The 288,358-nt window shown below is 40.8% G+C and overlaps 1 protein-coding gene across 2 annotated transcripts; it reads right to left on the reverse strand.

The window, feature by feature from the left end:
- Nucleotides 1–35,553: 35,553 nt before the first annotated feature.
- Nucleotides 35,554–181,867, reverse strand: HAPLN1 (hyaluronan and proteoglycan link protein 1). 2 transcript variants are annotated; one of them, XM_089679623.1, is made up of 5 exons: nt 181,581–181,867; nt 86,893–87,019; nt 50,356–50,724; nt 47,296–47,598; nt 35,554–40,419 (listed from the first exon to the last, which is right to left on the reverse strand). In XM_089679623.1, exons 2-5 carry the CDS (start codon nt 86,990–86,992, stop codon nt 40,136–40,138), a joined length of 1,056 nt encoding a protein of 351 aa, XP_089535749.1. In that variant the 5' UTR covers nt 86,993–87,019; nt 181,581–181,867; the 3' UTR covers nt 35,554–40,135. The 2 variants fall into 2 exon arrangements, with proteins under 2 accessions (XP_089535749.1, XP_089535750.1); XM_089679624.1 differs by lacking the exon at nt 181,581–181,867 and adding an exon at nt 87,423–87,502.
- Nucleotides 181,868–288,358: the final 106,491 nt, after the last annotated feature.

The following is a 288,358-nucleotide window of genomic DNA, read 5'->3' on the forward strand; positions in this document are numbered from 1 at the left end:
GATGCCTGCACCCACAGGCCCCGTGTGGGGTCTGTGCGATGCCTGCACCCACAGGCCCCGTGTGGGGTCTGTGCGATGCCTGCACCCACAGGCCCCGTGTGGGGTCTGTGCGATGCCTGCACCCACAGGCCCCGTGTGGGGTCTGTGCGATGCCTGCACCCACAGGCCCCGTGTGGGGTCTGTGCGATGCCTGCACCCACAGGCCCCGTGTGGGGTCTGTGCGATGCCTGCACCCACAGGCCCCGTGTGGGGTCTGTGCGATGCCTGCACCCACAGGCCCCGAGAGGGGTCTGTGCGATGCCTGCACCCACAGGCCCCGTGTGGGGTCTGTGCGATGCCTGCACCCACAGGCCCCGAGAGGGGTCTGTGCGATGCCTGCACCCACAGGCCCCGTGTGGGGTCTGTGCGATGCCTGCACCCACAGGCCCCGTGTGGGGTCTGTGCGATGCCTGCACCCACAGGCCCCGTGTGGGGTCTGTGCGATGCCTGCACCCACAGGCCCCGTGTGGGGTCTGTGCGATGCCTGCACCCACAGGCCCCGTGTGGGGTCTGTGCGATGCCTGCACCCACAGGCCCCGTGTGGGGTCTGTGCGATGCCTGCACCCACAGGCCCCGTGTGGGGTCTGTGCGATGCCTGCACCCACAGGCCCCGTGTGGGGTCTGTGCGATGCCTGCACCCACAGGCCCCGTGTGGGGTCTGTGCGATGCCTGCACCCACAGGCCCCGTGTGGGGTCTGTGCGATGCCTGCACCCACAGGCCCCGAGAGGGGTCTGTGCGATGCCTGCACCCACAGGCCCCGTGTGGGGTCTGTGCGATGCCTGCACCCACAGGCCCCGTGTGGGGTCTGTGCGATGCCTGCACCCACAGGCCCCGTGTGGGGTCTGTGCGATGCCTGCACCCACAGGCCCCGAGAGGGGTCTGTGCGATGCCTGCACCCACAGGCCCCGTGTGGGGTCTGTGCGATGCCTGCACCCACAGGCCCCGTGTGGGGTCTGTGCGATGCCTGCACCCACAGGCCCCGTGTGGGGTCTGTGCGATGCCTGCACCCACAGGCCCCGAGAGGGGTCTGTGCGATGCCTGCACCCACAGGCCCCGAGAGGGGTCTGTGCGATGCCTGCACCCACAGGCCCCGTGTGGGGTCTGTGCGATGCCTGCACCCACAGGCCCCGAGAGGGGTCTGTGCGATGCCTGCACCCACAGGCCCCGTGTGGGGTCTGTGCGATGCCTGCACCCACAGGCCACGAGAGGGGTCTGTGCGATGCCTGCACCCACAGGCCCCGTGTGGGGTCTGTGCGATGCCTGCACCCACAGGCCACGAGAGGGGTCTGTGCGATGCCTGCACCCACAGGCCCCGTGTGGGGTCTGTGCGATGCCTGCACCCACAGGCCACGAGAGGGGTCTGTGCGATGCCTGCACCCACAGGCCCCGTGTGGGGTCTGTGCGATGCCTGCACCCACAGGCCACGAGAGGGGTCTGTGCGATGCCCGCACCCACAGGCCCCGTGTGGGGTCTGTGCGATGCCCGCACCCACAGGCCCCGTGTGGGGTCTGTGCGATGCCCGCACCCACAGGCCCCGTGTGGGGTCTGTGCGATGCCCGCACCCACAGGCCCCGTGTGGGGTCTGTGCGATGCCCGCACCCACAGGCCCCGTGTGGGGTCTGTGCGATGCCCGCACCCACAGGCCCCGTGTGGGGTCTGTGCGATGCCCGCACCCACAGGCCCCGAGAGGGGTCTGTGCGATGCCCGCACCCACAGGCCCCGAGAGGGGTCTGTGCGATGCCCGCACCCACAGGCCCCGAGAGGGTCCTCTGCGATGCCTGCAGCGTTAGAGATCATGTGGGTCTCAATGCCGTTGTAGCGGCAAGATGAGTTCCCCCACGATGAGTGTGTCTCTGATACATCTGCGCATGTCATGGTTTTCGGCAGCAGTAGACGATCGCCGATCACCATCCATAGCACAGAACTGCCACATTTAAGAAATTAATTATTAGACCCCAGTGGTGGAGGTGGGGCTTAGTATTGTGGTAGGTGTGGCAAAGCAGCAAGTTAGAATGAAGTCAAAGCCATATGCCCAGTGTGGTGCTGGGATATCTACTACTGATTACATTGTACTAGGCCCCACAGTCGGCTTGTCTGTGGACATCGGCGATTTGACAGCTTTGGTCAATAGGTGATTTATTAACCAATCACTGCACTATGGCAGATATATTGCTACAGGGCGGCTGCTCTGCGCAAAATCACATGAATATACGCGATTTTGCAGTTCTGGGTACAGAACAGCCCCGTCCGAAGCGCCAGCTCTCATCTTCTGCAGGGAGAACCATACAGGGCGCTCCCAGTAATTCTACTGTCTTGTTCCGCAATCCATTCCCATCCACCCAGAGACCAGATCAACCCCCGCTCATATGTTCGTGGCTCCTCCTACCTGTGCAGGCTTCGTAGTCCATTGGTCTGTCTGTATGACACTCCACTACGCCACATACGTGTTGATCCCAGCAGTGTCAGCACTCCACTGAGCGAAAGCGACGCAGAGCGCTGAAAGACACTGATTGGTTGCTAGATACGTGACGTCATTAGCAACTCATACCACGCCCCTTTCCACATGTAAAGTAACGCCCCTTTCCATACGTCAAGCCACGCCCCTGCCGATTGTATTAGGCCACGCCCCTTACCCTTGCTTGCCCGTTTGTGCTGACTATCTGTAAAATCATTGTAATTGTAGATGATCAGTGTGTCACCAATAGTGCCGCTGATCTGAGTAGGAGGGAGGGACTGCTAATGAGTTGTTCCTCCTCCTTTTCAGTCAGCACAGCACTGTAACCCGCCCCTTTCCCAGCCCGCCATATTTGACTCTAAAGACGCTGGTCTCCAAAGTGTGGCTGGAGGGAGAGTAAACAGGAAGTGCAGGATCCCTAGAAGGAGTAAACGAATCACAGCACTGTACACAAGGAGCTCTGTACAGACAGCTGACAATCATCATCAACACACTGACATGTTACCTGCAGCATCTTCAAGAAGGCCGCTGATCAGTGTGCAGCTCAGGTAATGATCACTGATTAGGGAACATCTCCCCTGGCTCTTGTCCCGCTGGGTTCCTTGTTTCTGTGTGTACTCTAGCACTGCACACCGGAGGGGGACTACCGATCAGGAGACTTGTGGAAGACGCTGCAGCTGGCATTCCATGTGAGGGAATCACACATCTCTACTGATGACTTTCAGCTGTTTATGATCAGAGTCCTGTGTGAGCCCTCCATGATTTATTTCATGCTTTTCTTTATGTTGCTTTTGCACTATTTAGACTGGTCAGGCTGGCAGCTTCACATATGTGTTAACCATTTACTGCCCTCCAAAATGTGCTTGAGCAATTGACCGGAAGATAGAAATTTCAACTGCTACGGATTTCTGCCACTTTCTTATATTTTGTAAAACTGTCCACATATGCGCTGACTGGTGTTTTTCCAACACTGGGAGAACACCGGTCACTGCTAGGACACACTTGCAGCATGCTTGCAGTCTCCCGCGCCGTGTCCGCAGCCCCTGGCGGTCTCCCGCGCCGTGTCCGCAGCCCCTGGCGGTCTCCCGCGCCGTGTCCGCAGCCCCTGGCGGTCTCCCGCGCCGTGTCCGCAGCCCCTGGCGGTCTCCCGCGCCACGTCCGCAGCCCCTGGCGGTCTCCCGCGCCACGTCCGCAGCCCCTGGCGGTCTCCCGCGCCACGTCCGCAGCCCCTGGCGGTCTCCCGCGCCACGTCCGCAGCCCCTGGCGGTCTCCCGCGCCACGTCCGCAGCCCCTGGCGGTCTCCCGCGCCACGTCCGCAGCCCCTGGCGGTCTCCCGCGCCACGTCCGCAGCCCCTGGCGGTCTCCCGCGCCACGTCCGCAGCCCCTGGCGGTCTCCCGCGCCACGTCCGCAGCCTCTGAATGTCTCCTATACTGTAACATGTCCGTAGTCCCTGACCATCTCTTGTACCATGTCCGCAGCCTCTGAATGTCTCCTATATCACTCACAAACACATGCAGGCTCCACCTCCGGAACATCGCCAAGATACGCTCCTTCCTTACCCCAGACACCACTAAACTACTCGTACACTCCCTGATTATCTCACGCCTTGACTACTGCAACTCCCTCCTCACCGGCCTACCCCAGTGCAAACTCTCCCCGCTTCAGGCCATCCTGAACTCAGCTGCCAGACTCATCCACCTCACCAGCCGCTCCACCTCTGCCACCCCCCTCTGCCTCTCCCTCCACTGGCTCCCCATTGCCCAACGCATTAAATTCAAATTGCTCACCCTGACCTATAAGGCCATTCACAAGACTGCCCCTAACTACCTCACCGACCTGATTCCCAGGTACCACCCTACCCGTACCCTTCGCTCTTCACAGGACCTCCTTCTATCTTGCTCCCTGGTCTCCTCCTCCCACGCACGACTGCAAGACTTCTCCAGGTCCTCCCCCATCCTCTGGAACTCACTACCCCAATCCACCAGACTGTCACCTTCCCTCCTCACCTTCAGGCGCTCCCTGAAAACCCACCTCTTCAGGGAAGCCTACCCCACCCTCACCTAACAGCCGCTGCCCTTCCCTCCTCCTACCACTCCATCCCCCACAGCCATTTCCTCCTGTACCACTACCCCCTCCCTCCTAGATTGTAAGCTCGAAAGAGTAGGGCCCTCTTACCCCTCGTGTGCTGTTTGATGTTACTGTACTGTTTCATGTATTGTCCCCCCCTCTATTGTACAGCGCTGAGCAAACCCTGTAGCGCTATATAAACTAGATAAATAAATAATAAATAAATATATCACAGTATGTTGCAGTTCTGACCTGTGAAACTCCTAGGTCGGATCACTAGCGCAGTAGCCAGCTATACACTGTGCAGAAAGTGGCTGTGTAAGGGAATTCAATTTCAGCTATCTGCTTTGTAGGGAGGAGGAGATCTGTTGCATATACTCTGTCTCTGCCCTGTCATCAGTGACCCCTGTTTGCGACTCTGATGAACCCTGTACACTGCTCTTCTGAACACTGTCCTCTGCCCTATGGGCCCCTGTACATTGCCCTACTGATTCCTATACACTCTTCTGCTGACTTTCCATCCTTTTGCCCTTCTGCCCCGTCCTCTGCCCTGCTGACCCCTGTACAGTAACCTGCAAACTGCTGACCCTATCTTCTGCCCTGCTAACATTTTTTACTGCACCCCCACATCAGACCAGCTACATCCGGCCCTGCTGCAGACTGGAGCTCCACTTCACAGGAAACGTGGCTTCTTGTTTTTTACGTTATTTAAAAAATGTTGGAACGGAGGTCATGTTGAGTGGAGCTCCAGTCTGCAGCCATTGGTTGTTTGTTACATTAAAGTTCTTTAAAAAAAAAAAGTGGACTGGAGGTCACGTGTTTCCTGTTGAAAGTGGAGCGCCAGTCTGCAGTCAGACCCTCTTGGGTTAACGAAAACGTACACTAGACGCTACACATGTGTGGGCTTCAGGGACACCACTTCCGGGGTAGCTGTGCTTTTCTGGTTTTGACTTGTGCTGTTAACATGGAGACTTAAAGGATGCTGTACAGGGGCTCAGAGAAGAAGAGCTCAACATCCCATATAGCCAGTCTAGAATACCATTGCAGACATCTGCCTGAGCCTCTCATTCATATTAGGATCCATTCACACTTCATCATGTTAATGACTGCAGGTCTCCGGGTTATGATTCTGAGGCATAGAAATAACCTTGACTTACTGAGGATGCAGTTGCTTTGTTCCTTCGCTGTCATCCAGTTTAACCACTTGCCTGCCGGGCACTTCTGGGTCAATCAAAGGGTTAACTATGTGCTGTTTTACTATGCGTGCTGTGTGTTTTACTAGGGAAGCATGCTGCTTTGTATTGCTCTGCTATGCAGAGCAATAAAAGCAGCATGTTTGTACTGACGGGTGAGACCTGTGTTGTTTACATACAGACCTCTCACCTGTCAGTGTTTCTTGGTGATCGCCAGGTGCTGGTGGGGAATCTCCGTCCAGGACCCGGTGATCGACAATTGTAGCTGCCAATGGCGGCGCAGGTAGGGTGTGGCGCACGTGCATGCCCCCTACCCAGAAATTCAAAATCACGTATATATACGTGATTTTGCGCAGCCCTGCAGCAGTAGTTTTGCTTAAGGGCGGCGGGGAAGCAGTTAACAGACCCTCATCAAATGTATGAGGTTTCTTTTGATATTTCCAATTTAATGAATAGATATGCTCCACTGTAACCATCAAAAACCATTCCTTTGGTAAAGCAAAAGGAGAATGATATTTATGAAGCACCCTAAGACAGATATAAGTATATAGGTTAGGGGTCAATGTAGTAAAATAAAGGTGCTGTGTTGTCCCAAGTGAATGGCAGTAGTGTTTTCAAATTTCCATGTGTGTAACTTGAAATTTATCATCCAGAATGTTTCTGTGGCCAACTGATGTTACAATCATTTCTACAGACTGCATTATACTGAACACGTTTATGGTTTTTAATGTCATGGAAGGACAATCCCACAAGGTTTGAAAAAGAGTGTGAAGAACATCTCAGGTAAGACTTTAAGAATGAAGACAGGTAAGTATGTAGCCTACGTAAGATCACCGAGCCAATAATTATTTGCAGCAGATTGTGGTAAATGTCATCTCCAGCAATTGCCACCCAGAATAGCATTTTAATCTTCCGTTAACATATACCTCTATGATTCTCCACCAACTCTAAACCACCTTGAGGACCAATACCAAAATGTCAGCAGTTTCCATCAGTCACCAGAAAAAATGTCAGTATCCTTAACATCTGCCAGCAGTCAGCAACAACATTTTAGCATCTTTAACATCTTCCAGCAGTCTCCATCAGTCACCAGCAAAATCTCTGCATTGTTAACATCTGCCAGCAGTCTCCAACCATCGCCAGCAAAATTTCAGCATCCTTAACATCTTCCAGCAGTCATCAGTCACCAGCAAAATCTCAGTATCCATAACATCTTCCAGCAGTCATCAGTCACCAGCCAGATCTCAGTATCCATAACATTTTCCAGCAGTCATCAGTCACCAGCAAAACCTCAGTATCCATAACATCTTGGCAACCTCTGGGAACATGCCAGCACCCACAAATCTCTAAGCAACATCTGAATAGTCCCTAAAAATCCTATGTCAACACAGCACTGCTTCTAGGGACAAGCCAGCAACAATTTTATACATGTTAGTGATTACATCAACAATTTACTGGCTGCCTGGCTGTGCAGAGTAATGTAGTATAGTGTAGTGTAGCAATGTGTAGTGTAGAACAGAGCATAGTAGTGAAGCGTAGAGTAGTGTAGTATACTGTAGAGGAGTAGAGTAGTGTGGTACAGTTGTGTAGAGTAGAGAAGTGTGGAATAAAGTAGAGTAGTGTAGAGAAGAGTAGAACAGAATAGAGTATTTGCAGTATAGTGTAGAGTTATATGCAGTAGAGAAGTGTAAAGTAGAGTAGTAAAGAGTAGAGCAGAGTATTGTAGTGTAGAGTAATGTAAAGTAGTGTAGGACCTGGCCAGAAAGGGATTACTTTGACGCAGTAGGCCAGCTTAAATATGTATTGCAATGCATGCAAACTAAAAATCCCCGTTTGTATTCAGAAGTTACTAGAAAGGGCATATATTGGTGTCTATTGTATGGTGCAGCTCTGTGACCAGATCTGAACCTGTAGCTCTCCTACACTATATCCAGTGAAGTACACTATAAGTAAGTATTTTGAATTGTGCAGAACAGATTAAGGACTGGGCAGAAAGGGATTACTGTAATGCATTTGGTCATCTTAAACATGTATGGCAATGTATGTGAACTAAAAATCCCTGTTTTTATGCATAGTTTGATAGGGTGTATAGCAGTGTTCAGAGGGTGCTTTAACAAATGTTAGTGCTAACATGCAGTCGCATCCTTTTATGACTTATTTCTATTGTATGGATTTCCTAGAGGGCAGCACACTTAGTTTGTCTGCATGAGGTACCCCAGTAAACTTCATACTGGACTCAAAGCATCCGGTATGGATTTTGGGTGGACTTTTATGCAAATGCTTTATCATGCTTGCCATAGAACCTGCTACAGCTAAAGTGACATTTACAAGAAAATAAATGGTACAGTTCAAATTGCTGGCATTTTCCTTTTAAAGAAAATAACACAGCACACAAACCACTCCAAAGTTCCCCATAATACTTAACAGACCCTAAAGGGTCTGCTATGTACAGTGAAGGAAATAAGCATTTGATCCCCTGTTGATTTTGAATGTTTGCCCACTCACTAAGAAATGATCAGTTTAAAAATCGAATGGTAGGTGTATTGTAACACTGAGAGACAGAATAGAAACAAAAAAATTCAAAAGAAATGCATGTCTAACAAATGATGCACTGATTTGCATGTTCATGAGGGAAATAAGTATTTGACCCCCTACCATTCAACAGGATTTCTGGCTACCAGGTGTCTTTCATAGAGGTAACAAGCTGAGATTAGAAGCAGTCTCTTAAAAGGAGTTTTGCTAATCTCATTTTGTTGCCTGTATAAAAGACACCTGTCCACAGGAGCAATCAAACAATCAGATTCCAAACTCTCCACCATGGCAAAGACCAAAGAGCTGTCCAAGGATGTCAGGGACAAGATTGTAGACCTATACAAGGCTGGACTGGGCTACCAAATTATCGCCAAGCAGCTTAGTGAGAAGGTGACAACAGTTGGTGCAATCATTCGCAAATGGAAGGAACACAAAACCATTGTCAGTCTCCCTAGGTCTGGTGCACCATACAAGATCTCACCTTGTGGAGTGTCAATGATCATGGGAACAGTGAGGAATCATCCCAGAACTACACGTGATGATCTTGTCAATGATCTCCAGGCAACTGGGACCACAGTCACCAAGAAAACAATTGGTAACACACTACGCCGACAAGGATTGAAATCCTGCAGTGCCCGCAAGGTCCATCTGCTCAAGAAAGCACATGTCCAGGCTCATCTGAAGTTTGCCACTGAACATCTGAATGATGCAGAACAGGACTGGTTGAAAGTGTTGTGGTCAGATGAGACCAAAATCGAGCATCAACTTGACTCGCTGTGTTTGGAGGAGGAGGAGGAATGCTGCCTATGACTCCAAGAAAACCATCCCAACTGTCAAACATGGTGGTAGAAACATTCTGCTTTGGGGGTGTTTTTCTGCTAAGAGGACAGGACAACTATACCACATCAAAGGGACGAGGCAATGTACCATCAAATCTTGGGTGAGAACCTTCTTCCCTCAGCCAGGGCATTGAAAATGGGTCGTGGATGGACCCATTCCAGCATGACAATGACCCAAAACACACGTCCAAGGCAACAAAAGAGTGGCTGAAGAAGAACCACATTTAAGGTCCTGGAGTTGCCTAGCCAGTCTCCAGACCTTAATCTGATTGAAAATCTGTAGAGGGAGCTGAAAGTTTGAGTTGCCAAACATCAGCCACCAAACCTTAAGGACTTGGAGAGGATCTGCCAAGAGGAGTGGGCCAAAATCCTTCCTGAGATGTGTGTAAACCTGGTGGCCAACTCCAGGAAACATTTGACCTCTGTGATTGCCAACAAGGGATTTGCCACCAAGTACGAAGTCATGTTTTGTGAAGGGGATCAAATACTTATTTCCCTCATGAACATGCAAATCCTTGCATCATTTTGTTAGATATGCATTTCTTTTGAATTTTTTGCTTTTCTGTTTCTGTTACAATACACTTCCCATTCGTTTTTAGACTGATCATTTCTTTGTGAGTGGGCAAACTTCAAAATCAGCAGGTCATCCAATACTTATTTCCTTCACTGTAGATCAGGGGATTAGACCTACAGATATCAGTTGTTTGTTTACATGCAGGGCTTTTTTTTCTCAGAATAGGTGCAGGAATTCCCCACCTTTTGAGTCACCCCTTGTCTACACTCCCAAGCACCGTCCCTTGGTTCCACCTCCTACCCACCTCCCAGTACTGCCCCTTTTAGAGAATACAGAACCAAGTATAATTTTTTGGTGCTACGTAATTTGAATGTAATGTGTCAATGATAACATAACAAGAAAAGCAGTAAAATACAGTAGACCCCTTGCAGCCAGCAACAATTAATCCCCCACTCAATAGACCCCCCCCCCCCCAGCAACAATGGACCCCCCACAACAAAATACCACTCCAGTATTTATAGACCCCCAGCAACAACAGATCTCCCAGCAGCTAGAAACAATAGACTCCTCCCTCAACAGGAGATTTCACCCAGCAACAACTGACCCTCCAGCAACCATAGTCCCCAATGCATAAATACATTCCTATCAGTAACAATAGATCCCCCAGCAGCCAACATCAACAGACACTCCAGCATACCTCAGCACTCCTTGCCATTACATACATTCAGTGCTGGAACTGTGTTCCCGCTTAAAAAATCCCTATTTACCTGTTAAGGCCAGTTGTGGCAGAAGTGTGTGACAATACAAGTCCCAGCTGACACTCATGACTTAGATCAGGGGATTAGACCTCCAGGCGTCGGATGTTTGTTTACATGTTTAGGCAAGTTGTGGCTGGAGAGTGTGGGACTACAAGTCCCAGGCCCTACTCAGTATTTTGATCAGGGGATTACACCTACAGGTAGCAGCTGTTTACATATATAGGCCACCTGTGGCTGGAGAGTGTGGGACTACAAGTCCCAGGCCCTACTCAGTACTCTGATCAGGGGATTACACCTACAGGTAGCAGCTGTTTACATATATAGGCCACCTGTGGCTGGAGAGTGTGGGACTACAAGTCCCAGCCAGGACTCACTACTTACTGGCCTCCAGGCTGTGCAGCTCCGGTGTCCCAGCAGTGGTGAGATCTTCGGCTCGTAGATTGACCAAACAGATTTTGGCTGGTAAGTTCATCAGGATCACCCAAGTGCTGTGACGTGTGAGGGGCTGGCTGATTGTGTATAACTCTGATCAGTTATCCAGGTCCTCACTCTGTATGTTGGTACATTTATCAGACAAATACAAATCTGTATTACCAATTTTAAGATCTGTAACACTTTTTCATCAGCTATTACCAGCTTTACATGACAGTTTTTAAAGCCTATTCACAGTAATTTTTTTTAGTTTTGGACATAATAGGGAAAGTTAAAGTGTATCTACTACCAATCTTTATTTTTTCTAGTTGGAATAGAGTGGAGAAGGTTAGATTCCCTGTCAGGTTTTTACTGCTGTCTGGGGCTCTACTAGAGAGATTTCCCTTCACTTCCTGTCCTGGGGACACCTTCTCCTCCTCCTTCTCTCCTTCTCCCCTTCTCCTTCTCCTTTTTTTTTTTTTTTTTTTTTTTACTAGACAGGAAGTGAGGGAAAATCTACAACATGGAAACAGACAGCAATAAAAATCTGACAGGGGTTCTAGCATTCTCCTACGTAATTAAAAAAAAAAAAAAAAAAAAAAAAATCATTTTTGCTACTGTCTATTTGGCTAGCTCTCACTTCCTCACACAGTAAACTGTGTCACCTGAATAGTAGGTGAGGGGAAGTCTCTCTAACAGTGGCCCATATAGCAGTAAGTCATCGGTCATACCGTTGCGATTTGTGTGCAATTTCAGCGCCATTTCTGAAGACTTTATTGCTACTTTTGCAACAATTTCTTGTAATTAGCAGTGCAATTTCCATTATATTCTATGTATGTGAAATCTCAACAAAACTGTAGAAAAAGTAATGCAAGAACTACTTTAGAAATTGCACTGCAGCAAATCGCAAACATGAAGACACTGACATTCTCTAGATGCGATTTCAATTCCCAAATCACACCGGTATATCTGGGCACTAAGGTGAGCGTGCACACCTGATGGTGAAGGAGCACAGTGGTGTAGTATACTGAAGATATATTGAGAAGTGGGATTATCTTATGTACTTGGATCCAACACATAGGAATGGACTCACTGTCTTTGGACTTTTTTATTATTTATTTCAGGTACTTATATAGCGCTGTCAATTTACACAGCACTTTACATATATATTGTACATTCACATCAGTCCCTAACCCTCAAGGGGTGTACAATCTAAGGTCCCTAACTTACATTCATACATATATTAGGGCCAATTTAGATAGGAGCCAAGTAACCTACCAGCATGTTTTGGAGTGTAGGAGGAAACCAGAGTACCCAGAGGAAACCCACAGGGAGAACATGCAAACTGCAGGCAGGTGGTGACGTGGTTGGGATTTGAACCAGCGACCCTAGCACTGCCAGGCAAAAATGCTAACCGTTTAGCCACTGTGTTGCCCCTTTTTAACTATATGTGCTATATACATTTATTTTCTACTTATTCTAGCACACCTTTTGTTTTTATTTGCATGTGTGTTAGTAGGACAGCACGTGTTTATTTATGTGTCTTCGATTTACGTATACATACGTATGCTTTATATAGTAGGGTGGCATTATGTTGATATACATACTTTTGCATAACTGGTATTAGTGATTATATTGTGTCACATTGTTATATTGTGCTAGTAGGGCAGCAAGTTGTTTGTTAGTTTTCAGTGAAACTTCACTCACAGCCACCTGAAATTTTAAGGGACATTTTTAAACTGCGACTGTGCCTTCATTTTTAATATTTCAGAGACATACTATACATCAAAATGTAGGTCTGGTTCTTGTGATTATCACAATATAAAGCTTTTCACTGTAGGATTTATGAACTTTTTTTAAAACTACAACCATTTGAAGATGGCAACCGCCAGTGAAGTTAGCAAGTTGGAGCAGTGTGTTTATAAAAGCTCGTCTCAGCTTGCTCTGACTGACTGAGTTGCCATAGCAACCGAAGGCGAGTCACCAGGCAGCTGAGTCACCAAGGCTGGACTGTGAGCTGCAAAATACAAGTTGAAATGCATTTCTCACTCTATCAGGCTTGCCATGTGCACTGCTTACATTTCATCAATCACTTGGTTAGGGTTGGATGCAAGAACACTTCACATAATTTCCCCAGAAATTGTAGATTTTTCTTATTCCGTTTCTTATTCTTATTATTATAGCCAAATTTGCCACGCTAACTCCTCCCACAGTTTTTACACTACAAAGACAAGTAATATATCAAAACGTGCGGATTGTTCCCGATCGGATTGCTGTTACTTTGTGGAACATTTCGCCAAATGGTTCACGAAATATCGCGGTTTTTGTGGTGAAATTTTCCCATAGGAATGAATGGAGCAACTAGAGTGGCAGCAGAGAAAAGCTACAGTGTGGAAGGAAAAATCAGAACATGATTTCTAAACTGCCATCACTCTGTCATTTTCAAGCCCACCTACACAAATCTTATATCAAAACGTTCAGCTATCCCTGCTGTCACTAAAAATGTTCACGGCTAAGGCTTGCCATGTGCACTGCTTACATTTCATCAATCATTTGGTTAGGGTTGGATGCAAGAACACTTCACACAATTTCCCCAGAAATTGTAGATTTTCTAGTTATTATTTTTTATGATTATTTATTAAATTATTATTTATAATTTCGTGTTTCAAGTTTTACCATACCAGGGATGTTTACTAGACTCTTGTTCGAACAGATTTCAGTGAGTTATTCCTAAAAATTACAGGCCTACAATAAAAAAAATATATTTCCATGCAAAAAAATGTACTGCTTTGAGCACAGAAATATGGACATAATCAGACCGCTAGGGAGGTTAATGTAACCTATAAACTGTACAACTCAGCTGAACAAGACACTGAAATCTTTTAGGTGGAGAGAAGTAAAAATAAAAAAACTAAAATAATATGGTTCATAAGTGTGCACACCCTTAAACTAATACTTTGTTGAAGCACCTTTTGATTTTATTACAGCACTCAGTCTTTTTTGGTATGAGTCTATCACCACGGCACATCTTGACTTGACAATATTTGCCCATTCTTCCTTGCAAAAACACTCCAAATCTGTCAGATTGCAAGGGTATCTCCTGTGCATAGCCCTCTTCAGATCACCCCACAGATTTTCGATCAGATTCAGGCCTGGGCTCTGGCTCGGCCATTCCAATACTTTAATCTTCTTCTGGTGAAGCCATTCCTTTGTGATTTGGATGTATACTTTGGGTCGTTGTCATGCTGAAAGATGAAGTTCTGCTTTCTAGCTGAAGTCTGAAAGTTTTGTGTCAATATTGACTGGTATTTAGAACTGTTCATAATTCCCTCTACCTTGACTAAGGTACCAGTTCCAGCTGAAGAAAAACAGCCCCAAAGCATAATGCTGCAATCATTATGCTTCACTGTAGGTATGGTGTTCTTTTGGTGATGTGCAATGTTGTTTTTGCTCCAAATATATCTTTTGGAATTATGGCCAAAATGTTCAACCTTGGTTTCATCAAACCATAACACATTTTTCTACATGATTTTGGGAAACTTCAGATGTGTTTTTGCAAAATTCAGCCTGGCTTGAATGTTTTTCTTAAGAAAAGGCTTCTGTCTTGCCACTCTACCCCATAGCCCAGGCATATGAGGAATACGGGAGATTGTTGTCACATGTACCACACAGCCAGTACTTGCCAAATATTCCTGTTTCTCCTTTAATGTTGCTGTAATGTTGCTGTAGGCCTCTTGGCAGCCTCCCAGACCAGTTTTCTTATCTTTTCACCAATGTTGGAGGCACATTCAGTTCTTGGTAATGTCACTGTTGCACCATATTTTTTCCACTTGATGATGACTGTCTTCACTGTGTTCCACGGTATATCTAATGCCTTGGAAATTCTTTTGTATCCTTCTCCTGACTGATACCTTTTAACAACGAGATCCCTCTGATGCTTTGGAAGCTCTCTGCGGACCATGGCTTTTGCTGTAGAATGTGACTAAGAAAATGTCAGGAAAGACCTACTAGAACAGCTGAACTTAATTTGGGGTTAATCAGAGGCACTTTAAATGATGGCAGGTGTGTACTGACTCCTATTTAACATGATTTTCAATGTGATTGCTTAATTATGAACACAGCTACATCCCCAGTTATAAGAGGGTGTGCACACCTACGCAACCACATTTTCTGAAATGATTTATCTTTGTCTCATTTTTTTACATTACAGAAACCTGACATTTTAACAGGGCTGTGTAGACTTTTTACAGTGGGGAAAATAATTATTTGATCCCCTGCAGATTTTATAAGTTTGGCCACTTACAAAGAAATGATGGGTCTATAATTTTTATCATAGGTGTATTTTAAATGATAGAGACAGAATATCAACCATAAATCCAGAAAAACACATGATACAAATGGTATAAATTGAATTACAGTTCAGTGAGTAAAATAAGTATTTGATCCCCAAGCAAACATGACTTGGGGAAACCCTTGTTGGAGAGGTAAGATGTTTCTTGTAGTTGATTACCAGGTTTGCACACATCTCAGGAAGGAATTAGGTCCACTCTTCTTTACAGATCTTCTCTAAATTCTGAAGGTTTCTTGGCTGTCATTTGGCAACTCGAAGTTTCAGCTCCCTCCATACATTTTTTATAGGATTAAGGACTGGAGACTGGCTAAGCCACTCCATGACCTTAATGTGCTTCTTCTTGAGGCAATCTTTTGTTGCCCTGACGGTATGTTTTGGGTCATTGTCGTGCTGGAAGACCCATCCATGACCCATTTTCAGTGTTCTGACTGAGGGAAGAAGGTTTTCATCCAGTATTTTACAATACATGGCCCTGTACATTGTCCCCTCAATGCAGCAAAGTCGGCCTGCACCTTTAGCAGAGAAACAGCCCCAAATCATAATGTTTCCACCTCCGTGCTTGACTTTAGGGATAGTGTTCTTAGGGTCATAGTCAGCATTTTTCTCCCTCCAAACACAGCGAGTTGAGTTAATGCCAAACAGCTCAATTTTTATCTCATCTGACCACAACACTTTCTCCCTATCCTTCTCTGAATCATTTAGATGTTCATTGGCAAACTTCATATGGGTCTGTACATGTGCCTTCCTGAGGAGGGGGACCTTGCAGGTGCTGCAGAATTTCAATCCATGGCGGTATCTTGTGTTACCAATGTTTTGTTTTGGTGACTGTGGTCCCAACTGCCTTGAAATCATTCACAAGCTCCTCTTGTGTAGTTCTGTAATGATCCCTCATTTTTCTCATGATCATCCTTAGCCCATGAGGCGAAATCTTGCATGGAACTCCAGACCGAGAGCGATTGATGGTTATTTTGTATTTCTTCAATCTGCGAATAATTAATCGCTCCAACAGTTATCTCTTTTTCATCAAGCTTCTTGCTGATGGTCTTGTAGCCCATTCCAGCCTTGTGCAGGTCTATAATCTTGTCCCTGATATCCTTTGACAGCTCTTTGGTCGTGTCCATGGCAAGGAGAGGTTTGAATGGAAGAAAGAGATTATATGGACAAGTGTCTTTTATACACATAACGAGTTGTCGTTAGGAGCACCTTCTTAAATTGACAGGACTAATCTGTATACCACATGATTACATAGCCAGTCTGTGGGAGCCAGAATTATTGTTGGCTAGTAGGGGATCAAATACGTATTTTACTCACTGATCTGCAACTCAACTTATAACATTTGTATTATGTGTTTTTTCTGTGTTTTTAGTTGATATTCTATCTCTATCATTTAAAATACACCTATGATAAAAATTTATAGACCCTTCATTTATTTGTAAGCAAAATCTGCAGGGGATCAAATAATTATTTTCCCCACTATGTTTTCTCAGTGTAAAAAAAAAAGTTGTGAGGGGCTGGCAATCCTGTCAGGGAGGAGCTAAATGGGAGCTGAACAGCCACACAAGGCAATTTGGGTATTTTATAGCACTATGTAAACCTCAGGTGCTACCTACAGCCCCCAAAAACCACACCCAATTTTTGCTGCAGCACACTGTGCATGCCGCACTTCTTTCTCTGGTATTAAGGCCTAAATTATGATCTTGCACACAGGCCCATTGCTTTCATAAAACGCCCCTGGTTGTGTCTTAAAGATTGCTGCTGCGCTTCAGTCATCTTTAAAACTGGAAATGCCCAGCGGCATCTATGGAAAGAAGCTGGGAACTTCCATGCAGGCTACGCTGTGGTAGATATTTAAATGCATTTTCTTTGCAACTGAGCTGCAATATCTGAATGATCAGGCTCAGATGGCCGCAACCTTTGAACCTGTCAGGTGTTTGATGGCTTCCCAACAATGCCAATGGGAATCTCCATGAGCCTAAGCTGCAGACAAGAATTGGGTATTGACCCGTTCCTGAATGGGAGGGCCCAACATCTTCTGCAATTTGCTAATGAGCCCTTCTGTGCAGTTAAGCTGGAGGATTGATGCCACAAATGCATGTATGTTGAACAGTGCAATTTATTTTTATTTATTTATTTCAGGTACTTATATAGCGCCATCAATTTGCACAGCGCTTTACATATATATTGTACATTCACATCAGTCGCTAACCCTCAAGGGGCGTACAATCTAAGGTCCCTAACTCACATTCATACATACACATACTAGGGCCAATTTAGACCGGATCCAATTCACCTACCATCATGTCTTTGGAGTGTGGGAGGAAACTGGAGTACCCGGAGGAAACCCACGCAAGCACAGGGAGAACATGCAAACTCCAGGCAGGTGGTGCCGTGGCTGGGATTTGAACCAATGACCCTAGTACTGCCAGGCAGAAGTGCTAACCATTTAGCCACTGTGCTGCCCAGTGCAATATGTAGGTGCTTCTTTGTGTGGGTGGGGGCACAGGCGGTCCCATAATCTCCTACTGCCCGGGGGCCCTATGAGTCAGTCCATTCCTGGGTAGAAGTTGGCAACTACAGGTTAGATAGTTTAACTTCTGTTGTTGTCAAATTGATGAAATCACTCTTAAAATGATGAATCAATAATCATTTAAAAAGGAAGATAAAGCTAACCATACATTCCATACCATACATACAAAAGAGAGGAGGTGAGAGAGAGGAGGTGAGAGAGAGGAGGTGAGAGAGAGGAGGTGAGAGAGAGGAGGTGAGAGAGAGGGGGTGAGAGAGAGGGGGGTGAGAGGGCGTGTATGGTTGTGGTTAGTATATTATAACAAAGCACAATGAGCTTTTTAACAATGTGAATTTATAATTGGTTTTCAAATAAAAGTCTTTTAATGCAGTAAGTGCTATGAGCTCCTGCTACTAGAGGTCCAAATTACAAGAGCAAATGTAATTTTGTGTAAGTTAAAAAGTGCTACACTTATTTAATTTAAGTTTATTTTAGTGAGCATAATACGCTATCAGTACAGGCCAGCTTTAGTGGTTCTTTGGCTATTTAGCAGATACAGTGCAGGAAGATATAGATAGAAGCATATGGTGGCCATGGTATGTGAAAGTGTGGAGGGTGTCCTGTCCTTTCTGTTATTTGAGACTACTGGGGGAGGCAGAGACTGGACAGTCCTGCCAGGTAAATGGATCTGCTGTGTAAGAGTGTAAGATCTGTATTTGACAGCTTCCCCCTTTGAGATATACAACAAATAACTGGTAGACTCAAAATAAGATTACTGCAGCAGATCAGGCAGCGATTGCGTTTGGTTTCCAGAGGGTACAGCATATTATTACCCCTCACTGACTGGTTGCTAGATGTTATAGCATACACTAGCGCTCACTAATTAGTTGCTAGAGGTTACAGCACATTATTTCTGCTTGCTGATTTGTGCCTAGAGGTTACTGCACATCATTTACACTCACTGATTGGTTGGTAGAGGTTACTACACATTATAATTTCTCACTAATTGGTTGCTATAGGTTACTGCTTATCATTACTGTTCACTGATTGGTTTCTAGAGGTTGCAACACACCATTACTGATAACTGATTGGTTGCTAGAGATTACTGTACATCATTATTGCTCACTGCTTGGTTGCTAGAGATTGCAGCAGATTACTACTATTCACTGATTGGTTGCTAGAGGTTACTGCACATCCTTACAGCTCATTGAGCAGTGAAGCAATTACAGATAATTGAGCAAGTAAATAATAATAAGTAAAGCGGTACATTAATCAAGCGATTAGTCCACATGTATTGTATATTTTAAGCAGAAAGCAGTTACGCAAAGGAAGAGCAGACATAGTACAGCAAAGTGTAATACAGCTTCGTTTACTACAGTGAAGGAAATAAGTATTTGATCCCCTGCTGATTTTGAATGTTTGCCCACTCACAAAGAAATGATCAGTCTAAAGATCAAATGGTAGGTGTACAGTAACACTGAGACAGAATAGCAACAAAAAATTCAAAATAAATGCATGTCTAACAAATTATGCACTGATTTGCATGTTCATGAGGGAAATAAGTATTTGATCCCCTTCACAATACATGACTTAGTACTTGGTGGCAAACCCTTGTTGGCAATCACAGAGTACAGACGTTTCCTGTAGTTGGCCACCAGGTTTGCACACATCTCAGGGGGATTTTGGCCAACTCCTCTTGGCTGATCCTCTCCAAGTCTTAAAGGTTTTGTGGCTGACATTTGGCAACTCGAACTTTCAGCTCCCTCCACAGATTTTCAATTGGATTAAGGTCTGGAGACTGCTAAGCCACTCCAAGACCTTAATGTGCTTCTTCTTGAGCCACTCCTTTGTTGCATTGGTTGTGTGTTTTGGGTCATTGTCATGCTGGAACACCCATCCACGACCCATTTTCAATGCCCTGGCTGAGGGAAAAAGGTTCTCACCCAAGATTTGATGGTACATTGCCCAGTCCATCATCCCTTTGATGAATTGCAGTTGTCTTGTCCCCTTAGCAGAAAAACACCCCCAAAGCAGAATGTTTCCACCAGCATGTTTGACAGTTGGGATGGTGTTCTTGGGGTTATGGGTAGCATTCCTCCTTCTTCAAACACGGCGAGTTGAGTTGATGCTAAAGAGCTCGATTTTGGTCTCATCTGACAACACTTTCAACCAGTCCTCCTGTGCATCATTCATATGTTCAGTGGCAAACTTCAGATGGGCCTGGACATGTGCTTTCTTGAGCAGAGGGACCTTGCAGGTACTGCAATTTTTCAATCCTGGTCGGCGTAGTGTGTTACCAATTGTTTTCTTGGTAACTGTGGTCCCAGCTGCCTGGAGATCATTGACAAGATCCTCATGTGTAGTTCTGGGATGATTCCTCACTGTTCTCATGATCATTGACACTCCACGAGGTGAGATCTTGCATGGTGCACCAGACCTAGGGAGACTGAAAGTTTTTTTGGGTTTCTTCCATTTGTGAATGATTGCACCAACTGTTGTCACCTTCTCACCAAGCTGCTTGGCGATAGTTTTGTAGCCCAGTCCAGCCTTGTGTAGGTCTACAAATCCTTGGACAGCTCTTTGGTCTTTGCCATGGTGGAGAGTTTGGAATCTGACTGTTTGATTGCTCCTGTGGACAGGTGTATTTTTTAAAGGTAACAAAATGAGATTAGCAGCACTCCCTTTAAGAGACTGCTTCTGATCTCAGCTTGTTACTTATATGAAAGACACCTGGTAGCCCGAAATCCTGCTGAATGATAGGGGATCAAATACTTATTTCCCTCATGAACATGCAAATCGGTGCATAATTTGTTAGACATGCATTTCTTTTGAATTTTTTGTTGCTATTCTGTCTCTCAGTGTTACAATACACCTACCATTCGATTTTTAGACTGATCATTTCTTTGTGAGTGGGCAAACATTCAAAATCAGCAGGGGATCAAATACTTATTTCCTTCACTGTACATGAATGTAGTACTAGAACATACTACATGAGATGATTTGAGACTGCAGATGTACTACAGGAGACAATTAGAGACTGCAGATGTAATGTAGGAGATAATCGGAGACTGTGAACGTAATACAGTAGATGATTTGAGACTCTGGATGTACTACGGGAGATGATCATAAACTGGGGATGTACTACAGGAGATGATCAGATTATTAGAGACTGCAGACCTACTACAGGTGATGGTCAGGGACTGCAGACATGCTACAGGAGATGGTCAGGGACTGCAGACATGCTACAGGAGATGGTCAGGGACTGCAGACATGCTACAGGAGATGGTCAGGGACTGCAGACATGCTACAGGAGATGGTCAGGGACTGCAGACATGCTACAGGAGATGGTCAGGGACTGCAGACATGCTACAGGAGATGGTCAGGGACTGCAGACATGCTACAGGAGATGGTCAGAGACTGCAGACATGCTACAGGAGATGATCAGAGACTGCAGATGTACTAAAGGAGATGATCAGAGACTGTAGACTTAGTACAGGCCATGTGATATCCGGTGTGATTGAGCACCCGTATTATGTGAATGGCTAACTTTTAAATAATTTAATTAAAATAATTTAATTAAAATATTATTAAAAATAAAACACTTTTTTGCCTATATTTTTCTCTGTGTATGCTGAGTGAAGGAGTAAGGAGGAGGAGGATTTGCATGAAGGAGGTGATCTGTTAAAGAAGACTCCAATCCAGGAGACACCGTTCTTAAGTCCACCTTAAGGGACGCAAGCGTTTTTTGACCAAATATTTATGTGAGGTCAAAAGCTCCAGCTGAGGGCATATCTGGTGTGTTTTTGGTGGAGATTCACAGATTATTAACAAGACACTGATTATTATTGGAAAAGAAGTCCATATATGGGGATTTGGATTTGTTCAAAGGAGGACTATACAGAAGCACTCACTGAATATTTGGGACTCATTAATGACTCTATATGAAGGAAACACTTTTAAGTTTATTTATGTTTTTTGAGAATTGAATGCCACATGATCCACGTATAGGTTGAGGAAAGTGTGGCACAAACATTGAGTTATTTTTGAAGGTACTATTTTATTTATTTCAGGTAATTGTATAGCACCATCAATTTATGCAGCACTTCACATGTATATTGTACATTCACATCAGTCCCTAAGCCTCAAGGGGTGTACAATCTAAGGTCCCTAAATGACATACACATATTAGGGCCAATTTAGACCGGATCCAATTATCCTACAAGCATGTCTTTGGAGTGTGGGAGGAAACTGGAGTACCCGGAGGAAACACACACAGGCACAGGGAGAACATGCAAACTCCAGGCAGGTGGTGCTGTGGTTGGGATTTGAACCAACGCCCCTAGCACTGTCAGGTGGAAGTGCTAACCATTTAGCCACTGTGCTGCCCAGGAGACGATTGAATGTATAGTATGTCAGCAATCTGAAGACACCTTCATCCCTATATAGTAAAACTGTCACTTGTATGTAAACCATTCTGGCATATACAACTGACTCTGCAACAACTCCCAGGAGCAACAAAGTAGCCATTTTTAAAATTCGTTCAGCAATGCACAGATTTACAGTTGGTGAACAACAGGTCAGGGTTTTGGTTCAGGATAACAGTCCACAGGCAGTCTATTGGGAGAAAGACCTACCTGGCTAGCTGCGCTTACTACTCACTCTCAGAGGTCTGGGGACGAGGCTCTCAGAGGTCCAGGGGAGGGGCTCTCAGAGGACTGGGGCTCTCAGTGCTCCCACTTCGATCTCAGCTCTGAGCTTACAGGCTGCATGGGGCAGGGTCAGAGCGTCAGTGGGACTCCAGGTACCATCCCTCTCTGATAGCTGGGGAATACAGTGCTGCATCCTATGTACCTGGTGCGCTCTGCATTGTGGTGACATAATGGGACCCCAATCTGAGGGCAGTGCAGGCTCAAGGGGTAGCTGCTTTGGGCCCCACAATAATGACTGGGCCCGGGGCAGCTGCCCCTTTTGTCCCACATTAAAGACAGCCTTGCAGCCCCTATGGTTGACTGACAGCTGTCCAGCACAGCTGAGGTGAGTGGAAAGGGCCCTTATGGCCTACCCAGTGGCTGGCCCCACCCACACGCCTTGGTAGCCAGTTTGAAGGATTAATCTATTCCCTCCTTCCTGGCAACCATAAAACAGTAGTAGACATTGACTGGTAGCACTAAATAAAAATAATGACATGCTGCTATGCTATATTTTACTATTGTATTATCTGACCTATTGGGACTTTGTGCTAACTGATGTGATGCTTTTTGTCTAAGACAGAATCTGCATGATTTTTTTCGCTTTATCATATTAATCTTTTACCATGTTGCCGTTTCAATTTATTGAAGTCCTATGGCTCTCTGTATGAATTTGTTTTGTCATTATTTATATGACTACATATCAATAATTCTCCTTATATTTATATTACTGTATCATGTTGTGTACACACTTGCAGACCTTTCCTAGTTTTTGCAATTTTTTTATGATTGGAAAGTTACTTTTCAGCTTTTTGCTGTGCATTCTGATAATTTTGTATATAATGTAAGCCCATATGCCCTTCAACATTTTGTAGGTGCTAGTGTGGTCTATACCACCGCCCTCCAAAAAATAAAAAGACCCTCTGTCAAAACACCAGCTCATTGCTGTATGTAACTTGGGTAATAGTTTATTCAGTTAAGGGAACAGTGTAGAAAAGATTGTTTCCTTTAAGCAACTCATTCATTTATAAATCTGGGTATGGAAACTGGAGCACAGTAAACTCCCAGAATCCAATGCTACAGTTAGGTCCCTTTAACACAGGCGTTCCGTTTTTTTATCAGTTTAGTCACGTTTTTTCTAAGAAAAAACAGGTTACTTTACATCCATTTTTTCATCTGTTTACATCTGTTTTTCATCAGTTTACATAATTTTTTCTTCTGTTTTTCATCCATTTACAACAGTTTTACATCCGTTTACATCCGTTTTTCATCCATTCACATCCATTTTCATCACTTTACGTCCATTTTTCATCCGTTTACATCCGTTTACATCCGTTTTTTATCCGACCGGGGTTTTTTTACGGAAGAAAAATAGGGTTTTCTTCTGTTCAAAAAAACAGATGTTAATGGATATGAACATTAACGGATGATCATCCGTTTACATCTGCTAGTCCATCGAAATACATGGGTGTCTGTTTTTCATCCATAAACGGACAGATGAACAACAGACATACGGAACGCCCCTGTGAAAGAGGCCTTACTATAAATCTCAATAAATAAATCTCAATGAGAACATATATTCTTTTTTTAGTTTAGAGGTTCCCCTTTTAGGGCTTGTTCGCACCAATCCATGTGCATTTGGCTTCAATAAAGGTGCATATGTTGGTGTGGGCTGTCAAGGATGGTGCAATGCATTGTTCCAACCCATTGCACTGTTTACTTTTTTTAGGCTCCGTGCACAGGAGTCTTGTGCTTTGCCTATAGAAGCAGCTCAATGGTATTTTACAGGTGAAACTCGAAAAATTAGAATATCGTGCAAAAGTTCATTTATTTCAGTAATGCAACTTAAAAGGTGAAACTAATATATGAAATAGACTCATTACATGCAAAGCAAGATAGTTCAAGCCGTGATTTGTCATAATTGTGATGATTATGGCTTACAGCTCATGAAAACCCCAAATCCACAATCTCAGAAAATTAGAATATTGTGAAAAGGTGAAATATTCTAGGCTCAAAGTGTCCCACTTTAATCAGCTAATTAAGCCATAACACCTGCAAAGGGTCCCTGAGCCTTTAAATGGTCTCTCAGTCTGGTTCAGTAGGAATCACAATCATGGGAAAGACTGCTGACCTGACAGTTGTGCAGAAAACCATCATTGACAACCTCCATAAGGAGGGAAAGCCTCAAAAGGTAATTGCAAAAGAAGTTGGATGTTCCCAAAGTGCTGTATCAAAGCACATTAATAGAAAGTTATGTGGAAGGGAAAAGTGTGGAAGAAAAAGGTGCACAAGCAGCAGGGATGACCGCAGCCTGGAGAGGATTGTCAGAAAAAGGCCATTCAAAAGTGTTGGGGACTTTCACAAGGAGTGGTCTGAGGCTGGAATCAGTGCATCAAGAGCCACCACACACGGACGGATCCTGGACATGGGCTTCAAATATCGTATTCCTCTTGTCAAGCTGCTCCTGAACAACAAACAACGTCAGAAGCGTCTTACCTGGGCTAAAGAAAAACAGACCTGGTCTGTTGCTCAGTGGTCCAAAGTCCCCTTTTCTGATGAGAGCAACTTTTGCATCTCATTTGGAAACCAAGGACCCAGAGTATGGAGGAAGAATGGAGAGGCACACACTGCAAGATGCTTGAAGTCCAGTGTGAAGTTTCCACAGTCTGTGTTGATTTGGGGAGCCTTGTCATCTGCTGGTATTGGTCCACTGTGCTTCATTAAGTCCAGGGTCAACGCAGCCATCTACCAGGAGATTTTGGAGCACTTCATGCTTCCTTCCACAGACGAGCTTTATGGGGATGCTGACTTCATTTTCTAGCAGGACTTGGCACCTGCCCACACTGCCAAAAGCACCAACACCTGGTTCAATGACTGTGGGATTACTGTGCTTGATTGGCCAGCAAACTCGCCTGACCTGAATCCCATAGAAAATCTATGGGGCATTGCCAAGAGAAAGATGAAAGACATGAGACTGAACAATGCAGAAGAGCTGAAGGCCGCTATTGAAGCATCCTGGTCTTCCATAACACCTCAGCAGTGCCACAGGCTGATAACTTCCATGCCACGCCGCATTGAGGCAGTAATTGCTGCAAAAGGGGCCCAAACCAAGTACTGAGTACATATACATACTTACAGTGGGGATCGAAAGTTTGGGCACCCCAGCTAAAAAATTGTATTAATGTGCATAAAGAAGCCAAGGAAAGATGGAAAAATCTCCAAAAGGCATCAAATTACAGATTAGACATTCTTATAATATGTCAACAAAAGTTAGATTTTATTTCCATCATTTACACTTTCAAAATAACAGAAAACAAAAAAATGGCGTCTGCAAAAGTTTGGGCACCCTGCAGAGTTAATATCTTGTACTGCCTCCTTTGGCAAGTATCACAGCTTGTAAACGCTTTTTGTAGCCAGCCAAGAGTCTTTCAATTCTTGTTTGAGGTATCTTTGCCCATTCTTCCTTACAAAAGTCTTCCAGTTCTTTGAGATTTCTGGGCTGTCTGTCACGCACTGCTCTTTTAAGGTCTATCCATGGATTTTCAATTATGTTGAGGTCAGGAGATTGTGAAGGCCATGGCAAAACCTTCAGTTTACGCCTCTTGATGTAATCCCCCGAGGATTTCGAGGTGTGTTTAGGATCATTATCCATTTGTAGAAGCCATCCTCTCTTTAACTTCAGCTTTTTCACAGATGGCATCAAGTTACCATCCAAAATTTGCTGAAATTTTATTGAATCCATTTTTCCTTCTACTCGTGAGATGTTCCCTGTGCCACTGGCTGCAACACAACCCCAAAACACGATTGATCCAACCCCATGCTTAACAGTTGGACAGAGGTTCTTTTCATTAAATTCTGTGCCCCTTCTTCTCCAAACGTACCTTTGCTCATTCCGGCCAAAAAGTTCAATTTTAACCTCATCGGTCCACAGAACTTGTTTCCAAAATGCATCAGGCTTGTCTATATGTTCATTTCCAAAGTTCAAACGATGATTTTTGTGGTGAGGACGTAGAAGAGGTTTTCTTCTGGTGACTCTTCCATGAAGACCATATTTGTACAAGTATCTCTTTATAGTGGAATAGTGTACCACAACTCCAGTGTCTGCCAGATCTTTCTGGAGGGATCGTGCAGTCAAACCTGGGTTTTGAATTGTTTTTCTCACAATCCTGCGAGCTGTTCTGTCTGATATTTTTCTTGGTCTTCCAGATCTTGCTTTAACTTCCACTGTTCCTGATGACTGCCATTTCTTAATTACATTCCGAACAGAGGATATTGACATCTGAAAACGCTTTGCTATCTTCTTACAGCCTTCTCCAGCTTTGTGAGCGTCAACTATTTTCAGTTTCAGTTTTCTAGACAACTGCTTAGAAGAACCCATGGTGCTGATTGTTGGGGCAAGGTCAGATGAGTCTGGGCATTTAAAACCTTTGAGATTGACATCACCTGGTCTTCCCAGACGATGATTGAGAACAATCCATGACACTGGCAGGTCTTAGCTTTGCAAAGGGGGCAGTGCATGCTATAAATTCTGCAGGGTGCCCAAACTTTTACAGACGCCATTTTTTTGTTTTCTGTTATTTTGAAAGTGTAAATGATGGAAATAAAATCTAACTTTTGTTGACATATTATAAGAATGTCTAATCTGTAATTTGATGCCTTTTGGAGATTTTTCCATCTTTCATTGGCTTCTTTATGCACATTAATACAAATTTTTAGCTGGGGTGCCCAAACTTTCGATCCCCACTGTATACTTTTCAGAGGTTCGATATTGTTCTATGTACAATCCTTGTTACAATCCTTGTTTTATTGATTGCATGTAATATTCTAATTTTCTGAGATTGTGAATTTGAGGTTTTCATGAGCTGTAAGCCATAATCGTCACAATTATGACAAATCACAGCTTGAACTATCTTGCTTTGCATATAATGAGTCTATCTCATATATTAGTTTAACTTTTTAAGTTGCATTACTGAAATAAATGAACTTTTGCACGATATTCTAATTTTTGGAGTTTCACCTGTATATGTCCATGCACATCAGGACGTTTAGAGGTATATTATAAGCTCAGCATTTAGAAGCAGAAAAAACCCTTAGGGTTTGCTTTTTTAGGGATGTTTTCTGGCAGAAAAAACACCAAATGCTAATATACACTCCTAAATGCCTGTGCAAAAAGCTCTATATGAGCTTTTTTTTTGTCTGGTGTTTTCTTAATTGCATTTTGAATGGACCCTTAGCCTGGGTTCGCACTGATGTGGTCCGGAATTCACAGCTTTTTCTGTGCGAATTTCGCATTGCATCAGAATCGCACCCCGTTCATGCGAACCGCTGCAGGTGTGTATATTACGTTAACAACACCCTGAAATCGGTCCGCAAAACGCGGTGCGATGTACAGAATCGGATCGCATAGATGTGAATACCCATGCAATCCGATTCTAGTGTGGACCAAAAAAAGGGTCCTGCACCTTGTTGATGCGGGTGCTGTGTGATTAGAGCCATACATAATGTATGGCTCCAATCGCACCGCACACAAATCGCATGTGATTTGCACAGGAATGCAGTGCGGTTCCTGTGCGAAGCACATGCGATGTACCGCACTGCATATATGTGAACCCAGGCTCAAAGTGCCAAAAAGATTCATTCCACTTTAGGCATTGTAGTGGGTTGCAATGCACTACAATGAAATGATATGTGGTAATGTGCATTGTACTGTGTAAAAATCAGACACGCTGCATTTTTGTGCAGCACCCAACACTGCACATGTATAATGTGAACAGGATAAATAGAGAACAATTGTCCTCTATCCACCCTACGTTGGGCCTGTATTGAACAAAGTTGATCAATGCAGCACAATTCACCTGAAATGAAAAAGCCCTGAAGCTGAACAGCACATAGGTGGGTATTAACATTGCTGAAAGCCTGAATGCTGAAGGTTCTCTAGGTATATGGATACCAGCCTATATATGTGTCAAACCAGACTGAAATAAGTCAGGTGAAGGAAGAAAACACATTATTTTTAAACACTCAAACTAAGCAGACCATTTTTCTCATCTGTTGGTACTGCATAGAACAATATGTATCTCATAAAATCATTCAATAAACATCAAAACATTCAAAATCAATATGGCATTTTCTATTTTATCATGGCAGCTGTTTACATATTTTTTACTACTGTTATATAGGATAATTTCCCCAGTTTTACAAAATGCAGATTTTTTTTTATAATGAAAAATCCATAAGCATACAAAAGATTATTAAATGCAAAGAAAGAACTCTAAAGGACAGTTTTTTTCTGCTGATCTTGCTGTATTTTCAGAGAACTTTTCCATTTTTATTTTTCTGGTTGTGCAGGTTTTTGGAATACTATCCATTGTTAACTTTTAGCTGTATCAGTAAACCATGCAGATGATGCATGTAATATCTCCTGAAACAAGTGCTTCTGCAGCACAATCATTAATTGCTTTAGTGACATTTATTCAAAAGGAGCATGTAACAGCTTCAGACATTAAAGTGTGCCGAATGAACATTTTCAAATATTCAGCACAAATGTTTCTTCAGACTGCACCTATTATTTCAGTTCTCCCAGTTCCTCTCGGTACTCTAAGATCCTTGCACAGTAAACTCCTAATGTTTTTTCACATATTTTGTCAATGGTAAAAGAAAGAAAAGTAACCCTTTCTTATTTGTGGGATGAATTTATATCTCCAAATTTAAATTACTCTTTTACATAAATTAGCTTGTATTTTGTATTTACTGGTCCCTTTTTGCATTTTATTTCATAATTACAGTATGTATATGAGTGGTATTTATGCTTGAAGAATTAAAAAAACATACTTCCCGTAGATAAAGTTAAAATGAAAATTCAGGGAACATCTAAAATATGCTGTCAAAATATACATTCCCTAGGATTCATAAAGTGTGTTGTAGACACTCATTAGAAATCTGTCTCCTATTTATGGAACAAATGGCAGCTTGTGACAGATTCGTGTAACTGCCGGTAAGGTGTATATGAATCTGTTACAGAATTTTGTCTCAGACAGACTTACAGATGAGACACAATTTAATCCAACATGGAAGAGGTCTTACTTACATTCACTTTTCTCATCACCGACATGGCAATAGTTTGCTAATCAATTTGTTGCAGTCATAGCAACAGAATTTAACACTGTCACACATACCATCTACCTGAAATATTCACACGCGTTCAGAATAGCAAGGATGATTTTCCATAGTTTCCATAATTTTGGCACAGAATGCCAGAACAGTGTGACAAATACTTTGTTGAATTGCCACCATAAAGTTTACTGGTTTACTTAACCTCCCTAGTGGTCTGATTATGTCCATATTTCTGTGCTCAAAGCGGTATGTTTTTTTGCATGGAAATATGTATTTTTTTTATTGTAGTCCTGTAGTTTTTAGGAATAATTTACTGAAATCTGTCCGAACAAGAGTCTATTAAACATCCCGGGTATGATAAAATTTGAAACACAAAATCATAAATTATAATTTAATAAATAATCATAAAAAATAATAATATAATAAATTTAATTCAATAATATAATCAAACCAAAAACACTGAAATTTGAAATATAGCGCCAAGTTCGCACATCACTGAGCTAAGTCGCAAAATCGTTTTCAGTGTCTGATGACGAATTTCCCCACGAATCATCACTCAATTCTGCCAGTAGTTCTAATTTACTATCGCTGTTCTCTAGCTGGTCTAAAACCGATTTTGACCTAAAGGGACACTTTTTGGACGCCATGGACATTTCTCAGTTTCCAGGCAGAAAGAACAGTAAAAATGCAGGCAGGGCACAGGACAAAGCACTAGGGACAAAATGTATGTGAAATGGTTTGATACAGTAATGTTTTACTATGTGATTTTAGTGTATTTAGTGAATGTCACTTTTTGTCATTTTCAAATTTCCTGCCATTCCGTCCCCCGTTCGTCCCGACGTCGCAGGGAACGTAACAGATGACAGATGCCAGCATCCGCCGGAGGACATTACAGGGGACACTGCAGGAGGGACATTGCGGAAGCGCAGGACAAGATAAGTGAAGAACAGATGCCGGAGCAGCGCCGCATGGTAAGCCAGTGTAGCTCGGGGTTACCGCTTTTGGTACTGAAATTTTACCCCGAGCTACACTCAGGAATACCATCAGGGAGGTTAACAAGGGTTAGTAGTTTTGTATTCAGAAACAATTGAGTACTGACGTGATACTTTTTTTATTTGCACTAACAAATAATTTAGAGGGGTATGTCCCCTTCTTCAAGGTCCAGGCAGTACTACTACACAAAGTTTTAGCAGAATGCTAGAAGAGATGTTGAAAGGGGGAGGGAAAAAAAACCAGAAAGAAACACACACAAACAAATGCACACAGTAATGGTTATAAGACTAGGATGAGACTAGAGATAAGACTGGGGGGGGGGGGGGGGGCTCACAGAGGGTGTCGTAAAACTGTCGGATAATGAGTGAGGAATCCCATGTCCAAATTAAAGCGGTTATCTCTTGTATCAAATAGAATTATCATTCTTAGTTCAAATGTTTTCCTTTCTTGTATAGTTTTAAAATTTCCTTTAAGAACTAAGATATTGAGGTCTTCTATAGTGCGGTCTGGTTGTGCGAAATGGTGTCCCACAGGTCTTTATGTTCCTTGATGGTATGTCTGTGCAAATTCATCCTTGTTTGCAACTTCTGTCCTGCTTCGCCAACATAAGATCCTTTGCTACATTCTCTGCACTGGATAAGGTACACAATATTACTGGAGGTGCAGCTGTATGATCCGGAGATATTGAAGATCCCTTTTGAGTGTCTGACACTTTTTGATGGATTGATTTGGTTGCACAGTTTGCAGCGTTTTTTATTGCAGGGTTTGCTTCCATTATTTGTGACATCATAATCAGAAGGAAGTTTCCTACTGATTAGTTTATTTCTGAGGTTGGGGGGTTGTCTGAAAGCCAGTATTGGTGGTTGCTGGAATATTTCTTTCAGAGTTCCATCCTCTGTTATGATGGGTTGTAAATCTTTGATTATTTTTCTTATTCCTTCTAGTGCTGGGTTTACTAGAGGTACACGGTTGTTAGTTTATTTCTCTTTGTACTGAAGTACATTTTCTCTTCGGGTTCTTAAGGCTGTGTTTATGCTGGTGTTGACAGTTTTGTCCTTGAAACCTTTTGAATTACAATACAAAACCTAGTTTTGTATTGTAATTCAGCTACCTATGTATTTTCTCTGCCTCTAGCTTCTGATGAATCTCCGTCATTGCCTCTGTTCACTAAGTATGGGCTGACCCAGAAAGCAGTTTGAAGACCCATGAAACAGTCATGGCAAAACAGGAATAAACAGACTAATCTCACTGCTTAGTAAAGATGTGTGTATCACAAGACTGTATGTACCTCTGCCCTTCCCTTTACACCCCATCCCCCTTAAATCCAGCATTATTGAGGCTAGTTCCTTCTTGCTGTCCAGTGGTGATGGGCAATCCTAACTGCTGTACTGTTTGGTGTAGCAGTACTTTGAGGCCAGGCCAGCATGATGATGCAAGCCCCACTAGATGAGCATGGGTGTTTCAGTAAATAAAAATAAATCTGTTCTATTGGGTATGAGAATGATTACGGTAGATATAAGATATTGCAAACACAGCATTTTTCACATTTAATGAATGTTGCTTTTTGAGTCCTTAGACCATTAAACACTAAGGACACCGCTGACATCACTGGGAATCATTGGCTATGTAACCAAATGAGTGACATCACTACCCAAATATGGCCACTGACCACGTTTAGGAAGAGACAGTGACCAAATATGACTATGGCCATATTTGGTCATTTATGTCACCACTATCCCCATTCCTTTTCTTGTATACGGTAGCTGATGACAGCTCATGGAACTCTCATTTGGTTATGAGTACCATTGGAGATGGTCTTGTGTGCTGAGTTATCTGGTTTCTTTTTTTGTGTGAGTTGGCGGGCAACGTGATTGAGGATGGATTTACAATGAAGAACATTTTTTGGGGATTTTAATTTTTTTAGTAAAGGACTTGTCAAATGTTTGTGTGTCTTTATTTTTAGGTGGCTTTTTTTTTCTTTTTTTAGGGGAGCCTCTTATTAATAAGGGGAGTTTACAGATTCTGATAAGCCCGCTGCCTGCAGACCTGTGCAATCACTGGCCAGGGTTGTGGGTAAGAGGCCTTTGTCTTCATCTACATGTCACCCCTCAGCTGAGGGCATATGGCCTAGTATGGCTCGGGGAAGGAGCCTTGCCCCCTAGTTAGGCCGCATGCTCGGATTAAGGGACTGACACATGTCAGTGCTTTAAAAAAATCATTGCTTTCAACCACATGGAATTTGTTTATATTTTTTCCCATTAGTATATGTTCCCCAGCACAGTGCCCATCTCCATGCCATTTTTTGACACCCCCTTACCTATTAACCCAGAATATTTTAATTTGAAAGATTTGGCTCTTGTTTTCAGTGGGGTTTGGGTTCAGCATCTGAACTTTCAGCTTATCACTAGTCAATATATGCCAACCAATAAGATTACAATACATCAAACTGCTTTTAGATGGCCTCCTGTTTATATTTACACATTTACATGTAAATGTGTGTGCATGCTAAGCCAATGGTAATGCACACATGTGGGTGTAAATGTACCCTGGGACTTTGCCTTTCACACTAAACTGCAGCACATAGTTGTGAACTAGCCACATAGGAATAATTGTTAGACGTGCATTTTCATGCAGCAAGATGCAAGAGTTTTGCTGCTTTAAATAAATGAGTGTAAATAGGCCTTGAAAACTTGTATTGTTTTGCTGAAAAGTTAACTCCATATGTTATACCTTTAATATTGCACAGCAGGGCTGCAGAGCAATAACATTTGCAAATAGTAATCATTGCATTTTCTATACCATACACACCACTAATGATGCTCACCCAGTTAGAAATATTTGAGTTTTGCACTGAGTCTATACGACAGAATTATATGGCTTTTTGTTTTTATTTTAACCACTAGCCCTCCAGAGGATTTACCCTCCCCCCTTCCTGAGCAGGCCATTTTTTGTGATACGGCACTGCATTACTTTAACTGACAATTGCATGGTCATGCAACGCTGTACATAAATGAAACCTATGTAATTTTTCCCCCACAACTAGAGCTTTCTTTTGGTGGTATTTGATCACCTCTGCATTTTATTTTTGCGCTATAAAGGAAAAAATGCCGACAATTTTGAAAAAAATAAAAACAATATTTATGACTTTTTGTTATAAAATATATCCAATAAAAAAATTTTAAAAATTAAATGTCTTCATAAATTTAGGCCAAAATGTATGTCATTGCTAAAAAAATCTCAAGTGTATTTTAATCGGTTTACGCGAAAGTTACAGCATCTACAAATGGCGGTATATATATTAGAATTTTTATGTCTATTTTTTTTTATACTAGTAATGGTGGTGATCAGTAACATATAGTGGGACTGCGTTGGGCATTCTGACACTGGGTGGAAACTGACTAACTGCCTCTGACATCCTCAATGACACTAATATGGTGATCAGTGCTTAAAAAAAAGCACTGACACTGTACTAATGACACTAAGTAGGGAAGGGTTAACATCAGGAGCTATCAAAGGGTTAAGAATGTGCTGTATTTGTTTTACATTGTGTGCTGTGTGCTGCTTTACTTGGGAGACATGCTGTGCAGAGAGATACAAAGCAGCATGTCCTTGCTGACAGGAGAGAGACCTGTGTTGTTTACACACAGGTCTCTCCCCTGTCAACTTTGCCGACGATCACCGGGACCCAGTGATTGACATACCCAGCAGCCAATAGTGTGCCCACTACCCGTACAATTCAAATCATGTGTATATATACGTGATTTTATGCAGCCGTGCCGCCCTGTACATCTGCTATAGGGTGGCGGGCAAGCAGTTAAAGATTGCACACAATCTATAGATACTATTCTTTTCAGTTACAGCTGACAAGGGAAAAGTTTTTTATTTCCCAGCATTGACATATTATACAGGGATTTAGCAAGTACATAGAGCCACTCATAAGCCATCAGTCCTTGTACCTCACAAGGGCTCACAATATAATACCTAGCAATATATTTTTCTAGAGATTTGAGGGAAATAGGGGAACCTAGAGGAAGCCTATACTAACCCAGTGAGGAAATATAAACACTACGAAGACAGTGCCTTTAATTAAGGATGAGGTTTAGGTTTGCCGCTAACAAGGGCTCATGGCAAATCCCCGTGAATTGCACATTTTTGGACAATAACTTGCAGTTTGTTTTGCAGATATAGGACAAAACGTATAATGCAGTGCATAGCCTTTTGCATAGCTCACTCAGAAGAGCCAATAGTTTGAAGGAATGAATAATCCAACAGCCACATTGTCAGTGTGCGCTGGAGCTGGTAAAGAAAACTACCAGTGTAGGGAAAAATACTGATTTTATTGCATTTTTAATTTATACTATTTATATACATCGTCATAGCAGTGTCTTGATTCCCATGTTTTTTTCTTGACAACAGCTTGCTTATTAGCCCTGCAAGCGGCTATCATTGAATAATACAATTAACTGCCTCATAGACTTCAATAGATTTCCCTGCAAAGTTTGTGATTCAGAAAACTGTTCTCAAACCCAAACAGAATTGCCCAACCCTAATTTTAAATTATGACCCCAGAGCTGCAAGACCTGAGAGTGTTCACTCATCTACTTTTGCCCAAAAGTTACTCTGCCATTTAGCAGGAATCATAAAGCTGATATAGAGCCAATGCCTTTGGCTCTTCTGTTGATAAAGGTTTTATTTTTGTTTGGAAGTGTCATGCTTTTGTTCTGTGTACCTTCATTTTGCTGATACATAACCATGACAGTTCTGGCTGTAAAAGAGTTTGGTGCAACACCAACCTTCTCAGAATACACCCAAATGTGGCACCTAACTCTTCTACAAAAAAACCTTTATATGGAGAACTTGAGAGTTTGAGTTTAAATGCTATAGGAGGTGGCATTGTTATTGGCAACTGTATAATCTGCTTTACATGAAATGTGAGATGATAAAGTTGGAGTTATACTTAGGATAAAAACAATTACAGTTATGTAGCTTAACATATAAATTTATAGAGCACACTAAAAACTAGCTCTAGTGGTACCTAGATCATAATAAGTGTAATAACGTACAACTTAAGAAAAGAAAACATAGCCCAAAATATAAAATAGTTGTAATTTATTGTCACATTTTTCTTCAGTACAATTCATTTTTACCCTGCAGCACCACGGTCTTCTCAATTGTAGAGCAAGTCCATTTCTCATTTTTGCATTTATTAAGAATTATTCCATTATCCTGAAACATCCAGCTTCATGGCCCTTAATATATCTAAAGTCCATATTTTCAGTTTAAATTGGTTAGTTTTGCTTATTTTTTTTTTTGGTTTCATATAATGAAAATACAGCACCCAAAATCCTTTTTGCATGATACAAGCAAATTTGCCTTGCAGTGGGCCCCTATGTCAATGATCCTTCTCTATCTTTCATACTAGCAGGTTTTTCCTTATTTGTTTAAGCTCTAGTTGTGATTTATCATGTGCCCTAGATTATGTCACAAAGAAATTCTTTGGAAGGGGAATTGTACTGAAACAGTATAGTTGCTAGGCAGTCAGACCTTAGTATTACTTGCTGTCCATATAAGGACATAAATATAGATTATGGCAGTAAAGTAAGGGCATCTCACCCATCAGTAGAGCTTAATAAATACTAAGATTTCAAATAATTAGCACCCCAGACTTCAGCCTGTTGTAATGTAGTTAAACTTTTGAAAAGTATATATAGCAGATGAGTTACTCAAGTGTGTGCTGTAGTGTTGTACTCCAGTTCAGTGAATATATATATATATATATATATATATATATATATATATATATATATATATATATATATATATAAATAATATATATTGTTGGTGGTGTGCATTTAGTAGGTATTTCTTTTATGTTATTGCTATTGGCAGTCATAAATCCCAATATACTCACGAAGTGGGCCAAGTTCACTTTCAAAGTGAATTTTCCATTTTGCAGAGTGAAATTTCACTTATCCCAGGTGGAAGAAATGAAAATTCACTATGTGAAGAATATGTGCAAGTAAGAAAAAAAAAAGAAAATATTTTCGTTCACCACTGATTGGACAATTACAGTCAGCACAACTTTACCTCATTCAAAAAGCTAATGGAACATTAATTTTGCAAAGGGTATGCCCTTATCCTGGTGATTAAAGTAAAGCTGTGCTGTACTGTCTTCAATCATCCAATCATGTGCAAGCAAAAATCCTGTTTTATAATCCTCTTTGCACATAATTTTACTTTTTGTAACATCATTGCCAAACACACGTGAAAATTCATTTTAAAAGAGAACATGCACTACTTCTCAATAGTTCTGATCAAATTCAGTTCTCTGTGTTCCTCCAAGCTAGTGAGTATCCTGGTAGTAGGTGGCACAATATACATCTTTAAGTGCTTGACTAACATAGCAATGGAGGTAAAGCCAGATGCTCAAATCTGGTATTTACTGCAGACAACCTCTAAAAAATATTTTCATATTTTTAAATAGTTAGATATGTCTATTTTGTTCCTATCCTGATTGAGTCTTTGAACCCAACGCTGGTTCTCTGAGCTGAAGTACAACTTACAATATTAACATAGGTCAGTGATGCTGATAAAGCAGCTAATCCAACATAACAAAATGCTGCAAATACAATTTTGCTTAAGTGTCACCAACTTGAGATTCTCAATCCTGTTGTGCTTACTATGCCAACTGCAATGTTCAGCCTCAGATTCACAGGTCTATGCAATGTAAGAGCCTCACTATAAGTCAATCATGTATACACAATGAGGTTGATTTACTAAAACAGGAAACAGGAGTGCAAAAATCTGGCACATGGAAGCACAACTCCGCTTGTTCAATCAAGCTTTGCCAAAAAAACTGGAAGCTGATTGGTTTCTATGCAGACCTGCACCAGATTTTACACTCGACAGGTTTAGTAAATCAACCCCATTGCACTGAGGGATCCTGGGAGCATGCAGGAGCTCTGACTTTGAAGTTGAAAAACACAATTGGTATATTTAAAAATAATTCCTTGGGAATCTAGGAGGACATTTTGACATGTAAGGTGGCTCTGTTGGCTTGACTGCTTTATCACCATGACAAGATTCAGTTAAGTAAATCTTCTCTTAAAGCTATACCAAAATTGTGTAACTCCAGCAACACTGCCTAAAAAGCATATTGCTACTAAAATAGTTTATTTTGATTTTTTTAACAGATGTAAACAATAGCAGTGTGATTAAATCTATTATGCTGGAACTATTAGCAATACATCTTATGTTATTTTTAATACATATTTATAGATTAAATATTAATTTGTGCTTTACATAGCTGCAGGAGAAATTATTCTCTGTAGTTTGAATATTTAGTTCTAAATTTTACCAATTTTATAAACACTATCCAACTTCAGAAATCCTTAATATATGCCTTTGCATGTGTTTATAATGTTTAAACTTCAGTAAAGCTGGCTTTTTAAATATGAACCACTATGGTGTATGATTTTTTTCTTTAAGATAGCAAGTTTATATTCTGCATGCTTACAGTATGTTGGATATTTGTTATTTGCATTATACATACATTCAGTAAACTTACAGTTTCCATCAAATGCATTTAAAATGACTCACAAAGAAACACAAGCTGCATTTTAGGGGAATAGTATAACTAAGGGTATTTTTGCAATACTTTTAAGAGCTGGAAGAAAGTGGAGCAGTTATGAATTCTTACCTAATTATTTGCTGAAATTGTAGGAATACATTTATAAATAAAATTAAATCAAAATGGAAAGTGTGCTTCTAGGAAGACATTTCAATGACAAAACTACTGAAAAAAATGGCATACTCTCCTGTTCATTGCATGCTCAACAAAATATGACATCGTGGGGGATTTACTAAAATTGGTGCACTCAGAATCTGGTGCAGCTGTGCATGATAGCCAATCAGCTTCTAACTTCAGGTTGTTCAATTAAAGTCATTGTAAACTATCACCTTGTAAAACATCTCATTCAGTTTAAATAGAAAGGAAAGGCAAAACATTTGCGTATAGTTATAAAAAGGGAGGAAACAAGTATTTAGAATTTTTTTTATAAGTGATCACATACCCTCTGTTCTCTGCTGTATAAGAGCTAGTAGAGGAGACACAGTAGGACACTGATCTTCCCCGCGAAAGGCTGACCAAGGGTAGGTATGTCAGGACAAGTCTGATCATTGGAGAAGAGCAGGCTGAGTTCCCAGCACAGCTAGAGAACTGACCACGCTGTGTTCTCCTGCCTAGTGTAGTCAGTTTTTGATAGGACAGCAGAGGACTGGCAGGAACACCAGGAATTTCACACAAAGGAAACAATACAAAGAGAACATGATACTTTTTCATACAAGTATATGGTACAGCAGGCACATATCAGGAATAGGAAATGCTAGGTTTACATATTCTTTAAGTTTTGGCAATAAAACCTGGAAGCTAGTTTCTATGCAGAACTGCACTATCCAGTTTTAGTAAATAACCCCCATTATGACAATATTCTAAAACAATACACCACTGGCATTGGGGAGGATCAAGTGAAGGCTGTATTTGTGCCCTGCATATATTTTTCATTCTAATTCTATTTTTATAGGTTTTTGAATGTACAGTATACATATAAAGTATATATCTGTTATATATACATATAATGTATGTTTCTTGTTGACCTACTGTGTAGTTAGACCTGTGCTGTTAGAGTTGAGGAAAAACATGTCATTGTATATTTGGGGTTAACTGAAAGCTGCACTATTTTTCAATAATTTCTCATGAATTCTAAATACGAAAAATATTAAATATATATTAATAAAGACAATAATAATTAAAGACTAACATATAATAAACTTTGCTATATCATTTTGAGTATGTGTTTGTTCTGTCCAGCAGTTCACATGGAATAACTGCCCTGAGTTAATGCTGTATATCTTTTAACAAACAGCCACTGCTGTTTAACTAACTCATGAAAGTTTGCCAACTGTACCTGTAACTCAACACTTTTTAGGCGTCATTGAACTGAATTAAAAACAAAATAGGGTTCATTCATTAATTATGCAAACATTCATCAATGTTTCATACACAATATAAAATACAGTTTAACTGCGAGTATTTTTGCTGTGCTTCTAATGACATCACTGTTTTTTTTTTCTTTTTTTTCCATTGCTTTATAATAGTAAATCAAACCATGTTCAAAGCAAATACAGTTTATATACTAATGCTTTATATTAGCTGTCCTATTATGCATAAGCAGATACTGGCAGCACCTAAATTGAACCCGAGGATCTACTTTCTGTAGTGCATTTTGAAATATCATTGTATAAACTATTTTAAATTTTTTTTATACACTTCTATTTGGAGTTATCTTACATTCCTCAGTAAAGATGAAGCAATCATCAAGCTATGGCATGCCCCATTCATTAAACTACTAGATATAGTTTGGTGTGACTGAGTAACCATTATGCTTTAATTTAAAATAAGATTTTTTTTTTAAATTATAACTTGAAGAAGAGTTATAAAAAAATAAAAACAAAAGACAGCCAATGACATAAATGTATGACAATGTTTTTACAGTAAGTAAAAAGGTTTATCACAGTTTTTTTATAGCTTGCATGAGTTCACTTTCAAAATAAAATTTTCACTTTTTTTCAATAATTTTGTTAATACTGGTGTGTGTTCTTGGGTTGCTCTAGTTCTATGCTTTATAACAATAAACACCATATAACTTGTGCTTTTTATCTGGGAAACCAACAAAGCGCACAGCTGCTTCGTTGGGACTACAGCGCCGTCTTGGTTTTGAGATTGGGTAACGAACACTACCATCAGCCAACCATCCTCCATCGCACCGATCGTAACCAAGTAGCTTCCATGCTGCATACATCTGGCCTACTTTAGCAATCTGAGCACCATCATTGATACAGGCTTGTACAGCTTCATCATAAGTCAGCTTCACTGGGTGTATTAGGTAATAGAAACGACCTAAGAATAAAAATAAAGTCATATAATTGTTCATTAAAAAAAACACATTTCAGAAAAATGCTCCTTAGCAATTACAATTTATTTTAAAATGTTTAAAGGGCTCTGTTACAGTAAAATGCACAAATTCAGCAAAATGCTCATTATTTACTACACTTCATTTTACAGTATTTAAAGGTCTCTGTTTAAAAAGCAGGATTGACTTCCACACTGAAGTTGACATTTTTACAATGGGAGCAGCTAATATACAGATCTATATAGATTAACAGATTTTAATCTGCTATTCACCAGCAAAAAATAAAATAAAGACCAATCTATAATACAGTAAATAGCCTTTGCCACTGGTAAACTTAGTCCCAAGACCCAATAATTTGAAGGAATGGATAAAGGATGAGTGAAATGAGCAAAGCTTGGCTCGCTATATGCTCATCAAACCCAGCAGGAAATCCGCAAACCCCAAACATAACATCCAAACTGCATTGAAGTATATGAGAACAGAATTTTGGAATTTTGTTCAGACCTTTTGCAAGGTCAGTTTGTGAGCTTTTGGTAAAAAAAGGAATTAGTAGCTGGGCACTGCCATGGGGGACATGTACCAATGCAAAAAATATTTTAAAAAATACCATTCAATGAGGACCAGGTCTTTAAAGGCAACATACGTATTTCCTTAAATAACATGTATGGGAGGTGAAATTCCAGCTTAACTCTAACTACTGGTAAACTCTTAAAACTCTCCTTTACCCCAGCTAACACCTATGCTTACTAACCAGTTTAACCTCCTCACAGCGGCCGCACACAAATGTGCGGCCTCCCAGCGTCTGGGCCTAGACACCGAGAGGCCGCACATTTGTGTGCAATTAAGAAAAACATATGTACTGAGAGCGCGTGCCCTGTGCGCTCCCAGCACACATGTCCGGTACTCACGGAAAGGTCCCAATCTCCTCTTTCGATTGGGACCTTTCCCGATCATGTGACCGCCATGACGGCGAATCACGGTGGTCACATGTCTCTGAAACCCTTAAAGGGTCAGCAGGCGCCAGCGCCAGGGGGTTAAGAAAGATGTATATATTTACCTATTTCTAGGCCTCTCTGGTGACATTATCCCACTGCACTGTCAGCCAACATGTTTCGCTACCAATCAGCATCTTCAGGGGTATAGAGCAACATGGAGTCACATGCATGCAACATGCTCCATACCCCTAAAGATGCAAAACATTTTGGGAGGGGCTTTGCCGGTGACATCACATACATGCAGACATTCGTACCCTTGTATGTGATTCATATGCACTCTGAATTTCTCTTTATTTAAGCATATATCCAAATTTTTAATAAACATTTTTTTACGGTATAACACTACTGCAGCTCATCTATAATCATTTTTTGGAGGGATGCTGTACCTGCTTTGATGGAAGTCTTTAGCCACCTGTGAGCATTCGTTGATAACAAGAGAATATCTGGCTGAAAGCATAGTCAGTGCTGACCTAAGGGCACACAGGCATTATTTGATCTCGGGCTAATGAGATCAATGCTCTTGGTAAGAGGGTAAATATTTGTCTGGTGGTGGAAGCACAATAATTCACTTCTAAATGTGGTTTTATGATCACCATTGGATGATATGTGGATTGAGCACGTTTCTTATTGTACTGCACTAATTATCTTTGGATTTTGGGACACATACACCTATATTTTAATTGATTTGTTGTTGCTGCATATATGTGCTAAAAGAGTAGCGCACCAGGTGGATAGTATGTTTATTAGTTTGGTATTCCAACTCTTTTTTTGGTTGCTGCACTCAACTATTTATTTATTTATTTTGAATATATTTATTTATATATTTCAAGGCAACCTTAGATTGTATGCCCCTTGAGGGTTAGGGACTGATGTGAATGTACAATATATATGTAAAGCGCTGCGTAAATTGACAGAGCTATATAAGTACCTGAAATATATAAATAAACCCACACAAATGCCTAGGGTCTGATGGATGTCTAGGGGGACCAGCTATATCGTTCATACTTCTCAAGTAAACTTGGGAGGTTAGTCAATTAGGCAAAGCTGTACACCTGTTTATCACTTCATAAGGGAGGATGCACATATAAGAATTTGGTGTCTGACTGCGGGGGCCAGTACAGACAACATAAAAGGGATGGGGGAAGTTGTTACCTTGCCTAGGGTCCCATTCTGCCTTCATATGTCTCTGTATAACAGTGTATAGCATTAGTTTCCATCAAGGACACAGTTACTAGTAGAAGTCAGTATTGGAATAACATCACTGTTGCTAAAGACAAAACTAGAGTTTTTCATTTTGTAACGGGGATGTTATTCCAATACTGATTAGCTTGTGAGATATATTATTCCAATACTGAACAGCTTGTGCGAATCCAACATTTTGACCTTAGAAAAGTTACTGTATCTTCTACTGCCTTGGCACTGACATGATAACACACTTTATTGTGCGCAGCCCCACTGTGTCTGTAAGCTCTCCTTGTAATTCATTGTACACACTGCAAGAGCTGGTCCAAAATACAGATATATTATCTTCGATAGTTTTTTTCAACTCTTTTCTTAATCTCCGTGAACATAAGCCCTGGAATGAAAGTCTGACGAGGATTGAAAAGAAAATAGCCGCCATGGAAACCAACATTTAAATTCCCATTAGCATCTTCTGGTGCCAGAAATCTGTGTTCTGTCAAATGCTCTTAGAAATAACATCATCTTATCAATTAATTACAGTATCGCATATTTTGTGATAAGCTATCTGCTATTTAATGAAATGCATTGTAATAAATAATTTCATGATAGAAATGCAGAATGAAAAAAAGAAGTAGGCAGTAGGTAATATTGATGTTTAATGTTAGGAATATGGCGGTCTTTTGGTATAGTTTAGACAAGACATGTTACTTTGACCTGGTATGTATAATTGTTTAATTACAAGAAAGTGAGTTAAAGTGTTACTAAACCCAGGACCCTGCATTCACTATATCTGGTCTCCCACAGTACACACTACATGGAAATGCAATTATTTTAGTAAATATAAACTGCTAAATACCTTTTCTCATCAGTAGTATAGAGCAGTCTTGTGATTTCTATCAGTGTCCAGCTGAGCACTGGTTAATCTTGTAGGAGGAGTTTTCATTCTCATTCTGGCCTTCTGCTGATCACATGCACCCTCCCAAAGAAAAAAAACTCTCTAGCCATACACACTAAACTGAGCATATACAGAGCAACTCCTAGAGCTTTGTACTATCAGCAGATGGATTAGAGACAGTAGAAGAAGGGGAGGATGAGAGAAGACAGCATCACACAGCCTTTGTACACAATGTGGAGGATTACCCCTTAGGTTCCACAGCGAGTATAACTGTGATAATTGTGCGCACAGATATGGACAATGACAACCATAATTTGGATCATACCCTGCAAATGTCATTCTCACTCCAAATCAGTCCCCCCTCCCTTTTTTTTGAATGGCATGTGGTTTGTGTGTATGCTGGGGTCACAAGGGCATCGGGCACAGCTTGATACACTTCATGGTTGTAAACCCAATTAGCTGGTTCCATGATGTCTGTCAGACCCTTGCCTTGGCGTGATCGTAAAGCTATAAACCAGTCAGTCACTGGACATGAAAGCATTCCAGAGTGGCAGTAAAACAGACATCCCACTTGAAACCACTTTTCATACAATTTCATAAATCCTGGCAGGAACAAGGTACAATAAAACAAAGCATATATTCAGATAGGTCGTTTTAATACAAGTCGCCTGATACCTTACACCCCTAGATAATGTCTACCAGAGAGCAGAAAGCGATATGTCTTTACCCGTCACAGCCAGATATGTCATATTTGATGTCTGGACGTTCAGAATATGGTTCTGCATATTAACCTGCCAGTGGCTAGGCTGCTGCATGCAGCTATGGAAGGTTATTGACCATGGTATAAACTGGTGAGGGATTTGGGTCACAGCCTGGGTCTCCGCCTAAACCCCCTCTCCAAATGAGGCGATTGGCCCTTGGCTTCAGTAGACACACCCTGCTGGGACACTAGAAAACAGGTTGTCATGCCTGGAGAGGAAGATGAAGAGATTCTCCCTTTTAACATCAGGAACCAACTTTGAGAGAAAAGGTACCCTTTTGTTCAGGACACTTGAACTCTGCAAAACCAGGACTTCTGCAAGTATTCTACCTTCTTAAACTTCTTTCTTTTATCTCTCTGTTGTGTTATTGCTCTCTCTATTTATATATATATTGGTTACATATTTTCTGTAAATATTTTTATTGCACCATTTTGACCTTTTTAGTAATAAATCCTATTTTCTGAAAGGTGTTGAACTGTTTCTACAGCTCTTTAACGCAAACTAAGAATCCCTGTCTCTGGAGCGTGCTACTGTGTGTTTTAAAACCTCTGGATTCATCTGTCTGTGGTGACAGTGTGTATACAGATGCTTATTCAAACATCATAGTGTTACCGCTAAGATTTGTGAGTTTCCTCCTTCTCTGTAAAAAGGTGGTGGTGGCAGTGTGAAGGGTTAACTGTGTAAATAACCTGACCCAGTAACAATCACACTCAGGCTGTTGGCACCTAGATTGGGGGTCCAGTGAGCTGGAAAATCTTTGTGCAGGGTACATCTGAGAGTGGCATTGTTACGCAAGTGACAGCGCGGTTTTAGATTGGCTATTCCTTCGGTCACAAGTTGGTGAGAAGGACTGGGGTCTGCCGCCGCACCCGTCACAATAACAAGCATGCTTTACTGCATAAACAGACTGATTTTACTGTTGTGGGTTTAGTAATACTCTAACTTGTATATTTTTCAGAAGTCTCCCTTTTTTTTTTTGCTGTTTTGTGATTTACTAGTTGATAGGTTTGATAGGAATGTTTCTATTAACTGACTGGCTTGTCCAGTGCTCACTTCTATTGCCATCTTCATCATCCCATGCTAAGGTCCCTGCTTCTTAGATGAGAGCTATATCAGTTTTTAACAGGTGAATATACAGTGGGGCAAAAAAGTATTTAGTCAGCCACCAATTGTGCAAGTTCTCCCACTTAAAAAGATGAGAGAGGCCTGTAATTGGCATCATAGGTAGACCTCAACTATGAGAGACAAAATGAGAAAAAAAATCCAGACAATCACATTGGCTGATTTGGAAATAATTTATTTGCAAAATTATGGTGGAAAATAAGTATTTGGTCAATATCAAAAGTTCATCTCAATACTTTGTTATATATCCTTTTTTGGCAATGACAGAGGTCAAACGTTTCCTGTACGTCTTCACAAGGTTGGCACACACTGTTGCTGGTATGTTGGCCCATTCCTCCATGCAGATCTCCTCTAGAGCAGTGATGTTTTGGGGCTGTTGCTGGGCAACACGGACTTTCAACTCCCTCCAAAGGTTTTCTATGGGGTTGAGATCTGGAGACTGGCTAGGCCACTCCAGGACCTTGAAATGCTTCTTACGAAGCCACTCCTTCGTTGCCGTGCAATATGTTTGGGATCATTGTCATGTTGGAAGACCCAGCCACGTTTCATCTTCAATGCCCTTGCTGATGGAAGGAAGTTTGCACTCAAAATCTCATGATACATGGCCCCATTCATTCTGTCCTGTACATGGATCAGTTGTCCTGGTCCCTTTGTGGAGAAACAGCCCCAAAGCATGATGTTGCCACCCCCATGCTTCACAGTAGGTATGGTGTTCTTTGGATGCAACTCGGCATTCTCTCTCCTCCAAACACGACGAGTTGTGTTTCTACCAAACAGTTCTATTTTGGTTTCATCTGACCATATGACATTCTCCCAATCCTCTTCTGGATCATCCAAATGCTCTCTAGCAAACTTCAGATGGGCCCGGACATGTACTGGCTTAAGCAGGGGGACACGTCTGGCACTGCAGGATCTGAGTCCCTGGCGGCGTAGTGTGTTACTGATGGTAGCCTTTGTTACGTTGGTCCCAGCTCTCTGCAGGTCATTCACTAGGTCCCCCCGTGTGGTCCTGGGATTTTTGCTCACCGTTCTTGTGATCATTTTGACCCCACAGGGTGAGATCTTGCGTGGAGCCCCAGATCGAGGGAGATTATCAGTGGTCTTGTATGTCTTCCATTTTCTAATTATTGCTCTCACAGTTGATTTGTTCACACCAAGCTGCTTGCCTATTGCAGATTCAGTCTTCCCAGCCTGGTGCAGGTCTACAATTTTGTTTCTGGTGTCCTTCGACAGCTCTTTGGTCTTCCCCATAGTGGAGTTTGGAGTGTGACTGTTTGAGGTTGTGGACAGGTGTCTTTTTATACTGATAACAAGTTCAAACAGGTGCCATTGATACAGGTAATGAGTGCAGGACAGAGGAGCCGCTTAAAGAAGAAGGTACAGGTCTGTGAGAGCCAGAAATCATGCTTGTTTGTAAGTGACCAAATACTTATTTTCCACCATAATTTGCAAATAAATTCTTTCCAAATCAGCCAATGTGATTGTCTGGATTTGTTTTCTCATTTTGTCTCTCGTAGTTGAGGTCTACCTATGATGCCAATTACAGGCCTCTCTCATCTTTTTAACTGGGAGAACTTGCACAATTGGTGGCTGACTAAATACTTTTTTGCCCCACTGTAGAAGAAGAGAAAATAAAATTCTATTTTCAACATTTCCCCATGCTGTTCTGAAGCAAGTATATTTCATATATCAAATAGTGCGGTCACAATCTTGCATTTAAGAACACAATAGACAAAAAAACAGAAAGGAGGTTCACTAAATCACTAAGCTGTGATGTCCAAATTAACCTGGCATCCAATCCTTTGTTAGCTGCAGGGAGCCTCTCATATAACTACCTAGGAAAACAGCAATCATACAAATGACCTTCTGAGAAACATTTACTTAACAAGTAAGTTTAAAAAAAGTTACCTTTAAAATTTGATGTGAAACAGAAGACGTCATATCTGCCTTTGTCTTTGTCTCTATAGCCATAGTTTCGAACTCCAGGGACAGTGTTTTTACCACCACATGGTTCTCTAGGGTTTGTGATTGGGTATTGTACTGATCCATCACTTAGCCAACCTGCATTACACCAATCAAGTCCAGACCTCCATGCATCATACAACTGATCAAAGGAGGCAATTATAGAATCCTGATCCTGACAGGCTTGTTGGGCCTCGTGAAAGTTTAGATTATACCGGCCAAGCCGGAGGAAAAATGGAAAAACAATACCTGAAAAGTAAATATATAAAGAAGTAGATTAGAAACCTCATAAATTAGAAAATAACAAGTTGCCATTAAAGTGGAATGTTATGTAAATTATAAAAATGGGCAAACAGGCAGTGTTTTTAATACAGAAGAGACATGATTTATCTCTTCTGCATTAAACCTACCTGCCTGTCCACTCCTGTACAGTGAGCTGCACAAAAAGACACAAATAGCAATAAAAGTCTTATAGTTTTATATAGAGGTTGGGATAATTTGCACATGCTGTTTTTCTCAAATACTTCAAACAGGAAAAATACTGTATTATTGCTGATAGATGACACTGATACTCCTTGGAAATAAATGTACTGATTGACACACATTCACAGTGAACTTTCTGTATGTAGACCCTAAAAAGCCTTTTTTTCATTAGCAAATCACATATTTGCCTTAAGACTAAACTTATCGGCATTTCCTAGAGCTCAGAACTCAAAAGCAATAGCAATAGCAGGACCCTTGATAATTTGGCATCTAAAACCTAGGCATGCTTATACAAACAGAGCAAGTGTTAAATCCATGGTGGGTATAAAGTGTGCATTTCATGCTAACCTTAGGGTCGGTTCACATTATGCCCTGATATGAATAGCACAGGAACACGCTGTGCATTCCTGTGCGATTCATATGCAGGTCTATGCAGCATGATTTTATGCCCATTAATTTGAATGGGATGAAATAGCACCACACCACATGGTTTGGTGTGGGCAAACGCAATGCATTTACGACCTGCATTTGGTGTGTCTTTAACTTTAACTGACCCCCACAGCAGATCACAAATGCGGTGCGGGAAGCTACATACATATGTTAAATCTGACATTATCTGCTTCATAAAACATATAAGAGTACAACAAAACATATCAAAGAGGTATAATTAAGGATAATTAAGGTTTTGGATAGATCAGGGAATAGTTGAAACCTCTTTTCTTTTTTTGCTGTCTGTGGCTGTCTGTTACCCATTGGGGATACTTCTATTAATTTCCTGTTGTGTCTCAGGAAAATTTTTCATAGTGAGAGAAAAACTCCTCTGACTCAATTGTCACCAAAACAGTTTCCCCAACTTCCTGTTCTGTGATATGTTAAAATGTTTAGTCCAGGGGCGGACTGACCATTTGGAAACTGGGGCACTGCCTGAGGGCCCGGGGTCAGTAGGGGGCCCCATGAGATGCCCCTGGTACCTTTTTCATAGGCTTTTTAAAGTTTGGGCAAGGACACAAGGACCCCACGATCCCCTATTGCACGGGGGCCCCATGAGTTGTCAGTCTGCCCCTGGTTTAGACTTTCCTTCATTGTCTGTATTAGAGACAGTGGTCACTAGGACAAAGAAAGGGTAAATCTCTCCACCAGGGACACAGACAGCATTATTAACCTAAATATAATCAAATGAGAGTTCCAGACAAGATCCACTGTATTTTAATGATAAAATTGACTCCTAGCAGAATAAAGCCAATGCATTTCAGGACCTAAACACATTTACCCCATCAGGGATTAAAAGTTGTGCTTAAATGGATTGTAAGCTCGAAAGAGCAGGGCCCTCGAACCCCTCGTGTAGTGTATTGTTACTGTCTTGTCTCATGTTCTGTCCCCCTTGCTACTGTACAGCGCTGAGCATACCCTTTGGCGCTATATAAATACTGTATAATAATAATAATAATACCACTGTGATTTACTGCTTGGAACAGTTTCAGAAGGACATTAAATTACCTTCAACTCTTGGATGTTTGCTATGTACAGTATATGGAGTCTCTGGGTCCTTACCCTGTTCCTGAGTGTGGCCCCTGAGCATGTGTACCCAGTAACAATTTCAGTGACCCTCAGAAAATATCAATTTAGTGCTCCATTTGTTCTTGTGACTAAATGCAGAAAAAAATCTAAGCATCCAAAGATGCCTCAGTTGTCACGTGCCTACTTTTTTGGCCCTTAAGGGGATATTTCAGTGTTACAAGCTTGATTGCTTGATTTTCAGTTTTATTAAGTATGGCCAGCAAACTATTAAGGATCATCCAGCTCATATTTATACTATAATTTAATTTTTGACATGTTCCTCAATCCACATAGTCTATTGAGAACAAAGTACGCCTGATCAGCTGCACTCCAAACAATACACTTTATTGAACCAAGGTAAAACCAATACAGACAGTGGAAATACAGTAGGGGACTGGCAGGTAAATGTGTGTCACGCTAAAGAGAGTGCCGATTCATTACCCCAACATTAACCCACATAGTCTATTGCATTTGTTGTCCTTGCGGCCTACAATACATGGGTAGAACAATCAGAACTCTTAGAGCCTGTTTTGGGAAACACAGGACAAAGTACTATACTAGTAATATAGTGTTTCTCTGCGTTTTGCCTGCCACCACGATAATAACACGAGGTTTGGCTTCCAGGAAACTGCTTGCCCAACTTACATCCATGCCCCTGGCCAGGGCTTGTGGATGGTGTACGGTCTCTTTATCTTCTGCTTGGCAATCCCCCCCCATGGGTACCATGTCACATACTCTGTGAGTAGGAATTTGTCTTTTAATAAAGCACTTTTATTGGTGATACTACACTATGGTGGTTTGTGCTGTTTTTCCCTTCCTTTATTGTTCCAAATCTTCTGTACTCTGTACAACATTTAAAAGAGATAGTTTTGAGATACACTTTTATTATACGACAAATTCAAAGAAATAATATTTTGTTTAAATATGTATATTTTATATAATGATAAGCCAATGATTTGAGATTACCTTGTAAATCCAATGATACAACAGCAGTATCATCCTCCAGTCCTTCAATAACTTCACATTTGTATCTACCATAGTCTTCCAGTGTAATGTCGGTGATAATTAGTGAAGCATCATTTGCACTTGGTCCTTGCAGGTAAACCCTGCCCTGGTAGCTGCCAAAGCTCTTCTTGTGGTGCCCCATTGAAACAAAGACATCCACTTCCTTGAGGTAATCTGAAGTCAGTTTGGTCCACTTGATTCGAATTTTGTGTGAAAGTACTCCTGCTGACACTGATTCATGATGAAATTTGCATGGCAGTGTGGCATTTCCACCTCGATGAGAGATGACTTTAGTTTGATCTACCTCCACCACAAGACGAGGCCCATTCTCTGCAAAGAACATAATAGCAGTCAAAAATGAGTCTCTTATACTGCCTATAATTCAGTAGTAGCATACAGAGGAGTAGAATAACCTGATGATTGAGAATATTTCTAAATTTTTTTACAGTATCTGATGCTATTCCTTATTTCTCATAGAGTATATACAAGCCATTTTAACTGTCATTTTTCATTCCGTATGCATTTTTTCAGAACAGGGTTCTAAGACTCATTTGAAATGGTTTTTACTTTTTTGTATCATTTGGATCATTTCCGTCTGGAGTCTTGTACATTACTGGTTGTTGACAGCCTCTACTATGGTTATCTATCTGGTATCATTTTACCATATATAGCAACTATTATTGTGTATTATCCACTGTATTTTGGTATATTAAGAAATTCATTATTTTCTTATGTTGTTTTTTGTTTCAATATGTTTTAAATAAACAGATCATAGAAACACAGTTACAATGGTTTCACATCCTTTTCACATTATTTCAAGTACCATATCAAAATATATATGTGTACAACAACAGTATGTTTAGAGAATGACAAGTCTTATAATAACAGAAGAATTGCCCACAACTTCCAATCACATGATATCCTAGTCAGATACACTGAAAAGTATACCACCCCAATGAGTAAAGAAAAACATTTTATGCATGCCCAGATAATATTTATATGTTCATAGGGCATACTATTCCAAAAACTTGGGTAACACATTAACAGATGGTTTACCAAGTGGGAACCCCTCTGGGGCTAGGACATAGGACCAAAGCACCTACCAAGCTGAGGTATCCCTTGCAGAAACCAATCCCATTAGAAAAATGGTTTAAACTAAGAAAAGAACTAAAACAAAAAAGGCTGAGAGATTAGATATATGAACGAAGGGAAAAATTGTGTCTGGGCCAAGTTGGATCCCCAAGCATGCATAGTTAGATTACAGTGTTCGTGTTGAATCCCTAGAATTCCCCCTAAGATTGATGGAAATCCATAGACCCCACACATTTTTAATTTGTATACCTTATCTTGTAGAATGGTGGCCAGTTTCTCATTAAATAAGTACCAGAACATTGTTTGCTTAACCTGAGCAGTTGTAGGAGTACTGAATTTCCACACTCTCATCAGAGTTTGTCTGCCACCAGTAAAAATGAAGGATACGAATTTGAATTGATTGTAAGTACAAGCAGAAGAGAGAGCTCTTTCCCAAGACTGTGTAGATCAGTGGATAGACTCTTGTCCAGAATCTTTTTATTTGCACACATTTCCACCATATATAAATTAAAGTGCCTGCTGAGCCATAACCCCTAAAACAATGGTTTGAAGCTCCATGCACAAATTTAGCTATTTAGAGGGTACAATGTACTACCATAAAAAAGTTTATTCAATAAAAAGAAGTATTCAATGATGCATGTGCGATATTTTTCTAAATGTGTGACCAGTGTTGTAATTACAAAGGAGAATCTTATATTGTTTTTACATTTTTTGGTGGCAGTAAATTCCTCCTCTGCTATATTCCCATTGTTTGTTAAGTGATATGTATTTGTTAGAATTATGTGCTATGCTCTGGCCACACAACATTAGTAATCCACTAACACAAAGACAGGCTTGGGAAATAGTGTAGTGAAGATAGGAAACAGACAGAGTAATTTAATATTGGCAGAGTTTCACAGCAGGGTTCCATAGACAGGTAAAAACTTCACTTGTCAAGTGCCATTATCACTATAAATACAAAAACAAATTAATATTTTGATTGGAAATCTCAACACAAACTACTGTGATCGAAAATAAAAACAAAACTGCAAAAAAGAGCTATTCAATCTTACATGCTGCACTGTTAGTGATATTAAGAAAATAAAGAAGCTCATTTTTTGTTTGGGCTAAGTACAAACATTTTTAGACAGATAGATAGATAGATAAATAGATAGATAAATAGATAGATACAGTTGCAAGAAAAAGTATGTGAACCCCTTGGGATTACGTGGAGTTTTGCATGAATTGGGCATAAAATGTGCTCTGAACGTCATCTAAGTCACAACAATAGAAGAACACAGTCTGCTGAACATTATACTACACAACATTAGATGTTGCCATGGTTTAATTGCACATAACATGTAAACATTCACAGTGCAGGGAGGAAAAAGTATGTGAGGCCCTAGCTTAATGACTTCTCCCAGAGCTAATTGGAGCCAGGAGTGAGCCAACCTTCACTCCAATCAGTGTGATGATATTGGTTGTGTTGCTGACAGCTGTCCTGCCCTTAAAAAACACACACCTGTTTTGGGTTTACTGGTTTCAAGAAGCACTGTCTGATGTGAACCATGCCTCGCAGAAAAGAGCTCTCAGAAGACCTACGATCAAGAATTGTTGACTTGCATGAAGCTGGAAAGGGTTACAAAAGTATTTCCAAAAGCCTTGATGTTCATGTGTCCACAGTAAGACAGACTGTCTACAAATGGAGAAAGTTTAGCACTGTTGCTACTCTCCCTAGGTGTGGTCGTCCTGTAAAAATGACTGCAAGAGCACAGCGCAGAATGCTGCATGAGGTAAAGAAGAATCCCAGAGTGTCAGCTAAAGACCTACAGAAATCTCTGGCACATGCTAACATTTTTGTTGACACATCTACAAGAAGGAAAACATTAAACAAGAATGGAGTACATGGGAGGACACCACGGAGGAAGCCATTGCTGTCCAAAAAGAATATTGCAGCACGTTTGAAGTTTGTAAAAGAGCACCTGGATGTTCCACAGCACTACTGGCAAAATATACTGTGGACAGATGAAACCAAGATTGAGTTGTTTGGGAAGAACACACAACACTATGTGTGGAGAAAAAAAGGCACAGCACACCAACATCAAAACCTCATCCCCACCGTAAAACATGGCGGAGGGAGCATCATGGTTTGGGGCTGCTTTGCTGCCTCAGGACCTGGACAGATTGTTGTCATTGATGGGAAAATGAATTCCAGAGATTATCAAGACATTTTGCAGGAAAACGTACGGCCATCTGTCCGCCAACTGAAGCTCCGCAGAGGATGGGTGATGCAATAGGACAATGACCAAAAGCATACAAGTAATTCAACAAAACAATGGCTGCAAAAGCACAGAATACGCCTTCTGGAGTGGCCCAGTCAGAGTCCTGACCTCAACACAATTGAAATGTTGTGGCATGACCTTAAGAGAGCAATTCACACCAGACATCCCAAGAATATTGCTACACTGAAACAGTTTTGTGAAGAGGAGTGGTCCAAAATTACTCCAGATCGTTGTGCAGGTCTGATCTGCAACTACAGGAAACGTTTGGTTGAGGTTATTGCTGCCAAAGGAGGGTCAACCAGTTATTAAGTCCAAAGGTTCACATACTTTTTCCTCCTTGCACTGTGAATGTTTACATGTTATGTGCAATTATACCATGACAACATCTAATGTTTGTGTAGTATTATGTTTAGCAGACTGTGTTCTTCTATTGTTGTGACTTAGATGACGTTCAGAGCACATTTTATGCCCAATTCATGCAAAACTCCACGTAATTCCAAGGGGTTCACATACTTTTTCTTGCAACTGTAGATAGATAGATAGATTAGATATTGCAGTATTCTAACATCTCTCCTGAATCAGAATGTACAACTGAGGTGAGACCACCAATACCACTTAACTATTAGAATATTACCAGGAGAATGGATAGTGCATCATGTATAATGTCTTCCCCTTCCCCACTACCTTGGAAGTAAACACTGCCCAGGTCTAAATGACAGTGAGGGGGGTCCCAGCACACACATGACCCACATTTCAATTAATAGGCCCCTAAGTGCCAGGGGGCCCTTGAGCATCTGCACAGTGTTCACAAATGATCTGCCCATCCATGCTATCAGATACTAAAATACATGAAGCCAAAGCTTTTTTTTTAAATATAACAGAACACATAATGCATTTTTGCCAATTAAAGGAGAAGTGCAGCCAAAACTCATTTGTCTGTACTTCTCCTGTGGATTATAGGAATGCAGGATGAACAAAAGCCCGCTGTTGGTTGACATCACAGAGCCAGCCCAGGCTCTGAAGCATTGAGACCATATGGTCAGGATCCACCCACAAACCTAGACCGGCAGCTGGCTCAGCCTCTCAGGAAGCTGCTGAGAGCCTGAGCCAGCTGCTCCCACCCCCTTCAGAGCCCAGTGCTCCAGTGAGAAATAGGGAGGGGGGGATTAGAGCAGACAGCTGTGATTGACAGTCAGAATGGTGTGGAGAACTGAATTCTAGGTAACTATGTTTTTTTTTTAAAATCCATACTTCTCTTTTAGGAGCTAGTTCATACTATTGCCTTGCATTATTTCACATGTTAACATATGTTGCATTATGGCAGTTCTTCATTTGAATGAGCTTCCTAACTCCCCAAAAAATGTTTATGTACTATATTCTGTAATGCAGCATGCTTAAAAGTACCGTAGTGCATTGCCATGAGTTGGGGTGCACTGCAAAGCATATCCATTGGCAAGGTGCATTAGAGTACCTGTAACATGTCGCATATATTACAATATGTTACATTAACACACGTTTTACCAAAGTGTGATAGTGTGAATAGGGCCTAGAAGTACACTGTGATCAAAGTAAACTTTGAGTTGCACAGGGGGAGCACAGTCTGCTTACTCAGTACTTGAACATTTCCTGGAATTGCTATACTATATTGTTCTCTTCATATGTTTTATATTGCTCATGAAGGACCATTTTTGCATAATTTTCCCCGGCCACTATTATGGTTTGAATGATTTGTACACATAAGACTTCCTAAATTGTAATTTCCTACAACATTAACTATGAATGTTTTTCTTTGTATAGTTATAATGTTGTTATTGTGTAACGTGATGACTGCAAGGACCAAAGCAGTGACCTCAATCATGGATGAACATTCACAGGGAACATAAAACTCATTTAAAAAGTCAGGCATGTTGGTGGCAATGATTAATGCCTTATGTGCTTCTTTGAGTTTCTGTGATTCTGGCCTACGTACCAGTTTGCAAATGTAGATTTTTTTTCTTTCTGCATTTTCTACATAACTAACTAATTCAAAGCATCCTAATGAAAGTAGAGAAAAACAAAAGACCATTATCTAATTAATGTAATTTCCCTTAGCACAACATCACCAAAGTGGAGATATAAATAAAGGGCTCGGCTATTAGCAAAATCTTGCAGATGTATTTCTTTACGGTTTTGTACATCATTCTTCTTTAGAGGAGCATTATATAGTCTTTAAATTCTGGAAAACCTATTATGCAGCCATTTAATTTTATTTTGTGCTAATCATTTCAATCATGCAATAAATGTTATTCTACTATGATTCAGAAGTCATTTGAAAGCTTCAAGAGAGTGTTGGGAATGACTTTGTTGTAAACTTTTTGTAGTTTTTAACATTGTAGATGGTTAACTCTCCATATACAACTCATTAAAGGGGATCTTAGAGCAAATGGTGGACTCTGGTGGCTGTGCTACTTAGATGCTATGAGATATTCTTGTAATAGTTCCTTACTATCCTCATCCACATTTGCGTTTTGAGCCTCTAAAAACCATGCAACATTTCTGAGGGAAACATGGAGACTACTATTGCTGAATTACAATTGTGCAATTGCTAGAATTCTTATTAATACATTTTGCACTACTTCACATGAAGTCTGTCATGCTGACCTTTTCACTTTTATACTTTGAGTTGCTAACCTATAGATACTAGGCAGAACTTATGACTTCCCTCTGAACTTCCTGATCTGCATGCTTGCTCGGAGCCAACTATTGAAGCCAGAGCCATAACAGCCAAGCTCATAGGGTTATCAAAATTGCATGCAAGCAGGGGTCACGCTCTTGCTCCTTTAAAATAAATGCTTTTTTTAAAATCCAAGAAGCAGAGTGATTTCATTTCCTCCTGACAGGATCATATAAATACTTGGGGTACTGATTAGCTTGGGCACATAAGCTGGTTGATGAAAAATGCAGTGCCAGGCTGTAAAGCCACAACCTAGGTTAGAAAACCTCTATTCTTCACTACCCCAGTGATGGCTACCCCTACTATTGGGCACATAATGGTATACCACCATCTAAAACAGAACTATTAAAGGACTCATTGAGAAGATGTTATTTAATGGACTTAACCTATGAAGATAACTGTTTCAATATAATTAAATTTGGACTGCGCCTATGGCTGATTCATGTATCTGATCCTTAATATCCTTGCTGCTGTGAAGTGAGATAATACCCTGTTAAGCTACTAGATTGTACATCTCATGAGGTACCCACATGGAGAAATAGGATCCCGTTATAACCAATCACATGCTAACCTGGTCACGCTAGGAGATAATGGCAGGGGCCTATTCTGGAACCACGTACAAGTCATCAAGCCTAATGAAATGACCACGAGTATGGTGAGCACATCATGTTTGTGCAAGAGTGGAAGAGGAATAGAGTATTTGTGCAAGAGTGGAAGAGGAATAGGGTATTAGAAGGATGTGGATTGAGAATGGGGCCATTGCTAGGCCTGAGCCAGCCCTGACATAGTCGGTTCCTGGAGGACTACATGTGGGTGATTCAGTCACATTCTGGGAACCTGTCCATAACTAGGCCCCATATTTCCCTTAGTAAAGGCATTCAAGAGGTGCTGAGCCATTGATGTAAGTTCATACAAATTAGTGAAAGGACAAAAATATGTCGAATTTACTGACTCAGGTTAGACTGCACACAACAGACCAGGCTACCCTCCAGTGAGTACCCCAGTAGGTTACCAAGAAAAAAACATGCATTAATGAAAGGAGCACCAGAACACAGAATAAAATAGTCCAAAATAATTTGTTAGATTATACTAAAAAACTCCCCCCTTATCAGGGCTACACCAACAAACAATACAATGTTAATGTGACTGATATAATCATAAATCTAACAATCAATTATTCTAGTATTTTATATGATTGTTAGAATTGTGATTATATCAGTCACATTTATATTTTCTTTATATTGCATTATTATATTGTATTTTGTTTCATCCCTGATGAAAGGGAAGTTGTTTTCTGACCCCTGTAACATGTTGGTTGTTTTTTTAGTATAAATTAATAAATACATTTGGACTCTTACCCTTCAATTTGGTGCTTATTCCATTAGTGAATGTTTTTTATGCATTGTGTTAAAGCACATTTAGTTAAGTCAGCTTCTCCATCCTTTTTTTTTTATGTAGGGCACAAAACACACTGCACATGTGTTGCAGTGTGATGCGCTATAGATACATTGCCTGCTGCTGAAACATCGTTTTGGAATGGCAAGACATTACTGCAAAGAAAAGATGTGACTGAACATTTAAAATTGTCCAACATATTTGAAAAATCTGTGAAGTTGCTCAGCAATCATGCACCCATCAGCACAACATTTGTATGTAGCTCTAGACAGGAAATACAATTGTGATAAGTTGTGTTGCCAGATTTTTTTTAGTGAGGATGAACAGTTCTCTCAAAGACCTTTGTATATAATACACCACACATAAAGTTCCCTTTTTAAAAGTAGGAGATTTGATCCCCCAAAAAATGCCTGATCATTGGTCTGGCATAAAAACCAACAGAAACCAGTCACTGTTGATCTTTTATGGATTAGACTGATTAGTAAATTTAAATGTGATGTGTTGCTATGGGTCGCCAGTGCTTTTTTTGAAGCATAGGTACACTTTGGTGCACTTGCATTATTTTCTCCCCTTCTCTCCCTCAGCATGATATGCACAGATCATACTTACCTACAACCCAGCTCCTACTAATATATTCTTTTTAGAGCCAACCTGACAACACACACACTCTCCGCCTAATATCTCCTGAATTCCTCATACAGTACCTACACATGTGTCCCCGTCACCAGTATTGCCTGCAGGACCCTCCAGCTGCTTTTTCCGCATTACTATGCCTTGTTCTGAGTCATGTCTCTGTGTACAGGCATCCATCTTGGTAGATGAGTAGGACTTTGCTTCCTGGTTTAAGAGCTTCCACCTCACTGACTATTGGGGGAATAATCAAGAAGCAGCAGGGGAGGTATAGCACAGATCTACACAATGGCTGATGATGAGGCAGGGAGACGCATGCAGTGCAGGTTCCTCATTAGCAAAGAGCACAATAGTGACATCATCAAATCTAACTTCAAATCTAGTAAGACTAGTAGTCAGAGGCACAGTGCTTCTCACACAGTGGTTATGCAGTTAAAAGGTTGCAGGCAAAGAGAGTCTAATCCAGGGCTGTCCAACCTTTTGATTTTCCTGGGCCACATTAGAAGAAGAAAAATTGTCTTGGGCCACACAAAAAATTTACACTAACAATAAGGATAGCTGATGAGCATAAAAAGTCTGGGTGATCACAAGTTAACAATCACTGATATAGGTAATGTACCTATGTGAGTAATAAAACTTATTTTGTAATATTTTCTATTATAAAAGCAAAAGAGGGCAACATAAAACTAGTGCGATATTTGACACTGTTTTTAATAAACGAACACATCAGTATCTGGTTCGGTGGATGTAGTTGCAATTCTCAATTAATTCTTAAGGTGCTCATCAGATATTTGTGTTCTAATTTTCCTCCTCTTGTGCTTCATTCTTGCTCACAAATATAGGTGCTGCTGAAAACTGAAGACATGAATAAGCAGTGATTGTGAAGAGTGGGATATATTTCTTTGAGAAGATAAAACTTATAACATTCCAGTAAAGCGGCAATGTCAATTTTGTTTTCAGCCGCACGTGTTCGCTAAGTGTAAATGCATTTTTACGAAAAATTTCCCCTCAAAAATCAACATTTTTAACCACTTGCCGCCCTGCCACTGTAGAAATACGGCGGCAGGGCAGCACGGGCAGGCAAAACCACATTTTAAAACGTGTGTTTTGTAAACAGGTAGGGGGCGCACACGAGGCGCGCCGCCGCCCTACCTGTCCTGCCGATCACAGCCGCGGATGACAGTCGCCGGGTCACAGCCGGTCCTTACCGTCTATCTCCCGGCGATCGGCAGCAATCAGTGACAGAGAGCACACCTGCCGTAGCTGTGCTTTCTGTCATTTCCCTGACAGCTCGAGGACAAGCTGATCGGGACAGAAGAGTTTCACTCTCCTGATCAGCCATGTCCCCTGCAGTACACACCCCCGCCCCCTAGCAAAACACTCCCCCTCACACAGATAACCCTTCCCTGCAAAATAAACTTAACCCCTTCCTCCCCAGTGCCATTAGTACAGTGTCAGTGTTTTTTTTTTTTGCACTGATCACTGTATTGGTGTCACTGGGGATGTCAGTGACCCCAAGTCAATACCCCCCCAGTGTCAGAATGTCCGCCGCAGTCCCGCCATAAGTCGCTGATCGCCGCCATAAGTCCCTGATCGCCGCCATTATTAGTATAAAAAAAACCTAAAAATCCCAGTATCTTTCCCGCCATTTGTAAATGCTATAACTTTCACGTAAACCAATTCATTTACACGTATTGGGGTTTTTCTTTTAGCAAAGGCATGTCGCAGAATGCATTTTGGCAGAAATTTATGACTAAATTTGATTTTTACATTTTTTTTTTTACTGGACATGTTTTATAGCAAAAAGTCCAAAATATTGTTTTTTTTCCTCAAAATTGTCAGCCTTTTTTTTTATAGCGCAAAAAATAAAAACCGCACAGGCGATCAAATACCACCGAAAGAAAGCTCAATTTGTGGGAAAAAAGTATGTAAATTTCATTTATGTACCGTATTGCTTTACCGCGCAATTGTCCATTAAACTCGCGCAGCGCTGTATAGCAAAAAAATGGCGTAAATTGCAGTATCTATACCATAGTTTGTAGACGCTATAACTTTCACACAAAGCAATCAATATACACTTATTGGGATTTATTTTACCAAAAACATGTAGCAGAATACATTTTGGCCTAAATTTATAAACAACTTTGAATTTACTATATATTTTTTATAGCTGAAAGTAAAAAATATTGTTTTTCTTCAAAATTTTTGGCCTTTTTTTGTTTATAGCGTGAAAAATAAAAAGCGCACAGATGATCAAATACCACTGAAAGAAAGCTCTATTTGTGTGAAAAAAAGAACGTAAATTTCGTTTGGGTGCAGCATTGCATGACCATGCAATTATCAGTTGAATTAGTGCAGCGCCGAGTAGCAAAAAGAGGCCTGGTCATTAAGGGGGGTAAATCCTCTGGAGGTCAAGTGGTTAAGTAAGTTGATGATTTTGTGTTGGGCGGCATTCATAACAGTCTTGGGCCACAGGTTGGACACCCTTGGTCTAGACAGACACAACCACATATAAGGAAGTTATATTTTTCAGTAGGAATTCATGACAAGGTAGATTTTCAGGGTACTACTTAGGTATAGTTAACATCTCTAGATGTTACTTATAAAATCTTCTCCTTTTGATTTCAGGTCCATTTTAAAATGTCTATAGACATTCATTGTTGGCAGATGTAATATAATGCTTTTACTGCTGAAAGACGTATCCCCCCCCATCCCTGCATTATTTGGAGGAGAATGTGTTTACTATTTAAAAAATTTCAGGCAAATAAATTTTTCCTTCCTGCAAAAGTAATTTGTAGCAGTACGGTTATCTGTAGCACTATTAAGGGCCCGGTAGGTGTCAGGTGTAAACTAAGCCTTAAGGTATCAGTAAGTACACTGGCTGTACAGTGCATGGACTTTTTAACCTGAACTTTAACCCAATTCACACAAGGCATCAACTCGCACATGTTAAATCACTGTCCTAACTCCTAGGAGCTAGGACACTTTGTGGGCTGGCTGCCTGCAACCGATGTCATCACCGATGATCCTCTGGCCAGTTTATTGTTGACATATTTTTTATTTTAATTAATTTTTGACCCTGACACATTCACCCCTGACAAACCCAGCTGGCACCCCAGTTTAGGAAGGTAGATCTAACTTTTTTGTATGAATGCTAATTAATGGTAACTGTTAACACAAAAATCTGATATTCATGTTTGTGTGCATATATTTTTTTGTATCCAAGTTTAACAAACTTTATTTTTTTAAAATTACTCCCTTCCCATCATTTTTATAACACTGTACCAAATATCATTTTATTTTACTTACTCTATAAACTCACTGAGACTTGTTTATGAAGCAAGCAAAATGAAAAGGCAAAGCACATTTTTTTTATGTGCTAATGCATCCTCTTATCCAGCAGGCACAAACATACATCAGTGTACCTTTTAGAAAGCTTTTTATTTTCTTCTATACAAACACCAGAAGAAACACATTGTGCTTCCTTTTTATTTGTGGTATCACTGCCTTAAAGAGCACCTGTACTGTGGTATATGGTAGTAATAAGCATAAGGCCATGAAGGATGATGTAGCAGGCTTTGGCAGTGATGAAGGTATTGTGTATTTTAGAAATATCTTATACGCTGAGCATCCCCAGGCTACCTGCGTATTTCCAGCACAGTAACAAGCAGGTACCTGTAAGCTCCCAATGCATATTTGCGATTGAGAGCAATTCCGATTATGTGACTGCCAATCAAAACGTTCACATGATCGAAATCCTGCCTCCACCGCTTGGTATTTAGATCCTGTTAAAGGGCCAGGAGGCGACGGCAGCAGGAGATTAAAGCAAACCTAGGTTGTGCCAATGCAAACAGAAGATTTGCTTTAAAAGAGAAGTATGGCCAATGATTCTCTTGTGGGTCACAGGAGGGTACTTATTTTTGCTTTACTGCCTGCTGTCAGCTGATGTAGCAGAGCTGCTCCAAGATCTGGAAGGATCCTGACAACACTGTAGGGAACAGACAGATACCTGATTGACAGCTGGTTCTGCCTCTTAGCATACGGCTCTATTACCTGGCACTACAGTGAACTCTGGAGGAACAGAGCAGAGAGCAGTGGCTGACAGTCCTTGCTCTCCATTCTGATCACATCAAGAACTGAGTGATCAGCAGTCATGTGATCACTCAATTTTCAATCTTCAAGCCAACGTGGGAAATTTGCAGCATCACCTCAATGCTGCAGCATAGAACGTAGTATGAATGTGTATTTTTTTTTCTTTTGCGCAAACATCTCCTTTAATATTCCCCACTCTAGCAGTACATACTCACTTTTTTTGTTCTCCCTTCCCTCTGTTCACTTGCTGATTACAGTAAAAATACCACTGCCAGGTATGGAGGGACATATGACTCGCTACTCTTTGAGGGCCTTTGTAAGCTTTGGCTAGAGTGACTTACATAAATCGTCCTCACTCTAACTAGAACAGGGGTGTCCAACTTTCCTGGGCCACATTGGAATAATAGGAATTGTTTTGGACCACACATAAAATATACTAACAATAAGGATAGCTGATGAGCATAAAAAGTCTGGCAGATCCCAAGTTAACGATCATTGATATAGATAATGTACCTATCTGTGCAATAAAACTTCATTTTTCGGTAATATTTTGTATTATAAAAGTAAAAAATGGCAAAATAAAACTTGTGTGATATTTGACACAGTTTTTGATAAACGAACCCATCCATATCTGGTTTGATGGATGTAGTAGCAATGCTCAATGAATTCTCAATGTGCTCATTAAATATTTTGGTCTATTTTTGCCCTTAGTGTTCTTCATCCTTGAAAATAGTTACTCTCAAATATAGGTGCTGCCAAAAACTGATGACATGAAAAAGGCATGATTTTGAAGAGTGGAATATATTTCATTGGGAAGATAGAACTTGTCCAGTCCATTAAGTTCATTAAAGAGACACTGTCAAATCTTTCTTTGGCCTCACATGTTCGCTAAGTGTAAATACATTTTTATAAATAATTCCCCATCAAAAATCAACATTTTTAAGTAAGTTCATGGTTTTGTGTTGGGCTGTATTCATGGCCATCTCAGGCCACATGTGGCCTGTGGGCCACAGGTTAAACATCCCTGAATCAGACAAATGGAGCAACAAAGAAGTAAAGGAAAGTTGAGTATGTACTGATAGGGAGAGGCTATAATGTGAACCTGTTACTTTATCCTGCATAAGCAAAAAACAAATCTACTCCAAAGTATATTTATGAGCTACTCAAGACTTGTCTGCTTACTTGTCATTATGACTACATTAAAAGAATGGGCTATAAGAACATGCTTAATAGTTATCCAATATCATAGAGTCAGTGTCAAACCTAACCCTTTGAAGCAACTATGGACAAAAATGAGCAGAGACTAAAATAAACAAGTACAGAATACACACTATATCAACTAACAGTATTTCAGTAGCACCTTAATCGTACTAGTTATTTTTTGGTAATTTCACGCCAAGGAAACCATAGTTTTGTAGATGGAAGCTCGAAAGCCCTAGTTTTACAGCAATTTGTAGGTCAGATGCTCATCAGCTGAGTTTGTGCAGTGTTTCATGTTAGTGACAAGATTGCCAATGACAATCTCTCTGCATTCACGTCTATGATTTAGCTAAAAATCGCTAAAGGAGATCAGTTTATAGCAGTGAACACTAATGTAGTGATGTAGCACAAGTTTGACCTACAGTTAGTGATTACGTTGCTAACTACAAATCACAGTTAATCTTTGCAATTATCAATTTGCTGCAGTTATTAATCACTGCTACAAAATGACTGTTGTGACATGGCCCATTAGGTGCAAGAGTGTACCCTCATCTTTACTACAATAGTCTTCAAAGTGGGCTGGGATCCATGGAAAATCTTAAATACACATGTTAGGTGTAATTCCAGATTTATCATTTTTCCTTCTATGACGCTAATGTGTGAGTGTAACCCAATGCATCTAGTTTTCATGAAGAAATATGGTCAAGAGATTTTTTTGTCCTTCATGTCATCTCTTACTGATACTGTATATTGTGACATGTTGGCTTACAAAGATACCGAAAGTTCCACTTTAAAGGCTAAGTTCACCTTTTATTAAAAAAATAATAAATGCACATACTTTTGCTGGCAAAATATTTTAATTTATTATTCAGCTGCTGACCCACCACTGTACTGCGGTGGAGTAGCATGTGCAGGCCTGCTCAGGCTAAGGGGGTGCGCAGCATGCTTCCTGAGTGCTATGTCCACTGGACACAGCGGATAGTAGCTTGGGGATCAGTCATCGGGTGACCCCGCTCCTTTGTTTATTTACTGCCAGTGGGAACTGGAGCTCTCAGTTGCAGGGAGGCCACCTCTCTATTTTTTTTTTTCAGGTCGGCAGCCAGTGCTCATCATGACTGATGCTGTATTTACTTCAGAGGACATTTTTTTTTATAGGACATTTTTTTTATAAAGTAAGTGAAACAAAACACATTTTTTTTGTTCTGCACATCAGCTCATAAGCACCCTTGTAGTTCATTGAAAACTATAAGTGATGGTACTTGTTCATTCATTCCCAGAACTCTTTAAATGAATGATGTGTTAGCAGAGCTTTTTTTTCATTCTGACGGCGGTGCAGGAAGAGGGTCTCTTGTTCACTGTCACTGGCGGGTGGGGAGGGGGGTTTCAGGTGTAGAGGAGGCAGGCCCTAAATACGGGTGGAACATGTAACATGTTCCAAAAGTGAACTTATTCTTTAAATATATACAATATTTATACTCCAGATCTATTTAGGACATATAGCTTTATCTATGTCTTTATTCTTTTCATAATGTACGCACATTTTTTTGCTATTTCTTTTTTTTATTTGGATTTATTTGTCTTTTTTTCTATCTAAAACTAATATTTGTGTTTTTGGCAGATGCTGTTGGGTTGATGGTCCCAATAGCTTCTAATGCTCAGGATCTCTGAAAAGGTTATTTTGTTTTAGGAGTCTCAGACAAATAATATACACAAGTGGGTGATAAAGACCACCACACACAGGTGAACATCAGTTTTGATGGGCTGACATATAGCAAGTTGACAAGTATAGCAATAAAGCCAAGTTGGGGCTGCACTGTCCCATAAGCTTCACATACCTGAAATCACCAGAAGGATTATCTTACTATGAGAGTCTCAAAGAAATATTAACTGCTTCCCATCCACCCTATAGCAGAAATACTGCTACAGGGCAGCATGAGTGCACAAAATCATGTATATATGTGATTTTGCATTTTTGGGTATGGGGCGTACGTGAGCCACATGCGCACCCTACTCACACCACCAATCGTGGCTGTCAATCACCGGGTCCTGGCCTGTGATTACTCGCTGGTACATGGTGATTTCCGATGATCTCTGACAAGGAGGAGAACTGTTTTGTTTACTAACAGTTCTCCTCCCTGTCAGCTCGGGCACACTGACATGGCCCCCTATGTAAAACACTCCCAGCACACAGTTAACCCTTTGATCGCCTGTCATGTTAACCCCTTCCTGCCCAGTGTCATTAGTACAGTGTCAGTGCTTTTGTTTAGTACTGATCACTGTATTGGTGTTACTGGGGATGTCATTAACACCAAGTCAGTTCCCCCAGTGTCAGAATGTCTGCTGCAGTCCCGCAGTCCCGCTATAATTCACTGATTGCGCCATTAATAGTAAATATTTTTTAAAAATTCAAAAATTCCAGTATCTATACCTCCATTTGTAAACGCTATAATTTTCACGTAAACCATTTCATTTACATGTATTGGGAATTTTTTTAGCAAAGACATCTAGCAGAATACATTTTGGCCTAAATTTATGATGAAATTTGATTTTTTACATTTTTTACTGGATATGTTTAATAGCAAAAAGTCAAAAATGTTTTTCTCAAAATTAGCACAAAAAATAAAAAATGCACAGGCAATCAAATACCACCTAAATAAAGCTCAATTTGTGGAGAAAAAAAGGACGTAAATGTCATTTGGGCGCAGTGTTGCACGACCGCACAATTGCCAGTTGAAGAAACGCAGAGCCGTAACACAAAAAATGGTCTGGTCAGGAAGGGGGGTAAGTCCTCAGGAGGGCAAGTGGTTAAACAATAGTAAGAAATTAAGCCTAACCCACACATAAAAAAATGGCAGTTTTGGTGGCCTGACACATGGCAAGCCTTTCCAAGCTGGGTCTGCACTGCCATGGCTCCTCTGTCCGATTGGCTTTGACTGAGTATAAAGGCTACTGGTTAGGAATCAAACAATCCCAACTACTTCCTTCTGTACATTGTAGATTTATCCATTTGTCCCCATTTGACTCATGTGTTAAGCAGATGCAGGAACAACTCTGAATTCTCCAGAGTTTACAAAATGATTAGACAACCTTGAGGTTACATTGAACAAATGCTGCACTCACAATGAAAGGTTTTACTAGGGACATTGAGGACAAATGTGAAGAAAACACAGACAGTGATAAGAATGTAAGACTGAACATAAAATGGTGGAGCAGTACACATAATTTCCTCTGGCTTAATTCCGAATAAAATCAATACATATACTGTCACCCCCATTCTAATGCTATAATAACTGCTTGTACTCTTTTATATTCATAAACTTTTATTTTCTATGTTCTTTTTACATATAGTTATATTAAGATATGAGATTTGTAACAAGATGTTATTAGCACTGATATAATAAAAGTTACTTGTCTCCTTCAGCATGCTAACAAGTATTTCTCCTTAATAAAAGCTGCTTAGCTCACATTTATATTTGAAGGTTATAAATACTATACAAATCAATTGCAACATTGTTTTCCACCGAAAGGAATAAAATAAACAATTTGTTCAGAAAGGGCTAGGCAGATATACAGGCTCATTAGAGTGTTTCAGTGACCTTTCAGAACCCTTGCAAATTGGATTAATAGACAGCTATAACTTTTCATAATGCCACTATATTAACTAAATGTGGTAACGTTGTGTTTCCAACATGTTTACTGTATAACAGCCTAATGAAGACAACTTCAGATTTTCCAGGGCTACTGTGCTTCCTCTGCTTATTTGACTTTTGGCAATGCATGTTGAAAACATATAGAAGATAAAGATAGCTAATTAGAGGAGCGAAAATCAGGAAAAGTGTTGCACATCGTGTCATTAAAACTTTTTACAGCTACAGTATTATCACAGCTATCTCACATGCATACAAGTGTAGAAAAATGAAGGCAGATTCAAACAGGCATATAAACCTAAGCACAATCTGTCCAAACACCTAAATACCTATTTTGAGAAGTAGATAAAATTGCCCAGTGAGATTTTGAAGATCCTTTAAAGCTTTTATGTTTAGTAAAAAAAATGTACAAAAATCACCAGCAAAGTAACAGTAAAATAAAGAAAAGTGACTTTTGTTTCACGTTTACTACCTCTCTGATGTCTCCAACAGAATTTCTGCGATCCAATGCTTTTTTCTTCTGGGTTAAATGACCTTTATTGTCACCCAACCCACTTCTTGTTAGTTCCTATGAATACATGATAATGCCAGTTTGGGCTCCTGTATTATTACGTGAGCCATGTGCTGCATCATGTGATCGGCCTTAACAATGCAGAGTTAAAGCTGAACTCTGGGATAAGCAAATATTGTCTAAATAAAAGAGGAAACTGCATTTTTTCAAGAATCTTGATGTGCTTTGTGTATTTTTTCCTGATTGGTACAATTATCAAGTGTGAAACTTTACATTTGTGCAGGAGCTTCCTGCATTAACCACTTCCCGACCAGCCATTGTATATAAACAGTCGGACGGTGGCACTGCAGGGTCGGGTGGCCGTTTATAAACCCTGCTTGTGCGTGCTCCCCGGGAGCACGCAGCACCGCGATCCAGTGCCCGCTGTGTCCTCCGGACATTCACATCATTGGACGGGACCTCTGTACGAGGTCCCGATCATGTCCCGATCATGTGATCACTGATTTGCCAATCAGTGATCACATGCAAAGTAGTAAGCAAGATGTCACTTCTGACATCATTGCTTACTACGTGTAAAATCTGTGAATGATCATAGAGGTCACATGGCACAAGGCTATTCACAACAGCCATGTACCATGTGACAAGCTGTGACCAACCACAGCTCATTCAGTAGTTCTCAATGGCTGCAAGAATGCAGACAGAGAGAAAGAGAATGATTGCTTTTACATCCTATATGGGTGTAAAAGCAATCAGTGTAAAAAAAAAAAAATCTTCATCACTTCCCAAAAGTAGTAGTGTCACCATGGTGACACTGTATTGCTAGGGTGACAGTATGTATAAAAAAAAAAAATAATAATAAATAATAATATAAAAAAGAAAAAAAATGTTAAAAAAAATGTTTAAAAAGTATAATTTTAGGTTATAAACTAATTTGGCTTTTTTTTTTTTTTTTTACTAAAAAGATAACGGAATCAATTTTGGCCAAGATTTATGATGAAAGATTATTATTTGCAAAATTTTATAAGAAAAACACTTTTTTTCAAAATTTTTGGACATTTTCATTAAAAATCCCAGCGGTGAATAAATACCACCAAAATAAAGTTTTATCTGTCTCAAAAAAATGGTAAAAAATTCATATGGGTACAGTGTTGCATGACCACGCAATTGTCATTCAAAGTGTGATAGCGCTGAAAGCTGAAAATTGCCCTGGTCAGGAAGGGGGTAAAAGTGTCCGGACTGGAAGTGATTAAAAAGCTGTCACTGTTGCTCTCTCTCCTTGTGCAAAACAACTGGTCTTGTCTTTGCCCCCATTTTAGTTTTCTGCAGGCTACCCTTTAAAATTTTCATTAAATCCTGGCATCCCTTTAGATTTGCCTGTCCTCCCTGCTGGCACCTGGGTATTGCAGACATTAGCAGTGCAATCTGTTCCACAAGCAACAAAATGTAAACAAGTAACTGATCAGCTGATTGCATAGCTTAAAGTCTGCACACCCTGGAGCCAGAAGGGAGAAGTATGCACACCTAAATGGATAATGAGTATGTGTTCTTTATATAAACTGAACTTCATCACATGCTGAAACTAATCTTCATCCCACTGTCAGACAGTGGGGTGAGGAGATATATGGGCTACGTCACATGACCGCAAGAGGCAAAAGAAGGTATTTGAATTCAGTGAAATTAAGAGATTTGTTTGGTCAGTTATTATGATGTTATGTAATGCTAATGATAAGTAAATCAAATGGGTTTACATACACCATCTTTAAATACATTTGCAGATGCTCATTGACTACTGTATATTTGAATAGGTTCATATAAAAGTTCCTGTCTGTTGACAAAAGTAGTACTGAGATAAGATCCTAATAGTCATCAGAGATCACTTACTGCAAGGATGAAACAGCTATCTTATTTTTTCTCTGTCTATTGTGAATGTTTAGAATAGATACACTCACCTGAGTTGGATACTTTATGGCTGGTAGCCACTTGTTCCATTGTATCAAAAATACAGTAAGCAACTGTCTGCAGCTAAATTAAGATTGGGTAAGTATTTATTTATGGCTACTCTTAGAAAGGTATATATACACTATATACAGGTATACAGCTTCAAAAATAACTGGCCAGCATGATCATATTGTTATAATTTTGATTTTAACTTCATATAAAATTGTTTGCGTATGTTAATATAGTCCCTTCTCAAAAGTCATCCAGTTACACTAGGCACCCTGGATGGTACTCCACAAGTGTGTGGACCCACCATTTAATTTATACTGGGCAACTTCCACTTGATAACCAGATGGACATTTCAGCAAAAATGTACATCCTCAAAGTACCAGGAAGGTGTCAGTGGGCAGCTAGTGCTCCAAGAGTGGGAATTTTTCTGCTGGATTATGCTGACTTTTCCTATGGCAGAAACACAGAAAAAAACAATTATACCATGAAAGAAAACACTTGGTAAAGTTTCAGGGAATGTATATTTTAAGCTATCATTGCAGTGTGGACCTTGAAGTCATTTTTTATATGACTGCCTGAACTGCTTTGCTTCTCTACATTTTGTGATTTTATAACATAGAAGGAATTTTGGATTAGTTATTAGTGGGAGCTCTCAGTCTCCCAGAGAAATTTCTATCTCTTAGCAGCTGCTGACTAGTGATCAGCCGAACTGCCCTGGGGTTCACTTTGTGCAGGGTTTGGTGAACCTCAGAGAAACCAATGGGAACCGACTCAAATCACAAATACCCATTTTCTAGGCTAGTAGGCAACGGGGTGTCCAAAAAATAATATAGAGGGTGGGCATTGCTCCAGGGAACATACAAATGAAAAACAAAAATTCCATTCAACTAGGAGCAGTGATTTTTTTTTAATTCGTAAGGTGAAAAATTAAAAATGCAAATTACTTTAAAGTGGAAATTTAGTTGAAAAAATGCAAACAGGCAGAATTACTTATGCAGAAGCAAGTGCACCTCAAGCTGTAAGAATTTCAGCAATGCCAAAATGAGTGAACTCCTTCATAATGCGGTACGAAAAGGAAGGGGAAGGGGGGGGTCATAACTTGTGTGTGTGGGAGGGGGGGTGTTGTTACGCTATCCCTGATCCTTTGTTTGCAAGGCTGGAGTTTCCTAGCCATGTCATCGATTGGGGTCAGTGATGTCAATGGTTGTTACAACTGGGCAGTGCATGTCCTGTGGTAATAGTAGAAGTAATACTGGTATTTTACAAGATATTCAGCTGCAGCCAAATGGGCATTGGTCTGAACGCCAAAACAGCCAAAGTTTGGTCCGAACTTCAGCTCGAACCTTGAGATCATCCTTACTGCTGACCTAAGATACGTTAGCCATATTGCCTTGTTTTAACCGAGTTGGCTACTGTGTAGCAATGTAAAGCAGGAAGCAGAAATGGTATATGTAACCAACAAATATGACTGTTCTCATGTACAAATATAATTACTAAATATTACAAATGAATCACTAATACACGGCAACATGGTTTGTTAAACACATACAGTACTTATATAATTATTTATATCAAGCCAAGGTGCTTTACAGGTTTATCTGAAGAAAAAAAAATACTATACATTCATTTGAATACATAAACTCATGATCCCAATCTTAAAGACTAGAAAAACATACTTTTTCCAAAAACAGCTGAAAAAAAATCTGATTAAAATTAGAAAAGCATTAAAGACCAAACTCGAAAACCTTGAATATTGTTCAAAGTGAACAACTAGAAAATTGTTCAAAGTGAAATAATAATATGTGAGCATAATAATATATAAGCAATCCTAGAATGGTTTTCACCAAATATCTGCTTCTCAACAGTTGAGACAATCTGCAAATGTATTTTAGCACAAGTCACCGCTATAAAAATACAGACATAGTTGTCAGAATTCTAAACCAAGAATAATGTGGAAAAACAAAATAGATTGGATGAAAAGAAAAGCAAGTGGAATTACAGTTGTGGCCAAAATTATTCAACCCCCAATGCTGTAAAGGGGTTTAGGGACTATAGTGTACATTTGGAATTGTATTCAGAATCAAATCCTACAAGGACGTTGTAACTACCCAAATGCAACTAAAATGACATCAATTGTTTATGTAATACAGTAGTAAATGGTTCTTATGTGGTTTCTTCATTGCCACAATTATTCAACCCCTTAAAGACTACCACTCTGAAGAACAGAGGTTCATACAGGTGCTTTCCATCAGGTATTGAAAACACCTGTGGATGTCACCGAGCAGCAATCAAGCATAATAAGCACCAATTAGGCAGCTTTAAAATGACTGTGATACTCAGCTCCTTCTAGACATTTACTGGTGTGGTTACAAACATGGTGAAGGCAAGAGAATGGTCCAGGAAGACAAGAGAAGAGGTGATTTCTCTTCACAGGAAGGGCAATGGCTATAAGAAGATTGCAAAGATGTTAAACATACCAAGAGACACCTTAGGAAGCATCATTCGCAAATTCAAGGCAAAGGGCACTGTTGAAACGCTACCTGGTCGTGGCAGAAAGAAGATGCTGACTTCGACTGCTGTGCGCTACCTGAAGCGTAGAGTGGAGAGAAGTCCCCGTGTGACTGCTGAGGAACTGAGAAAAGATTTGTCAGATGTGGGTACAGAAGTTTCAGCCCAGACAATAAGACGCACACTGCGTAATGAAGGCCTCCGTGCCAGAACTCCCAGGCGTACCCCCTTGCTGTCTCCAAAGAATAAGAAGAGTCGACTGCAGTATGCCAAAAGCCATGTGGACAAACCACAAAAGTTGTGGGATAGTGTTCTGTGGACTGATGAAACAAAATTAGAACTGTTTGGGCCCATGGATCAACGCTATGTTTGGAGGAGGAAGAACAAGGCCTATGATGAAAAGAACACCTTGCCTACTGTGAAGCATGGTGGAGGGTCAATCATGCTTTGGGGCTGTTTTGCTTCTGCAGGTACAGGGAAGCTTCAGCGTGTGCAAGGTACCATGAATTCTCTTCAGTACCAGGAGATATTGGATGGAAACGTGATGCAGTCCGTCACACACCTGAGGCTTGGGAGACGTTGGACCTTTCAACAGGACAATGATCCCAAGCATACCTCCAAGTCCACTAGAGCATGGTTGCAGAGGAAAGGCTGGAACATTTTGGAGTGGCCATCGCAGTCACCAGACTTAAATCCGATTGAGAACCTCTGGTGGGACTTAAAGAAAGCAGTTGCAGTGCGCAAGCCTAAGAATGTGACTGAACTGGAGGCCTTTGCCCATGAAGAATGGGCGAAGATACCCGTAGATCGCTGCAAGACACTTGTGTCAAGCTATGCTTCACGTTTAAAAGCTGTTATAACTGTAAAAGGATGCTGTACTAAGTACTAAGATTGAATGTCACTTGGGGGTTGAATAAAACTGATAATGCTGTGAGCACAGAAAAGACATTTGTGGTTATTTCATTATAACTGTTATGTTATATTTGTCTGACCTACAAGTGCCTCTTTAATGTAAATGTAAGCAAGATGACTGAATGATCAAAAGCAATGTCAAACTGGCCAAAACACTCAATTTCAGTGGGGGTTGAATAATTTTGGCCACAACTGTACTTTTGTGATCTGTACTTGTTTTCATTTGCAGCTGAAGATATTTTTAGAAATGAACAATCTGGGATCTTATTTGTGAAAGAAAAACTCTATAAAGCAGGGTATGTCATTAGCAAATATTCAGCACCAAATAAAAAAATACAAAAGGCAATACGATTGTATTATTTAAACTTTAATAAATGTATGAGGTTATGTGATTTGCTCTTTCTTGGCTGGATTCATATACTACTGTATTTTCCAGTTCACCACTGTGAACTACAAAACACCCCCTCATGTTATGAAGATGGGGAGAGGGGAGCATGTCTGCATTCCTAAATGCCCTGCTGTAACAACATTGTTCCTCTATAGACACAGTACAGTAGGTTACCATTGTTGCCCTAGGACCCTAGCACCCTAGGAAATATGTTGCTGGCTAGATCACCAAGTGAAATAAAGAAAGAGGTGAGTGGATCATCCTGGATTTAGGGCTGTTACGTCCCTATATTATACCCAAACAAAAGATTGGCTCCCGTGGAACGTTAATTCAGCCATGACACCATAAATACATAAAATATATGTTTTTTTGTATACAAAATTGCTTATAAAAAACAAAAAAACCAATTGATGTATCTTTGGCATAAATATTTACAGCCTGTACCTTTAGGCAATATTAAATAACAGATAACAGATGGGCCACAAGGCCCTATTCTACAATAAATTATTGTGATTATTTTATCCCCAAAAGTGAAATAAAGGGAATAAGAAGCCTGAAAAAGAAAACTAATGCAACCACCACATCTAAGGACTGGTAAGTGTCAATATATTATATTTGTTTGTTTTTTGGTTTAGAAATGGTTTGAACACAGACTTTGAGCATTCCATTTTAATGATGTCTATGAATTTATCCCTCAGGGTTATGAATACCTTGGTTTGGTTTAAGGCACGTTGGGAGAACGTTATTGAAATTTGCATGTCGCATGTGAATCCCATGTTCAAACGGCAGCCGTATGTTATAAAGCAGCAATTGTCATTTTCTAGGCCAATAGGCAAGGGTTTGTCAAATAAAAGACATGGGGGAGCTGGGCACTGCCCAGGGGTACATATATAAAAGCAAACATTTAAAAAAATGTCTGGAGGGGGCAGAGAAGTGGTGCATCTGTATGGTTTATACAACTTACAGCAGCAAAATTGACATTTGCAAAGACAATGTTGGCCACTTTGTTCTGTTTGTAAACAAAGGGGCTGGGGATTCCATTCATTTATACCAGACCCTTATCCTAGATGGGGGTCTGATAAAGATGTGAATGGGTGACTCAAAAAAAAATATTATTGGGTTCCCCCTAAAATACACACCAGATCCCTATCCTTGATGAAGGTATAGTATGGATGTCAAGAGGTCCCCTAAGAAAAAGATAACAAAAATACATAAATAAGTAATATGGGAAAAAACAGACCCTTTGGGGTTGATTTATTAAAACTGTAGAGTTCAAAATATTTGTGCAATTGTGTATGGTAGCCAATCAACCTCTAACTTCAGCTTGTTCAATTAAGCTTTGACAAAAAAAACAAACTGAAAACTAATTGGTTTCTATGCATCTGCCTGTCCATAGGGTTGCATGAAGCTTCCGATCAGGTCTCCCTAAAACACTAATAGGCGGACCTGATTGGAATGCACATGGCAAAGGGCCCTAAGTGTGATTTCAGGCAGCAGATTGTAGGCATGAGGTAGGGAGTGTTCCTTTATGAGTTATAGAATATGTTTTCCATGGGAAAGTGAAAAGTGTGTGCTATTGGGATGTAACATGCATGATGTCCAAACACAGTACATTTATAAGATATATATCTTTGAAATTAGTATAAGAAATCATGTACAGTTTAATATACAGGAGAAAACTACATTAACCTCCTCGGCGGTATGATTCTTTCCGATTTTTTGTGCTGAAAGCGGTACCATTTTTTTGCATGGAAATATGTAGATTTTATTGTAGGCTGTAATTTTTAGGAATAACTCACTGAAATCTGTACTAACAAGAGTCTAGTAAACATTCCGGATATGATAAAACTTGAAACACGAAATCATAAATTATAATTTAATAAATAATCATAAAAAATAATAATATAATAATAATAAATTTAATTAAATAATATAATCAAACCAAAAACACTGAAATTTGAAATACAGAGGCAAATTCGCACATCGCTGAGCAAAGTCGCAAAATCGTTTTCAGTGTCTAATGACGAATTTCCCCACGAATCATTATCACTAAATTCTGCAAGTGGTTCTGATTTACTATCGCTGTTCTCTAGCTGGTCTAAAACCGCTTTTGACGTAAAGGGACGCTTTTTGGAAGCCATGGACTTTTTTTTCCAGGCAGAAAGAACAGACAAAATGCAGGCAGGGCACAGGACAAAGCAGTAGGGACAAAATATATGTGAAATGCATTGAAACAGCAATGACAGCAAAAATGACATTTTTAAAAAATTTCAAATTTCCCACCGGTTCCGGCGCCCGTACGTCCCGACGTCACAGGGACCAGAACACGAAAGCCGGATGCTGGCATCGGCCGGAGGAGATGGCTGGGGACGCTGCAGGGGACACATCGCGGGAGCGAAGGACAAGGTAAGCGCTGCAGGGACCCCCTGAGCAACGCCACATGGTAAGCCCGAGTGTAGCTCGGGGTTACTGCTCTTGGTACTCAAATTTTACTCGGGAAAACCGCTAAGGAGGTTAAAGTGGTTCTAAAGATGAACAATTTTTTTTAACAATGCCTTTTCTGCATTATAGCAGAACTTTTTTTTTCATTTTGAATTGAGTAAAGGAGGGTTATAACCCCATGTAAGGTTTATTTTTGCCCTGTTTGTCCCATTGAAGAGACTTCACTTCCTGTCCCATATCCACAACAGGAATTGAGAGGGAATCCCTGCAGATTAAGGTAAACTCTTGGGAACCCCCAGGTCACCAGAGCTAGCTGTCCCCATTGGAAGATTTACCGTCTATTACTTTTCAGGGCACAACACAAAATGTGATATTTTCTTTCACTTTCAATGATAATGGTAAACAGGACAAATAAGGAGGGTGAATCTCCCTAATGGGGGCACAGACAGTAATAAAAACCTACAGTACAGGTGTTCTAATCCCTCTCCACTCCATCCAACATCCAACATCAAAAATTTTCTACCACCTTCTGTATACCCACCCTGCCCCAAGTACTTACCTGAGTTCTGTTTCGATCCAGCGCTGTGCCGAGCTGCATCTGTACTCTCCCTTCTCCCAGCTCTTACAAGCTTGGTTGAAAGCAGCTGGAGCTATCAGCTCCTGCTGCTGTAAGTCTATTCCTGAGAGGAGAGAGTGGAGCTAACACACACAGTGTGTATCCTAAGACGTACACAGCCCGGCTGGGGAGTGGGCCGAGACATGCACCACCATGGGAAGCAGCTTCCTATGGTGGTGCACTGATAAGAGGATGAGCCTAGACTGCCAACAGGGAGCCCCAGAAGAGGAGCCTCAAGACCCCTCTCTGCAATACCATTGCACACAGCAGGTACAGAGGTTAGATTACAAAAAATGGAAACGCTACATGATACAGGTGTGAAAGTGACAGCATGTTTTGTGTTGAAAGCGGAAGTGATGTAAGCGGCCACCAACAATGTTCCCTCTTTGAAGTTCAGTAAGTTCAGTAAGCTCTGACATGACTTCATATTACTAGAAGCTTATGCAGTGAATGACAAAAGTGAGGCTTCCAACCTGTTAGCTAGGTGTCTCATCACACAGCAAAGCAAAAGAGTGTTACATTACTTTTGCTTTCAACATGAAACATGTTGTCACTTTCACACCTGCAAATCATGTAGTGCTTCCATTGTTTTTCTCTATCCCCTGCAAGTATATCATGTTTGTTATTTAAAAAAAAAAAAAGTTTTACAACCCCTATAAAGAGGAAAACTGGCTTTTACAAGGGTTTATAATCATGTCCTGGGAGGAAGCATGCTGTGTTTATTTTATCCATCAACTACACATTAGATATGAATGAATTGTTAGCAATAAATATAAAAACTATACTTTTTTGGCCTCAGAGACTCCGCTCTCTCCTGGCTCTCTTCCTATCTATCACAACGCTCCTTCAGCGTCACCTATAATGCCGCCACTTCCCCCTCACTCCCCCTCTCTGTTGGGGTCCCCCAAGGTTCTGTCCTCGAGCCCCTTCTTTTCTCCATCTACACCTCCTCCCTTGGCCAACTCATACACTCTCACGGCTTCAACTACCACCTCTATGCCGATGACACTCAAATCTATCTCTCTACCCCTCACCTCACCCCTTCAGTCTCCGCCCGAATCACTAGCCTTCTGAACGACATATCAGACTGGATGTCACTCCACTTCCTCAAACTAAACCTTGCTAAAACTAAGCTCCTAGTCTTCCCCCCAGCCCGTGCCCCCCCCCTGACCTCTCCATCATGACCAACAATGCCACCATCTGCCCCACCCCGCAAGCCAAAGTACTAGGTGTCATTCTAGACTCCAATCTGTCATTCCGGCCCCAGATCCAATCGTTGACAAATTCATGCAGACTCCACCTCTGCAACATCTCCAAAATACGCACGTTCCTAACTCCTGAAACCACAAAGCAACTCATTAACTACCTTATCATATCACGACATGACTACTGCAACTCCCTCCTCGCCGGCCTACCCCAACACAGGCTATCCTCGCTTCAGTCTATCCTGAATTCTGCAGCCAGACTCATCCACCTCACCAACCGCTCCGTATCTGCCTCCCCCCTCTGCCAATCCCTCCACTGGTTTCCGATTGCCCAACGCATAAAATTCTAAATATTAACATTGACGTACAAAGCTATCCATAACACTGCCCCAAACTACATCACCGACTTGATATCCATCTACCACCCAAAACGCACTCTCTGCTCCCCACAAGACCTCCTGCTCTCCAGTTCCCTGATCTCCCCCTCCCATGCACGTCTCCAGGACTTCTCCAGGGCTTCCCCCATCCTCTGGAACTCACTACACCAATCCGTCAGACTGTCACCTTCCCTCCTCACCTTTAGGCGCACCCTGAAAACCCATCTCTTCAGAGAAGCCTACCCAGCCCTCACCTAATTGCTGATCTCCTCCGCTCTTCCCACCACTCCATCCCTCACAGCTATTTCCTCCTCTACCACTCTCTCCTCCCTCCTAGATTGTAAGCTCCAAGGAGCAGGGCCCTCGAACCCCTCGTGTATCGCATTGTATTGTTACTGTACTGTCTCGTGTACTGTCTCCCGTTATAATGTACAGCGCTGAGCAAACGTTTGGTGTTATATAAATACTGTATAATAATAATAATAAATATATATTTTGTAAATAATTTCTTTGCTGCAAAACCTATCTTGGTAACGAGCAATGAAAATATTCCATTTGGCTGTATCTGTATTGGGCCTGGAGATATGAAACCACTGGAATCACTGTTAACCATACTTAAATCATCTAAAGAGTTAAACTTTCTGTGTAGATTGTAAGTATACATAGCTTCTCTGGAGAGGAGTGGTAGACATACTGAACGAGTTTGTTTGGACAGGTTGTTATAGGTAAATTAGACATCCTCCCACCAGGAAGGGCTAATTACGGTTGTGGCTCATTTATCTGGTACACTTGTTATATCAGAGATATGTTAATAAACAAGAGACAGCCCTGCAATGAACAGCAAAGTGTAGTCATGAGTATTCAGATCAGCGATAAGGGTATTCTCCATAGTAAAGCAGAGATACTGGACCTTCAACTAACCAAATGAATTTGTAACGAATAAAAAATAAACAACGTCAATTCAACAGAGTCAACATTGTGTTAGTTCTTGAGCTGTAGAAACTCACCTAAATTTCTTAGGGGTCACCTGATCCCCCATTCCCTTACTATCCTGGCAGCATACAGCAATTTTAAATTGCCCCTAAACTGTGATTTAAAAAAAATTAAATCTATTCAAGTATGCATTCTTAACCCCAAAAAGTACCTTATATTACTCTCCTTTATACCTCTTTCAAATCTCCAAATTCCTTTTTTTTTGCTGCAGTTATCCGACTTTCTGTTAGAGGATGGTTAAATTTCTTCTCCATGGTTCCACTGTATGTAGGAATGTAGCCACCCTCTGTTGCTCGCTCCTAAAACAGATTAAGGACTATGTATAGGGACACAAGACTGCAACTAACATGCACAGCTCATTCCAAACAAATGGAAGTGAGGAAAAAAGAGAGGTACAGAAATCCGTTGCATGGCCATTAAGTGGTGGCTGTAAATGTATTATTTTTGGAGAATAAGGATATTGTTTAGTGTCTCTTTAATAACTTGCCATGCACTTGGCCTATGTGTGGTGTGCCACTGACCCATTCTCAACCTGGGTGTTTTCTAATGGTTGAGACACATAGCTGCTGTCAGAACCAGAAGCATTGCATAATATTTTCAGATTGGTTTATATCAGGTCATTTCCTTACCTTCCAGGTCCCACTAGCTACATTTACCATGCTAGCATAGAATATGTATGAGTATGTGTTTTCCATGTTGGTTTCCGCTATGAACATTTGTTATTAAGTTTGATATTTCTGATTGGGGTATTATAACATTATAGGCAACTTCAAATAATGATGGGAATCCACTTGTGGGACTTTGCTATTATATGCACTATGTGCATTTCCATTGTTTGCAGTCATTGTTATTATGTCTTATATTCATGATTGACAGCTATGTATGTGGATGAAATTAAACAGTACTACATACCTTGGTGTCCTGACCTGGTGAATCCCCTGTGCTCTGACCTGATGACCCCCCTGTGCCCTGATTGGGCGACTCTCTTGTATCCTAACCTGGTGACCCCCTTGTGCTGCGCCCTGCTGACCCACTGTGCTCTGACCCCCTAACTCCCCTATGCTCTGCCCTGGTGACCCCTTGTGCCTTAAAATGGTTACTCCCCTGTGCCCTTACTTGGTGACCCACCTGTACCCTGACCTGGTAATTCCCCTGTACTCTGACCTGGCGATTCCCCTGTGCCCTGACCTGGTGATACTCCTGTGCTGTAACCTGGTGATTCCCACTGTGCTCTGCCCTGGTGAATCCACTATGCTCTGCTCTGGTAACCACTTGTGCCCTGATCTGGAGAATCCTGTGCTCTGCCCTGGTGACAACCCTGTACTCTGACCTGGTGACCCCCTGTTTAATTTCAGTTGAAGATAAAATTTGTGTGTCCATAACCCAAGTTTGACCCAGAATTGAGCATCTGTGTAGAACAAAGCCAGCCCAAGTTTTACATTGAGGAAGTAAGTTTTAATATTTATTCTTTTTTTAATTGCTATTTCAAAAAATTATTATTGCTATATCAACAGCTCGCCGATCACACTGACATTTTGTGAGCTGTAAATCTGAAAATTATTTTATGGGTTCCTCAGAGATCTCAGAGTTTTTGTCAAGGGTTCCTTGAAGGCAGCAGGTTGAGAAACACTGTGTTAGGGCAGCTAGATTTTTTCATTAGTTATTTGATTGGTTCTTAATACTTGGATCATAATATATGTATACACTATATTGCCATAAGTATTGGGACAACCCTCAAAATCATTGGATTCAGGTGTTCCAATCACCTCCATGGCCACAGGTGTAGAAAATCAAGCACCTAGGCATGCAGACTGCTTCTATAAACATTTGTGAAAGAATGGGTCACTCTCAGGAGCTCAGTGAATTCAAGCATGGTTGCCCCTTGTGCAATAAGTCCATATGTGGAATTTCCTTGCTATTAAATATTCCACGGTCAACTGTTAGTGGCATTATAATATAACCCATTGAAATGTGATTACATGCAATACATTAAGATGGACATTAGATGGCGGTGGCCTGCCATTCCGGGTCACTCACATGGCCAGAACAGCCCTCTGGAACTTGTATGCTGAACAGAAGGACTCAGCTTGTGAGCAGGGCAGTCAGGGATTTATATTTATTGTCATTTACACTTGTGACATATTCATTGTATTTGTTTTATGCGCTGCACTTTTTGTATATATTAGAAAAAAACCTGTTAGAGTCTGCAAAAGACTTGAGAGTGGGGTGGAGGTTCACCTTCCAGAAGGACAACGACCCTAAACATACAGCCAGAGCTACAATGGAATGGTTTAGATCAAAGCATATTCATGTGTTAGAATGGCCCAGTCAAGGTCCGGACCTAAATTCAATTGAGAATCTGTAGCAAAACTTGAAAATCGCTGTTTACACATGCTCTCTATTCAATCTGACAGAGTTTGAGCTATTCTGCAAAGAAGAATGGACAAAAATGTCCCTCTCTAGATGTGCAAACTAGTAGAGACATCCCCAAAAAGACTTGCAGCTGTAATTGCAGCGGAAGGTGGTTCTACAAAGTATTGACTCAGGGGGGCTGAATACTCTGGTCACAAGAGCACGGTGGTGTCAGCAGAGGTTGGGCTTTCAACAAGAGGTTCAAATTGACAGGAAACCCAAAAATTACTAAGCAACCCTTAAGGGAGTAGTGCTACAATAGCAAAGTGGAAGCAACTGGGAACAACAGCAACTAAGCCACGAAGTGGTAGGCCATGTAAAATGACAGAACGGGTCAGTGCATGCTGAAGCGCATACTGCATAGAAGTCGCCAATTGTATGCAGAGTCAATAGTTAAAGACCTCCAACTTCTTGTGGCCATCAAATTAGCAAAACAGTGCATAGAGAGGAATGGGTTCATGGAATGGGTTTCCATGGCCAAGCAGCTGCATCCAAGCCTTACATCACCAAGTGCAATGCAAAGCGTTGGATGCAGTGGTGTAAAGCACACCACCACTGGACTCTAGGACAGTGCAGATGTGTTCTCTGGAGTGACTAATCACACTTCTCTCTTTGACAATCCGATGGACATATTTGGGTTTGGCGGTTGCCAGGAGAATGATACTTGTGCCAAGTGTAAAGTTTGTGCCAAGTGTAAAGTTTGGTGGAGGGGGGATTATAGGGTTGGAGGAACTTGACTGGCCTGCACAGAGTCCTGACCTCAACCCAACAGAACACCGTTGGGATGATATAGAGTGGAGACTGTGAGCTAGGCCTTCTTGCCTAACATCAGTGCTTGACCTCACAATTGCGCTTCTGGAAGAATGGTCAAACATTTCCATAGACACACTCCTAAACCTTGTGAACAGCCTTCCAAGAAGAGTTGAAGCTGTCATAGCTGCAAAGAATGGGCCAACTCAATATCGAACCGTACAGACTAAGAGTGGAATGCTTATAAAGTTCATGTGCGTGTAAAGGCAGGCGTCCCAAAACGTTTGGCAATATAGTGTATATACAGTGTGTGTACATAGATACTTTACTTTCTATCATAATCTTTTATATTATGCACCATTTCAGACTCAGATATAGAGCTATTGACCAGAAATTCCAGACAATGAGGAAAACCAGTGAGGTAGTAATGTTATCTAGTCAACACTGCAACTGTGTTAACATTCAATATAGCTTAATAAGAGTAGTCTGCATTTTACTGCAGCTTGATTTATTAGAGTCACTGGTGTTGTACTTCTCTTTGTAACTTCTCTCTCTTTGTTCCTTTCCTGACCAGTGTATGTATAATGTATATACACTGCTCCAAAAAAATTAAAGGAACACTTAGAAAACACATCAGATCTCATTGGGGAAAAATATCATGCTGGATATCTATACTGATATGGACTGGGTAATGTGTTAGGAATGTAAGGATGCCCCATTGTTTGATGGAAATGAAAATTATCAACCTACAGAGGACTGAATTCAAAGACACCGTGAAAATCAAAGTTAAAAAAATTATGCAGCAGGCTACTCAAAATGGTACTCAGTAGTTTATATGGTCCCCACGTGCTTGTATGTATGCCTGACAACGTCAGGGCATGCTCCTAATGAGATGCAGGATGTGGTCCTGCGGTATTTCCTCTCAGATATAGACCAGGACATTACTGAGCTCCTGGACAGTCTGAGGTGCAACCTGGCATTGTCGGATGGACAATTAGATTTAGGTCAGGCAAGCATGGGGGCTGTTCTGTGGTATCAATTCCTTCATCCTCCAGGAACTGCCTTCATACTCTCGCCACATGAGGCTGGGCATTGTCGTGCACCAGAAGGAACCCAGGACCCATTACACCAGCGTAGGGTCTAACAGTGGGTCCAATAATTTTATCCCGAAACCTAATAGCAGTCAGGGTATCTAGCCTGTAGAGGTCTATGCATCCCTCCATGGATATTTCTCCCCAAACCATCACTGACCCACCACCAAAATGGTCATATTGAACAATGTTACAGGCAGCATAACATACTCCACAGCTTCTGCAGACCCTTTCACGTCTGTCACGTGCTCAGGGTGAACCTGCTCTCATCTGTGAAAAGCACAGGGTCCCAGTGGTGGACCTGCCAATTCTAGTGTTCAATGGCAAATGCCAATCGAGCTCTATGGTGCTGGGCAGTGAGCACAGGGCCCACTAGAGGACCTCAGGTCCTCAGGCCACCCTCATGAAGTCTGCTTCTGATTGTTTGGTCAGAGACATTTACACCAGTGGCCTGCTGGAGGTCATTTTGTAGGGCTCTGGCAGTGCTCATCCTGTTCCTCCTTGCACAAAGGAGCAGATACCAGTCCTGCTGATGGGTTAAGGACCTTCTACGGCCCTGTCCAGCTCTCCTAGAGTAACTGCCTGTCTCCTGGAATCTCCTCAATGCTCTTGAGACTGTGCTGGGAGACACAGCAAATCTGGCAATGGCATGTATTGATGTGACATCCTGGAGGAGTTGGACTGAATGTGAAACCTCTGTAGGGTCCAGGTGTCGCCTTATGCTATCATTAGTGACACTGACCCTAGTCAAATGCAAAACTAGTGAAAAACAGAAAAGATGAGTAGGGAAAAAAATGTCAGTGGCCTCCACCTGTAAAACCATTCCTGTTTTGGTGGTTGGCTCATTGTTGCTCATCTAGTGCACGTGTTGTGCATTTCATTAATACCAAAGCAGCTGAAACTGATTAACACTCTGCTACTTAAGTGGCCAGATCAATATCCCAGGAGTTTAACTGACTTCATGCTATACTCTGATTAAAAAGTGTTCCTTTAATTTTTGAGCAGTGTACATCCTTGTAGGAAAGTGGTTATACTAAGACCATGGCGGCAGCTGTAGCCATGATCCTGGTGTAATATTTTTTAAGTGCCGGCAATGCTCTTTTATGTAAAAGTGATCTGTGCAACTATATAATCACTTTTACAGAGATTGGAATGGCCCCCACCACCACCTGCTACCTTTCCTGGGCTCTCCAGTTCCACCCATCGCATCAGAAGGACGATGAACATTGTGAAGAACTTTCTTCAGGGATGTAAGAAACCAGAAGTGATGAGGATTTTATCACCTCCAGCTTCAGTTTTTTTTACTGGCTATTACCAGCTAGTGAAAAGACCAATCATGCTGATCTCGGTTTGTTTGGTTGTTTTGGCAGGCAGAGGAGGGATTAGGGTCTAATAGGCCCCAGATCTTTCAACAAAGTGGATCCGCCACTGTCCAGCTATGTTATAGCAATAATACACCATAGTTTTCACCATTCCATGGGCATGCGCAATTTTAAAGCATGTCATGTTTGGTATCTATTTATTCTGCGTAACATCATCTTTTGTACTTTACCAAAGTTTGAGTATTAATTTGTGTTTATGTGCACTAAAAGTCATTAAAGTGTATTTTTTCCTGAAGATGTACACTTGCTTTCAGATAACATATAATGTTTGAGGGCTCTAAGTCATTTTCTAGTAAAAAAGTGCTGATTTTCAATTGTATGAGAAATGTCAGAATTGGCTGACTGGGCAAATGGTTAATAATATTTAAATTTGAACTCCAGCCAAAAATAATTTTTGGAAACTGTAAAAATAAATTACCACCAATGAAGTGTGGTACATGTGGCTGCTGCTGTGTTAGGGAAAACTTTTATTTTCAATGAGCCCGTACAGTACAGTAAACCTCGAACTTCCAACACTGAAATTTACAGATCTCTCTGTAGTGCACAGATCATAGTGGGTCATTCACTAGTCACCTGTTCCATTCAGAAAAACTCCTGCACTTTTATCACAGAATACAAGGCATTCTGTGAATGGATGAGGTGTGGACCTTATCTTATTGCTTATCCTAAAGTCCCACATTGGTCCTTCTAAGCCTGCTGCCCATAGTTTAAAGGCCTTGCAGTGCAATTATGTCTAAAAAACTTTTCTCAGCTGATTCTTCACAAGAAATCACCAGGACCACAAATCCCAACCTGGAGAATTCACATTGAATCCATGGCATAAGTGAATCCAAACCTCATACCTCATATTTAATCTATGCACAAAAAAAAAAGACTGCTAATATATTCATATTTCGCTATGCTAATAATTACACAGCCTCTCCAATGGCAAAATGCCAGATTTGCTTTTTAATAAGGAATCTGCAATGAGCTAATTAGTGATGCTCTGCATGGATCTCACTATAAAACAAATTCACATATTGGGATGCACTGCAGTCAAAGCTTGCCAGTGGGTGTTACTTTCTTAAATTGGAAAATGTTGTCATGAGTATTTATGTAAGAGGGGCCTGTATGGCAATGAGACAGAATCATAGCATCCCGGCCTATCTGGCAGCAGTGAACATGTGAATCCATTTTATATGATACATTAATGAGACCCACACATCACATTTCAAGACTTACAGCTGTCATTAAAATATGTTACAGTCTTTATATGGCCCTGGTGTCATTTGTGGAGTAACCCTTTACAGCTAAAGAACAATAAAGGCCTCCTGTCCACATTCAGTAATTGTATTTTTATCAAATAAATATATGTAAACTACATTTCCATGCAATAAAATAACAATGTGCAAGCCCTGTATTTTTCCTGGCATTGTGACTTTTCAACTACGGATGCCAACACTGAAAAGCTGACATGCACTGCAGAATTAGATCCTGCTGCAGATGCATGCTGTAAAGGAAAAAGCAAAAATGCTCATACCAAATTGCTATGGATTTTAGAATACAGCCTCCGGCTAAGGTAAGCACATCACTTTTGTCATCCGAAAATAAAGCAGTCATTTTTAAATACCAGGGTATTAATATTCCCCCCTATCTTTAGCATGAAGGACACTGCAGTGGTACTAAATTGCTCTTTTTCTTAATCAGGAATAAAAGCAACATCACAGATACTGATGGAAATAAATGTTAAACCTAAGCTGCCCTTGTGCCATATGCAGCTAACACTGCTGACAGTGTATACTAAAGCAAACTTAGCAAAAGTAAAGAGAGGTTAAAGGGGGGTAGGGTCAATGCAGCATAATATGATACAGAGAAGGATGCAAACAGCAACATATTGCATATCACATAAACGCCTACAAACAAACTGACGTGCCTTACTTTGGCCGTAGTCTTACCATGGACGTGAATGATCCTGTCGTGGTACACCGGGGAGTTACTGCCATGATGATCAGCCCAACAGAAAGAGATTAGCACCAGGAAAAGTACCCTCTTCATCTTCGGATACCGAATGGATTTTCTTCACTGAAAAAAATCATAAGATAGAAAAAAGAGGCTTGTGAAAAGTAGAAAAGCTTCAACGTCTGTGCTGCTTCTGCTGCTTAACTTGTTCCAGCATTCCCATCAGTGGGGAAATCCTTGACAACATTGCTTGTCCTGTTCTGCATTAGAGAAGTTACTGCAACTGATACATGACGAGGTAAACCATCAATTAGCTATAGTAAAGTGACACATAATAATATACATAGTGCATACAAGTCTTCTTTTGCTCATCATGAATGTTTTAATGAAGTAGTTAACAATCAAATCCTGCTTAATTACACATACCATAGCAGCAATATTGATTGCATCTATTAAATTAAACATCTTTCGGCCGAGCAAAGGTCAATACTATTTAAAATAGCTGTTTAACCGCAGTGGCACTTACCATTTTAACCTGACATATATTACGGCGTATAAAACCATGTGTTTATACAGCATAATAGTACTAGCACTGCAGCTGTACAGATTGATTCTCAATTCACTTCTACCTAGAATGCTGACACGCTTATTTAAGGTGCACAGCCAGACTCTGCAAGCAGCTGAGATGCTCAGTAGACTGCAGAGGGATCTGGAGCCACTGGGTATTAATTGGGCAAATGAGAATAAAATGGAATAATAATGTGTTTTTAAAACATATACAATTTACAAGGTAGCTTACAGAGACTGCAGCCTATGCTAAGAGTATAATAAATATGAGCTAATATTTCAAAAATAACTGGAAACGTTTTTAGTGCTAAGCTGATCAAGTTTGTGTCTAATTTATTTTTTATATTCCCAACTGCTTAAAAAAATAATGAACTAATAAATGGCTTTGGCCAGCCTGCATTTAAATAATTTAATTTTTTCTCCATTGTTTCTTGGCAAAGAAAGATGAGTTCGAGAACGCAATTAATCTAATGACAACTTATCAGGACACTGAATATAATGAATCTAATTTACTCCCACGTGGTACTTAAAGGTTATTTTTTTATGTATTCACCCCTTCCAACTATGGCCCACTAATACTTATGAAACAAAGCTGACATGAAAGAAAATTTGATTAAGCCCTTAGGTGATATGGCATGTACTGCCAACGTGATTAAATGATGCCCGATAGGCATTGTAAAAATAATTATTTTGTACAATGTTTTTACCAAAGAGTTGCTGTCTGACTGTTGTTTTTTTTATACTTAGTGGACTTAAAGAGGAACTGAACTAGAAAACAAAAGTGCCTTAAAATGCAGAAAGAGGACAAAGGGTTAATCACCAGTATTGCATGTGGTCCCCATGCTGCTGACCTTTCCCTATTACTGACTTGCCATGTCTTGTTTTACACTGGGTGGGGATGCCACCTTGGACTTTGACTCCTCTTGTCAGAGCCTCCAGCAAGGTGAACAGTGAGCCAAACATTAACCAAGTCTAACTTCAGATCTGGTGGGACTAGTTTCACAGGTCTCAGTGCCATAGATCTCACACTGCAGATATACGTTGATAAGGATGTGGGCATACAGTGCCTAGAGTGCCTAGGCCAGGGTTTTTCAACCAGGCTCCAATGGAACCCTAGGGTTCCTCCAGAGGTTGCTAGGGGTTCCTTAAGCAATGAGCAATTTCTGCATCTCCGATAAGTTTCCAGTGACGCCCTTGATCTTTTAATCAATCCATATGAAATTACTAATTCACATTATCAGTTACCATTTGTTAAGTGCTGTTAAAATTACTGTCAGAGCTATATACCAATGTGTTGTGGAGTGATATTTGATCCTTTTCTATTGGTTGCACATATCAATAACAATATAAATGAGTAATAACAATATAAATGAATAAGCTCATTGGCAGTACACATCTATATACACTGTTATAATGTGAATACAAATAGAAATCTTCAACTACTCTAGTTGAACACAAATCAGATAATGGACTCACAGCTGCGGCATGGCCCCAATGACCCGAGTGTGTGAGCTTGGAAGGTGGGTTTGACAGTCTGTCAACTCAACAAGTTTTGTTGAGTTTGCTGTGACTGCAGCATGTGTATAGCTCCCTCTGGCTATATGTGGCAGTAAAACTACAGCTCAGCAAGCCTGTTTTTACAACCCCTAAGATGCCTAATTTTCATGTTTGTGTACTGCTACAATAAAACACTGGACACATTGATGAAACTGCATAGAGGTCATAGAGGAAGCATACCTAAATGTAAAATCCAGCCAAAACCAACAAACAACTTCAGAAACTACTGCTGGAGTGATTTTGTAGTCATTTTGTGGGGTTTTACACTGTCTTGGTGCTCCAGGGCCTCTAAAAATGTGATGGGCAGTCAAGAAATTATCTACAAAGTTTATGCTCCTAGAAGGCATGAATGTGTTCTTTGGAATTCGGGTCTCTCTAAGTGGTTAGTCTTTGAAAAAGATTAATCTTCATACTAAAGGAGAGTAGCAGAATGCTTTTTGTGGTGTAATTGTAAGTATGCCTAGGTTAAATTGTGAGAAACAACTTCTTAAAAATCATAACTTTATGAAAACATATAGTTAATTTTTTAATTTTCCAAAAAATTGTGACAAAAAATTACAACTTAAAAAAACTCACCATGCATTTCACTAAATACCTTGGTCTGTCTACTTTTCAAATAAGGAATAATTTGGGGGATATTTGTATTGTCCTGGCATTTTCAGTACATCAGGATTAATCAATGTTCAGATATTTGTACCACAGTTTGTAGACTTTATAATATTCACACAGACTAAATAATGTTGCGCCCTCTAGTTTAGGTAGGGTTTTTGTGTGATAGTCGGAGGCTTGTTGGAAGCCTGGGATGAGTCATGCAGGGAGTGAGGCAGTGAGGTTACTTCAGGTCAGGTTGGGAGGCTGTACAGGTCAGGGCTTTTGGAGCCCTCCCACCCTTCTAGAAACTGGATAAACTAGAAGAAAGCCGGAGGAGGGGAGGAGGCCTAGACTTGCATGTTTAAGGGAACTTGGCCAATCCTTAGGCAGGAGGCAGGGTATGGTGGTTAAGAGCAACCCTTAAATGTGAGAGAGCCTGTGCAGCAAGGGTAGTGCTGGTGTTAAGGTGGAAGATGAATGAAGGAAGGTACGCCAGCCAATCCCTGGAGAAAAGTGTCCAGATGGAGCTCAAATGGATATAAATAGGCTGAAGCACTAGATAATTGGGTTCCTTTATCCCAGGAGGGTTCCTGAGCCAGAGGAACTGTTGCCCTCAGGCAGCCCACAGACTGTAGAGCTGCTCTAGAGGCCTTAGCAGTGTCAGGGCTGAGGGCCTGAATGGATCTGCTTAGAAGCTGGTTGCAGAACCTCACCACAGGGGATCTGGTCTGGAGAGATGCCGTCTTACTTATTGGACCATGTCCAGAGGAAGCTGGCAGCTGTTCTGGGGACTTGTGAGTAAAGACCCTACACTGATCCCTGTGACTGTGTAGTGTTCAGGAGACTGCACTGGGTACCAGCAGTTGTGCAGAAGTGCAAGGTAACCAGGTATCAGAGGTTTGCCACTGCAGCTCTAAGGCCTTAGACTGCCAATAAACTTGCCGCATGGTCTCCAGCTGTGAGGTCTTAGCCTGTTCAGAAAGTTACCTCATGGTCTTCAGCTGTGGAGGTTTAGAGTGTCCAACATTCATGTCTACTGAAGGAGTAGATTTTCCTCTCATTGATGAATATTAATCACTTTGGAGTATCCCTAGCTACTCACCAGTTAGGTTACTTCAAGCAATAAATAAACAAAAAGATAACCCCTAAATTGTTTATTGGATCCAGAAAAATTGGACTGGTGCTTGGGTGGACAGACAGCTTCTGCACCTTTATTGAGAGAACCAGCTAGTACCACTACTGGGGTAGCGTTACATTTGCAACATTTTATAACAGAAACTAAGAAAAATGTTTTCTCTTTTCAACATTTTTGGTATTTTTTCCTTTATATAGCGGGGAAAAAAACACACTGGTGATTAAAGTGGCTGTAAAGGTTGAATGGTTTTTACCTTAATTCATTCTGTTAATGCAATTTTTAATCTTAGGATAGTGTCTCTAGTGTCCTTATCACAATGGTAACTTGACCCATACTTCATCCATATTGAGCACACTGCAAGAACATGTAAATCAATGCACCTTTAAAAACAGGTAATTAAAACATTTGTTACTTGTTGGGTGCCCCAGTGACCCTTACCTTAATGAGCTACATTAAATATAAATGAAGAACAAATAGGCTATGTTATTTGGAAAATTATAAGTAAATTACTAAAGGGATTTCACTAGAGCAATTAAGCACAAATGTGAACACTTTCAAGAAGTGGTTCTTGGGAAAACATGGAAATAAATATGATGAGAAAAGCAACTGATCTGCAAATTATGTTATTCTTTTGAAATACATGCATGCAGTAGAAAATTATATATTCCATGAGAATATGTTGCACTAAGATAGTAGATAGGCAAGGTGCAATACCAACACAATTCCATTTTACAAGCCCCAGTATACTGGCACTATGACATACAGTATAGTTCATAAATTATGATTGCCTAGTAGAGATGAGCATAGCAGTTTTGGTAGAACTGACCGCAAATATGCAAATTCCACTATTGACCAACTCCCAATTCGCTGTTGGTAAAATTTGGCCAATTTCCAATTTGGTCATTGAATTTAGTTCATAGAGCTTAATTTTAAAAAAATGCTACATATTTTGAGTGATGATCTAGATCAGGGGTTAAAATTTTGAGTCCAGACCTACTAGCCGGTCACAAAACTTACTCGCAAGTAAAAAGAAATGAAGGGGGTGTAATCAGCGCAAGCACTGCTAGAAGTCCTGGGTGATCCTGGTATGGGGTAATGGTGGTAGCTATGGCTGTATAAGGAAGATGAGTGTGGGGGTCCGTGTAGCACTGAGGGCAAGGCTTCCAAATAGACTGTAGCAGACTCTGTAGGTGAGAGAAGGAGAGAAGCAGCTGCTTGAAAAAGGAGCGCACTTCCGCCTTTCATGGCCAGCACATGCTCCGAAACGCGTCGCAGTGCACCTTGGGTATCTGACGTCATCACGGCCAGGCCGCCGCTGCTGCGTTCCAGCGTGCATTCCACCCAGCTCTGAGGGAGGACGTGCACGCTGGCCGGCCTCACAGCTGTTCCCCTCCAGCCACCACGCTGCTCCAGCGGCACGCTGACCTCTACACACCCCACACAGATGACAGCTCTTCAACATGGATACCCACCTTACTGTTGGTCACCAATAAACCACTATTTTTTGATGCTTCTAATTATCCTATCTATGTGAGTGTTCCTACCTATATTCCTAAATAAAGAGTCATATTGCACTTAGAGGCGCTTCTCTCCTTCTCTCACAAAACTTACTCGCCTCCAGTTGCCCCACCCAACCTTGCCCAGGTCCGCCCCCAACCCCACCCCCGGCCTGGCCCCAACCGCACCCCCTTAAAGCTTATGAAATTCCATTTTTCTTTAGAATAAATAGTCCGAAATATAAAACTGTACACAGTAATGTATATCCCAGCTCCCCTGTACTCCATTATAGTGATATGACATGTATACAGTAATCATAGTAATGTATATCCCAGCTCCCCTGTACACCATTATAGTGATATGACATGTATACAGTAATGTATATCCCAGCTCCCCTGTACTCCATTATAGTGATATGACATGTATACAGTAATGTATATCCCAGCTCCCCTGCACTCCATTATACTGACATGACATGTATACAGTAATGTATATCCCAGCTCCCCTGCACTCCATTATAGTGATATGACATGTAGACAGTAATGTATATTCCAGCTCCCCTGTACACCATTATAGTGATATGACATGTATACAGTATGTATATCCCAGCTCCCCTGTACTCCATTATAGTGATATGACATGTATACAGTAATCATAGTAATGTATATCCCAGCTCCCCTGTACTCCATTATAGTGATATGACATGTATACAGTAATGTATATCCCAGCTCCCCTGTACTCCATTATAGTGATATGACATGTATACAGTATGTATATCCCAGCTCCCCTGTACTCCATTATAGTGATATGACATGTGCACAGTAATGTATATCCCAGCTCCCCTGTACTCCATTATAGTGATATGACATGTATACAGTAATGTATATCCCAGCTCCCCTGCACTCCATTATAGTGATATGACATGTATACAGTAATGTATATCCCAGCTCCCCTGCACTCCATTATAGTGATGACTTGTATACAGTAATGTATATCCCAGCTCCCCTGTACTCCATTATAGTTATATGACATGTATACAGTAATGTATATCCCAGCTCCCCTGCACTCCATTATAGTGATATGACATGTATACAGTAATCATAGTAATGTATATCCCAGCTCCCCTGCACTCCATTATAGTGATGACATGTATACAGTAATGTATATCCCAGCTCCCCTGTACTCCATTATAGTGATATGACATGTATACAGTATGTATATTCCAGCTCCCCTGCACTCCATTATAGTGATGACATGTATACAGTAATGTATATCCCAGCTCCCCTGTACTCCATTATAGTGATATGACATGAATTCAGTAATCATAGTAATGTATATCTCAGCTCCCCTGTACTTCATTATAGTGATATGACATGTATACAGTAATGTATATCCCAGCTCCCCTGTACTCCATTATAGTGACATGACATGTATACAGTAATGTATATCCCAGCTCCCCTGTACTCCATTATAGTGATATGACATGTATACAGTATGTATATCCCAGCTCCCCTGTACTCCATTATAGTGATATGACCTGTATACAGTATGTATATCCCAGCTCCCTTGTACTCCATTATAGTGATATGACATGTATACAGTAATGTATATCCCAGCTCCCTTGTACTCCATTATAGTGATGACATGTATACAGTAATGATTACTGTATACATGTCATATCACTATAATGGAGTACAGGGGAGCTGGGATACTGAGTAATGTATATCCCAGCTCCCCTGTACTCCATTATAGTGATAGGACATGTTGTATACAGTAATTACTGTCCCCCCGAGTCTCCTGCGGCGGTGGAGAGGGTGTCTCCTCTCAGCGGAGGAGAGTGGACCTCTCCTGTACTTGTCCCCTCGGCGGCTGTGCCGCAGAAGCCGGAAACTGGAAGTTGTAAACCGGAACTCGGCTTCACAATGAGGCTTGGAGCGCAAGTGCAGTCGCTCCAAGCTTCATCTGTGCTCACCGCTCGCCACAGAGGACTTTCTCCTCACATTTGGCGAGCGGGCGAGCGGCTTTTTCAAGCCCTGGTCTAGATGTTCAAGTTGAACGTAAGTTCAACTCGAACATTGGCCGTTTGTGTGCTCGGCGAACACAAGAACGACAATGGCGTTCAGCGAGCTGTCCACCATGCGCTGCGCTTTCATAGTGCATTGCGATTGGCCAAAGCAACGTGGTCAGGTGCAATGCTTTGGCCAATCACAACACAATTGGACATCACCGCTAGTTCCACCCAATTGTTTACATCTGACCGGCAAATGCTCAGCAGGTGTGGATGGGTTGATGGGCATCAGGTTTTTTTTTTTTTAATTTCAGTGAGTCAGAGTCATGTTGACGCTGGATGCTGTGATTGACAATGGATAACTACTATAGAAACATTTTTTTTTGCTTTTTGTTTTAAATAAAGGACTTGTCAAAAACGTTTGTTTTGGTTTTTGTTCAGTAAAGGATTTTTTCAAAAGACTGGTCTCTTGTTTTTACTAAATTTAACCCTTTAGTGAATGGGTAGGGATACAAGGGGGATAGCATTAGGGTGCCACTTATTTAAAGGGGTACCCTGATGGTAACGAGCTCCCCTGCTCACAGACCCCCACAACCACCAGGCCTATCGGCATGGGGACACCGTTATGATGCCAAGGGCACGTGGCCTGGTAAACTGCAAGGGGGGGGGGGCTGCTCGTTCACCTCCCCCCCCCTTTCCTGGCTTGCCAGGCTTGTGCTTGGATCAAGAGTCTGGTAGGAGTAGGGGGGACCCCATGCTTTTTGTCATAAATTTCTTGGGGGTGGGGTTCCCGTTAAAAGTCCTGTTCGGCCTAAAGGGCCTGGTAGGGCTTTTAGGGGGAACCCCACTTACTTTCCCCCCATTTTTGGTAGGTGGGGTTCCCCTTAAAAGTCCTACCAGGCCTAAAGGGCCTGGTACGGCTTTTAGGGGGAACCCCACACACTTTTTAAAAACATTTTTTACTGTGGGGTCCTAGTTTTCCTACCAGATCTAAAAGGCCTGGTATGGATTAGGGGGGGAAACACGCTGTTTTTTTTGTTTTTTTTAAAATAAAAATGTAATTAAAAAAAAAAATGTCAGTCCTGCTGCAGCACGTTCTATACATTGTAGAGATGTGTAACTTTGCAGGTAGTTTAAGGGGACCACACAGGAATGATATTTAAAGGGATTTTTTTTGGTACTTTAAGCAATGAAAAATGACTGCCCCTTTAAAAACAGTACTTTTTGTAAATTTTTTTTTTCACTGATTCATGTCCCTCAGGGCAGTACCCGAGTCCTCATACCCCTTTTATGGCCAATAACTTGTATATAAGGCTTCAAAATGCACTTTTGAATTTACATGTTTGAGTCCCATAAACTTGTATTGAGTTCAAAGTTTGTGATCGAACATTCATTAGGTTCGAATGTTCGACCACAAACTGAACATGGGGGTGTTCAGCCCATCACTACATATTTTTTGATGTTTAAAGGCTTTTTTTGTATTTAAAAAAAAAATGTTGTCACTTGTGATCTTCACTGGAGGCAGTAGGAAAGCAAAATGAAAGTGCACGTGTCTAAAACTATTGACATTAAACTATTTACATATTCTTAATAAAGAGAGCTTTAAAACAAGACAACCCTGACCTCTCTAGCTGCGTTTTGTGGTTCTAAAGCCTCAAGGTTTTTTACCTTAATGCATTCAATGGAGGTAAAAACTCTTCTGTGCCGCATACTCCCTCTTACTCTACCCTTACACTTACCTGAGTCCCATTACAACCAAGCCTTGGTCACAAGAGCTGCTCTTCTAATTTCAGCCCTCCTCCTTGGGCAGATTGATAGCAGTGGGAGCCATTGGCTCCCACTTCTGTCAATCAACTCCAGTGATGAGAGATCGAGGAATGGGGCAGAGTCCTGCTGTCTGTGTCAATGGGCGCAGCAGCAGGACTCAGGAGTGAGCCCACACGAGTGCACCCATGGGAATCAGCTTCCTATTGGGGGTACTGAATAGAGAGGAGGAGCCAGGAGTGCCAGCAGGGGACCCAAGAAGAGAAGGATCAGGGCCGCTCTGTGCAATTCTATTGCACAGAGCAAGTAAGTATAACATATTTGTTATTTTTCTTTTTAATTTCTTTTACAAATATTTTAATGTGAAATAATTCTTAAAGATCCCCTAATATCACAACAAAGATTATACAGTTTCTAACAGCTTAGAAACACCTGTAATCTGTTTCCATTAGAGGGCTAGCAGGCTGCCAAAAGTTGCTCTCTGAGAAAGAGATTTAAATGACTGCATTATGAAGGTTGAAAATAATTTTTTCCACAATGCTTATAGATTCAGAGATGAATGAAGTTGTGTTTTAAAGTGCTTGTACTGTTCAGAATATGTGAATACTTCAGTGTGCATGACCTGGACAGTTCCACTTTAAATGTCAGTTTGATAGTTTTTTTTGGAGACCAATGGACTTTAAAGTGACCTTATCACTACAGGGTCACGTTTACCCAATTGGTCACCTGTAAAAGATGCTTACATACATACTTACATCTTTCTGGTGACCCATGTATTGAAAATTAAAGAAGAAAAAAATAGCAGCTCACTGAGAAAAAATTAGAAGTATACTTTCAGAGAAACTTAGAAATTGGTAATTTCATGGCATAATGATTTTCGCTGAAATCACTGACTCATCCCTACCAGTCACTTTGCATGTTTGCTTATCCCTGAGTGTGTTAGGAAATGATAAAGCTCTGTGGGTTCTTATGGCAATAACCCATTTTGTCCTTTTTTGCAGTTTAAGTGTCAAGGTGTTCAATGCAAAATAATCTAAAAAAGTGATTTTATAGTTGAATGTTCTTTGTTAACAAAGATGTGTCAACAACCAATATGAGGGAATGGCTTGTGCATTCCTTTTTCATAGCGCTTCCGTTTATTTTTTATTACCTTATTTGCATTTTTAGGAAGTGTGGTACTTGGTTTGTTTTGAATGCTTTATTTAATTACAATATGAGATTAGACATAATGATATAATGATATGTGAAATTATATATATATATATATATATATATATGTATATATATATGGGAAATTGTGGTTGGATTGGAATTTACTGTATGACAGTGAATTATACTTGCCGAATGTACAGAGGAAAAAACATAATTAAAGATAATCTGTCAGAACAGCTGTGGTCTGCCAAGGGCCCCATCCAGAGGTGGATACTGCCCAAGATACAATGCCAATTCTGGGGTGGAAAAGTAACCATGCATGATATGTCAGAGGTCTGTTCAGCCCAGAACCATTCTCGAAAATGGGCAATGGCAGCTTCCAGCATTGGACTGTAACTGATGTCAGCCATCTGGAGTGTAAGGCTAAGCAAACAGCTAAATACACAGATGAAATATGTATTTGTGAACCAATTTACCTGACAAAAATATATAACTCTACCCAGCCAGTTATCTACTCCAGATGCCCCTGCCTGACAACATAGTCAGCTCCTTACCTATCGCTTTTCTCACTAAAAGCAGTATAACTTGGTTAAGAGACTGTGGTAGTGAAGGCGCAGCAGTTCACTGATCTCTGTTTGATTTTATCTCTAATCAGCAAGCTCCATTTGTTTTGTGAAAAACTTTCAGTATGCAGCTTCCCCTGAGCCCCTAAACCTGAGCCCAACCTCAATCCAGCGATGTGCACAAAAGCTGTTGCTATACTGGCTCTCTGCCTCCTCATTGGTTGAGACACAGGAGCAGAAGAGACTGGTGGTCAGGGCTGAGCTCCATTCTGTGTGTAATGACACACTGGGCTCAGGAGCGAGCATATACTAGTGCTCCCATAATAAGCAACTTGCTATGGGGGTACTCGGCAAGGGAGAGGAGCCAGGAGCAGAGGAGAAGAGGAGGATCGGGGTTGCTTTGTGCCAAACTGTTGCACAGAGCAGGTAAGTATAACATGTTTGTTATTTAAACAAATTGGAACCTTTAGTACCACTTTAATAATATTGGACAATGCATTGAAGTCTGATAGGCTTGAGCTGGCCATACAATCTGATTGTAGAATCTCTTTTACCCAAACTATGTAATATGAGGACAAATCTAAACAATATATTCAAATAGTATCAAATCAGGCAGATCCTTACACTACATAGTTGATGGTAGATCTAAAGAAGATTGTATAGTGTATGGTCAGTCTTACAGTGCTGCCCTTTCCTGTCCAAGCGTTGATGTGCAGGGTGGTGCAGAAAGCTTGTGTACGAATGCATCGAGAAACTGTTTGCAAATACATTTAAGTATTTCTTCAATATGGATTAAATGGGAATCTTTCATACGTTGCATATGGTTATACTTTAATAAGGTCATGGCACAACTAGTACCTCTGATTAACAGCACTAACTGCGAACATATCCAAGTTATTAGTTCAGTCTGTGGGAGTCAAAACATCCAGAGCACAATTATTATGCATATTTGATGTACAAATATAATGTGAATATAGGTGCACTCCTATTAAATTGCAAGATGTTAATAAGAATGTCCAACATTTCACAACCAGTTTACTGTGATACCCAGCTTAAATCTATCTTTACAATAGAGAAAAAGCAACCTGCACTTACTAAATAAATTGTAATACTAACATGTATATATGCAAATATTTAGGTGTGTACCAGGGGCGGACTGATAACTCATGGGGCCCCCGGGCAACAGGGGATCATGGGGCCCCTGTGTCCTCACCCACACTCAAACCACACCTAAAAAAGCCTATGAAAGGTACTAGGGGCATCTCATGGGGCCCCTGCTGACCCCGGGCCCTCGGGCAGTGCCCGAGTACCCATATGGGCAGTCCGCCCCTGGTGTGTACGTAATATAGCTAATGACTGTAAAGTCAGTGGCATTTACTGAGCAGATTTTAATCATACCCTTAGCATGTGTTCTTAAAGTAGCACTGTGGGACTCAGATAAGTGTGACATAAATCCAGTTAAAGGGTCAGTCTACCTAAAAGAGACATATTAGTTATAGGTAAAGCCCAATGGGATCATTCAGCTCTGGACTTCCTATACATTTTAGTGTACCAACCTGGGATCTCCACCTGGCAGTTTTGTTTTAACATCTATTTTGCATGTTGCATAGAAATAGAGAAGTAGTCTCTCTCATAATGTCCACATTAAGTATGAAGACCCAGGAACTCAAGCACGAGTGTCCTACATATGAAGTTCACAAGAGCTTAAAGAAACTGTTAGTTGGTTTAAACCTCAGGTATCTACCAAGAACTGAAATATTACATTTTGGTGATTTGACCCTTAAACATGCACTTTAAGCAAACTTCCTCAAACTTTGTCCAGCCAGCTTCTACAATAAAATAAAAATTGCATACAGAATAAGGACTGTTCCCATCTATACCTCCACAAATGCTAAAGAATTGGCAACATTTTCTGCGGCAGTCCATGTTTCCATCCTGGTGCATAGCCTGGGCTGTAAGATATGGGTTTAGGTGGGATTGAGGTTACCACCTTTTCTAGAAAATACCAGCCATGGATGTAGGTTATATCTGAATGCATGGATGCTCTTGTCACTCCTTATGTTTAATTTAACATGTTTTTCCTCCTTTAAACCTCATAATCGGTTAACAGAATGATGCGTAAGGTTATTTTAAAGGAAAACTTTACTGAGAGGAACGCAAAGACGTTCTTATTGCCTTCTGGAAAATATATTATTGTGTATGTGTATTGTGTACGCACTTTTTTTGTTACTTTATCACTTTTTTTCATGATTAACATATAGTTACATAGTTAGTCTGGCTGAAAAAAGACAAAAGTCCATCCAGTTCAACCATAGAAAAAAATAAAGTTATAATCCTATACCCACAGTTGATCCAGAGGAAGGCAAACCCCCCCCCCAGCAAAGCACGATCCAATTTGCTCCTGCTGGTAAAAAAATTCCTTCCTGATACCCCAAGAGGCAATCAGATATTCCCTGGATCAACTTTACCTATAAATGTTAGTATCCAGTTAAATTCTGTGTATCTAAGAAACAATCCAGGCCTTTTTTGAAGCAATCCACTGAGCTGGCCAGAACCAACTCTTGAGGGAGTCTATTCCACATTTTCACAGCTCTCACTGTGATGAAACCTTTCTGTGTTTGGAGATTAAATTTATTTTCCTCCAGATGTAAAGAGTGCCCCCTTGTCCTCTGTGATGACCTCAGGGTGAACAGCTCTACACCGAGTTCACTATATGAACCACTGATGTATTTATACATGTTGATCATATCCCCCCTTAATCTCCTCTTCTCAAGAGAGAATAAATTCAGTCCCTTTAATCTTTCCTCATAGCTGAGCTCCTCCATGCCTCTTATCAGTTTAGTTGCCCTTTTCTGTACTTTCTTAAGTTCTCCAATGTTCTTTTTGTGAATTGGTGCCCAAAACTGAACTGCATATTCCAGATGAGGTCTTACTAATGATTTGTACAGGGGTAATATGATATCTCTCTCTCTGGAGTCTATACCTCTTTTAAAACAAGAGAGGATTTTGCACGCTTTAGAAACTGCAGCTTGGCATTGCATGTCATTATTAAACTTGTGATCTACCAGAACTCCCAGATCCTTCTCCACCATTGATTTCTCTAGTTGTACTCCCCCTAGTATGTATGATGCCTGCATATTCTTAACCCCCAAGTGCATAACCTTACATTTATCAACATTAAACCTCATTTACCACATAGTTGCCCAATTAAACAGTGCATTGAGGTCGGCTTGTAAGTTGAAGACATCCTGTAAGGACGTTATTCCACTGCACAGCTTGGTGTCATCTGCAAAGACTGAAATGGGATTTTTAATCTCAGACCCTATATCGTTTATAAATATATTAAAAAGTAAGGGTCCCAACACTGAACCTTGGGGTACACCACTGATGACCCTAGACCATGCAGAGTATGAATCATTAACCACTACTCTTTGAATACGATCTTTTAGCCAATTTTCTATCCATTTACCTACAGATTTTTCCAAGCCCGTAGACTTTACCTTACACATTTGCCGTGTGTGGAGAACTGTGTCAAACGCTTTTGCAAAATCCAAGTATACCACATCCACCGCCACCCCTCTGTCCAAGGTTTTGCTCACCCCCTCACAAAAAGAAATCAGATTTGTTTGACAACTTCTGTCTCTCATGAATCCATGCTATCTGTTGCTTAGAATATTTTTTTCCAGCAATAACTCATCTATGTGGTCTTTTATTAAACTCTCCAGTATCTTTCCAACTATAGAAGTTAAACTAACAGGTCTATAATTACTTGGTAAAGATTTTGACCCCTTTTTAAATATTGGCAAAACATTGGCCTTATGCCAATCCAGTGGTACTATGCCAGTCATTGAAGAGTCCCTGAAAATTAGAAACAATGGCTTTGAAATGACAGAGCTCAATTTTTTAAGGACCCGTGGGTGTATGCCATCCGGTCCAGGTGCTTTATTCACCTGTCTAAATATTTTTGGATCATGTCAATTGTAAGCCAATGTGGATCATCTGGAGCTGTGTCAATACCATGCCCATTATGGACAAGAGCTCCCCCATGTTCCTTTGTATACACAGAGCTGAAGAAGGTATTTAATAAATTTGCCATCTCTTTGTCTCCAGTCACCCACTCTAGATTATTTTGTAAAGGGCCTACATGCTCGGACCGAACCTTTTTACTATTAATATATTTGAAGAATTTTTGGGGATTGGTCCTGCTATCTTTTGCAATCTGTCGTTCATTTTCAATTTTTGCAGCCTTATTTCCTTTTTGCATGTTCTGTTATATTCTTTGTAATGTTTAAACGATGATAGTTTTCCTTCATTTTTATATTGAATAAAAGCTCTTTTCTTATTATCTTTGGCCTTTTTAACTTTGGCCGTAAGCCACATAGGTTTGATTTTTTAGCCTTTTAAACTTGATGCCCATGGGAATATATTTGCAGTGTGTTCACATACAGTCTTTTTGAAGAACTCCCATTTCTGTGTTGGGTGTGTTCACATGGTGGTTTAATTCATTTGGTATATACTGTAGATTTCTTTGTTGTGGTTTTTCTTATAAACTGTCTTTTCTTATAAACTGACACTGCTAAGCAGGCACTGCTGGGCTTTCCTTTAAGAAAAACTACTAAGCTTTCAAGTTAAATGCAACAGAAGCAAACTGTATTAAATGTTTATTTTGAAAATATTCTGTGAATGTTTTAAAACATTACATAAAGATACGTTTATAAACTTTTCAGAATAATAAAAAAAAAACCTGAATTAAAACTTTAACAATTTCCTTAAGTAGTAATGTAAGATAACGGCAGTTTGTTGCTTGACAAATGCTTCTATTACCTCCATTTAAGTGGTCTCTTAAGATAGCTGCAGCTTGTTTCTGGACAGGGATCGTCCTTATGGAGCATTTTCACAGCTCCATTCTTTAAGGCCAGAGTTACATGGGCAAATTCTAACTAGACACTTTTCTTAATAGCAAATCACTCTTTGAAGACAGCAATGAAGATACAATGTGCACTTGTTTTAGCAGACAATTTCGAGTAACGAAAATGTAGCTGGTTAGATGTGTCCATTAAATGGCCAGACATGCTTCAAACCCCTAGGTGTACAATGTGCACAATTACATTAAAATAGGATGAATAATAAATGTTGTGTAGCTATGAGCCATGTTGATTGGTAGGACAATGGATTGGTGCCAAGAGAAAATATGAACTTAACCAACATTGTACTGTAATGATAAGCTAAGCAGGCTGAAAATCACAAGAGGGAGTAGAAGCAAAATAAAGGTCAGTGTTATTATTAATAAATCTCAGCCACAAATGTCAAAATGTTTCACCCACCCTCCCTACTTAAAAGGAACAAGTCAAGAATCTGAATATTTCATCATAAATTGTAATGATTGCAGCTTTAGGGCGTCAATGCAAAGCCGCAGGTCCGAAAGCCTGCGATAACACTGTCCTACATGGAAAAGAAAAAAAACCCCAGATATTTTTGTGCAACCAGAAAGATGTACCGTAAATATATGCATATATATTTATAACAGTTTACAACCAACCAAGCTAATCTGTCTCATGGCACCGTATTTGGAAATCTTTGATATCTTTGAAAATTTAAACCCAATCACTAAAATCCCATATAAATGCTAAAATTCCATATATGCTTTAACATTCTAATACAATTTCAAAAGTTGACTTCAATCTTTTAAAATCTGCAGAACATCATTCAATTATTCAATTATTTAGGGTACACCATGCTTGAGTAAAAAATATACCATTCAGTTAGGGTCTGAATACTGTAGATATACATAGATAAATGTAGATAACTTAAAGTTGACCTAAACGCAATAATTAAAATCTCCCCAGAAAAATGTGATGTAGCCATCTCTGGAACAAATACATTCACACAGGAAGAGGATGCAAAAAAAAGCTGCAGAAAAAAAGAATTTCTTTTAAAATGATGACAGTTGTATATGGTATGTGGTACTTTATTAACCTCTTCACGACGAATATATGTGGCTGCTCGGCGGGTGAGCCTTAACGCTGAGCGACAGCATATACGTGGCCCTATGTAAACAACTTACTGTGTTGAGAATGCACTCCCTGCACGCTCCCAGCATGGTAACTGGTGGGGATCAGTAAGTTCCCGATGCATACTTGCGATCAGGAGTTTTTGGATCAGTGACAGCCAATCTCATGACCCGAATGCTCGTCTCCGCCTCCCGGCTTTTAGAACCTTTAAAGGGCTGGGAGGCGGTTAGGGCGAAGGGGTTAAACTTAATGTCATTCTGCATTTATGTCTACTTTATCGTGCATCACCATCTTGGTTTTGATCAACCTACAATGAATGTACAGGTATACCTAAAGCATATATTTATTTATACATTTAGAAACACGGGCTTATTTAAGACAAATGGCATTGCTTTAGCAACTACAGCAGCCAAATAGAATTTTATATGTTGCTTTGCCTAGTCTGACCTCAATAAACTATGGGGAAATGTTCTGGGGAAGTTGAGGGTAACCATCAGAAACAGAGCCAAATTGTATATTAATTTACTAAGCAAGCATGAATTGGCAAGCATCTACTGTATTTATCATTTGCTCACCACCAAATACAGCTGTTAGCCCATAATAACAGATTGGCACACACAATCAAACATAAAATAGTAATACTACTAATAAAACATAATTGACCACAGCATAACACACCAAAGAACAGGCTAAATAATACCACAGTCTAGCCAATATGCTTACAAGATCACTTGGCTTTGTTTAACAACATGTCACGTTTTCAAGATTTCCTTCACCTTAAGGATGTGCTTTCAATCAATGTAAATATTTCATATTTATATTGTAAAGCACTGAGCAAACTGTTGGTGCTATATCAATCCTGTATAATAATAATGTAAATGGATTGGTATTTATGACAGCTATTTTTTTCTAAGGAAAATTGCCATTATATGACCTATTGGGTGTACTTATGCCTGGTTCACATCTATGCAGGTGGTTGTGGGAATTGCAGCGATTCCCACACCCACAACTACTCACAGTCAAAATGTTCTGCTGTTTGAAAATCCGCAGTGCTGCCATTCATTCTAGATGGCACCATCATGCATGTAAAAACACAGCACATTTGTGGGTGCAGGAACCGTGCAGCACTATGTGATTTTCTGTCCACTGCATCTTTAGAATAGTGCAGGAACCTTTTACCTACGGGAAATACAGGCATGGCAGCCCATTCAAATTAATAGACTGCCTTGCCCGGGCAGACGAGGGCCACAAACCTGCATAGATGTGGACCAGGCCTCAAGGATTGAGGCTGGTTACCACTGGTCGAAAAGGCCCACAAATGTGTTCATATTTGCAAAATAGAGTGGCTCAGTGGTTGTTCAAAAAATATTGCAGCAAACTATATGAAAAAGCTGTAAATTGAAACTGCTCCAAAGGTGTAGAATAGCAGACAAGTACAACCACACACTGTATTCAGTTCCAGGTAAACACATACCCATAAGCATATATATGTGATAGAACTACAGCTAAGGATTTAGTTGATTGTCACGCACACTCTGGAAAACACATTGCAGTGGCTCACATACACCGGTGCTCTCAATCCTATGTTGATGCAATAGTAACATGGTAAAACAGAAGGCCTGCTGGATCCTCTTATTTATCAGTTTAGAGATTGTAACAAGTAGAATGTCTCACAGTCTAAATGCAATCTATATGCAGGGAAGTCCATGGATATAGCTTACTTTTTTCTGTAGTAAAAGCAGATCACTATTTGGAACACAGCTGAGTCTATGGTGTGTCTGGCTCAGCTTTTTTGCATTTATCCAGCCAAACTTTCAAGGTGGATGGGGAAATGCTCCCCGCTGTGTCTTTGTATTCTGCTACTGGGAATCCCCCGCTGGCAGAATACATTGATCAGCAGCTGATTGGCTGCATGTGCTTATCAAATGCTGGTTTTCCAGCAGGACTATCTGAAAAAAGCCAGTCTAAAGACGGCCTTCAGTTGAGTAGAGAGGGCTAAACATGGATCGAAGTTTGCCCAGTTCTTGCAGAATTTGATCCATGTATGGCTAGATTTACTGAGTAGTGTAGCCTCACTCTCACCTGCTTCTTTCCCAGATAATGGACTAATAACAACGATTGAATGGATTGCAGCGCAAACTGGGAGAAATTCCATACACCAGTCCTCTCAATCTTTTGCTTTAACAACAGGGAAGAATGGGGGTGCTTTACTAAGACTAGTGCGAACAGGATCTGGTACAGCTGTGAATAGTAACCAATCACCTTCTAACATCAGCTTGTTCAATTAAAGTGGAACTAAACCCTCCTATCGTCTTTAGCCAAGGAAGCTGTCATCTTAGCTTCTGTTTGATCGGCAACTACCAGGATGCTGCACATGTGATCAGTTATGACACCAGCCATTTGATGATTTGACAGTCTGGTTGACAGCACAAGTAAATGGGATAGTTAGCATTCCCAGCATGCTGGGAATGTAGCTATTTTTTTAAACTGTTAAAATGATGGCTTTAGTTTTGACAATAAAACCTGGAAGATGATTGGTTACTATGCACAGATTCTGCATGCTCCAGTTTTAGTAAATGCCCCCCCCCCCCCATGTCTCACAGTCTAGATTCAGGAAATCCCAAGAATGTAACTCCTCTATCTCAATAGTAGGAACAGAGAAATCCTTGGGATGCGTCAAATAGTGGCTAAACACATTGAAGAATATTATGTTACAAAAGACAAAAAACCCACAGTGTTCAATCATAAGATACAAACCTTCTATGATTGTGGGGGTCCCAATGGATTACACTAAACACATATTTATATTAATACATTTTAAAAATAGGATATTCATAAATCTATAAATAAAAATGATATCCACAATAGACTGAAGCAGAACTTATAAAAAGCATTAATTCTGCAGTTACCATTTATGTGTCACTTCGTAATTATGACTGTGTGGAGGTCTCAACTTCCCACTGCTTTTGTTCCTCATTGATAAAACTTAAGTCAGAGATGAATGAATCTCATTTTACACTAGCTAGAATCAATGAATGGATTTGTTGACAAAACAAAATCATTCAGTTTGTTAGAGAATGTAATTAAAGTACAAATACATTACTTTATACCATTTTCCCTTGCTCTGTGCTTTGTGGTGTATTTTTTTGTTTTTTTGCTATTTGAGGTTTTTGAACAAAACACAAAAAATAGGTCCAAAGGGCAACAGAGACAGTAGCACATGCTTGCCCTAGATGTCAAAGTGGTATTAAACCTAAAACTAAAAGTGTAGTATATTTCAGTTTACCCGTTCTTAGATGTGATGGCTGCATTAGGTTTCTTTTTAAGGCCTTTTCCCTCTGTTTTCACCTGATGATCTGGCCAGTAACACACTTCCTGTATTAGAGTGCCTCCTCTCTGGATGATGGAGCACAGGGGGCACAGTAGACATCAGCATTGACAATCTAGGGAGAGGGGAGTGTTAGATGTACTACCAGTTTTATATACACTAACAAACAGAAACCAAAACCCAGCTCACACTGCAGTTACACAAGCAGTTACAGCAACCATTTTTTTCTTTTGGGATAAAGTTTTACATGAATAAATAAAAGTTGACCATTGAATGCACCCCTCTCAGTGGTTAATGGTTTGTCTCAACAATCTACCTGCTAAATTTTTACTAGAGAGTCTGTTCTGTTGAAAAATAGACTTACTGACCAGATCACCAGATGAAAATAAAGGAAAGAAAGCCTAACAAGAAACCTAATGCAGTCACTACATCTAGGGATTGGTAAGCTGCAAAATATTAAAGGTTTGCTCTTGGGTTTAATACAACATTAAAATTGTGAAAGTTGTTTTTTGGTCCTGAATTTTGTTGTCAAAAAAAAAAAAAAACACAGCTTTGACAAAATATACCAAAAACAGCAAAACATTTTCTTTTTGGGCATTTAGTTTTATGTTATATTTAAAATCATATATATGTTATGCTGTGATGAATAAAATACAAAAAAAACATAAAAACTACAAACACAGGTTCCCCCCCCAAAAAAAAAATACCTCCCCCAGTTTTCTTAAACAGTGAATATCAGCAATATTTACTAAAATGTCACTAAAATGTAGGCAAAGCTTGGTCCTCAGTGCTCCCATAACACTGGTGCTCATTGGTTCCATAACATTGACGCTCAGTGCCCCTGAATCATTGGTGCTCAGTGAGGAGAGCGCCCCCTTACATTGGTGCTCAGCAGTGAGTGACCCCAATATATTGGTGCCCAGCTGTGAATGACCACATACATCACTGGTCAGGGCCCCTACAACATTGGTCCTCAGTGGGAGCTTCAATGGTTACTTAGCTGCCCCCTAGGTCTCTGCAGAGTGACATTGTACTGGGACTATGCAGGCATCATCAGGCAGAATATAATTTTTCTTTATGCAGATAACTGAAATTATGACTTTCCCAAAAAAAAATGTAGCATCCAATTCAGTCACTTGGTTAGTAAGATTAACTGAAATAATTTAAATTTATGCAATTTATTATTACTATTATTATCAATATTATTACTACTACTACTATTGTTGTAGTTGGTAGAAATAATAATAATCATTTATGTCAATCTTGTCATGCTAATGGCAGAACATTCTAAGCAGAAGAATGGAAATTAAATGTTGCCAAATAAAATTCATTTCTTGATGGGACTTCTTTCTTTTTTCTTAATCTAATCCTTTGAAAGCTTAGCATTTTAGACCAATTCTATATCAGAGGTGCAATCGTTCTGTCAACATTACATTATAATTACAGCTTCAGCTCCTCTAACATTAAGCAAATTAGTGCCTACACACCTCTTACTGGTAACCCTGCATGTCAGCACATTAATTCTTGGAGTTAGGCTTTCTGAATTGTTTTAAAATTACAGCAGTCAAATGAAGAGGCTGCCATGCACAATCTGTGACCTCTATATTTAGTGATTGGAATGTAAATCCAGAGAGAATATTTTATACAATGGCAATTTGAAAATAATAGATAGTAGAAAGGTTTACTGTCACTATTAGAGATGTTTTGAGATGCTTAGAGGTTAAGTGCACTTTCATATAAATGTGGGCATAAATGGACAGTACTCACCAGAGATGTATTCTTATCTGCATCACACAGCTATGGCATGCGGAAATCTTTATATTCCACTGCAAAATCTGCTTTCTGTAGTCAGTCTCTATAGATTTTATGTTTCTGTCTGCTAGCTTGTGAAAAGGGCACTATCCTTTAAATGGAACTCCAGCCAAAAAAAAAGAGAAAAAATGCATAATCCACTAACCTCCTGCCACCCACACATCACACATGTGCATCCATGGAAGAAAAATGGTTCTGTGCAGAGAGCGCACCCACTGCACGCTACCAGCACACTGATCAAGTTGTCAGACATAGCTCTTGGTTTCTTGTACTTATCAAGAGTCAGCCGGATGAGCTTCTTATCATGTGACCATTGCCATTGCCAAACCCAGTGGTTACAGATCAAGAAGTCAAACCAACCCCCCCAGGTGTAAAGACCCACCTAAAGAACACCAGTACTAGGGAAGGAAGGGGTTAAAATGTAAAATAACAAAATGGGGAAAGAACAAAGAGAGGGCGCACAGGCCTAGTGCATTACCATAAAAAATGTTTAATAAAAAATAAAGTAGGTGTTGTACTCACAAACGACAATACAGTCAAGGCACATCATAAAAGAACAGCTGGGTCAACACCGCGCTGAGTAACAGTCCGCAATAGGGGGTGTAGACATCCAATAGGCTGACGCGTTTCGAGGACTTGCCTCTTCCTCAGAGCCAACTGACCAAATGTCTGCTCCCTCTTTTATATGCTCACTACTAGTTAGACCAAAGGTCACATGGGCCATCCTGGACACTCCCCTGTGCAGGTGGAGGAGTCACAGGGGCAATCGACCTAGTGTAAGTAAACACGAAAGGTCTATAAAAATATACACACACATATATATATACATACACATATATATATACATATATATATATATGCGCACAGATAAAACCATTGAGCTCACTGGACAACATGCGTGCGCACATGTGTGTGTAACACGTCCACATGAGCAACTGCTTTTTAGTAAAAAACATGTCTATACATACACACATAAAACCACACACATATGAAAACTGAATAAAAAAAATGGGTGACCAATGAATGACCCATAGACAAAAGCGCATGGGAATGCGGTCATACGCAAGCGCCTAAGGGTGACACAATAAATATGAAGTGAGCAACCTAATGTGTAAGGATGCAGGGTAATGGTAGCTATACTGATGATATTATAGTAATCATAGCTGATGAAAATGAACATATCTAAAGCATACATCTGTAGTGGATGGTGTACCCACTATAGGTCACAAGGGAAATGATGAAACTAGCACTAAAGAGGGGGGGGGGGAGAGAGAAAAAAAAAAGGGGAGGGGAGGGGGTTTGGGAGAGAGACAAAAAGGATGAGAGTAGGACTCTAGGGAACATGTGCAGCTCAGCAGAAGGTACCTATGCATAACAGGGAGTCAGTGGATGACCCCATGTATCTCAAGATCTTCATTAAGCCCAGTGGGTGAGAGGGAACCCAGAGTGAAGATCCAATAGGTCTCCCTCTTACATAGTCTTTGGAATTTTCTTCCACCATCTGAATCTCCTGTGATGGATTCAATCCCAAATACTTTCATGCCTGATGGATCACCACTGTGTGCCTCCTGAAAATGCAGTGGTACGGAATATTTGTTTTTGCCTTTATTGCTCTCCTTGTAATTAATGATGTTACATTTGTGTTCGCCAAACCTGACCCTCAAGGGGCGCATGGTTCGGCCAACATATAGGAGGCCACAGGGACAGATGAGCCCATAGATCACAAAAGAAGTACCACAGTTGATGAACTGCTTAATCTTATATGTACGGCCATTGGTGGCAGCCACCTCTTTCTTTCTGTGGCACATGTATTTGCAGGTTCCACAATTGCTCCCACCACATTTGAAACTGCCCCTTTGATCAAACAGGGCAAACCAAGGATTGACCGTATTACTGGCACCAGCAAGAGGCTTCTTGATTCTACTGGGTGCTATGTGACTCCTGAGATCCCTAGGTTTCCTGAACACAATTTCGGGTCTGGGGGCAAGGCTCTGACCAAGAACTGGGTCCTGCTTAAGAATTTTCCAATGCTTTTGGATGCTTCGCTGTATGTCGAAGGATTTAGTATTGAACCTGGTGCAAAACCTGACCTGGTTATTAAATCTATTGTTGGGGTCTTTAGTGGCTTTTTTGGCAGCTGTGTGTGGTATATGCAGTGGACTCTCTTCATATTGGGACATTACGTATCCTTTTGGTCAGTACTGCAGGTTAAGGAGAACATGCACCACCAGAGGTGATTATGAGGAACAGAGCGCCATCTTGAGGACCAAGTTCCTTGAAAAAGGCTACAGTGAGGTCCACATCGAGGAAGCATACCAGAAGTATTGGGGCCAATATGAAGAGAGTCCATTGCATATACCACACACAGCTGCCAAAAAAGCCACTAAAGACCCCAACAATAGATTTAATAACCAGGTCAGGTTTTGCACCAGGTTCAATACTAAATCCTTCGACATACAGCGAAGCATCCAAAAGCATTGGAAAATTCTTAAGCAGGACCCAGTTCTTGGTCAGAGCCTTGCCCCCAGACCCGAAATTGTGTTCAGGAAACCTAGGGATCTCAGGAGTCACATAGCACCCAGTAGAATCAAGAAGCCTCTTGCTGGTGCCAGTAATACGGTCAATCCTTGGTTTGCCCTGTTTGATCAAAGGGGCAGTTTCAAATGTGGTGGGAGCAATTGTGGAACCTGCAAATACATGTGCCACAGAAAGAAAGAGGTGGCTGCCACCAATGGCCGTACATATAAGATTAAGCAGTTCATCAACTGTGGTACTTCTTTTGTGATCTATGGGCTCATCTGTCCCTGTGGCCTCCTATATGTTGGCCGAACCATGCGCCCCTTGAGGGTCAGGTTTGGCGAACACAAATGTAACATCATTAATTACAAGGAGAGCAATAAAGGCAAAAACAAATATTCCGTACCACGGCACTTTCAGGAGGCACACAGTGGTGATCCATCAGGCATGAAAGTATTTGGGATTGAATCCATCACAGGAGATTCAGATGGTGGAAGAAAATTCCAAAGACTATGTAAGAGGGAGACCTATTGGATCTTCACTCTGGGTTCCCCCTCACCCACTGGGCTTAATGAAGATCTTGAGATACATGGGGTCATCCACTGACTCCCTGTTATGCATAGGTACCTTCTGCTGAGCTGCACATGTTCCCTAGAGTCCTACTCTCATCCTTTTTGTCTCTCTCCCAAACCCCCTCCCCTCCCCTTTTTTTCCTTTTTTTTTTTTTCTCTCCCCCCCCCCTTCTTTAGTGCTAGTTTCATCATTTCCCTTGTGACCTATAGTGGGTACACCATCCACTACAGATGTATGCTTTAGATATGTTCATTTTCATCAGCTATGATTACTATAATATCATCAGTATAGCTACCATTACCCTGCATCCTTACACATTAGGTTGCTCACTTCACATTTATTGTGTCACCCTTAGGCGCTTGCGTATGACCGCATTCCCATGCGCTTGTGTCTATGGGTCATTCATTGGTCACCCATTTTTTTTATTCAGTTTTCATATGTGTGTGGTTTTATGTGTGTATGTATAGACATGTTTTTTACTAAAAAGCAGTTGCTCATGTGGACGTGTTACACACACATGTGCGCACGCATGTTGTCCAGTGAGCTCTCTTCGAGCACTGCTTTCTCATCCTGCAAGTGCTTGTTCCATAACGCCTTTGACATTTTTATATAATTCCTATATATAACACACATATACATCTTTTATACATTTTTTATATAATTATTAATTTTTATAATTTATTTATTTTTTTTATTTATTTTTTTTCCTTTAATTTCCTATATATTTATATTTCTTATGCTTCCATGTCTGTGCATGCACACATGTACCATACACTATACCAATTTTACCAGATATTATTCTATATTGTAACAATACTTATTTAATTTTATTTTATTTAAACTTTGTGAACCATATTAAGAAGTTTTTTGTAACGTTTTATATCAACATTTATGTTTTACTAGTGATTTATCTCCTTTGTTCTTGTATATAGTATCGCATATGCATATCCATCCATGGTGCACTACATTGCCACACATGCCTATGTTTCATCATATTATTTTTCACTATGCACACTTCTTATGGTTCATATGATTTTATGATTGTCACTAGTTTCAATGGTTTTATCTGTGCGCATATATATATATATATGTATATATATGTATATATATATGTGTGTGTATATTTTTATAGACCTTTCGTGTTTACTTACACTAGGTCGATTGCCCCTGTGACTCCTCCACCTGCACAGGGGAGTGTCCAGGATGGCCCATGTGACCTTTGGTCTAACTAGTAGTGAGCATATAAAAGAGGGAGCAGACATTTGGTCAGTTGGCTCTGAGGAAGAGGCAAGTCCTCGAAACGCGTCAGCCTATTGGATGTCTACACCCCCTATTGCGGACTGTTACTCAGCGCGGTGTTGACCCAGCTGTTCTTTTATGATGTGCCTTGACTGTATTGTCGTTTGTGAGTACAACACCTACTTTATTTTTTATTAAACATTTTTTATGGTAATGCACTAGGCCTGTGCGCCCTCTCCTTGTTCTTTCCCCATTCAGTATATTTGGATTCCTCCGGTCCATTTGAGGGCAGCAAGGTGTGCATGTTCCAGGACATTCTTAATGTGGTTGTAGCCTGCATCGAGTCCATCCCCAAGCGCAGGAGCATTTGTGTCTGCTGGTTCTTTGTAAAATAACAAAACCCTCTTTTGCTTTAACCACCTCAATACTGGGCATTTTTACCTCTTTTCTGCCCAGGCCAATTTTCAGGTTTCAGAGCTTTCACACTTTAAATGACAATTGCACGATCATGCAACACTGTACCCAAACTAAAATTTTATCATTTTGTTCACACAACTAGAGCTGGTGGTATTTAATCACCACTGGGGTTTTAATTTTTTGCTAAATTAACAAAAAAAGACTGAAAATTTTGAAAAAAAAACACCTGTCTTTGTTTATGTTATAAAAGTTTGCAAATAAATAATTATTCTTCATAAATTTAGGCCAAGATGTATTCTGCTACATTTCTTTGGTGAAAATAACCCAAATCAGTATTTACTATTTAGTTTGTAGGAAAGTTATAGAGTTCACAAACTATGGTATATATCTGAAAATTGATCAATCCTGAAGTACTGACAGCCAATGTAATTTCTTGAGGCCCAAAAATGTCAAAACAGTACAGATATCCCCCAAATGAGCCCTTTTTTTCAAAGTAGACAGTCCGACTTATTTCATAAGAGGAATGGTGAGTTTTTTGAAGTTGTAATTTTTTTTGTCATAATTTTTCAGAAAATGAAGAAATTAAAAAAATTATTTTCACAATTTTGTGTTTACATACTGTCACCAGTGCAGTACAGCGTCATCATATAACTGGTGTGGTGGTGATCAGGGACACTGACAGGTGACAGTGCAAAAAGAAAAAAACACACAATTTGCCTGCTATTTCTTTGCTATAAGCAAACATTTAACTGAATGAAATAGAATCATTCAGCTTTTTTTGTTGTGATTAGCTGCGATTGGCCACGGCTAATCACAAAACACAGATTGACTGTGACTGGCCCAGCCTGCGCGTGTGATCACTGTGATCATTCACAGATAGACACATTTGTATACAATAGATGGCATGAAAGGAAACCATCCATTGTATAGAACTGTCATGTAACCTGCTGTGATTGGTCACATCAGGTCACATGGTACTGGCAAGGGGGCCGGTACACGGATCTATCATCGGCTGTGTCCAAGGTATACAGCCAGTGACAGATCTCGCCACAGCGCGGCCCTGAGGGCACATGCAAAGCGCGATATGGGAAGGACGTCACATAGGCAGGGCGGGAAGTAGTTAATATTGAAAGGGTAACTCCACTTTCATGGGAAAAAAATAACAAGTCATATTGTAATTGAATGTTAAAAATGACCGTTCCTTTTCAATCAGCAGTGCAGTAATTTTCTGTAAAATGCAACAGAATATGGCAAAACAAGTTTGTGCTTCTTTTGCAGATATTTCCTTTCACTTTCTGCTACACACACACACTTTTAGAAGAGGAGAAAAGGAGTTAGAAATTTGACAAAGCTTTTACCTTTCTGTCTCGTTGCTGTCTCGTTAGTCTGTGGAGTCACAGACAGAAATAAAGTAAGGTTTAAAGCATGGTACTAAACATACACTTCAACCTTCAATAATGGCAGAACTAAATCTAATTCCACAATCACATTTACTACTAACACATAGGACTACGTTACAAATGAAAAGGTCAGCAAAAGGATCTGACCAGCCTTTTCAGCTAAGTGAGGCTATGGCCCTGAATTATCAAACTGCAATAGCACTTATAGGGGGAGATTTACTAAAACTGCAGCACTCAGAATCTGATGCAGCTGTGCATGGTAACCAATCAGCTTCTAACTTCAGCTTGTTCAGTTAAGATTTGACAATAAAAACTGGAAGCTGATCCGTTTCTATGCAGAGCTGCACCATGTTTTACACTCTCCAGTTTTAGTAAATACAACCCATAGGGGTTGATTTAGTACACCTGGAGAGTGCAAAGTCTGGTGCAGCTCTGTATAGAAACAAATCAGCTTCCAGTTTTTTTTGTCAAAGCTTAAAATGATTTTAAAGGTTCATTATTTTTTTTTTGTAAAATAAACATGTCTATACTTACCTACTGTGTGCAGTGGTTTTGCACAGAACAGCCTGGATCTTCTTCTCAGGTTCCCCGCAGGCTCTCCTCGCTTATCCCTCCTGTTGGGTGCCCCCACAGCAAGCAGCTTGCTAGGGGGGCACCCACTGCTCCCTGTGTTAATTCACACACGGAGCCATGGTTTGGCCCTGCCCCTCTCTCTCCTTATTGGCTGAATGGCTGTGATTGACAGCAGCAGGAACCAATGGCTCCCGCTTGCTGTCTTAGCCAATGAGGAGGCACAGACCCATCACGGCCGAAGATGTCGTTCACATCACTAGATCGCGATGAGGCTCAGGTAAGTATTGAGAGGGCTGGGGGCACTGCTGCACACAAAAGGTTTTTTATCTTTGTGCATAGTGCTGAAATGTATTGTAATTGTACTGTCCCCCTTTATATTGTAAAGCGCTGCACAAACTGTTGGCACTATATAGAGCCTGTATAATAATAAATATTATTACTATTAAAAATCACTTTTCCATTTTAATATGTTGTAATTTTCCACCTGGATGAGTTCTGTACGCTGTTGGCTCATTGATACTCTCAGACGTCTTCCATAAGGTATAAGTAAAATGTAATGCATGCCCTGCAATAGTCTTCTCATTTTTGGTGAAATACTCTATAATGTTGTCTAAAAAAGGCACTAAAGTGCTCCAGGTAATTATATTGAGTGCAAAACTTCCCACACCGGAATCAGCCTGGAAAGTGCATGGTAAAGCAAACAGCAACATCAGAAAAGAAAAGGATAGGCATCTGCAACAAATTTTGTTATAATTCTTGCAATGTTCTTTGATCAGATTTTTGTCAATAAAAATTGAATTACAGTCTAAGCATCTCAGAACATCATTAATTGCAATATCCTTTTGTTGCCATAGTAGCTTAATACATACAAAGTATACAAGAGATGTTACAGTACGTGATAGGTAATGATTGATCGGTAGGAAATATAGTACAGTAAATCCTTCATTCTTTCCCTCACTAGAAATAAAAGGTCAGTGTCAGGATTTTCTATTTCTTTGCAAAATACTGTTTTTTTCTTGGAAGCTAGGATAATTCAAGTGAGCTGAGGAAACTGATAACCTTGATCAGTCTGAAACTGAGAAAGAGTTGGTAGCTCTTTTTAAGGAGATCTTGACGCCCTTGACAGTCAAATGGTGCGCTCACAAAACTAAAAAGATAGGTTTCAGTGGACATATTCTTTAAATAACAATTTATCTTGCTATTTTTGCAGACTAGATTGTTATACGGTTTACTTCATATGTACTTCGTTGTTCTTTTCATTTTTACATTTTCTATTACTAAAAGAATATATTTTAATAAAATGAGCCTTTGAAATGTTTCCATCACATAATGAAAAATAGACAGAAAAATAACGTTCCCCTACATGAGAAAAGACTAGTGAAATAGCTGGTTACGAGAGGGCATGTTAAAATTCTAGAACTGTTTGTTCCATCAAAATTTGAGTCACCTTTGCACTCATATGTCACAAAGGAGAAATGTTCAACAGAACTGAAAGTCTCTCTGGAAAAGCGTTGCGTACTATAAAAATGAAATGTTCGCAGACTGGAGCATTACATGTGTCATTCAGAAAACAAATGAAAATTGAAAACTAGTTCAGTCTTACAATGCTAGAATACTATTGTCAGACAAGAAGGCATTTATCCTAAAGGATAATTCGAATGTAATCAAAGTCTGGCCAGCTTTACACAAAGGGTCAAGTTAATAATGTCTTTCAGATTCAAATGAGAGAAAAAGTAATAGAAAATAGACATTCTAATTCTAAAACATATTTTATGGATAGCAAAGCTGTTAATGTATATTAAATAACTTTCCATATACATGAGTTTTATAACAAAACAGATTGTATTCAGGAAGTTGTGGATCAAAATGTAACTGAAAATGCACACAGAAACTTCAGAGCTTAATAGGGAACTGGGGTAACAAATTTGTGAAATGTTTGCTTAGACTTCATTCTGTCTTTTAGACCTATGAACATAGAGTTTGTTAACAGGATACTTATTTGGCACCACAAAAAGCTTACTCTGATTATGGGCCACTCCACAGCTCAGAGGACCTTCTTCAGCAAAGTTCCCTGCAATATGCTGCTGGCTGAAGTCACATCCATAACACTTGTTTCGCTAAGCTTTGTTTAATTCTCTTGTTGCAATCAATATGTTTTAATGAGACTATCTACTAATTTTTGCATGAATCTTCTGTTGGATCTTGACCTAAGGTCCCTCACACTAAAAACATGAAAATGTAAGTCCAGATAGGACATTCTCAGGTACATTAAATTTAACAACAAAGTAAAGTGCAGTAAGCACCTTAAATTTCATCATTTTATTTACAACATATAAACCAATTATACATGTTAAAACCACAAATCTTTGCTGGTAGTTCCATTCATATTTGGTCACAATAATTTAAACTACATGACCACTCTTCAGTTTTCCAGGTCTAGCTTGATATCACATATAATCTATTCCTCACGTACTAATATTTTACAATGATTCAAATGTTCCATGGACCCAGATTTTTTTTCCCACAATGTGTTTCATGAGCAACGTTCACTTCTACAGAATATTAAGAGTGGATGTAGATCTAGGATTGTATCCAGCCACTATAAGATAAAAGTGAGACACTATAATGCAGAAAATCTGACCAGCTTCAGCAGATGAAGAGAAGGAGAAGGAAGAGAAATCACAGGGTTTTCCATCAAGGGTGGACTTATACCCAACACTCAGAGGGAGATCACGACTACAGACCAGAGATTGCCCATTATGGACATGTCAGGGTCTTCAGGACCCACCTAGCTACCGTCTTGGCAAGATTAACCAATTCAATACCGGGCAATTTTACACCTTCCTGCACAGGCCAGTTTTCAGGTTTCAGCGCTCTCACACTTTGAATGACAATTGCGCGGTCATACAACACTGTACCCAAACTAAAATTTTATCATTTTCTTCACACAACTAGAGATTTCTTTTGGTGGTATTTAATCACCACTGGGATTTTTATTTTTTGCTAAATTAACAAAAAAAGACCAAAAATTTTGAAAAAAAACAAATTTTTCTTTGTTTCTGTTATAAAAGTTTGCAAATAAATAATTGTTCTTCATAAATTTAGGCCGAGATGTATTCTGCTACATGTCTTTGGTGAAAATGACCCAAATTAGGATGTATTTTTTAGTTTGTAGGAAAGTTATAGAGTTTACAAACTATGGGATAGATCTGAATATTGATCAATCCTGAAGTACTGACAGCCAATCTAATTCCTTGAGGTCCAAGAATGATGTCAGAACAGTACAGATATCCCCCAAATGACCCCTTTTTGCAAAGTAGACAGTCCGACGTACTTCATAAGAGGCATGGCGAGTTTTTTGAAGTTGTATTTTGTTTGTCATAATTTTTCGGAAAATGAAAAAATGTAAAAAATTAGTTTCACAATTTTTTTTTTACATATTGTCACCAGTGTGGTACAGCGTCATCATATAACTGGCATGGCAGTGATCAGGGACACTGACTGGTGACAGTATGAAAAAAAAAATATATATATATATTTTTTAGTTTTTTTTATTATTTTTTATAAAAAAAAAATCTTTTTTTTAAGTTTTTTTTCATATTTCACTCTGACCAAAGTAGTACAATGTTACCATAGTAACATTGTACTACTTTGGGGAAGTGATCAGTATTTTTTTTTTTACACAATTTGCTTATAGCAAAGACTTACTTTGCTATAAGCAAGCATTTACCTGAATGACATCGATTCATTCAGGGTTTTTTTTTTTTTCTCTTTTATGTGCTTAGCTGTGATTTGGCCACAGCTAATCACATGACATGTACATGTGATTAGCTGTGACCATTCACAGCTAGACACTAGTATACAATGGATGGCATGAATGAAGCCATCCATTGTATACAACTGTCATGTGACCTGCTGTGATTGGTCACAGCAGGTCACATGGTACCGGCAACGGGGGCCAATACTCAGATCTGTCATCGGCCGTGTCCGAGGTACACGGCCGGTGACAGATCACGCCGCTGCGCGGTTCTGCAGGGGCGTAATCTGCGCATGTGCGGGAGGATGCCATATGGCGTCCACCCGGAACGCTGATGACATTTGCCGGCCGCCATTCGGCCATAGGGCGGGCGGCAAATGGTTAAAACAGACAAGACTTCCCAGGTTATGATATTATGATATTGAATGAGCCCACTGTCCAGTTGTCATAAAAAAAAGGGGAAATCAAAGAGGGCCCCAATATGCATTCAGTGCTTGCCTCTTCAAATATATGTTCACCACTAATGTCCTCTATTTACGATCCATATCACTGTTAATGCCAATTCATAATAATAATTGTTTCAAGCATTACAACAACACACTTTGAAGCTCAGATGTATGTGTGCTAATAAAGAATATGTTACCACAACATTTTCTATTCCTGATACAGTATGTGTCTATTGTAGCATGTCCTGGTGTTAAAAAAGTACCCTTTTCTTTTTGGCATTGCTTCCTTTGTGTGAAATACCTGGTGATCCTGCCAGTCGCCCTGCTTTACTATTTCAAACTGACCACACCAAGCAGGAGAACACACTGTTGTCAGTTTTCTGGCTGTGCTCGGAGAACAGCCTGCCTTTCCTCCAATGGTCAGATTTGTGCTAACATGCCACCCCCCCAAACCAGCTATTTACTGAGATCAGTGTACTGCTGTTTCCCCATCTCTACCTCTCTAAGCCTCTTACGCTTATAAAAAAAGAAAAAAAAGATATTTAGATTATATATGTACTGTATATACTATATATATATATATATATATATATATATATATATAAAAGTTTTATTTTCATTTCTATTTTAAGCTGAATGGGTTGTTTTACAAGAAAGGGTTTACACATACTTTAATATGACAACCAGTGTGGAGCAGGTTGGGCTGCGATTTCAATTAAATTATCTATTCATTCTGAATGGCACTCCAATATACTGTATATATTATAATGAATTTGTTTTATAGCATGCCACATTACCAAAGATGTGAATACTCTTTGCATTGTGGTGCACTCTGTTGCCAGGTACCTTCATTGGTGTGCTGAGGCACATTAATAGCCAGTTCATTCCGAAAGCTTTTAGTAATTTCCCTTTGGGATTAAAAAAGTAATCTGAATCTGAATTCTGAACCTGAATCTGAATTACTGTCAAATTGTATTTACTGCCTGTGTCTCTGCTAGGGAGGACTTCCCATGCTTCCAGCCTCTGTGAAGACAGGAAATCTCAATAAAAGAGACACATGCAAAAATAAAAATGCTTTTCATAGTAGAGTGAAGAAAGGTTAGAATTTTGATTAGAATGCACATATTTCGTACTTTCGCTCCCATTGTGGATATAATGACTGAAAATCTCCTGTATTACTGTACACTTTAGTAATAAGATCTAGGTTCACCTGAATTCCTTTTCGGTAATGTCACTTCACTTCACATTTTATGTCAAGCCCTTTGTGTAAAGCAGATCAGATTATCTTTACATGTAAATTATCAAATTATTTTTATTAATTAACTATTATTAATTCATCAAGTAAATTAAAATGAATTTTAATTAATCTTTAATTTATGTACACAAATTTTTTGGGAGACTGACATGTATGTGTTAATGGAAAATGTTTGATTAGATCTGATAATAATAATTTAAAATGCAATTTCATTAAAAAAATTATGTTTCATGTTTTGAAACATTTTTATGTTTTATATTTTCTACAGTAGGTATTATTGCTCTTTTACAGTTATGGCTTTAGGTGCTGCCCACAAAGATTACGGTATCTGTAAATAAGGTTATTGTAATAGAAGGCTATCATGAAAGAAATATGGGGAATTCGGGAAGTTGCCATTACTGATCTCCCTGTCTTTAGGGAATTTTAGCTTAGTTATTTTTTTTCTTGAGTTAACAAAGGCATATGGTAAGCAAGGGGAGGCGAGTTATTCCCAAAGTCCAATTCTAATTTAATATAGAGTCAGAACTCCTGATGTGCATACAATCTGCATACATGTTCAGCAAGCCCTGAAACCAAAGTGGCAACATGAAAACCAGCCAAACATTTTTCTAGAAAACTCAGCAAAAACAGCCCTATATTTCTCTATGGCAAGTTTCATTTAGAGAGAATGTATTATTATTTAGAATATGTCTTATTTGTTTATTATGACAATAATTACTAAATACATGTATACAAAATATGAAATATTGCATACTAATAATTTCTATTCTCCTTTTCAGCCAGAAGTTGGATCATTCTGGGAATTTTTTGTCTCTTGCCCTCCAGAGGATTTACTACCCTTCCTGACCAGGCCATTTTTTGCAATACAGCACTGCATTATTTTAACTGACAATTGCGTGGACATGCAACGCTGCACCCAAATGAAATTTACGTCCTTTTTTCCCACAAATAGAGCTTTCTTTTGGTGGTATTTGATTGCCTGTGCGTTTTTAATTTTTTGCGCTATAAACAAAAAAAGACTGAAATTTTGAGAAAAAAAACAATATTTTTGACTTTTTGCTATTAAACATATCCAGTAAAAAAATTTAGCAAATTAAATTTCATCATACATTTAGGCTAAAATGTATTCTGATACATGCCTTCTGCTAAAAAAAAATCCCAATACATGTAATTTAATTGGTTTATGTGAACTTTATAGCGTTTACAAATATCGGTATATATACTGGAATTTTTTTTGTAGTAGTAACGGCGTTGATCAGTGACTTATAGTGAGACTGCGGTGGGCATTCTGACACTGGGGGGAGCTGACTTGGTATCATTGACATCCCCAGTGACACCAATACAATGATCAGTGCTAATAAAAAGCACTGACAGGAAGAGGTTTGCATGTGGGGCAATCAAAGGGTTAACTGTGTGCTGTTTTACTATGAGGCTGTGTGCTGTGTTTCACTCTAAGCACACTGCTTTGTATGGCTCTGCTATGCAGAGCCATACAAAACAGTGTGCAGGAGGTGACGGGGGGAGAGATCTGTGTTGTTTATACACAGGTCTCTTCCCCGTTGGAGATACTCAGTGATCACCGGGTCCCGGCTGGTGATTTCTTGTTGGCACCCAGTGATTGCTGAGTATGTCCGACGGGGGGACAGCCAAGGCCATGAATGAGGCACCCATGCTGCCCTGTATCAGTATTTCTGCAATATAGTGGCACGGAAGTGGTTAAAGTGGTTCTAAAGGCAAAAGATTTTTTTATCTTATTGCATTTTGTGCATTAAGGCACAAAACTTTTTACATGCAGCTCTCCCCCAGGCCCCCTCTTATACTAAACCGAACCTGATCTCTATCCAGTGGTGTGCATGAGAGCAGTGTCTCTCTTAGCTCACTCCCTCCTAATTGGCTCAGAGACAGCAGCGGGAGTCATTGGCTCCTGCTACTGTCAAGCACAAGGAGGATGTGTGTATTGTAAACTCAGAGTGGGGCTTGGGAGCGAGCATGCACAAGTACTCCCATAGCAAGCAGATTGCTGGGGGGGGGGGTGCACATGGCAGGGGAGTGGGGAGGAGCCAGGAGCACCGGAATGGAACCTGAGAAGAGGAGGATCCTCTTTGTACAAAACCACTGCACAGAGCTGGTAAGTATACCATGTTTGTCATTTTATTTTAAAAAAATTACCATTTACAGTCAATTTAAATATTTTACATATAAGAAAATAAAAAATGCCCCCCTTTCCCTTATACAATTAAGCCATTAAAGTCTCACGGTCTACATAAGCAAATTGATTGATGTTAAAAGGTGGAAAATAACAATAATATAGCATATACAATTGCTACACAAGCCATATTGTAATTCATTTTTACTAACAATCTTCTGTAAACATCTTCTGTAAAATTCAAAGCAGTATGGTAACCTGGAGGTCTTTTGTACACAGTTGGTGTACAGAACTTCCCCAGAAATATCATCAACTGCTTGTGTGATTGGCTCAATGATTTTCGCAGAAGTCTTCACTAAGTTATAACTCAGATTTTGGACATCCACTGCAAAAGGGATTAAGATTGTGGTGAGATACTCCATATGGGTTAATTACTTCTAAAGGGATGCAGACACTGCAACTTTTCTCATTAGAACACAACTGATTATATTGAGCACAAACACTACTATTCAGGAATCAGACTTCCAAAGGCATATTAGAACACACAGCTTTTTCTTATGAACAGAAATAGGTAGGGTAAATTTTGTTAAAATCCTTGCAAAGTACATTGATCACTCATAGGGGAATGTTATGGTTTTTTTCTTAGAAAAATGGAGTTACTCTTTAAAGTTTACACCATATAAATTGATAAGCACTAAGATATACAGTTTGCAAACAATCTCCATTTTTCTGGCCTTATCTTCACCTTCCTGTCACAGCAAATGTGCAGGGTGTCTAAATATGACTGTAAAGTATAAAAGACACCATATTTAAACCTAGTAATATAACAAACCTGGCATGCCCCCTCCACTTCTCTTCAATGAAATTATATGTGGGAAAACATTCACTGAGGGTTGTGGCTGTTACTCGTTACAGTACAGAGCACTGCAGTGTGAGAAAAAATATATATATTGAAGCATTTCCTAGCAACAATCAATCACAAATAATAACATACAGGGGTATGGGACTATAACGAGATTAAAAAGTCATTAAATTTCGACGCAAGAAAACAGCTACAAACTGGCATCCAGATGGTACCGAACTCCTTCAAGAATTCATCGCTACAACACTTCCTTGCTCAACAGCTGTTGGAGATGCGGGACATCAGATGGGTCATTTCTCCACATCTGGTAGTCTTACCCGGTCATTCAACCATTCTGGCAAGAGGTCCATCGGATTGTGGTGTCCATAACTACCTTACCATTGATTCTCTCTCTGGCTCAGTTCCTCCTCCACAATTCCTCCCTTCCGCGGGGACAGCATTTTAAATCCTTAGCTGTGCATATGGTCAACGCAGCCAGACTCTGCTTACCTGTATTATGGGGCTCCACTTGCCCTCCCTCTATACGAGATTGGCTTATCCGCTTGGGCAAAGTGGCAGAGATGGAAGAACTGATTGCGACTGCACTTGATACCCCAACCAAATTTTCCCACACTTGGGCCTGTTGGACTCACTTGCAGACCACCCCTGCATATCGGTCCCTCATGGACCAATCTACCTGATATAATTCAGCTCACCCTCCTACGACACCCCTTTATCTTTTTTCGAATGGCTGGCAATGTGTTTTCCTTAAGTGTATTTGCCACCATTTGCATGTCCCCTGTGCCGGTTCAGGTTCTGTCTACTTCTGTTTACATCCTAATGTATAGACGATGATGCTTAATTTGCACGTTACTCCTCCCCTTATTCCACCCTCTCCCTTTGTCCTTCCTCCCCCTTTCCTTTACCCCCCCCCCCTTTTTTTTTCTTTCTCTCCTCTTTCATCTCTCCCATCTCCCACACTCTTTTCCTTTTCTTCTCACACATTCTTCTGTACTTTATGTAGTCTTCAAGAGATCATTGGGCATAACTACATCAATAATATCTTATACTTATTAGAGTCTCTACGACAGCTTTCATTTGTATTCAGATACCTTTGCCACATAACGACTGTCACAACATTTTTTGTATGTGCACTACATTTGCCCCCCCCGTTGCGGGCCTATGCCTTGAGGTATATCTACATGAGGTTCACTGTTATTAGCCTCTATTATGCCTTTTCATGCTGCCTGAGTATTACATGCATAACCCGGTTGTGGCCTAGTTATTTGTCGCTGTCTATGTTCTTGCATATGATCTCTGTTTTCTCATGTTGTACCTATTGATAACTGCCTTATCCTCTTGTATTTTACAAGTTCCTTTGTAATTCTGTAATTCACCAATAAACTTTTATGGAATAAAAAGTCGTTAAAGTGTTACTAAACCCAGGACCCTGCATTCACTATATCTGGTCTCCCACAGTACACAGAACTTGGGAATGCAATTATTTTAGTAAATATAAAATGCTAAATACCTTTTCTCATCAGCAGTTAGAGCAGTCTTGTGACTTCTATCAGTGTCCAGCAGAGCACTGGTTACAGTTTGTTGAAGGAGTTTTCATTCTCTCTTGATTGTTCTATGAGGCTGCAGGACCCCTTACCCTCTGTCTGGACATTGCTGATTTACCATGTGCTGATCACATGCACTCTCCCAAACAAAAAAAAAAAAAACCTCTCTAGAAATACACATCAAACTGAGCATGTGCAGTATGTCTTCTAGGGCTCTGTATTATCAGCAGATGGATTGGGGACTGTGGAAGAAGGGGAGGATCAAAGAAGAAAGAATCAAACATAATTTTTCCACAAGAGAATTAACCCCTTAGATTCCACAGTGAGTATAACGAGCATGCTTTACTGCATATACAGACTGATTTTACTGTTGTGGGTTTAGTAACACTTTAAACTTCAAATTGGCTTTAAATAAAAGTTTTAAATACATTGGGGTTGATTTATTAAACCTGGACAGTGAAAAATCTGGTGTAGCTCTGTATGGTAGCCAATCAGCTTCTAACTTCAGCTTGTTCAATTTAGCTTTGACAAAAAAAAAATTGGATGCTGGTTGGTTACTATTCAGAGCTGCACCAGATTTTGCACTCTCCAGTTTTAATAAATCAACCCATTGCATGCAGTGTCATTTATCATTTTAGTTTTAAGCAAAAGAGCAAGACATTCAGATTTATTTACACAACTTGGTGAAACTTTGGCTAATATGTCTTTACAATCAGGAACTGATTAACCTTTTTTCTTTATAGCAATTCATTTCCTTATGGATGTCATGCTCTTCGTATGCTAACTGGTTTCTCTCTGCTCTCTGTTTTATCTTCCCATATATTTTCTGAACATTTCTGTTAGAATTTTATTATCACTTAGGGCAAACTCTGGCAATTTCATATTTTTACGTTTTTAAATGATCTTTACCTGCTCACTTATTTTTCTTAAATTGCTTTTAACTTTTTTTTTTATCCATTTTCATTTGTGATATAACCATTTCGCCCAAGGAAGATTTTTTTATTGCAGGATTTGTGCCCCTTGCAAACATAAAATTATTATTCTTGGAGTGGATACACTTAGACAGTCAAAATCAATAAATTCTAGCAAACCCAAACTTACAGACTGGGGTTTGCGAGGATTGGGACCTGTCATTACCTTTTGTCAGTATTTACCATCTGTCAGTAAATATTATTCCAAGCTCTTGCATGTTTATACTAATTGCTTTTAGTAATGCTGTTGATCCACCTTAGTCTTTGTTGCACCTTCTCCTTTCATGTCACTCAGTTTCAGGATATTCTTTGGTATGTGGTCAGAAAAATATTTTACTTTAGTATCAGTGTCAAGTATTCTACGGAGCATCCTTGTGTTATTTTATTGAACGTTGAGTGATTTGTATCCCTTTACTACTAGGAACTTGCAGCAATTTTGTAAAACACAGCAATTTAAAAATACTGATTTTCCAGCATCCAGGGCAAGAATGGTTGCTAAAAAACGATGATGATTACAGTCATCTGGTTTTGTAGTCAAAAAATGTTAAAGCGCTGCTGTCCATAGCATACTCGTATAACATTTTTTTCCCATACTATTTTTTTACAGTTCAGATCTCTCTTATCTACATGCTCTAGTGTTGGCTGCACATCATTTTTCTAGACCTGCCTAATCATAGCATTAATGGTTGAACTGTGCAATGTATCCAAACTGCCATTACATTTTTACACTGTGCTGTGACTGTGCCTTTTAAATGGCACAGCAGAAGAAGAGAGTGGAAGCACAAAACTCGAGCTGTCTTCTGTTATACATACTGTTCCAATGTGGCTCAGAGCCAGAAATGCAGCTCTCGATGATAGTAATGTAAAAAAATGTTTCCAGGTGTTGGGATTAAAGTTTATGAGATTTTAGTGCTGGGTTTAGATTCATTGTACTTTAATTTAAGATCAATTACTTATTTACCTATAAACTTTTCAGCTCATGCTTATAAATGTTTTGCAGATGTGAACTATTTTACACATTTTTAATTGCTAAATGCATTTATTTGTTATAAATCTATTAATTGCTATTGTAGTTTTTTTCACCCTTGGTGATTCAAGTTACTGCTCCCCTCTACGGACACTTCATATGAAAACCAGAGGTATTTAACGAGCAAATACCAGAGAGAAATCTTGACCTCACAACTGGGTTCTAGACTATCTATCAGAAGCTAAAGGATGTCCAGGGTAGTATTAGCACAGGGAAATGTCTTTGCACTTGGTCTTCCAACCATCAAGGTAACAGTGTGTGCGCAGAGATGGAGTTGCATTCAGATTGTTACACCCTCCGGTAAAAAAGGAAAATGGCGGTGCTAAAGTCAACCTTGCAGTAAAATGCAAGTCCTACTTATTACATTCAGGCCTACATACCATGTATAAAAGCCACATGACAGTTGGTGAAAAAAATGGAAAATATATTTATATTCTACCTGGCATCCCATATCTGAAGAAAAGATGCTCCTTCTCTGTTTTAGAGCAATTTCTTAAGAGATTTAAGATGCTCAGCATTTCCAGGATCTTGCTGGAAGAATTGTGGTGTCTCCTTTTCCTAGGAAATGCCTAGGAACGTCAAAAAGTAAGTATATGTTCTAACTTTTTTCACAGGTGCTTTTTTTTTTTAAAGCTATTATGTATCATTTTGACTTGGGGAAGGAGGAGCCTGGGTGCATTAACAGACCTAGCATTTTACTTATCACTAATAATAAGAAAAATAAACTATATATATAAGGATAGAAAAAATTATCTCAGAGTTCCATAAGACACAAATAAGACCATTCTACCTGTAGCCTTGTTCTTTGTTCTTTAATTGGTCACACAACTCCATATATTTCCCAGTGGAAGGTGAAATTATATGTGTTATTTATGCACTATATAAGAATTTGCTGTTATGGATTTTGCATGTTTATCTGCAGCTATGAAAACCAAAAACATATTCTGAATCAAGATCGTAAAGTTTATATTTGCAGAAATGTTATCTGACATTGCACGTATTTTGGATCAGTCATCTACTTAGTTTATTTTGTTGTTTACATTGGTAGAGGAAAATGTGCACTTTGATATTTCTCCATAAACTACTACTATTTACTTGGTGTTGCTCATCCAAGATGAATATGTTTATAGGCATATGCATGGATTTACATTCCTTCACACAAGGTATGTTTTTGTTTACATCCCAAGCGTTCAAAAGTAAAACTTTAAAAATAGTGACACTATTAAATATTCATTAAATATGGTGTATCTCTTTGAGATCAGTGTCTGCCTTTCAAATGAAGAGTAAAAGTATGTTTACATTAAATGTTTTATCTATGACTTTTCACAGGCAAACTGTTTTTATGGCTACAAGGAATTGTTTAGCTATCAAACCAACTTATTTTTTAAGCACAGGTAATAGCCTTGAAAATATTTCACTTAAAGTGAAGCTCCAGTGAAAATCTAAAAAACTAAAAGTCAGCAGCTACAAAAACTGTAGCTGCTGACCTTAAAAAACAGCCACTGACCTGTCCCATGATCCAGCATTGTCCTCAACGCAGCCAGTTTCACCAGCTGTCCTCTCTCGCCGGTGCTGACATCTTACATGTGGGCACCCAGCTATGACAACTTGTGGCTTCACAACTGGGTGTCCACTGTGCATGAGCAAGCAGCGCTGTACCTTGTGAATGTTCCTGTAGTCTTCTGAGACCTGTCACGTGCCCCAGAAGACTACGGGGAGGGAGGACAACGTCCGCTTCCGATCGCCTAGGCAATCGCAGCTGAAGTGAGAGTGGGTACCTGTCAAAATTGGGTACCTATTCCCCAAAGATGCCAATCCTAAATTTGGAGCGGGGGATGAGGCCTTACAATGGAACTTCCTCTTTTAGGGTGGAGCTCTGCTCCAACTGTTTATAATGGACCTTCCATGAAAATGGAGAGTGCATTCTATTGAAAACCCGTGACTTTTACATGTGGGAGACTTTCAGTAGAATGGCCCTTAAGACATCTGAACAACTGGGTAAACTATGTTTCTTTCTTCTAAATGAATGATATGTCTGAACCGCTAAAGGTATGGCTTTGTTAAAATGTGGTTGTTGTCAGGCTCAATCACATGCTGTCTATTATTATTTTAATGAAAATGCAGGTGCAAGATAACTTCACTGAAATTTCCAGCTCTCTACAAGTTCCAGTCAATGTAAAATAACTGGGCCATGTTCACACCAGATACATTTTGCATAGTATAGAACAAACAAATAATTGGGGAGCTCACATGTGAGAGGGTGATGCCTTTGGTATAGTACTGTGATAACAGTCTAGCAGGTAACTCTTTATTTGGCTCATAAACATCAGCCAAAAAAGATATCAGATCTGAGAGGTGTCATGTCTATGGCCAAAGATGTGTGTGTGTTTCACTAACTAGTGCCCATTTTTTCAATGCTTATACAACTATCAATTACTGGACTCAAGCTATTTTAGCCTTGCCACAGGCAGTGACACTTTTCAAGCAAGCACTGTAGACACTACTGTCTATGGTCAAATACAAATGAATATGTAAGGTAAACTGGATTCTCAGGGAACCAGTGCAAACTTATGGTCATGCTCAGGCTCATTGTACTGCTGCTCATGCATGCACGCATTGCATTGCTATTCATACTGCTGGATGAAAGTGCAACACCAGACGTGCTGTGATGACCCAGTGCACACACATGCGCTTCTGCAAGTAGCATTCACACTTGGAGCCCAGGAGCCTTTCTAAATGGGTGTGTCACTGGGAGAAGTTGCTTAATAGACTTCAGCTTGCTCCGTATGTCCTGAGACCTTATCCGTTGTATGTGCCTACCTATCTTTGACCCGGATTTTCCCTATACTTTACCTCTGCTCTTTGCCTCAGCCTTTTTCATCTGGTTACTCTGACCTCAGACCTGTTTACTGGACTTGCTCTGCCTGCTGATTTGGTCCTTCTTGCCTGGCTGTCGCTGACTGCCACCTGATTCCCGGCCCTGCTCTCATCTGCTCTGGTGCCAAGCTGCTTCAGCATCCTAGTCTGAGGACTACGACTTCCAGCTCTACCCACCTAAGGAGTAGACATGACTATCCATCTACTCCGGCACTCATGTCACTCTTTGCCCTCATACTGTCTGTCTCCACCTTCAGGAGTGTTGGGCAGGCAATGCAAGGCCTCCACAACGTTCGAGTCTTCGCAAGTTACTGTACGTGATACAATATTTTGAATTATTTATTTACTTCAGTGCACTTCAGCAAAACACCTTATAATGCCAACCAGTTTGCTCCCTGTTTATTCCTGCTATTATTATGGACCATGTATAAACACTCACTGTTGAAATTATGTATTAAAACTTGCACAACCTAAGATTTCTTCAGACAGAAATTGTGCAATACCAGGTATCCTAAAATCTTTATACTGAATGGACAGCGTTAGGGGTATAAATAATCACAGTATCTACCATCAGAGAAAGAGCTTTAGAAAAAAGATTGACTGGTCTTTTTTCTTCATTTTATGTTTAGAGATAGCCCCTATGTACTGGTAATGATCTATTTCTAGACTATTTCTAGACTGAACAGTAGAGGGAGAAGCTTAAATGCATGTATTTAGCTTACAAGGTATCTTTTAAGGGTCCTTTCTCATGGAGCTACTCCATTCTATTCAGCAGGGGATCTGTGAGCAGTGCAATGCAATGTATAGATTGCATGTGATGGATTTTTGTCTTTTTTCAATCTTATTGTGTTACTCTAACTAGGCATACCAATTTACTTTTTAATTTAGTTAGGAAGACTTTCTTTCTTAAATTCTTGATGATACTTAAGATGCTTACATAAGCCCAAAGGTATGCTGAGAGGCCTTTTCATTTGCAAGCAATCAGAACTTTTAGTAATCCCATTTTCAGCATCCACTGTGGAAATACATTTTGGAATGACAATAGCCTGAGACTTGCAAACTGTTTATTTCTTAATTGTCAAGGAAACTATGATAGAACAAAAAAAGTTCTGTCTTTTTTAAAAAATTTTCACCCAGTGCATACAAGAGGTCTAATATGTGGGTGCCACATGCTATGGCTCAAACTGGACTCTGGAGCTCTGGAGCTTTAATGTCTACTTGGCAATGTCATGCCTGCCCTTTAGCACTGAGAGTCTCACCCACATCATTTGGTAGTGTGCAGTCTGCATAGTGCACAGCAACTTCAGCAACTCTTACATGTACCTAAATTGATGGCTGCCATCTGGTTGTGACCCACCGTTCTTCTTCTGTTGCCTTTGCATTGCTTGGCAGCAACATAACTGCCTTTGGACAAATGTCCTAACCACTAGCAGACCGCTCCATGTAGATATACTGTGGCGGGGTAACCGCTCTGTGCTGGATCTTGTATACAGTATATACACGATCCAGCATTTCCAGGTAGGGGGCATACACATGCATGGCCTCATCTGTGCCATTATTCAGTACAGCACATCAGCCAGCAGGTCCCGGCCAATGATTTATGGTTGGGACCTGCTGATCAGCTTAGAGAATGACAGTATGGATCCCTGTGTTTACTAACAACATATGGCTCTGTACACTGAGCAGTGATGTGGCTGTTTTTTTCTCCCAGCAAAGCAGGGAGAAAAAACAGTCACATCTCTTAGTATAAGCAGCACACATAACACACATTACACTTGTTAGGTACACAGTTAACCCTTTGGTTTCCCCTAGAAATTAACCCCTTCCCAGCCAGTGCCATTAGTACAGTGAAAGTGTATAGAATAGAAAGAAAACAAACAGAGGGCGCACCAGCCTAGTGCATTACCTTAAAAAACATTTATTAATGAGATAAAAGTAGGTATTGTACTCACGAACGGCAATAATGTCAAAGGCACATCATGAAAGTCCAATCCGTACTACGTGTCTAACTGCAATGGGAACCCTAAACTTCCAACATGCTAACGCATTTCGAGGACTTGCCTCTTCCTCAGAGCCAACAAACTAAATGTCTGTACCCTCTCCTATATGCTCACTAATGGCTTATCCAAAGGTTACATGTGGGCCATCATACACACGCCCGAAGGGGGAGAGAATGTACTGAATGTATTCAGTACATTTGTACTTCCCAGGTCCTCAGAGGGCAGCAAGAAGTGCACATTCCAGGACATCCGCGATGTGGTCATAACCTTTATTGAGTCCATCCCCAAGCGCAGGAGTATTTGGGTCTGCTAATTTTAGTGACAGTGTATAGTATTATCACTGATCACTGTATTAGTGTCATTGGAGATGTCAGTGTCAGTTAGTGAATTCCCGCCCAGTGTCAGTTAGTGTCAGATTTCCTATCACAGACTATCACAGTCCCATTATAAGTCACTGATCACCGTCAGTACTAGTATAAAAAAATAAATATTAAGACCCCCCCCCCCCATCCAAGCATGGGAAGCTGATCTACACGCATCATATACTGTATCCCAGTGGATTGCAGCACTTCGCTATTCATATGCCATATCCCACTGTACTAATCATTGGGAACTCACACAAAAAATTACTACCCGATGGTACATTGCACCATATCGCATAGCACAATTTTCCTTTGGCGGTTCCCCCTCATGCTGGCGAGGTCGTGATCAGGTTGGTAATCTCTTCAATATTTTCTGGTCATGCATAAACCTCCATAGCTACTAGAGAAGTTTGTTCCAGTTCCTCTCCAGTGTCCCTGAAATTCTTACTACTCTAGATCCAGCCTTGGCAATCCTAAATCTAGGCACTGGTAATTTCCTGCCAGATTATCATAAAATAGTATTTAGCATCCTACTGGTGGACAAACTCACCATCACGAGGTGCTAGAGAGAAGAGCTGGCTCCTAATCTGTCCAAGGTCATAGCCACTACCCAGTCTCATCACTCCATTGAAAGACTAAAAGCTATCAGAATGGGCTCACTGAGGTCCTTTCAAAAAGCTTGGCAACCATGGTTAGCTTGGTATCTAAAATAGTCTTTTGATATCCCTATTACTTTTAGCGCTCTGTACTGTAATGTGATGTATGTGGATACCTTCCCTGCGAGGCAACCGTTCATATCCTTATCCTTATCCATATTCCCTGCACTTGCAAGTACCTGTACTCCTTAGCCCTCATGCACACTTGACCTTTTGATAACGCTGGTAATGTTAGCTGTGTAAAGTCATGTTAAAAACGTGAGTTTTTCAGCTTTTTTTAGCATTTTCGCATTAACGTTTAGCTGCGTTTTGCCGTCATTAGTAGTGTTTTCCCGCATTTTTCCATGTTTGCTTTTTTTTGCGTTTTTTTTACCAAAAAAATATTTTTGGGGTCAAAAAAAGGTCCAAAAATACTAGCTTGCAGTGCTTTACTTCGTTTTGCTGCATTTTTCAGAATTAGAGCATTTTACAGCTAAAAAACTCCTCTTGAAATCCACTAGTTTTGGCATTTTTTTCCTGCCAAAATATGTCCCAGCCAAAAAATGTTGATTACAGCCTATGTGTGCATGAACACATAGGATAACATGCTGGGGAATTTACTGACTGTAGAAAAAATCCGTCAAACGCCAAAAACAGCAGCTGTAAAAACGGCAAGTGTGCATGAGGGCTTAAAATCTCAATAAAAACCTTTTGAAAAAAAATTCCAGCATATATGCCATCGTTTGTAGACGCTATAACTTTAACACAAACCAGTCAATATACACTTATTGGGATTTTGTTTTCTTACCTAAGACATGTAGCAGAATACATTTTAGCCTAAATTTATGAAGAATTTTTATTTTGGATATGTTTTATAGCAGAAAGTAATAAAAATGTTTTATCATTTATATAATAAAAATTAAAAACCCAGTAGTGATCAAATACCACCAAAAGAAAGATCTATTTGTATGAAAAAAAGTGATATAAATTTAATTTGGGTACAGTGTTGCATGACTGAACAATTGCCAGTTATATTAGTGCAGTACCGAATAGTAAAAAATTACCTGGTCATGAAGGGGGTAAAACCTTCTGGAGTTTAAGTAGCTAATATTGCACCACCTGACCTCTTCCTTCCATGAGCATCCTTCACAATCCGAACAAAAAGCAGCCCACATAGGGATTCCTTTGCAACTACAGAAGAGTGCACTGCCAAGCTGGGTGTTTGGGCAAGGCATCCAGGAAGGAAGAGACACATTGTGTGCCTGCAAGCGAATATCTTCCAGTAAGTAAACCGGAAAAGCCTCATATAATATTAAATATTTTATTTTGGGGTCACTCAATCCTGGCATGTGGATTTGTGGGAAGAGTGGGATTGGGGTGAACAGGAGTTGTAATTTATAGTCATAGGCACAAAGTGAATCCTGTACAGCATGTGACAAATAGTCTAGAGGTCTCACTGCTAGACAACAGTAAACTATCTTCTGTAATGTTGCAAGTTCACATGAAAAATTCAACTGAGGCCAAGTATAAACATTATATACTATGCAAAATGTACCAGTATTATATGCTATACTATGCAAGATGTACCAACAACAGTGCACCATTCCTGATGACTTCCCCTGGTCAACATTCACCAAGGAAGATGTAACAAGGATGACCTCCAGAAGTTGACAGTGTCTTTGTTTGAGGAGTGCATACCAAATTTTCCTCCTAAATTGAGCCCTAAAACCTAGTGATGTTAAAGGGTATCTCCACCCTTCACACCTAAAAAAAAAAAAAAAATTCTTCCTAAAATCCTTTTTTTGCTGCTGCTCCCATATACTTATCTGTCTTTGAGTTTCATCATCTGCCACCCATGGTTGCTGGTGTGCATCTCTGTACACTTGAAACATTCATGGACAGCCCTGGTTAGCATGGCCATGTGACAGTGCTTACCAGGGAGAGTCTCTTTTTTTCTCTCAGTAGTAAGAAGATAATCTCATTGGTCAGCGCTGTCACATGACCATGCTAACCAATGGTTAGGAGTCATTGCAAAGATTACGCTTCTACACAGCTTTCAGAGTTGTATATGGATATTTCATTTGTACAGAGACGACTTTCTTTTTCTGAAGAAACAAAAGAACTGTTTTGCTCATTATGCATGGCTTTCAGTACTAACAGATATACTGTAGTTCATTCTTTACTTGTTGGAAAGTTGAGAAGGTACATGTCAGGGAAAAAGGGGGAGGTGCATAACATTAGGAAGGGGCACATGCTTATCTGTTTGTATAAAACAGCTTAGACATTGAAAATCAATTAATGGTAACCTGTGAAATAGGCATATGAAGATAGTGATAAGAGACTAAATTATACAATTCCATATATTGACATACTAGGATTTGCCTACAGAGGGAAGGATGAAGCTGCTCATACATTAAGTAACCCTGATGTAATTCATGGTAATTTCCCTGAGCTTTTTTTCCTTCTAAACAAATATAACATTGATTTCCACAAGTATATAGAAGATGTTGTGGTCCTGAATAATAAATTAAAGGCTCATCACCCTGATAGTAGAGGTTGCCTGGTAAAAATGTTAAGCAAAACATTAGTAATTCGCTTATTCTCCATGATGGGCAACATGGTGAAGCAATAAATATGCCTGGATGTTAGAGAAGCTGTTACTTTTAGTGTGGAAATAGACAGTGCACAGAATATTGCAGTGAAAGTACAATGAAGCAAAATTCTGCAATATGTAAAAGAGTAAACTGTGCATTTCTCTGTCTTCAGTGTTAGTAGCACAATTGGAAAAAACCTGTTTGGCACTCTGAATAGTTGCCCACAGGGGCGGACTGACCATTTGGAAGCTCGGGCACTGCCCGAGGGCCCGGGGTCAGTAGGGGGCGCCATGAGATGCCCCTGGTACCTTTTTCATAGGCTTTTTTGAGTTTGGGCAAGGACACAGGGGCCCCATGATCCCCTATTGCCCGGGGGCCCCATGAGTTGTCAATCCATCCCTGGTTGCCCATGATCATCATTGGCTGCTGATTTGAGGGTGCTGCAAATCTAAGTAACAGCTAAAATGGAGTACAGGCCCACATTAAAATGTCATATGGTTCTCTATACATGTGTTGCTAAGCTCACTTTCCTAATTTGGTGATTACTGATATTACACAGTGTGCCACTCCTATTACATCATTCTTTGTGATCTAACAAAAACAGCTATCTTTTTCTGAGTTGTAAAAAAGCTGTTCTGTATGCACTGAATGGGTCAGCTTTCAGGGTCAAAGAAAGCTCTATAGACTTAAGCAGTCCATACATGAATCAGTTTATTTCATTTAGCCAGCGGGTTGAATGAAAAAAACTGACTCGATTCTCCCATCCATACATGAGGTGGATTGGGGAATCCTCCCCACAAGGGTATTCTGGAGATTTCCCCGCCGTCAGAATACACTGATCACTGCTTCCAGCTATAGCTGGCAGTGCTGATGGAGCAGCAAACATCTAAAATGGCAGTGGTACAGAAGTTGATTGTTATATCAACTTCTGTACAACCACCTTGGCCATACATAGATCTGAATTCTGCCAGTCCCTGCTGCAATGGCTGAATTTTGATCCATGTATGGATGACTTTAGAAAAAGTGGAGACACTAGATGATGGAGCAAGCCAAGTGTACCATCTTTAGTTCTACTGTAGACCAGTTCAAATGAATCGCTATTCTGCTGTGCCCTTTGGAACATATTGCTGAATCCCCTAGATATGAAAATAGAGATTAGTAGTTATTGAAGAAAGATTCTCAAAAACTGAAACTTTGCTCCAAGATACAGTATGTCCTTATTTAGACCCCACATGGTTTAGTCAGCTCAAACAAGGTGACATTCCAACAGACCAACAGGCACTTTGCAAGCTGTAACACAGTTGGCTGAAGTTGATTTTGTCCAACTTAAAGTATAGCTAAAGGCAAAACTTTTTTTCAGTTTTGGACAGAGTGGAGAGGATGTAGAACCCATGACAGTTTTTATTGCTGTCTGTGTCCCCGTTAGGAAGATTCACTCTCTATTTGTCTTGTTTATCATTGAAAGTGGAAGTCAGAGAAAATACTAAATTTAGAGTGGAAATCTTCCAATGGAGATGCTAGTTTTGGTGAACCTGGTCCCCAAGAAATTCCCTTAATTTTCAGGTGTTTCCTCTCACTTGCTGTTTGGCTATGGGACAGGACGTGAAGGGAAATCTCCGGAATGAAACACAGATGGTGAAAAAAAAACCTGACCGGGGTTATAACCCTCCTTTTGTTCTATCCAAAAGGAAAAAAAAGGTTTTGCCTATAATTCTACTTTGAGGTTGAACTTCTTAGTTTCAATGAAAGTTATCTATTTCTTAGGAAACCTCCAAATTGCAATGATAATTCATTTGAGAATGAGGACCTCCCTGGTGTAAAATGCATAGCATGGGAAAACTATCCTACTTGATGCTAAAGGATTTTGTATAAAAATAACTTGCAGTCTCCTGCATATACAAATCTTTTTGTAGTATATATTATATGTCTTACCCTTGCATGAACTCAAATATCTTATGAAAGAGATTTGTTAAAGTTAAATATACTAAAAGGGAGGTTAAAGGATCTACTGGAAACCCTTATTTTACAGAATACAGTAAGGAATATTAGCAAAAGCTTAGTTTCTGATGGCATCCCTTATAAATCTACTCATACTTCTTTTGTTCTACAAATTGTTTTTTTCTCTAAAGCTGAATACATAAATCAGACAATCATCCCAATCCTACCGCCAGTTTAGAAGCATAGTGTAGTCCTGTAAAATATTGTCAATCTGTAAATTAAAGAGTAACAAAGCCAGTAATAACTACATACAGAGGTCGCTGTGTGTGAAAATCCCAGTAGATCAGAAGTTTTTGAAATACTCAGACCAGCCCGTTTGGCACCAACAACCATTCAGGCTCCATGCACACTGGGCATTTTAATAACATTAAAACCGTGAGTTCTTCAGCATTTTTGTATTAGCGTTTAGGGGCGTTTTGCCGCTTTTTCTGCGTTTGCGGTGTTAGCATTTTTTGCTCAGAAAAAGCCCTAAAATGCCATTTTGCCACGTTTTACCACATTTTGGTGCATTTTTCAGCATCAGAGCGTTTTTATAGCTAAAAAACTCCTCTAGAAACCCACTAATTCTAGTTTTTTTCCAGCCAAAAAATACCCTTGCCAAAAAATGCTGATTACAGTCTATGTATGCATGGACACATAGGATAACATGCTGGGGAGTTTATTGGCTGTAGAAAAAAATGCCAAAAGCCAAAAACAGCAGCTGTAAAAACTTCCAGTGTGCATGAGGACTCAAAGTCATTTAAATCCCCTTTATTCCCCTTTCTGATACTCGGTTTAATCTTCAGAAAGTCATCTTCACCACGTCTAGATGCCTACATGCATTGAGTTGCTGCTATGTGAATGGCTGATTAGCAATTTGTGCTACCAAGCACTGAACATATGTACCTAATAAAGTGACCGGTGAATGTTTGTCACTGTTCACTAGGTACAATAATAGAAATCAGATGGAATTATTTGTCTGGATATATTTGCACGACGTGTTTTAAATACAACAAAAGTACAATTCTTTTGTGTTAAGTCGTGACACCAGAAATAAAGGCAGTGTTGTTGGACTGTATTTGTGTATGCTGGAAAAACTAAGATATTGGCCAAGTGGACCTCAGATCTAATTTTTGTTTGGTGGGCCCCAGAGTCCCAGTCCATTCCTGCATATGCTGTCACATTGGCATATATAGCTGCCAAAACTGCATTGTGTGACACTCTCTAACTATTTCCAGCCTTTTCTTTTGATTGTTACTTACATGTAATGACTGTGTGGTTTTCATTATGTTTACAATGCTGCATAAAATGTTGATGTTGTGTCTTGCAAAATTATAGCTAATCATACCTTTCTGCATTATTTACTAGATATGACTAGAGCAAAACAGCTGGATTGAATCTGAAATAATTTCAGTTACTGTAGATGGCAAAGTTTATAAAAAGTTAAATGACATCATTTTTTCCTCTATGGCACTTTGTGATTTGAAAGATTGCTATTTTGAGTGTAAGACGAAGGAAGAATGGGCATTGTGTGTGCTTTTTAATGTCTGAGACCATGGAGAAAAGGAACAATTACCAAGCAATCACAGACGTATTTGCAATGGACTGGAAACTCTGCGACTATAGTAGTAAGTACTTGTAGTACTCTGAAGCATTTGTTATCCCTCAGTAGTTAACCCTTACATGGTCCAAATGTCAGAAGAAAAGCTTAAAGTGACACTAAAGGTAAACCTTTTTTTTAAAAATACTTATCTACACTGTGTAATGGTTTTGCACAAAGCAGCCTCAAACCTCCTTTTCTAGGGTCCCCCGTCTGCGCTTCTGGCTCCTCCCCCCGACGAGTGCTCCCATAGCAAGCTGCTTATTATTGGGGCACTCATGCATGCTTGCTGCCAAACCCCAATCTGTGTGTCAGCCCCACCCTGCGACCTCTCCTCACTGGCTGTGATTGACAGCAGTAGGCTCCCATTGCTATGTCACAGCCAATGAGAAGGGAGAGAGCAGAGAGAGCCTCTACTCTGGTGCATATCCCTTGATCGTGATTGGCTGCAGGCAAGTATAAAGGGGGACTGGCAGTGGGCACACAAAGAAGGTTTTTTACTTTCATGGGTAGAATGTACCTGCAAAATCATGTGCATTATTATTTCTTCAAAAAGTGAACTTAGCCTTTAAACCTCATGAATCTCGGGCTGTTATTAACTACAAAAGAAGTCATGCACAAAAGTGACCAATCTTTTCAAGTGTTGGTCCTATAACACATCAAAGTCTGCTATATACATTCCTTAAATTTTACTTTTTCTTCTTTTAAATTTTCAGCACTAAAGTAGGCAGGGACACAACACTTTTCAAATCATAAAGGCCTACATTCCTGCATCAATCAAATACTAAAATATTGGCTAAAGGTCCTGGAAAGTCAGCTCATACAGATGATTATATAAATGATAGATCTGAACCATTTGGTTTGTATCCCTGGTAAAGAAATTAGTATAAATATTCACTACTATCCTTCATACAGCAGAGCTCAGAGTGGAAGAGGGAGAAGCAGCACAAGTAGCCCATTGTACTGCAGTGCTCCTGTAGTTGCAAAGAGCATTTTAGTAGCAGCAGACAGTAGAGTGACAAAGAGGTGAGCTCATAAGTCTGTTGCTTCTTCAACCACTGTCCAGTCACAGGCTGGGAGAGGATCAAGACCTGTAAGTATAATTTAACTGCAACAGAGAAAAGTCAGGTCTCCTGCCCTGCTAGACAGGGCTGTACTGTGTAATAGATCTGTGTAAATTTTGGAACTGGATGGAGAAAATGACAAAATCTTTAGTAGGTAATCAGCACCTATGTATGTCATATATAGTATGTATTAGCTTTTCAACCTTAGTCAAGCTAGAAATACATCAAAACTAGTGATGGGCCAATCAATTGGGGTTAAAATTGCCAAGGGTATGGCTTATCTTATTAAAAAATTGTCAGACCCTAACTTAGAGGTTAAAAGAAACAAGCTACTTGAAACAATAACAAGCCACCCAGTTCAGCACTCATGGACTACAATGGAAACAGAAGTGAAAATAAAAATAAAAACAGTGTAAAATACATTTTAGTCCATAGTGAGATCCACATCAAAGAGTGGGGCAACTGGATCACAACGGAGTGGAACACAAGCAATTCCGGCAGCACCTCAACAAGGATGTGAGGAATTCATCATGGACATGCAAGAGAACAGAGCAGGGCACCAGGTGAATGTGTGATACAAACAGCAATACTTTAATGTAAAAGAAAAAAATCCTCCTACGCTGCCAGGTCTCTCCTCAACTGCCCTGCTCCTTCCCAGTCTCTTCCTTTTAAATTGTCTCTTCCCCTGAGTCTTTTGGGTAGAGTTGAGACTTCAGCTTCACAGCATAGAAAGTCCTTCTTCCAGACTACATCTCCCTGAATGAGTGTTGTGTTCAGCTTCGGAGAGGCAAAATACTGATTGCTGCTATCTTATGGGCAAATAAAGTTTTGTGTCCTCATTAAAGCGGAGCTCCAGTCCCCATAACAAATTTTTTTAAAAGCTGACACAGTATTGTTTAACCTTTAACATTAATAAATGAATAAAGTTATATGTAAAATCCTTATTAGTTGCAAATAAGTAATAATTTACCTTGATCTCAGAAGCAGGCAGGCGCCATGATGGATGTGGGCATCTGAAGCCCGCAGGTCTATATTTCCAGCAGTAGGTGCTGCTGGCTATCCCAGCATGCACCTCTCAATCTCGTGCCTGCACAGTAATGACACTGCTCGGCGCAATTTGTATACAACAGGTTGCCATAAGTTCCCGCCCTGTTATGGCAACCTGTTCATCAAAACAAACCATGGGGAAGGCAAGTGTGGTCTGCCAAAGGAGCAAGCCCCGCAACACTAATTTTACATTTTTATTTTATGAAAATATTTATTTAGCATAGCCCATATTTACATAGCCCAGCAAAGTCTGCAGCACAGCTGTTACACTTCCTCCCCACAGATAGGACTCCGGTAAAATGGTGCCAAACTCCTCCCATTCGTGCCATTCCAGTTTTGAGTTAACACGATAGTCAGCAACTGGGAACCAAAGGACTCCTGGGATACAGGACTCGACATCCCAGGAGACACTAAATCGCCGAAATACGTCATCGCCTAGGCAGCCGGGACCAGCGGTGCCGTCTTTGCACATTATTTACAGATATTTAGAACATTAAAAACAATATATGATTATCCTAATTGTGCTGGACACCACAGGAACAGTATTAACAGAGGGAAATTAAAAAAAGGGTTTAACTCCACTTTAGCCACTTCCCGCCCGGCTTATGGCCGAATGGCGACCGCAAAAACCCTCACCTTTCTGGGTGGATGCCATATGGCGTCTTTTCGGGCCTGCAGAGCCGTGCAGCGGCATGAACTGTAACCGGCCGTGTACCTCAGACATGGCCAATGACAGATCTGAGTACCGGCCCCGTTGCTGAAAGTAATTCTTTGCTACAAGCAAATTGTGTAAAAAAAAATAAAAATACTGATCACTTCCCCAAAGTAGTACAATGTTACTATGGTAACATTGTACTACTTTGGTCATAGTGAAATATGAAAAAAAAATCTTAAAAAAAATAAAAAAAAGTAATAAAAAATTAAAAATAATAAAACATTTTTAAAAAAATTATATATTTTTTTTTTTCATACTGTCACCAGTCAGTGTCCCTGATCACCACCATGCCAGTTATATGATGACGCTGCACTGCACTGGTGACAGTATGTAAAAAAAAAATAGTGCAAATAATTATTTAAATTTTTTTCATTTTCCGAAAAAAAATACTACTTCAAAAAACTCGCCATGCCTCTTATGAAGTACGTCGGACTGTCTACTTTGCAAAAAGGGGTCATTTGGGGGATATCTGTACTGTTTTGACATTCTTGGACTTCAAGAAATTAGATTGGCTGTCAGTACTTCAGGATTGATCAATATTCAGATATATCTCTATAAATTTCCTAAAATACCCCTTAAAATAATAAATAATCAATAATAAAATATACAATATATAAGGCCAAACAAATATTGTGAAAAAAGCAATATTCAAAGTGACTAAGTGCTCATATATAATGACCAAAATAAATGAAATATCATAAATGTGGTATGATATTTCATTTATTTTGGTCATTATATATGAGCACTTAGTCACTTTGAATATTGCTTTTTTCACAATATTTGTTTGGCCTTATATATTGTATATTTTATTATTGATTATTTATTATTTTAAGGGGTATTTTAGTGTAGATTTATTTTCATGCTGAGCGCTTCATCCAATTTTGTTATATATTTCATTGTCCTGTGGTATAGGGAATAGGTGTTAGCAGCTGGCATTAGCATTAGGTACTCTGTGGAGCGCAGGAGGACATCCTTTTATACTCCTATAACTTTCCTACAAACTAAAAAATACATCTTAATTTGGGTTATTTTCATGAAAGACATGTAGCAGAATACATCTTGGCCTAAATTTATGAAGATCAATTATTTATTTGCAAACTTTTATAACAGAAACAAAGAAAAACATGTTTTTTTTCAAAATTTTCAGTCTTTTTTTGTTAATTTAGCAAAAATTAAAAACCCCAGTAGTGATTAAATACCACCAAAAGAAAGCTCTAGTTGTGTGAAGAAAATGATAAAATTTTAGTTTGGGTACAATGTTGTATGACCGCGCAATTGTCATTCAAACTGTGAGAGCGCTGAAACCTGAAAACTGGCCTGGGCAGGAAGGGGGTAAAAGTACCCGGTATTGAAGTGGTTAACACACTTGCACACTACTTACTTCCATCTTTTAAAAAGGAACGCAGTATTTGTAATGTACATGAAATATGGTATTATATGCATAGCTGTAAATCTGTAGGTGACATGCAGGTATTATCATATCAAGCTTTGACTTTTGTCCTTTTTCATTAGGGTAATACAACGAGCAATGGGGGTGTGCAAATGGCAGAAGCACATTACAAACAATGGCATTTCTACAGCATTGAAAATGATATGCTCCAAATGGATATCATGGTTTACTGCACTGATACACTGGACAACCCATATCAGCTTCAGAATGACTCTACATGTTTTGTTTGGTCAGATCTCTCTGGGGTTTATTTACTAAAGCTGGTTCACTCAGAATCTGGTGCAGCTGTGCATGGTAGCCAATCAGATTTTAACCTCAGCTTGTTCAACTAAGATTTGGCAATAAAATTTGGAAACTGATTGGTTTCTATGCATAAATGAGCCTGATTTTGCAATCTCCAGCTTTCATAAATAAACCCTATAGTGTCTCATATGTTGATTTGGAGGCAGAGGAGTCACCCTTTCACATTAGCTTCTGATGGTTACTGCAAGTGGTTATTTCAATACATACCAAGTGTGTGGTCCCATGTTGTCACCATAGGGAAACTTTCTCTGAAAAAAATGCCATGCAGTCATTGCACTCAAGTGCACTCACATAGACAGAAAATGGATCCAAAGAAACTGCAGAAGATTAGCAGCATTGAGATGCAGGAAAGGATAGAAATAGAATAGAATGTCAATCCAATTTTTGTCATTTAACAAGTGGCATATGTTTATGACACAGAAACTAAATTTTATTCTTTTAGGGTATACATCTACTTTATCTACACTAGTGGTGGGCGAATTTCATTGGGTTTATTTTGGAGGCGTTTTTGGTGAATGTGTCCAAACATCTGCAAATTACAAACTTTAATGCAAACCCCAGGAAAGTCAAAAGAAGGCAAATGCTGAAAATCAAATTAATCTACTTTGGACTAATTTAGGACTAGTAGGCAAGGGGTTGTCAAACAATTGACTTGGGGAGCTGTGCATTGTCAGCGGGGACGTGTACTAATGCAAAAAAATAAAAAAAGGCCTAAAGTGAAACATTAAAGATACTTAAATCCTTTTACATAACATGCATGGAAGTTGCCCCGAATCTGCATGTAAAGTGGTGCAGCTGTAGGATGTATGACAGCAAAAGTGATAGAAAGAACACAAATATTTGCTGCTGTATGACATTGTATTTGCTTGCTTGATCTAAAAAATACCAAATTTCTATAAAGCCCAAATCCAGGTAAATAAAAAAACCGATCCCTTACAGTGGGGCTGTGCCCACACTACAAGGCGTAATTGCTTGTTTTGATCTAGGGGAACAGTACAAGGAACTATACTTACCTGATCCACCCAGCAACAAGACCGGCCCTGCAGTTACTGCACCCCTATGCTCTAGTAGTTTGTAGTCCTGACATTTTCAAGACAAGAGTAGGGTCTATAGGAGGATCAGTTAAGTAAAACTGTTTTACCTCTCCCCTGGACAAAGCAAGCTATCAACTCTTGCAGTGCAGGCACAGCACTAGTGTAAGGGATAATTTTTTTCTGCCCAGAGTTGGGCTTTAAATAACATGCTTGAAGGATGTCCTAAACCTGCATGTAAATTGGCATATTTGTAGGATTTACTGTACAAAAAGTTACATTTTGAAAAGAAAAAAACATTTGCCACTAAATGACATTATCATGTTTGCTTCCTTAAAAAAGGCACAGGACTCTCCAAATTGCATAGCAAAACCCCATGCACACCCCCAAAGAAAAACAAACAGAAAAACAGACCCTTATCTGAGCATGCAGCCTGGTAGGCCAGAAAGGGGGAGGTGGACGAACAGTGAGCAAGGTTCAAATGGTAACTGTTTCCTGGTTGGAGGGATAGACGATTGAGCACAGTAAGGGAGTGAAAAGGGGAGTTGGAGAGGTTACAAGGAGTGTAGAGGTGAGAGAATGCAAGGTCAAGGGTATTACCATCAGAGTGAGTCGGTGTCCATGTATTAGATCAAAGATGAGATGAGGTTACACAAGTCACATTCTAAAGCAAGAGATGAAAAGGACAAAAATATATGTGCAGTAGATGGCCTAAAAGCCCAAATCATCTGAAGAGCACTACGCATAAAATACAACAGTATTAGGTCATGCTTGCACTAATCCCAAATGGGTATAAAGTAATACTAGCTTAATAAAGCACTCAATAAGTGGTTAAAAGTATTGGGAACATAACCCACATGTAACACCTGTGCCACTCCATGCTACGCCTTGTGGTCCCACAGTATCCACGTTGTATGTACAGCAACTATTGCTTGCAGGGCGCTGTGTGAGGTGAAGGCATATTCTCATTGGGCACCCACACTCTTCTGCACACAGAAGGCTGCTTTTGGAGGAAGTTGGAAGTAGAATCCGCTCTCCAGCAGCTAACAAGGGGTCTGCTCCTTCTGACAGTAGTGATACCGCAGTCACTCCTGTCAGTGAGGTGCAGGAAAAAGGCACAGCCAAAGCTTGTTCCCGGAGCACATGCCTCTCCTGCCCACCTCTTGTGCTGACCCTGGTCACAGGCACAGGATGTAAAAGAAATCTTTCCAATGGCATCACAGACACAAACAAAAACCTGACAGAAATTTTAACTTTTGTTCACTCTATCCAAAACAAACAAAAAATTGCTGCTGTAGTCCTGTTCTGCAATGCTGACAGAGAGAAGAGGCCACAGTTTCATTGTGTCTGTTTCTGCCCTTGGTTAGGTCTCTGTTGCTTCTGTTAGAGGATTTTCTGTCTGATCAGCAACAGAAACTATTCACAGGCACAGTTGTATGAAGTGACTGCTATTATAGAACTGTTTACAGCCAGTGTTAAGCCCACCCTCTACCCAATAGGAATACAAAGGAAAAAGTGTGGACCTCTAGGAACTCTGGGAGGAAAGGAAGATTGTTGGGGTGTACTTTTTACAGGATAGAATGGTAGACTACAGATCCCGTATTAATTTGAATTTTGAGCAGAGGAATAAGAAGAGTGTTGTTGTTTCTGGGCTGAGGAGAAGGAGAGTGTGAAGGCTGCCAGCAGACCATTCACCACTATACCTGAGAAGAGAGCACCACGGTTGCTGATGAAGCCCACTGCTTGATCAAGGGGAAGGACTCTACAGAGTCTGACCAGTTGTGGGACACCACCTGCTACCAAAGAGGTTGGTGAGAGGCTGCTGACCAGACCCCACTACACTTTGAAAAAAAAGGAACAGTGTTGACTGCAGGTATCATAGGGCTGGTGCCTTTATCAGTGCCTAAAGCAGTGTTTCTCAACTCCAGTCCTCATGGACCCCCAACAGGTCATGTTTTCAGGATTTCCCTCAGATGAAACAGCTGTGGTAATTACTAAGGCAGTGAAACTGATCAAATCACCTGTGCAAAATAATGGAAATCCTGAAAACATGACCTGTTGGGGGTCCATGAGGACTGGAGTTGAGAAACACTGGCCTAAAGGAACATTATCCTGAGTGCTCCGGCATATGAGTTGAGCCACAATGAGCTGACCAGCACAAGAGAGAGGATATAGTACAGACTGCTGAACTATTATGGTGGAGTAACTGACCTTAGTTAGAATTGCCCCAGCATAGGGTTCAGGACAGTTGCTCTCTATAGTAATTTTTTGTTTTCACAATATACTTCTTGCTACCGTTTCCACTTGCAGTATATTTCTTGCTATTGTTTAACTGTTTGCTGGGCCATTACTGTTGTTCATATCTCTTTTCCTATCGGGGTACTGCATATACAGTACATCTTTAATAAATATTCCCCACCCAGCCAGGTGTGTCAGAATGTATGGTGCTATTTGCAGAGTCTTGAGCACAGGAACAGGGGACTCAAGAAACAGCAGCTCCTTTGGGGATAAGAGCTACACTGGAATAAAGCTTTAAATATTTGCTCATAATCTCCAATATAAAGGTTAGATATAGATGGTTCTGTTGATTCAGGATCCAATCAGGATTTTAAAAATGCAGTTTGATTTGTTATAATATATTTTAACATAGCATGATAGAATATATATATATACATATATATATATATATATATGTATATATATACAGTCACAGGCCACTTTATTAGGTACACCTTGCTAGTGCCAAGCAAATATCCCCCCACACCATTACACCACAACAACCACCCTGAACCGTTGATACAGGGCAGGCTGGATCCATGCTTTCATGTTGTTTATGCCAAATTCTGACCCTACCATCTGCATGTTGCAGCAACCAGTCTGCCCATTCTCCTCTGACCCCTGACATCAACAAGGCATTTTTGTCTATACAACTGCTGCTCACTGGATATTTTCTCTTTTTTGGACCATTCTCTGTAAACCCTGGTGAGAGTTGTGCATGCAAATCCCAGTAGATCAGCAGTTATTGAAATACTCAGCCTGTCTGGCACCAACAACTATGCCATGTTATAAGTCACTTAAATCCCCTTTCTTCCCAATTCTGATGCTTGATTTGAACTTCAGCAAGTTGTCTACACCACATCTAGATGCCTAAATGCATTAAGTTGCTTCCATGTGATTGGCTGATTAGCAATTTGTGTTACCAAGCAATTGAACATGTGTACCTAATAAAGTGGCCAGTCAGCGCCCCTCTAGATAGCCAGGGGAAGCTAGTTATTTTTTTTTTACAGAGAAAGACTGAATAGAAGCCTGGGCATGAGTCAACCCGGCTGTAAGTCAGCCAGGTCAATTTAAGTCAAGGCTGAGGGCTCTGCAGATCAGTTCCCTGATACCTCCCTCTGCTTTAGAGACTTGAGAAGGAAAGTCCCCAGGCAGAAGGCTTGGCACGGGGTGAGGGCAGCCCTAAAGTATGACTGAGCCTGCTCAGCCACAGAAGAGTTCGGGTGGAAGATGGAGTGAGAGGCTGGGATGCATGAGCTTGGGAGGGGGCCCACTGGGAAGAGGCTTACCTCCAGGATGGATCTGAAAGGAGGATCTCTCAACCTCAGTAGTCACCTGAGAGAGGACCACCTGTGCAGCAGGGAAGGAGCCAGCCCAGCTGAAGGCCTGACTGCAGCCACCAACCCAACAAACTTGCAGGAGAGGAAGAGTGAGTAGACCTACACCCCCTGGGCTGGATAAGGGGAAAGGGCATTTGGGTGGGAAACCTGACTAGCCCCCACCTGGGACTGTTTGATTTAAAGTAGGGGTCTCCAAACTATAACCCTCCAGCTGTTGAAGTACTACAAGTCTCATCATGCCTCTGCCACTGGGAGTCTTGCCTGTGGCTGTCAGAGTCTTGCAAGGTCTCATGGGACTTGCAATTCCTCAACACATGGAGGGCCATAGTTTGGAGACCCCTGATTTAAAGGAATATATTCTGGGTCCCCTTTGCCCAGGGTTTCCCTTAGGCAGCTGGGTGAGAAGAGAATTCATCTAGGGTCTGGGGTGGTACACAAGGAGAGGTTGGAGAGCTGTTCAAGAAGAAATCTTTGTTGTATAGAGACTTGCACATAGTTGCTAAGAAGTTGCTCTCAGTTTCAGTTTCCTTCATTTCCATACATTCCTTGACCCCATCTAAGTTCAAAACCCCTAATAAAACTTAAAAAAGCAAGCTCAAGGCTGTTTACTGACTCCAAAATGCAAGTCTGAAAAAAATGCATGTTGCCTGGCTGTGCAGGACTATAGGGGGAACCAACAACTCAGTGATTCCTGGGGAGTAGTGCTATATATATATATATATATACAGTATATATTAATTGTATTCTATCTCTTATTGCATTGTTCATTTAGTACTGTGTGTAATAAAAAATAAAGTTGTATTCACCATAATAAGCTCTAACAATAAAACAAATATACTGTACAAATATACTTTTGGATTGGCCAAATATGAGTCTTGATTTTCTTGGCTTCGTTTGAGTCCTATCAAAGTCTAGCAATTGGCTGGTTAGTGACCTTGCCATACTTTGCTCTGTGAATAATTTACAGTCTTGTACATATTCATCAGGTTGAGAAGTAGAGAATGAGAAAAAATGAAGTGTGAAATATTGAACAAAAAATCCATAAAACTGACATAAAAACTGCAATGTGAAGCAAAATCATAATTCATTATGAGGCCTGCAGAGTTTCCAAGTGACAATCTGACAGGACAGCACCGTGCAGCACAGCCTTACTAGAATGGGTTTTCTTGCTCTGCTGTCATTTTTATTTTTATCTGTCAGAACTTTTAGCCAGTTTTTCTCACCATCCTCTACTTCCTACATGTTTGTCAGAACACATGATGTTAGTGTGAAGGACACAATGTCACCATACTGAGGCCTGTGCCCTGTACACCAGCCTAATACAGCAAGTCAAAATCTGTCACTTTTCACCCACAAAGTTTCATTGATAATTAATGTTTGGTATTTTTAATATATTAAATAGTAGAGATAGATCAAATGTCTTCCATCCACTTCATTTGTCTGGATGTAGTAGACAGAGCAATCTGTTTTTTTTCTTGTTCAGCCCTCTGGCTAGGTGAATAAAAGCTAATTGCCTATGGCACTCTCTCGTTTGCATACACAATTCCGGGACTTTACAACCCCTTCCCTCTGCAGGTGTGGGAATGAAGAAGATCTGGGCCTTTGTGCAGTACATAGTGAGTTAAAGAATAATTCAGGGTATCAGCATATTAAACTTAGTTGCATTGTTCAGGCTTAAACTAGTGTAACTACAGTATGTGTATGCCATACCTGGATGTTGTCGCTGGAAGCTAGTAAACCAATGAAGTAGACACAGCTACTCCAGAGATCTCCACTGGCTTGCAGGTCCTATGCTGAGCAGCTGGGAAAATAGGAGGTCAGGGGCTCTACATGAGCACCATTCAGAGGAGGCTTTGCATTTGCTAAATTAATGCAACGTGTTCTCTGATTGGGTAAGGTGGAGAGTGTGACATCATTGCCCCACCTTGTCTAATCAGAGAACTCTTTCCATTCATTCATAAAATGCAAAGCATTCTCTGAATGGAGAATGTGCCCAGTGGCTGATCTTCTGTATGCACAATGTAGGAAAACAACCATTTGGCACCTGGAATCAAATAAAGTTCACAGGAGTAGTGGTGTTTACTTCATTGATTTCCAGCATCCATCAGCATCAGCCAGGTATGGTATATTCATAGTTACATAGGTCCAAGCCAGGGGTAGACTGGCCATTTAGGCACTGCCTGAGGGCTCGTGGCCAGTAAAGGGTCCGCCCCGTGACTATGTTGCCGACCATCCGTAGCAGACACATGGCTTGAGAGCTCTTCTGCCTCTCAGAATATACTGGCCCAATCTGCAGGTTTCCTGGACAGCTCCACACCACTGACTCTACTCTCTCTCCTGCACTCCTCTGGAAATAAAAACAGGTAGAAGAGCCAAGAGTCCACCCAGCTCTCACAGCGATCCAGCCTGCCACTGTCTGTTCTATCCCTGCAGCTGCAGCACTTTATCCTTCCAGTGGTCTCCATTCTCCTCCCCCTGTGTTTGGTGATGGAGGTGAAGTAAGTTCCAGCCAGCTACTGTTTCTGCTTGTCTTCCAGCCACAGCAGGATGCCTCTCTGATACTTCCCGTGCTCCCCCCCCTCCTCTGCTCGGACTTGATAATGGAGGTTAACCACCATCACTGTACCCATTCCTTTGCGGAATTCCAGCCAGCATACCTCCCGTTCCTGCAACCTGTGCATGCCTGGTGCTGTGAATTTTCCTGGGCTTCCACAAACACCACAATAGAAGAGGGGACACATTAAGAGCACCTGTCTTGGTCAGCAGTAGCCTGGCCTGTCATCACAATTTCTGGCCTTCTACCTGTACTATGCTGAACCTGTGATTTCTCAGCTTTTCAGGGCAAGAGGGAAAATGAGTGGTGAGTACATCTGGCTCCCTTGGAAAAAGCCTCCTTGTTACTTCCTGGCCTGGCCACCCATGACTCATGAGCAGCGTGGAATGTGGCTTAAATTCACACAACCCACCAAAGTGCTTAACCACCAGCTGCTCATGAGTTGTTGCCAGGCCAGAAGGTATTTAAAATGGGGCACCTTAAAGGAGCAGGACATAAGGGAGCATTAAGGGGTGCTCTAGAGGAAGATGTAAGGGGACACTCTGGAGATACACTAACTTAATACCTCCAGAGTGCCCCGTTAGAGCTTCTAGAATGCCTCTCTAAATCCTCCAGAGTACCCCCTTAGTACAGTATTAGTAAGGGGACACTCTGGATGATGTAAGTGGGCACTCTGGAGGATGTAAGTGGACACTCTGGAGGAGGATGTAAGGGGGCATTCTGGAGGTAATAACTTAGTACCTCCAAAGTTACCCTCCTTTCCTCTCCCTCCAGCAGCAGCTGCAGGCAAATCTGTATTTAGTATCCTTCAGTTTATGAATGAGCAGGAGCCTCTGTCTTCTGTTTATTTATCTGCAGTGCAGCTGAGGCTACAGAGAAAGAAACTGGGCATGTGTCCTCAGTCCCTTTCTCTGTCTCAAAAATGAGACTTCAAGGGTCTATTTAGACCCCTGATATTTCAGCAACGCCCCTCCCCAACAGTGTTGTAAAAAAGTATTACATTAAAATACCTGTCAATATGAAATTAAAAAAACAAAACTGTCAAAAAAACAAAACACAAAAATGTTAAAAATCAGACAAAAACTTCTAAGCAGATTAAAAAGCCACACCCATAATTTAGCCACACCTTCTGTGTGCCACAGCATGCCATGCTCACCACAGGTCACCATCTCCCTGGTAGGGGCCCCAGTGCATTACTTTCCCAAGGGGCCCATGATGCTGTTAAAGTGTTACTAAACCCAGGACCCTGCATTCACTATATCTGGTCTCCCACAGTACACAGAACATGGAAATTAAATTATTTTAGTAAATATAAATTGCTAAATAAATTTTCACATCAGCAGTTAGAGCAGTCTTGTGACTTCTATCAGTGTCCAGCCAAGCACTGGTTAAAGTTTGTAGGATGAGTTTTCATTCTCCTCTCACTGTCGTATGAGACTACAGGACTCCTGACCCTCTGCCTTGAGAGTGCTGATTGGCCCTGTGCTGATCACATGCACTCTTCCAGCTGAAAAAAAAAACCTCTCTAGCAATACACACCAAACTGAGCATGTGCAGCTTGCCCCCAAGGTTCTGTTCTATCAGGAGATTAGTAGGGGACAGTGGAAGAAGGGGAGGATCAGAGATCAGATAAAACAGGAATAAATAGCCTTTTCACACAATGTGGAAGATTAACCCCTAAGTTCCTCAGTGAGTATAACAAGCATGCGTTACTGCATATACAGACTGATTATTAGGTTTAATAATACTTTAAGGCGGCACTACTCATGAGAGGCTTCTGGTACTTTTATTGGGTTGTGAGCTTCCAGTCTCCTGCCATTTTGCATGTCGCTGAGTTTGGTGCCCCTCCACATGGGCCTGCGGCATTAATGTTGCATCATAGAGATGGCTGCCGCATGGCGGCTGTCTTTGAACCTGGGGCATCATGATCTCCTATTGCCCATGATTTGTCAGCCCGCCCCTGGTCCAAGTTCAACCAATGTAACTATGTATAACTTGCTGATTCCTGGAGTTCTTTAACGGCTTGCCCACCGCCCTATAGTATAAATACTGCTACAGGGCGGCAGGGCTGTGCACAATCATGTATATATACGTGATTTTGCATTTCCGGGTAGGGGGCCCTACCTGTTATAGAGTTATTATGCAAATACTGTGACCCCACTTGCATATGGTAATATTGCATTGCCTTATACTTCCTGTTTCCTGTTCTATGCTGACCTGGATGCAGTTCTGTTGTACAACATGAGTCCTCACACCAGCATCTTGTGTTGTCTTCATTTCTGTACATGAAACATGGTGTCAGAAGTGACTTGAATCAGGACTGAGCCTCTTGTTTGGAGCACAGCAGCTTTAGGAAACACAGGTTTGTGAACTACAGCCTGAGACTGAGGATTTTCTGATATTTGATAGCTCAGAGGCTTACTGACAATATGGCTGCCATGAATTGCATACCTCCCCCAGAGGGGATGACAATGAGTGGGGATTGGAGCAGCAATTGGGAATGTTTCAGAGCTGAATTTGAAGATTATTCTCTGGCTACAGGTTTGAATGAGAAATGTGCAGTAGTGCAGGCAGCAACCCTGAGAAGAGTCATGGGCAGTGAATGCAGACATGTGTATAAACACAATCTGACCCTCACAGCGGATCAGCAAGACAATGTTACAGCCACTTTAAATGCACTGGAAGCTTATTTCAAACCTGCTACAAATGTCATTTATGAAAGGTATGTGTTTGGATGCTGCAAACAAGAAGAGGGAGAATCTTTTGATAACTTTGTTACACGCTTGAGAGAAAAGGCAGCAACTTGTGAATATGGCACACTCAGAGACAAATTGATCAGGGACAAAATTGTTCTTGGTATGGCTAGCGAGAGCACACGCAGGCGCCTCCTAAGAGAACATGAGTTCACTCTACACACAGCCATTGAGACGTGCCGTGCAGCAGAGCTCACTGACAGACGTCTGAAAGTTATGGAACAGGACAGACAGCAGACCAACAGCATAAACATTGCAATGCAGCATCGCAACATAAACAAACTGCAGCAACGCCGCCTGATGAGCACAAATACTGCCAACCCTACAGCTTGCAAATACTGTGGGACTGTGCATCAAAGAATTAAAGAGCAGTGTCCAGCTTATGGGAAGTCTTGTAAGTCTTGTGGAAGAACAAACCATTTTGCTAACGTTTGTTTGTCAAGTAAACGACGGCCATCAATAGGCAAATTACACAACGTGGAGAACACATCCGCATATGAGGAAGAGACACACACCACTGAAGTTATATACAGCAGTGAATTGATCGGCACTGTGCAATCCAGAGGAAAGAAATGGTTTGTCACTTTACATTTAAATAATAAGCCCCAATCCTGTCAGCTCGATTCAGGAGCAACATGTGATGTAATGTGCTTAAGAGACAAAATGGTGTTAGCACCAGAAGCACGTCTACTGCCAAGTGACACCAGATTAAAGTTATACTCAGGTGTGATTCTGAAATCTCTAGGGCTCTTCAAGACAGAATGTGCCATACGTGGACTAATACACAAGCTGGATTTTGAAATCGTGGAAGCCTGCCAAAAGCCACTGTTGTCTGTCTCAACCTGTGAGCGTCTAGGGCTGATACGTTTCTCCATCCCTGCAGAGCTTAATGTGATGGACAATGTATCCAAGGGGCCCTTGGCAAAACAACTGCTGTTAAAGGAATTTAGTTATGTGTTTACTGGGCCAGTTGAATCTGTACCAGGGGAAGTCCATTTCGACCTTGATGTGAGTGTCCCTCCAGTCCAATGTGCACTACGCAATGTGCCAGTGGCATTAAAACAGGCAGTTAAGGCACAGCTTGACCAGTATGAGGCCAATGGACACTTGGCACCAGTGACTGACCCAACTGACTGGATAAGTAACATGGTAATTGTAAGGAAGCCAAATAAGCTATGAATATGCATAGATCCCAAATTCTTAAGTATGGCACTGAGATGATCTCACTACATCATACCAACTCTCAAGGATGTTTTGTGCAAGCTGCCTAAGGCACATCTGTTCACACTTGTTGATGCCCGGGATGCATTTTTACAGTGTAAGTTGGATGATGCAAGTAGTTACATGACAACCTTCTGGACTCCATGGGGCAGAAAAAGATGGCTCAAACTGCCTTTTGGACTATCAGTTGCACCAGACGTGTATCAACGTAAACAACATGAACTATTGGCTGGACTCAGTGGTATTGAACCAATAGCTGATGACATCCTTGTGGTTGGCTGTGGGGACACAGATGAGGAAGCAGAGCAAGATCATGATGTCAAACTGCTGGAACTGATGAATCATTTTAGGCAGGTAAAATTGAGACTTGGCATGAAAAAGCTGCAATTCAAGGTCAAAGAGGTCCGTTTTCATGGACACATTCTAACCTGGAGGGATTTGAAAGCTCACCCAGAAAAAATCAGAGCCATACTGGATATGCCGCAGCCAGCAAATGTGATTTGAGCATGTTACCTCATCCCCGAGGCACCCGCAAGCCAATGGCAAAGCAGAATTGGCTGTCCAGGTAGTGAAGAATCTTTGTAAGAAGGCCAAGTTTGACGGTACTGATCTGTGGAAGGCCATTCTACATTGGAGGAACACCCCATCTGAAGGCGCTTGATGTCTAGGAGAGTGAAGACTTCATTGCCTGTGGCCAACAAATTACTTGATCCTTGTGTGGTTACAGGTGTCCCAAGGAAACAGATTGCCAAACCGTCATACGATGTGTCTGCTAAAGACTTACCTGAACTAAGCATTAGAGAGCCAATCCGTATGAAGCTGCTTCCAGGTGACAGGACCGGTCACTGGAGACTGGGTTCCTGTGTTCAGAGGGTTGCTCCTCGATCATATCTTGTGGATGTAGAAGGCATTCTTTAACGCCGCAATTGAGTGGACCTGCGAAGGGCAGAAAGATTCACCGCACAAGCCTATGAGCATCCTGCACGTGATCCTCCTGAGGTGCTCAATGCCCCGAGTCCTACTGGACCATATACTCAAAGCAGAGAGAACTCTGCTGTCATATCGGGATACAATGAGGATGACATAATGCAGCCACATATCCCGTCAAGTTCTTCTCTGCCAAACACACCAGCCAGGAAAGAGGGTAGCTCCTTATCAACACCTTCTGGGGCTGAACAGATTTCCCCAGGCAAAATCCCTGTGGCCTTGCGTAGTGGTCGAGTTTCAAGACCACCAGATAGACTCAATCTGTAGTGTATCTACCCAGGGGTGGACTGACCATTTCGAAACTTGGGCACCGCCCGAGGGCCCGGGTCAGAAGGGGGGCCCATGAGATGCCCCTGGTACCTTTTTCATAGGCTTTTTTGAGTTTGGGCAAGGACACAGGGGCCCCATGATCCCCTATTGCCCGGGGGCCCCATGAGTTGTCAGTCCACCCCTGTATCTACCAGTACCACAGTATGCCATGTTCAAGACTGTTCAGGATCTGTTTTAGTTTAATTGTTTACAAGGTTTGAATTGAATGTAAAAAAGGGAGATGTTATAGAGTTATTATGCAAATACTGTGACCCTACTTGCATATGGTAATATTGCATTGCCTTATACTTCCTGTTTCCTGTTCTATGCCTGACCTGGATGCAGTTCCGTTGTTCAACATGATTCCTCACACCAGCAGCTTGTGTTGTCTTCATTCCTGTACATGAAACACTACCCGCATAGCCATTGGTGGCTTTAGCTGTTGATCACCGGGTCCTGGCTAGTGAATCCAAGCAATCTCTGAGTATCACTGATGGGGGAGAGGTCTGTATGTAAACAATACAAATCTCTCCCTTGTCAGCTCCTGCACACTGGAGAGCAGAGCAATACAAAGCAATGTGCTGACACTGCAAAACACATAAACAGCACACAGTTAACCCTTTGATCACCCCAGATGTTAACCCCTTCCTGCCCAGTGTCATTAGTACAGTGTCAGTGCTTTTTATTAGCACTGGTCACTGTATTAGTGTCACTGGGGATGTCAGTGACAGTTACTCAGTTTCCCCTCAGTGTCAGAATGCCCGCCGCAGCCCCGCCTTAAGTCACTGCTTGCCACCATTACTAGTATAAAAAAAAACAAATTCCAGTATATATACCACCATTTGTAGATGCTATAACTTTCATGTAGAACAATTAATTTACTCGTATTGGGATTTTTTTTAGCAAAGACGTAGCAGAATACATTTTGACTTAATTTATGACGAAATTTGATTTTTTAATTTTTTTTACTGGATATATTTAATAGCAAAAAGTCAAATACTTTGTTTTTTTCTCAGAATTGTTAGTCTTTTTTTTGTTTATAGCATAAAAAATAAAAAAAAACGCAGAGGCAATCAAATACCACCGAAAGAAAGCTCCATTTGTGGGAAAAAAGAACTTAAATTTAATTTGTCAGTTAAAGTAACACAGCGCCGTATCGCAAAACAAAGGGCCTTATCAGGAAGGGGGGTAAATCCTCTGGAGGGCAAGTGTTTAAAGAGGAGCTTAATCAGATTAAAAAAAAAATTACTGTAGCTGCTGGCTTTTAACAAAAAGGCACTTACCAGCTCTGGGATCCAGCTCTGTCTTCATCCAGGCCAGTTCTTTGTCGGTCTTTGGGTCCCCGACACCACCATATTGACTGTGGGAATCCTGCTGTAACTTCCTGCGGCTTCACAGCAAGCTTCCCACTCTGCATGCACAAGCCACACGTAACGGGTCCCAGGAGGTTTTGGGTAGGGAGGGGGAACACCGAACTTCTGTTCAGATTGCCTAGGCATTCTGAGTGGAAGTGGGAGCAGGTACCTGTCCAAACTAGGTACCTGCTCCCCCCCCCTCCCAAAAAAATGTTTACAACAAGGAGGGTGTAAAGGTAGGTGAAGTTCCGCTTTAAGTACTTTGTACTCTATAGTTTAGTGAAAACCTGTCTACTTTTAACCAAATTTTGGAGCGGTGCCATCATTTTTCTCATCTATAAAAAACATTTCATTACTGCAGTGAAATAGCATATGCAGATTATGACTGAAGTACACAGTTTGCTAAAAAAAAAATTAAGCAAAGCAATAAATATCAGATTCCTTCTAGGTCACCTGACCTTCTCTTCTTAACATCTGATGCATTTTCAGTAATTAATGAAAAGTTTTCTTGTGCATTGAGCTAAAAGCCAATTAGAGCTATGTTGTAACTCTCCAGAGAAAATATCTTAACATAACTAAGGCTGTCGTCAGAAGAAATGATGTTCTCTTACAATCCAATTATTCCTTTGAAATGATTTTTCAATGTAATTGATTATGCTCAAAATTTCGCATTGCATTGCAGTAATTAAATGTAATTCAGAGAACAGAAATGATACAAGTGAAATGCTGTGGGGACAGAAGATGAGTTTACTACAAAGAATTGTGTGTGTTACAAGGAATTGAATTCATTTTTGTGGCAATGTCGAATAAGTTAATTTGTATTTCTGGCTCTTTTTCAAAAGAACCTACGTTAAAGTAATTGACTTTAGGGGGCCTGTTTACACTTAAATGTTCCATTGTGGCTTTGTTAACCTGGGTTATGACATGTGTTAATGTGTGTTGCATTAAGGCAGCCCATTGCTGCCAACACAAAAACAATGTGCATGACCCTTTTAGAACATTATAGCACATCACAATGCACAGTATATGTTATGGGTTGTATATGGGTTGTACAGTGCATTGGAGTACCATTCACAATAAATGTTACCCCAACGCACAGAGCCAGTGCATTGCAATGCATTGTGGCAATATGTGTTAACACTGTCATTTTAGCTTGCTTTGCCAGACTGCAAAAGTGTAAATGAGCCTTCTGTGTTATTATAAATGGTATGAAATTAACTTCTTCCTGTCATCGCCTCCGGGCCCTTTTACGAGGTTATAAATGCTGGGAGGTGGAGGTGGGCATTCTCATCAGGTGGCCGCTGTTAATAGCAGTCACAGCTGTCACATGATCGGAAAGCCCCTGGTTTTAAGTATGCACTGGAAGCTTTTCACTGTCAACTGTGCTGGGAGCGAGCAGGGTGCATGCTCTCAGCACAGAAAGATGTCTACATTGGGTCGCATGTATGCGGGCTCTCTGGGCTAAAGCCCACCTGCCGAGAGGCTGCATATATGCATATGGCCAGCGGCAAGAGGTTAAAGTATTATTAATACTAAAGACTATATATTTTATAAATAAAAAAAGTGGGATTACTCACTTGCTCTTTGCAACAATATTACACAGAAAGGTCACTAAGCACCTCTTCTGACGGTCCCCGCCAATGCTGTCAGCATATTTCTCCTTCCGGTGCCTACTGTAGCAAGCCAAGTGCAAAGGAGGCACCAGTGTGTGTATGCTCCCAAGCTAGGCTGTGTGTGCCTACAGACATTTATTTATTTATTCATGTGTTTATTGACTTTCAGATCAGTTTACATGATATTTACTGTGTGCTTCTTATTTCTGTGGTAAATACCACAATTTCATGCAATGCATGGATCAAATGTGTTACATGATCCAAATATCACATGCAATATTGCTTAGTGAAATGAGACTACAACCTCATCTACTTTTACTTTTTACATTTTTATTTTTTAAATATAAGCAGTTTAAGTACCATGATTTGGTTTGGTATTTGCATATTGGAATTCCCAGTATAGCAGAGCTCAGACTGGTAGAGGGAGAAGCAGCACAAGGAGCCAGTTAATTGTGTTTTAATGATTATTTGCTAACCAAGGACATACTGGGGTTGATTTACTAAAATGGAAACACAAAATCTGATGCAACCAATCACCTTTCAACTCCAGCTTGTTCAATTAGGCATTGATAACAAAATCTAGAAGCTTATTGATTTTATGCACATCTGCACCAGATACTGTGTGCACCAGTTTTAGTAAATCCCTCCACTGTTGGGATGAGAGAGTGCACAGTGACAGAGAGATAAACTCTTCAATCTGCTGCTTTTCCATTCACTAGCCTGGGGGAGGAACAAAACCTGTGAATTATAATTACCTGCAGCAGAGAAAAGCACATGTCCTACCAGACAGGGCGCTGCAGCTGGGCAGAGCTGTGTAAATTTCAGAAATGGATGGGCATCAATACAAATGCTTTGTCAAACAAAACTGCTCATATACAGTAAAGGAAATAAGTATTTGATCCCCTGCTGATTTTGTGTTTGCCAACTCACAAAGAAATGATCAGTGTAAAAATCGAATGGTATTGTAACACTGAGAGACAGAATAGCAACACAAAATTCAAAAGAAATGCATGTCTAACAAATTATGCACTGATTTGCATGTTCATGAGGGAAATATGTATTTGATCCCCTTCAGAAAACATGACTTAGTACTTTGTGGCAAATCCCTTTTTGGCAATCACAGAGGGCAGACATTTCCTGTAGTTGGCCACCAGGTTTGCACACATCTCAGGAGGGATTTTGGCCCACTCCTCTTGGCAGATCCTCTCCAAGTCATTAAGGTTTGGTGGCTGACGTTTGGCAACTCAAACTTTCAGCTCCCTCCACAGATTTTCAAGGCCACTCCAGGCTAGGCCACTCCAGGACCTTAATGTGATTCTTCTTGAGCCACTCCTTTGTTGCCTTGGCCATGTCTTTTGGGTCATTGTCATGCTGGAACACCCATCCACAACCCATTTTCAATGCCCTGGCTGAGGGAAGAAGGTTCTCACCCAAGATTTGATGGTACATTGCCCTGTCCATCGTCCCTTTAATGCGGTGCAGTTGTCCTGTCCCCTTAGCAGAAAAACACCCCCAAAGCAGAATGTTTCAACCACCATGTTTGACAGTTGGGATGGTGTTCTTGGGGTCATAGGCAGCATTCCTCCTCCTCCAAACACCCCTCTGTTCAAGAAAGCACTGAGCAGGGGGCAGCCGCCGCAGAAGCTGGAGGAGGTGGGTGGAGCTGAGCACTAGGCAGAAGAGAAAGTTACATCTTTCTCTACTCTGAATGCTGGGGCCTCCCTCTGTATTAGTGCCATCACTGGTTTTTAGATGCCAGGCGGTTCTATCAACCAGAAAGTAGGCAGTGACGGCCAGCGGCGGAACCTGGACAGTGGAAGTGGGACACAGACACTAGTACTGTGAGTGAAGCAGTGGCTTTATTTGGGGGGCATCTGAGTGGGACTAGTATTGTGAGTGAAGCTGTGGCCTTTTTTGGGGGCATCAGTGTGGCCCGGGATGGTGCAGGACTACTTTCTGCTCCCCTCTAAATATTGCACCCAGGGCAACCACATTGCCTGGGTAACCACATTGGCTGCCCCCCCCCCCCCCCATGCTACGCCACTGCCATGAGCCTCCAGGCCAGATCCTCAGTCGCCTGCCCTTGAATTTATTCCAGCTGCTTTTGCTGTGCTGGGACCTCAATTAACTTCTTTTAGTCTTCAGCTAAGCAGCCTGGGAGGGCAGCCCCTCTCCTAGTCAGACTATTTATGCACATCTCTATGCCTCCCTGCTGGTCACCCTCTTGACCAGGGAATGGCTGAGGCTGCATGAATATTCAGCCCATGGTACGCCTCTCCCAACGCACTATATTCTAGAACCTACTAAAAATGAAGGGGGGAGGGGGTGCAGTGGAGCTTGCCACAAGCAGGACCCAGAACAGCCAAAAACAATAAAATCCTGCTCTGGTTATAGAGCAGCCAAACAAAACTTACAATTACCTAGTCCTATTAGTAGGGGCATATTTATCATGAGGCAAACAAAGCGTTTGCCTTGCGCAGCATTCTTCAGGGCGGTAACTCCGACCCACCTGTGAAGTAGGGTCACATGTGGCAGGTGATAGAGAATGGGGACCAGGTGAGGCACTGCCTGAGCTTTGCCATGGGATCCAAGACAGGAGTGTAGGTAGAGGCCGACTCTCATTCCCAAGCAAGGATGACCTTGGGCTTCCCTGACCATGTCTCCGGGGATGGCTGGGTGCCTTCATTCCAAAGGTGAGTGCTGGAGGAAAGTTTCTCTCTTCTCTCTCTCTCTCTCTCCTTTTTTAGTGTGTGTGTGTGGGGGGCGCCCGATTTTAGCACAAAAACAAAATACACCACTGCCTATTAGCAACCTAACTAAGAGGGTGCTACATGAGGCAAACATGCTATTCCCATAACACCAGCTTTATGATGTCCTATTCAACTTTAGTATATGAACCCCAATGTGTTCTGGTAAAGCAATCACTATTCGAACATATGGGGCAAACAGAGAATTTTCACTTCGCTTAGTGAACGAGATGAAGCTCTGCTGACTTCCATCATCCAATCATGGGCAAACAAAAAATAAATTTTCTTGCATATAACTGGGTATTCTTTGCAAAATGATTTTTCAACACATTCACTAAGCTAAGAGAAAATACTTCCAAAGCCTATTTGCCTTTACTAAATCAACCCTATAAAATGTATTAGCATAAAACTAATATATGAATGTAAATAAAACATTAAACTGATTTTCATACACTATAATGTTCCCTTACTGTTTTGCTGCAAGCAGTTCAACTTCTATAAAAACAGACCTTAAGAACAAAGTGGTCACAGCCCCAGGCAGTGAAAGGGTTTTCCAAGTATGACTTGCCCCTTATCAGTTATGCTTTCATATTATTAGATAAGCTTGCTCCATTTGCAAGTTTAGGCTTAAATGCTAAAATGAAAAACATATTATAGTCTATTCCATTGCATACAACAACCAGCGGCTTTGTCATAGCCAAATCTGCTTTTCATACTTATTGTGGCCAGATTGCAGAAGTGAACCAGAGAAAATATAAGCAAGTCTTATAGCAATTACGCTCTTTTTTTCTTTTTCCTAATCCTATGTCTGGGAAATTTCAAACACTTCTGCACCATCTATGACACTGTGTGATTCTTGGACAATAGTTTGTAGCCCTTGGCATCTCTATTTGTTGCCAGTGAAAATGTTTTGTGATTGTCATGATCCAGATGGTACCATGTGATAATCATATAGAATGGCTGTCTTACCAACAAAGTGTTATATATGGGTACCTTATCTGTAGAGTGGCTTTGAAAGCCTGATAAATAACAGAACATTCCATACACATACAAGAGCCAGGCATGAAGTACTCCTACAGAATTACCAGATCATGAAGGGACTATGATCTAAATAAAATAAAAATATACTTAAAGTGATTGTAAAAGTTCTTTTTCATTTAATTTTTTTTATAGCAAACAAGTCAAACTTACCTGCCATGCTCAATGGTTTTGCACAGAGCAGCCCTGATCTTTTGGGATCCCCAGAAGATCCCAGGCTCTCCTGGCTCCTCCTGCCTTCTGAGTACCCCTACACACTCTAATCAGCTAATTAACTCAAAATACCTGTAAAGGTTTCCTGAGCCTTTAAATGGTATCTCAGTATGCTTCAATAGGTTACACAATCATGGGGAAGACTGCTCACTTGACAGTTGTCCAGAAGATAGTCATTGACACCCTCCACAAGGAGGGTAAGTCACAAAAGGTCATTGCTAAAGAAGCTGGTTGTTCACAGAGTGCTGTATCCAAGCATATTAATGGAAAGTTGAGTGGAAGGAAAAAGTGTGGTAGAAATAGGTGCACAAGCAACAGGGATAACTGCAGCCTTGAGAGGATTGTGAAGCAAAGGCCATTCAAGAATTTGGGGGAGATTCACAAGGAGTGGACTACGGCTGGAGTCAATGCTTCAAGAGCCACCACACACAGATGTATCCAGGACATGGGCTACAACTGTCACATTCCTTGTATCAAGTCACTCCTGAACCAGAGACAACGTCAGGAGCGTCTTACCTGGGCTAAAGAGAAAAGGGACGACTGCTGCTCTGTTGTCCAAAGTAAATTTTGCATTTAATTTGGGAATCAAGGTCCCAGAGTCTGGAAGAAGAGTGGAGAGTCACAGAATCCAAGTTGCATGAGGTCCAGTGTGACGTTTCCACAGTCAGTGATGATTTGGGGAGCCATGTCATCTTCTGGTGTTGGTCCACTGTGCCTCATCAAGTCCAAAGTCAGCACAGCCCTCTACTAGGAAATTCTACAGCACTTCATGCTTCCCTTTGCTGACCAGCTTTATGGAGATGCTGATTTAATTTTCCAGCAGAACTTGGCACCTGCCCACACTGCCAAAAGTACCAATACCTGGTTTAATGATCATGGTATCACAATGCTTGATTGGCCAGCAAATTTGCCTGACCTAAACCCCATAGAGAATCTGTGGGGTATTGTGAAGAGGAAGATACAAGACACTAGACCCAACAATGCAGATAAGCTGAAGACCATTATCAAAGCAACCTGGGCTTTCACAACATCTCAGCAGTGCCACATGCTGATTGCCTCCATGCAACGCCAGATTGGTGTAGTAATTCATGCAAAAGGAGCCCTGACCCAGTATTGAGTGCCTACTATACTTTTCAATAAGCAAACATTTCTGTATTTAAAATCCTTTTTTTTATTGGTCTTATATAATATTCTAATTTTCTGAGATAGTGAATTTTGGCTTTTCACTAGCTGCAAGCCAAAATCATCGAAATTAAAAGAAAAAAATGCTTGAATTATATCACTCTGTGTGTAATGAATCTATATAATATATGAGTTTCACTTTTTGAATTGAATTGCTGAAATAAATTAATTATTGGTGATATTCTAAGTTATTGAGATGCACCTATATATGGGTTAGCTGGTATTATACTGTTTGGTCATCCTTGAATGGCCATTTTTTCTTTTTTGCATTGAGAATATTATTTCTATACATTAATTCTGAATAACTGATACCAGTCTCCTGTAACTTGAGTTGGGGGAATTTATTCTACTTCTAGAGTCCATACTGTCATACTTCATTACTGAAAGTATCATGGGAGATATAGCCAGTAGTAGTCACATTCAGCTGCACTTGTCCTCTAATACTGAAGACCTTTTGTAGCTTAACCAAGCTATTTTTCAGTGGCTAACGATAAACTGTGAAATGTCCTCAGCATTACAGAATAAGTCCTGTTGAATGTGACTAACTACTACCACCACTACTACTATAAGATATACCATGACCTGAATAAATGGGTTGTGTACACCGCGCAGACATGAGTTATAGTTCTGTGGAACTTGTCTGCTGAAATTTTTTCTACTAACAAATTTAAAGAATTAAACAACCTGTTCTTTTTATCTAAACACACTTTTCTGCCCGAATTACAACCAAGGTTAAAAAAGTTCTGTTTATTCAACCTTTTAGCAACAATTCCGTTTGTTATAAACCATGGATATTTTCGTCTATGTGACTCATGTAAGTCATGCTTCATAGAAATGAGTAAAGCTTTAGGAATGTTACCGTTGGTATTTCTGAGTTTTACACTTTTTTTTTTGCATGTACCAGCCCTTTCTTTAAACATTACCTTATAAAAAATGGCTTGTTCATACTAAAATAGGATGGAGTTCACTTAAATCCATCACAGATGTGGTTTGTTTGAAGGCCAAGTTAATAGTTTCGTGGCAGTAACCACTAGGTGGCACACAGTACCCATATTTATCCCGGCTTCCCCTTACAGACCTACCATTCATATAGTAAATAAAGAGCTGTATTATTAATTTATGCCATTGCATCCACTCTACACCTAATATTTGTTTAGCCAGCTGTTTCCTCCAATCCTCCTTTAGCGCCACTGATTGAAGCCTTAAGTACATTTAGACTTTTTTTTTCATCCCAAAGAACATTTTGTTGCCTACAAATTACAAGCTACCTTTTCAAATGAGGCAGTATGTTACAGTAACGAACTGTGGAGTCAGAATGTCTAAATCCAGAGGAATAACAGTAGTTCACAGTATACATATACATCTATACATACTATTTTCTGCTAAATACAATATCTGTGTTCTTAACACTACCTAGTTCCAAAGAGGACATATTTTCAAGCACATTGAAATGCGTAATGTGTGTAGCAGGACTATTAGGAACAATCAGGGTCTGTTAATTGGGTGGTGCCTTTTGCCTACAGTGTGGTGTATGTTGTAAGTTCACCACTGTCACAACCATGACCAAAGGAAAAAGACAGTGTGTGTTTTATCACCAATTCCAATTAAGGTTGGAAAATGGGTTGGTAGGTTATAGGAAATCCAAAACCAAGAGTAAAAATGTAATATATTGTAGATTACATTCATTATATGTGGTGGCTAATGTGTGGGGTTTTATTACTTTTCACTTAATTACTTTTCATCTTTAGGGTACCAACATTTTCAGAAAATACCTGTTGATCCTGCTAGAACTGCATTGTCCTTTTAACTTCCCGTGAGCTGAACTGAAATCTCAAACAATGGTATCTTCCTCCTGTAACTGAATAATTCCCCCATGTAATGGAGAAGAAGAGAGGAAAACATGCTTTAAGTTCAGTTGGGGGACAACCATCGCTCCCCCATAACTACAGCAGAGTTAGTAAATGTTTCCACTCTAGTACATGATGTGTTTTATTGGCAGGATTAACAGGTGACAATAAAAGAAAAAAAGCCTTAAAAAAAAGAAAAGGAGTGGCGGCCACCTCATCTAAGGACTGATTTTACTGAAATATATTACTTTTTGGTGGGTTTAGCTATGCTTTAATGGCCCAGCTAGCAGATAAATGGAGTTCATATTTATATTAAGGGCTCATGTACACTGCAGCTGATAAACTGACATTCAGGAGCTTTTCTGTGTTTTTTTCAGCAGCCCCTGAACGCTCCCTAATATGTTCCTATGTGTCCGTGTACATTATGCTGTTTGCAGTCGTTTACAAGCAGTTGAGTTCACAGTCGTTTTTTGGAACACACCGAACTTGCATTCAGGAGTAGATTTTATCAGCGTTTCAAATGCCAAATGCTTGTAAATGTGTGTAAACGGGGCCAACCGCGTTTATAAGCGATTGCGTTTAGAAGTGTTTTTGAACTGTTCCATATCCAGATGCTCTCCAGAACCTTTTTTCATCATTAGAAATGCATGCAAAGCGTTTTCCATATATTCAAATGGACCTAGGACACCATGCAGTCAGTTCCAGGTTTTGCGTGAAGGAAGAAATGGTAGAACATGCTGCAGTATGCTCATGATGGGATCCATAGTGAATACAACCAGAAAAGATAGGTAATCTCAACTCATACTGCTCTCTCTGCTTCTGATCTCTCTATTTCTCTCAAAATGTCTGAAACAGTAATTTTGTTTACTATTTTTCAGTGCATTCTGGGCATTTTGGAAGGTCTCCTGATGTTATCTTTAAAAAACGCTTCTAAACGCAAACATGCATAAACGTGGTATGCAAACGCAGCTAAACAGATGTTTTTTAACCTACATTTTCCAGCAGTCAGTTTCCTTAGTTCAGAAGTATTTTCCAAACATCCCGTGTACATGAGCCCTAATAATAGAAAAAACATTAGAGACATTTGAAGGGTTTCCATTCCATTCCTTTTCTGAAAAAGATCTGGAAACCAGGCCAGACCATTGGCCTGACATAAAGGTCAAACTAGTCACGATTCCTATGCTGGACTTAGGCCTGGTTCACACCTAAGAGATTTTTGGTGCATTTTACAGAAACTCATTACAGTCCATGTAACATGCTTTCCTATGGGACACATTCACATCTATGAGTTTTTAGCTGCTGCATTTTTAGAAACGGTCAGAGAATTTTTTCTCTCAGCAGATTGCAACACGCATAGGTGTAAACCCTTAAAGTGTTACTAAACCAAGGACCCAACATTCACTCTATCTGGTCTCCCAAAGTACACACAACATGGAAATGAAATAATTTTAGTAACTATAAACTGCTAAATACCTTTTTTATCAGCAGTTAAAGCAGTCTTGTGACTTCTATTGGTGTCCAGCAGAGTACATGTTAAAGCTTGTAGGAGAAGCAATACACACTAAACTGAGCATGTGCAGAGTGTCTGCACACGATATGTCTTTCTCAGGAAATAAGACAGATACATTGGGAGAAGGGGAGGTTCAGAGACGTCAGGATCAAACAGAATTTTTAAACAATGCAGAGGATTAACCCCTTAGGTTCCACAGTGAGTATAACAAGCATGCTTTACTGCATATACAGACTGATTTTACTGTTGTGAGTTTAGTAACACTTTAAAATGGAATTTCAGCCAATTTATTTAGATATGAGGGAAACGTTTTGGCTCTCAATTTTAACTGCTGTCTGTGTCCCCTTTGCTGAGATTTTCCCCTCTTAGATCTTCTATTGAGACACCTGCCAGTATTTAGATTTCTACTCACTTTTTGTCCTGGTGACAACTGTCGTTGGGAAGAAAGTGAGAGTGAATCCCCATGATGGGACAGAGGTAGCATTAGAGACCTTGCATATACAGTATATCAAAAATTTTCTGAAAATAAAAAATGGGGTATTATTAAGACCATGTGCATGTTACATGTTTTTAGATTATCATGAATTTTGCTAGAGTACTAATAGGAACCTGACTGAGACGAGATAATAGAATTGACTAACAGACACTTGGTCAGATGTCACATTTACAGTATAGGATTGACTTTAGTTTCCTTAAGTTGTTACTAAACCCAAAAAAGTAAAATCAGTCTGTATATGCAGTAAAGTATGCTTGTTATACTCAGTGTGGAGCACAAGGGGTTAATCCTCTACATTGTGTAAAAAGGCTGTTTGCTCCTGTTTTCTCTGATGCTCCCCTTCTTCTACTGTTCCCAATCAATTTGCTTATAGAACAGAGCCTTAGGGGCAAAGTGCACATGCTCAGTTTGGTGTGTATTGCTAGAGAGTTTTTTTCTTGGGAGAGTGTATGTGATCAGCACAGGGCCAATCAGTGCTGTCCAGACAGAGGGTCAGAGGTTATGCAGCCTCATAGGACAATCGGGGAGAATGAAAACTCCTCCTACAAGTTTTAACCAGTGCTGGAGACTGATAGAAGTCACAAGAATGCTCTAACTGCCGATGAGAAAAGGTATTTTTCAGTTTATATTTACTAAAATAATTGTATTTCCGTGTTCTGTGTACTGTGGGAGACCAGATATAGTGAATGCAGGGTCCTGGGTTTAGTAACTTAGTTCCAGGAGATCAAACTAGTGCCCTAGTGGAACAGTCATCTGCAGCAACCAGTCAAGTTTTATCTTTAACTATTTGATAAGGAATAAGAAAAACCCTATTAGCAACAAAGATCCATCATTCTGATCATGTAAACTAAAACAAAACAAGTATAGCATTGTCTAAAAGTTCCAGTAGCCATGCTTTATTATTCCAACTTAGTATAGTACTGAGTGCAGCAACTTAGTTTTTGTGAACTAGCCCTGGACACTTTAATAAAAGGTGTATTCCTATAGTGAAAGTTTCCATCAGAAGAAGTTTATTCCGCTTCTTTAATGTCAGTGTATATGCTACAGTGAATTTGGAATAATATTTGGGACTCGGTATGGTTCTGTTGCTAAGTTTTTAATAGGAGACACTGTTTGGATACTATTTGGGATTAGTTTTGGTTCTCTTCCTAGACCATGCATGCATTTTCAAAACTATTAAAGTAAAAATAAAATGTTGCTAAAAGACATAGCTACATATGTGCATGGCTAATGACCAGGTATACATGGTCTCCTTCTATTGTTGCTCCAAAACTACTCAATTTTATTACCCCCTTTCTGTTAGTCCTTTCTGTGCCCCCATCCTTTATTGCCTAGAAAAATATTTAAAAGTAGTGAAGAGCAAGCTGTGTGAAGAGGGGCTGTTCAACCATACTTAGGGCAGTGTAGACTGTGAAGGTTGGCCCAATGGCACCACTTCAGTTGCCATTTTCTGTTCTAACTGCAAGTGTCCTTGTAAGGCGGAGATGCTGAGGCTAGTAACTGACTTAGGCTGGCTATGTGCTAGTATATTTCCAAACAAAATTTTGTACAAAAATTTATACTAAAATTCACACTACATTCAATGGCTTGACAAATCTTGTTTGAAAGTAGTTTAAAATTCTGTTTGATTTTACAATTTGATTTTGGAATGAATGGACTTTAGCAATCCTTAGCACCAAAGGTTTCCAGTATACAGTTACTTTACATGCCTTGCATAAGTAATGTCACCAATGTATTAAATATCATGGCATGAACTATCATCCCCTGTTGTATGTGACAACAGAGCTAACCATAAGCTTGTGCTGCTTGCTGGCAAATGTGAAACACAGTGAATTAAAGCATGTTCTGTGCCAATAAATAAGCTCTCATGAATACTAATGAATGCTAATAAATAATATTTGTGGGGAGATGGTTTATTCAGATTCATTCAGATGCATAGAATGTACGTAAAAAGAGAACAATAAAACCATAACACAGTTCATGGAACCTTACGAGCATGCTATGTCTAATAAAGCATCTGAGATGATGTACTAAAGAAGTCATTTTTGGGATTATCCAGGAAATATTTTTTTTGTGCCTATGTGATAGGTAACCTTCAGCATGATGGGTGAAACACCGTTGGCCTACAATGAAAAGCTTTTAAAAATATAATAGAAATGATTTAATAAACAATGTGATATTTAATATTGAATTGTGTGAGCTTTTGCTGGCTCCAGCTTTCTCAGCTCTGACATACTGAAAAGGGAAAACAGATAAACTAAACACACAGCAACCACACAAAACTTCAAACATGGTTCCTTACAAAGGCATTAGTCAAGATTTTGTTTGCTGGACAGATATCAGCACCGTGTCTTTTCATAAGTAGGATCAGCAGGCAACCTTGGCAATCCTGCTGTTGGGGAACTATAAGTCCCATGAGGCATTCAAGACTCTGTCTGCCACAGATATGATTCCCAGAGGCAAAGGCATGATGGGATTTGTAGTTTTACCACAGCTTGAGTTCCAAGGTTGTCTAACCCTGATATAGATGATTAATAAGAGAATCAATTGGACACCTTAATAACTCACTCTTGAAGTCAATGCTCTTGGAGGCACAGAAAGTGCCTCCAAGGAGAGGGAGAGGGGCTTTTCAGGCAGATTAAGGATGACATTGAAGAAAACAAATCTTTTAAATACTATGCATAGGAAGTTACAGAACAGTACAAAGTAGTCCTTTAAAAGCTATATTTAAAAGAACCATGGGGAAAATGGTGTTGGGTTCCACTTAAAACGTCATATAGACCATTATCCAGTCATGCAGCCTATATCATTATGAAAGGGATGGTAGTGAGAATGTGCCCCACCCCTTTCCTAAACTATACTAAACCACAAACCTTTCAACCTTGCAGGGGTACCTTGCAAGGTGGGCAGCCAGGCCTGCCCCCCTTCCACAGGTTGCCTGCCCCTGATATACAGTAAAAGATAATAATAATAGAGCCAACTGAACCCCTTACTAGTTCATTTTTGAAGCCTATGATCTTGGATGGTCTGTGGGTACACAGGAGAGGATATTTTCATGTGGAGTAAAGGGAAATATTTTAAAATACATAATTCCTTTAAATACTATGCTTGGGATGCATAAAAGCTGTAGACAAAACTACAGCACAGTATGATAAAAATTGGAAAAAACGGGAATGCAGCTTGGGTGGGCATGAAAGAGAGAGCAGGGAACATGCATCCCCCTCCAACCAGGCCATGTGCCTTCAATACTGGGGGGGGCTACCCATCTTCTACAGCACCTTGCCCCAATCTTGGGGGCAACAGCATCTTTCCCACATCCAGATGTGAGGGTTTGTGAGGGGGAACTTTTTAGAATCTGGAAGCCCCCTTAAGAAGGTCCTCAGATATTCCTGACCCCAGAGGAATGAGTACACTCTACATTAACACCCCTTAACACTCATTCCCCCCAAATATTCAAAAACAAATAAAGATACCCATGGTAAATTTCTTTATTGCCATTCTTTATTTGTTTTTACCTGCTGCCCCAAAGACCCACCATTCTCCAATTATTCTACTAGAACAACCTGAGGACCAACAATCTTGGCCCGATGTACTATCGCTACAAAATAACAGATCCCTGGCTGTCTTCTGTTTGCAAACAAACCAACCGGTGGGTGCTGGGTGACATCATTGACCAAATATAGTCATGTCCATATTGGGCTAATGTTGTCACCCTAGATCCTTGGCTGGTTTCTGTACAAACAGGAAGCTGGCTGGGGATGTGTTGTTTAGTGATGGCAGTGCTACAACACTAAATGTCAAAATCCTGGCCAGTTTGGTTACAATTTACCTGAAACAGTAGCTAATGTTTTGTGCATTCCAACTGGCCAAATATGGCCAGTTTGCTTGACAGTGATTAGGCTAGTTTCAGGTCAAACTTATGTTTGATTCTGACTCAAAGCTCTTCTTCAAGTGCATACTGTGAGAAGCTCACAGTGTGTAGTCAAATCACAATAAGAATTTTCTCTACCTCCTTTACCTCTAGATGAAAAATCCCCATCACAGTAAAGCACCTCTGTCCCTTTTTTAGATATGGTTGTGTGTAAAGTCATGATGGATATCAAAACCTACTTTCTCAATTTCTGGCTTCTTTAGTGCTCAAGCCACAATGAAAATTGACACAGGGAACTTTTTTTGAATGGGTTTTCTTGTTTTCCAACAAATTACAATACATAATTAACAGTGTATGAAACAATTATTCATTTAAAATAGGAGTTATGAAACAAGGCCCCCTGTGCCAATCCTCACTGCATCTAAGCACTAGTACCCTGAGATGACCAAACATGGTTTAAAATGCAGCACTGTGCATTATTAGAGAGTTATTATTATTATACAGGATTTATATAGCGCCGACAGTTTGCTCAGCGCTTCACATTATGGTGAGATTCAGTACAGTCACAATACAATTCAATACAAGAGGGATTCTAGGGCCCTGCTCCTTGGAGCTTACAATCTAGGAGGGAAGAGATAGTGGTACAGAAGGTAATAACTGTGGGGGATGGAGTGGTTGGAAGAGTAGAGGATTCCAGTAGTAGCTGAGGGTGGGGTAGGCTTCCCTGAAGAGATAGGTTTTCAGAGTGCGCCTGAAAGTGAGCAGAGTAGGCGATAGTCTGATAGATTGGGGTATGGAGTTCCAGTGGATGGGGGAAGCCCTGGAGAAGTCCTGGAGATGGGCATGGGAGGAGGAGACAATGGAGCTAGAGAGTAGGAGGTCTTGTGAGGAGCGGAGAGTACGGTTTGGGTGATATTTGGAGATAAGATCGGTGATGTAATTTGGGGCAGTGTTATGAATGACTTTATACGTCAGTGTTAGTGTTTTGAATTTTATCCGTTGGGCAATTGGAAGCCAGTGGAGGGATTGGCAGAGAGGGGTGGCAGATACAGAATGGTTAGTAAGGTGAATGAGTCTGGCAGCAGCATTCATGATAGACTGAAGTGGGGATAGCCTGCGATGAGGTAGGCCAATGAGGAGGGAGTTACAGTGGGGACAGAGTTGTGAGATCACCCCATACATTCATCTATTCAAGCTATGCATAATACTGCTAAACAATTCTAAAGATTAGTCACCCAAAAAAGGAGAAGAACTGTTACTATGGAACACCATTTGTTATCAAGAACTGGAACAGTGCAGCAGAAGCATGATCAGTTCCACTATCCTAGAAGTAAATCTGAACAGGAAAAGGATGACCTCAAGGCTTTTCACCAAGTAGTGAAGTTCTTGATGACCAGCCTAACTATTCACAACCACATGGGAAAGAATGGGCAGAGCACTTCCCTAGCACTGAGACAAGGATGCTCTATTATTGGCAGGCAACTTAGATGAAAAAGGTTTGATTCTCTTTTTTAGTAAAGTAGGGAATGTTTAGGATTTATGGCAATGTTTTTATTGCTATCTGTGCCAGTAATAACCAGTCCTGTCTCTTTTTTTAATTTGTGTCACGGGGACAGGAAGTGAGGGAACATCTCCCCAGTGGAGTCACAGACAGTTTTTGCTTATATCCTCCCTACTCTAGCTATCCAAACCTTACAAATGTCTAGAGTTAAGCTGGTGGACAGGTGTCCTTCTTTCAAAATAATTATATAGTATAACAAAGTAAGATGACATAACACTCATATCATTTGTTCACATCAGGAGTTCATATTAGTATAGGTAGGACTGTATTTAGACATATCACACACTTGATTGATAACCTCCCTGCCCCTTGTGTAGTGATTAAGTATGCAGCTTTACAGTATATGCAGGACTACTTTTCAACATTACACACCACCAAAAAAAACAGAGGAGAAATTGGGTCAAATTTCCAGAATTCTTGCTGAATTAGGGCAAAGAATTTCCAGAGGTGGACAGAAAACAGACACCAAATAATATATTTTTGAGGTTTGGTGCTGCCCCCTTTAACTGCCTTCGCAGCTGGCCACAAGGGTATGGTAAATAATGTGACATACTGCAAATTGGCTTTTTTTAACCCCTCTTAAAGCAGACCTTCAGTAACGAGTACCACTTATTCCCTTCTGCCTCCACCCCCCCCCCCCCTTACACAACTGGAGTTAAAAAAAAATAAAAATATATATATACATATACACTTTCTGAATAGATATAAGAGTCCCACGGTGTGTCTGCACATGTCAGCAATATTAGAATGAAATACTGCCTCCTTGGATGTGTAGATGTTCACCAGCTGCTGAACATGCCTATGCCAAACTTTACTAATACATGCACATATTTTGAGATTACTAATTGCTGCCTGAGGTCTTACATCCTGACCCCACATCTTTATAAGCCCCAATGAAGGGAAAGATTTCTGACCCCTGAAACACGTTGGCTTTTTTGTGTTTGGAATAATACATTCTCATACATTTTTGTGTGGTGCTTTATTTTCTAGAGTTAAATATAAATATCCCAGGAGGCAGCGTGTGGCTGGAACACACTACTCTCACCTAGGCAAAGACTCAGGAAGTGAACCAATACAAAATTAAAAAAAAGTATTTAATGTGAAAAAAAAAAGATGCATTATGAATCAGCGATGACAACATGTTGCAAATAATTAAATGTACATTATATTTTTTTCCAGTAATCAGTCAATGACCAAATGGATCTTCTTACTGACATCTCACCTACAATATGATACAGATGGTTATGAATGAACGCATCAGACAAACTCACTGAGAAGAACTAAATTCAATAGGTTGTTTGAAACTGTTACATTCTTGATAATAAAGAAGTCCATGTGTTTTTCTATGCACCATTTGCTACATCGTAAAATGTGCATTACAAGTGTATTGTTTTACAATGTGCTTTATCCTCTAGATTAAGTGCACCATGGTTTGAATTATCTGTAAATTTTGTTTCACTAGGAAAATAAATAATGTCGTTTTATGTCACGTTGGATCAATATTCTCCAACACTCTCAAAATGGAATATTGCATTCTTTTTTCAAAGTCTCAGTTTCCTGTGCCAGGAATACACTCAAAGGTCTGTTTGAGTATATGACATCATATTGGAACGTGTACAGACACTTTCCACACTGAAAATTCCCATATGGATTGGCCCCTCTGTGTATTATTTTAATGACGGTAATGCACATTTGCACAATCAAGAGCAAATCTGAGACGTATCACATTTACAAAACTTATTGTATCAGGTCCAACCACAGCAAACAGTTATATGAGAAATTACATGTTAAATATCCCAAAGAAATAAAATATCCAGGGTTGTAAAATGCTTTACATGAATTAATTACATTTATATACTCTTTTTTTAAAGTGATTTACTGATATTTACATGGATATTTACTAAAGAAAACAAATTTTGCTCGATTTAGTAAACCCTTGTTTACTTAAAAGACCCAATCAGGGTCAGGAAAATCTATGCTTGGGGAAGTGCCCAGGCTGCTGCTGCTAACCTCTACTTCTCTCAATGCTACTTGCCTGGCTGCCATGCTTATTTAATGGCCTTAAAGATTTCTGACCCAGTACTGAAACAAATATTCATATCGGGCATTATATCTTCTTATATGCTGTATTTACAAGTGGCTCCAGACGTGCTTCTTTTTATTCTATATCAGATCATAAGTGGAAGGGTCCTTTACTTCCTTTATGAAACTGTGAAACCCTTGAATGTTCTCTTAACAATTTTGATATTGTGTTCTAGTCTAGACCAGGGGTTTCCAAACTTTCAAACAAAGGGCCTGTTTACTGTGTTTTGGACTTTTTGGGGCTGGATTGTGGCCAGTGGGGTTACAAATTGTCCTGGGCCCAGCATTAGTGAAAATATACATGACCTCAGGGTTGGTGGCCCCTAAGGGAAGGAATAGTACCCCATCATTGGCATCAGCTAAAGGAATAGTACTTCATTGATATTAGTGGAAGGAATACAGCCTCATCATTGATATTACTGGGAGGAATAGTGTATCATCATTAGTGTCAGTGGAAGGAATCATGTCCGACTGTTGGTGTCAGTGGGAGAAATAGTGCCTCATATCATTGGGTTGAATAGTGCCCCAAGGGCCAGATAAAGGCTATCAAAGGGCTACATCTGGCTGTCAAGCTGCAGTTTGGAGATTACTGTTCTAGACTATTAGTTACATTCCACTTGAGCAAGGTAGTGCTCATATTTTTTAAATGACAAAGCCCACATTGCAAATCATCCATTACATACACCATAAACGAAATATAGTAAAAACCAAATGGAATTATAACACTGTTTCTATGATTTTTAACATTACAGTGTACTCAAAGTAGAAGTAAATGTAAAAGTTTAGTAAAGTAGGTATGTCAAAGTAGATTTTAATAAGTAAAAAAGGACTAAATTGTGTACACAAAAACCTTGGGAATAATCTGCTCAGGTTATTTTGAAGCTTTTCCATTTGGTTTCTTCCCTGTTTATCATTGCTGCGGTTCCCTGCTGCATCCACTGGGTGTCACTGACATTCAGGTCAATTTTTATGGGGATGGTGACATTGACCTTTAAAGCTGCAGTAAACTGTGACCTTTTAATAAAAAAAAAAAAAACCCTGCAAGACAATGGCATAATGTGCTAGTATGAATCGCATACTGTGCAATGCATACTAGTACATTATGTGAAACTTACCTTAAAATGAAGCCCTCCAGTGGCATGCTGTCACTGCAGACAGGGTTTCCAACTTCACCCGGTCCTTCTTCCAGGCTTGCAGGCTACAGGCGGCTTGATGATGTCATTCCAGCGCATGTGCACAAGAGTCACCTTTTACGGCATGCAGCTCTGAAGGAACAGCATGGGCATGCCATTCCTTCAGAATGCATTTACAAGTAAATATCTCATAAACAGTGCATGTTTAGGAGATATTTACAGAACCTACAGGTAAGCCTTATTACAAGTGAAAAAACAACTTTACTTCCACTTTAGGTCCTCTCTGATTACCACTAGGAGGTTCATGCCAGTAGTGCATGCTTGGGGAGGATATAAAGGCTTAAGGAGTGGCCTTGTGAGCTCTTTCTTCCCCAGTCTGTGGCCTGGGTAAATGTGTACAAGTATTTGTGTTTTGTGGGCCTGGGATCTGTTTGGGGTCTAACTCGGAATTCCTCAAGCTGCCCTGCCTGGTCGATGAAGGTACAGTTTACAATATGGTAAAGCCCAATGGACATCATCCTGGGATCAGTGTCCGCACTTAGAGGATTATGAGCAGGCACAATATTTTGTGAAACACATCAACATTTACCATGTATTCTTTAATCTGGTGTGCTGTCCTGTTTTGATACTTGATGGGATAAATTGTTTAATTGTTCTGCAATGGTGTGCAGCCATTCCTCTAATTTGCTTCACCCTTAGAAGATTCTGGCACTCCCTTGGATAGAGGACAAATGTCTGAAAGGGTATGGAACCCTGTTGCTAAAGGAAACCTCTACCCTAACCCTCTCACCCTGTGAACAGGAGCAATACAAATCTGGAAAAGGACTAAAATGATTGGCACCCCTTTTTGTTGTGTCATTCTTCACTGTGGCCATGGATCCATCCTTGTATAATACTAGGCTTCTCCCTGCATTGAAGATAAGCTCACCATCTCTACCATCCATACAGGAGGGATGCTACTATATTTTAGTGTTTGTTAAAGAGGGAGTAAATTCCCTGTCACATTCTGGTTGTTGTGTGGGTCCTGGTTGCGGAGATTCACCCCTCTGTTTGTCCTGGGGAGCATTATAACCAAAATGAGGGAAATTGAGGGAAAGTCCAAAATTTGACATTTTCACTAGAACATGAACAGATGGGGACATTTTCCAGCAGGCACACTTGTTCCGTTGACATCTGCCTAACAGGGAATTCCCCTTATAATCAAGAGATTTCTTCCTGTGCTTCCCGTTGTGTCTACAGTACAGGAAGTAAAGGGGTATCTCCGCAAACAAAGATGGCAACAAAAAGGGAGAGGTTTTTAACAATTTCCTACTCTGTCCAAGATGAGAACTTTAAAATGAAAGTATTTAAATATTAAAAAGGCACATATACTAAAATCTCATTTGCTTTATGTAACTGTAATTTAAAATTACATTTTAAAATTAACTTTGAAATTTTTTAAGTGAATAGGGGTGTTGGTTGTGATGCTTTATGCATGGGTGTGCCGTGCTGGTTGTGACCATTATACATGGACAACCTTCAGGGAACCTTACTGCTTTCTAAAGGACTCAGTGAGTTATCAAATGACTGTATGGTTGATTACTCAATTAGGGATCTACACAAACTTCTGATCCCTTCTGTTGCCAGGACACAGACCATAAACCCGAACGTTCACTTTTAATTCACCATAGAGGTCACAGAATAGTCATCATTGTTCTGTCTGCTGTAACCATAATTACTCTACCATGCTTAGTTGCAAACTTTCACAGTTTGCATAATTACATTTTTATCGCCATGACAGTGAAAAGGTCAAAAGTGTTTTCAAGTTTAATTAAAAAGTCGACTCCTTCTTTATCTACAACCTCCTTCATAAATAAGACCAGTATTCCCGCATGAATGCTCAATAGCCTCTGTCCATTCAAACACCCCAGTGCTCATAAAGTGCCATTATATTTGAGCTGTAGTACCAGTTTTCACCTGTAGGGGTTGGAGGTCACATACATTTCTATGTCCTTGCTAAAAGTTTCACTGCTGGTGGAGAACCTTTGAATGACTCATGGGGGGTTCTCAGCCGGGGGGTCACTTTTATATTACACTGGAAAATTCCTGTAACAAGGCTGGGTGTTCTGAGTGAATACACCTCCTCTGACCCCACAGAAATCCAATATATTTAGCAAGCAGCAGGCTTAAAACGAAATATAACAGACCTTAAATATATAATTTATGCATCTTTCAGCATTTTAAAACAACAGCAAGTCTAATGTTATAAGCTGAAGTCCATCTATAAGTATGTGGAAGACTACATATAAAAAATGTTACATTAAAGGAACATTTACTAAAGAAACAGAGGCCGTTCACTTAGCAAAGTGAGTGTTAGTAAATAAGGTGATGCTGTGTTCACTGTGATTACCCAATGATGTGTGAAAGAATTAAAAATACAAAAATAAGTAAATAATAATGGGGGAAATTTACTAAAACTGGGGAGTGCAAAAGTTTCATTTTTTTTTATTTATTTCAGGTACTTATTACTGTCAATTTATGCAGCGCTTTACATATATATTGTACATTCACATCAGTCCCTAACCCTCAAGGAGTGTACAACCTAACTCACATTCATACGTACACATACTAGGGCCAATTTTAGACAGGATTAACCTATCAGCACGTTTTTGGAGCGTGGGAGGAAACCGGAGTACCCAGAGGAAACCCACACAGGCACATGGAGAACATGCAAATTCCAGGCAGGTGGTGCCGTGGTTGGGATTTTAACCAATGACCCTAGTACTGCCAGGTGGAAGTGCTAACCATTTAGCCACTGTGCTGCCCAAACTCTGGTGCAGCTATGCATGGTAGCCAATCAGCTTTCAGGTTTTATTGTTAAAGCTGAACTGAACAAGCTGAAGTTACAAGCTGACTGGCTACCATGCACAGCTACACCAGATTCTGTGAGCCCAAGTTTTATTAAAAAGTGTTGGTGCTATATAAATCCTGTATGATAATAATAATATTAATAATAATAGTAAATCCCCCCCAATAATAGCTGATTAAAGTCAACACAGCTTCATCGCATTTACTAAGCACAGTGACAATTGCAAAGTGAACAGTCTCTATTCCTTTAATGAATCAAGCCCAGTATTTATTAGTATTTTATTTAGACTATGACTTCATTCACATGATTATATACATGTTTTCTGCATGGCTCTTGCAGGCAGAGCTAGTGGAAAATTCTGGGTAGAATACGTACCAAAACAACTTGTGCCAAAAAAACTCTATGTTTAGATGCGTTTAGATATGTACATCATTAAGACCTGTACAATAATTCTACTGATATATGTGTATGAATTTACACAAGTTTATGCAGGTTCACCCAAGAAGTCTGTGGATTTGTGCAGCCTTTCCTTTAAATAAAAGCAGTGTCATTTTTGTTTGTAGATGTAGCTGTGTGTAATGCCTCACTGATTACTATAGTGGTGTATTTAGATTCATAAAAAGCTGTATGCTGTACGCATCCAAACATGACATTTTAGACGCTTGTGTGAATGAGCCCCAATAGACATTTTCACGCATAATGCAATACATTTTAGGAAGACCTGTATATGTCTGTCTAGGGACACTTGTACACACACAGGTACACATAACTTTATATGTAATATAATCTCCTAATTTAGGTAAAAAAATATTTAAATAAAATAAATTTAAAGAAAGACTACAGCTTCCATATGGCAAGGTTTTCACAATACTGCCTAAATGATTCCTGTACAGGTGAAGCATTCAATCAGCTCTCAAGTTTACCACGGAATAGTAAAAACTGTTTAAAATACATTAAAAAATCATCAGACGTGACCCTCTGCCCACGTCATATAGTCAACATTATGCAGAATTGAAAAGCAGAATACATTTGTCTTTACATATTCAACAGGTACACAGAACACTGCTGTGACCCTGCTAAGGAGTATTAATAGCCTGTATCCATGACCATAGACATCCAATACTGTGCAAAGTGTCCAACACAGCAGCAGGTACAGGATAACCATCCAGCACCTTTAACTCTGGAAAAGTTACTTTACCTGTACAGGTGAGAATATAAGCATCAGTCTGTTCAAATACCAAGTACTATAAATACATGTAAATTGAGAAATGTGTAGAAAAGACACCAGTAAAACTTCCTAAAAGTTTTTTTCTGTGACTCTGATATTAGCTGCTGCTGACTATAAGTATAAAATAATTGGAAACATTGCAAAAGTCTTACCTTGTAAACTTGGTTTTGTGTCCTGACAGTGCGTTTGTGGCTCTCTGGATGGCAGAGGTCCTGATCCTGGGCAGGCGAAGCTACCTTCTCATCGAGCAGAAAGGGAAAGTAACACGTCATAAGCAAGTACGCCTTCAAGATGTGAGCCCAGCATTCAGCCAGTCCAGCTCCTCTGACTCTTCAGTGCTGAGGACAGCAGCAACACGGTGGAGTCTGTGTGTTCCCTGTGTGTGTAACACACCCACTGACTCCGCCACCTTCAACACAGACTGCTACAGAAGGCTCCTTTATGCACCTTTGTACTGCCACCAAGTGATCCCACTAGACCTGATTACTTCACAGCAGACCAGTCAACCATCCTGTAACTTCACTTTACCCATGAAAACCACAAAGCTCAAGCAGGCTGCTCTCTGTCACTGTGACTGTCAAGGCAGCAAGCGTTTAACCCTTTCGTAACCAGCGTTCATGACCAAATTTACAACAACATCAATATTCGTCAATTAACTTGACTATAACTCTAAGACTACAAGTCCATTAATGTGACTAGAACTCTATGAATACAAGTCCATTAACTTGACTATAACTCTATAAATACAAGTCCATTAACGTGACTATAATTCTATGAATACAAGTCTATTAACGTGACTATAACTCTATGAATACAAGTCCATTAACGTGACTATAACTCTGACTATGAGTCAGTTAACGTGACTATAACTCTATGACTATGCATCTATTAACTTGATTAGAACTCTATGACTACAGGTCTGTTGACATGACTATAACTCTGACTATGAGGACTTAAACTTGACTATAATTCTATGACTATGCCTTTGTTAACGTGACTATTTTTCTATGGCTATGCGTTCAGTAACTTGACTGTAACTCTATGACTTCACGTCTGTTGATATGACTATAATTCTGGCCATGAGGATGTTAACTTGACTATAATTCTATGACCATGCCTTTGTTAACTTGACTATTTTTCTATGACTATGCATTCAGTAGCTTGACTTTATCTCTATGACTATGCATATAGTAACTTGACTATTATTCTGTGACTATGCCTTTGTTAACTTTACTATTTTTCTATAGCTATGCATTCGGTAACTTGACTGTAACTCTATGACTTCAAGTCTGTTGATATGACTATAACTCTGGCCATGAGAACGTTAACTTGATTATAATTCTATGACCAAGCCTTTGTTAACTTGACTATTTCTCTATGACTTTGCATTCAGTAGCTTGACTTTATCTCTATGACTATGCATATAGTAACTTGACTATAATTCTGTGACTATGCCTTTGTTAATTTGACTATTTTTCTATAGCTATGCATTCGGTAACTTGACTGTAACTCTATGACTACAAGTCTGTTGATATGACTATAACTCTGGCCATGAGAATGTTAACTTGACTATAATTCTATGACCATGCCTTTGTTAACTTGACTATTTTTCTATGACTGTAACTTGACTGTAACTCTATGACTATGCATCTGGTAACTTGACTATAAATTTATGATTATGCCTTTGTTAACTTGACTAGAACTCTATGACTGTGCATGCTGTAACTTGGCTATAACTTTATGACTATGCCTTTGTTTACTTGACTATAGCTCTATGGCTATGCCTTTCTTAACCTGACTTCAGCTCTATGACTATGCCTTTCTTAACCTGACTTCAGCTCTATGGCTATGCATCCGTTGACTTGACTGTAACCTTATGACTATAAGTCTGCTAACATGACTATAACTCCATAACTATGCATCCATTAACTTAACTCTAATTGCATCCATCGTCCATCTTGACAATAACTCTATGACAATGCATCCGTCAACTTGACTAATTTGTCAGTTGGATGGTGGGGTCTCAGAATTACCAGTTTGTGCTGCTGGTTGCACTTGCATCAGTGCATCCCAAGTTCTCTGATGCCACGGTAATTAACCAACATGGTGCCCACGATCCTAAAGAGATGAATTGCAGTCACAAAGTGGTTAACTATTCAGAGTAGGCTGTTTCACGGGATTGTATAGCCTTCACATACAGTATATATAGTGTGAGTAGGGCTTGGGAGAAGTGTTAGTGGGTGGGGTTGGGGATTCATATACACCGTGGGCCAAAATTAGAAGCAGATGGGAAGAGGACGGGGGCAGAGAAGCACGGGGAAGGAGAGAAGATGGCAGACTTAGCCATGGACGAGGACAAGCAGTCACCAACCAAAGCTCAGAACAAGTCAGCATTATACAGCCAGGGAGCATATTGGGACCATTGATGCTTGCTGCTGGTCTCAGGAAAACGGTTTTCTTGGATAGGAAATAGCTTCATATTTCAATAACAGAGCGACTTTTGATGAAGGGGAGTCTGTGCACCTCAGCCAGTTTAAGAAAAGAAGGAGGTGGAAAGTGAGGAGACCTGGCAACAAGTGGGCACATTTTATAGAAGAAAATAGAAAAAGGCGGGCAGTGGCTGCGAAAATATGCTGCGTACACTGGGCTAGTGTGAAGAATGAGGAAAAAGGATTTATACACTGTTATTTTTATTATCACAGGATTATTTCATTGCTGAGGCTGCAGATTCATGTGTGGATACTGCTTGGGGATGTATATATATATATATATATATATATATATACTGTAATTCTACCTGTGTGTGTGTGTAACTTTAAGCTTTAATGATATGTAGCTGCCATTGTTACCAACATTTCAATATTTTAAAATTGTCCATACATGTTGCAATCTCATTGTCCAATCTCATTTATATTTAGCAAAACTGTGTTATATTTTGGTCTAGCTAAGAAACCGGATTGTAACATATATGAGCAGATTATAGTTGAACTCCAGACAGAAAAACTTTCATTTAAAGTGTGAAGACACCTTTACAGAAAAAATGTAAAGGTGAACTAACACAGTACATCCTACTCCCCCCAGCTCCACCACCACCCCCACCACCACAGTACTTACCTCCGTGGGTGATGAGTTGTCAGTGCCAATGCAGCAGGTACAGTGGCCTGGGGATTTTAAATACTTTCCCTCCTCTTTCTGCAGCACTTTCAGGGCAGATCAAAGTGATTTTGATTGGTCAGAACCTGCAAAGAGCATCGCTCTGATCTGTCCTGGAAGTGCTGCAGAAACACAGGAGATTGGGGATTTCAGTTCCCTGGACCGCTACATTTGCTGTGTGGGAACTGACAGCTCATCACCCATGAAGGCAAGCAAAATGGCGTTCGGGTGGGAGGAGGAGGGTGTATGGTGTTAGTTCACATTTTAATTTTTAAATATACTGCTCAGCATTCAATGGTGTCCACTAAATGCAAACCCAGATATTACCTTGTAAAAGTAGCATTGACAGTATCACAGCCGCAGAGCTGTGGGAGGGTCCCAGCAATTCCACCCACTGCAAGAGGGGGGAAGAGACAAGACCAATCACCCTTCTCAAGTGCAGAGAGAAACAGTGACCAGTCTTCATTGTAGAAAACTCCTGCACAGAGGTAAAGTTTCACACTGGATTACTGCACAGATCTGGAAGAAATACACAAACACACCAAGATTAAATAAAAAATGACACATGCCTCTTGTATTTAGAAAATATTTGCTTATCCCGGAGCTCAGCTCATACAATCTATCGACAATCAACTTTTAGTTTACCCAATAAAGTCCTACCCAGGGGCGGACTGACCATTTGGAAACTCGGGCACTGCCCGAGGGCCCGGGGTCAGTAGGGGGCCCCATGAGATGCCCCTGGTACCTTTTTCATAGACTTTTTTGAGTTTGGGCAAGGACACAGGGGCCCCATGATCCCCTATTGCCCGGGGGCCCCATGAGTTGTCAGTCCGCCCCTGGTCCTACCTAATCTATCCAATCAATCTGCATGCAATCAAACAGGCACTTGCACAACATAGTTGTTGGTAAATCTAAAGGAGCTTGTACAATCAGATTGTAACATGTATGGTCAGTTTACGGGACACTTTGCTGTGGCAGTATATTTAGAGCAGAAGCATGATACATCAGGGATGTCAACACACAAAAACACAGCTTGCACTACACGTTACATATCACTGCACACACGGGACCCAGAGCAATAATTTTATGGCCAATATTCATTGTTATTTCTAAACTGATAACCTGTAGAGGTTTTTAAAGTGTTGCCTGTGGAAATAATGGGGTTCCAAAGTCATCATTTTACGGGTGCACACAATTTTAAAACTTGATATGGTAGATATCTATTTACTTGACACAACTTTATCTTTTATATTTTGCCAAAAAAGTGGGTCAAATATTACTCTTTTTTGCCCTAAAATGAGCTTTAGTGTAATTCTACTGAAAATTTGCACTTGATAAACCATTGTACAAATATCATGTGACCCAAAATAATTGGAACTACTACCATTTTATTCTCCAGGGTCTCTGTTTTCAGAAAATATATAGTGTTTGGGGGTTTTAACTAATCTTCAGGCCTAAAATGATTTTTTAAACATGTGTGTAAAAATGGCGAAGGCATCGAAAGGGTTAACTCTGCTTAAACTATTGGTAGCATAACTACCTGAAATCTGTTCCTTTATTTTCCCTTAATCATCCCAGCAGCGGAAAATGATGCTTTATTGCTGCAAATCTAACATGTTTCAGGCCCTGAGAGCTACAGAGTGAGTTGTCTAGGTAACATACCAAAGAAGGAGAGTCGAGGAATGCCCTTAGCAGTGTGATGATGCCCTTTCCTGGTGCAGGTGACCCAGGAAACTGTAGAATGAAAATATTGAATCGTGGTGTGACCCTTTGCTCATGCAGATGAATTGCACCACACAGTTAAAAACAAAAAAGCAGCTTCCACTACAATACTCACCACTAGAGGGCGCCCCCTTTCCAGGCTGAATAATGGCCAGTGCCATTCAACCCACTTCTTGTGAGCCCAGGCTGTAATGGACATACTGTGGTATGAAACACGACTACAACACCCACTGGGTTTCAGTCATCATGCCAGCCTGGGCTCACAGTACTGGACAGGGCACTGGACTGAACTCACATGCCATTAATAAGCACTAAGGCTGCCTAGAAAGGAAGGACCTGTGATGTCATTGGACTGGTCAAAAGACTGTAGTGCACATAAAGGGTTAAAGGGTGTGGGGGACTTCTTTGCAAGCTTGGCTCCATGTATGCAGGGCAGTGGATAAGGGGGTACCACCGGTCCTCCTGTACAGGGCCCAGGCCAACAAGGTGGCCCAGGCAGCAGGGTGACAGGGAGGGTGATCGGCAGCTGAAAGCTGGCTTCTTCTCCTCTCCCTCCTGCCGGCTTTCAGCTGCTGCAGAGCCATACAGGGGATCGATTCTAGGAAATGCCCCCCCGCCTCACTAATAACCCTCACTTTGCACCATACATTTCCCCCTGTGTGCCCTACACCCACAGTGCTGCCAGATTCCCTCCTCTCCTTCCTGCTGGCAGCTGCAAGCACACAATAGGATCCTTCAAGATGGACAGTGGGGGGAGAGTCTGGTAAATATGTCATTTATGCCAGCTCCCCTCTTTCCTGAATGAACACAATGAGTGATCAGTACTGATCACTCACTGTGTACATTCAAAACTAAAGCATAGTAAATTGTGTTTATTTCGGGAGGGGGGGGGGCTGTCAGGTTGTCTGTATGGGGCCCTATGATTTCTAACAGCAGCCCTGCAATTATGTATTTATATCTGATTTCTGGAGGACCTCTGGAGATGAAAAAAATCACTCTAGCAGTCTGCACTTCATATATTGATAGCAGTAATCTTCCAGATGCTGCTCCAGTCACTTTCCTTCTGCACACTGGGCACTGGGAGTCATTTACTTGGCACCAGCGCCATTTAGAGAATGCCTTGTTTTTTATTTCAGAGAATGCGGAGCATTCTCTGATTAGATGAGGTGGAGATTATGACATCACCGTCCCCTCTCCACCTTGTCCATTCAGAGAATGCCTTGTATTCTTTTAAAAAAAAAATGTAATTCTCTGAATGGTGGCAGTGCTGAGCAGGCAATTCCCCATGTTTAATGTGCAGAGGGGGAATTGCTGCAGCAGCACCCAGATTACTGCTGCCACTATATGTAGCATAGAGTACTCCAATGATTTTCAGCATCCCCAGAGGCCCTTTGGGTATCAGATATAGTGCCAAGCTGAACAAATATAGGTTTGGAAAAAAGATCATTCCAGGAATTCTGCTTTAATTGCCTGTCCACTCACAGCATCCTCATTGCCCCAAACTTGGATATAGAAATACTGACTTTCTGAGTATTTGCTTAATGTGATTCTAAAGGATAATTTTAAAAAATAACAAGCATGTTATACTTACCTGCTCTGTGCAAACGTTTTGCACAGAGCAGCCCTGATCACCCTTTTTTGGGGTCCTTCACCAGTGCTCCTGTCTTCTCCCCCCTTCCAACTGCCCTCATAGTAAGCCGCTTGCTGTGAAAGGCAATCATGTTGGATCAGTCCCAAGCCACGCTCTGTCTGTGTGCTCTGCTTGGCCCCACCCTTCATTCCCTCCTTACTGGCTGTGATTGACAGCACCAGGAGCCAATGGCTCCTGCTGCTGCATCTCTGACTAGTGAGGAGAGAGAGAGAGCTGAAATAGCTGCTGTTCTCATGCACAGTGCTGTATCGAAGTCGGGTTCAGGAAAGCATAAAAGGGGGCTGGGGGCAGCACACAGAAGGTTTTTTACCTTAATGCATTTAGTTAGGAAACCTTCTGCCTTTAGAACCAGTTTAAAGTGGAACTATATTCATCTTCTATCCAGCAATGCGGTCTCCTGGACTTCCCTGCTGGCTGCTGTCATGTTCCACTGGATTGCCTCCCGGGTACGGATCTTCAGCCATTTTCATTTTCTCATCCGAGAGGATGATGCTCCCGCACATGCGTGGGAGTTCATGTACCTTGGCATTTCCAAAATTTGTGCATACAGTGTACGGGGCATACAAGCAGGTAACGGAACTTTAATTCAGGAGAGGCATAGTATTTTCCAAAGGTTTTTTTCCTTACTTAACGTTCCATTATAAGTGAAAGCTCACTCCCCACATAATAGTGCTCAGGTCTGCCAATAGTTTGCTTAGGCGTAGAGCATTCCACCTGTGTAATGTGTGGAGGAGGTATACCTATCTCACTGCAAATTAAGATCTAGGGGCTGCTTAGGTGCTCTGAATAGATGAGTGGCACTATATTTTGATCTCCATGTATCATTTCAGTTTGTTTCCAGCCACAAGTTTGCTTTAAGCTTGTCACTCACATTAATGTGAACCAGCAAACAGATGGATACATCCGGTCAAATGCACTTTTAACTGCAAAGAAAAAAACTTCTGATGAGCGTCTGCCAACAAAAACATGATGAAAAATTGGCAGAAAAAAAATGAAATATTTAAATATGGCCCCTTATGCCAACTTGAAAATAAAAATCAGTTTAATGCATGCATACGCTGGACAGTAAAGGTTTTATATTAACTACTCAAAAGTTTAGATATGGCACTTTTTAAATGTATTTGCCATTCCATAGGATCCCTGTGATGGCCAAAAATGACTGTATTAGGCTAGGTACAAACATTCTTTCTTTTTGTCGTTCAAACTGACAGGCTGAACAAAAAAAAACAAACCTGACAGATTGCCATGCTAACACAAAGTGATCTCCCCCACTGTGCTAATGTGTTCTGACAGGGGGACTGCCCCCAACTACCAGAACAGCCATTGGCTGCCAGTGCCAATCTGATGCCATTCGGATGCTGTTTTCCAGCATGCCCATTCCCGGGGGCGGACTGACAACTCATGGGGCCCCCGGGCAATAGGGGATCATGGGGCTCCTGTGTCCAAAGGTACCAGGGGCATCTCCTGGGGCCCCCTACTGACCCTGGGCCCTCAGGCAGTGCCCAAGTTTCCAAATGGTCAGTCCGCCCCTGCCCATTCCACAGAAGTTGGATGGACAGAGAGCTGTACACACAGGGTGAAAGCTGGCAACCAACCATTTTTGGCTGATTTTCAGCCCATATTTGCCCAGCCTTAGACCCCAACACTACAGTGAACTCCACTAGCTTCCAGATCCTGGGCCAAGTGGCTACCCTGCTGCATGGTGAACACAGGAGATCGCATGCTCAGCAAGGGATTCACTCAAGTAACATGGTGATGGCATGGTCTCCACCTCATCCAATCAGAGAACATGTTGCATTCATTAAAATGCAAAGTGTTCTCTAAATGGTACTTGTGCTGAGCAAGCGACCTCCTGTGGTCTGTTCAGTAAGAAGCAGGATAGCCACTCAGCATGAGACTTGGAAGCCAGTAGAGATCACTGTAGTAGTGCCCAATTCAGTCATTTCCAGCTTCCAGGGGGACCCAACATGTATGAAGCATACATTCTTACAATGGTCCAAGCTAAAAATTGCCATATCTAAACTTCAGCTTTTAGACTCCGTTCACACCTATGCAGTTTGCTTTTTGTCCATTTTGCAATTCATTTTGCGTTTTTCTAAATGCGTTTTTGATGCATTTTTACCACGTTTTGCATTTTGTTCAGCTCTTTCTTTTTTTTTTAAAGTGGAATTTTTTTTTTTGCTGGGCAGAATAAAAATGCAAAATGCGGCAAAAACACTGCAAAAACATGGCAAAAACACGCTACCATACATTTCAATAAATTCTCCATTGAACCCTATGGTAGCAAAAATGCTGCTTTTTCCTTTTAAAAAAGTCCCTGACCCTTTCCAAAAACGCAGCAGCTCAAAAAAGCATAGATGAGAACATGTTCCATAGGAAACCATGTTAAATGGACTGTAGTGCGTTTCTGCAAAAAGCACTAAAAAACGCATTGGTGTGAACAGAGCCTAAGGGCTTGTTCACGCCAGGTATGGAGCAGGAGCGCGTGCAAAATCATGCATTTTCCCACACCATACATAGACACACTGCCTTTTGCCAACGCACATGTGTGCCATTAATTCTTAATGGCCCACCCATGAATCTAGCAAATGCATACAAAAACACATGGTACTACAGTGCTGGCACCTTTTTTGTGCATTTCACATGCCTAGGGCAGCCCATTGAAATTAACTGGCTGCCCTAAAATGCAACATAAAGAATGTGCTAAAAAGCCCATGCACCTGTGAATGAGCCCTAAATAAGACAAGCAGTACACACTTGGGACAGTTCTATATCCAGCTCATAACATATCATTTAGATTTAGAGGGATTGAAATTGCACTTGACCTTCTTTTTGTACACATTTTTTGCTACTCAGAAAGAAATGCAGACCAGGTTGAAAGTACAGTATATGCATTAGTCTTTCTCTGCCTTTTTACCCTGGAGGAACCATATGAACTACTCCGTTTTCAAACAACCCCTTATAAAAATTACATCTACAGTTCATGGTACATTATTGCAATCAGTAAGTTGTAGAACTAGGTATAAATATATAAAAAAAAACTATTTATATTTATATTACCTGCTTTATGTAACAAAATAATCAGCAATAATAATCATGAATTGAAACAATATTAATGGCCAGACTGTGCAAAGTACTATACTCACTATGTATTCTGTTTCCCTCTAGAAGAGTATTACTAGCTGCACTTTAGTTTTTTTTTCTTAACTCCAAAACTTTTTTCACCTTATTGGAAAAAAAAACACCCTGCGACTCTCTGCTAGACTTCCCTGAATTCCTGGCTAGGGAGCTAGCACCCTGCTCATCACATACTGTCATTCTAAGAGCTAGTGGGAGGAGCAGTGCTGTGGTTTGCAGAGAACGCTGTCAATCTAACAGCTGATGGGAGGAGCAGTGCTGTGATTTGCAGAGGAGGGTGTCAATCTAAGAACAGGTGGGTGGAGCAGCAATTTGGTTTGCAGAGGAGGGTGTCAATCTGGGAGCTGGTGGGAGGAGCAATACAGTGGTTTACAGAGTAGGCTGTCAATTTGACAGCTGGTGGGAGGAGCAATATTGTGGTTTAGAGAGTAGGCTGTTGATTTGACAGCTGGTGGGAGGAGCAAAATTGTGGTTTACAGAGGAGGCTGTCAATTGGACAGCTGGTGGGAGGAGCAATACAGTGGTTTACAGAGAAGGCTGCCAATCTGACACCTAGTGGGAGCAGCAGCACTGTAGTTTACAGAAGAGAGTGTCAAACTGAGAGCTGGTTGGTGGTGCTGTGCTGTGGTTTGTAGAAGAGGCTGTAAATCTAAGAGCTGATGGAAGGAGCAGCGACATGATTTGCAGAGAAGGTTGTCAATCTGAGAGCTGATGGGTGGAGCAATGATGTGGTTTGAGGAGGCAGTCAATCTGAAAGCTGGTGAACAGAGCAGCGGTGCAGTTTGCAGAGGAGGCAGTTGTGTGTCATCTTTATTGAACTTCTGTAGTCCCAACTTAAATTAGTTGTATGGTCTTTTGTTTTTTTTTTATCAAAATAATAAATAGATTAAGGCTAGGTTCACACCTATGCAGTTTGCATTTGATCGATTTCTGCAGTGCTCTTTGCGGTGCGTTTTGCATTTTTGCACATGCATTTTTGATGGATTTTGCGTTTTTTTTCAACTTGTTGCAAGGCAGAATAAAACGCATCATCAACACATCAAAGCGCATCAAGAACGCGCCACATGCTTTTCTGCAGTGTCTCCATTGAAGTCTATAGAACCAAAAACGCAACGTTTTGCACTTAAAAAAGTCCCTGACCCCTTCCAAAAAAAACACATTTGGTGAAAACGCGGAGATGTGAAGCTGTCCCTTAGGAAATCAAGTTAAATTGACTGCTGTGCATCTCTGCAAAATGGAAAACGCAATAGCTGTTAACCTAGACTTCTACTTTCCTGGTCTGAGCCCCTCCTCTTCTGTTTCTACCCCCATAGCAAGATGCTTGCTATGAGGGAAGACATGTGGGCTTATTCCCATGCCGGGCTGTGTGTGTCCATAGATGCACAAAATGCATATCGGCCCAGCCCCCGGCTCTCTGTTCACTGGATTTGACTGATAGCAGCAGGAGCCAATGGCTCCCATTGTTCTCAGCGAAGCATGTAAGACCAGGAAGAGAGGGAGAAAAGACCTGTCGTCGAGTACAGCGCTGAATTGATACAGAATGTGGATGTCAGGGTGGGGGGAACACACAGTGCAAGGTTTTTTACCTTAATGCAGAAAATGCATTAAGGTAAAAAAAAAAACTTTAGCTATTTTAAGGGTGGCTCCAGGAAGACATTGAAAGGTAATGGAGCCACCCTACTTGCACAACTGTGGTTAATAGAGTCTTCTAGTATTTTTATTTTCCTTAAATATGAACAATGATTCTAAATCTGTGAACATCAATTGATCAGGTATGTGCTTCTTCATTTTATTGAATAGTACGAGGGTTTAATAACTCTTGAAGGTCAATCCAGCACTATTCAAGGAACCGCTAGCAACCTGTAGAGGAGCCTTTCCATTGAACCCTGTCTGAGATAGACTGATAAAAATATTATATAAGTTTGAAATCCTTAACTTATTTCAAATGTAATTTTCCATATTTTTAAATCTGTATCTGATACCTAGTGATCTTGCCAGGAAGGTCCTCATTCAGGAACTTCCTGTTATAGTGTGACAACTCTTTGCCCCTGGCTTCCAATTGCACTGTGGTGTTGTCCCCCTGTCATGAGGGCTATATGTGAACATTTTATAACACACTCCTCTGTTTCACCATCAGAAAACACTCTCTGACAAATGCCATACAGTCTCTACTGGAGTACATTCAAGTAGACAAGAAGTGGCTGCAAAGAGGCTACAGGAGATCAGCAGCACAAGAAAAAATGCAAAACGTTTGAAAAAAAGTGTTTATTTATGATACACAGTGCTTTAGCAAGCTAAATATCATTTAGTTGGGATTTTCATCTTCTTTAGGCAGTGCCACGAGCATGATGGTACACAAAGTGCTTTTCATTTACCATAATAATTTTTTTTTTGCTGTAAATCACAAGAGCAATTCAAACATTTGATTGACTGCTTTGTATAGCACCTTTGTTTTTCTTTTTTTCTAAAATAAGCGCACTGGTGGTGATTCATGGAAGGAAGCTAATTTTATAATGTTAAAAATAAACGACTTCTCTGAGTTGTCATTTTCTGTTTTTTCCCCTACCTGTTTATTATGATTATTTTTTTATGACAGCTGGCATATTCTACAAATAATGTTTACAGCTGGTACTATATGCACACAATACTGCACCAAGCAAACGATGCTACTAATTCAACAAGCCAGAGGTGATGAACTGAGCTACAAAGGACACTACTGTAGATGGCGCTATTGTTCTAGATAAATGGTCACTTCTTTCCAACAAGTCCCGCCACAAAGCAAATAACTATCTCAGCAGTTCGCTGTGCCCCTTCCTTCCCTAGGCACATGGAATTACGTGACTTCATTTCCTAACAAAGGGGGGTTCTGATGAATATAGTTCTCTTTCCCTGAACTGAACCTTTTCAGTTGGTGGTGACTCAGGTTCAGGAACAATATTTTCACTGAAAGAAATGTGACTTAAAGGATGTGGAAAATGGGCCCAGTTTGTACGTACTAAAAATAAAAGGGCAATGCAGAAAAAGTGCTTTATGGGAAAAATTACAATGCTTGCTTTCACTATGAACACATTTTTTTAACTAAACATCTGACTTGTTCAGCTCAGTATTTGTGTTTCTGCCTGATTCATAAGAAATAAAGTTGTTTTTTTATAAAAACTTATTTTTCAATCTAAAATCAAGGAATTACAGTGTCTCGCTGCATACCATAGTAAGCCAAGGTTCTGGTGTAGGTGTTGGGCTTGCTGTCTGCAGTACACAGCTTCTCCTACTATTGCTAGTGCTAACCTATACTCTAGATCAGTGTTTCTCAACCTTTTTTCAGTCAAGGCACCCTTTAAAGTTATGGACAGTCCTGAGGCACCTTTTAAAATTATGGACAGTCTTGAGGCACTCCATTCTAAAATGGGGTGCCTCAAGACTGTCCATACTTTTAAAAGGGCAGTCCATTCTACAATGTGAAAAACTGTTCTAATATCTTTATATAACACAGCAACATCCACACATGTAGGACACCCAACATTAGAGGTGGTTTATTCTTCCAAAGCAAATGCACTTTTGCACACTGGTACTGACTAGTATTCCAATGTTTCTCTTCTCCCTCAGTTTTTCAACATCGCTGAGCTAATGTGACCCCAGCACTGATGGAGAGGGACAGGGGAGAGTCAAACTATGATGCTCTGCAGGCAGCTGACATCCTCCTTATCAACTGATGATGTCATTGGTTTTCAGGATGCCGGTGGCTAGAAGGTTATAATGGTGCACAATGAAAACCTGTGGCTTTGTGTAACTAACAGGCAGACTTGTTCCACCCACTGGCTTGTATACAACTTTTGGGAAATTTTGTAGACATTTTGCCAAGGCATCCCTGAAGAAACCTCAAGGCACCCTGGTTGAGAAAGGCTGCTTTAGAGCAGTGATTCTCAACCACCAACCGTGGCATCTCTCCTGCTGAGTCTCAAGCCAGCTGAAGATCCCCTAACCTGCTACAGTCCCTCCCAGTTCTCCCTCCTTTAGTGGACTGCAGTGCCCCCTTAACTTGCCATGTTGTTCCTATGCACCCTGAGAACCTTAACCCCCATAGTAATGCTCAATCTTCCAGAGTGCTTTACAGCCACCTGCAGCGCACTCAGCTTTGCTGCAGATCCTCCAGCCCCCATAGTGCCCCCAACCTCCAACAGTCTTCCACAGTGCACCAGCCCCCTCCAGAGATATACTTCCAACAGTGGCCCCCTGCTCCCACCAGAAACCTTATCCCATACAAGGCCACAAAGTCTGCTGTAAAGTCCCCTAAACCCCTCCACAACCCTCATCACCCCGGTGACACCCAGTCCTATCCAGAGCCTTGCAGAATTTCAATATACTGTATATTTTGTATTCCCATACTTGTATTATATGAGTATAAACTTTTCTATTACTGTTGGGGCATGAATGGTTTTGGAGGAATTTACCAGGCACTAGTCTCAATAAGCTTGATAGCCACTGTGGTAAAGCAAAATTGCTGAGATAAAAGTAAGAGTACATGCACATGGCTGTTTAGGAATCTGAATGCAGGTGTAATATTTTTAAGAACATGCACACGTGCAGAAACATGTTCAACATTCAGATATATAACAAAAAATAAAAAAAACTGCCTCTGAGGACATGTGTACGTGTGTAACTATAGGCATACGTATACATAGATGCCTAGAGTGGATTCTGAGGTTAACCACTTGAGCTCCAGAGGATTTACCCCCCTTAATGACCAGGCCTTTTTTTGCTGTTTGGCGCTGCACTAATTCAAATGATAATTGCGCGGTCATGCAATGCTGTACCCAAACGAAATTTACGTCCTTTTTTCACACAAATAGAGCTTTGTTTTGGTGGTATTTGATCACCTGTGCACTTTTTATTTTTGGCGCTATAAACAAAAAAAACATGAAAATCTTGAAAAAAAACCAACATTTTCTCCTTTCAGCTATAAAAAATATATCGTAAACTCAAAGTTGGTCATAAATTTAAGCCAAAATGTAAGCGTGTTCCTGGCAATCAAGGGGTCAAATGTGATTATTTGTGTACTAGCGGGCAAACTGGCGCTATCTGGGAGGGGCGCTAAAACTATCGGAAGTCACCAGTGACACTAATACAGTGATCAGTAAAAATCTGTTCACTGTAATCAATGACACTGGTGACAGGGCAGTGAAGGGGTTAACTGAGGGGGGGGTGGGGGGGCGATCAAGGGGTTAAATGGGATTACTGATGTACTGGCGGGCAAACTGGCACTATCTGGGAGGGGCGCTAACACTATTGGAAGTCGCCAGCGACACTGATACAGTGATCAGTAAAAATTGGTTCACTGATCAGTGACACTGGTGACAGGGCAGTGAAGGGGTCAACTCAGGGGGGGGGGCAATCAAGGGGTTAGACGGGGTTACTGGTGTATTAGCGGGCAATCTGGCGCTATCTGGGAGGGGCGCTAACACTAACGGAAGTCGCCAGCGACACTGATACAGTGTTCAGTAAAAATCGGTTCACTGATCAGTGACACTGGTGACAGGGCAGAGAAGGGGTCAACTCGGGGGGGGGGCGATCAAGGGGTTAAACGGCTTTATTGGTGTACTGGTGGGCAAACTGGCGCTATCTGGGAGGGGCGCTAGCACTATTGGAAGTCGCCAGCGACACTGATACAGTGATCAGTAAAAATCGCTTCACTGATCAGTGACACTGGTGACAGGGCAGTGAAGGGGTTAACCGGGGGGGGGGGGGGGGGGCGATCAGGGGGTTAAATGTGACCTAGGTGTGTTCTAACTGTCAGTGTAGTGCTTGTGTACTCACTTTTACTGTGTCTTCTTCTCTGTCTGGAACGGAATGTGTCCAGGCAGAGAAGAATTACATCATATCCTGCCCTGTTTAAATGTCAACACAGGACAGGATAGGACAGGGACCGATCATCTGATTTCAGCCAGAACTCACTGGCTGAAATCTAATGATTGATCCCTCCTGGATCGAATCGTGCCACCCTCGGGTCGGCGGGAGCATGTGCGCGCCCCCTACCCGCGAGAGTGTCGGGAGCGCGGAGCCCGTTTTAAAATGTGCTTTTGCGCTCCACTGTCGCCCTGCACACGTATATATACAGTGGCAGGGCGGCAAGCGGTTAATAACAGTGCAGGAGGATTATTAACTAGAATTGTATGCATGTAAATGCATACTTGTCTTTACACATTTAAATGCATCTAAAATGTAAGCATTTCACAGATTATTTACACAGGGACTTTTTGGCAGAAAAGCCATGCCTATATGATCGGTACATTTCTTACAGTCATGTGCATGTATCCTTAGAACCAAGAACTAAAGGGTAAATACTTACCTATCCAATGACCTGTCACCGGCACCGGTATCTTCTACCGAGTGCCAGTCTTCTGGCCTCTTCATAGGCCGACGGGGATGATGTAACTTCTGCTCATGTGCAGGAGCTAATCACCCCAGCACTTGGACACCGGCCGGGCACTGCAAGCTGAGCTGTGCATGTAGGCAGGTGTAGTTTATCTTCACCTCTGTAGGTAGTGCTGTTTGGCTGACCACTGTATAGAGGGAATTGATATAGTGTACTAAATAAATCAATAGAAAAAGCGCCACACTGTATAACAATAATAAACTGTGTGTTAGCAGCAAAACCCAATCAAACAAAATTTTAAAAATATAAGAAATTAATTTGGCAAAGTGAACAATATCTAATAAGGGCATGCGCTAAATAAAAATATATATCACCATATAATTAAGTGTCCATAATAAATCTGTGCAAGTCCAAAACAAACTGAAAATATCCTCTGTGAATTCATAACACTATGAATAATCCACCACCAAATGAATTAGATGGACTCACCAGAGCTAAATGCTGATCAAATTATAGACCAGCAATAGCGCTTGTGCTCTGGGAGCGATGGGTAAACGATATCCAGGTATTAGATGTAGTAATTTTCAATAATAATCACGTCCAGGTGATTAATAATGATAATCGACATAAAGGACAGCATATCACTACCAGAAGCAATGCTCTGCAGCCAAAGATCTCATGATGAATCTCTCCATTAACTCCGTATCTCCATATATGCATGAGTCACACTCAGGGACAAAGGAAAAGACATAATGGTGCAGTATGTTTAAAACACATATATATTTATTAAAATACCAAACAACTGACAAAAGAGGTGTCCAGACAGACACCAGCTTAACCAGCAATGCACAGCACTGAAGTAGTGGATGGTCCCCGCTCACCACTGATCACCTCCGAAGCCTTCGTAGGTGTCATCAAGGGAGCAGCTGTCCGATTAGACACTGCAACACTAGTTCACCTCTGCGGCCATCTTAAGTGAGGGCAATGCTAATAAACAGCACTGTATCACTGCAGTGAATACGGTGAGAGAGGATTCATGCTGGTTAGGGACAGTGCATTTAGTGCTAGGGAGAGGATCCTGGCAAGGAGGGACAAAGAAGAGTTACCACTGCTGGCACTGATATCTGGGGACTTTAGACAGCTGGAAATATGATTGTTCTATCAGTCTACTAAGTGTGCCTTCACCATTGCATGGCCTATCAGTCACTCCCTTCATTTACAGTGGGGATCGAAAGTTTGGGCACCCCAGCTAAAAATTTGTATTAATGTGCATAAAGAAGCCAAGGAAAGATGGAAAAATCTCCAAAAGGCATCAAATTACAGATTAGACATTATTATAATATGTCAACAAAAGTTAGATTTTATTTCCATCATTTACACTTTCAAAATAACAGAAAACAAAAAAATGGCGTCTGCAAAAGTTTGGGCACCCTGCAGAATTTATAGCATGCACTGCCCCCTTTGCCAAGCTGAGACCTGCCAGTGTCATGGATTGTTCTCAATCATCCTCTGGGAAGACCAGGTGATGTCAGTCTCAAAGGTTTTAAATGCCCAGACTCATCTGACCTTGCCCCAACAATCAGCACCATGGGTTCTTCTAATCAGTTGTCTAGAAAACTGAAACTGAAAATAGTTGACGCTCACAAAGCTGGAGAAGGCTATAAGAAGATAGCAAAGCGTTTTCAGATGTCAATATCCTCTGTTCGGAATGTAATTAAGAAATGGCAGTCATCAGGAATAGTGGAAGTTAAAGCAACATCTGGAAGACCAAGAAAAATATCAGACAGAACAGCTCGCAGGATTGTGAGAAAAACAATTCAAAACCCACGTTTGACTGCACGATCCCTCCAGAAAGATCTGGAAGACACTGGAGTTGTGGTACACTATTCCACTATAAAGAGATACTTGCACAAATATGGTCTTCATGGAAGAGTCATCAGAAGAAAACCTCTTCTACATCCTCACTACAAAAATTATCGTTTGAACTTTGCAAATGAACATATAGACAAGCCTGATGCATTTTGGAAAAAAGTTCTGTGGACCGATGAGGTTAAAATTGAACTTTTTGGCCGGAATGAGCAAAGGTACGTTTGGAGAAGAAGGGGTACAGAATTTAATGAAAATAACCTCTGTCCAACTGTTAAGCATGGGGTTGGATCAATCATGCTTTGGGGTTGTGTTGCAGCCAGTGGCACAGGGAATATCTCACGAGTAGAAGGAAAAATGGATTCAATAAAATTTCAGCAAATTTTGGATGGTAACTTGATGCCATCTATGAAAAAGCTGAAGTTAAAGAGAGGATGGCTTCTACAAATGGATAATGATCCTAAACACACCTCGAAATCCATGGGGGATTACATCAAGAGGCGTAAACTGAAGGTTTTGCCATGGCCTTCACAATCTCCTGACCTCAACATAATTGAAAATCTATGGATAGACCTTAAAAGAGCAGTGCGTGACAGACAGCCCAGAAATCTCAAAGAACTGGAAGACTTTTGTAAGGAAGAATGGGCAAAGATACCTCAAACAAGAATTGAAAGACTCTTGGCTGGCTACAAAAAGCATTTAGAAGCTGTGATACTTGCCAAAGGGGGCAGTACAAGATATTAACTCTGCAGGGTGCCCAAACTTTTGCAGACGCCATTTTTTTGTTTTCTGTTATTTTGAAAGTGTAAATGATGGAAATAAAATATAACTTTTGTTGACATATTATAAGAATGTCCAATCTGTTATTTGATGCCTTTTTGGAGATTTTTCCATCTTTCCTTGGCTTCTTTATGCACATTAATATAAAATATAACATTTTTAGCTGGGGTGCCCAAACTTTCAATCCCCACTGTAGATGCAGTTCCAGTAAAGCAAGCATTATTAAGATAACATCTCAAGTGCTGGGACTTGAAATGTACCGCTAACATTGCTGGCAACTGTTACAACCGAATTGCCTGTGGTATAATGACTCCTATGCCATATTAGTTGGGACTGCTAAGTAAGCACCTTTCCTCTGTCCTCCATGTGTTATTTGTTATATCTAACCCAATAATGACAGGGCCATTTTCCTTGGTCTCTGTGTGCCTCACTCCATCTTGGGTACCAATCAACTGCTCCCCACTCACATGCATGCGCAGCTCAGTTTACAGCCCCTGAGAAGACAACAAGCAGACAAGTAGGGGCATTTTATCAGAGAAGAGACAGTGCATGTCTCTTCTGCAAAAAAGCTTGCATACTCGCTCTTTCAGTTTCGCTTTAAGCTGGTCATACACCAGTAGAACATTTTTTTTTTAACATAAAGTTTTTTGGATGGCAAGAACATTACAGCCAAAGCAAGTAGGCAGAAAGAGAACAAAAATAAATGGTATACAGGTATACAATATCAAAATAGAACAGGTACGGATGGTAAATGGACAGATCAGTACAAATGTACACCACTGTTGCAGCGTTGGTAGAGTGTCCAACTTCCATTTAAGAAGAATAGATTTCCTAGCATAAAACAGTGCATATAACAGTGCATATAACAAAAAAAACTATTGTTTATAATGGGTCGTATTAAATTAATCACAGAAGACTAGGAGGAGAATTAACGGATCCAAATGTACCACCAATGCACTGAAAGCACTCAGGTCAGATACCACCTCCTTCCAAAATGCTTGTATAGTAGGGCAAGACCAGACACCAGTAGAACATTTTAACGAAAAATCATTTGCGAGAGTGTACAATAATAGTATTATCAACAAATTTCATATAAAAGCCTTAAAAATGTTGGTTTGTTTGCCATGTTAATTGCTGGAATTTATTGTGTTCAGTTCTAGGATGCATATACGCATTATAATAAGTACGATTTTTCCTGAACGAATACCACAATCACAGTTAGAAGTTTGTTCAATAAAGTTTGCCATCATTCTCCTTCCATTTATCTTGACACTGAGGTTGAAAATGATCTTCATTTTGAACCCATTACCTATTAGAAAATCTGAGAAAATTTTACTGGTATATGGCCAGACTTAAGGCTAGGTTCACATATGTGCGGGTGGTGCGGCTGCGAAAAATACGTGCAGCCGCACCACCCACACAGAGGAATGCGGACCCGCGAGCGGGTGCCATTAGTTCTAATGGCATGCCGCCCGCACTGGAAAATGCAACCATACTGGGAACCGAGGTTCCGTTGTGGGCTGCGTTTTAAGAAGAAGTATAGGGACCTCTTCCCTGCGTGTCACGGGGCATGGGAGTCCATTCAAATGAATGGGCTCTCGTGCCCACCCAAATGCGGCCCACACGGCCGCATATATGTGAATCAGGGGTAACAGCTCAGAGCACAAGGACAAGGAGAGAGGGACACCTATTTCCAAAAGGTATGTAGACAAGGAACACACTCCTGCCAAGCCCGCTGTTATACAGAACACCTAGATAATACACAAATGATTGTATGTTCACACAATCCACATTTACCTTTTCACCATTTCTTTGTTCTTTACATTGGTTTTCCAATTTAATAAATGCAATAATATAGAGATCGGATAATACAATTAGTGCGGTATGATACTTTTGTTCATTTTGTATACAGACTACAAAGTTACAAAAAGATACAAGTGAGGAGAAAGAGGGACAAATAAGAATTATGCACTCTCCCATGTGTTACCTACTTTTGATGTTAAAGAGTAACTTCACTTTTGTTGAGAAAAGTGAAGTCACTCTTCTCTGGGTGATCTATGTATATTGCAAGGATTTTACCACACTTTGTTGCAGATTCCTATCTTTTGTTATTCTGAAGAAACAGCCCTTTGTTTGTCTGTGTCCATGTGCAGAGTGAATCTGTATGGGAGTGGCTTTCTAATTATCAGTCAGCTGCTGCAGGGTTCTAATGAGGTAAGTGGCAGGGTCTGCATCCCTTTAGACGCGATTTCCCTTTGGAAGTATCTCACCAAAAATAAAATTTTTGTTGCAGGTGATGCCCACAATCTGACTTGTATCTTAGTGCAGACTTCTGGGAAAATCAGTGAGCCAATCACACAAGCAGGAAATTACATTTTCAGGGGGGCGTACTGAGTTTGTACAGAACACATCCAGGTAGCCATATTGCACTGCATTTAAAGAAAATTAAAGCACTGCAGATTGAAAAGAAAAGGTAATTTTTCATAACATTCAATTACAATTTTACTTGAGTCTCAGTTATATACACTATATTGTTTTTTTTTATTTGCTTTATTTTTTTTCCACGAAAGTGGAGTTACCTTTTAATGACAACTTGGGGGCAGGGGTGAGACTAATCCAACAAGTTTGAGATTTGCAGTCTGAGCACATTTTTCTGCAGAGAACTTTTAAACCATAACACATTGTTGCACCTTTGAACTATGACCTGCATGCTTAGAAGAGCCAAAAAGGGGGCTTTTGACCAAGTCAGTCCCCTCACTAACAAAGAGGGGTCTCAGCACAGCCAGAGTGTCAGTGTATTGAGAGCTGTTGTAGGGAAAGTATAGGGAAAGCTGACAAAATGCATAGGGAGAGATTAGGCTTAGTCAGGATTCTGTACTTTATTTCTGATTCTTAACTCTTTGGGTAATCATCCTCTCTTTTGTTTTCTATTTGTTCTTTTTATTGGGGTTTTTTTGGCTTTCATTCATTTTGTGATTAATTTGAGGTCAATGCTTTTAGCGTCTTTTTTTTTTATTTACACAGAGCTTTCACAGGATGGGCTTTAATCTATATTTTATGTCAATTGCGCTTTTGATTTAGGTTACACTACATTTTTTTTGTGCACCTGTCAGGCATCCACACAATGCCTGTAATCACTCTGTCATTAGATTGCACAGATTACAGGCAACATGCTGTGTGCCTTGTGATCACTGTGATGGTGTGTTTACATTTGAAAGTGATCCCGTTCCCTTCACTATGTTGTATGTCTGGTAGTCCTGACTGCGGCACCTTATATCAAACTTTGTGCAATATACAATCCTTACCACTGCACTCTGTATGCCATGTTGCACATTACATTGTCCTGATCGTGCACTCAATATACAAAGTTGTACTGTATGTTACATAGTCCTGACTGCTATACTGTACACATCGGGGTAGGCAACCTTAAAGAAATGGAGATCTACCTGAACAACATGGGAGAAATCACAAATCACCAGGCACAGTATCACCTCCACACACCTGATTTAAACCTCCACTTGCCACACTACTGTGTCACAATTGCGTGCATTGCATGGCAATCATGGGTTTAAATCAGGTGGTGAGGAGGCAATATATCACATAACACACTCAGATCGCTTTTCAGAGGAGTAGCAGTGCCCGCTGCACTTATGAATGACCCCTTAGTTGCACTGGGCAGTTGCATTCTTAGGGCTGGTTTACATGTACAGTTGGGGGGTGGTAAAACCCTTTGGCTGAGACACGGTTTTACCACCTTCAATCCCGATACCCCTTAGCTGCTGAAGCAGCAGTCAAAGGTGTACAGGGAATACACACAATGCTTCCTGCTTTAACTACGTTTAACTTAGTTTTTGCTGTACTGCACAAGGTTGCATGTCAGTTGAATGGGTCATGCTCGGCAGGTGCTACAGCCACCAACCATGACAGGGCATATATCTCCTGCTGTGGTTGTGACGGGTACAATCCTGGCCACTACACCTATTGGGGGTGCAGTTGGGGAGGGGATGGTAAAGACATTATTATTATTATACAGTATTTATAAAGCTCCAACAGTTCGCTCAGCGCTGTACATTACAATGGGAGACAATACATGAGACAGTACAATAACAATACAATGCGATACACGAGGGGTTCGAGGGCCCTGCTCCTTGGAGCTTACATTCCAGGACATGTCTTAACTATGGGGTTATAGCACCCCCCAAAATGCAAATGTAAATGAACCCTTACTGTTCTGAGCCCCCTATAAGGCTGCTTTCACACTGATGTGCTGCGGTTTACCTGCACCGCGGTCATGCAACTTTTTTGGGTTAGCTGCGCTTTGACATAGACTTCTATTATATCCTGCAGGTATGGAACACTTTCTGAAAGTGCACCAAACCCACAGGATGTAAAAGAAGTCTATGGCTAAGTGCAAACATGCAGGAAAGCTGCAGGTACTCTGCACTGGTGTGCCCGTGGTGTGGGTAAACCGCAGCACATCAGTGTGAAAGCAGCCCTATAGTATTATGACCAGTGTATTGCTTCACATTGACCTGAAGATCTCTTCTTTAGTGCTGCTGGCACCTCTCTGGAGACTGCCCGAGGGCCCGGGGTCAGTAGGGGGCCCCATGAGATGCCCCTGGTACCTTCTTCATAGGCTTTTTTTAGTTTGGGCAAGGACACAGGGGCCCCATGATCCCCTATTGCCCGGGGGCCCCATGAGTTGTCAGTCCACCCCTGGTGCAGCCTCATCAATGCACATTAGTGAAGGAGAAAAATTACATGTTTGCTAAATTTTAATAGAAACAAAGAAAACCTTTTTTTTTTTTTGCTCTTTTTTTGTTTATAGTGCAAAAAATAAAAAACCCAGTGGTGAATATATACCACCAAAAGAAAGCTCTATTTGTGTGAAAAAAAATGATAAAAATTTCATATGGGTAAAATGTTGCATGACCGCGCAATTGTCATTCAAAGTGCAACAGCACTGAAAGCTGAAAATGAGCCTGGGCAGGAAAAAGGTGAAAGTGCCCAGTAGGAAAGTGAATAACATGTTGAAGCTTACATGACTTTTCAGTGTTTGGATTAACATATATGTTAAACTCATCAATGGAAGTTTTAATTGAAATCACATAAAATGTAGCTTGTTCCAGACCTTTATGTGACAATTAGCATCCATATACAGACAGGTCCATAAATATTGGGACATCAACACAATTCTAACATTTTTGGCTCTATACAACACCACAATGGATTTGAAATGAAACAAACAAGATGTGCTTTAACTGCAGACTCTCAGCTTTAATTTGAGGGTATTTACATCCAAATCAGGTGAACGGTGTAGGAATTACAACAGTTTGCATATGTGCCTCCCACTTATTAAGGGGCCAAAAGTAATGGGACAATTGGCTTCTCAGCTCTTCCATGGCCAAGTGTGTGTTATTCCCTCATTATCCCAATTACAATGAGCAGATAAAAGGTCCAGAGTTCATTTCAAGTGTGCTATTTGCATTTGGAATCTGTTGCTGTCAACTCTGAAGATGAGATCCAAAGAGCTGTCACTATCAGTGAAGCAAGCCATCATTAGGCTGAAAAAACAAAACAAACCCATCAGAGAGATAGCAAAAACATTAGGCATGGCCAAAACAACTGTTTGGAACATTCTTAAAAAGAAGGACGCACGGGTGAGCTCAGCAACACCAAAAGACCCGGAAGACCACGGAAAACAACTGTGGTGGATGACCGAAGAATTCTTTCCCTGGTGAAGAAAATACCCTTCACAACAGTTGGCCAGATCAAGAACACTCTCCAGGAGGTAGGTGTATGTGTGTCAAAGTCAACAATCAAGAGAAGACTTCACCAGAGTGAATACAGAGGGTTCACCACAAGATGGAAACCATTGGTGAGCCTCAAAAACAGGAAGGCCAGATTAGAGTTTGCCAAACGACATCTAAAAAAGCCTTCACAGTTCTGGAACAACATCCTATGGACAGATGAGACCAAGATCAACTTGTACCAGAGTGATGGGAAGAGAAGAGTATGGAGAAGGAAAGGAACTGCTCATGATCCTAAGCATACCACCTCATCAGTGAAGCATGGTGGTGGTAGTGTCATGGCGTGGGCATGTATGGCTGCCAATGGAACTGGTTCTCTTGTATTTATTGATGATGTGACTGCTGACAAAAGCAGCAGGATGAATTCTGAAGCGTTTCGGGCAATATTATCTGCTCATATTCAGCCAAATGCTTCACAACTCATTGGACGCCGCTTCACAGTGCAGATGGACAATGACCCAAAGCATACTGCAAAAGCAACCAAAGAGTTTTTTAAGGGAAAGAAGTGGAATGTTATGCAATGGCCAAGTCAATCACCTGACCTGAATCCGATTGAGCATGCATTTCACTTGCTGAAGACAAAACTGAAGGGAAAATGCCCCAAGAACTGAAGACAGTTGCAGTAGAGGCCTGGCAGAGCATCACCAGGGATGAAACCCAGCGTCTGGTGATGTCTATGCGTTCCAGACTTCAGGCTGTAATTGACTGCAAAGGATTTGCAACCAAGTATTAAAAAGTGAAAGTTTGATTTATGATTATTATTCTGTCCCATTACTTTTGGTTCCTTAACAAGTGGGAGGCACATATGCAAACTGTTGTAATTCCTACACCGTTCACCTGATTTGGATGTAAATACCCTCAAATTAAAGCTGACAGTCTGCAGTTAAAGCACATCTTGTTTGTTTCATTTCAAATCCATTGTGGTGTTGTATAGAGCCAAAAATGTTAGAATTGTGTAGATGTCCCAATATTTATGGACCTGACTGTATATACTGTTTTGTTGAAAAAAATGAGAGCAGGGTGAACAGTAGAACAAGAGAACATATAGAGAGAACATATAGGACTCATGTTTTCAGGAACATATTGGTGCATACACGCAACCATAAAATAGCAGGATGCTGCTCTCCATTAAAAAAGCAACAGTTCCTTTTCTTTGCATTCATTATCCCTAAAAAGCAGGAATTTTCCTTGACCTTCCACGAACCCTTTTACATGTTTTCATTATTCCTTTATCCTGTTATTTACAGTACAGGTGTCAAGGATGGTGAGACATCATTTTCTAACATCGCGGATGGAGAGAAGGAAGGACGGTAGGAAGAAATTTCCTCAATGGAAAATTAGAGGGTATTTCTAGGAGTATGCTTACTGCATCAATACATGGATAAAAGAAGTGAAAATCCAGCTGAGAGTGTTAACAGCAGGCTGACTTGTGCTCTTCTCAAAGTGTAGACTAGCAGAGACTAACACGTGTATACAGACATCAGAAAAATGTAATGAAAAACTGCTGAATTATGACATTTCATACAGATCTGTAAGTCTGTGGGGGCGACTCACTAAAAATAGAGAAAAAACACTTATGGAGTTGTCCATAGCAACCAGAATCAAAATTCTTGTTTGTTTTGTTTTTTTCCATAATGCTTTTATTGAGAATGGAAAAGTAGTATAACAGAATCAACTAGAAAAGCTACAATTTCTGGGGAAATTGTGTGAAGTGTTCTTGCCTCCACCAGTAGTCTAGGGTTTGAAAATGAGGGAGTGATGACAGTTTAGAAATCATGTCCTGATTTTTCAGCTCACACTCTAGCTTTTGTCACTCTGCTGCCTGCTCACACACCTGGGTTCCTATGGCAACTCACTCTACAGCAAGGGCAGAGAAGAGCGGTTAAAAACAAACTGCTCCAACTTGCTCACTTCACTGGTGGTTGCCATCTTCAAACGGTTGTAGTTTAAAAATTATAAATCCTACACGAAGAGCTTTATATTGTGAGAATCACAATACCCAGACCTGCATTTTGATGCATAGTATGTCTCTGAAATATTAAAAATGGAGGCACAGTTGCAGTTTAGAAATTGCCCTTTAATTTTGAGGTGGCTAGAGTGGAGTTTCAATGAATGTCAATGGGTGGCGTGAGTTGCAAACAAATGGTCATATTGTGAAAACTATCAGGACTATGGCTTAGCCGTGGACATTTTTAGTGGCAGCAGGGATAGCTGAACGTTTTGATATGGGATTTGTGTAGGTGGGCTTAAAAATGAGGGAGTGATGGCAGTTTAGAAATCATGTCCTGATTTTTCAGCTCTCACTCTAGCTTTTGTCAGCTCCCACTCTAGTTTTGAACATTCCGCCATTCATTCCTATGGGACCAATTTCACCACAAAAACGCCAATATTTTGTGAGCCTTTCGGCGAAACGTTCCACAAAGTAATAGCACACCAATCGGGAACAATCCGCACGTTTCAGTATATTACTGTCTATGTAGTGTAAAAACTGTGGGAGGAGTTAGGGTGGTAAATTTGGCTATAATAATAAGAATATATATGTGAGATAACAGTAAGTGGTCTTGCCATGCAAGAACACTTAATAATACAAAGCCAAAGCCAAATACCATGAATATATATAAGGCGTAGTATTGAGAACAAAGGTTACATGTTGGCCAGTAGAGGATAGTACAAACAAAAGAACAAATCAGCATATGCGCTCTGAACTCTGAAAGTCTTCGCTAATCATCATCTCGAAATCAAATGACTTCTCTCCAAAAAGCAGATATGTTGTGCTAGCAGTAGGTCGTTTATAAAGTAACAGAAAGTGTGTGTTAAGGAGGTCCAATACCAAACGGGGTCAGCCAGCAGGGGTAAGAGGAGTGTGTGATGAAAAAGGGGACAAGCAGGAGGTATTGTATGTCAGTTGAGAGTCAGAGACAAGAAGTAAGGTTAAGTATATGGGGAATGTATAGAGAGGGGGGGAAATATGCGAACATAGGAGGGGTGAAAGGTGGGAGGGGGGTGTAGGGGATATAAGGGTAAAGGAGGGATGAAATTAAGAAAACAAAAAGGGGGGGGGAGGGGGTCTGGAGGGAAGAGGGGGTGGAGGGGTATGTGTAGGAAGGGCAAGGGGAATAATGTGTAATGTTGATGTTCTGGGTTCCAAAGAGTATATGAGCTTTTATTATGAAAGATCTGAACAGGATCAATACCAAACAAGTCTTAACGTAGCACAACGCCTATAGCGGTGCGTAAGACATGTTGAATCACAAAGGGGGGGAGACACAGAGTTGGTTGGCGGTTGCATCCATCTAACGTTCAACTTGGGAGCGCTTGTGGGGTACCCATAAGGCTTTGGTATTCTGAAGTAGTTCAGAAGTGGGTCCAACAGGACCAGACGTGGGAGAATTTTAAGGGGGCATCTTGAGCTGTCGGTATTAGTTCTTCCATATCCATGATTCTTCCGATGCGGGTAAGCCAGTCCAGTGCCGAAGGGACTTTCTTGTTTGTTTTAAAGTGGTTAGGAGTTCATAATGTACAAAATATTTGGTGAAGGGGGCAGCAGTATGTAATGTACAGCAGTGCTTACAGAGTGCAAGCGTCAGAAGCTTCATACATATAATGTAATATATAGAGTGTAGAGTTCAGGAGTATCTAACATACGCCACATAATATAGAGTGCAGAGGTATGTAAAGAACAGCACAGGGCACAGAGCGAAGCAGTCAGAATATGAAACATAGTGCCCTTTACATTGCTGATAAATGCATGTTGATTACTTGCTCTTGGCAGAAATTTTTGTGCTCATTGTCTTTTTCTCCATTTGGAATGGGTAGTGTTTTTTCTTTTCAACATTTGCTATCTGTGAGCACAATAAAATGTCATTAACATTAGCATTACTCAGTTTCATATACTTGCTTATGTATTTAGTTCTAACATTTAGCATACCTATACTGGTCCATGCAGGCAACACAGCTCAAATGACATTTAGCCTGGTTTCACATACAGTTGCAAGAAAAAGTATGTGAACCCCTTGGGATTACATGGAGTTTTGCATGAATTGGGCATAAAATGTGCTCCGAACGTCATCTAAGTCACAACAATAGAAGAACACAGTCTGCTGAACATAATACTACACAAACATTAGATGTTGCCATGGTTTAATTGCACATAACATGTAAACATTCACAGTGCAGGGAGGAAAAAGTATGTGAGGCCCTAGCTTAATGACTTCTTTCAGAGCTAATTGGAGCCAGGAGTGAGCAAACCTTGACTCCAATCAGTGTGATGATATTGGATGTGTTGCTGACAGCTGTCCTGCCCTTAAAAAACACATACCTGTTTTGGGTTTACTGGTTTCAAGAAGCACTGTCTGATGTGAACCATGCCTCGCAGAAAAGAGCTCTCAGAAGACCTACGATCAAGAATTGTTGACTTGCATGAAGCTGGAAAGGGTTACAAAAGTATCTCCAAAAGCCTTGATGTTCATGTGTCCACGGTAAGACAGACTGTCTACAAATGGAGAAAGTTTAGCACTGTTGCTACTCTCCCTAGGTGTGGTCGTCCTGTAAAAATGACTGCAAGAGCACAGCACAGAATGCTGCATGAGGTAAAGAAGAATCCCAGAGTGTCAGCTAAAGACCTACAGAAATCTCTGGCACATGCTAACATTTTTGTTGACATATCTACAATAAGGAAAACATTAAACAAGAATGGAGTACATGGGAGGACACCACGGAGGAAGCCATTGCTGTCCAAAAAGAATATTGCAGCACGTTTGAAGTTTGTAAAAGAGCACCTGGATGTTCCACAGCACTACTGGCAAAATATACTGTGGACAGATGAAACCAAGATTGAGTTGTTTGGGAAGAACACACAACACTATGTGTGGAGAAAAAAAGGCACAGCACACCAACATCAAAACCTCATCCCCACTGTAAAACATGGCGGAGGGAGCATCATGGTTTTGGGCTGCTTTGCTGCCTCAAGGCCTGGACGGATTGTTGTCATTGATGGGAAAATGAATTCCAGAGTTTATCAAGACATTTTGCAGGAAAACGTACGACCATCTGTCCGCCAATTGAAGCTCCGCAGAGGATGGGTGATGCAACAGGACAATGACCCAAAGCATACAAGGAATTCAACAAAACAATGGCTGCAACAGCACAGAATACGCCTTCTGGAGTGGCCCAGTCAGAGTCCTGACCTCAACCCGATTGAAATGCTGTGGCATGACCTTAAGAGAGCGATTCATACCAGACATCCCAAGAATATTGCTGAAACAGTTTTGTGAAGAGGAGTGGTCCAAAATTACTCCAGATCGTTGTGCAGGTCTGATCTGCAACTACAGGAAACGTTTGGTTGAGGTTATTGCTGCCAAAGGAAGGTCAACCAGTTATTAAGTCCAAAGGTTCACATACTTTTTCCTCCCTGCACTGTGAATGTTTACATGTTATGTGCAATTAAACCATGGCAACATCTAATGTTTGTGTAGTATTATGTTCAGCAGACTGTGTTCTTCTATTGTTGTGACTTAGATGACGTTCGGAGCACATTTTATGCCCAATTCATGCAAAACTCCACGTAATCCCAAGGGGTTCACATACTTTTTCTTGCAACTGTATGTGCATGTGGTATATTGCATGTGATTCGCACAGGAACCGTCCCACATTCCTGCGATTTGTGTGCGGTTTGATTGGAGCCCTACATTTTGTATGGCTCTATTCGCACTGCACCCGCACCAAAAACATGTAGGACCCTTTTTTGTTCCTCACTAGAATTGGATCGCATAGGTATTCACACCTATGGGATCCAATTCTACACATTGCACTGTGTTCTGCGGACCGCTTTCGGGGTGTTGTTAACTTAACATACACACCCTCAGCGGTTCACATGAATTTGGTGCGATTCTGATGCGGTGCAGAATTCGCACTGAAAAGGCTGCAAATTCCGCATCACATCAGTGTGAACCAGGGCTTCTAGAGATTATATTATAGAGATTACATTGTTACAAAAACCCTTATGACAGAGAAAATATTTTGTTATGATATTCACTTATTGGAGATATGACCACCTTCATAAAAGACTTCCATGTTAGAGAGACTGACAACTTATCACAAAGACTGCCATATTACAGAAACTGCCTAATTAAGGAGACCGCACTGTTATTTCACAAATTGTAAAATGATTCTTTATTACATAATATTAATATAAAATTTGACTGTATTATCATATAGACCTCCGAGTTAAATAGACTTGCCATACGAGAGAGGCTGACATGGTAGAGACAATGCCATGTTGGAGAGACTGCTAAATTAGCGAGATTGCTTTCTGAAAGACATAGTTCTCTTTTTGTGTCTGAGCTCATTTACACTGAAGAATGATCTGTGGTGGCATTTGATAGGCGGTGAGAAAGCATGATGTCACTTCCTTACAGCCTGTTTTAACCCTTAATTAAAAGGGGATGGGGTCAGTAAAAACACATCCCCAACCTCAAGTGTAAATGTGGCCTAAAAAACACTGCCATGACTGTAGGCACTGCCATTTCAGAGCCATATGAGAATTTTTATAATGGTTAGTGAATTATATTCAGTGGTGTATTTAGGTTTTGTGCTGCCCTAGGCAACACAAAGATCGTCTGCTCCCACGGACACGAACCAACACCACCCCCTTTCCCACTCCTGTGGAGAGAGCCTGATATTAAACAAGAACACCCCTGCCCCCACCTGGGAGAGCCTTCCACTAACCCCCCCCTGCGCGATAGAGAGAAAGACACTCATCTTCACAGCTCCGGACATCCCTGGGAACGAGAGTCAGACTCTATATACACCATCAAGCAGCCCACAGCTTCTCTCGAATCCCACCTGGTTCCCATGGCACAATTGTCCCTTCTCCCATCCCTTCTTTTGTGGGGAGGTGCTGCCCCCCTGAAAAATGCCACCCTAGGCAAGTGCCTTGTTTGCCTTGTGGTAAATACACCCCTGATTATATTGCTGCTAACCAAGAACAGTTTCTCTCTGATCCAGTGTTAGACAAGCCATAGGTGATGCGATTTTCTTTCCTGCAACCACGGGTTGCAGAAAAGAAAATCTCTTGATTCCCCCATCAACACAGTCAGTGTTGCTGGGTGAATGACTCCCGTGGAGCTATTGTGTTCTCCTGGTGGGGGAGAACAGGAGGTGCAGGGAGCTGTTCCTGCTGGGAGAACACATGCTGGTTGTACACAAGTTGATTAATGGATCGACTTTGGTACAATCAGCCTTCCCATAGATGGTTTGAATCTCAGCCAGTCCCTGCTGAACTGGCCGAGATTCCAACTATCTTTGGCTAGTTTTACTAACCTCTGGCTGTGCTGTGGAAGTCAAAACTGAAAGGGAACATAGTGTCCATGCTTGGGACAATCATAGATCTATACTCACATAGAATAGTTGAAAAATCAAATAAAAAAAAAAAACAGTCAAAAAAGGGACCGATTCTAAGGACCACTTAGTATTTTTCTGGCTTCACTCCATGTCTCTGTCTGATATTTCCTGGCTCTAACAATTAGAAAGAAAAAACAGAAAGGTTTACGTGAAGTTTACTTTTACAAATCTATTACAAAGAAATTGACCAGCAATAGACAATAAACAAAAAAAAAGTAGTGTCATCTACAGGAAAACTGGGCTAATTAAAATGTAGGGTATAGAATTCGAACCAGAGGAAAACACTTCAGAAGAATTTCGTTGTGCAGAGTTGTAATTATGTTCACTTTTGCTTTTCACTATTTATATTGATATTGAAAGCTGAGTGATGGTTCAGTGATGGTTCAATTAAGTGAACTGAAGCCTTGCTAGTATTGTATTTATTACCAAACCACCACGATTGATGATTCCCTAGCCCAGAGCTTGAACAACATATCCATTGACTTGGCCTGCCATGTCTGATGTACAACATGCATAAAGTGGCTTCCCTAGGGGAAGGAATCTGCAGTACGACACAAGATTATAGACTAAGAGGACACGCTGGGAATTTTAGTTCCTACCTATGTGGAGAAGTCTGTAGCTTGCCTCTACTTGAAAACTGAACAATATGTGCATAGCAATGCACAATACATACATTTTTAATCTGCTGTAAAACCAAGCTATAATAACTCAGTAATTGGTATTGATTTTTTCTCTCCTAGATTTGTTTTTATGCTGTTTACATTTGGGTTTTCCGAGCATGTTTGGAATAATCAATATATGAGCTTACTTTTCATTTATTGAAAGCAAATAAGTGCTGATAAATGGAAGTTAATGTATTGCTCCTTGATTAGATGTACAGTACATTATAAAGCTCAGTAGACATTTTTGGCAAACTCCTAATGCCACACTGTGCCTGTAGTACTAATAACAATAACACACGTAAATCACCTGAGGTAGTTCAAATAATAACAACAGTAATTATTCTTCACCTCACGCATGCAACCTTGAATCCCTCACTCTCTGCAGTGGAGCATGTATTTATGTAGAGGTTCCTGGGAGAAATCAGCTTGGAACCAAGAAGGAATTTTCTGTTTTTATTTTGACGAATTTGCTGGGGCCCCCAGGACATGTGCCTTTTTTCTACCTTACAGGCAAATCGCTAAAAAACAAAACATTTTAAAAACAAAGCTGTGGTGAGTTCTAATTAAAAAAATGTTACCAGTAATTTTATCTGAAATACTGATGTTGGTCTATTTTTACGAGATACAAATGTATGATTGGGTAGAAAGAAAAGGTTATTTATGTTTTTACTCTATTCTATATATACTGTTTTGTGTTGATATGCATTTACCCTAGGTTCACGCTTATATGGATTTCAGTATGTTTTTGCAGTTTGCAGAAATGCACTAAAGCCCATTTAACATGGTCTCCTATAGATCTAGTTCACATCTGGGTGTTTTGAGCCAGTGCATTTCTTTGGAAAGGGTTAGAGACTTTTTTCCTGCAACAGTTTACTTTTTTCGTGTAAAATATTTCAATGGACCAGCACCAAAAACACAAGTGATGCGTTTTGTGTTTTGCATTTTTTTGTTCTGTTCATGTAGTGCAATTTTGATGTGACTTTGATGCAACCTTACACTCTCTGGCACTCAAGTAGCATCAAAGTCACATCTACGTTGTGCAGGAACCTTTATGTGTCCAAAGTCGCATGTTAGAGTTTTAAGGGCTAGGGTTATGGTTAAATGTTAGTGTTAAGGTTAAATGTTAGGGTTAGGATTAAGGGATAGGGTTAGAGTTAAAGTGGTAGTAAATTCATATTTTTTTAACTTTTACCTACAGGCAAGCTTATAATAAAGCTTACCTGTAGGTAAAATGAATATTTCCTAAATGTGCACCGTGTAGGAGATATTAGCTCTTTTTTAAAGCCGGCGGATGCGCTCTGAAGGAACGGCATACCCGTGCTGTTCCTTCAGAGTACTGTGCAATGGCCTGGGACTCCCACATGCATGAGTAACGTTATCGCGGCCTGGCCTGTCAGACGGAAGGAAGACCAGGTGAAGATGGAAGCCTCTGCATCAGTGACAGCGCACCGCTGGAAGGCTTTGTTTTATGGTAAGTTTTACACAATGTGCTAGTATGCGATGTATACTAGCACATTATAACAATTTTTTCCCCTGCCGTTTACTACCGCTTTAAATGTTAGGGTTAGGGTTAAAGGCTAGGGATAGGGTTAAATGTTAGGGTTAGGGGCTAGGGTTAGGGTTAAGGGATAGTTTTTGGGTTAAATGTTAGGACTAGGGTTAAGGGCTAGGGTTAGGGTTTTGGCTAGGGTCAGGATTAAATGTTAGGGCTAGGGTTAAATGTTAGGGTTAGGGTTAAGGAATAGTTTTTGGGTTAAATGTTAGGACTAGGGTTAAGGGCTAGGGTTAGGGTTAAATGTTAGGGCTAGGGTTAAATGTTAGGGTTAGGGGCTAGGGCTAGGGTTAAGGAATAGTTTTTGGGTTAAATGTTAGGACTAGGGTTAAGGGCTAGGGTTAGGGTTAAATGTTAGGGTTAAATGTTAGGGTTGAGAGCTAGGGTTAGGGTTACATCTTAGGTTTAGGGTTAAGGGCTACCCTTATTCCTCACCCTAACATTTAAACCTAACCCTAGCCCTTAACTCTAACCCTAGCCCCTAAGGTAAACCCTAAGACTTAAACCTAACCCAAGCCCCTAATCCTAACATGCGACTTTGGACACATAAAGGTTCCTGCAGTACTTTGATGAGACTTTGATGCTACTTCACTACCAGAGAGTGTAGAGTCACATCAAAGTCACACTACATGAACAGAACTGTCCTAGCCAAAAACTCCTGCAAAATGCATTAAAAACGTGCTAAAAATGCTCAAAAACACAAAGCAATACGTGCTGGAAAAATGCATTGACTGCAACCTGCATAGATGTGAACCTAGTCTAAGAAGTGAAACTCTAGGCGACTTGCTGAATACTTTATTATTATTTCTAATAGGCCCCATTCACACTTGCATATGGGACAGTTAGCAATTACATGTTGAGACTTAGCAGGAGACTGTCTGTTTTTCAAGGTGCTGCTTTATCCTTAAATTATAACTAAACCAAAATATGACATGATAAACATAAACACACATATCTACGGTATGTGCACACCAATACCAGTGCAAAATAAAAACAAATATCTGTTGAAAAACACAAAAGTGCAGATAATAAAGTGTCCAATCAATAAGACAGAAAGGCCCTGATTCACTATTGGGCGTGGGCGCATATTTATGGGCTTAAGCCCAATTTTCATGGGCGTCCGTCCATTTTTGACCCTGCAACCTAATTCACTATTGAGCAGAGCCCATAAGCAGACGCCCAATCTAATTCACAAAAAGACACACGCCCGGAATCAGACTCACAAAAGCAGACTTGCTAAGAAGCACGTCTAACACCATGAAAAATCACTGTAGAGACATGTTCACTTAGAAATTTGCTTTGCCAAATATCAGGACTTCACTTTAAACAATATCTGCTATTTCCAAAAAAATTAAGAATGTGTTAAAAAACGTTTTTCTCAAGGAAATCGACACAGTAAAAATCTAGATGCCCGTGCAGTGTCTTTGGCAGATAGAACTGAGCATGTGCAGAACACATTTTAGTCCTCTGCCATGGGCGTTTGCTTTTTAGCCACTGACTAATAGTGAATCTGATTGTGGATTCCTCTGACAGCCGGCACTCGGTCGCGACTATTGTGTTTAATAAACAGCATTAAGCATATCTTCATGTAATCTAATTAGATTTCCTTCGTTTTAGTGATTATATTTTTGTTTCTTATCCTTTATAATTATTTCTGTTATGATTTTACTTATTTTGAAGGTCTAGATAAAATTTATTTTGAAAGCTGAATGTAAAAATAAAGGTCCGCAATAAAAAAAAATAAAATAAAAATAACAGCGTGGGTCCCCCCTCTCATCCATACCAAGCCCTTCAGGTCTGGTATGGATATCAAGGGGGAACTCCATGCTGAAATTTAAAAAAAAAACAGCGTGGGTCCCCCTCAATATCCATACCAGACCTTTATCCGAGCATGCAGCCCGGCAGGTCAGGAAAGGGGGGGGGGGGGGACGAGCGAGCGCCCCCCCCCCTCCTGAACCATACCAGGCCACATGCCCTCAACATGGGGGGGTGCTTTGGGGCAGGGGGGCTCCCCCCCCCAAAGCACCTTGTCCCCATGTTGATGAGGACAAGGGGCTCTTCCCCACAACCCTGGCCGGTGGTTGTGGGGGTCTGCGGGCGGAGGGCTTATCAGAATCTGGAAGCCCCCTTTAACAAGGGGGCCCCCAAATCCCGCCCCCCCCCCCCCACGTGAATGATTCTGCGGTACACGGTCCGCAGACTCATTCACAAAAAAACTAAGTGTGGTGTAAAAAAAACACAGTACAGGGTCTTTGACAAGTCCTTTATTAAAACAATGTCCCCCGAAGTAGATCCAACGTCAATCACGGCGGCGGCGGCAGGGACCCGAAAAAAGAAAAAAAAAAAAAGGTTCCGCTCCAGTCCGAGGCTTCCAGCCTAGTGAAGAAGAGGCTAGCTGACAGTTCTTATATAGGTATGGGGCGGGGCCAGCCGGGCACATCATCCCCGCCCCTTACCTATTCGAGAAATGTCACCCTGTCTCTCCACTGAGGCTAACTAGCTGAATGCAGGAGACAGTCTGACATTTCTTATATAGGTATGGGGCGGGGCCAGCCGGGAACAGCAAGCATGTGACATGGGGCGGGTCACTCAGATGATGTCCCCGGCTGGCCCCGCCCCATACCTATATAAGAACTGTCAGCTAGCCTCTTCTTCACTAGGCTGGAAGCCTCCGACGGGAGTGGAACTTTTATTTTTTTTTTCGGGTCCCTGCCGCCGCCGCGATTGACGTTGGATCTACTTCGGGGGACATTGTTTTAATAAAGGACTTGTCAAAGACCCTGTACTGTGTTTTTTTTACACCACACTTAGTTTTTTTGTGAATGAGTCTGCGGACCGTGTACCGCAGAATCATTCACGTAGGGGGGGGGGGGGGGCGGGATCTGGGGGCCCCCTTGTTAAAGGGGGCTTCCAGATTCTGATAAGCCCCCCGCCCGCAGACCCCCACAACCACCGGCCAGGGTTGTGGGGAAGAGGCCCTTGTCCTCATCAACATGGGGACAAGGTGCTTTGGGGGGGGAGCCCCCCCTGCCCCAAAGCACCCCCCCCATGTTGAGGGCATGTGGCCTGGTATGGTTCAGGAGGGGGGGTGCTCGCTCGTCCCCCCCCCCTTCCCTGACCTGCCGGGCTGCATGCTTGGATAAGGGTCTGGTATGGATATTGAGGGGACCCACGCTGTTTTTTTTTTTACATTTCGACGTGGAGTTCCCCCTTAATATCCATACTAGATCCGAAGGGCTTGGTACAGATGGGAGGGGGGACCCACGCTTTTTTTCTATTATTTATGCAATAAAGGGAATTATTTTACATTCAGCTGTCAGTGGGGAACCCCGCTGACAGATGAAACATTAACTCATGGCTGTCGCTCCTACAATCCCGCATGAGTTATGTTATCAACTCATGCGGCGTTTTAGTAGTGAAAACCAATGCAGCGCTCATGTTTCAGCTGTCGGCGGATTTCCCCACTGACAGTTGAATGTCAAAGTATTGCAGGGATTTAGAAACAGTTCTTTAAATAACTGGCGTGGGGTCCCCCCTCCCATCCATACTAAGCCCTTCGGGTCTCGTATGGATGTTAAGGGGTAACTCCACGCTGAAATTAAATAAAAAACAGCATGGGGTACCCCCCAAAATCCATAACACATACTTATCCGAGCATGCAGCCCGGCAGGTCAGGAAAGGGGGGGGGGACGAGCGAGCGCCTCCCCCCCTCCTGAACCATACCAGGCCACATGCCCATACCAAATTATTCAAACATTTGTAAACAGACCAATTAACTGAAATGGTTTGGCATTTGTACCCCAAATATGACGTTCCCTGAGGCGTTGGTAAACCGAGGTACGCCTGTATTAGTATTGCAATCCTTTGTATTGGGATACATAGAACCATCATACATGTGAATTGGCAACATAGCACAACATTTGTGTCACATTGGAGATATCTGGCTAGTTATACTGACCATGCCCAGGGACCTAGGATTGATTCACAGCACAGAAATACAGGCTGGGTTAGCAATGTAGCTCCGTGGGTTAGTGGTTAGCACTGCTGCCTCATAACTCTAGGGTTGTCGGTTCGAATCCCAACCCCGGCGAGGTAGTAGCATGATCTCCGTGTGTGGCTGTCTTCACATACATGTTCTGGCAACATCTTTGCATTCTGTCTAAATGATCCCTAAAATGTGAATTAGAATGAGGCCTTGTCTGTTGAAACACCTTCAAAGCTGCACCTTATGTGAATGTCATACAATGGTATAAGATAAGGGCCTGAATCACTAATAGATTTGATAATGATGGTTTACACTCCACCCACTTTTGTGAAGGATTTGGCAAGCAAAGAGCTGACAGAGAGAGAGAAGAGTGAGACGAAGAAGAGTGAGCAAGAGATACATATGAAGAGTGATAAAGAGAGACATTCAGAAGAGTGAGCGAGAGAGAAGAGCGAGCCAGTGAGACGAAGAAGAGTGAGTGAGCGAGAGAGAAGAGCGAGCCAGTGAGACGAAGAAGAGTGAGCGAGAGATACATACTGAGGAGTGATAAAGAGAGACATTCAGAAGAGTGAGCGAGAGAGAAAAGACTCGGTTGGTGAATCCACACATCAAACTTGTCACAAATCCTGGCGTGCATTTTTCCCCCAAATGCATAGCAGACCCTTATCCCAGCAGGCAGGTACCGCACGCCTTCAAAGATTTATTTCCTTTGTTGATTTTCCTGCTTCGCTCACACTATATGCAATTGAAAATTACTCTTTAAGTTGCCAATCTTACTGTGTTTTCTAGAGAATTACTAACTAGTTGTGTTTTCAATTGTGTGTAGCATTGCGATTTCTATTTGAGTCTAGATGTTAAATTGCTAATAAATGGCCACAATTCTCAAATACCTTTGAACTCTCGCTGCAACAAATGGTGTATGTTAATACACTCACATTCACATTCATTATATCCAATATCAGGTACGATGTCAATGCACAAATCGCACCTGAAATTGCACACCCTGGATGTGACTTGTCATGTGATTGGCATGGCCAGCAGCTTGCTCTTTGCATGGCAAATTGCACCCAATGTTACTGGGGGCCAACACCACTGTCACATCTAATCCGATGCGGCAATTGTCCAACTTACAGTGAAGTTGCACGAGTTCACAATCCAATTGGATGTGAACAGAGCCTACAGTGGCCAATAGGGTGCGACTTGGTCTACAATTTGCAAGTCGCCTGTCATGCCAATTGCATGGCAATCGCAAACAATGTTACTGGGGGCTACCCGGTCACATTAAAGCAGATTTCTAAGTGGTGTTATTGACACCACAGTCACATCATGTGACTTGCATAGAAGTTGCATGATTTCAAAGTCGGGGTACATGGTGATTTCAAGTGCAATTTGCAAGACATTCGACATCGATCTCTCAGCAAATTGCATGAAAAGTAGTGTGTTCATTACTCTATTATTACTTGCGGCTCCTACCAAGTTTGAACCACAACAATATGAACGCTCCAATAGCGTGCTCATTGAGTGGGACTTGGCATGTGATTTGCACAACATGCAAGTTGTAAATCGTCTGCAAAGTCGCACCCTATTGTCTGCTATTAGAGTGACCACATGGGTGCGTTTCAAACACTGATTTCTATAGTAGTACATGTACTACTTTAGTGGCAATTTGCATAGAGATCTGTGTCAGATGTCTTGAAAATTGCATTGAAATGGTCAACTTTACTGTAAGTTGCATGATTTGTAAATCAGCTTTGCCCAGAGTGTAATGTTTGGTGATGTTTGATTTCTGGAGTGTTTTACCAATTGATGGGAAATTCACCATACTAGTCAAATCGATTTGTCATTTTCAGTATTGCATACAAGATGTGGTCATGTGACTGTCTTAACTCATGCGAGAATCTGGAGGGAATTGTGACCATAGTAGCAATAAAGGTTCCAATTGGGGTTCCCTTTCACATCCCTGCTCAATGTTCTGTTGTATGCTGCACACGTACATTTCACTGTATATATCTTTCTGATTTGTGGGGCCTGTATACCAAGGGTTAATGCAGGTAGGAAGAGGATTCATCAGGTGAAAACACTTTCACTGACCAAACTAAGGTCAGTGGTGGGTGTGGCTTCATTGGGTGTGGGGCCTTGTTTGGCACGCTCCAAATACAACCTAGCTTATATAAAGATGTGCAGTAGGGAGTGATTTGGCCTGTTACTAGGCCGGGTGGTTTGTGACTAAGTCCTTGCTTGTAGTGGTTTGGGGGAGGAAGAGATTTTGTGCTGAATTGCCCCAGACACCACTCAGGCTGTGTTTGGAAGTGGGCTGGAAATGTTTGCATATTTTTGGCCTTGTAAAGTGTGTTTGTGTGTTATTGCACAATGATTGTGTTTTTTTCTCTTTGCATTGAAAGCCTCACACATGTCAATCGTTTTGTTTAAAATCTGCTCTTGTTTTAATTTTGCTTGCTTATTTAGACTCAAATGCATTTTTCTTACAAATCTGCTGACAAATGTATGTGTAGGGGATTTGTAGAGGTGGGAGGGGATTTGTAGAGGTGGGAGGGTGTTTGTAGAGGTGGGAGGGGTTTTTCACATATGTCTTGTTTTCTTTATATTTTGATGTGTAGACTTTTTTTGTGAATGGATCTTTATACTAAATGATTGTGTAAGTAAACCTTATGTGCACGAAAATGTTACTTGATTCATCTTCCCCTTTGTTTCCTGCTATAACCTGAGCACACACAGTTCATTAGAAGTATCTTTAGATTGTAAGCTCTTATGAGCAGGAGTGTTTTATTTTTGCCACATCAATCCTATTTTTGTGACTCACCAAGATATTGACTGTACCTACTTGTTCCTGCTGACCTAATAAATGAAGATATATTTGATCAATAAATATTTGACCGATGTTTTTGTGTTTATTTTATGTTCAATATATGAACAACCTTAATAGTTACTTTGTATACTTATATAATCTGCTCAAATGTAGCTTGTAAGAGCGTGAATATGCAAGTGGGTGCAAACTGGCTTTTTCAAAACCAAACAAAAAAATAAAAAACCTGCTTGCACCACAATATTGTTATGTACTAATGAATATGTCACATTCACTGTGCAGCCAGCTACAGGTTTTCTACAATTTGATTTACAGTAATAAAATAGTCCCCACTGTATGTTGATTTTTGGCCTTTGGCAACAAATATATATTAGCCAAGGTTTAAAAAGAAAAAATCACTAAAACACACATTCGCGAAAGCTATCATAGCCGTGCATAGAAATGAGCGATCGTGCATAGATATGCGCGATCGTGCACAAATAAACGCCAAACAGGTGTCCCCCATGGCGCACGAGCAGCTATCCTCCTGGAAGTCCGTCATCTGGTGCGCGCGCACCCGGAAGTGGTTGTTGGGAGTGTAAGTGGATGAGAAGTGGTTGGAGGTTTTGTGTTGGTTGAAAATTTTGATAACTTTATTGGCATTTGGACATGGCGAGAGCACAGTTCTCAACTGAGGAGATGATCCTTATATGTACAGTAAGTGTGGCCATTGCAAATATGTTTATAACATGTGAGGGACAGGTAATTGTAATTTTGTGGGTGGGGCCTAGCAGAATCTCACTTGGTGCACATGCTACTTATCTGTACATTAGCTCCTGGGTATTGATGGGTCAATTATATTAACCACTTGCCTACTGGTTACTCATACCCCCTTCCTGTCCTGGCCAATTTTCATCTTTCTGCACTGTTACCCTTTGAATGACAATTGTGCGGTCATGCCACATTGTACCCATCTTAAATTTGTATCAGTTTTTTCAGACAAATAGAGCTTTCTTTGGGTGGTATTGACTTGCTGCTGTGAGTTTCACTTTTTGCTCGATAAACCACAAAATAGCTCATAATGAATAAAAATCTGTTTATATTATAACATTTGGTAAACTGGTAATTTAGCAACACTGATGTGCGTTGATGAGGCGGCACTGCTGGCCACAGGTGGGCGGAACTGTTGGGTGGCACTGGTGGGCACTGATCATCGGGGCCGACCCCTGCTTTGATAACTGCTGGTTCTCGGCAGTACTTTCCACACATTCTGACAGCGTGATGAAAGTGCAGCCAAGACCCGGCAAATGCATTTCCCGGTGATCAGCGTGTCATTGGACATGGCTGATCACATGGTAAAAAGCCGCTGTGATTGGTCTTTACCACATCACGTGATCAGCTGTGTCCTTAGGACACAGCAATCATGGAGAGCGCGTTCTGCCAGGATGTCATATGACACCCTCCCAGAGCTGCCTGGATGCAGTGTAGCGTTATTCGGCTATCTGCGGTCGCCAAATAGGTAACCAGCTAGGCCTTCATGGCTAATCTTTGAATATCTGGACATGTATACTGCGTATAATGCATTACATTCTACAATGTGTTGGTGTACACGGTATCACAGTGTGCAATGCATTGCTGGATTCTGCATGACAGTGGACAGCGTATCACAGTGTGCAATGCGTAGCTCCAGCCTGCATGACAGTGTACAGTGCATTACAGTCTACAATGTGTGGGTGTACACGGTATCACAGTGTGCAATGCGTTGCTCCATCCTGCATGACAGAGTACAGTGCATTACAGTCTACAATGTGTGGGTGTACACGGTATTACTTTGTACAGAGTATTACAGTGTGCAATGCGTTGTACACTGCAGTGTGCACTAAAGCATTTTACACTCATGCACTGTACACACTAACGCCTTTGACATTTCTAGTGTGCAATGCGTTAGTGTGCAATGCCTTGGACAGTACAATGCATTTGCAGTATTGGTGTATGTTTATTAAGCACAGATAATTCATCTGATTTTAGTTATCAAGGAGAAGTCTTCTCTGTCCCCCTGTTTATGAGGTGGAGGACAATTGTTTTCCGAAGAGGAGAGGAGACTTTTTTTCAAGGAGATCTGTATAGATTTCCAGAGATATGTGTAGATGGTTGAGGGGCTGCATGTGATCTCCGGAGATAATTGTGATTAATGATCACCTGAGTTAAACCAGTGAATGAAAAGTGTAAAAAAACATGGATTGAAAATAATCTGCACTGACCACTGTGCTTTGTCAAGCCACATATTGGCACATTCTGGTGTCACACAGATGCGATGTGAAATTTGCAGTGTTTTCTGTGCAAGCGCTGCACCGCATCACAACCGCAACCCCTTCATGCCACCTGCTGCGGCTTTCTAGGTGAAGTTACCAACACACCAATATTGGTACACAAAGCGTATTGCGATTTGCCAAATTGGATGGCATGCCTATTCACACCCATGTGCATACCCTGAAAAAGGGTCCTGCACATTTTTGGCCCGGATGCGGTGCAATTTGAGGTGTGCAAAATGTTTGTCTCTAATTGCAACGCACACAAATTGCATGTGATTTGCCCAGGAGTGCGGTGTTAGACCACAATGCATGTATGTGAAGCCAGAATAAAAGGATGTGGATTTTGTCTATTTTTACTTGCGCATGTTAACATTATGGAAGTGCGTTATTCTTCTGTTTAACATGCTATAGAAATGCAACATGCATTTGGATGTAGTGTTTTTGTATGTGCATTTTGGAAGTATTCTAAACACACATTGACCCTAGGGCCACACCATATCTTATGCAGGCCATAGATGGGTCGAAAATCGGCCGATTTTTCGGCCGAAAATAAAATCGGCCGATTTTCGGATCGTTAGTGGGCTATTTGTTCGGCCGTTTTTCGGTATTTTGGCAGATTTTTTTTTTTGGTAAAGTTGGAAAAAAACGGCCGAATTTGCCGATCGGCCGATTTTCGCGGCAATGATGGGCAAATCGGCCGATTTTTTTACTGATAAAAAATCTGCACATGAGCAGTGACCTGCAAGAGGAAGACAAAAAGAAGAAAAAGAAGAAGAGGATGATGATGATGAAGATGATGAAGAAGAGGATGATGATGATGAAGAAGAAGATGATGAAGAGGAAGAAGAGGATGATGATGAAGAAGAAGAGGAAGAAGAAGAGGAAGAAGGATGAAAAATGAGAGGAATTCCAGTATGGCAAAAAGTGTCCCTGCAGAGAGCTCCGCTATTTCTTTGACAGTTCCTTGACATTTACAGCGGTTGCAACATTGTATCTATTTGTTTCCGAATAAAAACATCTGTATCCGAAATGGATACAAATACATTGTTGCAACCGCTATAAATGTCAAAGAACTGTCAAAGAAATAGCGGAGCTCTCTGCAGGGACACTTTTTGCCGGCTGTAGACGGGATGAAAATCGGCCGATTTTTTTTTTACCATTGCTGGTAACGTCGGCCGCTTGAACAACCGATTTTTCATTTTTTAAAAGAAAAATCGGCTGTTTTTCTCCCCGTCTATGGCCTGCATAAGCATTAGTGTGCCTGGGGGAGGGGGGGCCTTTGGCCTTTCCAAACACAGTAGATGCTCCAAGAATGTTTCCTTGAACTCTTGAAATGGTTAAAAAGGAAAGACACTCTAGATAGCCTGCACTGAGAATTGACTGTCATGATGACGTGTCAATGATTATTTGCTCTCATTTTTCAGGAGTGGTACTGCTTGCGGTTGAAGCTGGTAGAAATCCACCTTCACGTCCTCCACTCACCTTCACTTGTGGCCAGTGGATATTTTGTGGCCGCAGGCAAGAACTGGCATCGAGGACCTGCATAATGACCCTGGCATGCCAGAGGTGGTTTGGAAGCAGCACAGCAATTTGACCATCCCTTTCCTCTATGTTGGTTTTAGGGTGCAGAATTGCTTCTCGTTCGTGAACGGACTGTCGCCGGATATCAGAGTCCCCATATTTTCAAGATATGTTTTAGCCATGTTGGCTTATTTTTATGTTATTTTCCAAGTGTGTCGCACCTAACCGCACAATAGTGTGGTGCCATGCGTATTTGTGGCTGTGAATGGGGCTGTTTTTAATAGACGTGTGTAGGTGCAACAACGTTTTCATCATGGTACCTGCGCACATCTACATAGGGCATTGCATTTCTTTGCTGTGCTGGAAAATGTGTGTTCTTGCATGCGTTTCTGCACCACCAATGGTGTGAACAAGTCCTAAGGGCTGGTTCACACTATAGAAACAGTCTAGATGTGTTCCTGATGGGGTTTTTTCATGCCCTTTTGGCATGCATGTTTAGTGTGTTCCAGTACATTTTGGATGCGTTTTGGACATGTTTACATTGCATTTTTGTATCCCTTCCACTTATTTTTTTCTATTTTCTTTGTATTCAATGTAGTTAGGGACATGTGCGTTTTAGTACATTCAAGGACGTTTCAATGTGTTCCAGTACAGTTCTGTGCAGAAACAATGCAGCGCTGATGTGAACTATGACATTGACAACCATATAACCTTCTTTCTGTGCGTTTGTGATGCTGAAAAAGCAACTGAAACACATGTAGTGTGAACTGGCCCTAAAGGTTATTAGAGGTCAGGGAACAGGACTGACCAGGAATTGTGAATTCAATCAGACTAGTGGTGAGATACAATCAGCAATTGTATAATAATGTGAGATCTGAGCTGTAGCTGATAGAAAATGAGACACATTCACTTGATCAGTAAATAGATAGTTAAAGAGTGGGGCGGTGATCCATAGATTTGCATATGGGACAGGTGATGATGGGGTGGGGGAGGGGGTCAAGTTGTATAAGGAGACAGATTTAAAAGAGAAAAAAGTTACAATGAAATATACACGGCATGAAACTTGCACATGACCTAATTGGCAGAAGAACAGTACGCAAGTAACATTCATCCACTTTCTAGTCACTAGGCAAAATCATAATTGATTGATCAATATTCCTGCCACAACCCAGAAAATTGATCTCCATTTTTTTGGGATGTTGCCAAGACTGGGATTAGAACCCATGACCCAAGTGCTGTAAGTTCTGAGCTCTAACCACTAAACCACTGTGGGAAACACAGTTTGAGCTATAATGTAGAATAGTTACATTGTTTAAAAATGATAAAGCGAGCGCTGGTCAAATGATATAGACTAGTAAAATGGTATTACACAAGATAAATATAACCACGAACAGTAGTGCATGAACTCGTGAAAGGTCATCCACCCCTGTGACAGTGTACTACACTATTGAGCACCTTTCTGGCTCCTGTGGCTGAGCTAATTCCTCCCCAGGACCATTTGGGCACCCACCCTGATGGATGGATGGATGGAGCTGGATGACTAACCCATAGCTGCCAGCATACCGCTGCACCCCCAGATGTGCGATGTGTATAACCCATGCACATTAATACTTTTTTTCTGGTGAGTGTAGACCAGTCCCAAGGGTGGTTTACCTTTCATGAGTTCATGCACTACTGTCCGTCACGGAGAGACCACACGTGCCATTCATAGGCACTCTCTGAGTTGGTACTCTCACACGAAGGACATTCCATTATTCAGGAATGATTCTATGAACTTATTTTAGCACGATTTACCAGTTTACATCATTATTGCAATTCTTTGCACTTTTTGGTTTTTACATGCGTTCATTATTGATCACATGCATTTATAGCGCTGCACTTGTCTTTAACATAGAATAGTTATGTGATTAAAGAGAATGAAGATATATAACTATATTGGGAAATTAGAAGTATATAAATTATTTGAGATATAAGTGTGAAAATGTTTAACATTTGAATATAGAATGTATGACATTCATTAGTAAATGCAATACTTTCCTGATCATTTTGGAGAAACAGCAAAAAAAAAAAAATAGCAAAAGAGAATTTTCAGAATGTAATAGTACAGCTGTATTAGAATTTTCTATCAGGAAAACGCCAATGTTAATAAAGCCCGCGCTTATGCGCCATCTAGCGAATATATCCGGTATTGCACCTAAAGATGTGCCAGACGGGATACCTCATTCACTAATGGCAAAGTAGTCAGTAGACGCTCGTTAATGAGCTTGCTAGACGCTGGTCAGACGACTGATTGATTGACCGGAGTCTGCCTGAATGGTCAGACTCTGCTGATAGACTCACATCTTAGTGAATCAGGGCCAAAATGTCCATATATTCTTGATTGATGCAAGTATGAAAATTTCAGTGGCTTAACAGAAGCTATGATGTAACGAGATTATTCAGAAGGTGTCAAGTTCTGCATATATATATATATATATATATATATATATATATATATATGTGTACACACACACTATAGTGCCAAAAGTATTTGGACGCCTGCCTTTACACACACATGACCTTGAATGGCATTCCAATCTTAGTCCGTAGAGTTAAATATTGAGATTGAGTTGGCCCACCCTTTGCAGCTATAACAGCTTCAATTATTCTGGAAAGGCTGTTCACGAGGTTTAGGAGTATGTCTATGTGGCAGTTTGACCATTCTTCCAGAAGTGCATTTGTGAGGTCAGGCACTGATGTTGGACGAGAAGGCCCGGCTCACAGTCTCCGCTCTAATTCATCCCAAAGATGTTCTATCAGATTGAGGTCAAGACTCTGTGCAGGATAGTCAAGTTCCTTCACCCCAAACTCACTCATCCATGTCTTTATGGACTTACTTTGTACACTGGTGTGCAGTCATGTTGGAACAGGAAGGGGCCATCCCCAAACTGTTCCCAAAATATTGGCAGCATGAAATTGTCCAAAATGTCTTGGTATGCTGGATCCTTAAAGAGTTCCCTTCACTAGAACTATGGGGCCAAGCCCAACCTCTAAAAAACAACCCCACACCATAATCCCCCCTCCACCAAACTTTACACTTGGCACAATACAGTCAGGCAAGTACTGTTCTCCTGGCAACAACCAAACCCAAACACATCCATCAGAGTGCCAGACAGAGAAGCGTGATTGGGCACTCCAGAGAACACGTCTCCACTGCTCTAGAGTCAAGTGGCAGTGTACTTTACACCACTCCATCTGGTACTTTGCAATGCACTTGGTGATGTAAGGCTTGGATGCAGCTGTTCTCTTGGCAACTCCCAAACCCAGGCACATCCATTGGGTTACCAGACAGAGAAGCATGATTAGTCACTCCAGAGAACACATCTTCACTGCTCTAGAGTCAAGTGGTGGCATGCTTTACACCACCACTGCATCTGATGCTTTTCATTGTACTTGGTGATGTAAAGTTTGGATGCAGCTGCTGGGTAATGGAAACCGATTCCATTTAGCTCTCTACACACTGTTGCTGTGCTAATCTGAAGGCCACATGATATTGACTTTGCAGACAGTTGGCGACTTCTGCGTACTGTGCGCTTTAGCATGCGCTGACCCCACTCTGTCATTTAACAGGGCCTACCACTTCGTGGCTGAATTGCTGTTCCCAGTTGCTTCCACTTTGTTATAACACCACTATCAGTTGACTGTGGAATATTTAGTAGCAAGAAAATTTCACGGATGGACCTATTGCACAGATGGCAACCTATCATGGTACCACGCTTGAATTCACTGAGCTCCTGGGAGCGACCCATTCATTCACAAATGTTTGTAGAAGCAGTCTGCATGCCTAGGTGCTTGATTTTATACACCTGTGGTCATTGTGGTGATTGGAACACCTGAATACAATGATTTGAAAGGGTGTCCCAATACTTTTGTCAATATAGTGTATATAGTGTATAAGGCATGTGTACATCAGAACTGTACCATAGACATTGCAAGAGGGTTACCTGCTCTGATGAATTTAAGAATGGTTTTAGAAACACAACAATGAGTTTTGAGGTGTTGACGTGGCCTCTAAATTAAACAGATCTCAATCCAATTGAATTTTTGAGGCATGTGCTGAAAAAAAGACAAATCCAATCTGTGGAGGCCAAACCTGGCAACTTACAGGGCTTAAAGGATCTGCCACTGATGGCTTGGTGCTAGATACCACAGCATACCTTCAGAGGTCTAGTCGAGTCCATGCCTCAGTGGGTTTTGGTGCTTGGCCATATTGTATGGCTAATGGCTACTTAATTATTCTGCCTGGCTCAGCATTTCTTCTTACATCACCCTTTTGCCTGTGGCATTCCCATTGGTCAATAAACCAGCATCATCACATCTGTCAGTGAAAACGACCTAGGAAATTGTAATGTTAAATCAGAAGCAGAGAGATAAAGTGAGGTGAATTTACAGAAATAGTGACTTTGCAATGTGAACATTCATATAGCCTAGTGAATGAAGTGAAGCTAAGTGAAACTGTACTCAGTAAACCATACCTAATCTTGCACAAGGAAATGAAAAAACATAATTTTTGCTTGCACATGATTGGATATATTTGCTTTCTTCAATCAACCAATCATGTGTGTGCAAAAATCTTGTTTTTATTTTATTTTTCTTGCACATTGAAATTTTCACTTAGCTTCACCTTGCTCAGTAAGTTAGCTGAATGTTCACTTTGTAAAGTGAACATGGTCTACTCCTTTTGTAAATCAATCCCACTAACTAGCAGAAGTTTAGGAGTCAGAAAATTGGCTGGACAGAATAACAAATCATTCATCTGGCAATAACAGTAAGCATATATTTATGGTGACTGTGTATTCAGCCTAGCTGCACAGTGAAATTATGTTTTAACAATTTTCCATTGTATAAAAATCATTCCTGGAAGGCTACTTCCTCAAGACTGTCCCCATTGTTGTATGTGCTGGTGTTGGAACCATTATTATCTACAATAAGGAAGAACATAGATATAAAGGGAATATGGGTAGGAGATAGAGAACATAAGGTGGCGGCCTATGCAGATGACTTGTTGTTCTATGTTGGAAATCCTAGGATATCACTTCCAAATCTAATGAGGACACTGAAGGAATATGGGGAATTATCAAATGTAAAAATGAACCCGACAAAATCCGAAATCTTAAATATAAACCTTAAAAACAGTGAAAAAGAAAAAATACAAGAGGATTTCCCCTTTGTTTGAAGAGAAAAAGAATTAAAGTATTTAGGGGTAAAAATGTCCGCCTCAATTAAAAACATGTATAAATCTAATTATATTTCATTATTAAATGAGATTAAAGAAGAATTAAAAGAGATTGGGAAGTGGAAATCCGTCTTGGATAGGTCGCATAAATCTGATAAAAATGGTAATTGTGTCTAAAGTTTTATATAAATTTCAAATGATCCCAATCAAACTTCCAGAGGCATATTTTAAAGAACTCAAAAAAATGATAACGAGATATATATGGAGGAACAAAAACCTAGAATATGCTATGAAATGCTGACTAGAAATAAAGAGAGAGGTTGTTTAGGTTTACCAGAATTTAAGAGATACTATAAAGCTGTAATAATTGCGAGAATTTTTGACTGGACTCATAATCCAGGGAAAAGTTGGGTCAAAATCGAAAATACACTGTGGAACAAATTTAAGTAGGATTGTATGTGTGGCAGCACAATATAGGAGATTAGATGTTAACACAAGTTTGTACACTGTAATCGTTTTAAGAGTATGGGAAATATTACATAGACAAAAGGGTTGGGTTTTTAATTCACAGTTAATGTCACTAAGGAATACAGAATATTTTGCCCCGGGAAGAGAAGACATCACAGGGAAATGGATAATAAAGCAGGATGCGCAATTGAGAGACATAATGGTGGGGGAGGAATTGGGATCATATAAGGAGTTAGTAAAGAAAAAAGGAGAAGTTTTCAATAGAATGGATGAGATACGATATCACCAATTGAAACATTTTGTCGGGAGTCTACCGAAGCCTTTGAGAACTAGAAAGGATTGGAACCCATTTGAAAGGTTGTTGGAAGCACGGGTGACGGGAAACATGGAGTCGCTACAATATATAAGATTTTCACTGAGTTAGACACAAGCACAAAACCAATATATATAGAGAAATGGGAAAGAGATTTAGGAAAGGAAATGGATGAAGAGATGCAGAGTAAAATATATAGATTAATTCACAAAAATATTAGTATGAGAGAGGTGGAATTAAATTATAAGTGTTTGGTAAGATGGCACATTACACCAAAAGTGGAGCACAAAATGAATGGGGAGATTTCACCAATGTGTTGGAGGGGTTGTGGAGAAATAGGCACGTTGTATCATATATGGTGGGAATGTTCAAAAATACAAATATTTTGGCAGAAAATAATTCATTTAGTAGAGAAGATCACTGAAATTAACATTAGATTAGACCCAGAGCTATGTCTTTTACATAACACAGAACTTCCAGTGAAATTATATAAGGATTTGGGCATATGGCATTTTTTGAGTGCAGTGAAGAGCTTGATACCTAGGTTTTGGAAAAAAAAGGAAGCACCGACAGAGGAGGACTGGATGGTTAGAGTGAATCAGATTTGTGGGACGGAAAGACTTTATTATATACATATAGATAAGATGGAGTTATATTATAAAAATGGAAAAAATGGGAAGATCATAGAGAGAAGGTGAAATATATGAAGATGTAATACCCCTTTAGATGGATTCCAGATATATTTTGAGTGTTTTATATAGTGTAGAAGAGGGAAAATGCAGAGTGGGGGGGGAGGGGAGGGAGGATGGGACGCGGGGGGGTAATAAAGATTGTTTCTATCAGGTAGATGATTATGGTGGTAGAATGATATTGTTTTGATGTCTTTTTAATTGGAGAAAATGACTGTAATTTGTATTTGGTTGAAAATTAATAAATATTTATAAAAAAAAAAAGAAGGCTACTCCCTGAAGACCTCACCTTTGTGGTACTTGTGCATGCCCTCTAGCACATGGATGAACACAGTCTGTAATTTGCAGATCACAAAGCAGTGTACAGATTTCTTGAAATTGGCCCTGTACCATGTGTTTGCTGTGACCAATCAAAGCAATCACAAATGTAAACAGATGCTGCATTTTGCAATCACCATTCTGTATCTTCTCACACACTGATTGGATGGGAGACTAAACCAAATGTTTTCTGAGTGATCACAAAACCAAATGTTTTCTCTGTGATCACAGCAGCATTTTTTACAGCACAACAGAGCCAGCCGAAGTGTCCCTGATCGCTAGCCACACCAGCCACAATGTCACTAGATAAGTGTACACCAGCCAAAGTGTCCCTGATCGCTAGCCACATCAGTCACAGTGTCACCAGCCCGGTGTAAGTCAGCAACAGCATTCTGGATCACTAGTCACACAACTCACAGTATCACCAGACCAGTGTAACCTAGCAAAAGTGGTCCTGATTACCAGCACACCAGTGCCAGTGTCACTAAACCTGTGTTGCCAGCAGCAGTTATACCAATCACTAGCTGCACCAGTCCCTGTGTCACCAGATCAGTGCATGCCAACATCACTGTTTCTGATTGCTACCACACCCATGTCAGTGTCACCAGACCAGTGCAGCCAGCAACAGTATTCCTAATTGCTGTCACACCTGTCCCAGTGTCACCAGGCTAATGTAAGCCATGAACAATGTTTCTGATCACAGCCACACCAGTGCCAGTGTCACCAGAACAGCCAGCATTAGTGTCCTGTTCATTAGCCACACCAGTACACTATCCCTGGAGCCAGTGTATGGCAGCAACACTCTTTTGATTGCTAATCACAGCAGTATTAGTATCACAAGATTCAGTGAAGACAACAACGTTGTCCTGATCACTAGCAACACCTTTACCAGTGCCAACAGAGCCAGTGAAGCCAGCAATAGTGTATTAGTTGTTAGCCACACCAGTGTTTGTCTCACCAGAGCCAGTGCAAGCCAGCAACAATATCCTGATTTCTGCCACACCAGTACAGTCAGTACAGTGTCACCAGTGCCAGTGTAAGCCAGTATCAGTAACCTGATTGCCAGCCACCCTAGTACAGTGTTATCTAGTGCCATTGTTAGCCAAAAGTGGTGTCCCAGTTACTAACTAAAACCAGTACCAGTTGCATTAGGTACCAGTAAAACCGCTGCCAAAAATGCCAAGAACACTCTTTTGAAAGCCTGAAGGTGCTCCTTGGATTTTTGCCTCTTGGATTAGGCTGCAAAAAAGTCTCACATATATGGTATCTCCATATTCAGGAGAAGCATCAGAATGTGCTTTGAGGTGTAATTGTAACTTTCTTCATTTTTCAAAAAAACATTGTGGTAACAAATACAACTTCACAAAACTCACCATGCCTCTTTAAAGAATCCTATCCTGCTTCTAACTAGTACACTGCGTTTTTATTTTCTCCTTTAGCTCATTTCCTACAGCTATTACCTTTTGTATCATGTGCCCTTCCCTCTTGGAATGTAAGCTCTAACGAGCAGGGCCCCCTGATTCCTCTTGTACCAAATTGTATTGTAACTGTAATGTCTGCCTTCATTTTGTAAAGCGCTGCGCAAACTGTTGGCACTATATAAATCCTTCAATATGCAGTTGGCCAGCTTGAACATGTATTAAAATGAACTAAGAATCACTGTCCCCAAGCAGCTTGAGAGGATTTGCAAAGAAGAATGGCAGAAAATCCCCCATTCCAGGTATGCAAAGCCTGTCGTACCATACCCAAAAAGACTCAAAGCTGTAATTGCTACCAAAGTTGCTTCAACAAGGTAAAACAAATTAAATGGTCTGAATACTTAAATGTGATATTTCATTTTTTATATTGTTACCAAACTCACAGACATTTCTACAATTCTGTTTTTACTTAGTCATTAAAGGGTAATGAGTGTATATTAATGAGACAAAAATTAATTTAAACAACTATAGTATCAAGCTGCAACATAACAAAAGTGAAGGGGGCCTGAATACTTTATGAATGCACTGTATTATCACACTTTTATTGTATATACAGATTTTTTTTCTTAACATTTTGCTAAACTCTTGTGTATGTGCTTGTATTAGTACTGCTTGGACCAAGAGCAAGATGGTAGAACCCCAAAAGCTTGACCTGAAAGTGTAACTATTAGTGCCACACTAAAAAGTAATAGGGACAGTACTAAACTCAGTTTGACTCCAAATTCTTGTTGTGTTTCTTTTCTCTTTTATAGTTATTTGAAAAGGAAAAATGAGTTGAGATACAGAATTCGGTTGGCCCATATCATCACACATCAAACTGGTTTTATTTAGTATGACACATTTATACATTTTAATCTAACAGCATGAAGCAAAGCTGAAATAAAAAGTCCCAGAGGAAGTAAAAAAATATTAAAATGTAAGATTACGAAACAAAAATCTGTCAACAGTGCCTTCAATTCAACTGATTTTATACGTAATTAAATATATGAGCCTTAATTTCCATTTTAGGAAGGAGGTGCTTCTCCAAACAGACAGAAAATATAGAAATATACAGCAAACATGCACTGTGGAAAATACACTATTTAATGGTGGATTTATATCTTTGGGAAGACCAGATCAGTTAACTGCAAACTGATTGTAATGACCTGATTCCAATAAGGGAATATCCTAACCATAAGGAGTGTCTTCAATGGGGTTACCTTAATTAAAGACCAACTGTTTGGAAAGCTCCTTGGAAAGTTATGACTCTTGCCAGTCAAGATGTTGTATTGAAAAATAACAGGAACAGAAAGACATGAAATTACATCAAAACCATAAGGTTCCACTAGGAAGAACATTACATTATACAAGCATTTCAGTTGACAATACCACCTAGTGTCACAAATGCCAATTACAACATAGAGTATGAGAATGTTTATTTTTCTAAAATAACAAACAAGTTATACTTACCTGCTCTGTGCTATGGAATAGCACAGAGTGGCCCCAAACCTCCTCTTCTGGGGTCCCGAAGACTGCTATTTGCTACTCCTCTTCTGTGTCTGCCCACGTAGCAAGCAGCTTCTGTGCAGGCTCAATTCCGAGCTGGGCTGTGTGAGTCCAAAGGCATGCTGTGCAGCTCAACCCTGCCCCCTCTTCCTCTTCACAAGATTTGATTGACAGCAGCAGGAACCAGTGGCTCCCACTGCTGCCCTTGTGTACTGTGTGGAGAGGTACACAGACCAGATGGCCACAGCACTTGATCAAAGTAGGACTCTGCTAAGTGTATAGTGGGGTGAGTGGGCAATGCTAATTATGGGGCATGTTTTACCTTATTGCGGGGGGATGCATTAAAGGAAACTAAACCCAGGACCCTGCATTCACTATGTCTGCTCTCCCACAGTACAAACAACATGGAAATGCAATTATTTTAGTAAATATAAACTGCTAAATACCTTTTCTCATCAGCAGTTAGAGCAGTCTTGTGATGTCAGCAGAGCACTGGTTAAAGCTTGTAGGAGGAGTTTTCTTTTTGCTCTAGGAGGCTTCTGTCTGGACAATGCTGATTGGCCCTGTGCTGATCACATTCACTCTCCCAAGAAAAAAAAAAATTCTCTAGCAATATACACCAAACTGAGCATGTGCCTGTGACTACGGATTCAGTCTGTATCCTGTGGTCATTTCAATAAGAGGAGGGACAAAGGAATAAGGATCAAATAGCCTTTTTACACAATGCAGATGATTAACCCCTTAGGTTCCACAGTGAGTATAACAAGCATGCTTTGCTGCATCTACAGACTGATTTTACTGTTGTGGGTTTAGTAACACTTTAAGGTAAAACATGTTCTGCCTTTAGAAACACTTTAATGTTCTACATTCTGGGAGGCATGGCCTGATGTGCCATGTGAGCGTACATTCTCCACAGTATTTCCGGGCTATTGTTCGACAATCCTGCTCCATCCTGAAGGCCACCCTGGCAACATGACTCATTTTACCCCCAGCTTGGTGGGACACATTCTTACCTCCCTGACTGACAGTTTGGTGCATGGGAAGGCACTAGCCTCCAGCCAGGATGAGCCTTGGTGCACGCTCCTTCCAAGATGGCCGCAGCTCTGCGCTCTTCCCCAGCCTCCACTCCGGAGTTGTTCGGGGAGGCTTCTCTACCCTCCTCACCTGCTGCACTGGATCTTCCGATGTGCTCTCCCTGACTTCCCCCAGTGAGGATGGCATGGAGAAGGCTATGGATCCCACCCTGTCGGATATTCTTGCTACTATCAAAGTAAATCACTCTGATTTGATGGGGAAGGTAGAGGAACTCAAACTTGATCTTACTATTATGTGTCAGGACATGCATAAGGGCCGTGAGTGGGTGTCAGCTACAGAGAGGTGCATTAGTGATATGGAGGACATGCTTAATCCTCTCCTGCTTAATGTTAATTCATGCGGGGGTAAAATTAAATCTCTGGAAGATAAAGTGGATGACTTGGAAAATCGCCACTGCAGAAACAACCTGAGGCTGATGGGCCTGCCTGAAACAGTGGAAGGGTCGGATCCGTTGGCCTTTCTGGAGAGCTGGGTGGAGCAGGAATTTGGTCGTGCCAGTTTGTCCACCCGTTTTGTGATTGAGAGAGCCCATAGAGATGCCTGAAAGGGAGCCTTCACATCAACAACACTGTAGTGTCTCTCTTCCCTGATTATTCTACAACTGTTTGCAATCTCAGGGCCAAATACCAACATGTTAAGCAGAAGCTCTGTGAATACTACTTTACGTGTGGTACATCAAGATAAAGTACACTTTTTTCAGACCCCTGACATGATCCTCCCATGGTTTGAGGCCCTGCAGCGTCCCTCAAGATCTATTTCTTCTCCTCCGGTGCCTTGATGGTCTTTTCGAAGTTCTCTTGTGTCTACAAGCAAGCTACTCTATTATGTTTTTCTTAGATGGGTGATCGCTATTGATTTCCCTACAAGGAGGATTTTTACCCTACTGGTTGGCTGCTGCTGCAATCTTTTTTCGTTTAATATTCCAGCTTGTCTGGTTCTGTTTTTCTTGTTTGATTCATTATTGTCCTTTTGGACCACTGTGGGACTTCAGGTTATGTTTCCTGTGACTGTCCTCGGTTTTGGGATGAAGCCTACTCCCTTTTTTTGGAGCTGGGCAGGGGCTTTGGTTATTGCTTGTTTGCTTTTCTGCCTTAATTTGTGTGATTGTGTGCCATCTTCCTTTAGTGGTATCGCAGCCGTAATGGTGCCTGTTGCCGGTCCTGGGACCCTGTTGCCCATCCACCTAGTTACCATACCTCAATTGTAATCGATGTCTTCTGTTACCTTTTTGTCCTGGAATGTACGTGGACTAAACTCTAAATTCAAAAGGGCCTCTGTTTTTGAGCTCCTTAAAGCTCACAATCCTCACATCTTATGCCCCCAAGAGACTCATCTTATGGGCTCCAAGATTTTCTCCCTTAAGAAACATTGGGTATTGCATGAATACCACTCTGCCTATTCAAATTATGCCTGTTGGGTGTCTGTTGATTCGTAAGGGTCTCCCTTTTTTTGTGATTTGGTGATTATTGACCCTAAAGGTCAATATGTCCTTCTATTATGCTTGATACATAGGGGTTTATTTACTAAAGCTGGAGAGTCCAAAATCAGACTCCCTTCTGCATAGAAACCAACCAGCTTCCAGGTTTCATTGCCAAAGCTTCATTGAACAAGCTGAGGTTAGAAGCTGATTGGTTTCTATGCAGAAGGGAGTCTGATTTTGGACTCTCCAGCTTTAGTAAATAAACCCCATAGTGTCCCATTGATTCTGGTAGCTGTCTACTTTTCCCCCCCAGTCACGGCTGCGATGTTCACTGACTTGAGTGTACATTTGTCTTCCCTGCCTTGTTTAGTTACTGTTATCCTGGGAGACTTCAACTCAGTCCTGAATCCTGCTTTGGACCGGTTGAGGCCCCTCTCCTTTGACTCCAGGTTGTTTAGGCAGTGGTGTGACTCCTATCATTATGTTGCTATTTGTCACTGGAAATTGCCTATGGCTAGGGTATATTCTTGTCAATCTAAATTGTATCATGGTCTTTCCAGGTTGGATTATGCTTTGGTGTCTCCTGTGGTGCTACCCTGGGTGCTCTCTATTTCGTATGTTCCTCAGATGGTTTCAGATCATTCTCTGCTGTGGTTGGAATTGCAATTGGTCATAGACCTGCCTTTCGGTCCTGGAGGCTCAGTCCTCTCTGGATCTCTATGCCTGAATGTCAAGAATCTATTCGTACTGACATGCTCAATTATTGGGCTACCAACGAACACTCTTCTGCCCTGGAATATCAATGGGACACCTTTAAGGCAGTAATTCAGGGGTCCTGTATTTCCAATATTGATCGTTACTGCAAGGTCACTAGGGCTACCCAGCGGCAGCTTGAGGCCTTACTGTCCTCTGCACGATCTCAGTATACATCTTCTCCTTCGATGGCTCAGCATGCCCTGCAGCTCCACCTAGTTGACTTAACTCGTAAACAATAACTTTATTTATCGGCTAGGTTGCTTGAACATAGTGGGAAGAATGGTAAGTTGTTAGCATATCTCTCTTGTACGGATGTTGCTGATAGCTCTATACCCAAAATTCGATTGCCTGATGGTATGTTTTCCTTGGACCCGATTTGTTATTAACCAGACTTTTGCTAATTTTTTAAACATTTTACTCGGATGCAGGAGCTCTGGCTGAGGAACCCTTTGCAGGCTTCTTTGCTTCCCTTGAATTCCCCACCTTGAGTGAAGCAAACCGTTCTCTCCTTGATGTGCCACTATCAATGGAAGAAATATTGGCAGCGGTTTGCTCCTTGCCTTCCAATAAGACACCTGGGTTAGACGGGTTGCCTTCTGAATAGTATCAAACATATGGGGAGGATCTGATCCCCCGTTTACATAGTCTTTTCAACTCAGCTTTTGAGGATAGATCACTTTCAGATTCTATGAATGAAGCTCTCATAGTGTTAATACCCAAGCCTGATAGAGATTTGTTCCAGTGTGGGTCATATTGTCCAATTTCATTACTTAATAGTGATGTTAAAATTTTGGCTAAGCTTCTTGCAACCCATTTGCAGAGAGTGATCTTGACACTAGTACACCCGGACCAGTCTGGATTCATGCCTGGAAAGAGCACTTTTGATAATGATGTCTATATTTACATATACATAGGGCTGCTGTTGAGGGGTGGAGTGGATTGGTGCTGTCATTGGATGTGCAAAAGGCCTTTGACACAGTTTGCTGGCCTTTTTTTATGGGAAACAATGTCTCAGATGGTGTTTGGTTCAAATGTACACGCTGGGTACAACTTCTGTATGCCAATCCCAGGGCTCGGGTCCGTACTAACAGGGATGTGTCTCCTGCCTTCCCCTTATATAGGGGCACAAAGCATAGTTGTCCCCTCTCGCCCCTCCTGTTTGCTCTGGCCATTAGACCTTTGGCTCTGGTGGTTCGTCAGGTGGCGGCGATCAGGGGCATTCATGTTGGTTTGCCCGAAGAAAAATTTCACTGTGTGCTGATGATGCTTTGGTATATTTGGATGGCTCTGCTAAGTCATTCTCTGGTCTGATGTGCGTGGTGGAGGAGTTTGGAGAGGCATCAGGTCTTCATGTTGGTTGGGACAAATCGTTGGCATTTCCTATTGGCCACACGATTCCCTATGACTTTTTGTCTACCTCTAACTTGCAAATGTCGACTCAATTTCACTATTTAGGTATTCAAATTCACTCTGACCTTTCCTTTTCTATTTTTGAATCACTAAATGTGATGCCCCTTGTTACTCACCTGGAGACTAGACTTTTTACTTGGGTTACACTACCCCTTAATTTGATTGGAAGGATTAATATTTTCAAAATTATATATTTACCCAAATGTTTGTATGTGTTTAGGGCCTCACCAATTTGTCTCCCTAGAAAGCTATTTCAAAAACTTGATTCTGCTTTGTTCTCTTTTCTTTGGGGTGGGTCTCAACCACGGGTGGCCAGAGCCTCGCTTCAGGCATCTAAGGTGGATGGGGGTTTGGCTTGTCCTAACCTTCGTAATTAATTTATTGCTTCCCAGCTGGCTTATGTGTATGATTGGTTCCGTGGTTCGTCCCCTACTTCCTCCACCGTTTTTCTATCTGCCCACTTTGGCTCTATGGCCTCTCTTTGAGATACTCTTTATAGGTCTGTTGTTTCCCATTGCTCCCATCATTTTCTGATAGACAATAGTTGGCTGGCCTGGCGGGAGGGAAACAAGATGTTATCACCGTCTTCCGGAGTATCCCCCCGGACTCCTTTGTGGTACAACCTGATTATCCATGAGCTTCTAAGCCACCCTGATTCGGGGTGGTGGAGTTGTCTTGGGGTCACTCATCTTTCTTATGTTTTTTGGATGGGTGTTTTATGTCCTTTGAGCATTTAAAGGCTCGCCATGGAGTTATTAATACATTTTTCTATAAATATTTATTGTTCTGTGGGTTCAGTTTGGGACTTTGGCCCTTGAACTTTCCACTTTGCCCATTGAGGGGCTAATGCTGGACCCTGTTGTGGTGAAGCTGGTTACTACCTTTTATGCCCATCTTCAGCCGACCAGGATTAACCCTTTTCAGGTTGCTCTTCGTAAGCGGGAAGCGGTTCTCCCTGGACCGCCTGGGGAGGGTTGGGAGGAGGCGGTGGAGGTCGGTTTTCAAGATCTTATTAGTACTGCTGATAGGTTTATTCAATTCAAATTCATACATCATCTTCATTATACTCCAGCTTGGCTGGCCTGTATGCGCTTTGGATCGACGTCCTCATGTCCCCGTTGTGGTCTTGGGGGTGCTGATCTGATGCACATGTTTGGGCCTGTCCGGCCATTGCCTCATACTGGCAGGATATTTTTGCTTTCTTTGATGAAACTTCGGTATTTTGAATGATTTTGTCCCTCACACTAAGTCTAGGATATTGCTATGTCTGCTCCTGTTTTATGCTAGAAAACTTATTTTGTTAAACTAGAAAGGTAATACTCCACCTTCTATACACAATTTTATCAAATGGTTAATCTAGTGCTGCCTCAATATAAGCTGATCTATAAGGGACGGGCCTGCCCTAAAAAATTAACAAAAATCTGTCAGTCTTGGCTGGATGTGGCAGACTCTTTCTGGTGGGATACTCTCTTATCACAACCACTGTCGAAGGGTTCTATGGTTTGAGTGGTGGAATTTAAGTTTTAGTGATCTCTTCTGGTGCATATGGGGAATTGATGGTGTTTGTGGTTGTTTTTGCCTGGTGTGTGTGTTTTGACTGTATGTTTGACTGTTTTTGATTGTTGATCTGTTATGCTGTTGTTTTATGTTTTGTAACACTTACTGTTCTCTGTAAAGGGCTCATGCCCTGGCAATAATTTGTTAATTGTTTCTGATCCCTTTCTGTGTACCCTTGCTCTTAGGTTTTAGTTTGGGGTTCCAGTTATCATTTATCATTTGTCTCTTTTTTCTGTTATTGTTTGTGTTTTATAAATGAAAAATAAATAAACACCTTTTAAAAAAAATGTTCTACATTCTGAATTTAATTCCAGATATAAAGTCCAGCTGATTAATATTTTTTAGGCTAATGCAAAGAAAAATATGTGGCAAAGTGGTCAAAAAGTATCAGGATATGAAGATACATATTTCTCTTTGTGTGGATATCATAGAATGATTTGTTTCAGTAAATTTTTAAAAACACCTGTAACTTAATAGGTCACACTATGCTCTGAAGGATGATAGTGCGAAGATAGGTGCTATTTTTTTTATTGATTTTGGTTTTCATGTAGTTTTGGAAGTGTCTTAAATAATGACTTCTCTATTCCTCTGTGACTACATGATGTTTTGGTGTTATAATGACAGCACTAGCAGATAAGATTCTGAATTAAATAAATGTAACATTGTGACAAACTTTCCTAAGCCACAATATGTTTTTTAAAATAGATTGTATTAAATTTTCTCCCGTTTGTCTGAGGATCGCAGTCATCTACAGGCTCCGGGCCCAGTTTCGCGCTTTCTTGATGATTTTCAGCATGGCTACCATACTTTCTCTCCTCTGAGGTGCCTGCCATCATCCTAGGTGACTTTAACATCCCAGTCAATGTTCACACCCCTGTCAACTCTCAGCTACTCAACCTAACTTCCTCTTTTAACCTAACACAATGGTCACAATCCACCACCCACTCCAATGGCAACACCCTTGACCTTGTATTCTCCCACCTATGCACACCCTGTAACCTCTCTAACACCCCTTTTCCTCTCTCTGATCACAACTTTATCAGCTTCACACTCTCCCTGCCTCTTACCTCCCATGCCTCCAACCAGCAAAACGTTACCTGTAGAAACCTCCACCACCTCAGCTCTGACCTTCTTCACTCTGCTACTGAGCGCCTCTATGATGAAATTGCACCCCTGTCCTGCCCAGAGCTGGTACATCTGCCTACAACAACTATCTATCATCCTCCCTGGACGACCTTGCTCCTCTTTCTACATGCAGAACCAGGCCTCGCCTGTCACAACCCTGGCAAACAGATGACACCAGAAGTCTCAAGAGACGCAGCCACATTTTTGAGCGAGCATGGCGTAAAACTAAATCCCTGAAAGACTTTACCCTCTACAAATTCACTCTTCTCAAATACAACTCCAGCCTCTACACTGCTAAGCTGCTAAGCAAACCTACTACAACACTCTCATCAAGACCCTCTCATCCAATCCTCATCAACTCTTCTCTACCCTTAACTCCTTACTACACCCCCCACTGCCTCCACCCACCAACTTACTTACTGCACAGGAGATTGCCAGTCACTTCAAGAAAAAGATTGACACAATTCGTGATGAGATCTCCAGTGTAAAGCTTCCTCCTCTAACCAACATACCAGGCCCAACACCAAACTCAACACTCACCTCCTTCGACCCTGTTACCACCAAGGAAGTTACCGAACTCCTTTCCAAGGCCCACTTCACCACCTGTCCCCTGGATCCTGTCCCCTTACGACTGTTGCAGCCTCCTTCCTGCTCTATCCTAAACTCTCTAACCCAGGGCTTAAAATTTCAAGTCTAGACCTACTAGCCAGGCACAAACCTTACTCTCCACCAGTTGCTCCACCCAAACTTGCCCAGGTCCGCCTCCAATTACATTTCCATTCCATTCCTTAAATACACCTCCTGCAATCTGCCCCAGGTGTTGGCTGATTGCAGGAGTGAGCTTCTGGCTGCTGAGAGCACCCGCTGGTCAGCCCTGGTACTGCAGCCCACCACCAGTGCTGAGTCCATTCCTGACAGGTTTCTCTACAGTGATCCCCCAAGGCGGTGGAGAGTGGGCCTCTCCTCATGTCCCCCGCGGCGGGGGAGAGCGGACCTCTTCTCGAGTCCCCCATGGCTGTGGAGAGAATGTCACCCATGAGCGGAGGAGAGCGGACCTCTCCTGCACCTGTCCCCTCAGTTGCACTGCCAGTGTAATGGCGGTGCCGAAGAAGCTGGAAACCGGAAGTTGGAAACTGGAACTTGGCTTCACAATGAGGCTTGGAGCGCAGGTGCAGTCACTCCATCCATCATCTGTGCTCGCCGCTCACCACACAAGAATTTCTCCTAGCATTTGGCGAGCGGGCGAGTGGCTTTTTCAAGCCCTGCTCTAACCCACATCTTCAACCTCTCACTCTCCACGGGCACCTTTCCCTCCTCTCTCAAACATGCACTGGTTACCCCCATTCTCAAAAAACCCTCGCTGGACCCCACCTGTTTGAATACCTTAAGACCCATCTCCCTGCTCCCGCTTGCCTCCAAGCTTCTCGAGCGCCTTGTTCACAACCGTATGAACTGCTACCTCACCGACAACAACCTTCTTGATCCCCGACAGTCTGGCTTCTGCCCACAACATTCCACAGAAACTGCCCTACTAAAACTCAATAATGACCTACTAACTGCTAAAAACAATGGCCATTACTCCATACTCATACTCCTTGACCTTTCTGCTGCCTTTGACACAGTCGACCACCCGCTCCTTCTCAGTAAACTCCACTCCATCGGCCTCCGTGACTCTGCTCTCTCCTGGTTCTCCTCTTACCTTTCCCAGCGCACTTTCAGTGTCACATACAACTCCTCCTCCTCCGCTCCTCTTCATCTTTCTGTTGCGGTACCCCAAGGTTCTGTCTTTGGGCCCCTCCTTTTGTCTCTCTACACCTCCTCCCTGGGCCAACTGATAACCTCCCATGGCTTCCAATACCAGCTCTATGCTGATGACACCCAGATCTAACTCTCCACTCCTCAGCTCACAACCTCAATCTCCTCAAGTATCACAAATCTACTAAGCAACATATCAGCATGGATGTCACATCACTACCTTAAACTCAATCTTTCAAAAAGTGAGCTTTTAATATTTCCTCTTCCCTGATCCCCCACTCATGACTTTACCATTAAGATCAACAGCACAACCATTGGTCCTTCCCCTCATGCCAGGGTGCTCGGCATAATTCTAGACTCTGACTTCTCCTTTGGGCCCCAGATCCACTCACTGGCTAAATCCTGCCACCTCAACCTCCGGAACATCTCCAAAATCCGCCCCTTTCTGACCAATGACACCACAAAACAACTTATCCACGCCTTGGTTATATCCCGCCTTGATTACTGCAACTCCCTCCTCACTGGTCTACCGTTACACAAGCTATCCCCCCTTCAGTCTATTATGAATGCTGCTGCTAGACTCATACACCTTACCAACTGATCAGCGACTGCTGCCCCTCTCTGCCAATCCCTTCACTGGCTTCCACTAACCCAACATATAAAATTCAAAATACTAACCACAGCTTACAAAGCCATCCACAACACTGCCCCTAGCTACATCACCAACCTCATCCGCAGATATCGGCCAAATCGCCCACTCCGCTCCTCCCAAGACATCTTCCTCTCTAGCTCCCTCATCACCTCCTCCCACGCTCGCCTCCAGGACTTCTCCAGAGCCTCTCCCATCCTCTGGAAATCCCTACCACAGCATGTCCGGTCAGCCCCCACCCTGTCTGCCTTTAGGCGATCTTTGAAAACTCACCTCTTCAGGGAAGCCTACCCTACCTCCACCTAAGAACTGTACTTGAATTACCTCCACCAGATCATCCCCCGCAGCTATCACCTTTTGTATCACCTCCCCCTTCCTTTAGACTGTAAGCTCCACGAGCAGAGCCCTCCTATTCCTTCTGTACTGAAATGTATTGTAATTGTACTGTCTCCCTTATAATGTAAAGTGCTGCACAAACTGTTGGCGCTATATAAATCCTGTATTATAATAATAATAATTACATTTTACATAATACAAATACCTGAGTGCCAATACGCCTCCAAAGTAGGGTCGCAGCTCCATAGACAGTAAAAAGTAAGAATTTGCAGAGGGGTTTGGTACACAGTAGCATATAATAAACCATACATAATCCATATAAAGAGATAGATGTAAACATTTGATATTAAGGAGACATGGATGAATTACCTCAGTGGATTACTACCAACCCAGGGGCAGACTGACAACTCATGGGGCCCCGGGCAATAGGGAATCATGGGGCCCCTATGTTCTCACCCATACCCAAAAAAGCCTATAAAAAGGCAATGAAAGGTGCCAGGGGCATCTCATGGGGGCCCTCTCATGCTGTAGTTAGAATACACTGATCTTCGCAGTACAGCAGGCAGGACACGCCTCCTTTATCAGGAAAGCGAAAGTAGAGCAGACGGGGCAGGGAGGGGGCATGTCCCTGGCGGTTCAGCAGATGGCGATGCTAGTGCAGCATTTGACCTTGCCTGGAGAGGAGCCAATATTGGTGTGCTGACCCCTAAAGGGAGATTTGTGTGCGGTGGGAGCTGATCTGTTTGGAGTGATAGCAGACGTGGAGGATCTTTGAGAGGGATCCGATTGAGCGCTTTGACCTACAAGGGTCGAAGTTTTGAGGTGAGAGGCTGATCTAGCTGGTGGTCGAATTATCATCTGTCAACCATCTACCCACTTGTTCACACAAATATCAGCACGAGTGTTTCATCTGAGTGTGGTCATCTATGTGTTTTTGGACTTTATGAGCAAGGAAATAGATATTTTTTGTGTTGTGTGCGGTTGCACTTTTGCTGTTCACTATTATACACATTGATTGTATTCATTGTTTGTTTACTTAATGGGGTATTTGTAGTTAACTTGTGTATGTTGATGTACACGTTTGCTCACTTTTTGGACATTTATATAATTAATTTATGAGTCAATAATTTTTTTGAATGTGAGCATATATATTGTATTCTTTACAATTGGAAGCATGAATTAATATCTATCATTATCACTATTGAGCTCTTAGGCTTGTCCACATATAGTAGTGTCACTTGATATGATTTATTTTGCATGATTCCACTTAATTTGGCACTATATTTGTTCAATATTTGTTTCAATATTTGTTCACTCATTTTGATACACTATTTAATATTGTTATTATTTATGCACTTCTATTTAGTAGTTCATGTGAGTAGTGCTACATTCCTCCTTGCAATCATATAAAGAGATAGATGTAAACATTTGATATTAAGGAGACATGGATGAATTACCTCAGTGGATTACTACCAACCCGGGGCAGACTGACAACTCATGGGGCCACCAGGCAATACGGGATCATGGGGCCCCTATGTCCTTGCCCATACCCAAAAAAGCCTATGAAAAAGCCAATGAAAGGTACCAGAGGCATCTCATGGGGACCCCTACTGACCCCGGGCCCTTGGGCAGTGCCCGAGTGCTCGAATGGTCAGTCTGCCCCTGTACAAACCCCATGAGGGGTGCGAACAGGCTGGCTAGGAGCGATGCCAGCCATGACCGTGTAGTATAGTTTTCACTCTGAAAATGTACTAAAACCTTCAAAACTATAAAAATAAGATAGCAAGAGAAACTAAGATTGGTCCTATATGGGATACCCTCAATATGAACGGGACTTTAAAGGCATCGTACTAATACACATCATGACTAGATAAAACAAGAATTTATATTTAAATTTGTACATAGACCTTCATAAAACCATAGAAAATCAAGGCTGATTTTGTATGGTTTTATGAAAGTCTATGTACAAATTTAAATGTATTAGTCTTACACAATGGATATGGAGAGTTAGACCATTTTTATGTGAAATAATAAACATTATTGTTTTATCTAGTCATGATGTGTATTATTACGATGCCTTTAAAGTCACATTTATATTGAGGGTATCCCCTCTAGTTTTGGCTTCACTATTGGGATGTGGCAATGTACGTTTACTTCCTGAGATGTGGGGAATCTATATGGTATGCTGAGACTGGTCCCATATGACTTAGCCATAATAACACTATGTAGAGAATAAGTATTGCAGGATATTACTGACATGGGACTGATATAACACAGTACCTGAATCTGTCACTGGTAAAGTGCTCACCTGGGTGTGGTAAACCTTGGTGATAATGTAATTAGGTGCCAATATTTTTGATAGACATATAAAAAACTGGTGGATTTGATAATATGCACATCTTAAAGAGAGCCAATCAGAAATTAGCATCTGTAGGAAACTGAATCTGTACTCTTTAATTGTCATCACTTCTCTGGGGTAGTGTGTTCTGTTATTTGTGCTATTCCCTCCCTATCAGATCAAAAATGTCAGTTGACTGTAATGGTGTAAGGCACCATTGAGGCTGACCTTTTTCCTGCTCACGATTGAAAACTGACAAAATGTATGGGCCTCTGCAGGAATGGAAAACTTTCAAATAACACAAATCTTTATACAATACAAATGTTTTTAAATAATATGAAAAGGATGGGAGTGTTAAAACTTATCTCAGGTTTTATGATAACCGTTGTCAGCACCTGTGGTAGTGAGCCCTTGTCAGCACCTGTGGTAGTGAGTAGATAGTCAACTTGGGATTCCCCAGGGAACGGAGTCTAAGCCCCAGCCTGCTTCTTCACCAGAGCTCCGGATGGTGGGGATGGACTTTCAGCAAGCTGGGACCAGGTTGTGGCCCCCGGGTATGCCCAGCTGAGGATGAGGAGACCACTCGTGGGAGCAGAGCACAATGGGAGGAGACAAATGGAAAGACTAGCTGAGGTCAGGATGGGCAGAAAACAAGCACAGCCAGAGAACAAAGCCGGGATCAGTACACGAGTAGTCAATGCAGGATACAGGAGATAGCAACACAAAGGAGCTCAGACAACTAAGAAGTTGCTCAGACAAAGTGGCCTAGACTGAGCATGTCTTATATAGGCAGGCAAACAAGGAGGCGGGAAGTGGTGAAAGGGAAGGAAATAAAACCCAGAGAACAGCAGACGACGCCCATAGGTGAGCACAAACACACATGTGAAAGGGATCAGGAACAGCACTGCAGCAAGGAGGTAAGAATACACAAACAAGAAACTGCAGGGTAACTTGTGACAACCATGACATGCTCAAGAGATTTTTCATCTGTAATAGACTTGGTAATACCTCTTCCAGCAACAACATTGTAAGAGGCGTATTCTCTCACTTAGAGATATTTTTTTTCTTTGCCATAGGAAATTTAATAAAATTGAACCCAGAAAGCAAGTCTTACCTCCCCACATGGAAAAAATATATATTTTAAATATATTTTAAAAATATTCTTCCTAAATATATTAATATATATTTGAAATACTACATTTTTTTCCGTATTATATATATATATATATATATATATATATATATACAGTATCTCACAGAAGTGAGTACACCCCTCACATATTTGAAAATATTTTATTATATCTTTTCATGTGACAACACTGAAGAAATGACAATTTGCTACACTGTACAGTAGTGAGTGTACAGCTTGTATAACAGTGTAAATTTGCTGGCCCCTCAAAATAACTCAACACACAGCCATTAATGTCTAAACCACTGGCACAAAAGTGAGTACACCCCTAAGTGAAAATGTCCAAATTGGGCCCAAAGTGTCACTATTTTGTGTGTCCATCATTATTTTCCAGCACAGCCTTAACCTTCTTGGGCATGGAGTTCACCAGAGCTTCACAGGTTGCCACTGGAGTCCTCTTCCACTCCTCCATGAGAAAATTGCTAATTGGGCTCAATTTGGACATTTTCACTTAGAGGTGTACTCACTTTTTTTTGCCTGAGGTTTAGATATTAATGGCTGTGTGTTGAGTTATTTTGGAGGGACAGCAAATTTACATTGTTATACAAGCTGTACACTCACTACTTTACATTGTAGCAAAGTTTAATTTATTCAGTGTTGTTACATGAAAATATATAATAAAATATTTACAAAAATGTGATGGGTGTACTCACTTTTGTGAGATACTGTATATACTGTATGTTGAAATGCATTTTTTATATATTACAAAATATATGAAAAATATTTTAAAAAAATATTTTTTTAATATATTCTTCATATTTTTTTTTAACATATAAAAAAGTCATTTTAACATATATTTTTACATATATTTGTACATGCATTCCAAAAATGTAGCTTAAATGTATTTTTAAAGACGTACAGTATATTTGAAAATGTATTTTAAAAAATATTTTTCATATATTTTGTAATATATAAAAAAACGCATTTCAGCATACAATATACAGTTAGGTCCATATACTGTATATTTGGACACAGGCACATTTTTCATACTTTTGGCTCTCAATCCAATCCAAATTAATTTGAAGTGCAGACTTTCAGCTTAAATTCAAGGGGTTGAACATAAATATCAAGTACAAATTTTAGGAACTGCAACCATTTTTATACACAGTCCCTCCATTTTAAGGGGCTCAAATGTTATTGGACAAATGAATATAATCATAAATAAAATGTTCATTTTTGATATTTTTTTTGAGAATTATTTACTGGCGATGACTGCCTGAAGTCTGGAACCCATGGACCTACCAAAGACTGGGTTTCCTCCTTTCTGATGCTTTGCCAGTCTCTAAATGCAGCAGTGTTCAGTTGTTCTTTGTTTGTGGGTCTTTCTGCCTTTAGTTTTGCCTTCAGCAAGTGAAATGCATGCTCAATTGGGTTGAGATCAGGTGATTGACTCAGCTATTGTAGAATATTCCACTTCTTTTCCTTCAAAAGCTCCTGGGTTGCTTTTGCAGTGTATTTTGGATCATTGTCCGTCTGTACTGTGAAGCGCTGTCCAATCAATATTGCTGCATTTGGCTGGATCTGGGCTGACAGTATATCTCTAAACACTGCAGAATTCATCCGGCTGCTTCCGTCTTCTCTCACATCATCAATACACACCAATGACCCAGTGCCACTGGAAGCCATGCATGCCCATGCCATCACACTGCCTCCACCATGTTTTACAGATGACGTTGTGTGCTTTCGATCATGAGCTGTTCCAAGCCTTCTCCACAATTTTTTCTTCTTGTGTTGAACCCTCTGTATTTGTTCTTGTGAAGTCTTCTCTTGATTGTAGACTTTGACAATAATACGCCCACCTCCTGGAGAGTGTCCTTCACTTGTCTGGATGTTGTGAATGGGTTTTTCTTACCATAGAAAGGATCCTGCAATCATCCACCACTCTTGTCTTCCGTGGACATTCATGCCTCTTTACGTTGCTGAGCTCACCAGTGCATTCTTCTATCCTCAGAATGTACCAAACTGTTTTTTTGCCACTCCTAATGTTTCTGCTATCTCTCTGATGGATTTGTTTTATTTTTGAAGCCTTACAATGGCCTGTTTCACTTGCGTGGACAGCTCCTTTGAATGCATGATGTAGGTTCACAGCAATAAATTCCAAATGCAAATATCACACTTAAAATCAGCTTCAGACCTTTTACCTGCTTAACTGATGAAGAAATAATGAAGGAGCAGCCCACACCTGGCCATGAAACAGCTTTTTATTTAATTGTCCAATTACTTTTGGTCCCTTGAAAAAGGGGGCATGGATATTCTTAAGAGCTGTAAATCCTAAACCTTTCCTCCAATTTGGATGTACTTACCCTCAAATTAAACCTGAGAGTGTGCACTTTCAGCCCATATCATATCATTTTACATGACTATAGCCTGAATATGTTTTGGTAAATACCGTACCTGAAAAAACTAAAATTGTGCCTGTGTCCAAATATATATGGACCTAACTGTGTATGTGTATATATATATATATATATATATATATATATATATATATATATTGAATACGGCCAAAATTGTAGTATTTAAAATATATGTCAAAATATTTGGGAAGAATATTTTAAAAATATATTTACAATATATTTTCTTCCATGTGGGTCATTTAAGCTACATTAACCTGCTTCAATTATTTGCATTTCCACTGGCTTGCTTGAGGATAGGGGCAGTTTTTACACAAGCAAAATCCATTAAACATAGGTCCTTAAAATCACCATTAAAAATAACTAAAATAAACCATAAAAAATAACCTGGACAATGCTTATTTATCGTCTTTTTTAGACAATGGCTGGCTGCAAAACGACAGTTACCCTCAAAGAAGATACAACTTTGTCCAAACCAAATATAAAATAAAATCAATGTGATACAAAAAGTGAATTTGTTGATGAACAGCTATATATACTAGACATTTTCTAAGAGGCTGAGCATGATGATTTAAGAAAAGAGTAACAGGTAAACTCTTATCATTAGACAGTAACATAGATTATATATATGAATCTAGCATGGAAGCTTCCTTCCCACACACCATATGACTTTGCTGTCCATGATTAATGCCATAATAATCATTGAGCTTTCAATCTGGTCATAATCTAAAAGAACTTTAAATTACTGTTCCTGCTCTGATGAACATCCAAACACTCATTTTCCTTGATTCATCGATTAGAAGACAAGGTAAGATACTTACCCATGACATCTATATGAAACTAACAGGCAGCTTTAATTTGTTGAGGGCTCGGAGTGTTTTTAAGCTTTGGTTCTGATCAATAATCTCCCTTTGGTTAGTTGTTTCTTGCCAGATGCTTTGTGATTGGAGAGTGATCAATGTGTGACTGAAGCAAGTTGGCTGAAAGGGCATCTCATCTCATTTCATCTTCCATAAAGCACTCTGATCAAAAAGAAAATTGATATTAGGCTTACCAAGCTTAGTTTAGTATTGATAGGAATGTTTTGTATTTAATAATATTTAAGACTGAACATGTTCTATTAATAAAATAGCTCGGATGGTTTAAAATATCTGCAAAAAAACTGTTTCAAGTGAAAGCTATTATGGTTTTATCTTCACTTCACTTTTTTATTTTGTGAGCTTTTAAACTTATGTTTATATATTTAATTTAAGTATATGTCAATCTGTTCTAATTGATATTTTAGACATTTTTAAAATACAATTTTAGATATTTTTTTAAGTATATCAATCAATATGATAGGGATTCTAACTAGAGATGAGCGAATCGAACTTGGCGAAGTGGAATTCGTTTCGAATATTAGGAAAAATTCGATTCGCGTCGAATCCGAAAATTAGCAAACTTCGGATGCACGAATCGAATTTTCCCCGATCGGCCGATTTTCATCCCTTCTACAGCCGGCAAAAAGTGTCCCTGCAGAGAGCTCCGCTATTTCTGACAGTTCTCTGACAGTTCCTTCACATTTACAGCGGTTGAAACATTGTATCTATTTGTTTCCATTTAGGATACAGATGTTTTTATTCGGAAACAAATAGATACAATGTTTCAACCGCTGTAAATGTGAAGGAACTGTCAGAGAACTGTCAGAAATAGCGGAGCTCTCTGCAGATACACTTTTTGCTGGACTGGAATTCTTCTTATTTTCATCCTACTTCTTCTTCTTCTTCTTCTTCATCCTCATCCTCATCCTCTTCTTCTTCTTCTTCATCCTCATCCTCTTCTTCTTCTTCTTCATCCTCATCCTCTTCCTCTTCTTCTTCTTCATCCTCATCCTCTTCTTCATCCTCATTCTCTTCTTCTTCATCCTCATCCTCTTCTTCTTCATCCTCATCCTCTTCTTCTTCTTCATCCGAATCCTCTTCTTCTTCCTCTTCTTCATCCTCATCCTCCTCTTCTTCTTCTTCTTCTTCATCATCCTCATCCTCTTCTTCTTCTTCCTCACCATCATCCTCTTCTTCATCATCATCCTCATCCTCTTCTTCATCCTCATCATCTTCCTCTTCTTCTTCTTCTTCATCCTCATCCTCTTCTTCATCCTCATTCTCTTCTTCATCCTCATCCTCTTCTTCTTCATCATCCTCATCCTCTTCTTCTTCATCATCCTCATACTCTTCTTCTTCTTCTTCTTCTTCTTCTTCTTCTTCTTCCTCACCATCATCCTCTTCTTCTTCTTCATCCTCATCCTCTTCTTCTTCTTCTTCATCCTCATCCTCTTCTTCTTCCTCATCCTCTTCTTCTTCTTCTTCCTCATCCTCTTCTTCTTCTTCTTCTTCTTCTTCATCCTCATCCTCCTCCTCTTCTTCTTCTTCCTCATCCTCTTCTTCATCCTCATTCTCTTCTTCTTCATCCTCATCCTCTTCTTCTTCATCCTCATCCTCTTCTTCTTCTTCATCCATCATCCTCATCCTCTTCTTCTTCTTCTTCTTCTTCTTCCTCACCATCATCCTCTTCTTCTTCTTCTTCTTCTTCTTCTTCTTCTTCTTCTTCTTCTTCTTCTTCATCCTCATCCTCTTCTTCATCCTCATCCTCTTCTTCTTCTTCTTCTTCATCCTCATCCTCATCCTCTTCTTTTTCTTCTTCTTCTTCCTCATCCTCATCCTCATCCTCTTCTTCTTCTTCTTCTTCATCCTCATCCTCATCCTCTTCTTCTTCGTCTTCTTCTTCATCCTCATCTTCTTCTTCATCCTCATCCTCTTCTTCTTCTTCTTCATCCTCATCCTCTTCTTCTTCTTCTTCCTCATCTTCTTCTTCTTCATCATCCTCATCCTCTTCTTCTTCTTCTTCATCCTTATCCTCTTCTTCTTCATCCTCATCCTCTTCTTCTTCTTCATCCTCATCCTCTTCTTCTGCTTCTTCTTCTTCTTCTTCTTCTTCCTCATCCTCCTCTTCTTCTTCATCCTCATCCTCTTCTTCTTCATCATCCTCACCCTCACCATCATCCTCTTCTTCTTCATCCTCATCCTCTTCTTCATCCTCATCCTCTTCTTCTTCTTCTTCTTCTTCATCCTCATCTTCTTCTTCTTCTTCATCCTCATCCTCTTCTTCTTCTTCTTCTTCTTCTTCTTCTTCATCATCATCCTCTTCTTCTTCTTCTTCATCCTCATCCTCTTCTTCTTCTTCTTCTTCTTCTTCCTCTTCTTCTTCTTCTTCTTCATCCTCATCCTCTTCCTCTTCTTCTTCTTCTTCATCCTCATCCTCTTCTTCTTCATCATCCTCATCCTCATCCTCTTCTTCTTCTTCTTCTTCTTCTTCTTCATCCTCATCCTCATCCTCTTCTTCTTCTTCTTCTTCATCCTCATCTTCTTCTTCTTCTTCTTCTTCTTCTTCATCCTCATCCTCTTCTTCTTCTTCATCCTCATCCTCTTCTTCTTCTTCTTCTTCTTGCTGCTGGGGGGACTTTTTAACATAGGCCTCTGTATGGCCTTCAATTTAAGCTGCTTACGCTTCGCCACTCTGCCATGGGCCCCTGTACCGCCTCCTCATGCTGCTGCCAGGTCCAGAGTGTGTCATGGGTCCCTGTACGGCCTCCCATTGCTGCTGTCTCCATCGCCACACTCTGCCATGTGCCACTTTCAGGTCTCCTCACACTGCTGGTGGGTTCCATTTTGTCATAGGGTGCTGTATGGCCTCCCATTGCTGCTGCCTCCACCGCCACACTGTGGCTCCACACTCTGGTTTTGGCCCCGTGACTGCCCAAATGAGTGAAGAGTGCGGTGATTCTAAGATCGACGGCACTCATCTGCATGTCATACTGACTGACAGTATTATTTCTCTTCCCCAGCAGACTCCAAGGGCATTTAAATTAAAGGTACAGTGTTCTGCACTTATATAAAGGCTCTCTGAAGCCTAGAAACCCTTTTAAATTCGCAGCGAATAAATTTGCATCGAATCGAATTTATTCCGCAAATTCGGCGAATCAGCCGAATCGAATTTTTGAATAATTGGCTCATCTCTAATTTTAACCTTTCCCTCCTACTAAAAAAACAGTTTCTGTCTGGAAAAACATTGTCAGCAAAACAGGACATTAGGGGGAATCTCTTTAAAGGTAAACCAGATAAGAGTAAAAACTCACAGAGGTTCTAACCATTCTCTTTCCATTCCAAAACTAAGATAAACAGTTTTGCATGACATTGAATAAGAAGTCCAGGTATGGCATTTATTTACCTAGTTACACTGGTCCAGCTTGGCATATGTCATACCTATGAGATCCCCCTAGAACAGTGGTCACTAAATGGCAGACAGTGGTCCGGAACCAAACCGAGGAACAGTCCTGTCCAGACCGCAGCCATGCCATGGCTGGGTATCGTCTTCCAGGCCTCTCACTCAGCCACCGATGTCATCCTCACAGTGGGCGGGGTGTGAGTAGCTGAAGATCGGGACTGAGGGGCAGGAGCTGGTGATTACCCAGCTTGTTAATATGTAAAGACTTCCCCTCTCTGCAGCTTGAGACAGAATGTGGGAGTCTTTTCATATTAGCAAGCCAGGCAATCTCCTACTTGTTAACATAATAACTTGGGCAGCTCCGACCCCCGCCTGCTATAAGAATGACATCGGTGGTAGGCTGGAGGCACAGGAGAGGACACCCCAGAATGATTAGTGCCTCTGCTCTGCCTAAGGTACCATAAGACTGTGCAGGGGAAGGATTTCATTAAAATAGGCACTGTGTTACGTTAAGTGGTGCTGTGTTGTGTTAAGGGGCACTGTGTTGTGTTAAGGGATGTTGTGTTGTGTTAAGAGGTGCTATGTTGTGTTAGGGGCACTGTGTTGTGTTAAGGGGTGCTATGTTGTGTTAGGGGCACTGTGACGATCGCGGCGTCAGACCGCAGCCCTTCTCGCCAAACTCGTGACCGAAGGACTAGCCAATCTAAAACCATGCTGTCACGTGCGTAACAATGCCACGTCCAGCTGCACCCTGCACAAAGATTTTCCAGCTCACTGGACCACAATCAATGTACCGGCAGCCTGGGAGCGATTGTTACTGGGTCAGGTTAATTGCGCAATTAACCCTTCACACTGGCACCACCTCCTTTTTGTACAGAGAAAGAGGAAACTCGGCAATATTAGCAATACACTATGATGTTTGAATAATCGTTTGCACACACAAAGTCACCACAGACAGATGTATGCAGACGTTTAAAACACACAGTAGCGTTCTTCAGAGGCAGGAAGTCGTAATTTGCATTAAAGAGCGTTAGAAACAGTTCAACACTTTCAGAAAGGAAGATTTATTACTAAAAGGTCAAAAGGGTGCAATAAAAATATTTACAGAAAAAGATGTAGCCAATATATATATAAATATACAGAGAACAATAGCACAGCAAAGAAAAACAGAAAGAAGTGTAAGTACTTGCCAAAACGCCTTGGTTTAAGCAGCTTCCAAGTTTCAGAGCCAAAAATGCTTTTATCTCCCTCTGTCAGTTTCGATGTTAAAGCAGGGAGATCTTCAACTCTCACACACAGCTCAACTCAGCCTAGTTTAACGTTTCTAGTAATTCCACAAAGTGTCTCCCTGGAGCAGTAAACCAATCGCCTCATTTGGGGAGGGAGGTGTAGGTGGAGCCCTAAGTTATGACCAAAAACTCTCTTAGCTTCTATTATGATTTATAACTTATTCTTGGGGCATTTAGCAGCCTTGCCACTAGCAGATTAATACGTAGCCACATCTGCGGAATGGTTAGATATGAAATATGACATATTTACTTAAATAGTTCAGGAGATACAATTTTTCTGCTCTCTGGTATGTGTCAGATAGAGGGTGTAATATATCAGGAAATTTGTATTAACGTCAGCCGTCCGAATATGTGCTCCATGTTTGTGTAATTATGTCCTACGTGAAGATATAAACTTATATAAAAAATGGAGTTTTTAAATGTATGTCTGTTTTTACGACTCTCTGGAATGTCTTTTGAACCCAGTGAAGGACTTGGGTTATGGTTTTATGATATCCCAGATTGCACAGCTAACAGACAACTAGGCACCAGCGAGGCTGGGGGTTTTATACTGTAGCTCTGGAGCTTTCCTGCTGTACCTTGATTGCCTGTGACCTCTGTCATCACCCAGACCACGTGTCACTCAACAGAGAGTGAGGGGGGATGATTGGAGATGATTGGAGGAGGAAGCCTGCCTTGGGAGTGAGAGATGGTACAAAATGGAAGATGCTTAACAAAATGGAGGCCCGCGTCCATCTCTGTGTGCACAATTGCTACAGGCACTGTGTTGTGTTGGGGCACTGTGTTGTGTTAAGGGGTGCTATGTTGTGTTAAGGGGCACTGTGTTGTGTTAGGGCGCATTATGTTGTACTAAGGGGAACTGTTATGTTTAAAGGGCACTGCGATGTAAAGGGGGGCAAAGATGTGAAGGGGAACTGAGGACACTGTGGGACTTCTTTAAAGAGGGGTCTGTGGTGTAGTCGGACTACAGTGTGAAAGGTACGCTAAAGACAATAATGTACCAGGAGACTGTGATGTGTTATGTTGCTAACAAGATTCAGACCTCTGCTGGAAGGAAATTTTGCTGACCGGACCTCCGTAAACTTTATATCAAGACCCCGCTCTAGAAGATGGACATCACTGCAGTAGACGCCGCTACTCCAGTGATCTCCACTAGCTTCTGGGTCCCTTGTCGAGCAGCTGCCCTGCTACACTGTGAACACTTGGCAGAGGTGCCATTTAAAGAAAGCTTTGCATTTTCTCATTGAATACAAAGCATTCTCTCATTTGACAAGGTGGAGAGTATGCAATCACCACCCTGCCTTTCCACCAACCAATCAGAGAATGATTTGCATTCATTGGGAAAATGCTAAGCATTCTCTGTATGGCACCCAAGCTGAGTAGTCAACCTCCTGTGTTCAGAATGTAGCAGGGCAGCCTCTCGGCATGGAGCTTTGAAGCTAGTGGTGATAATTGTGGTAGCAGTGTCTACTACTGGTTTCCAGCTTTTAGAGGAATCCCACATGGATCAGTGCAACTATGGAAAAAATGGCATGTCAAAGTATTCGAAGAGTACTATGACTTAGCTATTAAAGCAGATCAGCAAAAGTATCTCCTTTTCAGACACGGTTGTTTCTAAATTAAGCTTCAGATGGAGCCATTTTATATGCAATGGTGTGCTTTTATTCAACAAAAATGAAAAGAATAGGGTACATAAAAACAACAAAAACATGGTGTAGACTGAAATTTACCTTTAACCACCTCCCGCCCGCCATATAGTAATATGACGGGCGCAAGTTGGTTTTCTCGTTCTGGGAGGACGTCATATGTTGTCCTCCCATTCTCACTGTGCTTGCGCGGCTCAGGGTGCGCGCAGCACGGCGATCGGCGGTGCACTGTGTCCCTCGGACACAGCGGATCACCAATCACGGAAAGAGCCGAAGATGTCGGCTCGGTCATGTGATCAGCTGTGTCCAATCACAGCTGATCACATGTAAACAGGGAAATGCCGGTTATCGGCATTTATCTCCTCTCGAGCTGTCACGCTGACAGCTCGAGAGGAGAGGAGAGCCAGTAATTGGCTTTCCGCGGAGGGGACATGTACACTGATCATCAGGGCACTGATGATCAGTGTGTCCTGATGATCAGTGTAGCCCCAGCAGTGCCACCTGTCAGTGTTCATCAGTGCCTTATGTCAGTGTTCATCAGTGCCTCGTGCCAGTGCCCATCAGTGCCACTTCAGTGCCACATATCAGTGCCTACCAGTGCACATCGATGTCACATATCAGTGCCCATCTGAGCTGCCTTTCAGTGTCACCCATCAGTGCCACCTATCAGTGCCACCTATCAGTGCCAGTCAGTGCCACCTATCAGTGCCAGTCAGTGCTGCCTATCAGTGCATGCCAGTGCCGCCTATCAGTGCCTGTCAGTGCTGCCTATCAGTGCCAGTCAGTGCCGCCTATCGGTGCCAGTCAGTGTTGCCTATTAGTGCCAGTCAGTGCCACCTATCAGTGTTGCCTATCAGTGCCATATATCAGTGCCATGTATCATTGCTGCCTTTCAGTGCCCATCAGTGATGTCTGTAAATGCCCATCAGTGCCACCTACAAGTGCCTCCTCATCAGTGCAAAACAGTACCACCTATCAGTGTCTATCAGTGCAGCCTATCAGTGCCCATCAGTGCAGCCTCATTAGCGCACATCAGTGAAGGAGAAAAATTATTTATTTACAAAATTTTATAACAAAAACTAAGAAAAAACATTTTTTTTCCAAAATTTTCAGTGGTTTTTGTTTTTTTTTAGAAAAAATAAGAAACCCAGAGGTGATTAAATACCACCAAAATAAAGCTCTATCTGTCACAAAAAAATGCTAAAAATTTCATATGGGTACAGTGTTGTTTGACCGCGCAATTGTCATTCAAAGTGTGACAGCACTGAAAGCTGGAAATTGGCCTGGGCAGGAAGGGGGTATAAGTGCCCTGCAGGCTAGTGGTTAATTAGACACCAACATTTTATTGGTAAACATTCTATGGCAGACTGGAGGTGAATATCTTATCCCAGAGCTTATCATGGGAAGCAGCATTTACAATATTTAGACTCTGTGTATTTGGCAAATGAATGTCCACTGGGATCTTCATGTACTATGTTCTTATCGTAGTAGTTAAAAGAATTATCATTAGCTAACAGGCATGCTGGCTTAGCAGAAACCTGCTGCAAGAATGATCATGATAAGCAATAACTGAAGTAATAATTAGCTGTTACCGATTACAGTGATTAGGTAACACTTGTGCCAAGCTTTCTAAGCACATTAGTTCGTGTTTTAAATGTATGAATCAACCACCAACAGTTGATGCTTTTATCTGTTACAGAGTTAGTTATTAAGGAAAATTAGCAAAGAGCAGCTTATTGCGGAGGCTTTTATTTCTGTATTCAATATCACACTTTCTGTAATCAAGGAGGTGTTCTCTTATATAGCTACTCACAGCTGTTTTGCTTAGGGCTTATTCCATGGAGTTTGCTGTAATGTGTACTGCAGGCAAACCACACAGTACTTAAAAAATACATTTATGCCAAGAAGGCACATTCCCAACAATATGATGCATTTTTGGGTGGCATCAGGGAGGAGATGGGATAACTAGAGCTCTGAAGTAAAGGCGAGTCTGAAAATCATGATAAAGATCACCTGGCATTGGAGGCCTGCCACCATGTATGGGGACTGCTGGGACCTGCAGTCTACCCTGAATAGCCCCAGTTTACAGATACTCCCAAGATGGACTCTTTTCAGTGCAGGTATGCTGGGGCAGCCAAAGGGATTAGGGACGTTAGGAAAAGACTGTGCACTTTGTTTGAAGTTGTAATGTACGCAACTTTAAGCAAAACTTGTGAAACTTTGCCTTTGCCTGGTCTGAAGTTACTAAAGTGGTGTAATGCAAGTAACCAGCACATTCTGCACATAGTCTACAGCTTGGGTCAGTAAAGCACACTGGGGTATGAAGACAGCTCCATAAGAGTTGGTGCCAAAGGATAATAGAGGTTTCACAAGCAGACTGTTGTGAAGAGTGTGCCTATGACAGGTGGGACAGCCTCTTGCAGGGAGAGTGTTTGGACTCTCTCCATGAGCACTCCATCTCCCATAGCAATGGGAGCAGATCAGCAATGCAGAGATCCTATGCACAGGTACAGAAAAGGAAGAGTTAATGCAGAACATGTATGGAGCTCATGCTAGGTGCTCGGCGGGGCTAGATATGCTAGACAGGTGGAGTGAGCATAGGCTCTGCATTTAAAGCTAATTGGTGCTGCGCTTATTCTAAGTAAGAAATAAACTCCTATTATAAATATACCACACAAAGTATTAATAATAATGAAAATGCTATGATAATATACACAAAATTAGAAATAAAATATAGAATAGAATACACATGAAACATCCAAACTTATGGACAACAGTGAATAACACCCAAACATAAAAAAGGCATAACCTAGGTACACAAATGGAAATAAATAGGTGACTATTGGTGAAAAATATATGCTGCTTCTTTCATAAATTGTGCCCACATAAAACAGTGATATGATCCTTAAATAGGATCCCAAAAGAACAGTGATAAAAAATAAAGCCACAAAACTTCTATAATGCAACTAAATCGTTGCTATAAGAAATAATCCCAAGATGTATGTATTCACAGTGAACATAATGAAAATTGGGTGAAAGTGAAAAAACAGTTGAAACGGTGTATAATGAAAATTAAGCCACAAGGCTTTATGCAACACAACTCTGTTGCTGAAGAAAATAGGCAGCCAAAACTTACGGATAAAAGTGAAAATAGTGATGAATAGAATACACGTGAAAGCCACAGAACAGTGACCCCTAAATCGGGGATAAGCGAATAAATAATTAAATAAATGACATGAACTCAACTCAATACCTTTTGAAGTGGGTCCTAGCTCCTGGTTGATGCGATATTGTATGAGAAAGCCATATTGGCCCTGTAAGGTCACTCCATGGAGGTGAGGGGTCATTTTGCCTAGTGTTGGTTCTCCTCGTATTGTGCATACACCTTTAAAACACCAGCACTATCTAAGATCTATAAAACACCTTCACTGTTTAAGGTGTTCTGGACTTTATGTTTTGGCTGGAATGTATGGAGTTCATGTGACTTATTATTATTATTATTTATATATATTTTTAGGACTAATTTGGTCCATATAGTTTGTGTCACTTATTTAAATATTTATTCACTTATCCCCGATTTAGGGGTCACTGTTCTGTGGTTTTCATGTGTATTCTATTCATTACTATTTTGACTTTTATCTGTAAGTTTTGGCTGCTTATTTTCTTCAGTAACAGAGTTGTGTTGCATAAAGCCTTGTGGCTTAACTTTCATTATACACAGTTTCAACTGTTTTTTTGTTTTTTCACTGTCACCCAATTTTCATTATGTTCACTGTGAATACGAACATCTTGGGATTATTTCTTATAGCAACGATCTAGTTGCATTATAGAAGTCTTGTGACTTTATTTTTTATCACTGTTCTTTTGGGATCCTATTTAAGGATCATATCACTGTTTTATGTGGGCACAATTTATGACAGAAGCAGTATATATTTTTCACCCACAGTCACTTATTTATTTCCAGTGGTGTACCTAGGTTACGCCTTTTTTATGTTTGGGTGTTATTCACTGTTGTCCATAAGTTTGGATGTTTCATGTGTATTCTATTCTATATTTTATTTCTAATTTTGTGTATATTATCATAGCATTTTCACTATTATTAATACTTTGTGTGGTATATTTACAATAGTAGTTTATTTCTCACTTAGAATAAGTGCAGCACCAATTAGCTTTTTATTTGTCATTTTCCCATCTGGTATATGGTAAGGTGTTAGCAGCTTTTTTGTTATACTGATTAGGAGGCCTAGAGCGCGGGAGGACCATATAGATATAGGCTCAGCATGTCCCTCCTAATTGCAACAAATTACAATGAAGGTGTACATTGACACAGGGACAAGAGAGTTAACTGGAGTACAGTTTATTGTTCAAGTGTACAAGGTGAATGACCATCTCTAAAGTTGGGGTTCCACCTTAGGTTGAGTTATCCCAGAAAACATCCTCTGCCTTGTCCCAGAGCATTGGTGAACACAACACAAAGTAAAGGTACCCCATGTGTAAGGTGAGTAACCCTATCCAAGGTGCCTAGTGTAGCCCAGAAGAAAGCACCATGAGGTACGCCTTTTATGTGATCAATACTTTGTGCCCACTGCACAGGGGAACCTGGAGGAAGTACCACCCACCTACTGTACCCCCAACAGCTTACACATTAAATTATCTACATACAGTGTATTAGTGAGCCTGAATCTGATTTATGTCAAGGCAATAAATGGTCCTTGTACATATGCATTTTTCCATATAAAATGGTGCAGCAGTGTTTGTGTTCCATGGTGATTCGTTGGGAATTTAAACTTGGACCTCTCGTGACTTTTTTTAATATGTGACCAGGTTTACTGAGGCCTATAAACTGTATTCTATTTTTAGACACAAAGTTGACATTTACAAAGCAATGATATACTGAATGAGAGTGTAAATCTACTTCACCAGGCTGTCTCTTGAGCCCAAAACTAAGCAGACTGCTAAAGAGTAAGGTGTCAGCTAAAGCATTCAAGTTTTAGCCTCAGACTGGGTCAGTGGGATTTATATACTAAAGGAGTGGAATATTCACTTAGCAAAGTGAAGCTTTAGCCACTCTTAAAGTCCAATCACATACAGTAAAAATATATAAATCAACCCCATTCTGTAAGGTTTACCAGTAGGAGTCCTGCTCTGCAAAAAACAGACTTATTTCAATCAGAGGGGAGAAGCATGGCAGATAGATCTTGAGGTGTGTAGTAGCCAAGCCAATCAGTTCAGGTGGAGCCAATTCACTGTATAGCAATTGGGGCACAGCCCTAAGTGAGCCCTGCCAACAACCAATAGGAGCAGAGTTGGCATTTTCTGCAGAGCAGTGCCTGTTGCCCAGCAAAAAGACTCACAAAGTGGTTGAAAGGAGAGGGAGAAGTTACTCCTAACCAGGGGTGAACTGATAACTCATGGGGCCCCCAGGCAATAGGGGATCATGGGGCATCTGTGTCCTTGCCCACACTCAAAAAAGACTATAAAAAAGATACCAGGGGCATTTCATGGGGCCCCCTACTGACCCCGGGCCCTCAAGCAGTACCCGAGTGCTCGAATGGTCAGTCCGCCCCTGCTCCTAACATTACCTCAACCCTACCATCTCCCCCCCCTCCCTGAAGAGAGGTCTCCAGATGCAAAGGAGCGGTATTATCAGGATGGTAAAGTCAGCACCCAACACCTTTCTTCTGGGCTGAAACCCTTCCAGTGGATGAGGTACTAAGTAAGTTCTTACTCTTTTTGGAGTCTAACATTCTCAAATTCTTTCTGAACACTGTCAATAACTAGAGGTTTACAGAAGACATTGGTATCTGGAACGACTTGTTCAACAAGGAAACATGGAACAAATTGGGTATCCTGATGGAGTACAACAAAGATGATAAAAAACATAGCTATGGCTCAACCTCATGTGTCCAAAACCATGGTATGTTGTAACCCAAATCGCTAATGTTTTTGTAGGAAGCCCAGAGAACAACTCAACACATATGTATGTTTTAAAAAATTCCTTTATTAGACATGTACACAAAACATACAAAAACCAACTGCCTCACCCATAAAATCATAACTGGTCAATTATCAACAATAGTAGCTGCGGGAAAAATATTGTAAGCGTCACCCCAAAAATGTGTGTACTGTGGAAAAATATTCCAAATATGAAATACTCCAAACGGGGTTATAACCCATGCATATATAAAACCTCCACTATATACAGTATATATTTGAAAAAGGACCACAAAGCGGAAGGTACACTGAGTCCATAGAAAAAGTCTCGAGGTAGAACCTACATATGACCTCACATACTGTGCACGCAAATCCAAAAGTGGGTAATGGCAAACACATGTAGTTGTTGTTGGAAAACTGTGGAAAGGGTTGACTAGTAGTTGCCCAGAATTAACGTAGCATATTTGCATATAGCACGGCACCCTCCATACTTCCCAAATAGCAATTTAATCCTCTTAGGCAAACTTTCCACAAAGATAAAGCTGAATTTGGTGTAGCTTATGGCTGCCAAATAAAGGAGACACCAGATCAGTAAAGTCCCAAGCCATGTAACACCCAATTAGATAGTCATACTTGTGGCAAATTTTCTTTAAAGCAAAGAGTGCTGTAAAACAGACATCCATAGAAATCAATCAGCAGTCTTCTATTAGAATTTTGACGACTTTAAAAAAATAAAGAAGAAAGCTTCTTGGCTCGTATAGTTTGCATTTTATTGTCCTTTAAACCATTCATTGTGCTATAGTTCACTTCATAGCTTTTAATATTCCTTGTGGCATGCATATGTTTAGCTTTGTATGTCAGACTTTCATTATCTTGTATAGTTATCAGATACAGTATAATACACCTGTTTATAATGAATTAAAATTGTGTTTATTCGTTTTATTACTGTTGGCATTAGAATAGTATCTTGTTCATCTAATGTGCATCCTTCAAGCTGTATGGCAGAAAGGAAGGCAGATTTTCTATAGGAAACTACTAATCCTAGTGGTTTTGTGATCTGCACCATGAGCTTAGGCCCAGTCAAGAAAATAAGCCCATAGTTTTCAATTTGACAGTTTCCTCCTTCAATTGCTATCTTTACTGTATTTGGACTGTTCAGTATATATTCTGATTGACAGCACAAGCTGTTCAGAGTGCTGGATACTGTGATTAGGTTTATTCAGTGTAGCAGTATAAAATGTATACTTATCTATAGCAACTAATCAATACCTAATCACAATTGCAAATCTATTTACAATTTACATGTAAATGTACCTATACTTTTACAGTAATGTATACCATTTTGTTGTATAGCATAGTGTCATTTTAGCCATGATGCTCCTAACTGCTAGAACAGCCTTTTTCAACCTTTTTGCCAACCCATGAACTCTTGAAATAATTTTCATGTCTTAAAAAACCCTTGCTAAAACCAATTTATTTGCAGTCAGTGGGAAAAATGCCCCTTACATTGGTGTTCAGTGGTAAGAATGTCCCACTTACAGTGGTGGTCAAAATGTCACTTTTACAGACAGCAAAAAAAAGATCATTGGTGTCATAAAGCTCCCTCTGCAAAGTGGAGTTGGATCCAGAAATAGGCGTTAAATGGGAGGCTAATCAGCCACAGCTCAAGAAACCCCTAGCAATCACTGAATTAACCCTAGGATACCACGGAAACCTAGCTGAGAATGCCTGTGTTTGACGTATGTTTTTATTACATGCATATATACACATATATTTTTTGTACATACTCAGCTATACCATAGGAGACATCCTAACATTAAACCTGTGTGTTAGTAGTAAATACTGTACATACACAGAATGCCACTACAACGAGAAAGCATGTTTACCAATTTCTCAATTGAACAAGGAATGTGCTGATTTTTTCAAAGTTAAATGTACAAATCCTTGATGGTCTTCCCATCAGTTTGCATTAAATGTTATTTGTGGCTTTAATATTAGAGAACATCTTGGGCACCATCATGCTACCATGCCCCCTCAGTCTCTATTTTTTTGTCCTGTACCACACCTTGGATTAAGTCATCAAATACAACCCTCAATATAAAAGTATGGCAGGTATACATGAACCAGTGTCTGTGAATACTGTGGAGTAGAAGGATTTTTGTGGCATATACAACTACACAAATAGTAGTATTATTATCTTCAGACATTCTTATGACAGGTTATTGGTATATAGATGCCAACACTCGAATTTTTGACAAACTGTTTTGTTGATGAACCAGCCCAAATGTTATGGTGTATGCCCATGTAATATTGTAGTGCAGTACCAAGTAGCCATTAAATAAAGCTTGTCTTTTTGTTAAGATAATGTATAAGAATTGAGAGACTAGGTTTGCAAACTTTTTTGTTGTTAATGAATTTCTTTTATTTAGCTTTGTTCACTCTGTTAAATATACACTTAAAACCAGTTTGTTATATCTGTTTGATAAATGGAAAAAAAAACCTGTCGATGTTTCCAGAAATCTTGTCAGCTGGTAACTTCATGTGCTGCCTGTCTGGGCTGCAGTCTCATCAGTTACATTGTTCTTGGCTATCTATGAGAACTATTGAACCTCTGCCCTTTATAGGGAAGGGGGTATAATCCTGTCCTATGTCCTATCCTAGGGTGATAACAATGACTATCCATAGATATTGTACAGTCAGTGAGTGTTGTAACTTTAGAAAAGGAAGTATATAGGTCCAACCAGAAAATGAATTATGGCAACAAATCATTATTCATTGCATACATCTATTATACATAAAGATGAAGAATCTCATACCCATTTCATGCTAATCTACAAGCACTGATTGGTACTCTTTATGAGTAAGTTCTGAAAACATCTGAAATACACTATATTGCCAAAAGTATTGGGACGCCTGCCTTTACACTCACATAAACTTTAATGGTATACCAGTCTTCATCCATAGGGTTCAATATTGGGTTGGCCCACCCGTTGCAGCTGTAACTGCTACAATCCTTCTAGGAAGACTGTCCACAAGGTTTAGGAGTGTGTCTATGGGAACGTTTCACATTCTTCCAGAACCGCATTTGTGAGGTCAGACATTGATGTGGAACGATGATGCCAGGCTCACAGTCTCCGCTCTAATTCATCCCAAAGGTGTTCTGTTGGGTTGAGCTCAGGACTCTGTGCAGGCCAGTCAAGTTTCTCCACCCCAGACTTGCTCATCAATGCTTTTTTGGACCTTGCTTTGTGCACTGGTGTGCAGTTATGTTGGAACAGAAAGGGGCCATCCCCAAACTGTTCCCACAAATTTGGGAGCATGAAATTGTCCAAAATGTCTTGGTATGCTGATGCCTTAAGAGTTCCCTTCACTGAAACTAAGGGGCCAAGCCCAACTCCCATTCTCCCTCCACCAAACTTTACACTTGGCACAATGCAGTCAGGTAAGTTCTCCTGGCAACTGCCAAACCCAGACACATTCATCGTATTTCCAGACAGAGAAGTGTGATTCGTCACTCCAGAGAACACATTTTTACTGCTCTAGAGTCCAGTGGTGGCGTGCTTTACACCACTGCATCCGAAGCTTTGCAGTGCACTTTGTGATGTAAGGCTTGGATGAAGCTGCTTGGCAATGGAAACCCATTCCATGAAGCTCTCTATGCAAAGTTGTTGTGCTAATCTGAAGGCCACATGAAGTTTGGAGGTCTTTAGCTATTGACTCTGCAGACTGTTGTTGACTTCTGCGCGCTGTGCACTTCAGCATGCACTGACCCCGCTTTGTCATTTTACGCATTCTACCACTTCTTGTCTGAGTTGCTGTTGTTCATGGTTGCTTTGACTTTGTTATAATACCACTAACAGTGGAATATTTAGTAGCAATGAAGTTTCAGGGATAGATTTATTGCACAGGTGGCAACCTATCACGGTACCACGCTTGAATTCACTGAGCTCCTGAGAGCAACTCATTCTTTCACAAATGTTTGTAGAAGCAGTGTGCATACCTAGGAGCTTAAGTTTATACACCTGTGTCCATGGAGGTGATTGGAATACCTGAATACAATTATTTGGATGGGTGTCCCAATACTTTTGGCAACATAGTGTATGCGAGAGATGTTGGAGCTTTCTGTATGTACCATGTTTGCAACAAAGGATTGATACATGACAGTTTGATGCCATCATCCATTTTCTGGTTAGACTCTTGTACACAATGATCAGCTAGAGTGGGAAGCATGGACCCACCTGGAGCAGTGCTGGCCATCATCTTCTAAGACAGGAAGTATTTAAAAATAAAATGGTTGGCTCCGATGGGTACTGCATCCAAATTATGAATGCCTTATTATTAGAACAAATATGTTAAAGTGGAGTTTTAAGGTACCCATGGCCGAGCAGCTGCATCCAAATTTACAGAAAAAAATATTTTATTGATATACTTTAAAAGAAAATTCTATGAAAGCATTATTCAGTTCTTAATGACGAGCTGTCATTCTTTTGTCCCCATCTAACATGTTTCATCCAGGATAAGGTCACTGCAAGTAATCTCTCCCAGGGCGAGGGCAGGTGCACACCAGTGAGGGGTGGGGGCAGAGGAGAAGGAGAAAGGCCACCCCACAAGGAGGATCAACCACACGCTCAGAGCACCCCCAGGAATCAGACAAATACATGGATGTTTAGGGATTAGTATCCCCACATGACGACTAGCTTGAGTATAAAAATGGCCACAGTTCAGTGTCAGTAAGAGACCTCATGGATATCAACATATAATTTCATCCTATATCCCATAACTACAAATAGAATTACTGCAAATAGAATATTACCCTTAAGTAAATAGCTCCATAATATTGAAGTACTAACCATGTGGCATGTGACCAGGTGAATAAGTAAAAGGAGCATGACACGTTAAGGATATTCTAAGCCTGGAAAGAGTGATATGCTAAGGGATGTTCTTACAATTGCAACAATGACCCTGCTTTGGTGAATTGCCAAATTAAATTGCTCAGTTTTTCTGTGCGCATTAAAAATGTTGTATGTTTTAGACTTTTTTGGTTTATAATAAAACTTATATTTTTCATTATACAATCATGGTTTATTAAGCAACTCTTGTCACATAGGTAACCACTTTTCTGATTCAGCTCCCTTGCTGAAGAACCTCCCCTTTTTTGTATCAGTTACTAGGAGACCTTTGAGCAGTACCACAGCTTATCTGTTTAACTTCATTGAATTACCAGTATTCGCTAATGCTTATGGGTTCACCATTGCAAGCTGAAGACAACAGATACCACTATATCAAGAAACTTTAAAAATTGCAAGACTCAAGGCTCTAGTTAAAGGGATCTTATCTCTTCCAAGGACATTGTTATTTAAGGTAAGGTATTTATACCTGTCACGATCGCGGCGTCAGACCCCAGACCTTCTCACCAAACTCGTGACCGAAGGACTGGCCGATCCAAACCGCGATGTGACATGCGTAACAATACCATGCCCAGCTGCACCCTGAACAAAGATTTTCCAGCTAATGGACTACAATCTATGTACCTGCAACCTGAGCGATTGTTACTGGGTCGGGTTAATTACGCAACTAACCCTCCACACTGCCACTACCTACTTTTTGTACAGAGAAAGAGGAAACTCGCGTTAGTTATAACACTATAATGATTGAAATAATCATCTGTATAAAACGGTCTGCAGGCCGGTTATACAGCGGTTTAAACAAACAGTAGCGTCTCTTCAAAGGCAGGGATTCGTAAATTGCAATTAAGAACTATAGAAACAGTTCAACACTTTCAGAAAGAGAGATTTTTTACTAAAAGGGGCAAACAGGTGCAATAAAATATTGACAGAGAAGATGTAACTAAGATATATATAAATATACAGAGAACCATAGCACAGTAAAGAGATATCAGAGAGCGGTGAAAGGGTTAAAGTACTTGCCAAAGTCCTGGGTTTAGCAAATCCAAGTCAGAGCAGGAGGGTGCTTTGATCTCCCTATGTTACGATGGAAAAATGGGAGAATTCTTCAACTCCCTTCTCTTAGGCTTGACAGCCTGCTTTAAAGTTTCCCAGCACGGGGTGGTTCTGAAATAAAAGACCAATCCCCTGTTTAGGGAGGGATCGTCGGGCGGAACCCTAAACTGGAGCCCGCAACTTTCATAATTCATATTCTGGTCTATAATTTCCCAGCTGCACATGCGACAATTTACCCGCGGGTATATTATAATGCAGACAAGTCTGAGGATTAGTTCTATGTTTCGGCCCCCTGATGGTCTGAGATATTTCAAATGACCTATCAAACTGTTCGCCTGCTCCTAGCCAATCTGACGGGATGTCTGTTTTTTATGTAAGTCTCTCATATTCCAAGATATGATTCTGTCACTTCCACTGAGTTCGGCTCATCAAGTCAGCATTTCTTTCAACTTCTGGGAAGGCTCCTTATCTGTTTTACGAGGTGTGAAACTACACAGGCACTTTGGTTAGTGAGGCTCCAATTCTTTTGGGAACTCAGGCCTTATCCTGGCCTAGGAAAGAAAGGCTACACTATCACAGACCGCTCGGCACCGAGCTAGAAATGCCTTGCCCGGCCAGTGACCCATAAACAGTACACATACACACACTGGCCAGAGGTCTCCTCTCAGTGAGAGGGAGGGGTGGAAAGATGAGGGGAGAAAATGGAGATGCCTAACAAAATGATTGAACCGCGTCCATCTCTGAGGCGCACGTTTGTGACAATACCTATTTATGCCAGAGTATACATTTACATAATTCTGTGCATTCCCTTTGTGGCTCTGGTGGCACACAACGGAGCTGATAAGTCCACAAGCCTTTTATTCCCCCTCTTGCTGCTGGTGTTGCAATTAAATAGTTGAAGCTTACTACACATGACTGTTAAATGCTGCTAATTGATTATTCCTATTTCACCATGCTTTCATGCATTAATTGGGGTTGTATATCCTAGACCCATTATTCCTGTAGACTACTCTTTAGAACAAGTTTGATATAGAGGTGTTATTAAAGAATTGTGTTTCTTACATTATTATTCTATACTGTTGAAATATGTCTGAACTCAGAGTGTCAGCGGTGTTGGGAGGCTTTCAAATTCAGGGCAACTACTGGGGTCAGGCATTATTAAGCAACCCCACAGGGGTAGCGCTACACTTATATTTTTGAAGGGTGGCCCTTCTTTTTGCTCCTCCCCTCCCTTGGTTTGTGTGCCTGTTCACTCACCCTAGGAGAGATTTCTTGCAGTGACCTTATCCTGGTATGGCTTGCAGAACTAGAATGCACAATGATATTTTATGTACTGTAATTGAATATTTTACAATATATAGTTTGAGATATACCGTAACTTTATGGTAATTACATATCTGTTACTATTTCCATTTGGCATGTAGAACTAGTCTGTATTCAGTTCTTGAAGAAGAGTAATTCCGAAATCGCGTTAAGCAACTTCTATATATCCACTACAATATCTACTTAATCGTATATGATGGATTAAGTGACATAATATACATACTTTGAATGTTACAGTAGTGATGAAAAAGCTAGATGTGGACAAAAGTCTGATGGTTTATCACTAATACTATCAATTTCAATGTAATAATGTTTTATAGAAGTTCTTTTTAAGGAATATTGATAGAAGAGTTATATTTTTGTAAATTTGTATATTGTAATCTGGGTACCTTATTTGTTCTAAATTTGTGCATTGTAAAACAGGAAGTACATCACTTGCAGGATCACCAGGTGAAAATAAAGACAAAAAAGGTCTGTAAAAAGACAACTAATGAAACATATTAGGTGATTTATAGTTATTCCATTTGATATAGAAGTCAGATTTTGCCTAGGAATACAGAAAAAGTGGAGATTCTGAGTGTAGTTACAAATACAATATATTTTTTTGTGGCAGCCAACCAAACATGTTATGTTCTCATTTTGAGTTTCTTTTGTGTTCAATAAAATTTTAAATATTGCATGATATGTGTTGTAGAAATAGGTATGAAAAAGAATTTTACAAGGGACAGACTTTATTACCTTGCCAAAAACAATTATATAAATCTGCTACAGTTTCCTAGCATCCACGCTAGTATATTTTGTAGCCAAAAATCTGCACTGATATAATATGCCCCTGTGGAACGCATTGAGGCCCATATCTTGATAGCAGGACAAGGTTATTCTATTACTTTAAGAGTTAAGGTTGCTTTGTTAATATCTGCACCTGTTAGCTGCAATCCACCATTGGCTTAATGATTTTATAAATTTTGCTAATTGAAATATAATTGGCTCTATTACTCTTGACAGAGCACTCTAGAGAGGACTGTAGACATTGCTGGGACACCAGTGACATCAGATTTTCAGATGGAAGAAGTTAAAAATGTGCAATTCAAACATTTGCAATAGTTCTTTGGCTAAATCAAATAACATTCGCTTGAGTGTTTTAGCTAAAACTTTTTTTGTGAAACAAGTTAAATTTTTTTTAATTAATAAATGCCGTGCCATGTTCTCATATCAATCAAATCATCAGTACCATGAAATATGCCTAAATTGTTGTCCAGGTTTTCTCTATATTTTATAGTCATAAGAGGCAGTTTGATGTATGTTCTTCTGGTATGTTGTGATTGGTGATGTGGTAATGATAATTTAGGTCTATATTGGAAGAGAACTGATTGCTAAGAAATATTAACATAATGTGAACCAATCAATACAATATTATTATAATACAGGATTTACAGGTGCATCTCAATAAATTAGAATATCATCAAAAAGTTAATTTATTTCAGTAATTCAATTCAAAAAGTATTATATAGATTCATTACACACAGAGTGATATATTTCAAGCATTTCTTTCTTTTAATTTTGATGAGTATGGCTTACAGCTAGTGAAAATCCAGAATTCAGCAACTCAGAAAATTAGAATATTACACAAGTCCAATGAAAAAAAGGATTTTTGTGTTTGTTTGCAAACAAATCACATCCTAACAGTATACATGCATAGACTGCAGTGTACATACAGTGAATAAAATAAATGTGGTATGCTATGGAGTGTATATTCCGACATCCTAATGTATACTGGAAAATGGGCCTAAAATAAAAATGTAATTTTCTCTAATGTTTTATGATCATCTGACTGCAATTATGAGGTTATATAAACCACATAAAGTGAGTACTGATATCAAAAATGACCGTAAAAAAATCAGTATAGGTAAAAAAGCCATATTGCACAATGTGCTAAGGGTATTATGCTGTGCATGTGCATAGATATGACTGCTGTACACATTGAAAATCAGTGTATGCTTTTCAATATAGGTTTAGGGATTAGGTTCATTATGCACTGATACATCAGTACACTCATGCAAGCCTGAAATGAAAACATGTCATAGTGATTCATTCTTTCTGCTCTTCTATTACTTTAGCAAACCAGACCTTTTGTTTCTTGTAATTTAAAAATTCTGACCTATCCAAAAACAACTTACAAAATGGAAAGCAGTAAACCATTGTAGAAACAATTCTGTTAAAGGCCATCTTCTTCACACTGAAAGTTTATGAACTTCTGTTCATGTAAACATAATTTCTTGTACAACCCTTAGTTTATTTTATTATTAGTTTTCAAAGTTGTATTTTTCTTTTAATTCTCAATCTTTAAAATCCTTTTTGTTATAGATTTTTCTGGTTTTTTTCTTTTGCAGAGAAACAGAGGACGCAACCACTGTGCTAAAATCCTTTCTTCACAAAAATTATTAATACATTCTCGTTTATATAGAAGATACGAAAAGGGGTAATATGAGATGTTATTAGGAACTAGCAAATAGAAGAATGTCATCAGCTATCTAACAGTTGGAACACTAAACCTTGAGAAGGGGGGGAGACAACATTCTAGGTAAACGTGCTCTGTGTATGAGAAGGGCATTGTAAGGAAATGGAGTCTCTTGTGATTAGAACAACAATACACTGAACATCTTTGTCATTTCCCACCTTTTGTTTATTTAACACCATTTTTCTAATGTTCTTGTTACATTCAGCTGACTTCTAGTAGCACCTGCTACATTGGTGCTGAAAGACGGTGTCTTATTTAGTTAGTGTTTGAGAGGCAGCCAGAGAATCACCATCCTTGGCCATGGCTAGGGATGCAGAGTGCTGAAGATGGAGGAAACCACTGTCACTGCAACTGGTGTTCAACCCGGGACTGGAATCCTCAATGGCACTGTAGACATAGGACGGAAGTGTTGTTTTTAAAAGCCTCAAATAGCCACTCTATAGGTATTGCATATCTCACTGGCTTCCCTGCACTAGTTAGAAAGTTCTGTGCTTTCCATATAGGCCCAATATCACGAGCAATATCAAAAGTATACTTGCTGCATGCTGTGTCAAATACCTCTTTGATCCTTTAATAGTTGAAATGTCTGTTAGCAAGATTAGTTACCGTAAAGCACAATCTTGAGGTAGGTATTCCACTTAGTAAAGTGTTGAGGTCGGGCACCATAGGGTTGTCTACCTCCATTATATTGTTAATAGCTCCTAATCATGCACTACGTGGTATGTTACTTGCCCACCTTTCTTATCTGGCTTCTTTGCAATTGAGAATGGTTGGTTTATTGGCACAGCAATCCCTGCTGCATTCAACTTGTGTTTTGCATATTTTTCCCCTCACTCTGAGCCATGCTCAGTGGGTACTGCATAATCTGTGGGAAATGAGCTTTTGGTTTAGCTTTTATCATCACTGGAGCATAATCTAGTAGTCATACATCATATTTACTGGAGGCCCATCAATCAGTTGGAATCACCTCCAATTCTCATGGGAAAGGCAGAGAGGAGTGTTGGATTAAAAGCACTCCCACGCCATAATATGAAACTTCTCCTGACATACTGACAGTTTGAGGTTCATAAGAACTGTGTTTGAAGCTAACACTTTAATGACAATTTCCATTTGTTGTCCTAGACAGAGTTTAAGTTACCAGATCAGCAGAGGTCCCAAGTAGGCTTATGCAAGAAATAACTTTTTCAGATAATAAACCTGGAGCTAAATCCTTTATATTAAACAACATTGTATCAGTGTCTACTATTTCTGTTTATTCTCCAGGAAAGGGAAGTTTTTGTAGTAGTACTTATATTCTGGCCTCAGGACCAGTATCCACTTTATTAAGCATAACTGACACTGGCTTGCCACTTTCCTATATCTATTCCCCAGGTGCTGAAGTTTCTGAGCAAAAATGTTGAATAGGGTCCCTTTTGTTTGATTCCATCATCATCCTTTAGAATATTAGCCAAATCCAGTTTAGTATGGTTATATGGGGCTTTTACATGTCTATTCTGTACTATATTGTACAACACATCTTTTGTTTATTGCATGTAATCTAGTTCTTGTGTGTTTTTGGATGGACATCCTAAAGCCAAACTGACAGCCACATAAGGTGGAGGGGGGTCCTCCTCTACAGATATATTATAATATCTGGCCAGATATTATAATATTATACATTTAGGCAGTACTTTTGTTAAACATTTCTGTCAGGCCAGTTTCATTTACTAATTTGTCTACAGTTCTTTTCTGATCCCCATGGCTCAGTAACTAGCCTAGTCAGTGCTTCCATGTAAGAGCTAACAAATTCATTGACTATTTATACACTGACACTAATTGCAATTTAAAAAGCCACAGATGTGGGACATTAACCTCTAATTGGCCTTTTAATCCGTGTGTGTCACCTTGTGTGTCTATACCAAGGCCAAACATTCCAGGGTATGTAAACTTTTGATCCAGGCCATTTGGGTGATTTCTGTTATCATTATGATTTAAAAAGGAGCCAAACAACTATTTGATAATAAATGGCTTCATATGATCATCATCCTTCAATAAAAGAGCATCTTTTGGCATGATCAGTCATATTTTCAATATCAATGCAAAAGTTTCACAATTTCTGCCAGGGTATGCAAATGTTTGAGCACAACTGTGTGAGTCTATATATAAACAGTAACCTCCTGAATCATACTTAGGATTGGGATCTTTGCAACTGCTGTGACAGCCAGTCAAAGAGGTCACATGATCTTAATGCCCGCCTTTATCTCCCAGCATTTTGATCCACTGAAAAGGCTGGGAGGCTGTGGTTGGAAGAAGATATAGAAACATTTTAAACATCTTATGTACTGTAGCTATGGAGACAGGCAGGGGCAGACTGACCATTTGGAAACTCGGGCACTGCCCAAGGGCCCGGGGTCAGTAGGGGGCCCCATGAGATGCCCCTGGTACCTTTTTCATAGGCTTTGTTGAGTTTAGGCAAGGACACAGGGCCCCATGATCCCCTATTGCCCAGGGGCCCCATGAGTTGTCAGTCCACCACTGGAGACAGGGGATCCTAAGAGCAATGTCTCTGTTAAAGTAAAGTAAAGATTCTGGTGGCAGAGGAATCACTACTTCTGTAAATTCTACAGTAAAGTACGAAAAAAAGCAATTTGTGCTGGCCTCTGGACAGTGAAGTAAGCTGGGTCTGGTAGTCCAGGAAAGCAGCTGGAGGGATTCTAGGTCAGGTTACACACACCTATGGCTGGAGGAGTCTCTGGGCTGGAGACACAGATGAATGACTGTAGGCACAGGAAAACCCCATTTAAGGCATAGTACTCTAGAAACACTTGGCTAAGAGCTTTCTGAAGTGACTGGGTCTTCCTTGAAAGCTGTGTGCTATTGTCCTCCAGCCCCAGCTGACCAAAAACAAAAATGTTGTATATTTTAAGTATATGTAAACTCTAACATTACATTTCTCTTTTTCCCCCCTTTTGTCTGCTAAGTATATACAGTAACTGAAAGTGTTTATTATATCTGTTTGACAAGTGAAAAAGTAGCTGTTCATCTAACCAGAAATCCCATGAGCTGATTTCTGAGCTTTCTGCCTCTGGACTATTATCAGTTAGTATTGTTCCCTGCCATCTCTGTGGACTACGAAATACCTCCCCCTGTTATGTAGAAGAGAAGGGGTAATGTGTAGTCCTAACACAGTGTTATGTAGTGCTAACACACTCCCTGTCATAGGGTGACAATGCTGCTCAGCCTGGTTGTTATCCTAGGACAGGAAATGTGTTAATGGCAGGATTACTGGGTTAAAAAAAAAGATAAAAGGTGTGAAAAAAGAAAGCTATTGTAACCACCACATCTAAGGACATGTAACATGCAACACTATCAATGTTTGTACCTGGGTTTAGTTATGTTTTAATGACTAGTAAGCCACAATATATTCATTGTTTGCTTTTGGCTTTAGATATTCTTTGGCTTTTTTTTTAAGAATGTGATTTATTATAGATCTTAGATCTATTGTGGCTGCTACTTTCACTAGTCAATTCAGGCCTATTACTGCTAAATAAAAAAACAGGTTCTACAGCCAAAATTTTCAAATTATAATGGATCAGATTGGGTTGTTGCTGTATTTAGGTCAAGCAATTATGTAAAATTAAAAAATCTACTATGCATGCAAAATATACGATGCCAGAATAAGGTGTCAGTGATGCTGTCTGTGAGGATTGTACTGTTCTGTAACACGACATACATCTTAATGGCATCTTCAAAGCATGTAATTGAAAGGATTGGTGTTTTTCCTATGTTGCCCGTGATGTAACAATAAAATAATGATTTTCCTGCTGTACAGTATTTAAAAATGTCTTTTATTTGCATTGATATATGTCACCTTGCGGCAGTGCCCATCTTCCAGTGCCTTTTGTTTAACAATCACTTGGCTATAAGTTTTGAAAATGGCCATAATTGCTTTTCAAGATTCACCTCTATAGACTTCAATGAAGTCAGGATTTAAAAGATTTTATTTCCTCCATTATACTTACTTAGGTGGATGCAGCATCTGTCCCCTGCCAACTCTAAGGGTGAGAACTCAGGGATCACATGACTGCTGATCGCTGAGTTCTCACAGCTGTTCTGAGCAGAGAGTGGTGACTGTCAGTCACTCCTGTCTGCTCTGCTCACTGGAGTGCTGGGCTGGGGAGGGGGAGGGAGTGGCTGGCTCAGGCTCTGAGCTGATCGCTGAGAGGCTGAGCCAGGTGACGCTCCATACTCTGTGGTGGATCCAGACTTTGAAGTCAGGATCTTTTCCCAGCCTGGACCAGCTGAGTGATGTCAGCCGACAGCCGACTTCAGTCCACTGTCAGCTGAAAATGGGTCAAAGCAGTGCAGCACAAACTGCACTCCTATGATCCACAGGAGAAGCACAGCCAAAAGAGCTTTGGCTGTACTTCTCCTTTAAGTTTGCAATTTTCAGACTTTACAGTGGGTTTGGCAATTCCTCCACAAACCAAATCCAGACACATTCGTTCATCCCTAATCAGCACAGCAGTTTTATAGTTTCATTTGCATGAGCATGTTGTGGTAATTTACAGGTAATAGATTGTAGGACAGTACAGATCGTTGTCCCCATAACATCAAGTGCCCAAACAAGGACCTTTATATCTGTACCACCAGTTATTATTATGAAAGATAGCAATTAAAAAAATTGTATTTCCAAGTGTTATTATCATGTTAAAGCTTATATGAGATTAGTTGGGTTGGGTTTGCATCAACTTTAACAAAATATGTTTGAGTTATTTGAATTGCAGGGGGTATGTTTTCTCATGTGCCCTGCCCATGTGTACAGATTTCTCACCAAAATCCTTTGAAGGTCCAATATCTGTCTGCAACAACTGATTAATAGCAGACTCTTCAATTGCTAACATCTTAGCTTTCTTTTATAATTTAGAACAAATAGGCAGTTGTTGCTAATAGTCCATTTAATGTAATACTAAACCCATGATATAAAAACAAACATAGCAGCACTCCTGCAGCACCAATGAATCAGAAATGCATGTTTTTAATAAGAAAGACACCACCATCTACCTTAATTTAATCTCTGAATGCAATGATCACATGACATAAAGCTGTGGCCGGCCAAGCGCTTAATCATGCTGTAGGTGGATACACGGTGTGTTTGTTCACAATAATGTAGGAGGTGGTGCACACTCATCATGGAAGGGGATAAATAGCAGCACAATATGTGAGGGAAGATATATATCAAGCATATTTTACGGACTGTGGACATTATAAAAATGTATGTGGTGTTTGGTTTAAGTGTGATTGACTAAGAGGTCACTATTTATTTGATGTCACTATATATCTGAAGATAAGGATTGGTGCACAAATCATATGATTACGTAGGCACAACAATTTAATATATATGTTTATATATATTAAGGGCAGCACAGTGGCTAAATGGTTAGCACTTCCGCCTTGCATTATTGAGATTTGTTGGTTCAAATCCCAACCACGGTACCACCTGCCTGGAGTTTGCATGTTCTTCCTGTGCCTGTGTGGGTTTCCTCCAGGTACTCCGGTTTCCTGCCATACTCCAAAGACATGCTGGTTGGTGAATTGGATCCTGTCTAAATTGGCCCTAGTATGAATATAAGTTAGGGACCTTAGATTGTATGCCCCTGGAGGGTTAGGGACTGATGTGAATGTACTATATATATGTAAAGGGCTGCGTAAATCAACAGTGCTATGTAAGAACCTGTAATAAACAAATATATAATTTTTGATTTATGCAAATATTATATGCTTGCCTATGTTCTAGATATTTGGAACCCTCCAATTTTTGAATAAACGGTTAATTACAATTTACAATGGTTCTTTCATGTATCTACCATCCAGCAACCTCTGATAATCTTGTAACTGCGCACCTGTGGTCTCTTGGCTGGAGCGATATAGTGGAGTTTTGAAATCTAGAGTCGCCTTTATGAATATCTTAGGATCTGAATTGCCCTACTTAATCAGAGTTTGTTGGCAGATATACCTTGATCGATGACATAATCTAAAAGTATATTAGAATAGTTATCTTTACTATGTGAGCCCTCTGGCTCAGCGTTTTAGGCTATAAGATGGATTTTAGTGATTTGAAAGAAAGTATGAAACTGGTCACTTACTTCCTCAACTATCACTATATCTTTCAGACATATGCTTGAGGATGCAAATAGAAATGCATACACTGAGTTGTGGTCAATGTATTTTTATTGCTATGGGTTCTCCTTCTGCTTCTAATTGATACTAGATGATTTGTGAGTTTTAACTTGGTGGCCCGCTTCACCAAAAGCTGAACCCTACCCACTGCTTTCAGCCAGTGGATAGGTTATTTCAATACAATTGATACTAGCAGCAATACACCTCCGATTTTTACTTTTGAATTTGTAATCCAGAGGTCGAATACAGATTTAAATATTTTCGACCCGTACCTATAAAGGTAGCACGTTGCCTTTTCTGTTATCCTACTCCTTCCTTCTATTTTCCTCTTTGTATTTTTTCTGAAACACCTTTCAAAATGGGGTGCATCCCTAAATTAACCTCCTCCTACAGTATTTCCCTATAGTATACCATGCTACCAGTCTTAACACCAAGACTAAGGGAATATGCATCTTAATTAGCAGAATGACAGAATTTGAGGTCACTCTTTAATTAGTGAATCCAGAAGGGAGATAGCTCTAAAAGGTATGCCGCTTACATGGGGTAATGTGTATTTTCCGAAAACTATCATACTTTTTGTAGAAAACTTGTTGAAGAACTTAAATGGTTTGCCTCTGGATGCATGCTTTTAGGTGGAGAGTTCAACATACCCTTATATCCTTTGCAAGACACGTCTAATGGGAAATCTAGCATACAATATTGTTGTTTTTTCAACAAATCTAAATAGATGCTTTATTCCTTTTTTCTTTTAGACTCGTGGCAGAAGGCACACCCATCAGACAGAAACTTTACATTTTCTTTTTCTATGCCCCATAAGAAACATTTACAAATAGATTATATTTTTGTATTTCAGAGAGACCTTTCATCCTACAGGAGGCTCGTTTATAAATTCAATCTATATCGGATCATGCACCTATCTCTGTCACTCAACTTTACTGATCAGAAGGTAAGACGATGTATTTGGAGACTAAATCCAACCTTGCCAATGGACCCTGTGTCCCTTAAACGAGCGGCAGAGGCCTTACAAACGTTCTTTGCCACCAACACTTCTAATGAGCCGTCCCCATTAACTATCTGAGAGGCACACAAATTTGTGTTGAGTGGCAAATGTATTAGCTTGGGTTCTCAACATAAAAAGGCCACAGAACAAAGGATAGCGGTTTTGGCTTCTATAATAGCACTCTTAGAGTTGCTCCACAACCAGTACACAGGAAACCATCTAGCTGCAGAACTTTTAGAGACTAGACAGTTACTTCAACAACTGTTAGATCTGAAAGCTAAATGATCCCTCTTCCATATAAGGGGCACTTTTTTTTGAACATGGAGACAAAATGAGTAAATACTTACCGAACGTACTGAAGGATCTTTACCTGTCTTCTAACATTCTAGTTATTAAATCATCTTCTGGGAAGCTAGACCATTCAATGGAGAACATTTCTTTAGAATTTCACAGCTGCTATACAAGCTCCCCCTGATGAATAGACCATCATCTGCTCAGGGTGATAGACCTAAAATCATTATATACGCTGCTGATGAGAAAAGGTATTTAGCAGTTTATATTTACTAAAATAATTGCATTTCCATGTTCTGTGTACTGTGGGAGACCAGATATATTGAGTGCATTGTCCTGGGTTTAGTAGCACTAAAATGCTTCAATAAAGATACCAAGGAGTGCAGCAATATTATGGATTTGTGCATGGTAATGATTCTCCCAGATGAGATGTGCAGCACCCTGGGTTCCAGTTCACAATATGTGAGAGTTAGTCACTCACCTGGAGCTGCATAATATTGGTTTTAGGTTATATAGAAAGTGATCTCTCCAAATGGATCCCTTATGATTAAGTCAGGTGACAAAACATGTCAAGGGAAGTGATGTCAGACGCACAGAGGAACCGGAAGTGATCTAGCGGTCATTTTAGAATCTGGCAAAACCTCATAGAAGTTCACGTGGAGAAACCAGGGAACTCTGAGAGGGTTGGATATTCTGATAAAGGCAATTTTAAAGAGGAATCATGATATAAGCATATTCAATAAAGTATTTTAAATTGTATATGCGGGTTTACACTATGATTTATTCTATATATGGTGGGTATCGGTGGATTGGTGGAGATTGTTGATTTTACTTGAAAGCTGCTATATCTGGATGACATCTTGATCTGATCCATGAGGCTGTAATGATCCTTGGGTTGAAGCAGAATTTGTGTTACTACCCTTGCCGGGAGGTGTAAAGGCATATTATTTACATATTTTTGGTAACGGTATTCACTCCTTACACCATAGATGTGGTCACAGTGTTTCACAGGTTGTTTTTGGATGCATATTTTTCACTCCATTGATTCACTGGCACTGTTTTGACACTTTCACTTTTTTCACTATTTGTGATCACGCATGGTTGTTTGCGTTTATCACATCTGTTTTATTTATATTTTATTTAAGATAATGCACTATGTGATTTTTCTTTTTATGTTGAGGTTTCTTTGTGAGCCATTGAAAGGCTGAATATGAAGATTGATGATTAAAGTTGGCACAGAGTGACTTTTTATAATATTATATTTATTTTAATTGTACTTCCTATTCTTTTTTTGGACTTTTTTTTTTTTAATATATTTGTTTGATATATACTTTTGGGAATATTGGTATCAGCATATTCATATGCACAGTTGTTTACACTTTTTGGGTAAAAGTGTATCTTTACACTATTTATAGCCTTATTGTATTGAATGATTTAAGGATTTATTTTACCGTACAATTCACATATATTATAATTAAAATGACCATCTTGCCCAGGGTGTTGTACCACTTTCATACCTTACCCATAGTTCTTCCTTCTAGCTTCTTCAAACATCTAAATGCTATAGTTAGGACATTCCTATGGATGGCAAGGAGCCCCGTATCAGTTTCCATTAACTGACAGTCTCTAAGCAGAAGGGAGGATTGGTTTTCCCAAACTTCCAGAACTATTATCTTGCGATGCACTTAGCTTGAATAAGTGATTGGCACTGTCATGGCGCTAATAAATACTGGGTTCATTTAGAAGAAATCTCTGCTCTGATACCTTTAAAATACTCACCTTGGATGGTGTAGTTCAAATGCCCACCTAAACTCAAACGCCACCCTCTGAGCGGAGCTACGTTAGTGGCCTTTCATGATCCAAAATTTGGATGTTAGTGCAAAAAAAACCCATCATAGGCAGTATTCAATATTTTTTTCTGCTCCAGCAAAAACCTAGTATGGGAAGGTTGTTCCTGTAAACTGTGGGTTGGGTGTTTTTTTTTAGCATTAAGGATTCACTCTGGGGAAACAAGGGCAGTCTATGTCCATGTGGTTGTTTGCTAAGGTTTGCTTCTGCCTTCCTCTCCTCTCTTGTTTCTAGAGAAACTCTTATAGGATTTTTGAAATCGTGCAACTTACAGTGAAGTCGCACAATTTCAAAATCAGGTGATCTGCCAATTTCCTTGCGATTTGCCAGACATCTGACACAGATGTCTATGCAAATCACAACAAAAGTAGTGCATGCACTACTTTAGAAATTGGTGCGGCTCTGACCAAGTGCAAACCGCACCAATATGACTGTCCTAATAGCAGACAATAGGGTGCGACTTGGCATATGATTTGCAAGTCACCTGGCATGCAAATTGTGACCGGGGGCTTAATGCTGATGGCTGCTCTTGAACCTGTGTTGTGGAAGGGTGGGCAATCAATGGCTGTAGGTTTTCTCTTACAGCCATGCCTCGAGTGCCTGACCTCTGCTGTGCACTGCCTGACATTGGTATCAATGCCAACAAATTAAAAAAAAACAAACTAACAAGTAAAAAAGAAGAAAAAAAGGCAGCTAGGAACTCCCCACTTTGAAGTAACTCAGGCCAGGGACTTTACGTTAGATTATAATGGAGGAGTTTTTTTTTTTCCAAAAAAAGTTTTTATTTTGAAATAAGAAAGGCATAACAAGTCATATACGGATACGGAACACAGTCCGTGCATAAACATCTGTCTTAATCTCCCGTAGCGCAGACGGGTCATAAATTGTTTATTTGAAGTATAAATTACCCTGATACAAAAGATCACATTATAGTAGATGAATGAACTAGACCAATAACAGTGCTGATTATGATAAGTAGTCTGGAGAATTATAGTGGATGCTGCTCTTATGAGTAGGGATTACTCAAATAATGGGACTATGAAGCGTAGTACAATGTGTCCTCTGAAGGCGTACAGTTCTTCTGTGTCCGTAGCCGGGGAATATAGGGTTCTTATTGTGAAAGACAATCATACCTATATGTGAAAGGGCACTCTGTCCCTCATAGAAGATGTAGTTACTTGTAGAAGAAAAAGGTGTGAAGAAAAGTAGGAAAGGAAAGGAGAAAGGAAAAGAAGAGAGAAAGACACATCAGGTGAAAAGAGGTGGGAAGAGTAACATTATAGAAGGAAGGGGATAAAAAAAAAAAAAAAAAAAGGGGGGTGGGGGGGGGGAAGGGGTGGAGCGGATCAAATAATGAATAGTGGCTGTCAACCAATCATATCATGGAGCATTATTTATGGTAACTTAGATTATACCTTTATGTAAGATATAGTCTGGGTAGACACAGTCTGTGGAGCAATTCTAGAGGTGAGAACTCAAAAGGTTTTTGTGTTTTGGATCTCGTCTCATTCATTCATATAAAGACGATAAATACTGGTGGTTTGAAAATGTTTCCAGCACGCCCAAGTCTTCCTGAATCTCTCGGGGTGTTCTTTTGCCACTGAAATCAGCTCCTCCATCTCCGCAATCCTGATGACCCTAAGAAACCACTCCCGCACAGTGGGAACCTGTTTTGATCGCCAGTGAACAGGGATACATTGTTTTGCCGCGTTTATCATGTGTAAGGCAAGAGACTTACGATAAGTCCGAAAAGGAAGTGAGGAGTGGTGGAGTAAAAATTGTGCAGGGGTGAAGTCTAGATTATGCGTGGTTACTTGTGAAACTAAGTCTCGCACTTTTCTCCAAAAGGGCAGCAGCAGTGGACAGTCCCACCATATATGTAGGAGTGTACCCTTTGCCCGTTGACATCTCCAGCACAAATCCGAAACATCAGGATCAAATCTATGAAGCAAGGATGGAACTCTGTACCATCTAGAATATAATTTATAGTTGTTTTCTTGTGTAGAGACACATATGGAACCTGTATGCATATGATCATAGATGTGATCCCAATCTTCCGGTGACAATGGCAGTTGTAGGTCGAGCGACCAAGCCTCACATGCCTTTCGAGGTTGAGACATATTGGCGGTATCCAGATAGGAATAGAGCTTGGATATAACATGTCTCTGGGGGACGTCCGTAAAGCAAAGTTTCTCATACGGAGTAAGTGGCCTTGAATAATCTTGCATATGTGGGGAGCTTCGTATAAAGTGATGAAGTTGTCTAAACATCCATGGCGTAAATATTAGGGATGGCCATGTCTTCATAATGTCCTCTCTAGATAAGAACTTCTTATCTTTGAAAAGGTGACGTGCCGTCAGGTTGTCTGGACAATTATCTCCGGCTAGGAAGGCCCGGGACATACCCGGCAGAAAGTCTGGATTCATTTTGATCGGAGTTAAAGGACCCGGAGAGGAAGAGAGTTCTTTTTTCTGGAACAACTGATGGCAACAGCTTAAGGTAGGACCTATAAGAGGGTGTTCCCGAAACTCCGAAGGAATATGAGAGTTTTCCAGCCAAGGGGAAGGGGCAAGTGGTATCGTTGAGAAATCTGCCTCCAAACCAACCCAAACTTTACGATTGTGGGTCGTGGTCCAATCTACTACCCTTGCTAGGTGACAAGCCCTGTAGTATCGGGCAATATCAGGCAATCCAATACCTCCACCGTTTTTGGGCATTGTGAGTTGGGCAAAGCTAATTCTTGGGCGTTTATTAAACCAAAGAAAGGAGGTACAGAGTGTTTTATAAGATGCGAAGAAAGAAGATGGTAGTTTAATTGGTATTGTTTGCAGTAGATACAATATTCTAGGAAGCACGTTCATCTTGAGAATGGCAGCTCTACCAAACCAAGAGAACCAAGGTTTATTCCAAGTTTGAAGGTCTGTGGAGATATTACGCAAGAGGGGTAAGAAGTTTTTATCGTAAAGTTCCGTTAGGTGAGTTGGTAATTGGATACCCAGGTACGTGATCGCCTTCGACTGCCAGGTAAAAGGGAAATTCGATTTCGCTTGTCTAAACACATCTTGGGTCAAGGAGACATTAAGGGCTTGAGATTTAGAGAAGTTAATTTTGAAGTTAGCCAGATACTGGAACAATTTGAATTCTTGTAGCAGATTAGGTAAAGTGATATGTGGGTCTGTTAGGAAAAGTAATATGTCATCAGCAAAGGCTGCTATTTTATGAATTTTGCCTTTTATCAGAATCCCCTTGATGTTATCATTCTGTTTGATGCAATTCAACAAAGGTTCCAGTGTCAGAATAAATAAGAGGGGGGATAAAGGACATCCTTGTCTAGTCCCATTACCTATCGAAAAGGAGTTTGAAAGGAGACCATTAACTCGCACTTTAGCTGTGGGAGTGGTATATAGAGACATGATAAACGCCAGGAAACGCGGAGGCAATCCAAGTCCAATCAGAACTGCCTCCATGTAATCCCACGCCAGTCTATCAAATGCCTTCTCTGCATCTAAAGATAGAAAGAAGCCAGAATGTTGTTTTTGAGTTAACCAATGATGAATATTTATGGCCCTTATTGTGTTGTCTCTAGCCTCTCTCCCTGGTACAAAGCCCACCTGGTCTGTTGATACGATGGGATCTATGATGCGTAATAGACGATTGGCCAGGATTTTGGCAAAGATCTTAAGATCAACGTTTAATAGAGAGATCGGACGGTAGTTCGCTGGAGAGGTTTGGTCTTTATTCTCTTTTGGTATGACCGTAATATGAGCCTCAGAGAGATGGCGCATGGACTGCCCTGGTGTATCTAAAGTATTAAAGGCCCGTAGAAATGGTTGTGCTAAGATGTCACTAAAGGACTTATAGTACGAAGTGATAAACCCGTCAGGACCTGGACTTTTACCAGGTTTCAATTGTGCAATGGCTTGTTGTAGCTCCGTCAGGGTCAAGGCGCCATCTAAGTCTTGCGCTTTTGTTCTAGAAATAGGGTTTGCCATGTATCTGGTCAGGAAGGTCTGAATAATAGCCTCA

Source organism: Staurois parvus, unplaced genomic scaffold (assembly GCF_062004578.1).
Source record: "Staurois parvus isolate SC_StPar_1 unplaced genomic scaffold, SC_StPar_1.0 ptg000229l, whole genome shotgun sequence".
Lineage (NCBI taxonomy): Eukaryota > Metazoa > Chordata > Amphibia > Anura > Ranidae > Staurois > Staurois parvus.

What these genes read in the sequence shown, in the direction of transcription:
- HAPLN1 (XM_089679623.1), bottom strand. Translation starts at nt 86,992, where the DNA reads ATGAAGAGGGTACTTTTCCTGGTGCTAATCTCTTTCTGTTGGGCTGAT. An exon ending in CAGGATCATTCACGTCCATG is followed by an intron (nt 50,725 to 86,892) that starts GTAAGACTACGG and finishes TGTTCTTTGCAG; the next exon opens with AGAATGGGCCTCGTCTTGTG. An exon ending in TTTCACATCAAATTTTAAAG is followed by an intron (nt 40,420 to 47,295) that starts GTAACTTTTTTT and finishes TTTTATTCTTAG; the next exon opens with GTCGTTTCTATTACCTAATA.